The sequence below is a fragment of the Anastrepha ludens genome, chromosome 2 (genome assembly GCF_028408465.1).
Source record: "Anastrepha ludens isolate Willacy chromosome 2, idAnaLude1.1, whole genome shotgun sequence".
NCBI classification, from domain to species: Eukaryota; Metazoa; Arthropoda; class Insecta; order Diptera; family Tephritidae; genus Anastrepha; species Anastrepha ludens.
The window spans coordinates 85,995,505-86,283,862 of NC_071498.1; the positions used below are offsets into that span (position 1 = coordinate 85,995,505).

The 288,358-nt window shown below is 36.6% G+C and overlaps 2 protein-coding genes across 2 annotated transcripts; both read right to left on the minus strand.

The window, feature by feature from the left end:
* Positions 1-2,984: 2,984 nt before the first annotated feature.
* On the minus strand, positions 2,985-155,662 carry LOC128854713 (uncharacterized). Its single transcript, XM_054089021.1, has 6 exons — positions 155,608-155,662; positions 110,738-111,651; positions 110,350-110,485; positions 64,669-64,802; positions 7,187-7,415; positions 2,985-3,134 (listed from the first exon to the last, which is right to left on the minus strand). The coding sequence occupies exons 1-6, from the start codon at positions 155,660-155,662 to the stop codon at positions 3,013-3,015; spliced, it is 1,590 nt and encodes a 529-aa protein (XP_053944996.1). The 3' UTR covers positions 2,985-3,012.
* Positions 155,663-276,407: 120,745 nt separating this feature from the next.
* Positions 276,408-277,444, minus strand: LOC128858407 (uncharacterized). Its single transcript, XM_054094669.1, has 2 exons — positions 277,362-277,444; positions 276,408-277,299 (listed from the first exon to the last, which is right to left on the minus strand). The coding sequence occupies exons 1-2, from the start codon at positions 277,428-277,430 to the stop codon at positions 276,655-276,657; spliced, it is 714 nt and encodes a 237-aa protein (XP_053950644.1). The 5' UTR covers positions 277,431-277,444; the 3' UTR covers positions 276,408-276,654.
* Positions 277,445-288,358: the final 10,914 nt, after the last annotated feature.

Here is a 288,358-nt window from a genome sequence, read left to right on the forward strand (position 1 = left end):
AGTATAAAGTTTGAAACTTTGTAATAAATGGTTTTTATTATTGTGAACTATATTTTTATAAAAAAACTAGTAGTGCGTTTATAAATTTGCAATTGGGTGTAAACTACTAAAATTTCAAATAAATTACACCGGATTTGTTCGAGGCGAAAAGCTGATGCCTGAAGCTAAAAGAAAGGCTTATAGGGAATTTCTCTAAGAAGCTCAAATTTGTTATTTCAAAAAATGTTTGCAACTGTGTAATATACTTGTAGATATAATATAATCGGCGCTGCCACCCTTGGCGCTTGGCTAAGCTCCTCTTCCTATTTGTGGTGTACGTTTTAATGTTTTATCACAAATGGGGGGACCTACAATTTTAAGCCGACTTCTAACGGTAGATGAAGTTTTATGAGGAGGATCATTAATATGTAATAATTACTTTAACACTAAAATGTGTAACCCTTTATATAAATACTGAATTGCGGGTATTGCAGTGCAATAGTCTATACCACCTTTGAGATTTATACTTTTCTAAGTCAACCGACTGAGAAAACCACATTTTAATATTCGCACCCACAAGAATGGTATGCGAGGCATTACGTTAATCTTCACTTTATTCCATATTTCTTCTTCCCTTAGTGGAAGTAAAGTCTATACTAAGTTGCAGAGGAATCGGATCACATTTAATATTTTTGGTCACAAATCATATATCGACCTGACACTGTGGTTCGCAACTGACTGTGTGGTGATATGTGCCAATTTGAAATAGAAGCAAAGGGTGTTTTTTAAGAGCTTAAGAACTTGAAATGTTAACATAAAGCAGAAATTTTGTTTTTATTATAATCTGGTAGATAATTTCATGGTATTTCTGTTTTGAATATGATATCGGGCATATTTCCGCTGCGACTACGATTCACATAGGACATTCGACTGGTTTATTGTTTGACTACTTTTCCCAATACATCTAGCCGTATAACGTCAATGGTAAAATATAATGTAATGTAGTTAAAGGCGTAAATAGGATGAAGTGCTCTATGCACTTCACGAACGGATTTTTTTTTTTTTTCAAAGTGAATTTCCAAAATTTGGAGGAGTTGTTCTGGCGTTAAATGATTCATGAAAACTTCCCAAGCCTTACTGAACAGAAAAGTCAACACAGTTTGTCATTCTCAGCTTTCAGAACGCGGTTATCGATATAGGTAGTTCGCATACAGCTAAAAATACCCTGCACTTCGACTTTTTTCGCATCCTAATCCTTTCAGTAAGCCATTTTGAGGGCATTAGTAAGACGTCCGTTAAACAAAACAAGATTTTCTGAAACTTCTATAGAGACCTAATCCCTCATTATTCATACCTATAATTTGATTACATATTGTATATTAATTTGAATAATTTAAAAGATTTTTTAAGAACTTGGAAGGACTTAACCTTACAAGATTAGCTTAATGTTAATTTTTAGATTGAATAACATACTTTTAACACAGAATTGAGTATTCGCTCTTATTTTCTTTGGTTTTTCCTTACATTAATGCTTGAGTATATTTACTTTTTTCGTGGTATTTACAAAATTTGCTGCCAAACCATTTTTTTTCTGCGCTCCCTTTCTAAAAGTTATAAACAAATTCTATTAAACGCATGGATTCATTGTTTTATTTTCGCATGCTTCACAAATCATTCCATAAATGTTAAGTGTTGCTCATATGCCTAGGTGGAATTTTTCTTTTACTGTAATAACATTGGGTACTTCCTTGCACATGCATGCGTGTGTACAGGATGTTGAAAAACGAATGTATACAACAGTTTTCAATTAATAGAAATAATTTTTAACACGCATCAGTGATTGGCAAAAATTCCACTTTGACTAAACATCGAAAAATTAAATCCAAGCAATAAGACACAGAAGGAAGGAAGCAGAAAAAGTAAGAAAAGTCTTTATATTTGTATAAAACAAATCAAAATTCATTGAAAAATAAGTACACAAAAAAAATCACTTGACCACAAAAAAGAAGAGATGTTGTGGTCAAATTGATATAAGGAACTAATGCGTGAACGAATACGAAATATTGAAAAAAAAGGAATTACTAATAATTGAAAAGGTAATTAAATATTCGCTTTTCGCATGAATGTACTCTTTCAAATGCTTCATTAAATTTTTCGCAGCTCGCCTACAGCTATATTAGTATACCCTGTTTCTGGTACCGCGCTTGCTTAAAGTTGTCCAAGTTTTTATGTCGCATAGCTGTAATCTATAGGATTAAGATCGAGGAATATGATGGCCATTATCCGGATAAAATATAGTAAGAAAAGCGAATTCTGCATCATTCCGTAGTAACTTTCATTTTGTGGACTACTACTGGATATTTTGCAGATATTTTACTCTGACAGTTTCTCTGACAGGGCTTCAGTTAACCACTTGTTCTCCGCGGAGTAATTTTTCATCTGAGAACACGAATTTTTCCCATCACCTACCAGCTAGCCTTCAAACCAGAAGGGGTTATCTGTACAGCCGATGCTTTTTGCTTATTCTGTAAGTAGCTGTGTATTTTCGATTTTGTAAGGCTTTAGTCCGAGTTCTTTTTTTGCTATAAGGGTCACTAATTCGCGATAAAAAAATTAGAAATAACATATTAAAATAAAAGATAAATATTTTTCTCACACTTGTGCAAAGATATAATGTCGGCGCTCTGAGTAGACATTGTGAAATAAACTTTTTAATTCAAGGTTAAAAGGATTGAAGATTTATATTAATGTTTTTGAAAATGTGCGTTCCTTGTGCTATTGAATACCCATACATTCACAATACTTTTTGAAAGTTTGCATACATTTAATTTTTGTTACCCTGCATAGATATTTTGGAAATCAGCTTTTATGTTTACTACTTATGTGTAATTATTTTTCCTACATTAAATTCAACATATGTAATATATTGTTGTTGATTTTTGTTTTGCTTTACTTGAAATTGCACTAAGTTTAGTAAACTTATAGATTTTATTTGTTGTGTTAGCGTGCGTTCATAATTATTTTATCGCCTGTTTAGGGTAGTTCGGTGCGCAATAGTAATTGACATATTATTGTTAGTATAGTAACGCTGGTGAGTAGACGCAAGCTGCGAAGAAAATTGCCCAAAGGATGCAGGCGAGCAGCTGCACCACGTACTATAAAGAGAAAAGTAAGATAGGAAATTCAAAAGAAGGATTAATGAAAATCGAAATATTATACATATTACATATACATATACATATTAGGGATGGTAATCCCGGGATTTTCGGGGGCAAAAAATGAATTTTTGTAGCATAAAATCAGCATTAAAAAGCAATTTGCGTTTTCAACTCTTTCGTGGTAGAAATCTGTTGGGTTTTTTATGTTCAATGCTCCACTCTTCAAATGACTGATGTGTTAATAATATTTCAGTTGTAGCAAATAATATTGAACTACATATATATATCAATAAGCACTTCAGGTACGTATATGAATAATAAGTTCTGACTTTATTATTTCAAATTCAAATAATGTTGCACAGACTTTGCTCCGCAGAAAATGTAGTCACAAGACTCTTATTCTGTTCTACATCCTTTTCCGCTTTGATTTTTTTCGACATTAACTTAAGTTACATTATCGGTTATGTACACGCTAAAGCTTTATTAAATAATATAGTTAAATTGAACTGATGGTGTTTGTTTCGTTACCAATGAAATAATTTTCGCTTTACATAAAAAAGTAGTTTTGAAACCCATTTATTTATTACTTTTATTACTTATTATATAATATAAGTATAATAGAAGGGCTTCTTAAAAAGTTTTGATGTAAGTAATTTTTTTTTTTTTTTTTTTAGTTAGGTTGTTGTAAAATAATGAAAACCTAAATCTTGGGACTCATCCCAGAATCCCGAAATTGTAATTGAGACATCCATAAGATCCCGAGATTCCAAAAATCGAAAAACTCGCATCCCTAGCGCATATTTGTACATCCATACATTTCTTAGCTGCATTGCTTAAAAATTGATTGCGAAAGGAAGTGATAGCGTAAAGAAGATTTAGCTGACTTTCATAAGAAGCTCAAATAGATAGTGCTTCTGAGATCCGGACGTACATCAAACAGAGACTACGTCAGCATATCAAGTGCTGAGCAATCAACTATGGTTTTGCCAACCAGCTGCTTCCAACACCATCAACAACAACAAGAAAACCTAAAATTTTTGTAGGACAATAAATGTAACCACTGGACGTAGCGGTCAACTGTAAGAGCGCATTGAATTGGTAAGCAAATGTCTACGTTGATCTGAAATGCAGTTCACGTACCAGCGACGTTGGCGTAGTACTCACAGGATAGACCACCACACCATGAATGTTTGCAGGCCGATCAATGGTGACACCATTGAAATTCAAGTCAACTCAGCCAACGAGGAGAAGGAAAAGCAATTGAAGAGAATTGCAAAAAAGAACTGAATGCATGCATCGGTGGTGGAAAACTGCATGTACCCGTACATACATACACATACATACCTTTTTATGCATCAGCTCGTATGTGCGCACAATGCAATTTCGTTGAAATTGTGGTGCATTAAATTGAATTTTGCGGGCGCGAAGAGTTAATGCATTTTTGCTGCAACTCCAAATTAAATTGGAATGGGACGAATGACGGCTTTCTGAAGCTGCTGAAGTTACATACTTTGTTCAAAGAGGAAATCGTGTATGCTGACCGTTAAAAGTACTTTAATATGAATTTTTGATAAAACCATATAAAGTCATTTGGCTTAAAATGTATGATGGACATATGCACTCCACAGTGTGTTTTGGACTTATAGGTAAAACTGAAAGCAAATGGTGTATGTATGGCACTTTTATTCTACGTTTATATGAGCTTCTTGAAATAAAATTTATGAAGTTGAATCAAATTTGGTTACTAAAGTGCGTCACCCAAAAATATTTGGGCCCAGGGTTTCGTTGCAAATATGCTATTTCGGTAGATTTTCAGTGCCTACTTTCACATATCAAAGGATTTTTATTAAAGCAAGTACAGAAGGGCTGAATTCAGTAGGGATGGAATTTATATACCAGTGCATGTTTTAGCAAAGTTTAATCTTTGCTTGCTAATATGTGTACCAAGCCTCGTTGTAATATATAATTGTCAAAAAAGTCTTGCGGTATTTCGGCAAGCTTGTCTTTGCAAGCGCGTAGTTCTAGTTGTATTCGTCACATCGGTTCACGCTAGAGCTTTTTGGAAAGCTCTTTTCACGTGCTAACACGTGTTTGATTAATTGTTGTTTGCTTTTTGTCGCTCGTGAGTTAAAGCGTCGCAAACATGGAGCAAAGTAAAGAGAAAATACGGCATATTTTACAGTACTACTACGATAAAAGCAAAAATGCATCTCATGCTGCCAATAAAATTTTGTGCAGTTTATGGACCCGATACAGTTTCCATTTCCACCGCACAACGATGGTTTCAACGTTTTCGTTCTGGTGCAGAGGTGATCGAAGATGCGCCACGGTCCGGAAGGCCTGTCGTCGAAAATTGCGATAAAATCGCTGAATTGATCGAAAGAGACTGGCATAGTAGCAGCCGTAGCATCGGCCAAGAGCTGGGCATGAGTCATTAAACCGTTGTAAACCATTTGAAGAAACTTGGATTCAAAAAGAAGCTCGATGTATGGGTGCCACACGACTTGACGCAAAAAAACATTTTTGCCCGTATGGATGCATGCGAATCGCTTCTAAATCGCAACAAAATCGACCAGTTTTTGAAGCGGATGGTGACTGGCGATGAAAAGTGGGTCACTTACGACAACGTGAAGCGCAAACGGTCGTGGTCGAAAAGCGGTGAAGCTGCCCAGACGGTGGCCAAGCCTGGATTGACGGCGGGGAAGGTTCTTCTGTGTGTTTGATGGGATTGGCAGGGAATCATCCACTATGAGCTGCTCCCCTATGGCCAAACGCTCAATTCGGACCTGCACTGCCAACAACTGGACCGCTTGAATGCAGCACCCATGCAGGAGAGGCCGTCTTTGATCAACAGAGGCCGAATTGTCTTCCATCAGGGCAACGCCAGGCCACACACACCTTTGGTGACGCACCAGAAGCTCCGGGAGCTCGGATGGGAGGTTCTTTTGCATCCACCGTATAGTCCGGATCTCGCACCAAGTGATTACCACCTATTTCTGTCCATGGCGAACGAGCTTGACAGTCGGAAGTTGTCCACAAGAGAGTCCTGTGAAAATTGGCTCTCCGAGTTTTTTGACAATAGGGAAGCGAGCTTCTATAAGAGGGGCATTATGAAGTTGGCATCTCGTTGGGAACTCGTCATCGAACAAAACGGCGCATATTTGACTTAAATCGCATTATTATAACCAATTTTATGAACAATTGAAAATTCAATAAAAATACCGCAAGACTTTTTTGACAACCTATATATTAATTTTCACTAGAGCTACCGTACGCGCGGTTAAGTGGGCAGACAGGCAATGCTAAATAGACACCTCTCATCATTCTGAGCATTTTGGTACATATGTATATGTATGTATCTATCGCGCTTCCTTCATCCAGCTTTGTGAATAACATTATAATACCGTTGTGCATAAGTGCGCGCGGGTGCAAATACAGTATAGTAAATTTACCACATCTAATATTCATTTCAATTCAACTAAAATACGACTGATAATAAAATACCGATTTATAAGAGCCATAGTACAAAGTGTGCCAAGTATGAGTGACATTCGTTTTCCGTACACAGACTTGGCGGTTAAACAGTAATTTTTTTTTATTCTACCTCATTTCTCAAAAAATATTTTAAAAATGAAAATAAGGAAACCGCCAACTGGCTGGCGTACTTAGCATTATTACACTAGGGTTCAAACGAACCTTATCTTGCTACGAGAGTATCAAGGACGATGAAATTCCAACTGCCTGTCAAGCATTTTACATATGCCAAAAAAAAAGTGCTGACATAGAACCGCTTCAAAAGTAGTACCCGCTACCGGCGTTTTAGGCTGCATGAAAATAATTTTGCATAGTCACCTTTGAGGGACATACCCTATCACCACTCTAAAATTGTCAATTAACTAATACTACCAGTGTCTTTTTACGTCGCCTGTATTGTCACTCTTTCCCTACTTCTTTTACCAATTACGCTTCACTTACTCTGCATATTTTCGTGTTAGGAGTTTGTCCTCAAATTTTACTTTCACAAACATGTTTCATTATTCACCACTCACCTAACAACATTGCCTCCCGATTGTCGATGATGCCACGCCGCCGCTGCAGCACGCTCTCCTTGTCGCCACTCCACAGCACCGGCGATATGCTGGCCAAGCATTTAACACGCATCGTACCATCCTGAAAGTGACGTCCGTCAACTGCCAACTCAAGGCCAAGCATTGACGTTATGAGGCCATGTTTGTGTACGGTGTCATTGTAGGCTATCAGATAGCTATCGTCGACCACCTGAAATGCACAAAAAATACATGCACATAAGCACAAGTACACGAATACACTTTCGCTTATAAGTATGAAGTATAACTACATATGTATGTATGTATGCAGGGCTACCAAGAAAGTCGTTCTAGATATTCAAGCACATTGTTATTTACGTCATTTCTGTTTAATGCGGTTATATGGAAGAATATCGAAATTTTAGCCATTTTCGACATGTTCGATTTTTTAAATTATTTATTCTTTTAAATATTTGTTCAAGGATCCATTTGAGTATTCCAGTATTTTCTATTTCTTTAAAGAAAATAATGAATGATAATGAATAAAAAGATTAAATTGCTAAGTTTTTTGCTTTAATCGAGGATTTTTTTAATTTTTTTCTTCTTGTCAAATTTTACCCTCCATTAGTTGAGTCCGCAGCAGCCTTACTTTAAATATTGTACTTTCATGAGATTCTAAAATAATTTGCAGAATCGTTTCTAAGCACTTGTTTCAGTTTCATTGATAGTTTTTATTAATTAACATACCCTTTAACTTAACACAGAAAAACAAGCAGAGCTTTCAACTAACAATTAAAAAAAAGTGAACGTATAACAAAAAAAAGAAGATTTCTTTAAAAATGATGTTTGAAATCGAATATCTGGAGAACGGTTATTTTTTGGGCATCATGCCGCCTATAAAATAAGAAACAGACCACTTTCGTAGTAACCCTGTATATGTATTTTAACATGAAAATGTGAATTCGTGTGTTTGTTCATATCCCGCATATTCGCCTTTAGTTGAATACGAGTATCGACCAGCAATCGCTCGTTATGCCAATATGCCTATAACGAGTATACCTATGATTTAGTGATAGGCGAAATGGTTGTGTGTGTGCTATATGTACGTGTGTTGTTACTGTTGGCTTAAAAATTATTTGTATTTTCAATTAAAACTGCTCGCCAACTTATGGCCTTGCAAAAGTATGGTTTTAAAAAGTATGTCATGGGACTCGTAAGTGGCATGCGGTAGATAATTGATGAAGCACGTATTTCCGTGTTATTTTTGTTCTTACATTTTTTATAATAATTTGGTGAGGACCCAATATCATGCATAATTTAAGAAAAAAGTGCAAATACTTATAAGACATTGACTTCATTTTTGGGTTTTTTTTAAATATAATATAATCTTCTTACGAATTTTTTTTATGAATAATTCAGAAATACGTAACTTTCGGTTATGTAAAACTTTTAGTATTTTAAATGGAGTATTGCCGAATTGTTGTTGCAGGAGTATCTAAGGCTAATTTAGAAACAAAAGATTTTAGTTAGCAAAGCTGCATAAAATGTATAATATATTGAAATGTACCACTTTACAAGAAACAAAGGTTATTTCGTTGAAAGTCATTTTCGAACGAAAATTGCATAGTTTTCTTTCCGAAAATAATAGTTGGCCTTAACGTTTTTCGTCATATATGTGGTGCTTACATTAGGATCTTAAAGTATGATATCTCGAAGTTTTTGTCTGAAGGGCACAATCTTTTTTTTTGTTCCAAAGATACTGACCTCAAATGCCCTATTCTAGTATGTACTTCAATATCCTCAACAGATACTGCATGAATTAAAAAATAAAAGTGAAAACGGTTCTGACGGAAATTTTTATTGATCAAATTTTGGCATATTTCACGTTGGTAGCGATATTTCTGGTAGCGCTCGAGTTTAACAAAATGTGTTTCATGTGTCGCTTATCAATGACCGCCACGGCTGATCCATTGATTACATCAATAAAATGAAAAAGCTAGGCACTTAAGTTTAGCAAAGAGAACTATCAAAGGAATGATTTCTTCTTATTCTAAGATAGTAATTCGATAATAATTTGTGTAGTAACTCGTTGCCGTAAGATATGCTCTCGAGGATGATTCGTTGAAATTACGTTATATAGACTTACTTACTTAGACGTAAATTCAATGTTTCGCTTTGTGATACCATTGCAAGAGAAAAAGAGAGAAGAAACAAGAAGAAAGAGGAAAAAAAGAGATTGGAGTTGGCGGTCTATGAAAAGACCTATAGTTGCGTTAACTGCTTCCTATTACTAACGAAATCCAACAGGGGGATATTATCTAAACCTGCTTTAGGTAAGTAGGTGAAATGGTTGATGTTCCAGCATGGCTCCTCCTACAATGAAGATTAAATGCTAAACGTAGATTTTCTGCATGTGTGCCGATCCTCCAATGACCTGGCTATGAGCTTGGAAATTGAATGGCGAGGAGTAGCCTGAACTTTCTGTGACCTGCGTCTATTGTACAGGGGCCAACGGGTTTTCGACATAGCACACGAAGAAATGGAGATTCATCGATCGTTCGCTTTTCTGAGAAATAAGTTTTGCAATTTCTCTTTAACAACAGTTAAAGGGATACCGATGTCTGAAATAAATAAATAAAACTCCAGTTTGTGGATGTACGAAGTTCAGAGAAATGAGGTGTTAACTGCCTGAAACTGCTACCACGAGAGATTGCGTCCAGAGGCCAACCTCTTTCAACTCAGGCCAGTGCGAGCTTGAGAAAGGTGTTTGAGAAGGCTTAGTACATGTTTCTTAAGAAGTTCGTTATCAGCTCAGGATAGCGTCATTTTGGAAAAAATACGGCCCAATGATGCCGCCGGCCCATAAACCGCACCAAACAGTCACTTTTTGTGGAAGGATTGGTTTTTCGGCAATCACTCTTGGATTATCATTCGTCCAAATGCGGCAATTCTGCTTATTGACGAATCTACTGAGGTGGAAATGTGCCTCATCACTGAAGATGATTTTCTTCACGAAGTGCGCTATATGCATTTTGATTTGAACGCCCGTTTTCATAATAAGCCTGAATAACTTTAACGACTTGCTTGATTGTGTATCTTTCCGTGGTGAATTGGCCCGAAATTGAAAAATGTCAAATGAAATGCAAAAAAACTTGACGTTTAGGTGTGGTTTACATTCAGAATCGGTCCTTGAAATTTAACCACCCTTTATATCTATTACTTCTGCTTCATTTAGCTTCGCTGTATTAGGTATCTTGTTTTAAACTCCTTCAGTACCGGACATCTTCCTAAGAAGAGCTGCATATCTTCTTCCTCCCGCACAGGGTGCAAATTTTCTAGGTATTTCCATACTTGATTGCATTTAGCTTTAGTAAACTACATCTTGCTCTGAAAATTGTTGTAATGTCAACTAGACGCATATCTTCTTCAATATTTGATTCCCCCTTTGAGTAGTCTAAATGTTTATAAATTCGCGTCGCGCTTGACTGTGCTTTTTGCTGTGCCATGTTGAGCTCTTTTATTTTCATTTTGGTAGGAAGTTGCACACAGCGATCTTGGCATTCTGTAGCGGTGATGTTTTCTTCAAACTTCAGACCGAACTCCATTCCCATGTCGTTCAGTTGCTTAAGCCAAACACACATTTTTACTCATGATGCCTTGTGTTAATTTGTGTGGGAGTTTGTTGCAATTGTATTTATAAATTGTTTTCGAGATATACTTCTTAATTAGTTTCAAGTGTTATTGCATAATTCGAAGTGAACTCGGTTAGTTTGAGGATTATTTTAATGAAGTAACGTTGAAGTTTATTTACTTCATCGAATAAGGCATACTCCCAAACTTGCGCTGCGTAAGTTGGTTTCACTCTGCATATCACTTGGAACAGCTTTCATTTTGATTTTATGAAGTGAATGGCTTCGCTAAAAAATCGTATAACAAGTATACACACACCTGTTCAGAATAATAGTATCGCGACACACTACCAAGTTTCGAATATTTCTTTTTCTATTTTTGTACTACATTTTCCTTATGGAAATAAGTATAAGAATATAGTTTATTATAAGATAAGGACTATATGAATCAAAATCCAAAGTTGAATATAATTTGCAAAATCTTAATAAAGTACGAAGACCCTCAAAAATCTGTTGTTTTTTAACGATTTTTTATTCTTCCATGAGATATTGAGAAGTATTTTGCATGGAATAGTTTGCGCAACAACTTACTAAAGTTGAAACTTGGTAATAAGTCTGTATTATTAAAAAGAGATTAGCTTAGCCCGATATCGATGACTTTAGATTTTGATAGTACTAATTTCGGTTTTTTTTCGGTAAACCGAAAAACTAGATTTTTAAAATAAAGTCGAAACCTAAATTTGAAAAATAGGATCCATCCCTAATATAAACCTTTGCTTGACACATAATGTGCACACTCCTTCGCCCGATAGCCATTCAAGGCATAGAATGTGGTATTTTGTGTCTGAAATATCCTCTCAATGCAGTTTAAACAAAATGCGCGAACATTCATGCATATTTAAGTATCCATTCGATGAAAAAATGTTTGCACAGCAAAACGTAATAATTTCAACACAACCATGACCTGGAACAGACCACTCACCATTCCCTTTCGCTTAAGCCATTGAGCACCAATTCTTACTCAGCTCGCTCAACTTAGCATAGTGGCAACACTATAGTTTCACTTTCCATTAAAGTGCACATACCCACATACCACATTCCAGCTTATTCCACTACAGCTTTTCATTCAAATAAAGCACCTCACTTTGTCAACATAGCAAACCAGCACAAAGACATTTTTTGCTAAATCTGAGTTCTGTGTGTCACTTTAACATTGACATTGGCATCACCACAAGCCACAACAACATTTTTCAACAGCTCACAAAATCTGGTAACATACCTTCATTCAATAGTCAACTGTTGCACTGAACTGTGAGCAGTTGGTCGATTTAGTTACAGAGTCCATTTTATATTTCTTGTTTTATAAAATTTGCTTTGGCTTTGTGCGGTATTTTCCATGGGGTGATGGAGCAACAAAAGCAATAAGTACTGCCAGCATACGGATAAAGTAAAATAGCAAAAAAATGGTTGAAATTCAATTTTTTATGGTTGCATCAAAGTGTTCACGCTCCACAGGTTCGGTCGAGTGTTGAATGCTGTTTGTGAATTTATTTATAATACTTGTGCAGTAGAGTGTGCTGCTAGGTAAGCCTGCAACAGCCCTTCGGATGCTTGACTTAAGCTACTTATGTCGTGTATGTACATATTTTAGGTCTCTTGCAATTTATACTTGAATGTAGATTATTTTTGAAATATATGATATATGAGCCAAACTAAACAATGCAGCTCTACGTTAAAATTTGTTGTTTGTCAGTGCGTATGAGTAATGCAATTGCGCTGAAGCAGCATAATATGCGTTCGTATGTTATAAATGAATAATAAAAATGCACATGCAGAGTCGACCAAACGTAGTACATGCTTGGGCACATGCCGAATTTTCGGGAAACAAAAAAAAATTTCACAAACGCTGTTCTCTTAAATAATTTTCACATACTGCCGAGTCAAGTGGATTGTCCGTTTGAATTGCATTATACAAATTTTTCTTAATATTGTTTTAGCCGTTCTGCTGCCAATGCTTATTAAAAATTTAGGTTCTTGTAGAAAATGTTAATTAATGCTGATTTGCATTGTTCCCAAAGCGTTTTTTTATTGATGTGAAATTTAGGCCGATCGATTTAGAGGTTCCGACTAAAGTCTCTAATTTGGAAAATGTTTTTTTTATAGATTTTTGAAAAACTCTCCCCTCCTTTAATATTTTTTAATGTTTTTGTTAATAGCTGAGATCCGATAATAACTTTAAGACCCGAATAGCCGGTCTTGAGGCGGACAGCACTGAGCATTTTCTCTGTGTGTGTCCTGCATTTGCTAGAGCAAGGTTGCGAATTTTGCGTTCCGTTGTCATGGAAAGGAGTACAATTCGTTCTCGCAAACTGGAGGATATTTTCAAATTTGCCAAAAAATCTGGAAAATTATCACAGGGCTAACTTGCTCTATTTCTCTATTCTATCTTTTTCCTTCTGTTACTTTTCTGCTTCCCTTCTTGACTATCTACCCTTTTACTTTCCAGAGCTTTAAATACAATGGGCTTCTTAGCCTGAGTGTTATAGGAGTTAACAAGCTTGGCTCGACTCTTCAAATTTCACATTTCAATAACTGAGACTATGCTCATAATTCTTGAAAGTTTCATAATGAGAATGGACTCTCATAATTTCTGTAGCAATATTCAACGTAGCGAGACAATGAAAAATATCTCTTAGGCGAACTTCATTTATTATTAAGTACCGAAAATATCGATATCAGATCCCGGAATTATCGGAATTTGTAATTTTTGGCAACATTGACTTTAAATAGCAAATATGGAATTTTTTGAACAAAGTTTTTAATATTAACAGCAATATATAAATTGACCGACTCTGTTGACAAAACTTGCTCAGTGCTTGCTTATTTGTTTTTTATATTATTATTATTAACATAAAAGAATATTATTAAAGCCTACTCGACTAATTCCGCTTAATTTGTTCGATATTGAAAAATATGTGTCTGAACTTCTGTCAACCACAAAATATGTACAATTGTTTACTTTTACAGTTTTTTTGCATATATATTTATTTGACATACCTAAAGTTACTTTATCAAATATATTCAAGAACACGCCAGAATTTATTAGTTGTTTTCTTCATAATAAAATAACTTTCACCCATTTATTATTTATTATATGAGAGAAGGCTTCTCGAACAATGCTGATGCATTTTTTTCGAGTCAAGTTGTGCCATAATAAAAAATATGTAAAACTCAGGACTAGTCGCGATATGTGGGTATTCTGACAACAAGATCTCGAAAATTTCCGGATCGGAAACATCAATCATTTATGAGTCCGCCACCAGTATACTACAGTATAGGCTTGTTCCGGCGTAATCCACTTCCCTCAATGCTTGATTCTTGCCTGACCCTGACCATCAGTAGAATTTTGACAATATTAAGATCTAACGCTTTGATTGCAATTTTGTGTGGAAAATATTTTGGATAATAATTTTGAAAATAAAGAAAACTTGTAATTCCGAAAAATTAAATTGTTCGAACTTCAGGCTCAAGTTGGAACTTCTAAATCTTATTCAATTGACTTAATATTTCATATTTAGTAGTTTTTTGGAAAAGTTCATATTTTTGCTAACCTACGCACAAATGTGTGACCTGATATATCTTTTGAAGTCCTGTATACTTTGGCTTATGAGTTATAAAATATTTATAATTGGCGACATTGGTAAATGGTGATCTCTTAGAAAAAAAATTTTTATATTGCGGTTTTCACTCATTAATACTATAATAATACAGCGTAGTCTGTACATTGAGGATATCATAGGAAATATTGTTTGTTTGAACGCTCTAATATCCAGAGCGGATAGTCTAAATTCGACGTGACTTTCATTAAGTGGCAAACATTTTTGTTTTCATATTTGTATTGTTACTGTTTTCAGAACAATTTTGTCACACATAACTTGCTTGGTGACTATTCGAAGTTTCATTAATATATAAGAGGAAAAACTCTCCACTAAAACGGTTTGCTAGCATCAAAAATAGAAAGCGAATGCACTAATTGAGAGTATAGAAGTCTTGCAAAACTGCATTCAAAATCTAATGAAAGTTCTCTCTACAGTGCCGACAGCAGTAATAATAATAATAATCAGTTAATGCGAGGTTTACATTTTCGAGGCATAGGCTACGTCGGTAAAAATGTGTGCGCTCTAACACTACTTCGATGGAGCAGTACACCCTCCCTATTAACCAATTTTTTCTCCTTCTGTTCGATAACTCACTTCAATCTTGCTGGCTGTTGACGAATTGAGTGTTTGGCCAGATAAGAGCAGACCATAGTGAATGATTTCCTCTCAATCCCAATAAATATACAGCGAAACCATGTTTTCGCATATGATACATTTTTCTTTAGTACTTAAAAACTGTTTCAGCAAAGAATATCAAGCTCCAATTCGGTTCAAAAGGTATATTTGGGTCGATTGGTTACACCCGTACATGGAGGTTCCTGAGACCAGTTTTGTACCAAAATTGTCAGTCTCTTGACAATGAAATAGACGCGTAAATGTCTCTAGGACTCTAAGCTTTCCTTGATTTTACTGACGATTCCGATCATTGGCTTACCAGTGCATATCTCTTCATCGGCATACATATTACACGAATAGAACCGCTATGCTGTTCCATTCGGTACTCCATTGAGTTCACAAATAGGATAAATTTATGATGACCGCGTGCTTCTACGATTTATTTTTATTCTTATAATTGGATTCACCAAAACACAATGTGTAATTTCACTTTTATAAAAGTGTATCACAATGCAGAATAGTTAAAATATTTCATTTTGACTTTTATTCGAGCGAAAAGTTGACGAAAAACTCAAGATAAAAATTATTTAGTTTAAATTCTTCTCTATACCTTTCACTGAAATGATCACCACCTCATGAAATACCAAAAACAAGTAGCATCGGAGAAAGATTTAAGAAACAAGATCCTGGCATATGCCAAATAAATTAGACGGATTGGGGCACACTGACCTCTGATATTTTTCCACGAGCGGTGTTGTGCATTCTTTCCATTCTTCTTTCAACACTTTTTTTGAATGGAAGTACACACCCATCACAGTCAGTAAAAAAATGGTTCAAAATCAGCGGGTATTTTAAGCTAATTCCAACTAAATTTTTGTTATAGTCAAATTAAATGGAGTATAAAACTTTGAACAAAAAATTCAGATTAAAAAGAAGAAATTTTGATTTTTTTATTTTGTAATATCAAACAGGAGGGTGGTTCCATGGAGGATGGTTCCATGTGTAGAAGTCCACGCAAGTGGGGAAAGTTACTGTTCGCCATTCACTTGGGAGTGGCCAGGACGATTCTTCTACATATGGTTCAAGCAGCTCACAACGTCCGGGATTAGCCCACGCATCCTCTGGTTAGCTTCCGAACACCCGTTCGGGAGTGAGCTAACGTGAGAAGGCGAAGCATCCCAGCATAGCTGGTTGTGCGCTGGGTTTGGGACCCGCCACTTAAAAAGCCCCCCCAATGAAAACAGCAACAAAGCCTCGGATGAGAACTTCCAACACTGATGACGACCCCTGCAAACGAAATAAGGAATATGATTTGAGGGCATGCACCTGGAATGTCCGGTCCTTAATGGGGAAGGTGCCTCTACCCGGCTGGTTGATGTCCTCGTGAGAGTAAAGGCTGACATCACTGCCATCCAAGAGATGCGATGGACGGGGCAAGGTAAAAAAACATAGGACCTTGCGACGTCTACTACAGGTGCCATGTAAAGGAGCGCCAATTCGGTGTCGGATTTGTTGTGGGAGAGAGACTTCGTCGCCAAGTACTGTCGTTCACTCCGGTGGACGAGCGTCTCGCAATAATTCGCATCAAAGCGCGATTTTTTAACATCTCGCTAATTTGCGATCACGCCCCGACGGAAGAGAAGGACGATGCGGCCAAAGATTCTTTCTATGAGCGCCTGGAACGCTCCTATGAGCGCTGCCCCCGCCACGACATAAAAATCGTGCTTGGCGACTTCAACGCCAGGGTGGGCAAGGAGGGAATTTTTGGTCCCACAGTCGGAAAATTCAGCCTGCACAACGAAACATCCGGTAACGGACAGAGGCTGATCGACTTCGCCGGGGCCCGAAACATGGTAGTCTGCAGCACCAGATTCCAGCATAAAAAAATCCACCAAGCTACCTGGCTGTCTCCTGATCGAAAAACGCGAAACCAGATCGATCATGTTGTGATTGATGGAAGACACGCTTCTAGTCTATTAGATGTACGTACGATCCGAGGACCCAACATCGACTCGGATCACCACCTTGTTGCAGCCAAACTGCGCACACGCCTCTGTACAGCAAAAAACGTACATCTACCTACGCAAAGAATGTTCGACATCGAGCTGCAATCACAACAGACAGCCAGAAGATTCGCCACTCGACTCTCACTCCTGCTCTCGGAGAGCACTGCCCAACAAACCGGCATGCGCGAGCAATTTTTCTCGTTCCCTACGTACCGCCACCGAAGAAGAAATCGGATTCCGGCGAGCCCGAAAAAACAATTGGTACGACGAGGAATGTCATGCTGCCGCAGAAAGAAAGGATGCCGCCTATAGAGCCACGCTGCGATCGGGCGCAACGCGAGCCATGTGGGATCGCTACAGAGAGCTGAAAAAGGAAGAGAGACGTATTATCCGACAGAAGAAACGTGAGGCCGAAATACGTGAGTGCGAGGAGCTTGAGATGCTGGCCAATAGGAACAACGCCCGAAAATTCTACCAGAAAGTTCGGCGGCTTACAGAAGGTTTTAAGACCGGGGCGTTTTCCTGTACGAACAAAGACGGCGATCTGGTGACTGACGTACAGAGCAATCTTAAATTATGGAGGGAACACTTCTCGAACCTGTTAAACAGTGACAGCTGCGCATGTCATAGAGAATGTGAAGATCCCGATACCCCAACCATTGATGACGGAATTATCGTTCCGTTACCCGACCATGACGAGGTGAGAATAGCGATAACGCGGCTAAAGAACAACAAAGCCGCGGGCGCCGACGGACTGCCGGCTGAGCTATTCAAACAAGGCGGCGAGGAGCTGGTAAGGTGCATGCATCAGCTCCTATGCAAAATATGGTCGGATGAAAGCATGCCTGCCGATTGGAATTTAAGTGTGCTCTGCCCAATCCATAAGAAGGGCGATCCTGCAATTTGTGCCAATTACCGCGGGATTAGTCTTCTAAATATCGCCTATAAGGTTCTAGCGAGCGTATTGTGTGAAAGGCTGAAGCCCACCGTCAACCAACTGATTGGACCTTATCAGTGTGGCTTCAGACCTGGAAAGTCTACCATCGACCAAATATTCACAATACGCCAAATCTTGGAAAAGACCCATGAAAGGAGAATCGACACACACCATCTTTTCGTCGATTTCAAAGCTGCATTCGACAGTACGGAAAGGAGTTACCTGTGTGCCGCTATGTCTGAATTTGGTATCCCCGCAAAACTAATACGGCTATGTAAGATGACGTTGCTCAACACCAGCAGCGCCGTCAGAATTGGGAGGACCTCTACGAGCCGTTTGATATCAAACGAGGTTTCAGACAGGGTGACTCGCTGTCGTATGACTTCTTTAACCTGATGTTGGAGAGCATCGTACGAGCCGCAGAACTTAATCGCTCAGGCACAATATTTTATAAGAGCGTACAATTGTTGGCGTATGCCGATGATATTGATATCATCGGCCTTAACAACCGCGCTGTTAGTTCTGCCTTCTCCAAACTGGATAAAGAGGCAAAGCGAATGGGTTTGGTGGTGAACGAGGACAAAACGAAGTACCTCCTGTCTTCAAACAAACAGTCGGCGCATTCGCGTATCGGCACTCACGTCACTGTAGACAGTTATAATTTCGAGGTTGTAAAAGACTTCGTTTATTTAGGAACCAGCATTAACACCGATAACAATGTCAGCCTTGAAATCCAACGTAGAATCTCTCTTGCCAACAAGTGCTACTTTGGACTAAGTAGGCAACTGAGCAGTAAAGTCCTCTCTCGACGAACAAAACTAACACTCTACAAGACTCTCATCATGCCCGTCCTAACGTATGGCGCAGAAGCGTGGACGATGACAACATCCGATGAAGCGACGCTTAGAGTGTTCGAGAGAAAGATTCTGCGTAAGATTTTTGGACCTTTGCACGTTGGCAACGGCGAATATCGCAGGCGATGGAACGATGAGCTGTATGAGCTTTACGAAGACATAGACATAGCGCAGCGAATAAAGATCCAGCGGCTTCATTGGCTGGGCCATGTCGTCCGAATGGATACAAACGCTCCGGCTTTGAAAGTATTCGATGCGGTACCAGCTGATGGTAGCAGAGGAAGAGGGCGGCCTCCTCTGCGTTGGAAAGATCAGGTGGAGAGGGACTTGGCTTCACTTGGTGTGTCCAATTGGCGCCGGTTAGCACGAGAAAGAAACGACTGGCGCGCTTTGTTAAGCTCGGCCAAAATCACGTAAGCGGTTATCGCGCCAATTAAGAAGAAGAAGAATATAAAACAGCAAAATAGAAGCTAATTAAAAAACAAATAAATTTTCCAACCTGCTTTATAAGTCTTTGTGCTATAGTTATGAAACGCATATACGTATGTACAAGGTGGCGCTAAATGTATTACCCTATCACAATATTTATAATTTTTGTAAATAGCCCCATTCGTCAATCTTATTTGACACATGTAAACCAGATAGCTGCAGTATACAAGCAGACAAACAAAGGAGAGCGTAAAGGTAAAAACAAGATGTCCATCACTCAGAATATTTTTTTTTATTTAGTAAAAAGTTTAGTTGTGTTGGAATAAGGTTAGTTGAAATGAATTGTACAATCCGGTTTACTTATTTAAGGGCAATAATTTTTATGGGAGAAAATTATTACTAAACCATCCGTATTAGATCTAGTAATCCAAGGTTTTCTGACAACTGAAATGAAGACTGTACTTTCCTCGAAAATAAACATGCATCAAAATATTCTAACGATATTTCGCAGCAGTAAAACTTTTACTGTCGTTCACTCCGGTGGACGAGCGTCTCGCAATAATCCGCATCAAAGCGCGATTTTTTTAACATCTCGCTAATTTGCGCCCACGCCCCGACGGAAGAGAAGAACGATGCGACCAAGGATTCTTTCTATGAGCGCCTGGAACGTTCCTATGAGCGCTGCCCCCGCCACGACATAAAAATCGTGCTTGGCGACTTCAACGCCAGGGTGGGCAAGGAGGGAATTTTTGGTCCCACAGTCGGAAAATTCAGCCTGCACAACGAAACATCCGGCAACGGACAGAGGCTGATCGACTTCGCCGGGGCCCGAAACATGGTAGTCTGCAGCACCAGATTCCAGCATAAAAAGATACACCAAGCTACCTGGCTGTCTCCTGATCGAAAAACGCGAAACCAAATCGATCATGTTGTGATAGATGGAAGACACGCTTCTAGTGTATTAGATGTACGTACGATCCGAGGAGCCAACATCGACTCGGATCATTACCTTGTTGCAGCCAAATTGCGCACACGCCTCTGTGCAGCAAAAAACGTGCATCTACCTACGCAAAGAATGTTCGACATCGAAAAGCTGCAATCACAACAGACAGCCAGAAGATTCGCCATTCGCCATTCGGATTCCGGCGAGCCCGAAAAAACAATTGGTACGACGAGGAATGTCATGCTGCCGCAGAAAGAAAGGATGCCGCCTATAGAGCCACGCTGCGATCGGGCGCAACGCGAGCCATGTGGGATCGCTACAGAGAGCTGAAAAAGGAAGAGAGACGTATTATCCGACAGAAGAAACGTGAGGCCGAAATACGTGAGTGCGAGGAGCTTGAGATGCTGGCCAATAGGAACAACGCCCGAAAATTCTACCAGAAAGTTCGGCGGCTTACAGAAGGTTTTAAGACCGGGGCGTTTTCCTGTAAGAACAAAGACGGTGATCTGGTGACTGACGTACAGAGCAATCTTAAATTATGGAGGGAACACTTCTCGAACCTGTTAAACAGTGACAGCTGCGCATGTCATAGAGAATGTGAAGATCCCGATACCCCAACCATTGATGACGGAATTATCGTTCCGTTACCCGACCATGACGAGGTGAGAATAGCAATATCACGGCTAAAGAACAACAAAGCCGCGGGCGCCGACGGACTGCCGGCTGAGCTATTCAAACAAGGCGGCGAGGAGCTGGTAAGGTGCATGCATCAGCTCCTATGCAAAATATGGTCGGATGAAAGCATGCCTGCCGATTGGAATTTAAGTGTGCTCTGCCCAATCCATAAGAAGGGCGATCCTGCAATCTGTGCCAATTACCGCGGGATTAGTCTTCTAAATATCGCCTATAAGGTTCTAGCGAGCGTATTGTGTGAAAGGCTGAAGCCCACCGTCAACCAACTGATTGGACCTTATCAGTGTGGCTTCAGACCTGGAAAGTCTACCATCGACCAAATATTCACAATACGCCAAATCTTGGAAAAGACCCATGAAAGGAGAATCGACACACACCATCTTTTCGTCGACTTCAAAGCTGCATTCGACAGTACGGAAAGGAGTTACCTGTATGCCGCTATGTCTGAATTTGGTATCCCCGCAAAACTAATACGGCTATGTAAGATGACGTTGCTCAACACCAGCAGCGCCGTCAGAATTGGGAAGGACCTCTCCGAGCCGTTTCATACCAAACGAGGTTTCAGACAGGGTGACTCGCTGTCGTGTGACTTCTTTAATCTGATGTTGGAGAGCATCGTACGAGCCGCAGAACTTAATCGCTCAGGCACAATATTTTATAAGAGCGTACAATTGTTGGCGTATGCCGATGATATTGATATCATCGGCCTTAACAACCGCGCTGTTAGTTCTGCCTTCTCCAAACTGGATAAAGAGGCAAAGCGAATGGGTTTGGTGGTGAACGAGGACAAAACGAAGTACCTCCTGTCTTCAAACAAACAGTCGGCGCATTCGCGTATCGGCACTCACGTCACTGTAGACAGTTAATAGGACTATGAATAAGTTCGTGCGGTTTTACAACAGATGGCGTAACTTGATTATTATTCCATCGATCCACATTTCCAAACATTCATTGGAGAGCTACTGTCGTAAGGCACAAACGTCAGTATAAGTTTTTTATTTGAAGCGTAAACAACAATATTTTTACCACACTTGAAAATGTCGAATTTCGTGCCAAATAATGTGTTTTTGCGGGGAATTCTTCTTCATTATTTTAATATGAAGAAAAAAGCAGCCGAAAGTCATCGTATCTTGGTGGAAGTTTATGGTGAGCATGCTCTATCTGAGCGAACGTGCCAGAAGTGGTTTGCACGCTTTAAAAGTGGTGATTTTGGCTTGGAAGACGAAGAACGCGAGGGTGCGCCGCCAAAGTTCATGGATACCGAATTGGAGGAATTGCTCGATCAAGATCCGGCTCAAACGCAAGAAGAGGTTGCAAAAACTTTGGGAGTTGATCAATCAACCATTTCCAAACGTTTAAAAGCCATGGGAATGATCCGAAAGGTAGGCCATTGGGTGCCGTATGAATTGAAGCCAAGAGACGTTGAACGCCGTTTTATGGCATGCGAACAACTGCTTCAACGGCACAAAAGAAAGGGTTTTTTGCATCGAATTGTGACTGGCGATGAAAAGTGGGTCCATTACGACAATCCAAAACGTCGGGCAACGTATGGATACCCTGGCCATGCTTCAACATCGACGTCGGCGCAGAATATTCATGGCCTGAAGGTTATGCTGTGTATCTGGTGGGACCAGCTGGGTGTTGTGTATTATGAGCTACTGAAACCGAATGAAACGATTACGGGGGATGTCTTCCGACGACAATTGATGCGTTTGAGCCGAGCACTGCGAGAAAAACGGCCGCAATACGCCGATAGACACGACAAAGTTATTTTGCAACATGACAATGCTCGGCCACATGTTGCACAAGTGGTCAAAACATACTTAGAAACGCTCAAATGGGATGTCCTACCCCACCCGCCGTATAGTCCAGACCTTGCGCCATCCGATTACTATCTCTTCCGATCGATGCAACATGGCCTGGCTGACCAGCACTTCCGTAATTACGATGAAGTCAAAAAATGGATCGATTCGTGGATTGCGGCAAAACCGACCGAATTTTTCACAAAGGGAATCCGTGAATTGCCAGAAAGATGGGAAAAAGTAGTAGTAAGCGATGGACAATATTTTGAATATTAAATTTGTAACCATTTTACGTCAATAAAGTTTCAAATTTCGAAAAAAAAACCGCACGAACTTATTCATAGTCCTATTATAATTTCGAGGTTGTAAAAGACTTCGTTTATTTAGGAACCAGCATTAACACCGATAACAATGTCAGCCTTGAAATCCAACGTAGAATCTCTCTTGCCAACAAGTGCTACTTTGGACTAAGTAGGCAACTGAGCAGTAAAGTCCTCTCTCGACGAACAAAACTAACACTCTACAAGACTCTCATCATGCCCGTCCTAACGTATGGCGCAGAAGCGTGGACGATGACAACATCCGATGAAGCGACGCTTAGAGTGTTCGAGAGAAAGATTCTGCGTAAGATTTTTGGACCTTTGCACGTTGGCAACGGCGAATATCGCAGGCGATGGAACGATGAGCTGTATGAGCTTTACGGCGACATAGACATAGCACAGCGAATAAAGATCCAGCGGCTTCGTTGGCTGGGTCATGTCGTCCGAGTGGATACAAACGCTCCGGCTTTGAAAGTATTCGATGCGGTACCAGCTGGTGGTAGCAGAGGAAGAGGGCGGCCTCCTCTGCGTTGGAAAGATCAGGTGGAGAAGGACTTGGCTTCACTTGGTGTGTCCAACTGGCGCCGGTTAGCACGAGAAAGAAACGACTGGCGCGCTTTGTTAAGCTCGGCCAAAATCGCGTAAGCGGTTATCGCGCCAATTAAGAAGAAGAAGAAAACTTTAGCAGCTGTATTGATTTATTGGTTCACTTGAATGTAGGCACTAACCAAATAAAATAAAAAAATAACAAATAAAGCAAACCTATTTTTTTTTAATATACATTTACTATTTTAAGTTTAAAAGTTTGTGCTGCCACATGTTTTATAAATTACTTCGTACGTTGATGAATGGATTTGTACAAATTCTTCAGACAGTCTAATAAAGTTTCAATACAGGCCGTTTTAATGATTCGAATTAATTAATGCATTTTTGCCTTCAAATTGTTTCCCTTTCTCATAAACCTTACGAGCAAGCCATCCCCATGGACTTTCGAGGATCTTCAGATCTGGGGAATACGTGGCCGTGCTAAAGTTTCAATGTTTTCGTACGCAATTCAAAATTTGACCACATTTGCTGTGTGTACAGGTTCATTCTCTTGTGGACAGATCCAATTAATAGGCTTAAATGTTTGACGGATCTTGAGCAAAGTTGATTCCAATAGACATTTATAGCTGTTCCCCGAAATTTTTTGATTTCTTGACTTTGATAGTATTTTTTGAGCGCGTAATTAAAAATCGAAATATGATTTTTAATAATATTTTTTATAAATTTCGGTCAAAAATTGTTAAGTGTAAAAAATTCATAAAGAGCATCAAATAACAGCACATATGCTTCTGTATATTCGAAAGTGTTCTACCATATTTGGAAGCTTCAGATTTGTTTCATTGACAATTTTAAATTATTAAGTGCGCAACTAAGTTCCTGCTGTTTGTCAAGAGATGCCGCCAGCAGTGTGTGCCAGACGATTCTAACACAACGTGGTAAACAAACTCATTCGACACATTAGTGATTTTGTTTTGGTATCATATACTTTTGGTTTTGTGAAAATGTCTGATTTTGTGCCAAATAATCGTCATTTGCGGGAAGTGTTGATTTTTCTCTTTCATTTGAAAAAAAACGGCGGCTGAGGCGCATCGAAAGCTACAAAAAGTTTATGGAGATGCTGCTTTAAGTGAAGCAACGTGCCGAGATTGGTTCCGTCGCTTCAAAGACGGTGATTTTAATGTTGACGACCATCAGCGTGAAGGAAGGCCAAAAACATTTGAAGACGCTAAATTGGAGGTATTGCTCAATGAGGATCCGTGTCAAACGCAAGGAGAGCTTGCTTCAGTATTACGAGTTACCCGCCAATCCATTTCCAAGCGATTTCATGCTTTGGGAATGATTTAGAAACAGGGGACTTGGGTTCCTTATGAATTAAAACCAAGGAATGTTGACCGTCGTTTTTTCGCCTCTGAACAAATGTTCCAGCGGCAAAAAAGGAGGGCTTTCTTCATCGCATCGTAACGGGTGACGAAAAATGGATTCATTACAGCAATCCAAAGAAAAGAAAGTCATGGGAACTGCCCGGTCATGCTTCTACGTCGTCGCCTCGGCCGAATATTCACGCTGCGAAGGTTATGCTATGTATATGGTGGGACCAAGTTGGTGTTATTTATTATGAGCTATTAAAACCAAGCGAAACCATCACTGGGGATCAGTATCGACTGCAGTTGATGCGATTGAGCCGAGCAGTGCGCGAGAAGCGGCCGCAATACGCGGAGATTCATGAAAAAGTGATTCTACAGCATGGCAATGCTCGGCCTCACGATGTCAAACCCGTTAAAACCTACCTGGAAGCACTGAAATGGAAAATCCTATCCGACACGCCATATTCTCCAGATATTGCGTCGTCCGATTATCACCTGTTCCGATCGATGGCACATTTTCTAGCTGACCAGCAGTTCCATTTATATGGGGACATCAAAAAACTACTATTTTTTCAGAATAAAATTGTGTTTTCACCAAAAAAACAGCGAGAACTTAGTTGCGCACTTAATAATTTAAATCTTTAGTTCTTGGAGTACATATCTGTTCCACAGAATTCCTAAAATTTCTTTATAACAATAGACATTTTATACGATTCACACCTCATGTCATGATGGCCCACCTTACAGTTGTTTTACTCATTTTCGGCCATACTAATCCCAGATTAAATTTACAAATCCACAAGTAACCAAGGTACGTGTTTCATAGTTTTATTATTGTATTATTTTTTAATTACAATCACTTGTAAGATAAAGGAACAATTTTTATTTTTATTTGTATCATTTTTTTATTTTTTTTTGAAAAGCTAAAATAGAGAGTTTGTGTTGTTCTTTTTTCGCCGTGTTTACAACATTTTTTAAGTCTATCTGCGTACTTTTTGAAGCACTTGATCATATTTTTGCCAGAATATTAGTATTTTTTCTAAAGCATGGCTTTTAAAGTTAGCCTTCGAATAATCTCCAAAGTTTAGTAAAAACTCGCAAGTATTACAATAACACAATAGTTCTTTCATTGTTCACTCGTGTCTTTCTAGTCCAAACCCATTTTCTATATTTTTTAAATTCTTTTGTAACTATTTCTTATATACCTTATAAATATCTTTTATGTGACCGACATGTCTTCCTCGGCAATTTCTTACTATCATCAGCATTTCAAAATTGGCTTGAGCATACACACGCACACAAACACAGAGAACAAGCCAGCCCTAGTAGCAGCGGCATACAAACAATTTTGTTTCATAAATATTTAAACAGTAAAGTACCGCAATGGGTTTTCACCAATTTTCCAGACATTTTAGCATCACGGCAAGATGATAGCAGACACGTGGCCGCAACAGAGCTCAACGAGACCAACGAAGTCAACAGCAAGGAACGCGGTGATAATCTTCAACAACTAACTTATTCTTGTTGGTTTCTTGTCAGCAACATTTGGTTTGGTTTCTACGAAGCCAGTTTAGTTGTTGTTGCCTTGTATGTTGGCAAGCCATGGAGCAATGTTTTGCAAGGCGCAAATTAATGGTGCATTTGCAGAATTTATTTGCATTTCCACCAAAATGCTCACCAGAATGCCTCAAGCTTTCTATTTAAAGTACGCAAGTACGTATAAATATCTTTAAAAAGAATTAAATACTGCACGTCTTCGAGTATAAAATTAAGTATATGAAAATATATTGAGTGTGTAAAGTCCTCGTTTGAGTATTTATAGCTGTGCGCTAAGGCAATTCGCTACTGTCATTACTTCCGAATGCCAGACACCGACATACATGCACACACACGCATAGAGCATACTAGTATATTTTTATGTCACTGAAATGTTGCTAAGCAGCAAATATGGCTGCAAGATGCACTCAGCGAAATTAAACTTTGAGCCTCATTTCGTGTTTGCTTGTTTGTTTTTGCTATATACAGATATTTGTTCGAAAATATGGGCTTGCGTGTGGTAAGTAAAAAGTACACAGTTGCAAGAGGAACAATGCGAAAGTATTCCCTCAAGCAGTGCAAAATTTTCAGCGCAAATAAAGCCTTGCAATATGGCTGCACACATATACGAGTACAAATAAATTTAAAATGTCTGTTTACCGGAAAACTGGTGCGTTGCTGCGCCATTTGCAGCATGCCTTCACTAGACATTAAAAGCCAACATGTAACATAAAATGAAGTCATTGGATGTGAATGGAGAATAGCACTCAATATCTAAAAACTTTTATTACGCTAAATCGCATTTTTATTGAGCAAAACGAAAAGATTTTTGGGAAACATTTACGGATTTTTAATCGAAATTTCTAATGGCCGCCGGAGGTGTCAACTTGTGGTATGAGCTAGTCACAAGCAGGTCTCACACAGAATGAATCTTACTTTCCGATTCGCTTTCGCTGCAAATACTGTTATATGTGACTGCAGTTTTTCCCATAAACAATAACGTTACTGCAGAGGTGAAAAATTAAAAGCAACTATCATTGTGACAAATATGATATTTGATAAATAGTCATTGAAAAACAAAATTGAATTAATAATTTTGATAATTTCGATAATTTGGATAATTCCACGTAGGTATGAAATTTTTTTCTGAGTAGCAAAAAAGACGATTTTTGTTGCATACTTCAATTCCAAAATATTGAAATTTCAAATTTTTTATTTGCGTTTTGTAAATAGTTTTTGATTAGGGTTTTTAATCCAATCCCCATAGAAGTAGTGGCTACTACACAGCCACGTATTTCCTCATGCCCATCACATGCAGGTGAGGTCCCAAAATACAATAAGAAACTACATTTTGCTCTCCTTCCTTTTTGAGGACATGCAAATAGCTAACCGGCAGCCTGTATGATTATCTGCCTATCAAGTGGTGGCTCAAACTCGTATGCACCTTAGAGCTGGGGGGTTAGTGAAGGGACCAGGAAGAAGCAAATTAATTGACTTCCATTTTGGGTTAGTATATTTAGTTTTCAGACATGCAAATGGGCGGCCGTCAGTGGGAATTCAAATGAAAAACGAACGCTGTTAGAGAAATATCATTCACGAGTGTGTGTGTGTCTGTGTGCGTAGGCATGCGATTTGCAAATATGTAGTCTCAAATGGATTTCTAGACTCCAAAACAAACGGGTGACGACAGAAAAACAAATGAAGAATCGTGCTTAATGGCAGTCATTGATTCTTTGTATTGAAGTGCATATGCAAATTTGTGTGCGAAATTCACGTGAGACCCATTTAAGATCGTAATAGAAGTTGGCGCCTACAGCCTGGACAATGGCATGTTAAAGAGAAATATTACTTTTTTACGCAAAACAGAGTCAGTTCAATTCTCGTCGAGATAAGGAGTGTGGAGTTTGATTTTATGTGTGCTTGAATTACTACACAGAAGAACCCTAAACCAATTATACCCATATATCTACGAGTGTCCAATGTGCTTGCAAGTGACTATGTACTTTAAACAAGTAATATTAGTAAATTTGTGTGTATTTCAGCTCGATTAAGTTTTGAAACTAGTCACTGTAGCTTCATCTTGCACTTGTGTTTACAAATATGAAATTCTATTTGTGTTTATATAACTCAGTAGGATGGCCACTTGAGACAAGATGAAACTCTATGACCAAATACACTGACACGTATTGGCGACAACATTCTATGGCATGCGCAGTAGCATTTGAATATATATCCATGTGTCGCATTTCATATACAAATCAGCAATTATGCTTTTGGCAAAATTCCAGAAATTTGCTTCATTACAACCCATTGGCGTCATGTTACGTATCCGACCTGTCGTACGCAGTCAACCTTTCGGAGTACACACCACGTCCACAGCCTATATTTCAGCTTGACTGTTGTTGGTGTGCAAGCAGACTTAGCCACTAAATGCTTATTTAAATAGTTAGCAAACTCTCAACTGCCCTTTATAGAACAGACAAAGGCTAAAGTCTCACAAATGTAAATGTAAATGCGAGGTAACAAGTGCAGCTGTGGCAGAATGAGCACCAGTAGGAGAGTCATTTGCATAGAAATACCAATTTTTTGTGTTCAGAGAAAAGGTATAAATGTAAAGAGTCCAGTTAAGCCACTAACAAGGATTTGGAGTATTCTACGCCTAATCATTTTTTTTTTTTTTTTCAATTTTTATAGATATAATGTCTATAATAGAAAGACCAAACATATATACATAGTAGAAAAATCGTCGTCAAGAGAACACCATAACGAATTAGAGCACAACAAGCTGAAGACTCCATGAGTTGTGCTATACAGTGGGTAGCCTTTCTGAAATTAAAGAACCTCCCAGTTGACGTACTAATTTTCCTCCAAGGAAAAGTCAAAAATCATACAGAGTTATGCAGATTATCATTTCCAGGAGCACATATTAAGGGTCCTCACAGCGAGCTCTTTGCCTCGTTACTTGGCAGTTTTACATATATTTGGTTTTGTAAATTTAATGAAAGTACCTAAGCGGAGAGGCCACCGTAGCCGAATGGGTTGGTGCGTGACTACCATTAGGATTTCATAGAGAAATCGTTGGTTCGAATCTCGGTGAAAAAACAAAATGCACGAAATTTGTTTTCTAATAGCGGCCGCCCCTCGGCAGGCAATGGAAAACCTCCGAGTGTATTTCTACCATGAAAAAGCCCCTCATAAAAATATCTGCCGTTCGGAATCGGCTTGAAACTGTAGGTCCCTCCATTTGTGGAACAACATCAAGACGCACACCACAAATAGGAGGAGGAGCTTCGGCCAAACACACAAAAAGGCTGCACGCGCCAATTATATATATATCTAAGCGCCAAGCAGTGAGGCACCGCCGTGGCATGCTAGGAAATTTGATCCATAGCCAATAACCATCAACTGTTTGATAAATTGCATTGGCTTGTCAGGTACGAAGTTTAAATTTAAAATATCAAAATGTGAAAGAAGAAAAAGTAAACAAGTTATTTTTGTTGTCAAAGATTTGATATTTGTATGAAATTTGCTTGAAGTGGATGAAATGAAGCTAATTTTCAGAAAGCCTGAAAAGTGCACCAGAGCAGAGTCATATTTTAGATATTATGTTTTTTTTTAAGCATATCGCAGCGCTTTTTATAAATTTATTAATAATTTTTTCTCTCTCGCCAGAGCCCGGTCTTTTTAGGTTATTGTTGTAAATTGTACTTGTACGTGATAAAATTGTTGGGGGAAAAGAGCGTTACCAAATTAACAGAAATAAGTCAAAAAGGTCGTTCAAAGCTGAACACATTTGCCAAAGTACCAACTAACAAAACGCTAATGTAATAAAGTGACGAAATTGGCGTGAGTACCCTATTGATCATTTACTGAAAGAGGGTCATAATCCAAAAAATATTACTAAATAACTTTGCTGCTCTTCTTTTGTGTTATGTAAAAAATTCATGGCGATATCTATTAATAGGAGGCCGAGCTGCTTCTCCTATTTGTGGTGTGCGTCTTTATGTTGTTTCACAGTTTTAAGCCGACTCCGAACGGCAGATATTTTTTTTATGAGGAGATTCTTCATGGCAGAAATACAATCGAAGGTTTGCCATTACCTGCGGATGCGCGACCATTATTAGAAAAAACGTTTTGTTTATTTTGATGTTTTAAGGAGTTTCGGACTCACGTCTTCCGAATTCCGAATGGTAGTCACGCACCAAACCATCAGGTTTCGGTGGCTGACGTTATATATACATATATAAATATTAATAGAAGGTCATTAGCTGGAAATATCTTTACCTACCTAGGAAAGTATTGTAAATTTAAAACCTTGGAGCTTATTTTCTCCGCATTTTAATTTTTGTGATTATGGCCGTCATGCCAGAAATAAGATATTTTACTTATATATAAGGGGTATATATGTATACCTTATACACGACATTAGTTACAAATCTTTTCACCTTTTTTTAAGTTCTTTTCTTTTCTCCCTTTTTATATTCCTCCATGAAAGGCCATCTATGAAGCTAGCCCTAATATCAATTTCTGATACCGTAATATACTTACAGACAGGTTTATGTGTGTATTTATAATATAATAAAATTCGATACATTCATAATTAATTTTCATAAGAACATGTTTAGTGCCGACACTTCCGATTCAAATGCTAGCCGAGACACAATTCATAGCAACCACACACTTATGTACGAGTACTTGTGAGACTTAAATAAGAAAATTACTAAAGTTATATGAAAAACATATTTCAATAGTTAAATTGTTTTTAATGGAATAAAGAACACATTCAGATATCATAATTCATTAAGATGAGATGCATCCATTGGGAATGCTTCAAGACATTGTAATAAATGATTTCATGTGGCTTAGCTCCATTTATATACACACGTCTGCATGTATATGTATCCCATGTATGTAAGTACATCAAATAAACAAAATTATCTAAACGAATACTCGAAAGCACCTCCATTCATAATTGTATTCTGCATATGCATATAAACATACTTATCTGTATACGAGTACTGGGTGTCAGAAATACCGCAAAAGATATTTAGTTTAGTGCGCAACATTCGTTTAAAATCGTTTCCCCCTTTTTGAATTTCTTTGTCAAATTTCACTTTTTGTGCAAAATGTCACAAAATGCGACACTAGCTTCAGAAAGTCTTATTTAAAGTGCAGTATATATATCTAATGTAAATTAAATATTATTTAAAAATGAATACTTGTTTGTATGTCCGGTATACATTCCAATACTTTTCACCCGATATCTAATTTCTTGTGTCAGCCATCTTGAGCTACTTAATAAGTCCACGATGTCCTCTTGGAAAAGTTGATTTTTATTACAGAGCAAATTTGAAATAAAAAGAACTCAAAAGCTCTGTGCAAAAAAAACATTTCCGGCAATATTGTTATCAAGCAGGAGATACTACGAAATACTAAGTTAATTCTCCATATGTAGGCATTTTTTAAACATTCATTTTGCTCTACTTTTCTATTTTTCTATGGTTTTTTCTCGATTGTAATAATTTCTCTATGATTGTAATAAGTTTTCTAAAAACAAAAATTTTTGTTTTTATTATTATATATTTTCCAACAGTGTAAATACATATCTACATGTAACATATTGTAGCCAATGCCTATAGGAGAGCTTTGATGAAGATACATTGTTTGGTATTGTATTAGTTTTCACTTAATACAATAATTTATTGTTCATTTAATAAAGGCTTTTTTTATTTTTTAAAAATTCAATAATATTTTCATTTTTTGAATATTTTTATGAATGTTTCTTAATTATTATATTTTTAACTTAACCATGCCACTCCATTTGCCACAATTGTATATATTGGCAATGCATGTGATGGTCATTTGTTTTAACAATTTCTGCAACTTTTGGTACGTTCCACAAAAGCTGTGACGAATTATATTATAAAAACTATCACTTTCCCAAAAAAGATACTTATCCTATTTTCAGAAGGCCTACATAACTTAATCTATACACGAATTTTTGATATTGCCTGCGTCAGGTCGTCTGAGACCCAATGAGTTATTTTATTATATCTCACTAGGTAACTTCGCGCTCTTCCGATACACGCAACCTTTTTGCTCTGGCCTCATGAAGTACCGCGTGATTTTACCCAATATATGTATTCCCTTCATTTTGTCTTTTCGGACATGAGAAAACTGAACGTCCTCTTTTGCCCGGAATATGGAGAATTAACTTAGTATTTCGTAGTATCTCCTGCTTGTTTAGTGATTTCTTCGCATCTTTGATGCACTGAACTTAATAAATTTTCCCATTTAACCGTGAAAATAAAGTATCACGAATTTTTAAATTGATTTTACATTTCCTCTCTATTTAGGGCTTGGAAAAGCTTAATTATCTTTTGCTGATTTACTCAAAGATGCTTAATTGCGTTTAAGTCAGGAGACTGTGAAGGCCATGTTTAAACATTCAATTTGTCTTTTTTAAACCACTCCTTTGCAAATTTAGATAATGCGTAAACTTCCATCTCAAAGACATTTCTTCTCTTGCATGGGGAAGCATAAACGTTTACAATATTCTAATATTCTTATGGGGAACCGCGCACATTTCATCTTCCATCCAAAATATTGGACCCACTTCTTCCTCCGAAGGGTATCCCCGTATTATTATTAATTTGCCAACGTGCTTTATTGTTTTTTTTTCATATATCTGGGGTGTAATGGTGTACTTCCCGAACATATTGTTTTCCGTCATCCAAATATAATATATATATTAGGGTGTCCCTGGCTACAAGGGGGAATTTTTTTTCGGAATTTTAATACGCATACCCTTTATTTTTTTTCCATTTGACTCTAAAAACTTAAATATAAAATATTATTGAGATCGGATGTCATTAACCCGTGCCGACTTGATGTCAAACTTTAAGTTTAAAAGTTAGTATGAAAGCTATAGGCTCACAATAGAGAAAAGTTTAATTGAATTTTAAGATTAATTAAATAAATAAAAATAAAACACATATTTCGTATTTATTTTCTTTTTATTATAAAAGGGACATCAATCATCGAATTTTCTTTTAAAAAGTTTGCTTTTTACAGTCGGGATATACCTGTCTGTGTTCTTGTACGCAACGTAATAAAAATTGTTTTTGCTCCTCTTCTCCTCTTGAACAGTGATCAAACCATGGAAGTCTTGCATTAACTTAACCGCTCTTTCTGCCGTATCATTAACTACTTTTAGTCCTAGCAGCTTCTTTTTAGCCTGTAGAAACGAATCATCATTTGACCACGAAGAGGGGCACTTGTTCAGAAAACTGTCGTCAATCTGGAGTCGATTAAACAGGAACTTGCTTTTGACAGAGACGAAGTCATCAAAGTTTCTCTCTGAAATTAAAACAGATAGATTAGTTATCAATTATACCTATTAGCAAACTTAGTCATAGAACAAAATCAAAGCTTAATTAACGTACCAAAAAGTGGGCCACAGAGTTCTTCTTTGGATGCAATGTAACGTTTATTGTGGGCTGTTGGGTGTTCTCTAGTTAAGTTAGCAATCATTTTTACTTTAGTTTCTAGATCGACATCATCATCAAATAAAGCCAGAATAGATACTTCATCTGTCAAATACTACAAAATGCTGGCTAAACTTCTGGAAAGCTGCTTTTGAAATGCTTTTGTCTATTGTTTCGTAATTTTTCATGACCTTCAAAAAACACAAATCCTGATACCGCGCCTTTACTGCTAAAATACATTGGAGCCAGGGTTTTACGTAGGATGTCACGATGAACAGACATACGTCCAACAGAGCTGCCTTATCCTTGTTTGAAATTCTGAATTGAGAGCTAAGTAACGATATTTTTAATGAATAAATGGCTCTCGCCATCCATCGAGCCTGGTGCATAGCACCTGGAGGCCGAATCTTATATTTCTTCTCTGAATCTCCGCCAAGAAATATAATTGAAAGCTCAATTAATTCGCGATAATCATCTCTAACCATTTCTTTGGTTAATTCAGTTTTGTAGAATTCTAGCAGCTTGTCAATTTCCGAAACATTAAAACAAGATAGCTTTTCTGTACAGCTTTGTTTTTTCTCGGGATCGATATTTTTCCAGTTTTCTCGGAATTTCTTGAATAATGGGATGTCTGGGCTTGTAATTATTTGACTTATTTTCACTTCAAACACGCCTTTAAGTACTAATTCGTAAACGTGATGACGGCAAGCAAAAATAAGCACTTCTCTACCCAGTTTTTGTTCGAGAAGTAAACATGCTCCATGCGGCCTGTGTTAGAAGCAGTAGTATCACAACAGAGAATCTGCGCTTTGTCTTCAAGGTTCCAGTTCGTAATAGCATCCAGAACTGCGTCTGCCTGTTCCCTTTCTGTCGAGCTATCCAATTTAGGAACAGCAATAATTTGTTCTTTATTATCGTACGTAATAACTACCGGTAGGCGTTCTTCTTTACTTTTACGTGAATCTAGAGCTGGCAACAGTTTTCCGTCCCAGTGGACAGTTACCGTGTCCGGGACCTAGTTTTGAAAATCAATTTTTATAGCTTCAACCCGTTCTTTTCGCATTTCCGTACGAACTCTATGGATGGAAGACTTGCTTATGAGGAATTCATCCGTATTGTGCCCCAGAGCCTCAATAGTTGCTTCAATTATAGACAGAATCCCTCACACTTAACTGACACCTGTCTAATGCGGCAACTAACTTGGGAGTTATGATATTTTTCCGCATAGAAGCTTTATCGGGCTGAGAGGAGGCTTCTCTTGCGCTGGGCCTATTTTCTTTTAATTCTATTATTTCAGAATCAGAAGATGACTTTTCTAGTGGTGGTTCGCAAGATGATGTTGATGGTGCTAAGGATACAAAATTTTTAGCACGCCGCTTTTCCTCAAACACTTCTTGAGTTTTTTTCGCATTTTTTGCAATTCTCTCCAAACTTGGTATAAGTTAACTAGTTTCTTAACACAGTTAGGTATTGATCTGGTCGGTATACGTGCCTTTTCCCAATAAATAATACACTCACGAATTGTGAGATTTGCACTTTCATTGACACTTTCGTTAGAGGGAAGTTTAGAACCGGTAATTTGATGTTTTACGTCCCCTATTAAAAATATCTCCTTTTTGGAACTTCGTAACTCCACTGACATGTTGACTACGCGAAAAAAACGCGATTACTAATAAAACGAACAAGTAATTACACGCAATCAATCCGACACTTCGCGCGGCCGTACTATACAAGTACCGTTAGGTTTCCGCGCAACTCGGCACGGGTTGCCGTGATTGTAAATAGACGAAACTTTATTTTTAGATGTTTTGCGACCATTCAAACAAAATAAGAGGGTATGCGTTAAAAAACACTTTAATTTTTTTGGGACACCCTAATATATATGTGTTTTATATTAATGCGTCAATAGCACATTTTTCCAGTTTCGAAGAGGACGAGGTGTTTTCTTGTGAATTGAAACGCTTTGGTTTTGTTCTGTAAACTCAACAAACGTACTCTGCTGGGTGGCTTGCTCTTAATATACTTGCAATTAATATTATTCTTTGAAGACGTTGAGGCGAAGTTCATTTTTACTTGTCAAATATATAATTTTAAAATCTTTTGCTATATTTGTCAATTGCAACAGTACAGAACTTATAAATCCCTATACTCTTATTTTGCTTTCACATCATTTGCTCGTTTTAAAATGGAATAAGCATCTTTCATCTGAAGACTTGATTCTGTTTATCATATATCTCTGGCTAAACGTATCCAAAAAGTTTTCATTGGCTTTGCTCCTTCGTAGTATTACCCTCACATTATTCTAGCTGCCGATTTATCAATTTGGAATCTTTTGAGTATTTGATATGTGGATTGCCAAGTGTTGTGTATTACCCTTCCTATCTAGAGCGAATCTACCCTGTATACTTGAAATGCACCTGTCATGAGAGCGCTGATAGAATTCAATACTATTTACAAATCTACTGAGATTGACTTTCCTTCTTCTAAATACTCTTTTATTAAACTTTTTAATTATGCCTGTAAATTCATTTAGTGATAATATAAAGTTTTAAATGATTCAGTAAGTAAATTTGTTTTTCTTGACTAAAAAAAAGTAAAACAAATTCGGGCATCTACCAACCTGCACCGAGCTATCCGACTTGCAGCTTTCAAATTTAGCACAGTTTTATGCTTGTTTGATGGCAAAAAAGGCTTAATTATAACGTATGAGTATCTTGTTTTCATTTCCCAGAATTTTGCATTTTCTTCCTCGAATTTGAGCTTGTGGTACATTATGAATAGCAATAAAAACCTTTTTTCTTTGAACATTTCATTCATTCTTCTATTTGATCCATCGGATTTCCATGTTTTATTAAATTTTTCTGTACTCTGGCTTCTTCCTACGTACAATGATTAGCGCTGCCCATTTTGCTTACTTCATTCAATACTAAGTGGCTTATACAGAAAATTTAGCTAATTAATTTTACCTTTAAATTTGTTGCTATCACCGCTTCTATTAATATTTTTTAGTTACCGCTTCTATTATTTCTTTCAAGCACAAAACCAATTTGCTTACTCAAGTGTGTCCAAAATAAGAATGAGCCAAAATAGAAAATGAAATGTAATACAGAACAAATAAGCGTTGACCACTGATCACCTATTGTAAACAATCTTAATAAAAACAATTTGCCTATAGCTGGTAGAGTTCATTCGAAAAATTTTAGTGCACTGTTTATATTAGGTATACGAGTATCTTCCTTCAATAGGGGGCGCTCCGCTGATGCTTTCTGACCAGATGAAGTACCTAAGTATTGTCATGGACAGTAAGCCCACATGGGAAGTCCACCAATATTGTGGAGAGAGTAAGGTAGCCAACAATCGCCTTATATGGATGCAAAGCTTTTTATTGGCTATATAATACCATTATAAAGTCAATCTTGTTATATGGAGTCATAGTCAGGTGGCGGCCACCGTAGTCGAATAGGTTGGTGCGTGATTACCATTCGGAATTCACAGAGAGGTCGTTGGTTCGAATCTCGGTGAAAGCAAAATTAATAAAAACATTTTTCTAATAGCGGTCGCCCCTCGGCAGGCAATGGCAAACCTCCGAGTGTATTTCTGCCATGAAAAAGCTCCTCATAAAAATATCTGCCGTTCGGAGTCGGCTTGAAACTGTAGGTCCCTCCATTTGTGGAACAACATCAAGACGCACACCAAAAATAGGAGGAGGAGCTCGGCCAAACACTTAACAGAAGCTTACGCGCCAATTATTTATTTTTTTTTTTTTAGTCAGCTGGAACTCACTAGAGAGGACGACATTGGTGAATAAGTTGGAGAGAGTCCAAAGGCACTCATTGGAGGCGTCCCCTTCGAACGACTCCTACTTTGGCGCTCAATCCAATGGTAAATGTGATACACTTGGAGGCAGGGCCTGGTGAACTTGTTCGCCGATGGATCGAAGCTGGAAGGAAAGGTTGGCGGAGGAGTTTTTTGCGAAGAGCTCCCCATCAGACTCAAATTTAGGTTACCGGACCACTGCAGTATGTTCCAAGTAGAGGAAGCAGCAATCAAGGAAGCAGCTGATTGAGTACTCACATTCGTACTGACAGTCAAGAAAGTAAATATTTACTCCAACAGCCGAGCGGCAATTAGAACCCTCAGGTCAGTAACTGGTCACAGCGACATTGCAGAAAATTGTGAAGTGGATGAGCTGGCCAGACAAGGGACATGTGAGGTGATTTCCCCGCAAAGGGAGAGAATTGGGATCCCTCTGACTACTTGCGGTCTGCTTCTGAACAGATGGGCTTCCCGCCAACTCATCGAGAGTTGAGCAACTACACAAACTTGTAAGGTCGCGAAATCCTTTTGGCCACGTGTGGATTGGGAACGCTCGGGCGAGCTTCTGAGGTTGACAAAATCTCAGCTCTCGAACCTCGTGGCTTTTCTCACAGGACACTATGCGCGAAGAGTGCATGCTGTGAAATTTGGAATTACCTCATCCATAATCTCAGCCCCTTCTCCTTAACTGCCCTGTTCTGGCCGGGCTAAGATCTAGGCATCTTGGCTCTTACTTCTTTGCTACGCCTGCTGATATAGCTGGCGTTGACATTTAAAACCTGATGAGCTTCATCAGCAGCATAGAGCGGTTGACGCAAAGGCAGCACACACATCGTTCGTAATCGACTCACTCTAAACCCATCCTTCTAAACATCCCACCCTACCTGTCCACTCCTTTGGTAATCATTCTAACCTAACATAACCTTGTATTATATCTTCCAACAGTGTGTATTTATAATACAATATAATATAATTCGATGCATTGATTCCCAATACGCTCTGCCGTAAAATATGAGACTTCAGCTACTTAAACCCATTGACCACATTGATCACAGAATTCCTTAAAGTAACTAATCTAAAGAACAGAATTTAAAATGTAAATCTACCGTTAATATGTATGTATTAAGCATAAAGCCTAGGTAGTAGTCCATCCCTTCTACAAATTGAATTTACTCATAAAGTCAGTTTTGTAAAAAATAAGTAAAAAGATATAAGCTTTCGAATGTACCTATTTTTTAGACAGACACCTTTTTAGATACACTTTCATGGAGAGGTAAGATAATAATGGCTACCAATCGAACTGAATGAAAATTTTTAGCCCATTTTCGTCATGAAGTTAACACCAGAATGTAACCTGGAAGTCTTTGTGGTCGATAACAAAACACCCTGCATATAATTGTTTGCTCAAACGTACGTATATCCCACTGCTGCAGACAAGTTATTATTTAAGAATAACTCATTTCATAGCAAATAGTTTTACAAATTTTGATAAATGATGTGCAAACAATAGTTAAAGTTCCATTTGAATTCTCGCAAGAATAATTTGTTATACATTTTTGTTTGTTTGCAATAAATTCATCACCTGACTAGACAAACTCAACATACCATTATTTCGTTTTCCCGCAAGAGGAAGTGACAATTTAATTAAAATGCACAAAGCTGCAATATTTTCTAACTCGATATGAAATGCTTGATTGTGCTGAATATGGGAGGGGGTAACTACTGTCCCGGCTGTCTGTTGCCAATTCATTTGAAGGCGAAGCAAGGCAACTGACAGCATTGTTGAGGTACATAGGTGCTTCGTCGTTTATTTGTTACGTCATATGCAGACATGCAACTATAAAGGAATTAGCACTGGTGTTTCGTGCAAACTTATATGCATATGGCATATACACACGTACATACAATCGCTGAAAAATACTTAAGAACGACATCCCAAACTCACAGCTCTTCATAATATTTCCCAATAAAATCACAAAAAATATCCGAGTTCTGAACTTAGCACATTGGTAGCCTGGCAATCAGCACACAAAGATTAATAGCTGAGAATAAAAAAATGAAGCTTAATATGGAAGATTATAATTAAAAAAAATGAAACTAGTACACTGCGTTTCAATAAATGAACTAGATGAACAGGATTTTTCCTAAACTCTTAGAATTAGAATTGATAAGTTTTGAGTATAAATTTTAGTAACAGGCATTATAAGGAACTAAGGAGATTTAAATTGAAAAAAGGGGAACGCATGTAACTGAATTGAATTGAAAGTGATATAGTTTGAATATAATTATATATTTATTCAACGCCGATCGCTTAAAACCGATCTCAAATCAAGAGTTGAGCACTAGAAATTTTACGTCCAAATAGAGGATATTTGTTAAATTTGCAAAACGCATTTTATATATAGTTTAAATCTTGAATAAGACAATTGATATTATAGTGTGATATGTGGACTTATTTCTAATTAAATCTAATCGAACTGTTAATGAATTATATCAACCCAAATATTACGAAATCTTTTTTATTTAATTTTTATTGTTTAACTTTTTCTAGTGAAGATCTACACCTTAGTGTTATTTTCGAATAAAACATTTAAAAATTTAAATTCTTCCAAGTTTCACTATTTTTATTCAAAACACGACTCTATATGTGAAAAATGGCATTACTTAAATGACCACCATGAGTACATCTACAGGATGTTATATGTAGGTAGATAGGTAGGTAGTTAGGTAGGTGGAATGGTTGAAGTGCCGGTCTGACACTCCTCAAGTAGCACTAAAGCGCCGTTTTGATACCATTATGAGTCCTTCAACAGGCAAATATCTACAGCCAGCCAGAGCTGGTGATATAATGGGATTTAGGTTGGCGCACTGCCTCTGGCTGTCGAAGAAAGGAGCGCCCAGTGACCTTAATCGTCAAGCTGCCAAACTCGAACATTTACAGAGAAAGTGCTCTACAGTGCCTTTCTCTGAAAGGTCCCCACAGCTTCTACAATGGGGGTTAAATGGTAACCCTAGCTTTTCGGTGTCTGTGTCGATCGTCCAGTGACCGGTAAACACTGCTACGAGTTTAGAAATTGAATGGCAAGGAGTCCAAAGGACGTTCTGGGCCCTTCATGTATCGTATTGGGGCCAAAGGGTTTTCGAAATAGCACAAGAAAAAATGGAGCTTCATCTTTTCTGCGCTTTCCTGAGAAATCATTTGTGCAGTTTCCCTTTAACAACTGTCAAGGGGATGCCGATGACCAGGTAGGAGGTCTCGAGTCCAATTTAGTCCCTTTCCTGACAAGCTCATCAGCAATTTCATTTCCCTCTATGTTCCTATGTCCTAGAACCCAGGCTGTTGTACGAGGATTAAAATTTTCAAGGGCTCAGTTCTCAGGTTTCAGTTCTAGATTTTAATTTTCAAACTATCCCAGTTTTGCGAGTCGTTTTTTTATCCTTAACAGAATCCGTTTCTCCAAATTTCTTCACTAACCATGGAGTTTTCTATTCATTTGGACAATTTCTTCTAAAATACAATATTATAAATTTTGCGTAAAATTAATTTTAAAGATTGATCACTTTCGTTGTTCTGTCGTATAAAATTGTACATCCATCTATTTGACAAATGTCAAAGATGACATAAAAAAAGTTGTAGTCTAGGAATTACTTACTCACTACTAAGTTAATTCAAATATAATTTTAGTAAAAAGCTGTTTGCCTTTTAAAAACTACATTCAATTATTTACCACTTTAAATATTTTAATTTTAAAAAATCTACATTTCCATCAGAAACAACTTCTGAACTAACATAACAAGATAATCTTAAAATTGGTAAAAAAAAAGAACCAAACAGTTATTTTAGGCAGTATCGGTAAGTTTCGAATTAGTTGAAGCTACCACCAGCGGAATTTTAATGGGGAACTCCAATCTATTTCATTTCTTTCCATTTGTATTAAGATTCTCCAGCTGGTTCGCTAGACATACGTGATTAAGTTGAACCACTTTTCTTATTGAATGACATTAGTATGGCCCATCTCTTAAACTTTTCTACAAAAAAAATTATTCTAAATAGTTTCGGAACTGGCGATCAGCTCCGAATAGGAATTAGGATAGGATACTTGCAAACATATAATACAAAATGCATTAATTAAAAATGTTTGTCAAGTGGGAAAAAGGAGCTGTTATTGAAATAGCCGTTTATGCCACACTGAGGCTAACATTTCTGTCATTCATGGACGAGTAAACGAAATAAATTATTTCTTTATAATTCTAAGATAAAACTAAAAGTAATTGAATTGAAAGATTTAAAGCAAGTTCGCGCCTTGCCAGCTTTAAAAAATGTAAGCGTTTTCTGGTTTTTAAGAGCATCCGCAATACTAATGCAGTTCTTATTTCACCGGATGCTCTAGAAATGTATCCGGATTAGACTTTTTAACATTAGCTTTACGAGTATATGAAAAGTAGGCGTGATTATTACCCTATTTTGCTAATGTTACTTGTGAGTAAATGCATTTCTCTTAGTTATATCATTCCAAAAAACATTAGCAGTTACTGAGACATTTGTCCTCCTATTCGGAAAGAGATTTATTTCATGTAAATTATAGTTTGGCAATTTTAATTCAAAACTTGCTGTAAAATATTAAAGCACGAACGGGGCCTTATACTCTCTGCCTGCTGAACTCAATTGTTTTGTTCAGCTCTAGCACATTCACTATTTTAATGTCATCACAATCATCAAGCATATAAATAAGTTTAATTATTCGAGTGTCGTGCATCACCATATGCGCATTTCACACGACTTTTTTCATATAAGGCTCATGCTGAGAAACTTAATAGTACTTCGAAAAATTAAATTGTCTCTGCTGCCAAGGGCAATTGTCAACGCCGCGGAAATGCTACGAAATACGAAAAACGAAAAATGTTGACAACTGACGAGTGGCAACCGACGACCGACGACCACCGAAGTGCCAATTATTTATGCAGATTCATTGTTGCACTGCATTGCCGTGGCTCCCGAAATAAAGACGAAATTTATCGCATTAGCAGACAGCGTAGTATAGTTTGTGGCGCAAATGCATACCAACATACACAAACTCATGGTTAGACTTTACATGGCCGCTAAGTGAGTGAATACAAGGGCGCATCCGCTGTCTGGGGGTTTAGCCTTGGATGGTTTGTTGGCGCCCAAAATAAAATAAAATTTGTGTATTTAAGAACGCACACAAATTAATGCTAATTTTTAACTTACATATTAGTGGTACAAACTCCCTTTACTAAAGCTTTAATCAGTTTTAGAGCTAATTAGAAATTGCAAAGAAATAAATTTTGTCAGTCGAAAATTTTTAGTTAGATTTACCACCAAAAAAAACCATTTCCATTTTCCATTCATATTTCTTCAAGAGAAGAGTGGGCGGGGTGCAGTATTTTGAAGCAGGGCATGGCAAACATGTTTACGGATGGCTTGAAATTGGACTGAAGAGTTGGTGGGGGAGTAATCTGCAAGGAACTCTCCATCAAGCTCAAATTTAGATTTCCGGGCGCCTGTAGTGTTTTTCAAGCAGAAGTAATCGCAATTAAAGAAGCTGTGGATTGTTTCTCGCTTCTGAAATTACTGTAAAGAAGATAAATATCTACTCCGACAGCCAAGTGGCAATTAGGGCCTTGGGCTTGTGGTTTGTACATTCGAATGCTGTCGGGGAATACCTGACTTCCCTCTCGATTGCATCGAAATATTTCGATATTAGGCTCATCTAGGTTCCCGATCACACCCGCATAGAGGGAAACTGATGGGCAGATGTGTTGGCTAAACAGTGAACCCTTGAGACGGTTTCATCGCAATATGAAAGAATTGGAGTTCCCTTGAGAACCTGTGGTCTGCTGCTGGGAATATGCAATACATTTTTGTGGTGCACACCTGACCTCACTGCAGTGAGGTTTGGGATTGCTTCAAGCCCTTTCTGCAGAAGCTGTCTGGAGGACAAGGTGGAATCGTCTCAACTGCTCTCGTCGGGGTAAGGTTTAAACATCTGGGCTCTCACTTTTTCGCTACACCGGCGGATATTGCGGGTTTAAATATCACACTGAAATTCATCATTAGCTTGAAGTGGTTAACACAAACGTAAATCGCCACTGTTGGTCGTCATCCTCTAATCCAAGGCCTGGATTCTGTCTGGTTCCTACCCTCTCCTGTTCCCCTCCCCTCACTCTGTTTGGTATCACAACGGACTAATCTTAGATTTTTGTCCAAGTGGACCCCTCGCAAGGGCAGCCATTTAACCTAACCTAACCTATACACAAACCACTAATTAGTAATACCATTCTGATCAAAAAGTTCCCGGAACAACCGCAAGGTGACGCTCTGATTCTGACGCTCTAATTCGGACGCTGAGTTCCGTTTTTTGGAAAAATCGAAGACCGCTCTGATGACTATACCGAAAATAGGCATTATGACTTGAAAGCATATTAAATTCTAATAGCATAATTATGTCTAACCATACCTAACCAGAAAATATCATGACTTCGTAAGCTTTGCTGAGGAATATTGAAATTATTTTCGCAAGGAACGACTGCAAGTCAATGCTCCCACTTATCAAATCGAAACCGCAAGCATAAACTTTATAGGATGGAATTGGATCGGTGAAATTCAAAGAACGCCAAGCATAACGGGCAAACACTTTCTGAACAGGTTTCACTCATACGGCATACATAATATGGTCTCCAAATAAAGACGATATATTGCAGCTCCGAAGGTATAACATAGATATATTATATATCTAACAACTTTAGAGTATATACAGGTCAACGAAGTCTAAGCTGAAACGTCGAATAAAAGTAAGTACCGAATATGAGCAGTGGTGTAATTTAAATGTCTTTGCAAACAGGGTCTAGAGTTCAATAGCACAGCTAGATCCATAATTGCACTTGTTAGGAAGCATAGATGGGCACACTGCATAATATATTAATATATTTTGTTTGGATATTTTGTTTGTTGTATCGTACACGAAGTGCAAAAAGTCACAACTCAAGCTTTTCAACTGGTTTTATGTGTATTATATTTATCTCTAATAAATCACAGTCTTAGTAAAAATCTGTTTTAAGATTACATTTCAGGCAAGGTGATGATCTTAATGATCTCACCCCGTTCATAATACTAAACATATTTTCACATCATTTTTATTTATATTTGTATTCACATGATTTTTATTTGGGACACCCATATGTTCCTTTTCTCTTATTGAGGAAAAGAAGATAAGTCAAAACTAAAAATATACATAAATGATTTAAATTTTTTGATGAGAAGGCATTACATTTTGACTACCAATAAATAGTAAATATTTTACTGATAATGCAAATCAAATTATATCATCAATAATTTTACTGCAATTTCGTTTAGTAATCAGTAAAGAATATGTTTACGCGAATTTTTCCAGTAATCAGCAAAAAAGTATTTTTACTGAAATTTTTTTGCAGTAATCAGCAAAAAAGTATTCTTACTGCATTTTTTTCCAGTAATCAGTAAAAAATTATATTTACTACATTTTTACTGCTACTGCAAACTGCTCGTCTATGGTAGGAAGTAGATTTGAAAGAACAAGATTTAAAACATATGAACTTAACTAATTTCTTGGTTGAAAATTTATGGAGTCTGCTATACTTACAATCACCAATTATATCTTTGAATCCTCAGCATACGCAATAAGGTTGCTGTTGCCGACTTAAGCAACCCGTAAAAATTTACGAAATAGAGCAACTCTGCGCGAAATTATGACTTGTCACTATAACTAAGCTTTAGTCTTTTATATCGCTCATTTTATTTTTATCGGTGCACGCGGACACATATAAGGCCTAATTGAAAGAAATAAAGAATAAGAGAGGAAAACTAAGGAAAAAGAAAAACTGAAATATAATTAAACTATGAATTGTAAAAAATATGTAAAAACTAAAAGAATAAAATAAATAAATATCTTTACAGGTTTTTTAAAGCATCAATCAAGGAAGCTATTAAAAATTAGAATCCTCTTTTCTTTACAACAGTTGCCTTACAAAAACAACTGGAAATGGCATTAACAAAATTATAAAAAGTGGAGGAACCAGCTTGGTGACAGCAGAGGTCGCAATAAGAGAAATAGATGATAATTCTTTTTGATAGAGTGGAGTGAAATCCTAAAGCTCTCGTTTGAGAAATTAAAACTGTGGTTTGATTTGATTTTTTTATTTACTATTAATAAAAGATATATATAAATTAAAGAATAATAAGTAAATACATCTTCATGTCTTAGTAGCATAACTTTGTTTCTTCCGTATTTGGATAAGGTATAAAGGGTGGTTAAGTTTCAAAAGCCGGTGTTGATTTTGAATAAAATACAATTTTTTTAAGAAATTATTCTCATTTCTCTTTAGTATGATAATACTGGTATGACTCAATTACGTATAGAACAAAATATCGGCCAAATGGCCGGCAGTGGCACACCTTCATCCGATGGTCTAAATTTTGGATGACGCTGAGGCATAATTGAGGTTCTATGCCGTTAATGTGCCGAATCATCTCATCCTTTAGCTCTTGAATTGTTGCTGGCTTATCGACGTACACCTTTTCTTTTAAATAACCCCAAAGAAAGAACTCCAACGGTGTCAAGTCACATGATCTTGGCGGCCAATTCACATCGCAGCGACGTGAGATTATTCGGCCATCAAATTTTTCGCGCAAAAAACCCATTGTTTGGTTAGCTGTGTGACAAGTGGCACCATCTTGTTGAAACCACATATCGTCCACATCCATATCTTCCAATTCCGGCCATAAAAAGTTCGTTATCATCTCACGATAGCGAACACTATTCACAGTAACTGCCTGACCAGCCACATTTTGAAAAAAATACGGCCCAATGATGCCGCCGGCCCATAAACCGCACCAAACAGTCATTCTCTGTGGGTGCATTGGTTTTTCGGCAATCACTCTTGGATTATCATTCGCCCGAATGCGGCAATTCTGCTTATTGACGAATCCACTGAGGTGAAAATGTGCCATATCACTGAAGATGAAGAGCGCCATATGCATTTTGATTTGAACCCCCGTTTTCATAATAAGCCTGAATAACTTTAACGCGTTGCTTGATTATGTATCTTTCCGTGGTCCAAATTGAGTTTATCTGAAATTGAAAAATGTCAAATAAAATGCTGAAAAAACTTGACGTTTAGGTTTGGTTCACCTTCAACATCCCTTGAAATTTAACTACCCTTTACATATTATTTGTGGTGTGCGTCTTGATGTTGTTCCACAAATGGAGGAATCTACAATTTCAAGCCGATTCCGAACGGCAGCTATTTTTATGAGGAGCTTTTTCATGGCAGAAATACACTCGGAGGTTTGCCATTGCCTGTTGAGGGGCGACCGCTATTAGAAAAAACTTTTCCTGCATTTTGTTATTTCACCGAGATTCGAACCAACATTCTCTCTCTGAAATCCGAATGGTAGTCACGCACCAACCCATTCGGCTACGGCGGTAAGTGCTAGTCGAAATAAACAGATCTTAAATATTACACAGCATGCTTCGACATCTATGAATATAGCCATAACACCTAATGCATGAAGTAATTTGCAGAAATTTTTGATTTTCTGTTTCCATTCGAAGAAAACTGCGGTTGTTGTCGCTCGAATACTAGTAAGTGCTTAGGGTGGGGCTGTAATTAATAAAGAAACGCGTCGTGGGTGGTATGAATGCTTCACGTGTATCCATGATTTTGATGTCGAGGACTGATATAGGGTATGCTTACGAACTATTGAAACCTTCACAGGAGATCTGTATAGAGAGATATTAATACGTTTGAGCAGAGCACTGAAGGAAAGGCGACCGCAGTAAGAAGAGAAGCTACAAAGTTATCCTTTAGTTCAGGCTCATGTCGCTAAATGGGAAAAGATATACCAAGTATATATCGCCTCTGACCATCATTTCTTTCAACCGATGGCATATTTTATGGCTGATCGGAATCTTCAGATTTATGAAGATGAGAAAAAATCGCTTATTTCTTGGATCGCCTTAACCGGCGAGGAGTTTTTCCGGTGAATATGTGAGCTACTCGAAAGCTGAGAAAAATTACTGACATACGAAACGACAATACTTTGAATCGTTTATAAAAGCAATCACTTTTTTTAAATAACAGCTTACATTTTCATAAACAAAAACGTTAGAAACAAGAGTACACAGCAAATATCGTCATCAGCATTTGTCACCATAGTTCCTTCTTCTTATCTTACACAGTATCTGTATAAACTTTTATACAATCGGACCTTCGCACGTTGATAAATTATAAAATCAGACCCCTCTGCAAAAATTGTCAACATCCGTCACTGCGTGTGTGTGTGTGTATGTTGAAGTTAATCTAAAATTATTACATTCACTCTCCCAACGTCTCGCGGGAGTAATATTATAGCTCTGCGCCAACAACGGCAGCACTGCCGAAAGGCATATTTCTTTGTTGCTCCACTTTATGCCTTCCTCTGTTCTGTTTTCGGTTGAATTTTCGGCAATTAAATGAATTCGGTGACGCGGCTCATATGGTATAGTCCGGCTGCAGAGAAACAAAGGAGTTGTAAGGATGTACGGTAATTTGTCTTTCCATTAATTACTATAAATATTCAAGCACAGGTATATTCAGCTATTTTACAGCATCTACCATAAATCACTTGATTCACGAAGAAGGTATGAGATTCGTGCCAAACATGCCTACGTATATACTGCCATTTTGGGCAATAATAGGACACAACTGAATCTACTCCCAACAATACGTCTTAGACTTTCGTACGACAAGTTTTAACTAAGCTCGAATTAAAAGGAAAACTAACAATAAAGAAGTATCTTACAACAAATTGGAAGGAACCAATTCTTGCATACCTGCTTCATGCTTTTAGTGGCAATATATTAGTTAGTTAGAGGCAATAAAGTTGAGTTAAATACTTTTACTTAGAGATGGACAGCGCTACGCTTACTTACGCTAAATTTTGTACACACGTATTTCTGTATCTAAAATCCCATGCACTCATTTTAAATATTTTTTTTCTAATTAATGAAATATCGCACTTTGCGTGTACACCTGACTACTTAAGTATCTTTCAAGCTGAGCTAATAGCTATAAAAGGGGCTGAGGGTTAGGGACTCGTTCTTTCTAGCACAACCGATCACTTTCTACTCAGGCAAACAAGCTGTCATAAAATCTCTGCAATGAAATGGCTAAGCGACGCACCACAAACACTGTTTCGGCCCTTGAACGCAGTGACATCGCATTACCGAGGAGCCCACTTGTGAGATAACTAGAAGGAATGAAGACTAGGACTAGAAGGAATTAAAACAGAACTAGGACCTTCATCAATAATAGTTGGTATGACAGCTGCTTAATGCCTATTGGGAGCATGAGGGAAACGCGTGGTATTTCCCACTAATCTGTCACAGCTGCAGAAACAAGGAGGAGATGGGGAGAATTGAACACTATCTCTGCCACTGTCCTACTACTGTCAGAACGTGACATCGCTGCCTAACCTCTTACCTCTTTAGATTTCTGACTGACCTACAGGGTTCGCCATCTTTTATGCCAGTATGTAAACGCTAAACAACTTTGCCATTTACCAACCGATCAACTTCAAAATACATGTTTTCGATACGTCAATTCAGTACAATTTCAACCATTACACAAGTACAATTACACCGAAACAACCGAAATCGACGCTATAAAACCGGAAATGCTTGACAAGGTGATGACAAACGCAGAAAAAGATCGCAGTTTGTGTTTGCTTATAAAGGTGGCCACTTGATTGATATTGCATTCAAAACATAGTTTTAATAAATTGTAAGTAACCAAACAAAATAAAAATACCTCACTTATTCAAATCAGTTGTTTCTTTTTTTCAAAGTTATCCAATGTTTACATACCGACGTAAAAGATGGCGCACCCTGCAGAATCCGTCGCCATCTTCAATATATTTATCATAGTTTGTTTCACCACATTAAGGACTAGAGGTTTACTTGAGCACAAACAAATGGTATCCCAATGATATTATATATATTTATTTTATATATTTTTTGTTTGGAAACATTCGGCTAAAGTGCACAAATCTTTTGAAAACGTGCAAACAGTGCAACAATTTTTGAAGAAAAGGCAAAAGCTTTTGCAGCAGATATTTAAAAGTACGTCTACCGTGTGTAAAATCCCAAGAGCCAGAAGTATAATGCTGAATCTCTCCAAATATTCACGAAGTGATAAGGTTATGATCTGCATTTGGTTACATCAAAGCAATATAATTTGTTATGAGCTGCTAAAACCAGTATGGTGCCCACCTCAAATTAAGGGCTTCAGATGAGCTATTAAAGAAAAAGAAATCGATTGATATTCAAAACTAACAACGCTTGGTTACATGTACATAAGTATGTTGCAAACGGAGTTGTTGAGTCACAAACGGCATGGGAAAGTAGGGATGTCGTCACTGTGATAATTCAGTTAATCTGGTTAACTTATGCGCAGTACTAATTTGGAAAGCCCAACACTGTTCGTGAAAATCCAACAATCACAACTCAATTTTATCCTTTTCGAATTGAAATTTTATATACACGACCAAACACAGATGTAAGAATTAAAATTACTTAACCAACATATTGGAACGTAGGTATATGTTAAAGTTTAAATAAATTTTATGTTTCTGCATTTAAATAAATACGAAATCGGAATAGCTGAAATACTATTTAACTGTTCGCCGTCACAGTAGTCGAATTATATTTGAAGCCAATCAAAAGACAATTTCTACCCCACCTACTTCATGGCCCAGACATAGGTTATTCCGATATGGATTATTCCGCCCACATAGAAATATTTTACTTGAAAATTGGTTCACTTTATGGAATATCAAAAAAACGCTCACAAGATAAGATATGTGAGCTGGTGCATTGTCATAGTGAAAAAATTACGCTTTCAGACTATTACAGAATATATATATATGTAATATGGTATTGTATATATATAATTGGCGGTCTATTTGTGGCGTTCGTCTTGGTGTTGTTCTTCAAATAGAGGGACCTATGCCGGCTCCGAACGGCAGATATTTTTTTATGAGGAGCTTTTTCATAACAGAAATACACTTGGAGTTTTGCCATTGCCTGCGGAGGGGCGACCGCTATTACTCATTTTGGTATTTCTCGGAGATTCAAACCCACGTCTTCCGACTAATAGCCACACACCAACCCATTCGGTTACGGCGACCATATAATATTACGGGTACTAATTTACTGCCTGGCCTCACGGAAGGAGTCATAAAAGTCCCATGAAAAATCAACCAAATTTTAATTTAGGATCGACTTTGAAGGAGCTTTTGGATATCAGTTCGTTTAAGCAGCGTTATTTCGTTTAGATATTGTTGATTTACTTCTATGTCATATTCGTAAACCCATATCTCTTAGCCTATAGTAATAGCTACAGTAATATAATATTTTGCGCAAAAAAAAAAGAACTTAATTAGGAACAAGCATGGGTTGGTGGGTTACTAACATGCGGCAGTGTACAGTTGCGAAACCCAATGTGGGAGTGACACACAAAAGGAGCTTGGCCAAGCCCCCAAGAAGGCAGGTAAGCGTCAGCAGCAAATCAGTAAAAGCCGTACTTCATCTCCTATCATTCGCTAAATATCGTGCACCAATATTGGCTGCTATGTCCCTAGTGCTCGCACAACGATCTTTGAGCGCTACTCTCCTCATTTGTTCTTAGATGCTGTCCATGGTCACGGAGGTAGATGTACGAACGGAAAAAGGATAATCTTAAACCATAAAATTTGTGTAGCACTTAAACCCTTTCTTTTCAATATTGTTGGTTCCTTCTTGGCAATCATTATGGATTTTAATGGCACCGCATATTATATTTTATTAGAAACTCCAAGTACTGAATTTTCAAATTTATAAGCTGCATATAGCAAATTTTGCAGAATACAACCCATCACGGACTTTTTATAAAGAGTACCTTATCTGACAGAATGTGTTTAAAAAATGGCATGTACTGTAAGCGATAAAAGAAAGTGTCCGCCGCGTATTGCCGAGTGTTGACTATATACATATATATATTTTTTTAACGTCAGTTATTTTTATATTAAATCAAAACTCATTATATAACAAAAAACATACACCGCATGTTTTTCAGCTTGTTAAAAAATTTACAAAAATTCCGAAAATTTGCCTTAAATTTCATACTGCTTACTCAGAATTCCGGTACACATTTTATAGTTCTTTGAATTTTTGTATTGTAAAATGCAAGATTCAAGTGGGTGAAAATTCGCAATTTTTTTTTTTGCTAAAGATGTTGGGTATTTTCTTTCCACCAGCAAAAAAAAAATTGTCAAAAATCAATTTTGATTTTCATAACAAAATTTATATATACTTATTATTTTGAAACTTAATTCTTGAGACACTTCAAACTTGAGCTTTATTGAATTTTCTATATAATGAGCTATAAAACTGAACACTCAGAATTGTTCTAAAAATTCTGATTAAAGAGTTTTAAATATTGAACTCAACTCAATTATGTAATCATTCCCCAAAATAATGTTACAAAATATATTGGCATGCATCTCGACATGGAAAAAGCATATTTTCACCAAACGCAAAGCACTTGAAAACAAACTCTGAAATCTATACTGCCTACTTAATCGAAATTCTCATGTTTCTCTCTTCTTACTTTGATCAGCTATCTTAAAACCAGTATGGACCTATGGTATACAAGTTTAGGGCATTGCAGCTAACTCTAATTTCGAAATACTTCAAAGATTCACAAATCCCCTGAAGAAATAAAATAACTTGCCACATCTCACAATAAAAGACTTCAATCACACCAAACCCCTAATATTTACTCTAAAAGAGTCTATTGTATGAGCTGGTTTGGAAACATCAAATGTTGACATATGCATTTTCGTAGACTGATGATAAATTCGTCATATTCTATGCTTCTCTACAATGAATTTGATTGTGAAACGATAATATTACATTGCAGGGTCCCAACGAACTGCGCTCCACAAATCAGAAGGATCACTCTGTGCATGCGCCTATTTTTAAAATACTATTATTTGAAGTTAAAATTATCTCTATTACTTATTTACAATAACATTTTATACTTGGTTGAGAAATTAGTTAGTTTCATATATAAATCTAAAGTGAAGTGGTTTCTCTACTCAGCTCTGTGAAATATAATACGTTCCCTTCCCAAGTAACTGCATACCAAAGATAAGCGATCAAATTTAAATACATTACATCCTTACGGCTTCTATTCATCTGCTAAGCCATTTATAATGAATTGTTGCTGAAAATTTACTTGTGCATGCAGTGACTTCGTTATACATACACACACATGTGTCCTAAATTACCGCGATTCATTGCAAGTTGGATGCGTGTTTCACGCAAATGACGCTCATTAGACTCCAGCAGTAATGGCATGAGAGCGTACCCACATTGTACAGAGGCCTAGAAATGCCTAAGCTGACGTATGCGCCAATGTGTGTACATATTAATGCATAAACATAAATATATTTCTGAGGCGGTACATAAATACGGATATGCAGATTTTCTCAATTTGGAAGGATTGTATCTTTTGGCAAGGTGGAAGTATACCATCTTCGGAGATTATGACAATAAATCTGTTCGGCTATATGAAGAATGAACTATGAAGAAAAAAAAATAAACTGGAAGTATAAAAAAATGCATGACATACCAGATTAAACACATTTGTTCTGGCAGAACTAGCTGATAATTTTTAGATGCCATAGATGCGGGAACTCAAATCAAATACTCTGGAGCCAAACGGAATGGTTTTATGGTAATCGCGAAGCGACAATTGTGGTAGTTTCTTCTAAGGGTGTTTTTTTAGAGGTTAGGTTTTCAAGATGAAATAAAACGTATATAATTTAATGTTATGGCCAAGAATTTAGCTTTATTATAAAGATAAGGGTTTGCCATTATGTTTTAAAAATGATTTCGGGCAAGTGGCCGCCGCGGCTGGCTCGAATAAATTCCAGCCGAGAGGCCCAATTTTCGACCACTTTTTGCAGCAATTGGGGCCGTATGTCAGCAATAACGCGCCGAATATTCTCTTCCAAGACGTCAATCGTCTCGGGCTTATCTGCGTAGACAAGCGACTTCACATAGCCCCACAAGAAATAGTCCAGCGGTGTTATATCGCACGATCTTGGAGGCCACGCCACAGGTCCACGGCGCGAGATAATGCGCTCACCAAAAGTTTCCTTCAATAAATCGATTGTTGCGTTGGCTGTATAGCATGTAGCGCCGTCTTGTTGGAACCAAAGGTCGTCCACATCAACATCGTCCAATTCAGGCACGAAAAAGTCATATATTATGGCTCTATAGCGCTCTCCATTGACTGTAACATTATGGCCGGCTTCATTTTTAAAGAAATATGGACCAATGATTCCCTCTGCCCATAGAGCACACCAAACAGTGACTTTTTGAGGATGTAACGGCGTCTCAGCAATGGCTTGTGGATTATGTTCACTTTCCATTCCATTCAACCAAAAATAGCTTCATCGCTGAACAAAATTTTCTTGTGAAAATCGGGATCGGTGGCCATCTCGTTTTGGGCCCATTCACCGAACGTGCGACGCGCTTGATGGTCGTTTGGCTTCAATTCTTGCACGAGTTGGATTTTGTAAGCCCGCAAACCAAGATCCTTCCGCAAAATCTTCCATAAAGTGGATGGGCACATCTCCAATTGATGCGCGCAATGGCGGATGGACTCATTCGGGTCTTCTTCGATACTCTGCTCCACAGCAGCATTAGCGTCTTCGGTGCGCACTGTACGACGTCTCTGAGGATGCGTATTATCCACTAGAGCAAACGTGGTGCGAAACCAATCCATGGTTAATCGAATTAGTGACTCTGATGGACGATTATGTCGACCGAATATTGGACGCAGCGCGCGATGCGTCGCGCGAACCGAACCATTATTTTCGTAATAAATTTGCACGATTTGCAAACGTTGTTCAGGTGTAAGTTTATTCATTATGAAAAGGCAAACCAAACTGAGCATAAATCAAGTGACAGCTGTCAAAACGACCATCTACGAAAAAAGTAGTGCCAACTTGAAAACCTAACCTCTAAAAAAAACACCCTTTACAAGTTCTATTGCGTGAATGCTTTTTTCGTAATAATTCAGTATAAATTAATTATAAGAAATAAAGCTTGCTATATTTTAATTACCTAAAATAAAGTTAGAAAAAAATAGAAATCAAATAATATAAAGTGGTACGTTGAAAATTATTGAATATTTTGCAATTTTAGGGGTCTCGGTGGTTTAGAGCTAGAAAATTTAGGATATTTCCAGGAAATTTTTTTTAAATAAAAAAATTAAATACGAAATTTTCATTTTTTAGGCTTTTTATTTAACTTCTTATACATACAATGAAAAAAAAATTGTTTTTAATTTTAATAACTTTAAAAATGGCGTTGAAGTTGACGCTCCCGAAAAATTAGACCTGGACAGTGTTGTCCATTTTGGCTCAGATGAATGGAATCTGAAACACAAAAACCAAAAAAATTATTGATCAATATAACTGACCCATGTCCCGTACTAGAATAAAAAAAATGACAAAATGGCGCGGTTTTGAATTTGACACTGGAGGACATGGGTTTTTTTCAGTTTTTTAATAAAAAATAAATACGAAATAATTGAAATAATAATATGATTCTACTACGGGTAACAGCCATTAATGTTGTGAAAAACATATTAAAATTTCAGACGATTCGGCTGAGGATTTTGTTTTTTTTTTTGGCAACACCAGGCCGAAAAAAGTAGTTTTGAAATAATTGAGTATAAAGTTTTGAGAGTGGACGACGCGTGACGAATCTAACTCCACCGGCTAAAACGATTGCAGAAACGAAAATACTTGGAATATCCCTCCAAAAATTTGACAGTATATTCGAAATATCAAAAAACCAAATCGATTGTTTGAAAATTCTAGACCACCGGGACTTCTTAAATTATATTTTCCGAATTTTCCATTTTGTATGCTGAGCCCGCGCATATTAAGGGTATGCACTAGTGTTTTGAAGAAATTTTAAAACATGTACTGTTCTCTGATATACGGAAAAAATGGATAAATAATTTCACAAATTTTTTTGATACCGTTTTTTGAGGAAAATTTGACAAATCTGTACAAAGTCAGAGAGATGGCACTGCTGGCATGTATTGAGGCTAAGTTTAGTTGGTAGCATAAAGGACGCCACAGCAGCTGTGGTCCCAAACTAATTGGAAATAGTGTTCCAACTCATTTCAATTAGTAGCTCCTCGGACTACTACTTGTTTGTCATTTTCAAAAAATGGCTTGCGGAAAAGGGATTTCATTAAAATTAGGTGGTAATTGCAGAAACGAATGACTTTTTTTTCTGACTTGGACCAATCCTATTATTCGGAACGGATTAACAAACTAGAACAGCGTTGGACGAAGTGTATAAGCCTAAACGGAGACTATGTCGAAAAATAAAAAGTTTACCCCAAACAATTAAATAGTTTTTACTTTTCCACGGACTTGTCAAGCGCTCCTCCTTTTACCCATTTTGCCCATTTCAATGCCAAACATCTTTATATCAAAGAACGGACTTTCATTAAAATGTATAAATTCTTGCTCGAGTTATTCGCTGCAAAGGCAGAAGAACAGGTGTAGTACGGGTAGAGAGACGAACCAACTAATCAGCCGCCGTAGCTGAATGGATTGGGGTGTGACTACCATTCGGAATTCGGAGAGAACGTAGGTTCGAAATTCTGTGAAAGACCAAAATGAAGAAAACGATTTTTCTAATAGCGGTCGCCCCTCGGCAGGCAGTTGCAAACTTACGAATGTATTTCTGCCTTGAAAAAGCTCCTCATAAAAAATATCTGCAGTTCAGAATCGGCTAGGTCCTTCCATTTGTGGAACAACATCAAGACGTACACCACAAATAAGAAGAGGAGCTCGGCCAAACACCCGAAAAGGGTGTACACGCCCTTTATATATATACATATAATCATTTTCTACCGATTAGTATATATTTGAATTCCGCTTGGCTCTTAAAAACGCGTTATGTAAACCAGTCACAATGACATTTTGCACGAGTATAATCAATGGAGTCGCTTTTAGAAACAAAAATGGAGTAAAATTATCATATTAAGTTCAATATTGAAAGTATAGATAGAAAGTATAGAAGGAATTACTCTGAAATAAATATAAAAAAGTTAACAATGAAGTTAATGGAAAAGAAACGAAGGTATGCTGCACAAATTGCCTAAGAGAAAAGGGGGTAAAAAACAATAGAAAGGGCAAAAACCAAATGAAAACGCAATGAAGTGTAAAGCACTAAAGAGCAACAAATGAGTGAACAAGCATTGATCAAAAGAAAAGTGGCGCATATTAATGGCCAAAGTGAAGGCAAATTGAAAAATGAGAACAAAGAGGAAAACGAAGTAAACAAAAAGTAAAGACAAAGCACGCAATTCAAGAGAACAAGCGAAGATAATAGCAGCAGCTATTCTCAATTTAAGTGTAACAATTGTAAAAATTGTTTTGTTTGGCTCAGAAGTTTGATTGGTCGCCATAAAGTATACTTTATATTCTGTCGTTACGTTAACAAAAAATTGAAAAGTGAAAAGTGCGAAAGTAGGAAGAAGAATGATAAAAAAGCACGAGCGCACACAAAACAAGCAACCAACTTTCGCTGCATTATAAGTAACGGCCAAACTTTTCAGAACACAACCAGAAGCTATGTAAATGGAAATTGTTTTATGCACGCTAGCAACGCCAGTAGTTGTCTTTAGAGGTTTACTGTAAGCCAAAGGTGAGTACTTATACTTGTAGTTGTGTTGCGTACGAAAATAAAAGTCAAAAGCGAAAACAAGTACTTAATTTCCTGGAAAAATCAGTAAGTGGTGAAGAAGATGGTGAAGTTAGGAGATGATGCTACCCACGGCAACGACGTTAGCGATGATCACCATCATCGTAATATTACTTTGCTAGTTACGCAGGAGTGACTTGAGCAGGTCTAATAATAACATTCTGCCTTAAGATAACATTTAACCGGATGCATACGAGTATTGTGCCAAGTGCTGAGTACATAACACTTCAGTTTACATAATCTTTTCGCTTCTAACCGGTAAAAATGTTTTCACTATTTCTATAATAATATCTGCGTGGATAGACAGGTGCGATTAATTGCTAAGCAGCACTTAGGCTCATCGTGGGGAGCGGTCTTCAATTCTGCACTACAGCATTCGTTTAGGTAAAAATTCTGAAAGAATGTAAATTAAATTCTAAACAGTCCAAACTCCTTTGGGTCATAAATTTATATTTTACGAATTATGTAAAGACCAAATAATGCAAACAATTATTAGTATTCTTTATACAGGGCGGCCGCCGTAGCCGAATGGGTTAGTGCGTGACCACCATTCGGAATTCACAGAGAGAACGTTGGTTCGAATCTCGGTGAAAGACCAAAATTAAGCAAAACATTTTTCTAATAGCGGTCGCCCCTCGGCAGGTAATGGCAAACCTCCGAGTGTATTTCTGGCATGAAAAAGCTTCTCATAAAAATATCTGCCGTTCGGAGTAGGATTGAAAATGGAGGGATTTGTGGAACAACATCAAGACGCACACCACAAATAGGAGGAGGAGCTCGGCCAAACACCCAAAAGGGGTGTACGCGCCAATTATATATATATATATATACAGGGTGCACGATAACATAATTAGCAATTAACAGCAAAATTAAAAAAGAACAACCAACTACTTTCATTAACTATTACGAAGAAGACAAGTGCGGAGTTTTTTTTTTAATTATTCCCTTTAAATATTGACGATTACATCGGATACACTCTTGGAAACTGGGCCCCTTTACTCCATGCCACTCACTAGAAAAGAGATATCGGGATGTCATTTACCGAATTGGAATTGAAGTTAGAAATTAAGAGCTAAATTAAAAAAAAAAACTAGCTAATTTCAATAATTATGACGAAGAATACAAGTAAGGATTTGTTTTTTTAATTATGCCATCTAAGTGCTGACCTTTACGTTGGGTACACTTTTGGAACCTGGGCTCCGTACTCCATGCCACTCGCTGGGGAAGTGATATCGGGAAGCAATCAACGATATTTTCTTTTAGTGCTAAGATGGTCGCTTCGTTTCTTGCATACACTTTCTTTTTGATATACTCCCACAGAAAAAAGTTCAAAGGCAGAAGATTGGACAACCAGGATGGCTCGGATATGTCACCAAAATGCCCACTCAATTTGTTAGGGAAGAAATCACGCAGCATCACTATGGTCTCTCCACTGTGTGCGACAGCAACCATGTGCGTGTACTGAGGAAAAGATGTTCTCTCCTTATTGGCTGAAAATAATCACTTAGTATGCGCCAATGAGAGACATCGTTCACAGAAAATAATTGTCCTCGACGGCTTACACAAAAAATGTTCAAATTGATTTTAATGGTGACTTATGTACTTCAAGTAACCACCATCGGACAATTTGGTTATTTACACTTCCATTTAAATAAAAATTGGCTTCATCACTCCAAACGATAGTGTTTATTGTACAAAATCGGCCCAACATTGCCTAGCAGACATTGTTATGCAAATTGTAATGGTTAGGCTTAAGCGCTTCTAAGATCCATCCTTAATATTTCAGGCACAATCACTTTTTGAAGTTCCATGGCAGCCGCTCTCTCACGCATGGACCAATGAGGATTATCGTACAAACTTGTAGCGACGAGTTCAATATTTTCATGTGTTTTCGATTTCCCACTGGGTGGGATATTTGCCACCGAACTTATTGCCTGCAACTTTCGCACCCATGAGCGAATCAAATCCTCACTTTAGGCATCACGAAAGCATCAAATATTGTAACGTGAACAAAATCTAAAACGACGTTGCAAATAATTTGTTGGCCTTGAAATATGCTTTGATTGCGAGTATACGTTGCTTAGCCGTCTACTACGACATCGTGCCTAAATAACGCGCACGAACAACGAAAACAAAACTTTAAATTTAAAACCTATTCTCCCACCGGGTGCCCTGTCGCTCTTTCCCATGACAGACAGCCCATTCCAGGATCGAAAATTTAGTAATCGTGTTAGAAGACGTCTCGGCGATGTCAATTGGCCACCTTGGAGCTGAAATTTGACACCCTTAGACTTTTTTTGTGGGATACAGTGAACGACCTATGTTATGTAATAAATCCATTAACGACTTGGAAACTTAAAGCGAATGGCTATTCGTGAGATAGAGAAAACACCGTCCTCAAGGTATTAGAAAACTGAGCTAACATGATAGGCTACTGCAAAGCCAGCTGATGCAGCAACATCAATTAAATGTTGGTCCATAATTAAAGGGCATTTGCTTTGGAATAAGCTAATAATAAATTGAACAATTTTTTGTTACATTTTTAGAATTTTTTTTTTTTAAAGAAACCACTATAACGGCCTTCTTGTATGTGCTAAAAAATATAACATTTTTAAGCTTAGTCTGAACAAAATTAAGGCGTCTTGCTTTATTGTGGCACAATGATTAATAATTTGTTTAGTATCCCAATCCAATCTACGATGAATACTCAAGCATTTCTTCGTCGATTAAAGACGCTTCATAGTAGAAAAAGAACATTATGCATTGCATAGGGTGGCAGGCAATGCCACTAGACCCCTTGTAAATAGATGAAATTATGGAAATGTTGACTTTGATACTCATTACAAGCTTTCAATCCGCCTTTGGCCATCTTGCGGGCTCTTCGTGACTCCATTTCCCTTTCCACAACTACAAATTCTGTGAATATATTCCCGTGTATAAATTTCTAGCTCATACGCTTCTAAACGGTTAGGGGTAGTCAGAATTTTCACAAAATTAGATTTTTTTGCATTTTCTTAAAGTATAATATCTGAAAAATATTTTGTGAAAACTTGAAGTAAATCCGACAAATACTTTTCGAGTTATTCAACAATTAATAAAGGGTGCTCGATAGCAAAACTTTAAATGGGTTTTTCTCAAAACTATGTTTCTGTAACTGGTGATCAATGTAACTTAAAAACTGCTTAGTGGATTTCAATAAAATGTCTACTGCTTTTGAAAAACATAAAAAACTCGTGCCTTATCGAGGGATTTTTTTTTTTAATTTCAATTTTTTTTGAACAAATAATTGTCAGCTTTTTTCTCGAAAATCTAAAAATCCTGAGATCACCATATTGCTAATCTTGAAAAAAAATGTTCGATCAAGCACAATATTATTTATCAATAAAACATATTTCTCTTGTCCGATTGATTTTAAATGAACCTTCATGGACTTGTGATGATCACCGCAAGGGGTTTCTGGAGAAACAGGCTCCACACAAACAGCGATAACTTTTACAATTTTTAGTTTTTTTTTTTTTTTTGAAAAGTCAAGTCGAAACATGATGTATTAATGCTATGTTTTTATTTTTGTAAAATTAAGCAATTGACTAGCATAAAAAATTATTGAAAATCGTATTTTTTTCGGGCCTCTGACAACCCTTAACCCCTTAAGTCATTTGAATATTTACTCGTTTGTGCTGGACTGTTTCAAACAAAAGTTGTTTTTTTTTAACTCCAACTACTACCTATTCATAATTCCTAATTCCCCCTTCATAATTTTAAAAATTATGTAATAACTATTTTCCACACATCTCTTACTTGTAAACTTAAAAAAAAAATAAGGATGATAAAAGAGTAAGTACGATATGAAAATTATGTTTACTTAAATTTGTTTTCATGTCATATGAAATTAAAGCCATTTTATCAACGAAAAGCATGTTTTTTTAAGAAGGATAAGAATTTGCTACCAAGTTTGAATGTAATAATTCAACGTTCATCATACGCCCTGTCAGTGCAATTTGTGCTCTGACCAAAAAGTGTTCTACAATTTTGTTTAAGCCATTTTAAATAAGACTCAGAAATAGCTTATATTACGTACTTTGCAGCAGCATTATAAAATTCACGTAGTTTTTCGGACACAATTTTTAAACCAACACTACCAAATATAATATTTTACTTTTAATTTTTTCAGAGAGGAAGTTATTTATTTACTTAGTTTGCTAATTCCAGTTTGCGCACAGAATTTATATTTTTATTTCTTCTTAATTTAGTATTTTAAGAGATGTTAACTTTTAGGCGCCTAGATTGCAGTTTGCTAAGAAAAAAATAATTATTTATTTTTCGTTCACGGTCGTGAAAAACCGTAGAAATCAAATCAGCAATGCGTCGGTTAAAAAGCACATTAAATATTCTTTTGAGCAACAACATAAAGCTTATTTAAGGGGTTATAGGTATACCTTGTATTGCACTAAAAAATCGAAATTTTTTTATGGCATATTCTAAAGGTACAATATGTACATCAACTTAAAAATTTAATTCAAAAAATTATAAAGATCGGAGCACTATAACGAAAGTTTCAGACCGTGGAAGCGCCCGACCTTATTCATAAATGAAGTGCACGCAAAATTTAGATGCGATTATCGCGAAGTCGTGTGTTTTGAAAATTACCGTCGGGGTGATCGTTATTTATCAAAAACTATTAGACCGATTTGCATAAACTTTTTTTTTAAATATTCGAAGTTACAACCTCGTGAATCTGAACAGTTCACTTTTTATAAATATTTGAATGGTTCGCTGGAATTAATTTTTTTCATTTTTCAACCCCACAAATATCATTTTTTTGGTGCAAAGCGGTTTTCATATCGAGAAAATTTTTTTTTTTTGGGTAAATAAACCGTTCAGATTCACTTAAAAAAATTTTTCTACAATAATTATTTAATTTTTTGATTTCAGTTGAGCTGCTCATGCGCTACCGTGATCACCGCAAGCCTCTTCTAAAAACCGGCCTTTCGGGGGAGGGGGATATCAACAATATATATTATAATACATTTTTTAAAATAAAAACACCATAATGTATTCTTCGAGAGTTACCCTTCAGTATGGTATATGCCTCATTTGAATAAAAGTTCTTAAACAAATATAAAAAAAATTATGACAATCGTGCATTTTTTTGGGCCCCAAGGTACATAACCCCTTGATTCAGTATTTTTTTCAGTATTATTTTCGCAGCTAAAAATAGAATAATTTTTTAAAAACATTAATTTGACCTCTTAAGGACCAAGAAAGAATGCTCTTAGGTCAAAAGCCTTACATAACCATAATTTTACACAAAAATGCTTAGAGTGTTATTTTTTTCACAAATTATTACTTAAGGATTTATTAGTCGATTAAACCAAAGAGCATTTTTTGATCAATTTTCGTGCTTTAAGTCCGAACGGACTGCGTTTCTCACACTACAGCTATTCACAAAATGGATTGACAGAAATAAATACTTCAGGATTGACAGAAATAAATACTTTGCAAATCCCACGTAACTCATGGGTGTTCTAATTCTCTTATTACAGCTTAATAAAATATGCAAGTTATACAAAAATAGTAGGAGTTGCTACGCAAATTCTAATTACATAGTGCCACTTAATAAGTTAAAACAAAATTTATTATAATTAGTTTTTATCTATTCGATGGTTTCACAAATGACACGTCTGCTGCTTTTTTTAACACGAAATTTTTGTGTAGTAGGCCCACTACACTGAGTACTCATGAGTTAAGTGGATACGCTACATTTAAGTGAAAGCGTTTTTCTATATTTTTACCTTAATTCCTTTTATTTGATCATAGTTAAATGCTCAGTTGCGGTAAGTAGGACTCTATTGAGTCCTTATATGGAAGGATTTGATTAGCTGCACTTTAACCTGGAATTAAATTCCATTTAATACTTCACAATCCAATATTGCTGTGTCACTGAAGTGATTAATTAAATTCAAATATTCAATTTATGAACATTAGGGGCATGTGCTTTAAGTTCCTCTTGACTGTCCAAGTTAATATTAACAGTTCCTATTTAGGGCTTCAAGGATGTTATTCATTTTCTGAGAAAGCTACCACCGCCAACATATTAATAGACATATACTTTGACACAAACTATTACCATCTTGAAATTATTGTGAGGGATTCAGACTTCAGATGTGATAACTTGATTTGTTAATAAGGCCGCTGAGATCGGCCCATTGATGATTTTTCGTTAAGTTAAAAAAGAGGATGGTCGTGCCAAAGGAGCTTAGTCTGTGAACTGAGTCAGGAAACGCTAAGTATTTATTTATTTACAGCAGTTAGAAAAGTTTTCAAAACTTAAATATAACTGTAAAAGAAAATGGCTATGACCTCTAAGGCCTTAAGCTATGCTAGGTGCTTAAAATTAAGTAGTTAGGCTTAGTTTAGGGTTATACTATTGTAGATTTAACGTCTGTAATAAGTAATCTTAAATTTTTATGTATACGCGTATACACTTGAGAATTTTTTTATAAGATGATACCGTTTGGGAAGTTTTTGGAAAGTAAGGATTTTGTGCATATTTTCTAAGTTGGGATTAGAGAGGAGGTGAGAAGGTTTGTCATAATTGAAAATTTGTGCTCGCAGTTGTGCTACAGAAGGAAAAGTTTCGAGGATATGTTCAGGGGATTGCGTTGAGTTAGTCTGGTATATAAGTTACAGGGTCCGGCACTCGAAATGAAACCAATTTCAGACCGATCACGTGGTCCATTACTGAAATCCATTACTGATTTTCTTTTTTTCACGTTTAGTCTCAGCAAAATGCGTCCGCGCACTTGTAAAGAATACTTTGGATTTTCATTTAGCCAACTAACAGAGAGCTGATGCCCATGCATTATCTGCGCGAGCGGTCTGAAGTTGCTTTCACTTCGAGTGCCGCACCCTTTTATAATAGATACTAATCTAATATGGACAAGACTATTTGCTTGGTCAATCACTTACCACTTGATCGTTGATGAACCATTGTAGCCGTGATGCCGGATGAGATTTACCCGAGGTACAGTTCAAACTTAATGTATCGCCGATTTGATATTGAGATTGTTGGCCTCGAATGTGGGGCCCATCGCGTGGCAAAACTGAAAGAGAATGTTTGAAGGTCTTAAAGCTTATGAAAATTGCTCGTAATGGAGAATAAAAATTGGTTAACGGTTACCGAAGAATAACTTATAATACTATTTAAAATAACTGAATTTTTAATGAAGCAGCATTAATAGTAATCTAATATGTTTAGATTAATTAGTAATAAGAATACAACTAAGTACATACAATATTAAAAAAAAAAATATTTTAAAATTTTGGGGTCCAAACTAGAATTTTCTCAAAGATTTCCTTTTGAATTTTTAACCCGCTAATATGTATTTCCTCATGAAATATCAAATGATAATTATGAAATGAAAATTATTTTCTAATAGCGATCGCCTTTCGGCAGGCAAATACAAACCTCCGAGTGTATTTCTGATATGAAAAAGTACCTCATTTAACAAAAAACCAGCTACCGTCAGAGTCGGCTTAAAACAACATGAAGACGCACCCCACATGTATGAAGTACATAAATTGATTAGCCAGAAATAATAGGAGAAAGTTCGTTGAAGACCTTGCTAGCGATGCCGAAGCGGCAGCAGGTGTAAACAACACGAGACAACTGTACCGCATAGTTGGCCGCCTAAACAACCAGCGGAGTAACAGCAACCAGCCGATCAGAGATCAGATCTGAATGTTGCTTTGCTGACTTCCAATGATGACCATATCCGCAGATGGAAGCAACACTTTGAAGCAACTAGCAACATTGCTCTTAGCAGTGTACCTAGCTTAGAAGTGGGCAGCAAAACGACAACCCGCCCCAGCCTAGCGGAGATTAAGAATGCAATTAAGAAGCTGAAGCTCAAAAAAGTGGCGGACGCAGATGGCATACTGCCTGAACTAATAACAACCGACCCGCAAATATCAGCTTAAATTCGTTATCCCCACATCACCGCCGTCTAGAGCATTGAAAAGCTGCCTCCGTCCTGGACAAAAGGCATCATAGGGGAGCTGCCCAAGAAAGACGACCTGAGTGACTGCGGCAACTAGCGAGGAATAACCCTACTTAAGACCATCTACAAAATTGTAGCCGTAATCATACAAAGCAAGCTCAAAGATATCAAACGCTCCTTAAGAGACGAGTAAGCTGGTTTTCGCCCTCACCGAAGCTGTGTTGACTAAGCCAACACACTCCGGATAATAGTAGAACATTCAGTTGAGTGGCGCTCCCCACTCTACATGCTGTTCATAGACTTTAAGAAGGCGTTCGACACTATCAAACGAGACGCAATATGGCTGGCATTGAGTAGAAAGGGAGTTCCCGCCAAGATAAACCGCCTCATCAAAGCCCTCTACCAGAACTTCGAACTGGCAGTGCTTCACAAAGGCGATATCAGCGATCCATTCACTACCAACGCAGGTGTAAGGCAAGGTTGTCCACTAACGCCCCTTCTCTTCGCCATCGTCCTTAATGACGTTATGAGCTAACTGACAAAAAAGGCATCGTATGGAGCTTCACCAGACGTCTTGAGGGCCTGGACTTCGCCGATGACATATACCTCGTCTCTTACAAACTCTCTGGCATGCAAGAGAAGGCGGACAAACTAGTCGCGCTGGCACGCACTGTCGGACTGGAGGTCAACATCCATGAGAGTTAACCACAATAACGCAAGGCAGATATTGGTTGACGGATGCCTGGTGGAATTCGTTGAAAGCTGCAGCTCGGCTGCATCATCACGGCTGATGAAGACGTCAACTGCAGGCATTCAGGCGAATGCATACGGTATGGGGGATTTCGCAAATCTCCAGGCGCACTAAACTACGAATATTCGGCTCATGCGTAAAAGCAGTATTGTTGTATGGAACCGAAACATGGCTGGTTTCTAACACCATCACTCAGAGGATACAATCATTCATCAACAAATGCCTCCGCATCATCTGCAGAATATTCTGGCCAAACACCATCAGTAACGATGCACTGTGGAGATAAGCGAACGAGGAACCCGTTCTTAGGCAAATCAAACGCAGAAAGTGGCAATGGATAGGTGACACATTGAGAAAACCGCCGAATCAGCATTATCAAAAGCACAATTAATTGAACAGTTGCCTTGAATGTTGCATACATTTAGAAAAAACGCCGATATTCATGAAATTTTCGATGTCGTTTTAAACACAAATGTTTGTAACTTGTGGTTTATTTTGCAATTATTGATCCCAGCTTTTTGCAGTTTTGGTATTGTATTGCAGATTTGTACACATTTTAAAATAAAAATGTTACATCTTTTCTACTGTTTATATAAAAAATCACTTCTTGCCACACCTGTTAGATTGGAATTTGAAAATTATTTGGTTGTAGCTTGGCATGCAATCACATTAAACTTTTGGACTGCCTTGTGGCTTCATTCTAGCTCATACGATTTACATATATTTTATTTTGACAGCGTGCATGCCACACAAAACGAAGCGTATGCGCTTAATGTATTTGTGGCATGGCTATGGGGTTTTTGGCAGCTGAGCAGCTTTTGCTCGCCAGGGCGCCTGACAGAGTTGCTTTAGCCAATGCTTTTAGTTTGCAAGCGCAAAGCATTTATATAAATTATTTCACAGACACATTCAAAATTGGCATACTTATATATATATGTGTATATTTATTTACATCTTTATATTTATTAGAAAGCTAATTTCATTTTGCTGTGCTAGAAAAAATTGAAATAAAAAAATCACTTTCGTGTATATATGTATGTATATTATTTTTCCGCATACATTGAATGTACAACAGCAAAACCAAAAGTATACATACCCCTTTAAAATGATTCTTTAATGTTTATTGGAATGAAAAGAGAAGTTATAAAAATTCGGGTATACATTTTGTATGGAAAGCATGAAACCTCAACCCAAAAATCAAAGGTGATTTGTAGTCTGTTAAATCTTACGGTTGTGGTGTTATTTTTGTCCGAAAATTTAGATGTTTTTTACTTTTTTCTTTTTTTGATAGCTGATAATCTCCGTGCATACCTAAATTCGTCTAACTTTCGTATATGTCAAAAACACGAATTTTTAGTTGAAACTGTAAACATATGTCTAGGACTTGCATATTTATACAACATTAACAAACGAAAAACGAAAGTATGTTAACCGCGAGATTAAAAAATAACCTTTTGAAGTTTTTGAACTCTAGTCGTATATATTAAAAAAAATAATAATAATTGGCTTACACCTTTTTTGGGCATTTAGCCGAGCTCCTCTCCACAAATGGAGAGACTTACAGTTTTAAGCCGACTCCGACTATTTTTTATGATGAGCTTTTTCATTGCAGAGATACAATCTTTCAACCACTTAAAACTTGCACTTTATTACGACAAAATGAATTCGGCTAAATAACTTTTCACTCCAAATTTGGTTAGAAATTCTAATTAAATCTTTGAAAGAAAAGATTTTGTGAACACAAGTTTCAAAACTTGGACTTATACAGTTTTTTGTGGAAGAATGTATTATATTTGCAAAAAAAATAATAATAAAATCATATAATAAACTAATAAATTATCAAAACTTGGCAATAGTCACCAGTTCTAGTACTAGTCATTCAACGCAGTGTAGATAGTTTTACTGATTTTCGTGACATTTAAGCTAAAACATAAGTCAATTTGTATCAAAAAAATTGAATTGTTGTTAAAAAGGTCACGGGAATATTTTTATTTATTTTACTATAAAACTCAAAAGCATAATTAATCAGTTTTTCCGACCAGTTTATTGTCAACCCACTCACATCTAGCTGGAGTTCTTGTACTAAATAACCTATTAAGGTATGGTTCATTTAAAAAATAGTCAACAGGGTTGTTTCGATCCAGACCGAGTATTATGGCCGAGTGTCCACCACCTAATTCGCGCCATTGATTAGTTGCGGCAAGCCGAGCAGCGGTGTTACCTGCATTTTATGTACCAACTAAGAAGAAGTAAGAAGAAACGAGTATTCAGAGCATTAGCGGGTTAGAACCACACGCCGCTGACACATATAAGCGCCATACGTTGAACCCTATGATGCAGCCTATACCTGCGTCTCATTGCCATTTTGCACGAGAATAAAGCTACGGCAGCTTTCCTTACCCTGTCATCTACATTCATGTTCCGATTTAGTTTCTTGTCCAGAATTGCACCTATTGTAAATATTTGGCGCTATCTCCTATTTCTAGCCTTACACCATTTAATGTTGGCTTCGCAAATTGTGGTATTGTGGGCGAAACGCTCGCACTATTTTTATTACTACTACAATAAAATGTTATCATTTGCCCATTCTGGTCAAGGTGTAACTTACTAGAGTTATTTAATATTTGTAAGTCACTGAACAACATACAGCAAATGTGACAGTTACAACCAAACCCAGTTAGCTGTTACAGCCTTTCAACATTCTTTCGTCCCTGAAGTTGGAGAGCTTTTATCATACAAATTGTTTTCTAAATACCTATAAATAATTTTTGCCATTTTACATCAATTTATAAAGCCAAGATAACTTCTGCAAATAGGAAACTAAATTTTTAAATCAGATATATAGCAGAATCTAGTTTGAAATTTGCAATCTTGCAAACCTCTGCCAGAGAAAGTAAGCACTTGAGTATATTAAGTCTTACTTATATTAATTTGAAATAATTCTATTACACTTTAAATCCTATTACAATAACCTAAATTTGACACTTGTGAGGTGTTTTCACAAATTTCGTACGAAATTACAAAAATTTCATGAAATACGAGGATTGTTTTTCAATTTCTGAACTAACATGGAAAAAGAAATGTTGATGGTTGAAAACGTTTTATTATTTTTCAAAATATTCTCCATGACGGTCAATATACTTTTTCGTTCGTTTGAACCACCTTTCGAGGCACTTTCTCCAGTCGTGCCTCATGGGTGTTTTTTCAACGCGAACACTACTTTTAACCATAAGCAGCTTATGTTTTTTTTTATTTTTATCATGTAAAATCTTATTGATGCCTCAGACTAAGGATGAGGTTGAGGCTCACAGTATGTGACACGGCGAAATTTTCTGGCATAAAAACTGATTTTGAATTGGATCAATCTTTACGGTGCTTGCTTGCCGTGAAAAGAATTTAGTTCACCGATGCATTCTTGTCTTGTTAATCAACTCCGATAACATTTCTCTAATCTGGGTTCCAGAACATAGAGGGAAATGAAATTGCTGATGAGCTTCCCGGAAGGCGACTGAGTTGGCCTCAGAGACCTCCTTCCCGGTCATCGGAATCCAACTGACAGTTGTTAGAGGGGAACTATACAAATTATTTCTCAGGAAAGCGCAGAAAAGATGGAGCTCCATTTCTTCATGTGCTATTTTGAAAACCCTTTGGCCCCAGTACAATATACGGAGGACTCAGAAAGTATTTTAGACTCCTCGCCATTCAATTTCCAAACTCGTAGCTGTGTTTACCGGTCATCGGACGATCGGCACACACGCGGAAAAGCTAGGGTTACCATTTAACCCCCATTGCAGAAGCTGTGGGGACCTTTCTGAGAAAGAGACTGTAGAGCACTTTATCTAATAATGTCCGAGTTTGGCAGCTAGACGATTAAGATCAATGGGTGATCCTTTCTTCGACACCCTGGGGCAGTGCGCCAACCTAAATCCCATCAATTTGTCCATTATATCAACAGCTCTAGCAGGCTGTTGGAGGTTTCACAATGGTATCAAAACGGCGCTTTAGTGATACTTGAGGAGTGCCAGACTGGCTCTTCAACCGTTTCACCTACCTACCTAATCAATGCCGAAAATTGGGAAAAAGAATCGCAAGAAAATGTTCACAGTTGAATTCCATTTTTTTGCCGGGACGAATTTTAAACCCACTGGGTACTACACAAATATGGCTCACATATCAAACGTTCTAAGTCCCAGAAGTATGAATGGATGTATCTGCCTCAAAACACGAGAAGTGTCCAAGGCCAGAAATATAAATAGCAACCCTCGCAATAGTGTATACAAACTTCTAAACATTTTATGTATAAATCTCTACAAGTGATACTAAGCAAATGAATTAAAGTGTTTAGAATTTTAACACATACATATCTACATAGTTTCGCACATACAAATGTGCATAAGTGCGTATGGGAAAACAAATTGTAAACTTGAAGTTTTGAGAATTAGTAATTGGAAATAAATTTAATTACAATCGCCTTTATTTAGAGATAACACTTAAGTTGTTCAGAAATATATGTTTACTATACATATTTGTATAAAGAAAATTGTGTTTATCAAAGTAATGGTTATTTTATTTATTCAAAAGAACAACAATAATGAATAATTGTAACACTTACAAACTAAAGCCTTGTCGACTTCTTATTTATTTAACTAGAGTAAAATTACATAAATAGGTGCAATTTAAGCTTGAGTAGATAAAACTAGTTTTGGCAAATTTAAAAATTGTTCATTATTTATATTGATATTATAAATTGTTCGCCTTTTTCTTTGAAAATTATATTTTAAGATATGTAAGCCTTTGATATATACAAAAAAGTGAACGCATCCGCCATTTGCATTATTTTCAATTCGCATGGTGTCACTTTCTATGACTCCTGCTGCAACTCTCTACCAATTCACGAACATGCGTAACTTGGCATGCAATTAAATTATTACACAGCGGCATCTCGACATTATTTTTGCTCCAAATAAATATTTAGCATCGAGATATGACAGCACTCCCAACAGTCAAGTGCTAGGTTAGAATTATAGCTCGCACACCTCGACACGGTGTAGACAAATTTCAAACTTTGGCGGAAATATAAATGATTTTTGAATGCAGTCGCGTGTACTCTTACAGCGGTAAGCAAATTATAGAAAACTAGTTCAGTCACTACAGCATTTTTTGTTTGTTTGATTTTTGTTATTTTTATTTTTTTATTATATATATTGCATACCAAAAAAAGGTGTAATTTACATTAATTGGCGACAGCTTAGCAGCAAAGCCAAGCGCAAAGCACTGGAGGATGTGCAACGAACAGCGGCACTCAGAGTTGCCTCAGCCTACCGCAGTTTCTTAGGCGCAGGAATTTTTGTGATCAGCGGGCAGATACCCGTCGACCTCATGGTCCGGGAACGAATGGATGCGTGGGACTCCAAGAAGAAACACGTCATCAATAGCTTTTCAGACCGGAGATGTCAAACCATGCTGCGGTGGCAAAGCCGATGGGACACTGAACCGAGTGGCAGGTGGACGGCGAAACTTATTCCATCAATTGACAATTGGGTCTAAAGGAACTTCGGGGAAGTAAACTACTTCTTAACTCAGTTCCTCTCAGGCCACCGATACTTCCGGAGATACCTATATCGCATGGCCAACGGAACCGATTCCAAGTGCCTATACTGCGAAGCGATGAGTGATGACGCTGAACACACGTTTTTTAGTTGTAACAGATGGCTCGCAGAGAGAAATGCTCTGAAGGAGCAGATTGGCGGCATCACGCCGAACAACATAATCAGCAAAATGCTCGAACGCGAGGACAGCTGGAACGCAGTAAAGAAATTCATCGAGAACGTACTAGGAAAAAAAAAATGACCTCGACACAGTGCAACAAAGTGAGGCGCACAGATAGAGACACAAGAAGACGAGCCCATAGCATGAAAGCTGGTTACAAATATGGTGGGTCCAGACGTGGGTGAATAGAATTGGTCCTTTATGGATGCCGTTATGGGAACTCCTGAAGTAATATAGAAATCAGTCGCGGGAAGGGTGTCTCCCCAGAAGGAGAGGAGGGAGCGGTTTAGTGGCCACACCACACGACGCAGTAGACGACGGTCGCTGTAAGTGCGAAGATATTTTGAACCCTACCTCACCCACCAAAAAAACGAAAATGTTTTTAGTATTTTATTTTATTTTTGTTTTTTGATATTTTAAAGTACAAAGTGTATTTAATAATCTTCCATGCAATAAGAAATGCATAGCTAATTCTTAGCACTAGCTAATTCCAAATGTCAAGAGATTAATAACTTCTCCACCACTCTAACAACTAGAACATCTAAAATATTATATCCCTTCCATCCAATAAAGGCTCAGGGTGAAGCGAAAATAAATTAGCAATTCGCAAGTAAACTTTTAATCAATAATATTATATGCCTGCCCAGCCTAGATTAACATTGCAAAAATGGCATGCTAGAAAATTTAAAAATAAAATCCTCAAAATGAGGCGGCGGCTCCTATGGGACTTCTCCACTAAAAAGCTTCACGTTGAGTCAAAAATTAAAATTGTATATGTTAGGAAAATGAAATAGCAAATTTGGCTAAAAGCTTTTAAATTAATAAACATATAATATTAATATGGTCTTTTTAGTATTTAACCGATAGTAGTACTTAAATGCATACATATTAACACCAGCTTGTAAATTTCTTTTATTTATTTATTTAAGTCTTATGTAACAATAGTCCACCTCCAGGCTATTGACAATTATGTACTTGAACTACGAAAGGGAATTAGTTGTTTGGGAAGAGGAAGAGTAGGCGAAAGCAATAGAAACCACCAAACACAAGAAATCATATACACACACTTTCTTGTGACGGCATCATCTGCATAAAAATGCAGGAAACTACATTTGGAGACTATATTTTCATTTGTGCTTTCACAATTTAGCACGCGGCACTTCGTTTTCATTAGTTTATTTATCCTTTTCTTGCATATTACCTATGTTTACACCGATAGCTATAAAAGCGACAATACCATTTGTAATAGACTAGAAACTCAATTCTTGCACGTAATGAAAAACAGGTTTTGTGCAAGTTTGGAGGTGGTTGCAAGTAAAAGGTTTTTTTCCACACAAATTGAAATAGTTTTTTTCGGATGGCAATCCTTTAAATATTTAATATATTAATGAAATAACTTTAAAATGACAAGTTTCATTTGAAATTAAAGAAATTTTTAATTTTTTTTTGTACACACTCGCTTGTTCAGTACCACCCAGTTGCTGAGCCCCTGCAGTCTCATAAAATCGTTTAGGCAAGCATTGTTTTGCTCTACGCTACCCTATATATTGAATGACATAATTTTATTTGTATTTACCATCATATCTTAGTTTCCTGCAAATACTTGTTTGTCCTCTTCACTACTTATTTAAAGCTTTGGGTCCCAAATGAGGTTTAACAATCCATTGCTTGATTTCAAATAGGGAGACTTGCTGCGTTGGTTCTACTTCCCGAAGCAAAGTTGCAATGAGTTGACTATTGGATGCATCATCAGCTATCTGTATTCGTAACTCCGAAAGAGCTATGATATCGTCACAATCCCAGTCAGACGCTTTTTCAAACAGTTTTTGAATCGATGACTGAATTCAAGTTGCAGAAAGAGCATCACATGCACGAGCTAAAAAGCATATTGCATTTTTCAGGTCGATATTTCACAGTAACTCATCGATAGCCGTTCCACGAGCAACAACGTGTCTTAAGAGGGATTTTTTTAGTTCAATTTAGTAAGCCTTAAATCATTCTGATCCAGGGGCTGTATTAAAGCCACACAGTTTGGAGGAAAGCACATTACCGAAAGTTGACTATCGTAGCTCTTTAATTCACCTTCTTTGGGATGGATTGAGAATTTTCTATTGATAATGAAGTGCTTTTCCTGAAACATTTTACGAACGAAGGCAGACTTTTACCTGTTTATTTACGCAATTTTTTATTGAAATGGGATTCTTCGTTTTTTCACAAAATTAGCATGTGTACCTCTGAAACAAATGTTCTGTGAAACCATTCGTTAAATAAAGCTAAAGTGATCCAAGCACTTTTGTTTATTTTGTAGACAATAGGCATATCAGTAAAACAATATCATGGACGTGGATTCGCCGATTTTCCAATAACCATTACTTTTACTTTATGATTTCCAACAGGTTTTGTACAAGCAATCAACATTATTTTCTCCTTACTGATCATATGCCCCGGAACCGAGGTTTCTGTAGAGCGCAAGCGAGTTTTATCGAGTAATGTAAAAATGGGTTGTTGGAGTGACTATTATTTGATAATTTTTCCCCGCAAATTTTTAGCCCTCGTAGTCCATGACTCTTTTTAAAGTTTGCAGCACAACCATTGAGAGCCTCCATGCATCCCCTGAATTTTGGCATGTAATAACTTGGCTTTCTCTTCCAGCATAACACGTGTAATTGGCAAGTTGTTAGCCCTTTGATCCCCAAACTAATTGAACAACACCTTTTCCATTTTTGGAAGCTCAGAACTCTGAAGAAATAATAATATTATAAATATATAATAATACATATTATAAAATTAGACTTACAAAAGACAGGCTGAACAATTTAAGAAGGAATTCAATTGTCTTAAGGCTATAATATGAGCATTTATAGCATAACTATTTCTAACTTGTCTCAATAAAAAAAAATGCATTATTCCGAAGATAGCGTTGAGGAATGTAAAGATTTATGTTTTTGACGAAAATGTGGCACTCAATTATCCCATCAATAATGCGAAAGACAAATGAGAATAAGAGAGTAGTTCTTCTGCCGATAATGACTTTAAGTTGATTAGGTTACATCCGGCACTGTAGAAGGTCCAATTCCATAAAAAGTTCAGATTTCGAAGCGAACAAATACCTTTTGGATGCGCTCAAGTCTTTCAAAATGGCAAGCAAAATAGAGTACCCTAATGAAGACCGCATAACATATATGTATACTAAAAGCGGACAATAAAATTCTGAAGAAGCACTAAAGATCCAATAATGCCTTATACTCACAAGTACGTTCTGCAAAAGTGATGAAAACGCAATTAAATCGGATTAACATTTTCTGTAACGAAAACCAGAATTTCGTAGTAGTCCGAGCTATGTAATGCGCCGCCTCCTGATACACTTAGATAGCATTACTAGATGCCCGTGGAAGCACAATTTCCAGTACTAGACCATATAGTAAAAATACCATGCAATTGGTAACATATTTTCTAAATACTTGTGGACACATTTACCTCTCCTTTAGAATATGTGTGATTAAAAATAACCACAGCTGAACTTAAGTGCCCTTTTTCACTTATTTTGGGGCTCTTCAACCTTGTTCTGGTGTTGTTAAGTACAAAAACAAGTAAACGCTCGCCATTTACTGTAACCGCGGCTCCTCGCTCATTTTCGAAAAAAAATAGCCCGATGATGCCGTCAGAACAAAAACCGCACCAAACATTGACTCGTTGTGGATGCATTTGATTCTCTACAGTAACGTAACGTGTGGATTTTCTGAGCCCCAAATCCGACAATTTTACGTGAAAATGGGCTTCATCAGAAAAGAAGAAGAAGACTCACCACTTTGGAAATAGGTTTTCAATATTTTATTTTATTTTATTTTTTTTTTATTTTTTATATATATATATTATATTTTTTTTTATATTTTATATTTTATTTATAAATTATGAACTCATTTGACATGTCATTTGTGTTACCATTCTCAAAAAAATAGGTGGTTCAAAAAGCAAACGCTATATGGCCCACCCTGTATATATTTTCCCGTATTTCAAGCTATTTTTTACTCAATGAAAAAATCAGATTTTCGAATTCGCCATGGCAAGTTTATACGTCCGGTTGGTTGACTGTTATTTCTGAACTTAAAGATTTCATGACAACCTTTTGGATATAAATTCGTAGCTAGAAATTAAATTATTTTCAGGTATCGTTGCCTCCTGAAACGGCTAGAGCAAGGTTTCGATTGTGTTTCTGCCAAGCTCCCACATTGAGAAGCATCTGTCTTTCGGAGGAAAACCGTGTATTTTTTGATAAGAGGAACTCTTGTAGGGTTTATTATTACAATTTTTTTTATATTAGGTGCGCAACTAAGCCAATACGTGCCGCCAGCAGCGTGTGCTAGTCGATTCTAACATAACCTAATCGTCATAAACCAAGCTTATTCATATGGTAAACAAACTGCTTCGACACATTAGTGATTTAATTTTGGTATCACATACTTTTGGTTTTGTGAAAATGTCTGATTTCGAAAAAAAACGGCGGCTGAGGCGCATCGAGGGCTACAAAAAGTTTATGTAGATGCTACTTTAAGTGCAGCAACGTGCCGAGATTGATTCCGTCGCTTCAAAGACGGTGATTTTAATGTTGACGACCGTCCGCGTGAAGGAAGGCCAAACACCTTCGAAGGCGCTGAATTTGAGGCACTGCTCAATGAGGATCCGTGTCAAATACAACAAGAGCTTGCTTCAATATTACGAGTTACCCGCCAATTCATTTCCAAGCTATTGCATGCTTTGGGAATGATTCAGAAACAGTGAACTTGGGTTCCATATGAGTTAAAACCAACTGCTCCAGCGGCAAAAAAGGGAGGGTATTCTTCATCGCATCGTGACGGGTGCTGAAAAATGGATTCATTACAGCAATCCAAAGAAAAGAAAGTCATGGGGACTGCCCGGTCATGCTTCTACGTCGTCGCCCCGGCCGAATATTCACGCTGCTAAGGTTATGCAATGTATTTGGTGGGACCAAATTGGTGTTATTTATTGTGAACTGTTAAAACTAAGCAAAACCATCACAGGGGATCGGTATCGAATTCAATTAATGAGATTGAGCCGAGCACTACGCGAGAAGCGGCCGCAATACGCGGAGAAGCATGAAAAAGTGATTCTACAGCATGACAACGTTCGGCCTTACGTTTCCAAACCCGTTACAACCTACCTGGAAACACTGAAATGGGAAGTCCTACCCCACCCGCCATATTCTCCAGATATTGCGCCGTCCGATTACCATCTGTTCCGATGGATGGCACATGGTCTAGCTGACCAGAAGTTTCATTCATATGAAGACATCAAAAAATGGCTTGATCCGTGATAGCATCAAAAGATGAACAGTTTTACCGTGACGGTATACGAGATCTACCAGAAAGATGGGAGAAAGTAGTAGCCAACGATGGGTAATACTTTCAATGATTCACTTGTAACCATTTTTTCAGAATAAAGTTATATAAATAAATAAAAACTATAATATATTAATTAATTATTTCAGCGAAAGCAAAAAAGTGATTTCCCACCAAAAAGAACGTACCGTTGTAATTGAACTTGTTTGGAAAATATTGCCTTTATAATATGACCGCCGCTGTACATAAACCAACTGTGATTGCACCTACGCTCATGAATAAGTGATTTTATGTGTGTACGTATTTGAATTGTTTGACTCGGTTTATGAGCACAGTTGAGCAAATACACTACGTACATACAATTTATTTGCTAAGTCGTTGATATTTTATTTATTCACATAATGCGCCTGTTAACATAACTGACGTGCTGGTGTTCGCGTGTAAAATTGCGACAAATTGACTCTGAAATGTGCGACATGACGGGCATATTCGTTTCCTCGCACATATTACATTTGTTATGATTTAGTTTATCCAGGATGGCGCACAAATCAAGTATAAACACCCGTCAATTATTCTGAAGATTCCCTGCTGGAAAAAACTGTACCTGAACCAATGTGATTAGGTTAATTCTTTTAAGGTAAATTTAGCATTTACTTTCATTCACAAGCTTTTGAATTTAAGTTCTATAAATTTTACAAACAAAATTAATCAACCTATCGGAAGATGTATAATTTTTGCTTATGTCGCACGTTAATCGTATTTGACATTAGTGAACTAGACATATGCAGTATGCAAACAGGCACCAATTGTGAAAATATTCCGGCGCTTAGCTGCTCGACTCGAACGGAATCGAACCACACGAGACCTTGCAGCGCGCGGCCGCCACTGTACTGGTTATTTGATGAGAACATTTTTAGCGAAAAACTACAGTTGGCAATCCTGGCAGGGGATGACGGACGAACGAGGTTGAGAGCGTGAGTCAAGAAAAGGACAGGCAGTTGTTGATTGGCAGCGGTAACGCATGGTTAAGTCACCAGTTTAGAGTTCTGCTATTAAGTCTAATACAATACTACGTTTAATTCTGATAAGTGCTACCGTTAATACCTACTGACCAAAAGTCGCGTGTCAATTACTGATTAGCCAACTTCAATCTCAACAACGAAGAGGACGATTTTTTGTCGAAAATAATCAAAAGCAATAAGGCGCACGAAAAACCATTACATCCAGCTACTGTGTGGTGCGGCGTTCACGTTTTGGTAAAAACGTGGTTTTAACGAAACCGTGTAACCGTGCACACAGCATGGACCACAATGGATATTGGGAAGGATCGCGCTTCCTAATCTCGTAATCTTCCATTTTAGCGATTTGGAATGGCCAGCAAGATCGCCCGATTTAACCATTCCAGACTTTTTTCTACTTGAAGTCGCAGATTTATGCCAACAAGATTCAGACAAATATTCGCAAGTTAATAGCAAAATTGTAGAGGCCCAAACAAAGATTTCCATCACTTAAAAACATTTGCTTTAGCAACAAAGTTATACAAAAGCAAAATTTATTAATTTTGTGCCACCTTCTACGTCATCGTGTTTTTTTACCTCTTTTATTTAAATTACACATTCTGCGTGAAATATAGAATTCTCAATACGAGTCCAATGCTTTGTATGTACATATACAAAAATGCAAAAAATCCTTACTGCAATTTAATTTACCTTAAGTAATTATAGTCGCCCCTCGACAGAAAATGGCAAACCTCCGAATGTATTTCTGTCATGAAAAAGGTCCTCATAAAAAATATATGCCATTCGGAGTCGGCTTGAAACTGTAGGTACCTCCAGTTGTGGAACAACATCAAAGTATGTAGGTAGGTGAAATGGTTGAAGTGCCAATCTGGCACTCCTCAAGTAGCACTGAAGCGCCGTTTTGATACCATTAAGAGAGCTTCAACAGGCAGATATCTAAATCCAGCCACAGCTGTTGATACCTTGAGAAGATTGATGGGATTTAGATTGTTGCACTGCCCCAGAATGTCGAAGAAAGGATCACCCAGTGACCTTAATCGTCAAGCTGCCAAGCCCGAACATTTACAGAGAAAGTGATCAATAGTCTTCTTCTCTGAAAGGTCCCCACAGCTTCTGCAATGGGGGTTAAATGGTAACCCTAGCTTTTTCGCGTGTGTGCCGATCGTCCAGTAACCGGTAAACACTGCTAAGAGTTTGGAAATTGAATGGCGAGGAGTCCAAAGGGCTTGCTGAGTCCTTCGTATATTGTACTGGGGCCAAAAGGTTTTCGAAATAGCACTTGAAGAAATGGAGTTCCTACATTTCTGCGCTGTCTTGAGAAATAAGTTGTGCAATTCCCCTTTAACATCTGTCAGGGGGATACTGATCACCGGGTAGGAGGTATCTGAGGCCAATTCACTCCCCTTCTTGACAAGCTCATCAGCGACTTCATTTACCTCTATGTTCCTATGTTCTGGAACCCAGATCAGACAAATGCTACCTGCACACCCAAGAGATTTGATCTCCTCCTTACAGGAGTTTACTAGTTTCGTTCTGTACCTTGATCGGGGCTTGACTATCTGAGAAAATGTTAATATCTCCCTCGTTGCCTCATTCCCTAAGTACTTTGCATGCCTGCAGGATCGGAAAGAGTTCAGCTTAAAAAACACTAGCAGTATTCGGCAGGCTTAAAAGCAGTTTAAATTGGCTGAACCGTCAATGAAGACAGAAGTGCAAGCTCCGGTGCAGATTTTCCCCTCGATCCAATCCTATTTATAAAAAGTGGGCGTGGCTTTTGCGCGATTTCAGTAATATTTATACGGGATTTAAATACGGCGGGTTTTGAGCAAGTTTTATTAGATCGTCATTCGGATACATACCTTTACTTACGAGCATGGCACTGACCAATTTGCGAGATGTTTCTTACGCCGCGGCTGAAAAAGTGATTAAAAAATCAAACAAGTTTGTTGTGATGTGGAATCAGCAGTATTAGGAGTACAAAAGTGTTGATGACTTTCCGAGTGCGGCTTGAAGCAAGTGATGACAAAACAGCAGAATAAAAAGATCGTCCAACTTTTTAAGCGGGACCTTTCTTTGCGTCTGCACTAAGCACATATAATTCTTGCTAAAAAGGGAACATATATGAATATCAACACCATCGAATGACGATTGAAGGGGGCGAACATATCCTAACGTCCCACATCATCAAAACCACTGCTCTCAGAAAACCCTATTGAGAAAAAACACAAAAAGAAAACGGCGTCACAGTATTGGATTGGCCTTTCCAGTCTCCAGACGCCAACCCCATTGAAAATGTATGGGGAGCCATGAAAACGCATCATGCCGGAAGGCCAGTCCTAGATTTAAAGTAACTCGTACGTCAAATTCGCGAAATCTAGTCCGCCTTATATTTTATAGATTTATCAACTTTAAAATATTTAGTAACCCTTTCCTCCAGATAATATTTATAATTGAAAATAGTTTTTGATAGAAGCTCACCAAGCGGCAACTAGTTTCAATAGCGTTTACTAAAAGTGATAACCGACCGCTGGCGGAATACAGGTACCGGCGTCATGAATTCGTCGTTTTAAAATAAACCTTTGCACATATCACACAAACTATATTATTTATCCACATTTTCACACGAACCTTACAAATGCTGCAAATTAAGCACCGGAAAAAATTAATTTTAATTTAACAAAAAAAATGTGTCACTTTTAATGTACACTCACTTCCATTAGCCAGCTGTTGAATGAGAAAAAATCGCATGGCTAAAATCTGTTATAAAATCTGATAATATTGACTTTTGAAGCACTCGCATATCTGCGAAAGTGCACTTTAACGTTAACCACAAATCCTTGCTGCCAACAACGCAACGCATCATTTGCCGTCCCAGTTCAGCTCCGAACATTGCCATAGATTTCCGCGACTTAAACAAGCAAGTATTGTTGTTGACCAATCATGGGTCGCTGCCTGCCAGCATTCAGACAGGATTCTGGCAGCAATCGTTGGAATTATGTGAAAAGTCACTCAAAATGCGCAAAAAATCTGCTTGCAAATATATGAAGTGATGTTAAAAAATAAAATTAAGTGATGTTAAATAAATAAAAATCAAGTGATGTTAAAAGAGAGAGAGTAAAAAGCATAGTTTGGTCAAACGTAAATGCCAAAAAATGTTGAAAAAACATTAAAATTCGTCCTTAAATGGTAAGAAACGAAACGAAGCAGTCTTTAAAAATCGTTTAAAAATACATGTGCTAATGGATTTTAGTTTTACAAAAGTTAATAGGTATGTTCATATAAGTATAAAAGTTTAATTGAAATTGACATCAAAGATGTGAAATTTTACTCCTATGCCAAGTTGAGAAGACTTGCGAGTTTTTTCTACAAAATATTTCAAATGATTATTTTGCGTGGAAGTTATTCTAAGCTACATTGAATTGAGCTAGCAGGCCTGTGTTATAGGCCGAGTACTACCAATCAATCTCAGTTTTGTCGTAAATAAACCGCTGCCATGGCTCCGGTTGCGTCAGCCAATCAGCTGGTTATCGTTTGATGTTGTTCTGTCTGGACTCACACTGTCACTCACACCTTTATTTGCATTTATTGCATCCATATGCAATTTTTTTGTTAAGTGTTCTCTATTTCACAATATTTTGCGCAAATGGAAAAACATAGTATGCGCCCTTTGTATTTATTTTGCTTTATTTCATTTCTCAAGATTAAATACAAAAAAGTTTCCACTCATTTGATTGTAATGCAAAAAACAAATATACATAGAATTCACGTAGCAGATTAAATGATACAGTTAAAAGTACCGCTATTTCCGGAGCAAATATCAACAAACGAAATTGTATTTTTATTATGCGAGAATTTATAGAGTGAGTGTGGCATAAAGCAATATCAAATTTTATGCACACTTGTCTTTTTTTTAATAGAAGAGCGCTAGTTAGTTAGGGGACATTTCAAAAAAGAGATGTCGCATCGTAAAATTTGCGAAATTGTACATTTAAGTGCATTATTAGTTCAGCATATTATTGAACACTTTATGCTTGAAATCGTGTGGTAAATAAGGGACGACAGATTTAAAAAAACTTTCACAGACAAAGAGTGTTTGTGGTTAATGCGCCAAGTGAACAAAAATCCAGCAACAAGGGCCCGAAAGTTAACTAAAATGGCCAACAAGGATTTAGGTAAGACTTGCCATCAAGAAACTTTTCGAATACTGAGGGAGCAAATATAAACGGCAGAATAGCGCGTATTAAACCTTTCGTAAGTTCCAAGAATAGAAGTAAGAGATTGCAGTTTGCAGAGGACCTGGATGGATAAAACCCCAAAATTTTGAAGGACCGTAATTTTTGCAGACGATATAAAAATAAATTTGTTTGACACGATACCAATACGGAGCTCAACCCCCAAGATTTGCGAGCTACTATTTATAAAACATGGCGATGGCAACGCTATGGTTTGAGCATGATTGTCATCAAAATGGAATTGGACATTTGAAATTTTTCGAAGAAACAATGAACAAATATGTTTATTTAAAACTTCTGTAAGAAAATTTGGGTCAAAGCACTAGAAAATTACAAACTGAAGATCACTTTCGCTTTTACCAAGATAATGACTCCAAGCACAAGTCACAAATAATACAACAAATAAAATATGAATGTATCCACATTGTTGAAACTCCAAAATCACCGGATTTGAACGTCATCGAAAATTTGTGGTCGTTTTTGAAGACAAAACTAAAAACATTTAACATCCATAACAAAACTGATTTTAAAAAGGCAATACTTAAAGAGTCGAACCAAACTAGTCCAGAATACTGAAAAAAATTTGTTGTTTCCATGTCACCTATACTTCAATTTGTAATTGATAATAAAGGATACCCAACAAAGTTAGGTTAAGGGGGGGGTAACGTTAATTCATGGAAAAAAAGGCACATTTTTATGATTTTTTTTTAATGACACAGTTAAAATTTATTCGTCAAATCTTTTACTACATAAAACTATAGCATTTGAAGTATATTTTGTGAAATTTTCATCCAAAAATATTTAAAAATACGGCAATGGCAGAAATTATTCGGACGCATCTCAAAAAAAAGTAATTTTGCGGTGCCCCTCATAACTCGGTGTTAAATCATCTGAAATCAAAAACCAAAGTTATTTCGTTAGATAATCCTTTTCTCCGGGTAACGCCGAGACGGTTTTTTTGAAATTAAAACTTTTTCGATTTTTGGGAACACGTTAAAGTCAAAAACACGATTTTCGCGTAAAAAATCGGTGAATTAGTTACCGTAAAAACAAAAGTATCAACAAATTCGAAAAAAAACTCTTCGGCGTTACCTTGTAAAACATCTACAGAAAAAGTGTTCAAAATTTCAAAAGGATCGGTGCCGTAGTTTCAAAGTTATGAGGGGCACCGACTTTGAAAACGTAAGTTGTGGAAAAACGGAACTGAAATGATGCAGAAAACACATGTGTATTTTTGTTCGATCGAATGTTTACTTTCATTGTTATTATAATTGTTATTATTATTATTATTATTATTGTTATTATGGCATTATACCGCCTGAGGGCACTATGTACTTATAGTCGTAGATGTTGTCTACAGTCGGTAAATGATCTTCTGTGAAAGAGAATATATAGTGAGCGAAACAGTTGCTAGGTACAAATGGCGCGCGGTTGAGCCAGGTAGGTAGCAACACTTACATGGCTGTATATTTGTAAGTTTTGCTCCGAATCATCTAAAATTTTCACAGAATATTCCTGAAAGGTTCTTCATTTAAAAAATCAAATACAAAAAAAATGCAAAAAAAAATTTAAAAACGTTACCCCCCCCCCCCCTTAACTGTGTCATAAGCTGTTAAGCTGTGGCGTGAATTATGTGTATATTTTTATTTTTTTGCATTAAAATGTAATGAGTGAACACTGTTTTGTATTTTATGTTGAAAAATGAAATAAAGGAATATAAATAGGTTGTCTGCTTACTCTCTTTTTCCATTTTCGCAAAATATTATAAAACATAGAACACTTTACAAAAAAATCATATCTGTATCAAATAAATTGCGAGTGACTGTATGTGAAAATGAGCAGACCGAATTCTGCTGTCGAGTCCCGTGTGACGCTGCAACCGAAGTTGCTCTCAAAATTTTGTTTTTTACCATAGTTGATGGTCAAACCTGGTACTCTATCAACCCAGAGTGCAGACATGACAGCGTAACCGCATCAAGAAGCGTGTCATTATAGAGTCGTCCTTTGACATACGAAAATGTTGATTCTGTTGGACTGCCAGTAAAATGCCTGAGTATTTATTTAATAAAAATCGGTAATAGCTTCGGAAAGCACCCCATTTTGCTGTGCTTATATGGCGGGAAAGCGCTAAAAACTAGCTTTGGACCATAACTACACCAATCCTTCATAACGGAATGTTTCACAGTTTTAAAAATTTGTTATAATTTTGAGATTTATTCAATGTTAAAAATCGTGGCATGGAGATTTTAAGTGAAACATCTTTGGTTATTTTTTTGTTTTGAATTTTCAAATTTTTTTCAAATGGTTAAGAAAAAAAATATATATTTTTTTTTAATGTTTGTTAAAAAAGAAAACAAATTTTCAGAAAAAACGTTATATTTATCATTTTCGAAAAACACAAACATGCAAAATACACACATTCGTGGCATACAGTCGAGGCGTCAGTACTCAGGATTGTCGAAGATCGCCACAAAATTTCAATAAGGTCAATCTACATATACTGGGTCCCAGTACACAGTGGTGTTCTGGGTTTGGAAATCTGAGCGTTCAAGCCTCTCTCGGGTTCTTGCTATCACAAGTTGTGGAAAATACTATGTTATAGTAGCCACTAGCATTGGTGTAGGACTCTGAACATCTCCAAAGTACGATTTTTACGTTCGAAGACACCCTATGAATGAAGAACGCGAAGCTTTTTGAGGCTCTCAAAGCCAGCTCAAAGCTGCTTCGTATGAAGATAGGTACTAACGAAGCACTGAACTGCTGAAGATATGAACATCAAAAATCGGAGCTGTACAGATGAGAAAGACAATAAGTTAACTCAGCACTTTCTGGGCGAATCCGCCATATTTCAAGGAATGAGCGTTCGATTTCTATGGTTTTCATTCTGTAAGCATTTTTCTTTTTGTATTTTGGTAAGTGTGTGCGTGTCTCAGAAACATAATTAACTAATGAATTTTGCAAACAATTTCACTAAAAACAGGTTGAGCAAAAAAATCTGAAATTGTTCATTTATTTAAAATTCCTACCAAAATGGCAGCAACTATCCAAATTGAATTCAACGGAAAAAGAATAGCAAAATAAAAAATATACAAAATTGTAAAACCAAAAAAATAAATAAATCGCTCTATCTACGTGTCTACATATATTTTATGTTTATATATACATAGAAGTCATATGCAGCAGCTGCATAAATTTCGAAGTAAACTTTGGCGCAATCAACAAAATGTCCTGCAGCACAGATTACTTCTGCTCCTTTCTTAAACTCTTGCTTTCTTTTCTCTACTTTGCATTTCTATATTTGTCTTGCAAATTGTTTGGCATATTTTTTCTTTATTTTTCGTAGGAAAATTTTCTAAAATCGCATTGATTCTGCTGGTTAGTTTGTTGTAACTTGGAGTGAATAAACTAAAGTATGCCAAAGTTACTGCTCAAATACACTCATGGACTCCAATACATATCCATGCACATATACATGTAAGTTTGGCCAAAAGTGAGAGCGAGCTGCAGCTCTATAGATCTGCAATCTGTGGCGAAATGTGCACTGAAATCTTTTGTATTTTACACTTTGTAAATATGTCTATTCATATATGTATAATGGATATGTATGTGTGTGCATATTTGGGTGCCTTTGTGTATGTTTTCTATGATTTTTCCTATGAAAATTCTCACTGTGGTTAAATAGTCTGCTTAGTTTGGTAGTTATTTATGTATGGTAATATTGCAAAATATTTACAATTCACTTTTTAGATTTCTTGAATAATGTATCTGAAGATTGCATTTGGAAATACTGGAAAAATCATTACATTTGTGGGTACGTACAAATGTAAATATGGTTAGAATGCAGCAATTGTTTTGATTGTTCTACGCTTGAAAGAGACTCCCTCCTGTAGGAAGGACACTTTTAGACAACGCGAAAAATAGACTTCATTAATTCTTTCGCTATTTCCGCCTCATGTATTTAATGTGCGAATACGCGAAATTGAAAAAAAAACACTAGAGCCTCTCTTCATTTGCATCAGTTGAAAATTGAATGCGCATTTACAAATTCAATTTTTTTTACACACTAAAGTTTTATCTCTAAATTTTCTCACACGTACCACAGCGCAGTCGCAAAAACAACAGCCCAGAACCCCGTACGATGGAAAAATCTTGCTCCCGAGCGGAGTGAACAAGGATATAAAAAAACCACAGTACACGAAGAAGGTAGGATCGTGGTCACTTTTCAATCGCCATATTAACCATGACAAATTTTGACCTTTGGTGCTACTATCGCGAATTCCGAACAAAAATTTCGAAATGCAATCAAAACATGTTGCCAATAAATCCGCATATTCGCGAAAAGTGGCTGCAATCATGAAATGTTGTGACAGGCGATTTGCCTTATAATTCCTTCAAATTATATTGAGTTCGATGGGTCGGAAAATTTTGCTGCCTACATATAGGGTTTTCCTATAACAGGTGTTATTAGTGAATGGATCGCGCTATTGAGAGATGATTCACGATTTATATCGCCGGAATTGGATGGTATTGATCTGGACAACGTTTATTTTCAAGAAGATAGCGCTACATGCCACACAAGCAACGAAACCATTGATCTTTTACGTGAAAAGTTTCCGGACCGTGTTATCTCTCGAATAGGTGATCCCAATTGGCCACCGAGGTCTTGTGATTTAATACCTTGTGACTTTGTTCTTTGGGACACGTAAAAGATAAGGTCTACGCCAACATCCCAGGGTCGATTCAAGATCTCAAAGATCGAAAAAAGGAGCTCCCAGTGACCTTAGTCTTCTAGCTGACAAATCCGGACATTTACAGAAAAAATGCTCTACAGTCTTCTCCTCTGAAAGGTCCCCGCAGCTTCTGCAATGGGAGTTAAATGGTAACCCTAGCTTTTCCGCGTGTGTGCATCGTCCAGTGACCGGTAAACACAGCTACGAGTTTGGAAATTGAATGGCGAGGAGTCCAAAGAACTTTCTGAGTCCTTAATATATGGTATTGGGCTACCGTCGGAACCAGAATCATAATTTTATTTAAATAATTTCCTATTTTTTACACTAAAAAACTAGACCCTATTTTACTAAGTTTTTTTCAAAAGCGCTCCATTTTGTCCATTTTTAATTTTTTCGATTTTTTCTACTTCCGAACATAGCTGAACTCCTTCTGATTAAGAATCTTCTAGAATTTTGTGTTACAGATGAATAGAAGTATCGAAATCACCAATACCGCCGGGGTCCGATTTTTCGAGAGAACCACCTTCAGCGCCATTTTTTATAATAATAAATATTGTTTTTAAAATAAAAATAAAATTTTTGTATATTCAATAGATGCAGTAATAACCACGAAAAGTTTAAGTATCGTTTTTTTTTTAATTTCTAATGCAAAGAAAATCGTGAAAATAAGTGAAATTTTCGTGCTCTAGACCGCTAGGTCCCCTTAAGTGTATATAAAACACAGCTGATGCAAGAATTCAAACCAAATTTTGTATTTTTGCTGATTGTGCTCATTTGGATTTATAATTCAGATTTATAGGAAAAAGTAGTAAACAATTGGACTGATCGAGTGGACCAAGTAATTCGTATCCACGGCGGGTATATGCCAGATTTAATATTCAAGAAGTAAATGCCATGAAAGTATCTACCACAATATAATAAAAAAAAAAAAACAATATTCCAATAATATATATTCTGTTTTGAATTATCATTTAAAATTTTCAACCTCTAAAAAAACAACCTTACATATATCAAACCTTACATATATGGTCAACAATCATTAGTAAAACAGGCTATCGACGGGCTCAAGGAGGACTTTTAAATGATGTCATTTTTCACATATAATTGTTAGGATCCGCATTTTCAATAGAAAATGTAAAATTCGCCAAGCAGTCGATTCATGAATGTCTAATTGTTGAGAACGTCGAGATATTATGTTGGATATTAGGTTAGATATTAGGCAGTCCGTCCTTCCAAACAAAATTATTATGAAAAGAAGGCGGCCAGCAGGGTCTTATTTAGACTAGGAGAGGTAGCAACAGACCAGCTAACCGAAGACCAGGCTAAATCGCTGGAGTGGGCAAAGGGAGTAATATCCGACTTGGAAAAACCGGCGGATGCTACTCCCAAAAGACAACGGTCTGCAGAGCAGACAATGAAAAGGGCCGCCAAAAGACAGAAGGCAGGTGGCCAAAAACATCCAACCTTTAGTGAGGTGGTAAAAGGCGGCGGTGAGCTACTGGCCGTCATCGACAAAGGAGAGGAGGAAGGAGTGATTCCTAAGGAAAAACGGAGGTGGATTGAGGAGGCTATCGCCGAAGTGTACCTCCAGATCCTAGAGGAACACTCCGGACCTCCTCCCCTTTGTCATGACGCAGGCTGGTATCAAGGTAGAGCTAAACTCATCGCCTGCGAAGACACTAGGTCAGCCACGCTCTACAGGTTGGCCGTAAACAAGATAGGAGAGGTTTGGCCGGGTGCCAAACTCGATGCGGTCAGCAAGGATGAAATTCGAAGCAGGCCTCGAGCTCGAGTTTGGATTCCGGCCAAGCCGGCAGAGCCAAACAAAATTGAAGAAATTTTCAAGTCCTGCAACAGAGACCTGCCAACACATAATTGGAAGGTAGGTAGAATGGAGGAGCCAGTAGAAGGTAGGCGACAGGTGATGCTCATCCTCAATGGAGAATCGCTCGGCCCACTGGCGCAGAAAAACAATGTCGTGAGGTTCGGGTTCGTTGACGCAACCATTCGAATCTATCGCAGCGACGAACCAGCTTTGAACTCAGATGAGGAGAGTGACAAAGCCAGCTTGCGGAGCGATACTGCAGAAGGGTTGGCCAACAGCCAATGCTCAACCGACTCGGAGAGGCTGACCGGTGTGGGGCCGCTGTTTAACGAAGATGATCTCCTCGCTGACATTGAGGGTGGGGAGATCTCGGAGGAGGACGTCGAGGTCACGATGGTGAAGATGAAACGGACAGATTCTCATGAAGCTGATTCAAATTAATCCCCACCACTCCAAACTTGCGTCCGCGCATCTTTCCGTCCGCTTGGCTGCCGGTGGACTTGACATAGCCCTCATTCAAGAGCCGTGGATATACGGCAATAAAATCTGCGGCCTAGGAGTGAAGGGATTTAAACTGATTGCCGTACAACACAGAGGTAAGATCCGTAGCTGCATCCTCGCTAAAAATAATATAAATATCTTCTTGCTCCCACAGCTTAGTAGCGGCGACATGGCGGCGGCAAGCATCGAGCTCGGGAAAACCGGTTTTTGGCTAGCCTCCGCCTATATGGCCTATGACAGAGATGCTCCGCCGGACGAAGTCCGTACTCTGGTGCAAGAGGCAGCCCGGAAGAACAAACATTTGGTTGTCTCCTGCGACGCAAATGCTCACAACATCCTGTGGGGATGGTGAGTCACTACTGGACTTTATCTTAGAAAATAAAATTAGTGTTTTGAATTTAGGCTCAGAGCCGACTTTTGTTACTATGAACAGAGAGGAAGTTTTGGACATCACCCTGGCTTCCGACATGTTCTCTAATCACATTAAAAGATGGCGAGTTTCAAACGAAAATTCGTTCTCAGACCATCGGTATATTGAATTCGAAATCGACACTAGGTCTCCCCAAGTTAGTCAGTTCAGGAATATACGGAAAACTGACTGGGGAGTTTACAACAAAAAATTAAGAGCTCTATTGCCAAAGAAAGCCCCCAAAAACCCCACTACTTGTGGGGAGTTGGATAAACTGGTTAATCAGGTAACTAAAGCAATGAATAGCTCGTTAGCAGCCAGCTGTCCGGTTGTCCGACCCAGAGGGAAGTCTAAACCACCTTGGTGGTCCAAGCAGCTAACCTCGCTACGAGAATCCCATAGAAAACTATTGTATAAAATCTGGCCAAGGCCACAAGAAGGTCAGAGGACTGGCAAGCCTATAAGGCTGAATTGAAAAACTACAAAAAAGCAGTTAGAACTGTGCAGCGTGAATCATGGCAAAATTATTGCAAAGAAATTGAAGAGACTTCAGAAGCGGCCAGATTAAGAAAAATTCTCTCAAAGACGCCATGCAACCTAGGCTACCTACAAGGTCAAGGGAATACATGGACTACGTCAAGTGAGGAATCGTTAGGTCTTCTCCTAGACACACACTTTCCAGGAAACAAGCCGGTGGAACAAAACCATTCCGCCAATAATGAAATTCAATCCGACCTAGGAAATCTCTTAGTTACACACTCAAAAATCGAATGGGCTATTAATACTTTTGGTCCTTATAAATCGCCAGGAATGGACGGTATCCACCCCGCTGAACTGCAGCAATCACGGGGCATTGTACTACCGTATATCAAAACTGTCATTAGAAGTTGTCTTAACATGGGCTACATTCCGCTAGGATGGAGGGAGGCAAAAGTCTCCTTCATACCCAAGGCAGGTAGGTCCTCACACACTAACCCTAAAGACTTCAGACCCATTAGTCTAACGTCTTGTCTTCTCAAGATCCTGGAGAGAATAATAGATGAATACATACGGGGTGTCGTGCCTTTAAATAGACTCTCTTCGGCGCAACATGCCTTTACTAAAGGGAAGTCCACAGAAACCGCCTTACACTCACTCGTCGGGTTGGTGGAAAAAAGCTTATCAGACAAAGAGTTTGCATTGGTTGCCTTCGTAGACTTAGAAGGCGCCTTCAACAATATAAATGCAAACGCTATAGTAGATTCATTAGAAGATTTTGGAGTTGAACCACATGTCGTAGCCCTGATAGAAGATATACTCATCAAAAGAAAGGTAACGGCTAAATTAGGAAGCACTACTCTAAGCAGACAGGTCTGCAGAGGCACACCGCAAGGTGGAGTCCTCTCCCCTCTTCTTTGGATTTTGGCAGTAAACTCCCTGTTGCTGACCCTGGAAAGAGGGGGTTGCCACGTCACAGCTTACGCAGATGACGTAGCAATCGCCGTTAAAGGCAAATATCCTAATACCCTTATGGATATTCTGTGCTCTAACATGGCCACGCTTAAAAGCTGGACTGAGAGCAGGGGACTCGATATAAACCCCTCAAAAACTCAAATAATTCTCTTTACAAAGAAACATAGGCTCCCTATAATTTCCCCGCTAATTTTTAAGGGTGTGGAGATTCCTTTGAAAGAGAATGTCAAGTACCTAGGACTCATATTAGACAGGAAACTCACGTGGAAATCTAATATTGAGGAAAGAGTAAAGAAGGCCAACGTTGCATTATACACTTGCAAAAAAGCGGTCGGTATCAAATGGGGACTAACACCCCGTATTACGCACTGGTTCTATACTTCGGTAGTTAGGCCAATCTTAATGTACGGAATACTTGTATGGTGGCCATCTGCTCAAAAGGCGACTTACGCTAAAATCATGAGTAAGGTCCAAAGAACAGCTTTTTTATGCATCTCTGGCGCTCTAAGGACTACTTCAAACAAAGCGCTGGAAGTGCTAATCAACTTACCTGCCCTAAATCTGGTAGGAAAACACGTGGCCGCCGCCTCGGCGCTCAGACTAAAAAGTATGGCGCTATGGAAAGACCGGTGCTTTGGCCACACTTCCATTTTGCACTCTCTGAATAGTCATAAACAAGAAATAGACTACTCTATCCCTAGACTCACCTTTGAAAGGCACTTCAAGACGAGTATACCGTCAAGAAGGGAGTGGCATACAACAAGGCCATGGAGAAGGGGGGAATTAAACTTTTATACAGATGGCTCCAAGCTAGACGATAAGGTTGGCTACGGAGTTTTCTCGAAGGAATTAGGACTGGAACTATCCGTTCGACTGCCAGGCTACTGCAGCGTCTATCAGGCAGAGGTACTAGCTATAAAAGAAGTGGCTACATACCTAAATACGCACGCCGTAACAAAAACGATTATAAATATATTCTCGGATAGCCAGGCGGCCATCAAATCAATGAATGCGGCTTTACTAAGATCGAAGGTTGCACAGGAATGCCGGGCAGCTCTAAATGATATTAGTGACGTACTCAAGGTCAGCCTTATTTGGGTTCCGGGACATAGAGATATTGAGGGAAACTGTAAAGCAGATGAGCTAGCCAGAAAGGGTACCGCTCTCCAACTGCTGAGTGATAAAAGTACCATTGGAATACCCATGGCCACGAGTAAACTAATAATAAAAAACCACTTTATCCAAGAGGCCAATAGGTCATGGAGAAATGAAGATACGTGTCTAACAGCTAGGCTACTATGGCCGCAAATAAACAAGAAAAGAACAAAGGAATTGCTTAGTCTCTCAAGAGACAATATCTCGAAGGTCGTGGCTTGTTTAACCGGTCACTGGCTATTTGGCAGGCATTCCTCGAGACTAGGAGTTTTCTCCCATGAATATTGCAGAAGTTGCAGAGATGAGGAAGAGGAAGAAACAGTTGAGCACTTCCTTTGCAATTGTCCAGCCCTAGCTAAAATCAGAGCAGGTTGTCTAGGTAAATACTTTCTTAATTCTCTTACAGAACAGTCTGGCGTGGGGTTGGCATCAATACTACGCTGCATAAGAGCCACGAAATGGTTCCACGAAGGAAGATAAATGAGGTTCCCGTGTAGCACAGTGGTATCACAACGGACCTGTAAGGTCTAAGTGAGTTGGTCGTGCAGACCGACTACCACCATAACCTAACCTAACCTTTGTGGCAGTCGGCTTAGAGTAGCCAACTTACTTAGACCATTTAGAATCATTCGGGTACCACTGTGTAATACGGGAACCTTACTGTTTACATGGAACCAGTTAGACTCTCTTATGAAGCGTAAGATAGGTTTTATCCCAACACCGGATGGATCCGTAAGAGAGTCAAAATCTTATATTGATGTTGAAGGTTGTTCAGTAACACTTTGTGCTACAGCAGTAATATTCCCAACAGAACGTCCAAGTAGCCAGTTCTTTTCCTATCTTCGACAAAGCCATTTTTTTTTTAAATTTTTTTCACCAGTTTTTGATTTGTAGACTAATTCGGATGATTATTTCCACCAAAAAAATTACGAATTTTGCATTAAATTATTCTTAAAGATCGACCGTTTCCATAATAAGTTTCAATAATTTTAGTTAGCGCAGTTGTCGGAATTATTAATTTCCTACAAGGCAATACGGGGAAATGTCAATATGTGTATGTGTGATACGTAAATGTCAACTCTCAAAGCTAATGCTAGGCAAAGCTCCGAACGGTTGGATATATTACACAATTTTGTGTTCTATCAGGACAGCCTGCAGGACTGCCAAGATGTGATTTATCTCGAACTGCCCTAAACTACTCTAAGCCCCCGTTCAATCGTTTGTTCTCAATATAATCGATAAGGATTGTTCAAGGAAGCTCTGAAAAGCGAAATGTTGCAATAGTTCAGTAATAAAGGTCAAATGATCAGCTACTATATCCTAATAAGGTAGTTTTTTATAATATTTCAAAGACATGTGATTTTCTACGATTAATCGCCTGCAGATGTTTTTTGTGGTTTTTTTTATTTTCTAATATAAAAATACTGAATGTAAATATATTTTTTTCTAAGTAATTAGGTCAAGTAGACTGTACATAAATGAAAAAATTCTATTTGCGCAATAAAATAAATTTATAATTTTATCTGTCGAAAATTTGTTTTAAAGTTGAACACTGAGTATGTGCAATTAAGCGTTTAAGCCACTGTATGTTTTTGTTTGCATTAAAATTGGATAAAATAATAGCATAATTGAAAGAAAATATTACAGCAGCATGGGTATTCAAATAAACAAATCTTACGCGGTTTCTGCTTCAATTGCTTTCGAAATTCCTAGTGAGATGTGAGAAATGAACTTAGCTCAGCAAGGAAATAAAAATGGCTCACCGCAAAACCCGCATAGAAATGAAAATGTTTTTCTCTCACCAACCACTTAAACGAAACCGCAGCTTGCATATGTAGGTAGTATGTGTGGATATGTATGTTTACAAGTTTGAGAGCTGATCATGGATAGCAAAAACGGATTCAAAAAGTATGTACGTAGAATATCAAATGTTGGAATTTATTTATTCATGCATTTATTTATTTATTTATTCAAAAATTAGCTTAAAATTAAAGCTCTAAACTAATGGCGATTCCTAGCTTTGGGAGATCAGGCCTTGAGCTCATTCCAAATAGAGTTATGAGTTGCGTTGAAAGAAGTTTTTCATAAAACGAGTAAAAAAAAACGTTTTAAATGTGATGATTTAGATAAGTGATTTTCGGAATTTAATATATTAATTTTTTCAATATTGCTTAGATTGGAGAAGGAGAGGATGGTTAGGTGATCAACGTTTTGAAATATCCGCATTCTGGTAGATAGAAATCTTACGCAGTGAAGTGATTTGTGCTGATGATGGCAGGTAGCTTACAAAAAAGACAATGAGGAGGTTCGAAACTTTTCATTAATGCTACATTGCTCGAGTTAGTCATTCTGACTGCTTTTTAATTTCAAATAAAAAAAAATTATTCTTGACTGCCAAAAGTTCTTAGAATATTGTGACCTTAATTTCTGATATGTGCAGTATGTCTTATGCCTATTTTTTTCAAAATGCTGTCATTTCTACTGCTTTTGGGCATAAAGTTTCTAACTAGTCTCCGAGTCTAAAGGGTTCGAGTCTTAAGCGTGCGAACTTTATGAAGTCGAGCTTAGACAGATTGCTTTGTATATCATCGTGAGATGTTTTACTGCTGTTATTTGATTGAGCCAGTAGAAGGAACTTCATATTAGTAAATATTGTTGGCATTCGGATGCTTCTTTAGTAAATTTGTAATGATTATTATTGCTTTCTATATTTGCTATATCATTCAGTGCTGACAAAGAGTCTATGCAAATTATGAAGTTTGTATTTTTATTTTAAATATGATTGATAGCCTCATGTGCCGCGATGATTTCTGCTGAAACTTCGGAGGTATTCCTGGGTAAGTCTGAGATTTTGATGATTTCTTTTACAGTAGAAACACTTAGAAAATTTCCTGCCTATTTTTCAACCATCGGTGTAGATAAAAATATAGTTTTTGTGTTCTTCTTCTATTTTTAAAGACAAGCTGAAATATTTTTGGGTTTGTGTGAGTTTTGGATATCTACATATGTATGTGAGGATGATGAGGAAGGTGAGCATCTGGTATAGGAGTAAGTATTAGAGTTAGTTTGTATGATTTTGTAAAGAGAAGCAGTCAGATTTTTCGCGTTGATTATGCATTGTTAGTATCTAGTAATGTTTTCTAGTAGGCAGTTGTAGAACATCAAACGTGTTTTAAAAAGTTAAAGGTCAAACCTTGTAATCTATCCTCCTTGATAATCTACCAAGGCGAGTTGAATACAGAAGATGGCGTCTTCCCAAATCGATACAGTATTTTTTTGCGATTGTGACAAGTGTGATGTCAGGCATACATAATAATACAAAACAAACAAAAGGAGGAGAAATTACATGCCCTTAAAATTCAGTGATTTGTGGCATTTAAACTAAACAAACTAATTAAAACAAAGTGCCGCGGATTAAATTGTGAAAGCACGAAGCCAAATGCGTTTTTTCTGCGTTTTTATGCGAACGACGGCGTGGCAAAAAAGTGTGTGTATGGTATGTGTGCATAATTTCTTGCGTTTGGTAGTTTCTATTGTTTTTCCTACTTCCCCTTAACAAGCAAGGAATTGCATGGTTCGAGTTTGTTGCTGCTCTGGGCGATGCAGGAGTGTGGTTGGTCAGCATTCTGATTTCGCTCGTTATGCCTATTGCGCATGGAATGTAAATTATTGGTGCTGTTACGAAAGACTACTGAATAACTTGGGCCGTTATGTTGGTTGCGCTCTTTGTATGCTGTTTCTCTGTCTACTGTGTTAACCCTTAACTATACAGTATGCTTTTGTAACGTACCTGACCAGTAGTGTTCGACAGACTCATAATCTAAATCTAGGGCATATGAAGGAAAACAAATTTTGAAAATGTTGAATGCATGGAAAGTATTTATCGTTTATTATTAATCTTTTATTACATGATTTTTCATTATTTAACGTTTATTTAATCCTTAATTGCTTACAGATATATAACAGATAGTTTGTTTTTCAGAGTGTTCACAGCACACTTTTCTCTTGCATTTATTACAACATTGTTAACATGTTCTGGATATTATCGAAGGACAAATTTGGCAACATTTCTTTCTTTTTGCCACAGTTTCGGATGATTGAGCAGCTTTCTGATTTGATCCTGCAACATCCTATCCTGTCGCTATAGTGCTTTCTTGTTTTGTCTATATACATGAGGAGTTATCGATTCGGTTGCAATTTCCCGTAGAAAAGTTTTCTCTGTGAACTTTTTTTCGTTGGTTCCAATTAGAACTTAAATATCTCTCTAAAATTAGAAATGCAAACTTAGACAACATCTACAATATTTGGAAAAAATGCAATCAGCCATTTATTTGTATTTCACCGAACTGAATATTCATGAACCACCTGGTCGAGGGTATCAACCTTCCTTAGTGGAATTATAGTACAAACTTTACTTCAGATATTTTTATTTTTGTTGTTAACATCTGTTTCTTTCGCTTGATGCATGGAAGAAAATTACTACACGATTTTTTTTCGGTACATCCGAAACCATGTTATACTCGTATTTTTATAACATAAAAGCCAAAGACATTAGATTCGATATCACCATTTCTGTTGGATTCAAAATTTGATAGTATGAAAGCCTTAATTTTTCTCAATGTTCCTACAACTTTGAGTCTATTTTGTGGCAAAGATTTTGCTACTTCAAGACTGGTAAAATAATGAATGTATCAAAAGTAATATTTCTGTTCCATATAACTGATTGACTATATTATATGCTAAATCTTTAGCTCTGTTCCTCCGCTATCTCTCTTTTCCAAGATATGGTATATATGGTTTAAATTATACCCGTCCTTGAAAAGGTAAAAACTGTTCACCAATAGTGAGATTTTCTTCAGGTTAATACAATTTTTTTTAGATTTTGGTTTGTGTACTCCCATAACTCTCTAGCAGGTGCAAGTTTATCTTTTCACTTCCTCAGAGAACTGGTATTTTATCATCAAATCTTAAAAATCGTAGGAAGCAAAAAAGTAAATAAGCAAATCTATTTTTACCCATCACAGCTCGAAATATCGTATTGCCGAAAATTTGGTCAAAATATTCTCTAAAATATACAGCTCCCCGTGGATTGACGATTGTGGTTAATAAAATATCAATAAGTGCTTATGTTTCTATTTCATCGTTATGTTTCCATTGATTTTGTAACACTTGAAACGCTTCCGCTTTAGTATTATATATTTCACAATAAGTTCCAATACGTGATCGTTGAAAGATGGTTGAGATTGGCTATCGGATCAATAATAATTTGGCCTGGAGGAAGATCATCTTATGAATACTAAAGCGAATTATGTTGTGTCCAGACATTCAAGTTTGTCTGTAGAGTTCTGACTTCCAGGTAGTTCCATCCCTTCCTTTATTAGTATCAATTGTGACGTATTATTGTGGTGGTGCATCGTCACTATCCTTCCATAATTATTCATCATTGCTTTAATATGTTAGTTCTGTCTCGTCACTTTCAATCTAAAAACCGCTGTCAACAGTACAATTATTTCCATCACTTTCCAGCTTATGCACAAAAAGTAAAAAGAAAACTAAGCGGAAGTGCGTTCAAGACAGACAACATGCAAAATTTCCTAATTACATAAATGGGAAATTCGCAAGTTCTGTTGAATTCCCCTATTGTGTCTATCATACACTGATGAGTTAGTGTTGTACTTAAGTTTATTCTCAATAAATATTAAACTATATTTGTTAGAAATATTTTAATTGCATTTTTAGATGTATGAAACTCTATGGTTAGAGTACACAAAAAATTAATTTTCAATCAAAATCGTGTCCCGTAGACACTACTGGGTAGTTAAGGGTTAAGAGTGATGATCGATTTAATTTTTTTTTTTTTTTGTGCTCTTAAGAAACTGAGACATTTTTGTCAGGCTAGATGTCAATAATCAATCTCTTTTTTTATCAAAAAACGGTGGCACATTTGCGAGTGCGTTAGCAGTATTGATTTTGGTCATTGCCAAACATTTAAGTCCACATGCGTTAATTTTAAGTTGTATATTATTGTCAAATTCGTTTATGGGTTGAGCTGAAATTTTTAGCCTTAGCGGCAGGCCTAGTAGATCGGGCATTATTTGTAGAGTATTGCAGCGCTCCCCGGTTAAAAAATAATTAATAAAGATTGCCTTCGAAAGCTTAAACTTCAAAAATCAGAAATAAAAATGAGTTATAGATATGTATGTATAGATATAGTGCGATACACAAACATTTTATTCACTTTGAGGTGACTAAGCTCACGAACAATGGCTGGTTGTGATTTTCCAGCCAAATATAACGCAATCGCACTATTACTTTTGAATTCCATCACAGAAAAAATAAAAAATTCAACAAAACTGAGACACAAACGCTTTTGAGGGCTTATAAACAATGTATTGAATTGTCATTAGAACGATTTTGACGTTGGCGTCATGAGCTGTTTTACAGATACAAGCAGTGTGAAGTTGGTAACACTTCATCTCGTTCACCCTGTATACATATTTTTATCTTCGGCATAGAAGAAGTGTACGCTCTATTTACTAACTGCCATCAAATAGTGCATCTCGTAATCGTGAGAGTAACTTCGAAACTGTGTGTGGAAATTTAAACGCCGTGGATATGTTTGGCCTTACACAATTTCGCCAAAGTCTCTTCTAAACCACTGATTTTACTAATACTGATTTTCAAGACTTGATTGGACTTACGAAATAACTTTTTTCGGTACTGCGTCTGGACTTTAACGCTTTCGTTGCACGCCTGAAGCAGAAAAATCAGCTGCAATAAAATTATTCGCAATTTCCTAATATTTTCTTTATAAATTCGTCATGTAGCGCACAAAGCATTAGAACAGAGCAGCTAGTGATTTTATGCAAAAACATGAAAAGAAAACTAATTTCATGCAAACAACGGACTTGTATAGTTTCAATTGTAAAATAACGCAAGTGTGTTTTGCATACATTGTCGAGGTAGCTATGCTTTGCAAAATTTCCATATGTATCTGTATCTGTGTGCATTTATGGGTCAAAGCAATGTAAAAAAACCTTTGTCCATCGAAAATACTTAACACACATATTTGAATATACATTGGCCTACTCTATGCCCTGTGACACGTACGAAATATCAAAAATCTTTTACTAGAAAATTTCGTTTTCAAGATGCCGTCAACAAACAACCAATTGAAACTTATTGATTCGCTATACTGTTGCTTATCAAAGTTGTGTTCGGTTGACGTATGAAAGAAAAATTGTGTGCAATCTAAGGAGCAAATTGCAAAAGTGTGAGTGCATGGGAAATTGAAGGACAAATTGCTCGAAAACGTGCGCTTACGTTAATAAGGGTAGATTAGCAAATGCTTGTTCGTTTCACGCACCGGCTGGTTTCTTTTAAATCAAATGTAATTTCGGTACCGTCATCCATTTCGCACACAAAAAGGTATCAAATGCCATGGAAAAAATGCATCATTTTATGCTTGAGCAATAAGAGGAACGAAATATTGTGAGCTTAATTCATTAATGAATAATAAAGGTTGGTTGAGAAGTAAGCAAGCAAAAATTAAATAATTTCAATTTTTAAATGAAATTAGTTTTCAGTTATAGCCAAGAGATCCTTAAGATATCTTCTAATTGAGGGCGAAATATTGAAAGCCAAAAAAATAAAAGCAACAATTTAATTGTTTGCTTCATTGCTAAACTGGTATTGGGCTAACAAAATAAGAATACGCCAAACAAATATTTGGAGGCCATTAAAAGCAGTCTAAGTCATTATTTTTTTATTAAATATAATCTCCCTAAATATTAAAGCAGACATTCTAACGACACTCTAATAGCACTGTCCAATACTGGTAATACGAGCAAAGTAAAAAGAGGATATCTCTAGGATCAACTGTGCCAGAGACAGTACTGGCCCAGCGTCCGCACTTGTTTGCGCAAAGCTGATATATGTATATTAGTATTTTCAAATATTTGGAGACATTGTGAATAGCTTCAAAATTATTATGCATCGGGTGTTCTTTTAAGAGCTTGAGCACTTAAAATGGTAATGTAAATGAATGAATTTTTTTATCTATACTAATATTATAAAGAGGAAAACTTTGTTTGTTTGTTTGTTTGTTTGTTTGTTTGTTTGTAACGAATAGGCTCAAAAACTACTGGACCGATTTTAAAAATTCTTTCACCATTCGAAAACTACATTATCCAAGAGTAACATGGATTACATTTTATTTTGGAAAAAAATAGGGTTCCGTAAGATATTTGGATTTTTCCGACACAAACTGAAAAAAATCTTATATATAAAATAAAGTCAACTTTTTGTGTGTGTTCGCTAACCGGCCGTGTCTGCACCGAATTAAACCAAACTTACACACATTGTTAAGAAGGTATTGAAGATGGTTTCCGTATAGTTTGGATACCTATTGGTGGATAGGGCTCGAGATATAGGTCAAAACGTGGACCCGGGTAACCTTCGGATGTGTATGTACAATATGGGTATCAAATGGAAGCTGTTGGTGAATGCTTTAGTTCAGAGTATTTTTCATGCCGCTCCGTGACTAGGGTCTCGAGATAGAGACCAAAACGTGGACCCTAGAATGTGTTTGTACAATATGCATATCAAATTGAAGCTGTTGATGAATGCTTTAGTACAGAGTATTTTTCATGCCGCTCCGTGACTGGGCTCTCGAGATATAGGTCAAAACGTGGACCCAGGTAACCTTTGGTTGTGTATGTACAATATGGGTATCAAATGAAAGCTGTTGATAAGTGCTTTAATACGAGGTAATTTTCATACCTATTGATGACTAGGGTCTGGAAATATATGCCAAAACGTGGACCCGCCGTGTCTTTGCACCGAATTAAACCAAACTTACACACATTGTTAAGGAGGTGTTGAAGATGGTTTCCGTATAGTTTGGATACCTATTGGTAGATAGGGTCTCGAGATATAGGTCAAAACGTGGACCCGGGTAACCTTCGGATGTGTATGTACAAAATGGATATCAAATGAAAGCTGTTGATAAGTGCTTTAATACGGGGTAATTTTCATACCTATTGATGACTAGGGTCTCGAAATATATGCCAAAACGTGGACCCGCCGTGTCTTTGAACCGAATTAAACCAAACTTACACACATTGTTAAGTAAGTATTGAAAATGGGTTTCGTAAAGTTTGGTTGTAATTCGGAGCAGTGGCAACGGGTACAACGTTCTTTTGAACCAGCCATAATGTCGCTTACTTTTTTAACGCTTGGGGCAGAACTGAACTGTCAAATTGACAGTGTGAGTTACAATGTGTCAATATTTCTTTCTGATTTGGATGCCATAAGGAAAAAACGTAAGTGCAACATGTAAAAATTGTTTGTGAATTTTTTTGGAGTGGATTTTGGAACAGTGAATAATTTCTTACGAAATTTGAGAATTTAATGTGAAATCCGAATGAAATTATGCGTTCGTGGAAAAAACAATTTTTTTCGTTTTTTTTTTTTTTTGAAAAATATAAATGGATAATGGTTAAAAAAGCTCCAATGCTTAATAAAACATATAAATTGAAACGAAAAATTCATGGATGATCATAGAAAAACAAAAAATATTGTTTATGCCAAAGCGCTTGAATAAAGAATAAAGAAATAAATAATATGAAAACCATATATTTTCTGTTCTAAACCATATCTATTCTATTTTAGTGTGCCCAGCGAAGGGGGCCGGGTTTGCTAGTTATTATATAAACTGGCAGATAATTTAATGGCATTTATTTTTTTTTATAGGATAACCGGTAAATGCCCGACAACCTTATAAGGGATTACGGTAAGACAAACTGGAAGGTTCATAGCTCCTCATGAAAATATTCGTAATGAACTTTGTCAACCAATCTTGATTTAATTCAGTATCATGTTCAGTATCTGCTGCACGCGCACCACTGAGGATATCTGCAGGATATGATGACATAAAAAATATTATGCTCAGACAACTATCTAAATATGCCGTGATATATTTCACATTTTTGATAAATTCTTGCTTCAAATTACAATTTTTCCCTAATGCATGGAAAATATCAAAAATAATTCCAATTCGCAAGCCGGGCAAACCAGCAAACAAAGCAAAGAATAGCTACCGCTCTATTACACTTCTAAGCAGCTTAAGGAAGATTTTTTGAAAAAAATTTTAAAAATAAAATATCTCTATTTTTATGCACCCACGAGATTATACTAAACGAGCGATTTGGATTTAGGCAACACTATACCACGACTCATTAGATCAAACGAATCTATAATCACGACAAGTCTAATTTCGAACACGAGAAATCAACTGATTTAAGCTACTTGGCGTGGGAAAGCTTTTGATTCGATATGCATGATGGACTTATTTAAAAATTAGTAAGTTTACAATTTCCGCTACTTCTAGTAAACATCGTAAATTGGTTTTTAAAAAATCGCTACTTTTGCGTATCTCTGAATGGCGAGTAATCTGACATGATCGAACTATCCGCTGCAGTTCCCCAGACATTTTGTCAGATCGAATACAAAATTTGACTGAAATATTTAAAATTTCGTTGCGGTTTTTCGGACAACCTGCTAGTATCTGATCTTGCGTAGTATTCATCTAGACTTTCGTACTTAAATGCTTACAGATTAACACCAACTTGTAAAATGTAAGGCGGAGGTTTCTCATAGTAATTTTTTCCTTCGAAAAAATCTTTGATGAATATATAAACATAATGATTATAATTTAAATGGATCCAGGCTAATAAAGTTCACAAAATGGCATGTGCCAGTGGCTACAAAAAAATTTAAAGTTTGTTGATTTGTTTGGCAATGTTGTTTTATCAATTAATTGTAGTGGCTCAAACTCACTGCTCGTACCCCAATATATCTACAAATTGCAGAAGCTGGAATAATGATTTTACCAAGTTTGAAGAGTTCTTATCGAGGTCACGTATTTCATCACTCTTCATAATGGGTGATTTAAATGCACGTATTGGGCTAGAGCAGACTGTGGAAAACCATTGTTTTGAAAGGCTTCCCCAATTTTCGCCCGATAGAAAAACAAAAAAATTTATTCTCGATCAAAAAGGTAAACAACTTTTAAACCTAATTGACAAAGTGCTGTTGTTCTAAATGATAGAGTCCCTGGAGACACGAAGGGAGAATATACTTTCTATGGCGCCGTAGGTAGCTGTCTTATCGACTACGGTATATGTTCTTTCGACTTATTATCTTTTGTTCGGAGCCGAGATCAAAGCCTTTTCGGACCACATGCCGTTAACTTTCGAGCTTGTCAAGCTGTCGTACACGCCTCCCGAAGAAAGACATTTGTTTCCTCCAAAGTTACAATGGTATGCAAATCGCGCTGTGAAATACTTCGATTTCTTAAACGTAACTCCAAACCTCCCCGACCCCTGCAAACGAAATAAGGAATACTACTGTGGGCAAAAAGTAAGGTGAATTTATTTGTCAAACTTCGCGGGATTAAAATTTCGCTCTAGTTATTTTTTTCATGAGTTGGCAGCACTGTTAATAACAACTTTCATGTGAATGTCATTATCAGTAATATACTTACGCTTGTGTTTACCAAACGACTAAGAGTGCATTTTTCGATTTTTGCAATGTCTGATTTGATTGAGCAGAGAAGTGCCATCAAATTTTGTTTGCGGAATGAAATTTCGGCTGCGGAAACGTTTAGCATGTTGCAGAAGGCATTTGGTGATTCGACCATGTCGCAGAAAAATGTTTATAAGTGGTACAAAGACTTCAAAGAGGGTCGAGACCGTGTTGATGACTTGGAGCGCTCCGGACGACCATCGACGTCAACAGATGACCAACACGTCAGTAAAGTGAAGGAGTTAGTGCTCAAAATTCGTCGGTTGACTGTTAAAGACCTTACTGATATGATCGGAATATCAGAAGGATCTGTGAAAACAATTTTGAAAGACCATTCGGGCCTACGAAAAGTCAAATCTCGTTTGGTACCGAAAACTCTCAATTTCTTGGAAAAAAGTCGTCGCGTTGCTCTGTGTGAAACAATGCTTACAGACTATCAGGACAAGCTCAAATGCATCATTACGGGAGATGAGACTTGGATTTATGTTACGACCCTGAAACAACCGACCAATCAAGCGAATATCGTGCTAAAGTCGAGGCCAGACCAAAAAGAGCACGTCAAAGTCGTTCAAAAATAAAGGTCATGATGATAGTTTTTTTCGATTTTTGTGATGTGGTGCACTATGAATTCCTTCCACCTGGCCAAACTGTTAATAAGGAATATTATTTGAGCGTTATGCGTCGTTTACGTGAAGCAATTCGTCTAAAAAGACCAGAATTATGGGCCAACAACTCTTGGTTTTTGCATCACGATAATGCACCGTCTCACACTGAACTCGTTCTTCGTGACCATTTCGCCAAAAATTCGACGCATATCGTTCCACAACCACCGTATTCGCCTGATTTGGCTCCGTGTGACTTCTGGCTATTCCCAAAACTCAAGAGACCACTCCGGGGAACGCGGAAATGGACTATTTGGCATGTTTCGGGGATTGAAAAAATCGTTGGCATAAGTGTATTTCATCGAGGGTGGATTATTTTGAAGGGGATGAAATTGATTTACAAGAATAAATAAATTTTTATTTTACAACCAAATTCACCTTACTTTTTGCCCACATGATTTGAGGGCATGCATCTGAAATGTCCGGTCCCTTAATGGGGAAGGTGCCTCTGCCCGGCTGGTTGATGTCCTCGTGAGAGTAACGGCTGACATCACTGCCATTCAAGAAATGTGATGGACGGGGCAAGGCAAGAAAAACATAGGACCTTGCGGCGTCTACTACAGCTACCATGTAAAGCAGTGCAAATTCGGTGTCGCACTTGTTGTGGGAGAGACAGTAAGGAGGTAGATGTCCTGAAAGCTATATCCAAAATAAAGTCTAATGCTGTAGGCGATGATGACATCTCGCTAAAATTCCTCCGTTTAGTCATCCAATATATAACAGGACCCCTTACCCATAAAACAAACCATTGCTTGAGTAGTTAATGTTTCCCAGCAGTATGGAAAGAGGCTATAGTTTTTCCAATCGCAAAAAAAACAAATGATATTTATGCTGGTGACTATAGACCTATCAGCATACTGCCCACGTTTTCGAAAGTTTGCGAAAACTTGATGGCCACGCAAATTTCATTGTGATTGTACGGGATAATCGCCTACCCTCTGCACTAAAATCTGGCTTCGAACAAAGTCACATTTGCTCGACAGCAATGGTTAAAATACTGGACGATATTCAGATTAGTTTTGACAACGGAGACTTAACTCTACTTTGTTTATTTAATTTTTCTAAAGCATTTAACTCTGTGGATCACACATTGTTATGTTTTAAGCTTAAACACTATTTCGGCTTCAAAGACAGTGCGGTGAAGTTTATTGCCAGCTACCTTGGTGGCAGAACGCAGAAGGTTAAGACCAGAAAATTAACATCTCAGCCTAGATATGTACACACACTGGTGTTTCGCAAGGGTCTATTCTTGATCCACTTTTATTCAGTATTTTCGTCAATGATGTTTTTACCGTTTGCCAGTATGTGAATGTCCATGCGTATGCTGATGATGTACAATTGTACTTGTCCAGTCGTATTGGTTCGTTGAAGATTTATGTTTCGAAATAAACAGTGATTTGTTTGCAATTTCTGTTTGGGCTTGTGATAACTCTTTATGTTTGAACGCGTCAAAGTCATATGTCTTACCTATGGTATGTGTAGCAGTGTGGTGTATGTTGACAATATCCCTAAATTGTGGATAGGTACTATAGTTCCCTTACCTTTTCGGACAAGGTAAAAATGTGGGGTTTATTCTTAACACAAGACTTATCTGTGCTGACCATATAAATAGGGTTGTGGGGAATATTTATGCTACATTGCGTAAGCTGAGAGTCTTTGCAACATTCACGCCAGAGAAAACGAGGCGCAAATTAGTTCTCCAGCTAATTATGCCTCTCATTACCTACTCTGAGGTGGTATACAGCAAACTTGACTCCACATCCTGCCATAAACTTAATGTGGCATTTAATAATGTCACGCGGTACGTATATGGGATTGGTAGATATGATCATATCTCTGCCTGGAAAACAAGGCTACTGGGCTGTTGCCTTAACAGCTATTTGTCTGCTAGAAATTGCATATTTATATGCAAACTTACATTACTCAAGTCCCCTCACTACCTGACAGAGAAGATGAGGCCTTTCTGGTACTGTTTCGCTGGCACAACAAATGCATCGCCAGCATCATCAAGCTTATTCTTCATTAACGCTGTTAAAGTGTGGAACTCATTTACTGGCACTGTGAGCGCTGGACTTAACAGATTTAACTACAGGTCACAAGCCTATAATTACTTTAAGCGTGTGTGATTGTATTGAATTAGTGCATTAAATTTCTCTCTATACTTTCTAAATACTTCTTTTGTTTTTTCTCTTCTAAATCCTTCTTTTCTTTTCCTACTACCAAAACCTTATCTTCTTATTATTATAGATATTATTATTATAGATATATTGGATCTATTTATTAATGAAATAGAAACTTTCATGTTAAAATCATTCTAGTTTTACGAGAATATAAGGCGTTTTTCAATAGGTGCGCTTCAACTTTTTTCCGATAGGGAGGGCGAACGACGCAATATTTTTTATTTTTCGCTTGTCATTTGTAAACTTCATTAGTATACATTTCATCATGGAACGCTACACACTTGAGCAACGATTGCAAATCGTGCAAATTTTTTATGAAAATAATCGTTCTGTTGCTGCTACTTTAAATCCAAATAATTCAAAAAAATCATCTTCAGTGATGAAGCTCACTTTTAGCTCAATGGCTTTGTCAACAAGCAAAATATGCGTTACTGGCGGCGTAATTGGCCCATATTTTTTCGTTGACGAGAACGATCGCCACGTTACTGTGAATGGAAATCGATACCGCGACATGATAAACGATTATTTTTGGCCGCAATTGAATGGTATGGACTTAGACGACATGTGGTTTCAACAGGACGTGTGGCACAAGCCACACAGCACACGCTACAATTGATTTGTTGAAGAGTAAGTTCGATGAGCGCATTATTTCCAGAAATGGACCGGTCGAATAGCCGCCGCGCTCGTGTGATTTGACGCCTCTAGACTGTTTTCTTTGGGGTTATGTGAGGTCATTGTTCTACAGTAACAAGCCGGCGACGATTTGTGAGCTCAGAGCCAATATTGAAAGCGAAATTGCTGGAATTTCGGCCGATTTATGCAAAAGAGTGGTCGAAAATTGGGTTCAACGATTGGACTTCGTAAAACGTGCACGCGGTGGTCATGCAAAAGAAATCGAATTTCATACTTAAATGTATATGTTCAAACTCGATAATAAAAAAAAAATTAGTTAAAAAAGTCAAACCGTTTGTGTTTTATTCAAAAAAGTTCAAAAGTTGAAGCGCTCTTACTGAAAAACGCTTTACTAATGTTTTACTTTGTACTACTGATATAAATAAATAAATAAATAATCATATAAATGTTATAGTCGTACGTTCTACTAGTCATAAGTACCCATTGTATATGTATAATTATCTTTTTAAAATAAAAAACAAAACATGCATACATACATAATTATGAAGAATTAAGAACATTGTAACGTTTTGTAAAGTTTTCTGTGTACTTAAAATCTCTGTGGACCAACCTTCCAACTTCCCGTTTGAATGAACTTTTTTAATATCTGCTTTGAGAATGAGTCAAATTTATATATTTAGGTAGTTCGTAAAGGACTAAAATGTACCACCAAACTAATTCTTGTCATATTCTTTCATAGAAGTCTGAAATAACCTTTGAAGTAGTTTTATGTATACCGTTTTTGATAAACTATTCACAATTTCGCACACACTTTTACCCCCGCAAAACAAAGCTCAAATCCTCACGACTAGTACGTCTACGTCAATGTTCAACCAAAACGGGTCCTCTTCAGTAATTTTAAAATTTTTTCGTGATGAGTAACATTTTTGTAAAATTGTTAGACTCTGTGGCCCCTATTATGAGTTACATTCGATCTTCGATATTCGCTGGTTGTCGAAGATCGAAAATCGAATGTCAATTTGGTATTATGAGCGGTGCAACCTCATCGAAATTTTCGTTGTTTACCGAATTTAGAGGCGAATGCAATTGTGCTTTCGATCGTGTAGCGTATTGTTGGAAAACTTGTTAAAGTGTAAGTTGTTTGCGATTATTTATGGTTTTATAGTAACCAAATAATAAATATATAATAATTTTGTTAATTTTATGCAGGTCGAAAGTCGTGAGTACCAAACAACAATTAGAAAGGCGAATCCACAATTCGCAAAAGGGATTTGCACCAAATTTCAAGCAGCAAAAAAATGGTAGGAATTTACAACGGAGCTGAATTGCTTGGGACCACCAGTGAGAACGGCAGCAAAATGGATTAAGCTTAATAATGGTTTTTTTTTGTGATGTTTATAGAAATACATTTTTATTTTCCCTTGGTAGGTATGGGCTGAAATACGTAGAGGAACTGAAATACATATTTTTTTTTCGAATGACGAATAATTGAATAAAGAAAATTTATAACAAAAATAAAACAGAAACTGTGGCGTAAAGGTTTCTATTTAATACTTTTTAGATTTTTCTATAATATTCTCAAAATTTCATTTCTTATGTTTTCTACTTCTCCGTTATTGGACTCCACTTCAATATCTTCAGCATCATCGTACACAGAGGGTTGAGCAAGTCCTAGCATACCTTCATTACCAATACTCAATGGGTACGATCCCTGAGCACAAAATCGCAGAACTGTGGCTAGCTTTAACATATTTGGAATGGATTTAGCTCGGGTGCACTGCTGCAACTGGTTTTCTTTACTGGACAGTAGGTTCATAAACGCCTCTTTAGATAATCTAAAGTTCTATAAAAATCTGTAAGGAAATTTCTGTAATATTAAGTACGTCAACACATTTTGAAAATTCTAAACTTACTCAGTGGAAGCCATTTCTAGGGAGTTGGATGCGCCCCTCAACTGTTTTCTACTTCTAGCTAGTTCACTAATCTTTCATCGTCCGATGAATCGTCGAACCACAACTCCGTTGTACTCATTTTCACAAAAAATACTTTTTTTAACTTTTAAAAATGTTGTTAGCAAAGAACTTCAACACAACCGGTTTTTCTTTTATTTTGATTTGCTGTATCAGCTGAGAAAAATTATCTATTGTAAATGCGTCGAGCGATCGAAATTCACAATAGTCCTATTCTTCAACGTATGAGCACCATAATACCAAATGAAAATTCGTTCGATCAGCACTTTCGACTACAGTTGAAGATCAAATGTTGCTCATAATAAGGGCCTGTAATTTTGTACCAACCATTTAATATTATTTCACAGCTTTTTGTTTCCCGAGTATCGAGGGTTTGCTTTAAAATTCAATAAAATTTACAAAAAATTGCAAATACTTACATACAATATCCATACGCCCCTCCCCCTGTACTGATGAAAAATTGGGCGCCTCAGCTGAAATTTCGCAACGATACAGACCCGACGAGTTTATCGTTAAACCGCGCAAAAATACTCGCCAACTATCCGAGTGTTCTTCCTGGGGATATAAAAAATTACAAATGTACACTTTCCTACATACGCACGAATAAACAATTTTTTTTTTTCGATTTATAAATTGTATTTCGTATATATGGTAAGAGCTTGAAGAGTGTACATTCATGCAAGCAGATGGGAATATGTATACGAATGTATAGTACAACACTTCTACTACCGCATTTACGTTTTGCACTTATTCATTCATCATGTCCCAATTTCCTTTTCCTTTCTAGTTTTTCATTTTCATACTTACACCAACGCGTATGCCGTCAAAGCGATAACTTGTCTTCTGCGGGCGCGCCTTGGGCACAAAGCGATAGAACTCCTCATTGTCCTTGTACCATTTTATGGCATACAATGCCTCACCTTCCTCCTCCTCGTCTTCTTCGTCCTCTTCGTCGTCTTCCTCATCGTCATCGTCAATATCATCAGTGCCATCGGCAAAATTGTGACGTCCGGACGAGACCCCCGACGTCGCACCGCGTGAACCGCTGCTGGTGAAGGTGCTTGCGCCAACATGAGCCCCGCTGTTGCTGGTACTCACGCCGCTGTTACTAAACCCGGGAATGCCAAGCGCTTGACTGAAGGCAGCGCCCCGATAAACGCTATGCCCGTAGGGGGAACGTTGCGTTTGATATGGATAGTGCTGCTGCTCATCTTCTTCCTGCTGCTTTTGCTGCTGTTGTTGCTGTTGCTGATGATAATAGCTACCATCGCTATGTATGTCGCTACTGCTAACGCTGCTACTGCTACTGCCATAGCTTTGGGATGGCTGAAATTGATAGGTTTGGTAATGTTGCTGATACTGTTGTTGTTGTTGCTGCTGCTGCTGCTGTTGTGTTTGCAGTTGCCCCGATTGATAGGAAAATTGACGTTTCTTGCGCCTATATTTCGGCCTCATTTGTACGAGGTGATGTGCGTCAAAAAATTGCATGCTGCTGCCATAGCGATTCCTTGCATGTGTGCGCGTTCGTGCGCGTGTGTAGCTGCGATGTCGGTTACTAGAACTACTAACTAAAAATTCTCTACCACCGCTGCTACCGGCACCACCGTAATATGGAGGGCCATCTGTGCGATTTAACTCATATTGGCATTCCAGCATGGCAGACTCCCCGCGAAATTTATAGGTGGGTATAGAGACCTTTATTAGGCGCAGACCGGCTAAACCTGGAATGGAAATGGGAAATTTATGAAATTAGCATTCAAGTAATTGCAGCATGGATAATTGAGATTTAAATATGAGGCAGAAGTAGTTAAATAATATTAAATAAACTGTGAAACTCATCGGTAGTCAAAGTCTAAATCGAAGATCGCGAAAAAAGTTTTAAATGTTGCAACCAAGAAAATAGATAAGATTTGTGATATGCCGAAAAAATATATTGATTTCTAAAGCACTCAGGTATTGTTGGACATCATATTTGAAGACTAAACAAAAGCAATAAATAGAAACGGCTAGGGATGAGAGGAATCTTCATTAAAATGCTATAATTGTCAGCGCTCATAGTAAACCTGAAATTTATCATGGCAAATATATGGACAGTCTCTAAATACACAGTGAAACAATTTCAGAGTCATTATCTGGGGGCGAATTGAAACCAATTTAGGATTTTTTTACTGTGTCCATATTGGAAAACTCCTAAAGTATTTCTCATTCTCGGGTAATTTTTTTGCGGCATCGATGCAGAATCTGTTGAAAAACGCAAAAAGCACGAGGGACGTTCTGGCACTGCCCGATCTGCAGACTTTATTCAACAAGTGAAAACGATCATTGACGACGAACCTTCAAAATAAATGAAGACCTGAGGGTCTTATCCATCGAGTTGTGCATGAAAATCTTCGTTATGCGCAGAAGACAGTTTATGCCAAAATATGCACGAGAACAGCGAGTTTTGCGATAAAAACGCCTTCTAAACAAAATTAAGTACCCTGAAGCGACTTAAATGGGATTTTTTTGAGGAAAAAAATGTTGACCAAAACCAAGAGACCAACCGCAGAAATTACCAGAATGACAGATGGCTATGTTATTGTACAATCCTACAGAGGTTCATGTTGTCATGCACACAAAATTTCCAACCACTCTAATGGTTTTAGATGTTGGGAGCAACCAAGGACATGTCATGCTACCACACTTTTTTACTCAAGGATTTCGAAGAAATTCTGCTGCATATATCGAAGTTCTAGATACTCTAGTGAAACCCTAGATTGATGGTGTACGCTATGCCAGCCTACACATCTTTCGGCAAGACTCTGCTTCTTCACACAAAGCGAAGACAACACAAGATTGCATGGCTGAAAATGTCCATGACCACATAACACTGAATTTACGGCCGCCTAACTCCCCAGGCCTTAATTCCCTGGAGTAGTACGTATGGACGTAGTTGATCGTGGAACCAATAAGCGTCCTCATAACACCGTTTCTTCTGTGAAAGCTGCAATTAATACGAAATTAATTAGGTTAGGTTATACTGGCAGGCCGAAGCCACGCAGAGATCATTTTGGTCCATAGCAATACCAGATCAGGGTCCTATGTAGCGAAAATATGCATCACTCAAGATGCGCGTGCTATTCGCGAATTTAAGTAGTCGTTCAAGCTCAAGTTCAGGGATAGATTCTAGACTTTCAAAGCTGAGAGCGCCCAGGTAGCATAGTCTAGTTTTCGAGAGAGCCGGTCAGTAGCATAGACGATGCTGCAGGGTTTCTCTTCTACCCGCTCATTGCATTTCCTGCAAACGTCGTTAAAGGTTAAATTTAACTTGTAAGCGTGTGCTGCAACTAGGCAGTACCCTATTAGTATACCAACTAAAGTTCTACAGTTCCTTCTATCGAACGATATAACCGATTTAATATACTCATATGCGTATCATCATATGCGTATTTACACGTGATCCTGGCAACTTTGCGATTGATTAAACTGAGCCATCTGCCTTTTGCGTTTCTTAGCAAGCATTTCTCTAGTCCTTTTTTAATTTGCGCAAGGGGTTTAAGTATCTGACTTCTTGATCCCTTGCAAGTCTCACGTCTTCTTTAGCTATTCCATCCACTGTCTCGTTTCCCTCTATACCTTTATGCCCAGGAATTCAATAAACACAAAGCCTGCGGTTACGAGCGAACTTTCTGATTACTTCCTCGCATTCATGGGCATTTTTGGATAATACACAGTATGATTTTATCTTTCTTTACAGCAAATATCTCAGTTTGAAACACAGTACAATAGTTAGTGAGTTTAAATGCCTTATTGGTGCTTAATTCCGCACAATATATGCCAGCGCCAATCCCCTCTTCCATTCATCAGTGAATACATTAATGGTAATACTCTTTGGAACTAAGCCCTTGCGCTATCCACCGTCTTCAATACCGGTCTTTAGTGGTTTTCCAAAACTCATAACTGAAACAATATAGTCTGAATTGACTGTGGCATTCCCAGTAATAGAGTTACGTCCGAAAGTTCTAGAAGTAAGCTGTTCGGTTGGTTCAGCCTAACAGCTGAGTTTGCAACCCGATTTTCTGCATAAAAATCAATCGGTGTTGGGCTGAGGATATCCTCGACAGCTGCCGTTGGAGTTAATTTCATAGCTCCCGTAATGCAAAGCGCGGAGAGTCGTTGAACTTTTACCAATTGTCTGAGATATGTTTTCTTCCTTACCGCCTTCCACCACACCAATATGCCATATAGTAGTATACTAGTAGGTCTAACAATTGCAGTGTATCACCAATGCATAAGAGTGGGTGAGAGCCGCCATGTGATTCCAAGCATCCTTGTAAACGGTTTTTCAATTGGCGCGGGTCGTTTTTGGCGCCCTGTGGCAGCCATTTTGTTTTAGTGACATCTGTCAAATCTTTTGTTTATTATTCAGTTGTTTATGCCAAATCATCATGGCAAGTTACACGATTGAACAGCACTTTCAAATGATAAAACTTTATTATCAAAATGAGTGTTCATTAACGCAAACGTTGCGCGCATGGCGCCCATTTTTCGGTAGACGTGGTGGCCTTTCCAATTTCTTATGGCCCATATTGAACCAGGCGACATGTGGTTCCAGCAGGACGGCGCTACGTGCCATCTACCCGCCCTTATTGAAAAACCCTTTACATGCGTATAAAGCATTCGTGGCCTTTTTCACCCTTTCCTCAGCATTGGATTTTCGCGTAAATTTATTGAAATTAATTAATTATGCATTATATGTTAATTCCATAGTTGAAATATAGCGAAAAATACATTGAGAACTTTTTACTGCACAAAATATGTATACTAAATGATGCACACAGCAAAGAATGATTAAAATAACTGACATAAAAGTAATGCTAAAAAATAGGCTTTCAGCAATAGTTTTTCGTTCTTGCGCCGAGTATGGGGACGTGTGAGTTTATATTTCCTTTGAGTAAGCGTAAGAATAAAAAATAATAAGTCCACTCTCTAATGAGGAAAAAAGCGCACGTAATATAATTAGTGAATTCGCTCTACAAACAATTTCATACTTTTACAGTTCTGATATTGAATCACATAAAAACCGAAGCTAAAAAAAGGCAATTTATAAAATCATCATCATAAATAAACAGTTACGCATTAAAGTACGAAAATTATTAATGAACCGCAAGTTTTGTCATGACGTAATTTTAAATGATTTCTCTCACATAACTAGACGAAAGTTATCAATAAAGTAATGCTTTGAGCACAACAATGAAAAGCAGGGTTAAATAAAAGTAAACATGGAAGGAAATGGAACAAAAAGCGTTGTTAGTTAAAAGGCTCTGTTAGCACAAACTCTAAAATTACGTTAGCGGAATGACTGGTTACGTCAAATTCACTGGAGACCGGTTATGTAACTCTCGGCAACTATGTATATTTATATTTGGCGCTTTGCCCTTTTAGGGTGTTCGGCCGAGCTCCTCCTCCTATTTGTGGCGTGTGTCTATATGTTGTTTCACAAATAGAGGGGCCTAAAGTTTTTAGCCGAAACGACAGATAATTTTTATGAGGAGCTTTCTCATGGCAGAAATACATCACTTTTCACTTGAATAACTTTGGGAAATGTTGGAAACTTATTTCCAAAATAAATGCTGTCTTTTCTGACGAAGTGCATTTTGATCTCGGCGGCCATGTTAATGAACAAAAATGCCACAATGCCAGTGTATCGTCAGAGAGTGTCATTATGATGCGGATTTGAGAGTGACATTTTTTTTTCAAAAACGCTACTTGAAACGCTATATCGGTCGACAGGGAGTGCTACAAATGTATGATAAGTGATTTACTGTGGCCGGAAATTGAAGATGGATGGAGCACTATGCTACATAGCGTATGCCAGATGAAAGGAATCGTGTTTTATAAATAATAGTAATGTTTGGTAATTCGATTAAATCAACGCAGCCGTGCCATGCGCTTTGTCCCCATTACTATTTAATATTGCTCTCGACATGGTTATGACGAATGCAATACGCGCGAAGAAAGAAGTGTCACTTGTGGTCTGCACGGTGCTGACGATATCTATCTGCTTACGCTTACTAACATGGCCGCAAAAATTCAACGCCTTGCAGAAGAGACAGTCTGCTATGGCCTCAAAATCAATATTTATAAAACAAGCAACAAATAACAACTGTATCGCAATAAATAACCATCCGAACACAGAGTTCAACTCCTTCTGCTACCGATGGCGGATCTAGAGCTGATCTTAACCATAGACTTCAAGAAAGAAGGCAAACCTTTGGGTCGACTACAACTAGTTTGGAAGTCCTCCTTTTTTCCGACACGCAACAAAATAAAAATTGTCAGCTCCAATATAAAGTCAATACTCCTGTACGACTGTGAGTCGTGGCACATGACTGCCAGCGATGAAAAAAGTGTTTGACATTGAAATTAGGAGGAGGAAATTTCGATGCATTGGCTACGCAATTGATAGACCAACGGTCGACTTAGCGGAAATGACCATTGACTGGAAAGATAAAAGCTGGAGAGAGATAAAATCCCTAGCTTTAGGTAGAGAAAATTCGAATATTTTTATAACGGTCCTATGTTCTTTGCAGGAATAATGGGAAAATATTATATAATATATTATATATTATATATAAAAATATAATGAAAATTTTTTTTTTGTAATTTTTTTTTGCTTGATATATTAAATAGAAGTCACTACATATGTTTGGCAAAGTTATTGGTTCATTACCCAGAAAAAAAAGTTGATTTTGCCTTACAGTGTATCTAATATGTCGAAAAAATGTATTTGTTTGATTTATTTTTAATAAACTACTTCACGGACCACTTTTTGTATCAAAATGCTCAGAATGGTGAGATCATTATTATTATTGGCGTGTTTTAATTACATGTAATTTACATTTTAAAATTTGGAACTTAGCCTATCTACAAAGCATTTCCAGCCATCTCTCTCGTAATTCGCTACACGATTTGGATGTTTCATTATTAGCTGTATGCCTCTTTCTGGTCACCCTTTGCTTCTGGTGCCGATCAGGTTCCATTCCAAATCAGAATGTGCAATGTTGTTTGCATCCTTTCAGCAAGTGTGTCCGATCCACCCGTATTTCTTGAGCTTACTGTCGCTATCCATGGTTTTTTACTTCGTGATTTCCCTTTGATTAGAAACATTGCAATTTATTCGTTCGATTGTGGGTGATTTCCAAAGGAGAAGCGCAAGCCCACTTTGCCTTGTTCGGGCGATTATTTACATCCGTCGAAGTACCCCCCTCGTAAGAGGCGTAAGAACGCTGCCTAAATACTCGAAGTACTCCACGTCATCAAGAGTGTCGTTATCAATATGGAAAGGTGGTACATTTTGTGTGTTAAAGTGCATTGTTTTCGTTTTTCGTATATTGATTTTTACGCCAACATTGTGGGAAACAGTGGATATGGTGCTTAACTTGCTTCGCATTTCGTTGTGGTTACGCGACAACTAAGTTTAAGAGCTTCTCATTTTGTTTCCTCTGTTAACCACGTTTGGCGAAATCGCAACTTTCGAAGATCATGGCGAGAGTGATAATAAATATACGCGGAGAGAGAGCGCAGCCCTGCTTAGCACCGGAAACTGTCTGAAAAGGTTGGCTCAGCTGCCCGACGTGGAGTATCTACTGATTGCGCCACTGCATGAGCTTTTTATTATGTTAATTAGCTTTGGGGGGAAACCGCGAGCGACCCACATCGCAGGTGCGGCCCATTTCGTGTCTCTCCTAAGCGCATCAAACGTCATGTAAAGCGTAGCGTTGATCTCGGCTGATTGTTCGATGATGATTCGCATTGTACAGATATGATCAATACTCGAGTGATTTCAACGAAAGCCGGCTTGATTTTATGCAATAGGAGCATCAAGTGTGTCTACTACTCAAGTAAGTATGATAAGATTAAGAATTTTTATCAGATAGAATCGGTCAATAAGCACACCCACCTCAACTGATAAAATCAAAAAGATATATACGACGCAAGTAAAATTAAAAACAGGGCAGTACCACGATCACTTAATAAAAACCATATTGCCCCCCATCATGTATGGAAATATGAATCCAATAAAATACTTGCCCACTTGTTATATGTAAAGACTGGAATACCGTCCATCCATCTGATGAATTTGTACGATTCCAAAAATAAGCAGCCAACCCAGATCGAATCAAGCATTTCCTTACTTATCATATTTTAATATTACTTATTCGGTTTAATCAGAGTTCTAGCAATATAATTTATTTTTTAATGAAACTTTTCCGCTAATGAAGCTGTTATGCAAATTAAGGTAAACATTGAGATAACCCATACATATGTACACAGAGCATACGTGTATAAGTAACGAAGCATATCTTAAATTAAAAAAAAAAAATCCTAATTGACTTCACCGGCACTTATTTCCCAGCTTATGCGCTTTTATTTTTAAAAGTTAAACTGCCTTACAGGTATCCACTTCAGTTACTGCCACGCGCAGCTGGTTCTTGCAGTATCATAATTTTCCAAAAGAATCTGTGTAGTTGAAAATGGAAATAAAACTTTGTTAATTTAAGATTTTCGTTACTTAAACCGTACCTTTTTCTTGGTTTTACGTAAACTAGGCCATCCCTGCAATAAAACGTGCCTGCCTATAAGATTACAAACGGCAAATGTAATTGCGCATGAATTCCTATTTTATGGAAATTATGCACGAGTCATCTTCAACTACACTTACATAAGTGTATATGTACATGCACATACACATTACTTTAAAGAGTGCGAGCAGAACAAAGTTTCATTGCTGCAGTAGCTCTAATTTATATTATAAATAAATGGGCAGTAACAAAAGTATAAATAACAAAGGATGTACCTAAAAAATTCTTACTAATAGCAAAGGAATAGCTTTTTAATAAGTTCTTCTTCTTAATTGGCGCGATAACCGCTTACGCGATTTTGGCCGTGTTTAACAAAGCGCGCCAGTCGTTTCTTTCTTGTGCTAACCGGCGCCAATTGGACACACCAAGTGAAGCCAAGTCCTTCTTCACCTGATCTTTCCAACGCAGAGGAGGCCTTCCTCTTCCTCTGCTACCACCAGCTGGTACCGCATCGAATACTTTCAAAGCCGGAGCGTTTGTATCCATTCGGACGACATGACCCAGCCAACGAAGCCGCTGGATCTTTATTCGCTGCGCTATGTCTATGTCGTCGAAAAGCTCATACAGCTCATCGTTCCATCGTCTGCGATATTCGCCGTTGCCAACGTGCAAAGGTCCATAAATCTTACGCAGAATCTTTCTCTCGAACACTCCAAGCGTCGCTTCATCGGATGTTGTCATCGTCCAAGCTTCTGCGCCATACGTTAGGACGGGCATGATGAGAGTCTTGTAGAGTGTTAGTTTTGTTCGTCGAGAGAGGACTTTACTACTCAGTTGCCTACTTAGTCCAAAATAGCACTTGTTGGCAAGAGAGATTCTACGTTGGATTTCAAGGCTGACATTGTTATCGGTGTTAATGCTGGTTCCTAAATAGACGAAGTCTTTTACAACCTCAAAATTATAACTGTCTACAGTGACGTGGGTGCCGATACGCGAATGCGCCGACTGTTTGTTTGAAGACAGGAGGTACTTCGTTTTGTCCTCGTTCACCACCAGACCCATTCGCTTTGCCTCTTTATCCAGTTTGGAGAAGGCAGAACTAACAGCGCGGTTGTTAAGGCCGATGATGTCAATATCATCGGCATACGCCAACAATTGTACGCTCTTATAAAATATTGTGCCTGAGCGATTAAGTTCTGCGGCTCGTACGATGCTCTCCAACATCAGGTTAAAGAAGTCACACGACAGCGAGTCACCCTGTCTGAAACCTCGTTTGGTATCAAACGGCTCGGAGAGGTCCTTCCCAATTCTGACGGCGCTGCTGGTGTTGAGCAACGTCATCTTACATAGCCGTATTAGTTTTGCGGGGATACCAAATTCAGACATTGCGGCATACAGGTAACTCCTTTCCGTACTGTCGAATGCAGCTTTGAAGTCGACGAAAAGATGGTGTGTGTCGATTCTCCTTTCATGGGTCTTTTCCAAGATTTGGCGTATTGAGAATATTTGGTCGATGGTGGACTTTCCAGGTCTGAAGCCACACTGATAAGGTCCAATCAGTTGGTTTACGGTGGGCTTCAGCCTTTCACACAATACGCTCGCTAGAACCTTATAGGCGATATTTAGAAGACTAATCCCGCGGTAATTGGCACAAATTGCAGGATCGCCCTTCTTATGGATTGGGCACAGCACACTTAAATTCCAATCGGCAGGCATGCTTTCATCCGACCATATTTTGCATAGGAGCTGATGCATGCACCTTACCAGCTCCTCGCCGCCATGTTTGAATAGCTCAGCCGGCAGTCCGTCGGCGCCCGCGGCTTTGTTGTTCTTTAGCCGTGATATTGCTATTCTCACCTCGTCATGGTCGGGTAACGGAACTACAATTCCGTCGTCATCGATTGGGGTACCGGGATCTTCACATTCTCTATGACATGCGCAGCTGTCATTGTTTAACAGGTTCGAGAAGTGTTCCCTCCATAATTTAAGATTGCTCTGTAAGTCAGTCACCAGATCGCCGTCTTTGTTCTTACAGGAAAACGCCCCGGTCTTAAAACCTTCTGTAAGCCGCCGAACTTTCTGGTAGAATTTTCGGGCGTTGTTCCTATTGGCCAGCATCTCAAGCTCCTCGCACTCACGTATTTCGGCCTCTCGTTTCTTCTGTCGGATAATACGTCTCTCTTCCTTTTTCAGCTCTCTGTAGCGATCCCACATGGCTCGCGTTGCGCCCGATCGCAGCGTGGCTCTATAGGCTCTATCTTTTCTTTCTGCGGCAGCATGGCATTCCTCGTCGTACCAATTGTTTTTTCGGGCTCGCCGGAATCCGATTTCTTCTTCGGCGGCGGTACGTAGGGAACGAGAAATGTTGCTCCATTGCTCGCGCATGCCGGTTTGTTGGGCAGGGCTTTCGGAGAGCAGGAGTGAGAGTCGAGTGGCGAATCTTCTGGCTGTCTGTTGTGATTGCAGCTTTTCGATGTCGAACATTCTTTGCGTAGGTAGATGTACGTTTTTTGCTGCACAGAGGCGGGTGCGCAGTTTGGCTGCAACCAGGTAATGATCCGAGTCGATGTTGGCTCCTCGGATCGTACGTACATCTAATACACTAGAAGCGTGTCTTCCATCTATCACAACATGATCGATCTGGTTTCGCGTTTTTCGATCAGGAGACAGCCAGGTAGCTTGGTGTATCTTCTTATGCTGGAATCTGGTGCTGCAGACAACCATGTTTCGGGCCCCGGCGAAGTCGATCAGCCTCTGTCCGTTACCGGATGTTTCGTTGTGCAGGCTGAATTTTCCGACTGTGGGACCAAAAATTCCCTCCTTGCCCACCCTGGCATTGAAGTCGCCAAGCACGATTTTTATGTCGTGGCGGGGGCAGCGCTCATAGGAACGTTCCAAGCGCTCATAGAAGGAATCTTTGGTCGTATCGTCCTTCTCTTCCGTCGGGGCGTGGGCGCAAATTAGCGAGATGTTAAAAAAACGCGCTTTGATGCGGATTATTGCGAGACGCTCGTCCACCGGAGTGAACGACAGTACTTGGCGACGAAGTCTCTCTCCCACAACAAATCCGACACCGAATTTGCGCTCCTTTACATGGCAGCTGTAGTAGACATCGCAAGGTCCTATGTTTTTCTTACCTTGCCCCGTCCATCGCATCTCTTGGATGGCAGTGATGTCAGCCTTTACTCTCACGAGGACATCAACCAGCCGGGCAGAGGCACCTTCCCCATTAAGGGACCGGACATTCCAGGTGCATGCCCTCAAATCATATTCCTTATTTCGTTTGCAGGGGTCGTCATCAGTAAAGGCAGTTCTCATCCGAGGCTTTGTACTTCTTTTCATTGGGGGGGATTTTTAAGTGGCGGGTCCCAAACCCAGCGCACAACCAGCTATCCTGGAATGCTTCGCCTTCTCACGTTAGCTCACTCCCGAACGGGTGTTCGGAAGCTAACCAGAGGATACGTGGGCTAATCCCGGACGTTGTGAGCTGCTTGAACCATATGTAGAAGAATCGTCCTGGCCACTCCCAAGTGAATGGCGATCAGTAACTTTCCCCACCTGCGTGGACTTCTACACATGGAACCATCCTCGTCTAAGCAATTGGGCGCAAAATATTGCGTACAGTATTTGGTGCAATACTCGAAGAAGATGTCGAATACAGAATCAGGCACAATAAGGAGCTGCTAAGTCTCTGCAATGGTGCAGATATTGTAAGATTTATCAAGTCGCAACGCATCAGATAGGCTGGTCACGTCATCCGCATGGATGACGGTAGGCCACAAAAACTTCTGTAGGACTACAATCCTTTTTGCTCAAGACCCCGTGGTAGACCAAAAACAATTTGGCTACATGTCGTAACCGAAGATCTGGAAAAATTGGGCGTGAAAAAGTAGAAATCTCTTGCGCTGGATCGTGTTGAATGGAGGAAGATTGCTGGGGCAGCTAAAGCCCACCCCGGGCTGTAACGCTAATAAATGATGATGGTGATGCAGACTTAAAGAGCATTGATTCGATCAAATTACAATGGTATATATTTGTATGATAAGCAACATCTGTTACCACATACGAGGTGTGTTCCAGAAATAAGGTGAGTTTTCAATTTTCTCAAAAAATATTTATTTATTCATCAATTTCTATTTTATCTCCTTCAAAATAGTACCCCTCAGACATAATGTGCTTTTGCGAGCGTTTTTTCAAATCCTCGAAGCAGTTCTGATAATCACTTTTTGGTATGTCTTTGAGCTCTCTCAGCGATTCGGTTCTTATCTCCTCAATCGTCGCAAAACGCCATCCTTTCATGGGTCTCTTCAATTTTAGGAACAGTAAAAAGTCGCATGGTGCCAAATCTGGTGAATACGGTAGCTTAGGCATAATAACGATGTTATTTTTGGCCAAATAATCTCTCACAAGCAAAGATGAGTGAGCAGATGCATTATCATGATGCAAAAGTCATGAATTCTTTCCACAATTCCGGGCGTTTTTTTCGTATTGCTTCACGTTAATGGCTTATAACTTCACAATAATATTCCTTACTTAGCGCACAGCCTTGTGGTAAGAACTCCTGACTCCATGATAATTGAAGAAAACAGTGAACAAGACCTTGATATTTGATCGAACTGGGCGTGCTTTGTTTTGGTTTTGGCTCTCCTGAACTCTTCCAATTGGGACGATTTGGCTTTAGATTCGATGTCATACCCATGATTCCCATGATTCATCACCAGTTATGACCCTTTAAGCAAATCTGGATCATCGCTGAATTTGAACAATTGCTGAGCGATGCTCATGCGACGTTGGTTTTGGATAAAATTCATCAATTTTGGAACGAACTTCACGCCCAAAATTTCCAAATTGATAAAAAGATTGCATGGCATTAGCCAACTGATATGCCGATGGGCCGACGTCCTCAGCGATTTCTCTAACTGTGATTCGACGATTCTACATAACAATTTTCTTCACTTTCTCGAGATTTTTATCGGTTGTTGATGTACTGAGGCGTTCCGAGTGAGCGTCATCATTCACATCTTCTCGACCTTCTGTGAAAAGCTTTTACCACTTCTAAACATATCAACATAGAAAAAAATAATAATCAAAATTCAAAAGAGTTTTCCTACAAGTCTAAGGTTTTGTCAGTTAATTGCTGGTTGATAAATTTATGAATTTGCAATGTTTTCTAAGTATTTTCTAATTGACAAAAAAAATTGTAAGGATATTTTTTGTTTTCCTTGTTCACTCCCCTCGGGAACATAGGGCCTGACAATACTCTTCCATCGTACACGGTTCTGTGCTGTTGTTTTTGCACCGTCCCATGAGATGTCGGCATCTGCTAGTTCGCGCAGTATCGACCTTCTCTAAGTGTTTTGTGGTCGATCGCGACCTCTGCTTCCTTGCAGATTCCAGTCCAGTGCCATTCTTGTGATGCTATCTGGGTGTTTCCTCAATGTGTGACCTATCCATTGCCACTTTCTGCGTTTGATTTGCCTAAGGATGCATTACTAGCATATCTTTTAAGCTTTTTAGCAGGCAGTGGTCCACTTTATGGTATCAAACTGCACGTAAGTGCTGGCCTGTGGAACTCTTGCCATCTAATCTACCTACCTACCTAAATTAGAGAAGTCACGCATAGGCGGATTGTGTGACTAAATCAAAAAACCTTGACAGTTTAAACTTCTTTGTTTACTATAATTCGTTCTATAATTCATGGCCGCCCCTATTACCAATACAAATTCTTATTCTTTCAAGACGCTTTTTCTTAGATGCTGCCCGTCAGCTGCGTCACGTATATTTTCTTCTAGGACATCCACATTACCGAACGCTGTCATCTCATCGTATACGAGGCGTGTCATTTAACCCCACACGTGAAAATCTATCGTTAAGTAGGGCTCCTCGCCGGTCATGATACTGGTCCACCTCTTTTGATCCGTTAATTGGGAAAATTATCGTCAAGCCATGCTCAAGTACTTCTCTAATGAGCTGCATAGCCATATGCTTAACCAACGTGAATACCCATGAAAGAATAAATGGTGTTACCTATCTGAAATTAACTAGGAAACTATTTATTATTTTAGCTTCTGTTCTCTTTTACCCTTTTTTGTCGCATATTGCATATTCTAAAGCATTTAAATCCTCTAGCGACCTTATAGATTCATTGTTTTTCAAATTTCTCAAAAAAAAAGGTCAAAATGAACCTATTTTGAGAAAGCTAATAAATTTCAATATTGTACAAATATATTCCTTGTTAAATTATATCGACTGCTTTTTAAGAGCTTGGGAACTTAAAACTGTAATGCAAAATAGAAATATTGGTGGAATGAGGTTTTTATAACTTGATAGAAAATTTCACGGTATTTATTTTTTGAATCTGATCTCCGGCATATGTCCGCCGCAGCTACAAGTTACAAAGCCAATTCGATCAGTCCAATAAATGGATTTTTAAACTTGCTGTGTGGGAAATTGTGCCGTTTTGTTGGAACCACATGTCGTTGATATTTAACTGATAAATTTTTGGCAACAAAAATTCAGTCAGCATTGCTCGATAGCGGTCGCCATTCACCGTAACAGCAGCTCCTTGTTCATTTCGAAAGAAATAATGGCCGATTATGCCGCCAGCATGTAAACTGCACTTATAATGGGCGAAGTGCTCAATGAACTTCACGAACAGATTTGTTTTTGTTTCAAAGTAAATTTCCTCGATTTCGAAGCGTTGATCTGACTTAAACGACTCGTATTGACTTGCCAAATCTTACTGAACAGAAATGTCAACACAGTTTGTTATTCTCAGCTAACAAACCAAAGTAATCCCTATGAAGTCAAGTTCTCATGCAGCTAAAAAAAGCACCCGATACTTTATATATCCACACCAGATATTTCGGTTAGATAAGAAAGTTGACTTTATGAGAGAAATTCACATTTGCAATGCTATTAAAGCTCTCAAGCCATTTGCAAACATTTTAAAGGTTCCAGTAGGGTGAGTAATTTTGCGCCACCTTGTATAAATATAACTAGCACGTAATTAGCCGTACTTCTTCAATATTTGGTGGTGGTCTTAATATTATCCTCCACACCTTAGAATCACCACCAAATGTCAGACAGTTTTTATGAGACGCTTTTTCAGTACTGCAATACAGTTAAAGGCTTGAAGTTTATACGAGTAGCAGAGAAGCGAGAGCGATCATTTGCTGATTCATGCAGGTTTTAAATACAGAGCCAACCGAATAGTAGCCAAGCCGTATATAAGTAAAGAAGTTTTAACTTGGCCAACTATTACTTGTTCAACGAATGCATGAATTGCATAAGTTTAAGGCTAGAAAAAAAATTGATGGAAGTTTTTCATTAAAGTTTACCAAAGCATAAAGTGTGAAACACCAACATTATAAGCCACTTGCCACTTATTTTCTGATTTTATTCTTTGAGCCATATTTGAAAAGCTGGTAAAGCTGGTATTTTATTTTTATAACAGGAAAGCAAATATGGGAAAGAGGTATGAAAAGCGCAGAACTGGCGAGGAAAATACAATAAAAACGTAGGCCTGCTGACCTCGCTCCCAACTTTTCACTGAAGTGATGCAAAAGTTTACATAAGTGCCAATTGGTAGTCCTGATGTTTGTTGCTGCATTGAATTGTGACAACAAATTGATGAGTGTCAAGAATGAAAGCAAAACCTTTAAGCTGTATAAGAAATGTCGAACGAGGAAGAGGGAATAAGGCAAAAATCATATCCAAGTAAGTAGAAAAAAACTCTCGAAAAGTTGTTGAGCAGTGATTGAAATGATTTGTAGAAGCACTGAATACAAAAGCGAAGCCAACCAAGGAATAGCATACACATAGTAGAAAAAGTCTGCGTTCACCTATGCAAATATTCTTTGCATTAGAAAAAGTTCAAAACAATAAATATTTCAGAATTTTTTTTTAATGAGTTTTATTAAGTTCACTTAAACGTAACTATCACACATATTTCGCTACCAATAACAAAATCAAATTTAAAATGAGATCACATAAAATTAAAAAGGCCATTCAAACTAAACGGAAAAAGTTTGCGTTCACTTCAATAATAATAAAATAAAAGGCTTAAGATCATAGAAATGTTTTAAAATTAATAGCTAGTTGGATATCCCCGGCTTTTTATGACTTCTAGGAGGCGTCTTTTCATTGATCCAACTAGGTTGTTTATCACTCTTTGGACTGAGGAGTATTGCCTCCCAACAATTTTCGCGATTTCCCGATAGCTCTTACTATTTTGCCACAAACTTACAATGATTTTCCTTTCACCAATATCTATTTCTTTTCGCCTTTGGTCCATAGTAACAAAAAATGTATTTCTAATACCAATTTTTCCCTCTTTAGATTTGTTCTTAACAGCGTCAACTACATGAATGATTTAAAATTTAATTTAACGTAATTGCCATGCAAATAATCGTCACTATTCGAAATGAACGCACACTTTTTCTGCTTAGCCTATTTAAGTATTAGGAATATGAATAAGTTCGTGCGGTTTTTTTTCGAAATTTGAAACTTTATTGACGTAAAATGGTTACAAATTTAATATTCAAAATATTGTCCATCGCTTACTACTACTTTTTCCCATCTTTCTGGCAATTCACGGATTCCCTTTGTGAAAAATTCGGTCGGTTTTGCCGCAATCCACGAATCGATCCATTTTTTGACTTCATCGTAATTACGGAAGTGCTGGTCAGCCAGGCCATGTTGCATCGATCGGAAGAGATAGTAATCGGATGGCGCAAGGTCTGGACTATACGGCGGGTGGGGTAGGACATCCCATTTGAGCGTTTCTAAGTATGTTTTGACCACTTGTGCAACATGTGGCCGAGCATTGTCATGTTGCAAAATAACTTTGTCGTGTCTATCGGCGTATTGCGGCCGTTTTTCTCGCAGTGCTCGGCTCAAACGCATCAATTGTCGTCGGTAGACATCCCCCGTAATCGTTTCATTCGGTTTCAGTAGCTCATAATACACAACACCCAGCTGGTCCCACCAGATACACAGCATAACCTTCAGGCCATGAATATTCTGCGCCAACGTCGATGTTGAAGCATGGCCAGGGTATCCATACGTTGCCCGACGTTTTGGATTGTCGTAATGGACCCACTTTTCATCGCCAGTCACAATTCGATGCAAAAAACCCTTTCTTTTGTGCCGTTGAAGCAGTTGTTCGCATGCCATAAAACGGCGTTCAACGTCTCTTGGCTTCAATTCATACGGCACCCAATGGCCTACCTTTCGGATCATTCCCATGGCTTTTAAACGTTTGGAAATGGTTGATTGATCAACTCCCAAAGTTTTTGCAACCTCTTCTTGCGTTTGAGCCGGATCTTGATCGAGCAATTCCTCCAATTCGGTATCCATGAACTTTGGCGGCGCACCCTCGCGTTCTTCGTCTTCCAAGCCAAAATCACCACTTTTAAAGCGTGCAAACCACTTCTGGCACGTTCGCTCAGATAGAGCATGCTCACCATAAACTTCCACCAAGATACGATGACTTTCGGCTGCTTTTTTCTTCATATTAAAATAATGAAGAAGAATTCCCCGCAAAAACACATTATTTGGCACGAAATTCGACATTTTCAAGTGTGGTAAAAATATTGTTGTTTACGCTTCAAATAAAAAACTTATACTGACGTTTGTGCCTTACGACAGTAGCTCTCCAATGAATGTTTGGAAATGTGGATCGATGGAATAATAATCAAGTTACGCCATCTGTTGTAAAACCGCACGAACTTATTCATAGTCCTATTAACTGTACTACAATCCCGTTATCTGAACACGACGCAGCTCAAACTCCAAAAAATTTTGTTCATAACCTCTATGAATAATTTTCTTTGAAATAAGTGAAAAGAAATAACTGAGAGTTTTAAGATAAACACGTTAAATTATTTTAATACTTTATAACAGTGGGTGAACGCAGACTTTTTCTGCCATGTGTATGTATGTGAGTGCTGCCACTGTAGAAGAGCCAATAAATTACAGGTATCCCTTGTATAACGCGGTAGTTACGTTCCAGAAGAATTGCGCGTTATGTAATTCCGCGTTATCTAAAACATAGTTTTCATATAAATTTGGGGGTTATGTTCCAATAGTTTTTTTTTTAAATAAAATACATACAAAATAAGAGATGCACATATATTTCAACTCAATACTAAAGTTCAGACTTTCTTATACAATTAAAAACACAAGATATGAATAATAATACATATGTACATACATATTTCAAAATTCAAAAAACAAAATTTAAATAATTATGTGCACATTAAAAAATTTAAAAACAAACTAAAACAAATAAATGGTTTATTAAAAACTTTATTGTTATTCTTCAAACTTCTTATGGTAATTAATATGTTTCACTGTCTTCAAAGATCTTTGCACGTGGGCGTTTTGGGGGAGCAATAGCTTCATCAGAAGATATTTCTTCAACATAGTTTTCGCTATTGGATAAGAAACTAGTTGTGGGACCTTGTGGTTCTTCTTGTGGTTTTATAATTGCAAAATCTGTTATCAGTTTTTGGTGGGTGGTTTTTTTAAGCTCCTTTTCTGGTATACTCACACATGTTGTGAAGGCAAAAAAGGGTAATTCCCGGTTTACATTAAAAATACATTACATATTATATATATGTGGTACGCAAATTAGCGTTACCAGATTTTATAATTATGTATTTTCCCCTTCGCGTTGTACTGAAACCTAATTTTTCCAAATCGCGTTATATCGAAACCGCGTTTTATAAGACCGCGTTATACAAGGGATGCCTGTACTTAAGTATAATTCGTGCAGCAGCAACACAAGTAGGTAAAATGCGTTGGGCTGAATCATTTCGAAAGTATCGGGCAGAATAGCAAAAATGAAGTCATTGAAGCGTCAATAAAGACGAAAGTGATCGATATGTGAGCGCTTGGCAGCTGTCGGCTGGTAGTGACTGCTTGGCAAGCTCTGCATAGCCACTTAAGTCAAAGTGTTTTCGCTCGGCAGATTCAGATGAATTTGTGCATGAAAGCACTTTTGAATTATCGAAAATTATATACTCATATGTATGTACACATGTACATTTAAAAGGCACGCTGGGTTGTTAGCCCTCCAATCAATTTGTTCGTAGTCGTTAAAAAGGGTTTACTCAAAGCCATTTTACGTATTGTTATCGGTTTCAGAGCTGTTTCAAATCAAATTACTCTTAGTATAAAATTAGCTCGGAATGTTAACGATAAAATGCTTTCTCATATTTTGCATTTCTTTTTGGCCTAATTGAATTAAGAGTTGTGAATTTGAATGAGCCACAAAGACAAATATGTTCTGCCATATTGTGATACCCAATATTTTTATTTTTTTTTACACATTATTATAACTTTGTTTGAAAACCGTGACGCTTTTCTGTTAACCTTAGGAATGCGATAGGCGATGCTGTGGTCGAAATATCCCTAGAAATCGTATTTATTGTCCAATTTAGCTAAAATTCAAAACATGTATTAGCTAGAGCAGCTGAATTGAGCAGCAGCGAAGCGTGACCAGGCGTGCTCGTTTATTATAAGGTAACTAGCGATCACTATACTTCCTAGACATCAATATATTTCAATCACAACTCAGTTGTCTAGCTGAACTGAATAAGCAACAAAAGACAATTCTCACAATATTGTTTTCAATAAAACTAGATTTTTAAAATAAAAATCTTCTCAACCCTTGATAAGCGTGATAAACAAAGTAAAGTCTCGTTCGGTAATGTTTTCATATCCGATCAAAGCCTCAAAAGAAGAAGTGCTTAAGTCCGGGTATTGCGGTGGGATACTATGCGCCCCTATAATAGTGACATAGCTGGGGAAGCTAGTATACATTTTTGTTTGTAGTGGTTGTTGTTCTTATTTATCTTATTACGAATTCGAAAATTAAATTTCGGTGTTCGAATGTCTTCAACTGGCAATATCAAACCTCTGAGTGGTTTTCTCCTATTAAAAAATCATCTGCCGTTCGAAAGCGGCATAAAACAGTGTAGGTCATTCCATTTTTGGAAAATATTAAGTCCCACACCACAATTGGGAGATGGCTTACCAATTTGTTTAAGTGTCAATCTATACTACAAAAGGTGAATGTCTGTACGTTGTCCGCGCATCACTACGAAACGACAACACCAAGTGACGTAAACATTTTTATACATTCATATTTTCACCCAATGATGGTTATAGGCATGTTTTTATGATGGAACTCCCTTCCCACAGCCCCCAGGCCGCGCCACCACTCTCATTTGTCACTAATAATCAAATATTTGCTTAAATTGAATCTAAAAAATCTTAGTTTTTCCTATTTCCCACTATTTATAGCACACTCTAGACTTCATAATCCGCATAAGCTGTTCAACCCAAATGCAAAGTTCAAAAACGGTTTGAGATAGAAAATTAATAAAAATAATTTTGCTTGATTTGACAACGGATGCCGGGTATTGTAATATTATGGTTATTAATAAAAAATTATTTTCTATGAAATTATTGTTTGTAATTCTTTTATATACATATCCTAAATCCCTCAAAACTACTCCTACGCGAGCGGGGCCACGGGTTGAAGCTAGTTATGTATAAATGAAGGCAGATGATTTTTTTTCCGCAGCCTTTCTTACCTATTCGGGTTCTACATAAAATGCTAGAAAAAAAGTCCACTAGAGCATAACTAAATCAAATTTCGCACCCTCAAAATTTTAAGGAATCTATTTTTAGTAAATACGAAGTAAATGTGAAGATTAATATTAATTAAGGAATTATGAATGTTTGTTTTCTTTAATACAAATTTATGCATGGTAATTTTTGCGTCGAAGAATGTTTCCTTTATACCTATTTTTTAATTAAAGAACGCCAAGATGGCGCTATAAATCAAAATATTGTAATTGTTTAATGTTATGATAGGAAAAATAAGTGCCTGTATTTTTTTTAAATGCAAACAACCCGAAAGAATTAGCTTTCCAAAATATAAAAAAATTAGTTTTAAAATTTGTTTTCTCATCATAAATTTTTGTTTACAATTAGCAACATATATATTTACAAAAATTTTGGTTCCAGAGCCTTTTAACTTTCCAAAAGAGGTGTATTTTTATTTTTTATCTTCCTAGTCATAATTGCCTTATCATTTTCTTATTTTTTAAATAACTTCGTTCAAAATTTGGGGAGTTAGAAATTGACTTTAGAACTATGCACGAATGGGTTTGTATTCTTAGAATCATGTATAGAACTCGAATCAGTCAGGAACGATGTCGGAAAAATTCGTTCCAAATAAATTGGCCCACCCTAATAAAATAATGGGACTATAAAATACATAATAACCATTGACCTTTACACCCTTTATTTGGTGGGCGCCTCCAATTTGTGGTGTGTGTCTTGATGTTTTTCCACAAATGGAGGGCCTTCAATTTTATGCCGCCTCCGAATGGCAGATGATTTTTTAAGAGAATATTTTTTTATGGTAGAAATACACTCGCAGGTCTGCCATTGACTGCCGAGAGGCGATCGCTATAGAAAAACCTTTTTCTATCATTTTGTGTTTCATGCACGGGGCCTCGAATGACAGTCTCGCATTAACCAAATTTATCGTATAGTATCGGAAGTAATTCAAAGTATTTGAAAAGTATTTTAAAAAGGCCTATTAGATACCAATTAGGAAGAATTAAAAAGTAATCGCGCTAAGTATTTCTCTTTTTTAATTACTAAGTAATTGTAATTAACTGGTATTTAATTAAAAATTAAATGAATACTTTTCAGTTCAGAAACTTAATGTCTCTACGTATATATAGAGAACAAGGTAGATATTCAATAAAGTAATACAAAATATGGTTCCGGAATTCTGGCCAGCGTATTGAGCTCAAACGTTCAGCAAACAGCAATGAAAGAAATAGCAATAAAAGAAATCAACCAAAAAGTGTTATGCCATACAGGTGCAAAATAGCTTGAGCTTTCAATCAGCTAACTTTTATAGTATCTGAGTAATAGCAATGAAACAACTTCTCGCATTTCACATTACTATTCCATTAAGGATAACCAAAGTATGCATGCCCAAAAGTAGAGCAACGAAATAAACATACAAACTCTCCCATATTTTTCCTTTCCACATACGCACAAAACGCAAACGCCGCCATCATCACTGATGGCTTTACAGTTGTCGAAGTGAGCTCAATTCACTTGTACGAATACTTTTATGAAACACTCTGCCGAGGACAACATTATTTTCAAAAAGTTTAAAATCTTCACCCTCTCAGGCCTTCTTTACCTCTAAAAACGATCAGTGGCATGTAAAGGATACTTTAGCACAAAAGACAACAAGATATACCTTCTCGTATGTTGCCGATCGGCATTGTATTGCTATTTCGCAGGGCACTGTAATTTTTTTATTTGTTTTCGTTACTCTGTGCCTTCGAATTTTGCAAACTGCATTTGCATACGCATTTGCATGATTTGTGTACTTGTGTGCCTTGTAAGAAACGTACCAAGCTACGATACTGCAGCTGATGCATAATTCACAGCTGTGGGCCTCTTGCAAAATGTTGTGTGTTTACTGGTAGCTAAGTTTAGCTTGTCGAATATATGTATCGAAACATACATGCAGCTACACCTACATACATGTGACGTAATGTATGCGGCTGTGTGTTGCCGCTATAAAATTGTATCATGGCACTTTGGCTGTTGCAGCTATGGCAAATAAAAGTGTTTTAAGTATAGCGAAAAAACAATGGAATATTGTAATGCAAACGATTTGTATTTGGTATACATGGATTTCGACGGGTGTGGTTTTATATTCGCCGAAATTTTTGAAGCAAGTAGATGACATTATATTCATTGAGAAGTAAATGCAGAAAATTATGGATCATAAAAGTAATAAACTTGGTTACGATACCAACGGAATGTGATTATTTACTTACCAATTGCATATGCGGCCGCCGTAGCCGAATGGCTTGGTGCGTGACTACCATTCGGAAATTACAAAGAGAGAACGTTGGTTCGAATCTCGGCGAAAACACCAAAGTTAGAAAAAACATTTTTCTAATAGCGATCGCCCCTCGGCAGGCAATGGCAAACCTCCGAGTGTATTTCTACCATGAAAAAGCTCCTCATAAAAAATATCTGCCGTTCGGAATCGGCTTAAAACTGTAGGTCCCTCCATTTGTGGAACAACATCAAGACGCACACCACAAATAAAGGGGGGAGCTCGGCCAAACACCCAAAAAGGGTGTAAGCGCCAATTATTTTAAATATATATATATTATATTAGGGCGGGTCGATTTAAAAATCGCTCATTGCTCTGTGAAAATCGTATTGTAGGGATCAAAATAAGAAACTTTGCCGAAGGAACCATACCTCTAAAACGAATTCTGATGTCCCCCAATTTGGGTCGAACGAAAAATCCCACTTTGACCCATTTAGAGTGCTCCAATCGAGTCCAAATGTATGACCGACCCCACTAACTTTGGACGGCCGATCCACCCATGCCAGTGGCACACCTCCTGGAACTCCCCTGGCGTGTTCCTCATACAATCATTTTAAAATATCACCATTTTTGGCCTTTACATGAGAAAAGAAACTAAAAAGTTCGACCCAAATTGGGGAACATCAGAATTCGTCTTCGAGGTATGGTTCCTTCGGCAAAGTTTCTTATTTTGATTCCTAGGATATAATTTTCACAGAGCAATGGGCGATTTTTTTGCCTCCCCACAAAAGACTCTAAAAGTTCGACCCAAATTGGGGGACATCAGAATTCCTTTTAGAGGTATGGTTCCTTCGACAAAGTTTCTTATTTTGATCCCTAGAATACGATTTTCACAGAGCAATGAGCGATTTTTAAATCCACCCGCCCTAATATATATGTTTATACATATATATATGACTGTAGAGCACAAAAGAAAGTAGTCATAAGTAATTTGCAGACAATGGCTTAGGTTAAAGGGACAAGATATAATACCAGAGACATGCCGTTCTTACAGTATTGATCGGAATTATGTTAAGGGCGGCAAGGTCAAAGTGGAATGGACTCCGAGATCACATGATATTAATATCTCAGGTAGAAAATATGTGCAATACATTTGTGGGGTATATTACGACCATAATATTTTTAAACATACAAGGTGAAGTCCAAAATAAACAAGACTGAACCAAAATAGAAACGCCAGAAGCTTTGTTCTGATAACTTCGAGTTTATTTATTCAAAGTAGTCCCCTCTGGCCTCAATACCCTGTTTTGCGTGACCTAAAAGCTTTTCGTAAGAGTGTTTCAGGTCATTGCCGGAATGTCTTTCAGGATGTCGGTACATGCTTTTTGGGGGGTCTCTACGGACGCAAAACGTTTTCCTTTCATGCCCAAATGTAATTTTCCGAATAGGCAGAAGTCACAGGGAGCCATACAAGTCGAAGTCATTTATGGTTAAAATCGATTTCTAGTCAAAAAATCAGTCACAAGAGTGGATCGATGTGATGGTGCATTATCATGCAATAAGCGCCAGCTTCCGCCTTCACGGTATTCAAGGCGAATTCGATGCAATAAACGCTTCAAACCACCAAGATAGAAAATTGCATTGACAGGTTTGCCCATTGGCACGAACTCCTTGTGGACAATTCCCTTGGAAGCGTAAAAACAAATGGGCAACGACTTGATTTTTGACTTCTCCAAACGCGATTTTTTGGGTGATGGCTCGTCTGGGGCCTTCTATTCGGCACTTTGACTCTTAATTTCAGGCTCATGTTGGAACCACTACGTTTTATCATCAATTACAATGCGGTAAAAGAAGTTCTCGCCTCTTTAATGAGGTCTTTCGAATGTTGAATTCTGAGGAATTTTTTATTCCTCAGTTAACTCTTGCAGAATGAAATCGATGTTTTGGAGATATTCAACTCCGATTTCATGAGTTTCAACGATGATTCCGGTTCATTTTTGATAAATTTACGAACAATTTCTATGGAGTTTTCGGTGATTACTGATTTTGAGCGAGCTGTTGTTCATTGTCATTTATGTCCTCACAACCATCTCTAAAACGTGTAAACCACTCAAGAACTCTGAAACGAGATAGACAATCATCGGCATAAACTTTTTTCATCAATTCAAATTTTTCGGTAAACGATTTAAAACAAAATTTGATATTAGCTCTGTATGAAACTCTTTTTTTACCGATGACACAAACAGACTAACGCTTTAGAGGTCTTCCATTGATCGAATATCACCAAGCTCTCACTGGAAGTCAGCTAGAGATGTAACTTCCAACGTACTAACTCATTAAAAAGATGACGCCAGTCGTATTTATTTTGAACTTCATTTTGTATTACCCTTCTAGCTCATGCATGAGACCTTTTTGCCCTTTCATTGAAAATACGGTGTTTGACAGATGCTATTTCGGACATTTTTATCTTTAACTAAAACCACTTTTGATAAAAAATATCGGCCTGTATAATTGCAGTAATAATAAGTGATATATGAATTTAAAGGTTGTTATATACTCATACCTATATGGAATTTTTTAATGAGAATCTTTTTTTGAAATAAAGTATTCTTTCAGCCTCCCAGTAACCGGCGGGAAATAAATAAAGACGCTTATATAGGCCTTTTTATGTGGGTTTTGCCAAATCTGAGAAAAAATTTCTTACAACCTGGTCTTTAGAGCTCTTATGGTCGCAAAAATTTTAACAGATATAGTTCTGTTTCGCCATATCTTCATATATTCCCAATAAGGAGCCTAGCAAATGATAAACAAACTATGTGAATTCTTTCGAACCGGCCTCTTAAACTATAAGTAATATATTCTTTTTTTAAGCTTAAATACTCGGAAAAGCTCTTAAACCAGACTGTTCTTAACTCTATCAATGCTGAATTTGAACTTTTCAAACCTCACTTTGAACGTTTCAGACGTCCGTTTTCTAGCGCTCGATTTCGCGCGGATTCAAAATTACCATTAAAATAGAACAGAAGTTGAACTAGGAGAAATTGCAACAAACTTGAAAACTGAAGCAAACGCACACGAAAAGATCATTAATTCACTGACATTTGTAACCACTGCGATGAGTGCCCGTGCTCTTGCCTTTACTACACAACGAAGTCGCGCGTGACTCGCCTGCAATTGATGTGAAAGCAACAGGAAAATGCTGCCAGCAAACTGTAGTTATGACAGCTTCACATCAAGTCTGCGGTCGGACGCGTTAGCACCGAGTAACAGCCCGCACAGCGGATGCTTGAATGGTGGCAGCACTTTAGTATTTTCGATTCGCTGCTCACAGTACTCGTTTTCAGTTGCTACAGAGCGCCTTGAAATAGCAGGATGCGAAAAAAATGCAAGCTATAGATGGAATTCGAAGTAAAAACACAGAAACGAGCACAAGTGTTCGTATTTAGAGGTGCAAGTGAGTGCAAATTCATTCACGCTGCTCATTTGTAAGCATTTTTTATGCACCTTGTTATTGCTTGGCAACGTTCTTTCGACAAAACGTGTCAACCTTTTGTTGTCACGCCAACACCTTTCAATTCATTCAAGTCACTCATAAGCCATGTTGTGCAGCCACCTTAAACGATTATGGGTCGCCTAACAATATGAGTGGGGTTGGATGCTACCACATGTTATTTATTTATCATACATATTTTGTGCTTACACTAAAGTTAAGTTGTGCAAACTCGCGGTTATGGTTATCGTTTGAGCTTGAGAAAATAAGAATGATCAACGACCAACGAAAGTTACATTGCTGATTCATTTTTCTTTTCAGACCATTTTACGCGGAAATTATGAAACATTAAATATGCTATATTATGTCGCTTATGCCAGTAGATAGATATGTGGATATCTATTTACCACAGCAGCGTACAAATTGACGATTGATTAGTCGACAAACATACGGGCAAACAGACGTATTTGTAGAAGTTGTTATTTGTATATGCATTGAGTGTGAACTGTTTTGGTATGAAAGTCGCTTTTGCTAGTGATTAAATTGTATGGAACTTGCAATGAAAGTTTTTAAAAAGTACTAGAATATCGACTTAATTTAACTATTTCTTAACTAACACCTTAACACATTACCTACCGTGTGCACACATTTGTGATTTTTGTTGAACTTCATGTGCATACGTTTAGAGTGCCGATAACTGTTAATTTTAGTTTAGAATCAAATAATATTAAATTGCTTTTTTCAGCTTTGTCTACAGGATTTGCTTCAGTTCTTCTTTTGTCACGTCTAATCGTTCTTTGTCTAGAGTCTCTTACGGCGTCGCTCGAGGCTTTTCACATATTTCAATAATGGTTTTCGCTTTGAGTATATTAGGTCATAAATATATAAATATAGTTTTGATAAGTTTTTCGGAAGTCGGGAGTTGAGGAAGCATTTGTTGGAAATCCTAGACTGTTAAGGCCGGCGGGCCAATTAGATGTCCTAAATTCAGTAGTTTTCGCGAAGCGTTGTAGGATGAGAAAAAAAACAATTAGCCAAATGAAGTTTTGGGGATAGTTTAATATATATTTGAACTAAAAAAAAAAAATGTTTACAATCTCCAACAATATATTGTAAGCCGAGTTATCAATAGATTCCCAGAGCGCCTGTATCCAACTTTTGTACAAGATACAACTTGCAATTTTCATCTGAAAACAAAAAAAAAAGATTATTAATTTTGATGTAATTATCTTCGATGTGAACTAAGAAAATTGGGAGAAACACGTAAAATTCGAATTTTTGGGGAAGGTAGAAAAAAAAAGTGGTTTTTCACAGAAAAAAAAAACTCTTCAACTGGGTAAAAAAGTCGCTTAAAAAAAGTTTTTGGATGTTTTTTTTAGTTCACATAGAAGGACATCTAATTGGCCCGCCGGCCTTAACTATCATTAGAGATAAATATAACCTTCGTAGAATCTACACCAAGAAAGACATAGGGTGTTAAGAAAAAAAGCACCTAAATTTACAAAATTCCCCCTACCTCCAAAAGCATTTCACCCACACACGTCACGCATGTGACCTTATGTTCCTGTCTCCATCCCCTATCTTCTCACGTACACGTCCCCTCGAAAAGCGGCACATCCTGTTTTTGATTTTTTGAATTTCATCCGCCACTAGAGAAACTTTTGCTTTTGCAAAGATTAGCAGTAAATAATGTGTTACGATATACAAGAGGTCTAGCAGCAAGGAATTTGTTGTGTTCCATCAAAATGACACCGGAGCACACACACATTTTTAACGACGTGCCAGAAGCTTTGAGAACTTTGCTAGGAGGTTATTTGGCATTTGCCGTATAGTCCAGACCTCGTACCTGAGCTATTCTATTTCGAGCGGCTTGATTTTATTGGACATAGTAGTCTTTATTTCAGAACTTTTTTTTTATTTGTAAGCTTCAGTACAATGAGAATTAAATTGACAAAATAAAATAAAAAATTAATAAAATTGAGATTTATTTAATGTTGAAATTTCTGGGACGGAATTTTTTATGGCAAACCACTTCAGTTCTATTGACAAATTTATTATCTTTTTTTTTTGTTTTTAATTCTATAAATAAAATGTACGTTTTAAAACGTTCTCTTTTTTTGGAAAAAATTTAATTTTTTATTAAAACATTTTGCGAAAAAATTTTATTTTGCCAGACTCGAAATTTTAAATAATCACGAGAAACTTCATGTTAATGATTTTAGTTCAGGGATCGTCTTGTAAACCCACGTCGAAAATTGTGAAAAATTATCGCACAAAATATTTACGGTTTATTCCATTTTTTGTCGAGAAGAATTTTTAAAGCCACTGTAAAGAAGACTTTTAACGAAGAAAAAAGAACGAAATCAACGCGTTCCTAATAAATCATATAAATATTTAAGTTATTAAAAAGTTTCGTGCTTAAGTGAGACTAAAACATTTACCTTTTCAATGCACAGTTTTTTTTTGTTTTTTGGTTTTGCGGATGAGAGGATTTAAATTGCCTAATGCATGATCAAAGCTGCCGTCGCAGTAATGGTGCGTCCGGAGGATAAAAAACTCGCCCTCGTTTGGAACCGTCACCCTCCGTCTAGGTCCCACTTTTTTACCGGTAGAATTTTTTCTGCGAAACCACCTCGGTGCTTAGCATCTTGTCGGTTGTATTTGGAGTGGTTATGTGACCGATTGCATTTTCTAACGTTCGACGTTCTTGTTCCCAACGCATGCATTGGAAAAAGGTGTGTTCAGCATCATCTTAGGCTCCATCACCGTATGTATATACATGTGTTCGATTCAAATGAGTGCAAACAAAAACTACGGCTTATTCGCAATTTGGCAAGCCGTGCTGCGTTAAGATCATTGGAAATGTGAATTATACCATCACACTTTTAGTAAAGTGTGCACCCACTAACAAAAGAAATAGTTGCATATAGTACAAGTACTTTTTTCCCACTGTCATGAGCGAAATTAAGAAAACAAGGAGAGGAGTTTTGTTTTTGGTTTCATACTCTGGCCAATAATGATTCCGTTCAATTTTTTTCTTCATTTCATATTAGTATTGGGTAATATTAGTATTAGAAGGTCCGCCCTTTGATTTACACATTCCATTCGTGAAGCGCTGTTTGCGATATTATGCTGCTTTCTTGATTTTTTTTTTAATTTACTCAACTATGTTTTCATACAAAAGCTATTAATACTAAAAAAAAAATTACTCTCCACTGCTATTGTTAACGTTCACATGGGAAGCTCGGCGTTGTTCATTCCCAATTCATAATTATTCCAGTTTTCTTACCCTTGAATTTTTCCTAATAATGCCTTCGTGTAACCAAAGTAAACAGAAACTTTGGTCCTCCGTACCTTTATATTAGGTGGAGGGTGAATCGAAAGCAGCTAATATCAGTAGAGTAACTACAATTATGTGTCCACCGTGTTGGAAAGTAGTAATACGAGTAAAAGTGTGAATTAAAACCATATATATGTGTGTGTGTATGTGCTTACCACTTGTGAATGACATGACAGTTTTTAGTCTTATGTGTTACGTGATTACCTTTTCCCGCTTTTATTGCACAAAAATATTCACCTCCAACTCAGAGGAGGTCAGTCCACAGTCGCCAAACCTATCTACCACACAAATGCACCTGCTTCCGACAACAAACAGGTAATATCTCATGTTTCATTCCCCTCTTATATTACTAACGCTGAAGCAGCAAAATAATGAAATAAGAAAGAACTGCCCGCAAGATGATGTTGCACTCAACCTCAATTTTGGCTTTGGTGGAAGTATTTTTATTAGATTTAAAATGAAGATGAGTGGCGTGCACGAAAAAAACGAGTAGGACAAAAACTTTTCAAGGAAGATACTCACAGAATCATAAGAAATTAGAAAAATTTTATTCAAAAAAAAAAATGTGACTGTTACTTTGTCAATGCCCCTTAACAGAGGTTAGGTGAGCATTAAAACCAATAAAGTGTGCGAAATAAAATGGAGACTAATTGTACGTGTAACAATAAAAGCACCAAGAAAACAAATTAAGAGGAGAATAAGGGTATTTTATTCCAGCTATCTTTCGGTTGATGATCAGTTTAATGTATTAACCTGTTAGGCGATTAGTTTTTCTTAGACAGCTCGATTTACTGTACTGAATTAATTTCCAGCGAAGAGCGGGATGCAAAACCGGTTTTCAGCCAAATATTGGATTCACCGTGCACGTTGGCTGAACGATTATGATAACGATTATCGGGAAATTCCGTGTTCATGCTTACTTTATAATGTCAAATTAACAGGGAAATTTTCGTTTTTTTCTTAACTTTAAACTTCATGCAATTTCCTTTTTCGGCATGACGCACATATACGACATTAACTAAAAAATTTACTTTTAAAATTGACGCATATATGTATACGACATAATCACTTAACAGGTTAAACGTACTCGTAAATATTTAATTTATTTATCTCTCTTAATTATTATGATAATACTGGTATGGCTCAATTACATATAGAATAAAATATTGGCCAAATAGCCCCCGCGGCCTCGGCGGCACACGTCCATCCGATGGTCCAAACTTTCGATGACGCTGGGGCATAATTGAGGTTCCATGCTGTTAATGTGCCGAATTATCTCATCCTTTAGCTCTTGAATTGTTGTTGGCTTATCGGCGTACACCCTTTCTTTCAAATAATCCCAAAGAAAGAAGTCCAACGGTGTCGTTGACGTTTAGGTGTGGTTCACATTCAACATCGGTCGTTGAAATTTAACCACCCTTTACATTAATTGGTGTCGTAATGAAATGTCGTCAGTGCTTCCAACTCTTTGTTAGAAACTCCTGATGAAATAAAAGATCTAGGCATTCTTTTTTCATCTAACTTTATATTAATAGTCATATTATTCAACTTTAAACTTTGCTAGGCGCACCTGTGTACAATTTTCTTATTTCTTTACCCTTACGCTGCTAATGTACAGAGTCCGGCACTCGGAGTGTAACCAATTAAAAAGGCCATAAATTTAGTTTGGAAAATTACTTTCATTCAATTCAAAGTAAAAAATGTGTGAAAATAATACAAAATTAAGAATCAATTTACGTTTGCTCGATATGACCACCTTCGCTTTGACTATAGCCTTGAGACCCACTCCCGGACAATAGCTTTTTTCAGCGCCTCGAGACTGGTGAAACTCTTAGTTGGGGCCTTTCTCTCTGGCCCAAAGAAAATAATCCACCGGATTCGCGTCTGGTGATTTTGAGACCAATGGTGTGGACGTTATGAAGTTCGGAACGTCGGTTTTTAGCCATTCTTGGTTCACTCGAGCTTCGTGAGACGGTGTCGAGTCCTGTTGAAACGTCCATGGTTAGCCACCAACGTCTGCCCACGGCTTCCAAGCAAACTCCAGAATAATTTTCCGATAATATCTCGCATATATCTTGACGCCAGGCTCGAGGAAAACGATTGCAGAGCGCCCATCTGCGGTTACAGCGGCCCAAGCCATTGCCTGCGCCGAGTGCTGCCTCCTGGTGGTCAATCGATGACTCAAATTCTCGTATGAGCGGTCGGTCAAATAAACCCTATCGTTTTGGGAGTTTACGAATTGCTCAATTTGAAAAAAATTTCTCGTAAAAAAACAAAATGTTCAGATATTGACCACTTTCGGCCAAGCGAAGCAACTCCTGCGCTCTCTCAAGTCTGACTTGTTGCTGCTTTGGTGTGAGATAATGTGCCTTTTGGATCTTGCAAGGCTTGACTTTGAGATCATTTTTCAGTATGCAGCGGATGCTATGGTCAGATATTTTCAGTTCTTTCGCGATTTGATTGGCATTTCGTCGGGGATTTCGCTCAAGTCGCTTCTTCACTTTTTGAACCATTTCACATGACGCTGCAGTCTTTTGATGACCACCTACATGACGTTTCGCGATGCTACCAGAATCATGTGTAACATTAAATGTGATTTTCCAGCCAAATATAATGCAATTACACTATTATCATACGTTTGAAATCCATTCCTGTTTGTTTTTTCGCGTTTACTCTCGGCGAAACGCTTCCGGACTGTCATTTAGCTAACTAACAGACAGCTAATGCATTATTCCAATTTCGTACATTCGAAAATGTTTGCCGGGGTATTCCATTTCTATGCCTCAAAACTAAATAATAAAAAATTAAATAACTCAAAAATACAATTAACATATATTAGTTTTGTAGGGCAGAAAGAGTTATATCGAATGAATTTTGACCCTTTGCCAAACAGCAAACAAATTGTTGTAAAATAAGAGAAAATATATGTAAATACCCTATGAACTTATTCTCCAGCAAAATATTTTTACCAGAGGGAATATTTTCCCCTTTTCGTTTTCAATAACTTTCGGTAAAGAATAAATCAATTAACTTAAATTATGTATTTTTTAACTAGGTCGCTTAAAGAAATTAAATGCGTTCCCGCCAGTCGCCACGGCCATTGTCGCCGGCGGTAAACAATTTGTTGTGATGAAAATATAAATACTGTGCAAACTTACTAAGCTTTTTGCGACAAACCATTGCCCTTGGACTATAAAGCGATGGGAAATTGAATCAGCAACTGTCTACAGTCCGATGAGTAACAGCAAAGCTAGCATAAGAGCATTGAGAAATGGCAATGTAAAAAATAAACACTAAATGAGAGACCACTACAGACATACTTACATAACGCATATGCAAACAAAAGCAAAGATGTGCAGGAAATGCAAGTGGCAGAAAGAGCGGAAGGAGTTGTTCCTCGGTTGTTCACAAAACGAGCGTCAAACCGCTAGTATATACATATGTCTGTACATGGGTTTTCAAGTCAGCATTGCCATGGAAATGATATCTATCGTATGCAATTGCATCGTGTGCGCAAATATTTGTATGTGTTAGTGCTGAATAAACAACAACCAGCAGATATGGAAGCAGCAAATAGAACGACGCAACAGTTTAAACACACAACAGTGCTTACATTTCTAACCGCAAAAGTTATGGAAAGCCAAAGGGTTTGTCCGATGTGCGTGCAAAAAGTGAATACTTATTTAGGAACGTAAACGGGCACAATGTAGATATATGTACATATATGTACCTATACAAGTATGTATCATACATAAACAAGCTCAAATGGAGAACTCAACAATATGTTCCTGTAAGAATTTGCAACGAAAGCTTGGCATTTAATTTAGATTAATAAATCTAGCGATTTGAAAATAATTTAATAAGTTTGTTTTTCTCTTTGTTTTTCTTTTTACTGTTATTAGTACTCGTATACTGAGATTCTTACAGGCTACTAGATTAATTACACATTTTAATAAATTCAGTTTGAAGTTGTGTACTTGTACACTTAAATTAAAGTCAATAACTTCAAAATACTTATTCCGTAGTACAACTTTTGTATATGGTAAGTTTATTATGAGTAGTGACAGATTTGTGTAAGGCGATCAAAAAGGTTTTAACATATCTAAATTTGCAATTATATGCATTCGTATATAATTGGCTCTGGCGACCGCCGTTGGGATTGTGCGTGACTACCATTCGGAGTCATTCGGAGGGCGCAGGTTCGAATCTCCATAAAACACCATTATTAAGAGTATCAAAAAATTCAAGAAATGTTTGTCTTGTACAATGAAATATTCTGTCAGCGTTAAAAAATACCAGCAAACAGTTTGACATGCTAGTAAGAGAATTGGAGGCTAAGCCAAGGCTGGAGCTAAAAAAGCTCTTATCTCATTCCCAGCGAGGCGAAGGGGCCAATAAATTAATAACGTTCGGACTTCCGCAAAGAAGTGGGTTTAAATGCAAGAATTTGGGCGCGATATGAGCTCGGTTACCTATTTGTCATTTATTAATGTACAAGAAGAGATGAAGTATGAAATTCTTTGTACAATTTTATCCATAGACTTGGGCTGACCTTAAAAGTCAGACTAAACGGAAGACATTGACTGAATAAGAGAATTCAATCGACTGTTTCCTACTGATGTCCACGGCTGTGGCCCCAAGTGGAACGCTACTTGGAATAGCTACATCTACAACACAATCTGTAACAGCACCAGCAACTACACCACGAACAACTACACCATCAACAACAGCAACAAATCTAAATTATCAACAATAACTTCCATAAAAAAACACCAATGATGAAAAAAGCAAACACACGATTATACGTATAAAGAAATAAATATATAAACAATGCAGACGAGCGCTGCCAGATATTAAAAATTTGGCTTAAAATATATAAAAAACTTAAAATGTATTATATTGTATAAAGAATACTTTTTGTATAAACGCTGTTATTTGTTATATTTTTGAGACTGTTACAATATTATTTTGAAGTTGCTCAAAATTCTCGTTGATTTTTGATAAAGCGTCTTTCAAACAAGTTTCCTTGGCGGACAAATGGCCACCGAGATCTTGTGATTTACCTCCTTGAGACTTTTTTCTTAGGGACCACGTGAAAAAGAAGGTCTACGCCAATAGCCCAGGGTCAATTCAAGACCTCAAAGATGGAATTCGTGAGGCTATCAAGGACATAGGGCAGCCACTTTGCAATTCGGTTATGGAAAGTTTCATTAAAAGGATATTGTCCTCTAAGCGTGGTCGTGCTGGTCATTTGCCTGATGTTATTTTCCACTATTAACTACCTTCCTCTTTACAATAAAATAAACATCCGATCATTTATATTAAAAAATAACATTTTTCTTTGAATATCAAAATAACACGTCTTATTTGAAAACCCATTTTATATAAAATGGTGCACATTTTTGGGTATTTAGCCGAGTTTCTCCTCCTATTTGTGGCGTGCGTCGAGATGTTGCTCCATAAATGGAGGGACCTACAGTTTCAAGCCGACTCCGACACTGATATTTTTATAAGAAGCTTTTTCATGGCAGAAATACACTCGGGGGTTCGCCATTACCTGCCGAGGGGCGGGAATAATAATGTTTCAATAAATTTAACGCCTTGTTCTATTGTGTAAAATTAAACATCAGCCTACTTCACAAATGTCAAAGATCGTATAAAATATGCAGCATATAATGCATTCGTCAAATAATAGCAGGAATTAAAAAATAAATAAGTAAATAGTCAAGACTTCTCAATATACGGTTACTTTATAATAATTTCGCGAGTTGTTTTATAGAGGAGTAGGCTTCGTCAAAAATTAAGCAAAATACAAGTAGTGCTTAGATTTAGATGTTTTTTTGAAACTTTAGGAAATAATAGTCTTATATGAGCTACTTTCCAACCCGAAAGGAATTTGAAAAATGTTCAAGCTATTTTCAGCTATGCCACTTGTTAAATCTACGCAATATTTTATTTTTCGAATGTAATGGACTATGAATAAGTTCGTGCGGTTTTTTTCGAAATTTGAAACTTTATTGACGTAAAATGGTTACAAATTTAATATTCAAAATATTGTCCATCGCTTACTACTACTTTTTCCCATCTTTCTGGCAATTCACGGATTCCCTTTGTGAAAAATTCGGTCGGTTTTGCCGCAATCCACGAATCGATCCATTTTTTGACTTCATCGTAATTACGGAAGTGCTGGTCAGCCAGGCCATGTTGCATCGATCGGAAGAGATAGTAATCGGATGGCGCAAGGTCTGGACTATACGGCGGGTGGGGTAGGACATCCCATTTGAGCGTTTCTAAGTATGTTTTGACCACTTGTGCAACATGTGGCCGAGCATTGTCATGTTGCAAAATAACTTTGTCGTGTCTATCGGCGTATTGCGGCCGTTTTTCTCGCAGTGCTCGGCTCAAACGCATCAATTGTCGTCGGTAGACATCCCCCGTAATCGTTTCATTCGGTTTCAGTAGCTCATAATACACAACACCCAGCTGGTCCCACCAGATACACAGCATAACCTTCAGGCCATGAATATTCTGCGCCGACGTCGATGTTGAAGCATGGCCAGGGTATCCATACGTTGCCCGACGTTTTGGATTGTCGTAATGGACCCACTTTTCATCGCCAGTCACAATTCGATGCAAAAAACCCTTTCTTTTGTGCCGTTGAAGCAGTTGTTCGCATGCCATAAAACGGCGTTCAACGTCTCTTGGCTTCAATTCATACGGCACCCAATGGCCTACCTTTCGGATCATTCCCATGGCTTTTAAACGTTTGGAAATGGTTGATTGATCAACTCCCAAAGTTTTTGCAACCTCTTCTTGCGTTTGAGCCGGATCTTGATCGAGCAATTCCTCCAATTCGGTATCCATGAACTTTGGCGGCGCACCCTCGCGTTCTTCGTCTTCCAAGCCAAAATCACCACTTTTAAAGCGTGCAAACCACTTCTGGCACGTTCGCTCAGATAGAGCATGCTCACCATAAACTTCCACCAAGATACGATGACTTTCGGCTGCTTTTTTCTTCATATTAAAATAATGAAGAAGAATTCCCCGCAAAAACACATTATTTGGCACGAAATTCGACATTTTCAAGTGTGGTAAAAATATTGTTGTTTACGCTTCAAATAAAAAACTTATACTGACGTTTGTGCCTTACGACAGTAGCTCTCCAATGAATGTTTGGAAATGTGGATCGATGGAATAATAATCAAGTTACGCCATCTGTTGTAAAACCGCACGAACTTATAAATAGACCTATACTAGTGCCGAAGCTGTCCAGCAAATTTTAATCACTTAAGCAGTTTAATATAATATTATCAAAAAAAGGTTATCATTTTGTCCAAAAACTAAATTTTGATTTGTAATTTTTCCACTTATGTAGCATACAATTTTAGTCAGATAGATAGACTTGTTTGATGTTTTTTAGACAAATAAGAGCACTCGAAGTTGTTTATCTCTTCAAAACGGCGCAGGGCTCATACCTGAATCTGTTTGTTTATGCCCCGTGTGGTCAATATATGTACGTCCATTACTAGAAAAATTGTCTAATAGGGGCCGCCTCTCAGATGCCAATGTCAGATCTACAAGGACACAGACGACGCCAAAAAATTACTCATAAATAGAAAATAAATTTAAGTTTAAACAACTAATTTATATTTTATTCACAACCCCATCGATTAAGTATTAAAGAAAGTGTTCAATAATAAGAATATACCTATAAATGGCTCAGTATACTGGCCTCTTATATTGAATAATAAAAGAACTTCATCCCTGTAAACTACTGCAGACACTATTATGGCTAGGACAGACAGCGGCATTAATCCCATTACCGGCGCAGTTAATTCTGATTCAAATTGTAGTGTGACAGACGGTTGTTACGCGGATTAGTGAACACCTGGTTTGTTTATTGGATAGTTTTGTCAGTAAAAGATGGATCGCAGGCGGCAAATACGGGTATTAGCTGCCCTGAAAATCTTAAATTGCCATTTCTCAAACTGCTCCGAAATATCAAATCAGTTAATGTAATTTCGAACGTGTTAGTGCAAACTAGCACTTCACCCAAAAGTTTCATTATTTTTCATTCACAAGAGATATAAACTGTCATTTTTCGGCAATGTTGCCATGGGCAATTCCTCTAATCCGCTTAAATTATGAGAATTAAGTCAATTGTTTCCCTTAATTCCTGAGTTAATTCCGTATTAAGTCGTTAACCCCAATTGGCTATTAGGGACAAGAGGTTCCAGTGAGAGGAAGCTCAGAAAATAAGTCGATAATTGGGAATCTTTATTTGTATACCTCAGAGCCACTTGAAGTGGTAATAGGGTCAAAATAAAAAGGTTATGTTTTTCAGCACGCCTTCAAAACTCCTATTTTGTTTTGATTTTAATCACATTTCCTTCACCTACTTATAAAACAATTGTTTGCTTTAGTAAAAAAGTGATTCATATATATATCAACATAATATTGATTAATTTGGCGCCACATTTTATATGTATATTTATATGCAATTTTCCGAAAACTGTTGTTATAAATATCAACGCAGTCGATCTAGGACCCTCTTACTTTAAAGGCGTTGATTGTGCAGGTATTTTCTCCCTGCAGGGCCTTTGCACATGCATTTATGTAAATGCAGGAGTTTTAACCAAGCGTTATGGTAACACCTACAACAACAAGTGATAAAGGTGAAGTTTGTTTTTTATACCGCGCGCTAGCCCAAGCAATCTTGGTCCAGGGAAATATTTGGCCAAAAACCGTGCCGGTCGCTTTCAAGCAAATACAAGGATAAATTTATATACATATTATATGTATGTATGTGTGTGTGTTTTTGTGACTGTGCCTTTTCCACAAACATCGTGTTGCAAATGCTTTGGCAGAGTCAATTCGCGGTTGAGAAAAACTGCAATGCTGCGAAAGCAAAATCCCATTCAAGCGAAAAAACCGCACACATACCAAAGCACACAAGTAGAGGAAGGCGAAATTAAAATCTGAAGTTGAAAAGTGCAAAAAATACAGATATCTCGGTGGTAAGGCTGTGATGCACATACATATGTACATAATTCTGCTCAGAATTAAAAAACCGATGCCACCTATATACGCGTATATATGTATACACACATGCATTCATGTTTGCAAAGAGCAGGCCAAGCCACAATTATATGCCCTTTTTCACAAACCAAAAAGCCACAGCAGCACGCATTGCGAGTGTCAGAAGCACTTTAAAGTTATATGAGTGCATTTATAAGTACACAAGACAAAACAGGTGATGAATCTTATATCTATGGTACATATGCATATGAGCCGAAAATAAAAGAGCAATCATCAGTATGGGTGTTCCAAGACGAGCCTAATTTAACAAAATCTAACTCAAATCATAGGGTTTTGGGAAAATCTTGTCATGTCGCAACTGCGCCACTAGAGAAATCTAAAAGTGTCAATTCTGAATGGTACATAACCATTTGTATGCCAAAAGCTTTCAAGGAAATAAAAAAAAACCCCGATCGCCGAATCATACAAATCATCCTTCACCAAGGCAATGCGAGCTCCCACGTATCGGCTCAAACAAGGGTTTGAGTACTCAAAAAATCGAATTAATGGATCATCCGCCTTACAGCCTTGACTTAGAACCTAATGATTTCTTTTGGTTCCAGAAAATCTAAAATTAAAAGCGAAGTCAACATTTTTCAAAGCCTGAAGAAGCTGTTGAAACCTTTAAACAACTCGTTTTGGAGGTATCCACTTCTAAGTGGCAAAAGTGCTTCGCAAAATTTTTTTAACATACTGTTTACACCGCACTACGGCGTGATTTAAATAAGAGTTTTGTAAAAGATGACAGTTGCCACTTCATAGACCATCGTCATTCATAAGTATTTGGGGAATAAGTTCGTAGCGTTTTTACCGAAAACTTTTATTTAAACAAGAAACAAAAATTGAGTTAATTAATTAATCCCACCTCACGATCAGTTTGTTGATGCCGTTCTGCCAAAAATCGCCTGAGCTGCCATTCAAGCGGGAGTGCAGCTTTAACGACTTGTGCAACATGGGGCCTGCCGTTGTCGTGAAGGAGTATGGTTTGAACATGTCGATCAGGTCTTTTCAGTCGAATAGCCTTATTTTGTACTTTTACTCCATTTCCAAGATATTGACTGTTTTGTAACTTGATGCGCTCGACGGTGGCATTGCTGCCATCGGCTGATCGGTCGCGCGGCAGCTTGAGGGACCGCGCAAACTGAAGCAACGTACAACTAATTTCATTAAAATAATTATATTGTATTAAAAGTCCGAAAGATTCCAACTATAGTACATTTTTACCATAATATGACAGTTGTATTTACTTCTCTTATTTTTATTTGCTGATAGTATTTTCAAATAAAGAATCGTCTTTTGAAAAAATTCGACTTCGAATTTTTTTCCAATCGTAGGTTGAAACTGGTGATATTGCCGCGTATTTTTTATCGCTACAGCTCCTTTGATGCGGTTTTGATATTTTTTTTTTTTTCATGAGCTCAATATTACCGAAAACATTACTCTACTCTCGCTAAAACTCTGAACTTGACCAGATAAGTAGTGGAGTAGGTAGCACAATCTCTTGATGTATTCCTGGAAATATCCTGCCTGTAAGTGCATATGATATATGATTTGCCATAGAACGTGATATAGTGCCATATTCCAAATAATAGACCTATATAAATAATAAGTCATTTAAAAAATAGTTAAGGTATCAATAGGGTTCAGGAACTATAAAAAAATATTATTTTAAGTTGTATTCAACCATAGTTGCAACTTGCAGAATATGGGCACAAATAATTTGTCGGTTATATTTTCAGTGTAACACCACAAAACCGCATAAATATGCATCTAACAAAACAAAAACGAACTCTGCTGAAGTATCAGCTACTACTCCCATAGCTGCAACAAAAGTGAGGGTAGTAGCATTAGCTGGAGTACACATAAATTATCTCGCGCTCCGGCCGATTCTAAGTTTTCTGCTACTACTCTAACTACAGAGAGTACTGAACATTTTTTTTGACTAATTTTGACTAGATCAGAGCACAAGCGAAACGTAGATTGAAGCGAAGTGAAGCAATTGATCGCGCGTTGTGCGCTCCCTGCTCCACTATTTAAAAACTAGGTTATATATGACAGTAGAGAGTGTGTCCTTGTTTCCCACCTGTGATAACAACAAATAAGTCCGAAATGGCAAAAAAACAACCCAGCTGTAAAGTTTATAGGAACTACGTAAATGGTCGTTCAAGGAAATTCAAAAGATTCAATTCCACTATAAATTCATCACTCACTTTCCCAACATTGGAATTACATAAAAATGTACAACAGGTCAATTTGTCACTGCTGCAGATGTATACATGTCGTTATCTCGAGAAAGTTTGAAATGGATTAAGGAGCCCAGCAATTGGCACAAAATCTATCAGATTCGACAAAATTATAAAGCAGCAAGCACAACTCATGGTGTGAGCTTTTTGTGCTCGGAAAATATCATCGTTCGGCACACAAGGTGTAACCAACTTCAGACCGCTCGCGCTGCTAATGCACGCGACTTGAGCGCAATTCCCGACGAAGTGCCAATCAAATGGCAAAAGAACTGAAAATATCTGACCGTAGCATCCGCCGCGTATCGAAAAATGATCTCAATGTCAAGCCTTACAAGATCCAAAAGGCGCATGATCTCACACCAAAGCAGCAACAAGTCATACAAGAGAGAGCGAAGGAGTTGCTTCACTTGGCCAAAAGCGGTCAATTTCCGAACACTGTGTTTTTTGACGAGAAGATTTTTCAAATTAAGCAATTCGTAAACTCTCAAAACGATAGGGTTTATTTGACCGACGTTCATACAAGAATTTGAGTCATTGATTGGCCACCAAAAGGCAGTACCCGCCACAGGAAATGGTTTGGGCCGCTGTAATCGCAGATAAATGCTCCCCAATCGTTTTTATCGAACCTGGCGTCAAGATAAATGCGAAATATTGTCGAGAAAGTATTTAGGAAATTGCCTTGAAGCCGTGGGCAGACAAATATTCCGGTGGCGCGGAAAAAAGCTATTGTCCGCGAGTGGGCCAAAATACCTGCAAGTCACATTCGGGCAGCTTGCGATTTGTTACTGGACCGCCTCAAGGCCACAGTCAAGGGAAAAGGTGGTCATATCGAACAAAAGTAAATTGATTTTTAATTTTGTATTATTTTCACACAATTTTTACTTTGAATTGAAATTTATGGGTGTCATTTTTCAAACGGTCAAAAGAGTGTGAAAATGTTTAATGTTAAAGAGTTCCTCACGTAAAGCACTAGGTGCGTTGCCTACCTACACATATCCATATGTTTGTATGTGCATATGCAAATAAGCAATACTTCCTATCCACTCGGGGTAGAAAGGAAGCAGCTTGGTGCGCTGGCAGTTAGCCCACTCGTGACTGTCACTCAAGTGTCGGTCGCATCAGACCCGTTGATGCTGAGTTTGAGATTTGCATGTGACAACATTGAATATGTGCCACGTCGTGTCATACCATCCAAAAGCGCCTGGAGGTCGCATGCATCAAATGTACTACGAGTATAAGCACTTACACCCATGGACACAATAATAGAAACGCAATATTTGAAAGAGTTTTGACCACTTTTTTTTATTTTCTTAATTTCAACTATTTTTTACAAAAGTATGGTTCATTCGATAGCAAAAACCATATAAACAAAAATTTTAAATTTGTACAAAATTTAAACAAATTCGACACATTTTCAGAATTTTTAATTAGAATTAAAAATATAATATGTATATATAGGAATGCACATTTTTAGCATACGAAGGAAATGTTCAACGCCGTGAGGGAAAAAAGTTTAAAAAATGTGAACCAAATGTTGTGAGCCAGTTAAACTTGCACTTTATTTTACAATAAAATAATATATAATAATAGTAAAATAGTAATAAAAAATTAAAAAAAATAATTAATGCATACCCAAATTTTTGTCAAATTCTTGAAGTTTTAATCAAAATAAAAAGCGCGGAATATCTCTTCTCTTCTGTTTTTTAACTTTCATTATTTGTTTGCAAAAGTTTGAAATTTTTAAGAAAATCTATCGAATTTTTATAGACTTTGTAGCAAGTTTGAAAATTTGATTTATAAAATATGTGTTTTAGAAATATCTATATTTTTATATCCCGTATCTATTATTTTGATCATGGCTGTATACTTTCTATGTATTGTACGTGCATGCTGTTGCTAAAGCTGTTGGTAGTGTTGAGCAAACTTGATTTTTTTTTTCATTTTTTTTCTTGATATTTTAGCGTTTAAAGAAAGCTGACGCGCGCATGTCACAGTTGATTTGTTTACTGATGAATTCGTGAACGTGCAGTAAATGGTCTTGAGTGTATGTAGGTGTGGGAGATTGTTCCACTTTATGGTTATGCAGCAGAGGCAGAATTTAATACACTTTCTTTTTGATACTTCACTTTAATAGGTAATGTGAGATACAAATGTAAATTTTAATTACCACCTTTGAGAAATTATGCACAGGCAAAGTATTCTAGCAAAAGTATCTACATAACTAAATTACATAAAGTAAAGCATACCTTTGAATGAGTATCATTTTTTGCATATAATATGTATGAATGCACATATGAAGGTACATATACAAACATACATAAGTGGTGCTAATTCATCTTAAAATAAGATTGGATTACATTTTAGAGTAGTTTTTCTTTCAGTTAATGGTGTCAGTACTACGCTCGGAATAAAGAAAAAGCGTGTTTTTTTAGAAGTTTAAAGGCAATTAAAACTCAAAGAAAAGTTTTAAATATCAAAGAGTTTTACTTCATTTGACAATTATGGCTTGAAAATTTGAATATGATTTCGATCACGTAACCGCTACGGCTGGTGCTCTCATGGCCTCCAAGTGCTCAATTGTATCCAATTTATTGGCGTAACTAAAGGAGTCAAAAGTAAAGAAGTCCAACCCATCCAAAGCGGCAATTATTTTTGTTCAATATAAGATATGCCAAGGTGAAGTTATGAATCAATAACCTTAGGCGTCAGCGTTACCAAGCTGCAAATAGATGAAGCAACAACATATGTTGGTAGAACTGGGAAAGCTCAAAACATAGCAGATGCTTTCCATTTCAATTCAACCGGGCTATTCGGGTCATGTTCTTCGATTTCGATGTAACTTAAATATGTTGCTCTCTGGTCGAAATAATGAGACACGTATTTTTTTGTTCGCCCGAAAAAAATTTTTTTCAAGAGTTATCGGCAATTTTGTTTTTCGCCTCAAACTCGATTTTTTTTAATTATATAAGAAAAAAGTTTTTTTAAATGCCCATAACTTAGTCAAAAATGAACCGATAACTTTGGGTTCAAAATGATCGTCATTACTTACACGAGCGATTTCATGTAGAAACAGTTGCAAAAATGTATTGTAGTTGAAAATTTTTTATTTTGAAAAAAACAAAAAGTGCGAAACAGGGTGTTTACTCAAAAATTCATTACTCAAAAACAACTCATTTTAATATAGCTACTAGGCATGCAGCTCAATTAAAGTTTGAGATGTTTTTTTTTGATTTGGAAAAAGTTATAAAAAAAAAAAAATACACTTTTTGAAATATTGAATTTTGAAAAAATTTAAATTTTTTTTCTTTTTTGCTAAATAAAAAATTTTCAACTACTTTTTTGCAATTGTTTCTACATGAAGTCGCTTGTGTAAGTAATTACGATCATTTTGAACCGAGAATTATTAAAATCGGTTCATTTTTGACTAAGTTATGGGCATTTAAAAAAACTTTTTTCTTATATAATTACAAAAAATCGAGTTTGAGGCGAAAAACAAAATTGCCGATAACTCTTGAAAAAAATTTTTTTCGGGCGAACAAAAAAATACGTGTCTCATTATTTCGACCAGAGAGCAACATATTTAAGTTACATCGAAATCGAAGAACATGACCCGAATAGCCCGGTTGAATTGAAATGGAAAACATCAGCAATAGTTTGTTGGCGGATGATCTACTGTCACATACTCAGCTGTTCTTTATCAGTTTTGTGTCTATAAGTTTAGGAATAGGTCTCAAATTGATACCATATACACCGATTTTTACTTTATCCGCGCCATAGCGCTGCACTCAAGGTGTATTGGAGTCCCGGGGGACTAGTCGCAGAAACCACAAAAAAACATCAAATAATATTATTTGAAGTAATTTGGAGATACCAACATTTACATTTCGCCTTCGATCGAATAAATAAGATCATTTTTTCAAAAGTTTGCCATTGCCTACTGAGGAGCGAGCTCTTTAAGAAAACTACTTTTTCTACGATTTGATGCTTCATGTCCAAAGGTGAGTAAGTGAATGGCATGGAGGAGGTAAATAGAATGATCATATAATATACAACTTTTCACACTTACCATCCAATAAACTGATGCTGAGTAAGAACACGTGTGGACCCAATGTGAATTTCATTTTTATTCCACTTCACTCAGTTGTTCATATGTCGCACATACTGTGAACGGCCTCGACCTTTAGGAGTTTTCTATTTTTCACCTGTCCTTCACTTTCTTACTATTATTAGCCGACGCTCATCTCAAATTAGTTAGATTGTTTTGTATTCTTGGCGGCTTCAGATTAGTTTCCAGATAATTTTTACTACTTCATACTCGGCTAAAACTGAAACATTAAAGAAAGATGTAAGTTAGAAAACTTTAGTTTTAATTGTACACATAAAAGTATGTATATAGTATTATAGTTTTGAAAAAATTAGTTATTGCTTAGAAAATGTTTTCATTACTTCCGTTTATGAATTCGCTTATTTGCACAAGAATTTTATTCTTTTAGGGAGGAAAAATAGGTTTGAGTGACCCAGTGACCCAGTGTTTTTTTATACCCACGCGGACAGCATACAGCAATCAACATAGATATAGACATTAATGAGAAAATCATCTTAGATACTTACTTATATTATTCTATATCTAATTTGTTATTCTATAATATTCTAAGAATAATGTAATTGAATAGCCTAAGCAGTTAGTACCTGGCATAATTGAAACAATAAAAATATGCACGTTTTTTTTAATTAAAGGAAAAGGATGAGAATTTTTATTAGGAATAGAGACGGCTATAGACGAAAATTCGTACGAAACCTAGTTTTTGGTTAAAATTTTAATAATAATTAAAAGAAAAACAATCAAGTGTCCGAACTAACATTTACAAAAAGGTGGGAATACAACACATGTTTTTCTTAAATAATCGAAAATAATAAGATCGACTATCTCAAAAACGGCTAAGTTCAGGGCATCATACCATTAGCCAAATTAATTAGAAGTTAGTTAAATAATAATATCCTGAAGTATCTGGGCGACTGCCTTCGGCAGGCAATTGCAAACCTCCGAGTGTTTCTTCCATGAAAAGCTCCTCATAAAAAATATCTTCTGTTCAGAGTCGGCTTAAAACTGTAGGTCACTGCATTTATATCACGGACGTCTTTCTCGGTAACACCCTATACATACATGCATACACACATCTGTAAATAGAAAAGTGTTTGAGTACCTGTGTATTTCTTCCAGTAATTTCTACAGTCATTAATAAATTATGATTTTGATGGGCTTCTTTCAGGCTCTACTTAAGAAATGTAGTGTAGTGTTTCTATTAGTTTTATTTTTTTATTTTATTTGTTTATTAAGCTAATGAATATAACAGATTCTTATAGGTTAAATAAATTTATTTTAAGGTTAATGGGCATGAAAAAAAGGAAGTACACTTAAACTATTTCTAATAAATATGAAAAAATTTTAATAGTTGATCTTTTGAAAATCAAAAATCTAACTCAACAAGTTTAGAGATTTTATAAAACTCAATCAAGGCTCTAACAATACGCAGAGCTCTGGCCGGAATATTAAATAAAATCCTCTCAAGAAGCACCGGACAGTCAACAGCAAGTCAAAAATGAAAGATATAGATAGGATTATTATCCTGTTCTGAAATGATTTTAAGTTGATCAATAACCATCGCGCGTAAATTACGCAACGCAAAATGTAAAAATACTTTCTGGATTTGCCCAATTCTAGCGGCATGGCACATATAATACGTAGACTAAATGAAGAATGCAGACTCCAGTTTGGAACGCACAAATGCCGTATATCAAAATTTCAACGTATAAGGGTCGGAGAAATCGGATCTATGACGCCTAACAAAAACAAGCATGGCGTAAGATTTGGTAATAACAAAATTTATAAGACTAGCAAAAGAAAGTTTCGATTCAAATATTTCACCCAAGTTTTTAATTTCACTTACACGTGAGTGTGAGTGTGCTAGATATGCGATAAGATGCGTCAATAACAGTGGCACTCTTAGAAAAGATAATTTGGTATGAAATTGCTCAATCTTTAAGAACAACATTTCGCAAAATTTGTGATTTTTTGTGGGGACTTAATCGTCCGAATGAGTTGAGAATTCAAAAGTTGTTGAAAAAGTTTCAAGAAACTAGTTCCGTCGAGGATAGAAAAAGGACTGGCAGACGAAAATCTCGACGTTCTGTTGAAAATATTGCCGCTGTAGCGCAAAGTTTTGCTGAACAACCTTCAACATCGACATCTAAAATTCTCAACCAATAGGCCTCCTGTTCGGTGGATTTTATCTGTTCATAGTGGGCATTTAAATGATGTAATTTTACACATATAACTGTTAAGAGCCGTATTTCAAATAAAAATAGTGTAACCTGAAGCAATCTAAATTTGTACACGTTTTATTTTAAAACAAGATCTAGGCGTGTCTTGTAAAGACCCTTTACTTAAGCCGACAAAAATGAGCAAATAAACTAATTTTCAGAAAAATTGGGCATTACCGTAGTCCAATGAAATAAAACAAGGCAGGGCATTTTTCAAGTCCCATAAAAGCCACTGTTTAAGAATAGAACTCCATATTATTTAAACTCCATATTATTGCTAGAAATACTGCAGCATACTTTTTAAATTATTTAAAATAAATAGCCTTACGATTACAAGAATAAAATTCAATTAAAAATTCATCAAGGAATGTTTATTTTTATATGTAATTTATATCTGATGTAAAAACTACTAAAAAATTTGCATAAAAATTTAAAATGCATTGCCTGACTCTTTTGCTAAGTTCATAAAATATGATGATAATGCATATATATGGAGCATTAAATTTTAAAATGCACTTCCATGAATAAAATACAGCTACAAATTTGGTAGAAGTCAAAAATTTGTACTTGCCTAGTGATGAGGCGATTATTACCATGGCGAGTTATGCATGGCGTACTTGAGCGGAGAAGAGAAAAAGGAGAGTGAAAGTTTCGAAAAATAGAGAAAAACTAAGCATAGCAAAGGCATACGGCGTACGCTTACTAATAAATTATGCATATACATTTGCGTAAATGTATAAGCTACTAGCAGTTGCTTATATGGCGTCGTGTGACATTATTATCATCATAAAAAATACATAAATCAGGTGTGCACATTTTTCTTCATAAACGCGACTGACGATGACGACAAACATATTGCACGAAATTGCGATGCTTTGCCGCTCAACTACCATAAAATATGGCCACACACAGAATGGCGAAAGGAAATGAAAAGCGCCAAAAAGTAGTACCTCGAAACAATGATGGGGAAATATAATAAAATAATGGAAGCGGCGACACCATCAAGGCGACAAGTATATACAAGGCACGCTCGATGGCTACTAAAACCAGAGTAGATTAACCCTTTTTAAGGCAGAGGCGATATATTTACCACCAAAAAAACTTTGTTTATCTTTTTATGTAAGTTATCAAAGGAGTCCTAATTTGTTGCACTGGCAACTAAGAAGGTCTGGTTTATTATTATAAAAAAAAAAATGACGTTTGTGTGACATATTTTTTCTTGGCGGCACTAGCTGTCAAAAATTGCGGTAATTTTGAAAGAAAATTTGTTACTCCGTGAATCTTCATATTTTTTATTTGAAAGGAGGTAAGAAACTGTTTTTTTATTATGTATTTATGTTTATTCTACAAGTTGTTTGCTTTACCTTACAAGTTACTATCGTATTTAGATGTGAGAAGACTTTTTACTCGGTGGGAAAAATATTCCCTCTGCCCGTGGCGTGTTATGTACATTTGTTGAACTAGTTCCTTCTTTTCTCAGGTTTTCATGAAAAATGCCGCGCTATTTGAATGAAAATGATATTGAGCAGATGTTGGACATGCCCGATGATGGCTCAGAAGACGGATTTGAGTCTGATGAGGCAGAAGAGTTCAACGTGAATACAATACAACGGTTACTTCAAGCACTTGATGATTCAAGTGTCCTTTTACAAAATTCTCCCACTCATTTGAATTCTACACCTAACAGTTGTTCCGAGTCAGGTACATCTACAATAGCACTATACTCACAATTAGATAATTCGCAGCCAGAAGAGCCTTTGATAGTACGGTCATCATCACCCTTAGAACAAGAATTGACTGATGAATCTGAATGTGAAGTTGAGTCATGGGGCAAGGTTTTCTGGACATCCAGGCCAGATCCCGATGAATTTGATAAGGTGACAATAAAACCTCGGTATTTATTGAATAGGAGAGCACGTCCAGTAGCGCATTTCAAAAATTTTTTAGTGATGAAGTCTTCGATTTGATTGTTACTCAGACAAACTTGTATGCGGAGCAGCAAAATATAAAAAAAATGGCAGCCTGTTGACACACAGGAAATTAGTGCTTTTTTAGGCATTCTCATTATAATGGGTTATCATATTCTTCCACATATCGATTTATATTGGTCATCGGATCCTGGATTTCGTGTGAATGAAATAGCTGAAGTTATGCCAGTAAAACTCTTCAAGAAAGTTTTAGAGACTTTGCATTTGAACGATAATAGTCAACAACCAAGTAGAGAAGATGTAAATTTTGATAAATTGTATAAAATTCGTCCTCTTATATCTTTACTTAGTCAATCATTTCAAAACAATGCCTTCAATTCCTCTTCCCAAAGTATCGATGAGATCATGATACTATTCAAAGGAAGGTCCAGTTTGAAGCAGTACATGCCGCTAAAGCCCATAAAAAGGGGCTATAAAGTGTGGTGCTGTTGTGATAGTAGCACAGGGTACTTGTATAACTATGAAATATTATATATACAGGTAAAACAGGACAAGGAACAGAAGAGGGTCTAGGGGCTAATGTCGTAAAGAAATTGTCAAGTAAATTAGCACAGGAAGATTTCAAGTCTCATGTTACATTCGATAACTTTTTTTGCGATTTTTCTCTCATGCAGTACTTGTATGAAAAAAATATTTATGCCACTGGAACAGTAAGAAGAAATAGAGCAATTTTACCTAACATAATAAAAAATAACACAAAAAGAAACGGCAGAAACAAAAGCCTAAAGTTGAAAAAAGGGGAATTCAAGTAGAGAACTAAACAAGATGTAGCATTTACTGTGTGGCAATATACTAAAGAGGTGTTATTGTTGACAACTGCATTTCATCCTAAAATGGAAGTAACAACTGTACAAAGAACGCAAAAAAATGGCACCAGGGAAACTGTAAGTTGTCCTATGGTTGTGAAAGAATACACCAAAAGAATGGGCGGTGTCGACCGTTTTGACCAAGTGAAGGGGACGTATGCTGTCTGAAGGAGAAGTAAACGCTGGTGGTTGCGGATATTCTACTTCTTGGTGGACGCAAGTTTGACTAACTCTATCATTTTATATTCCCTAACGTCGAGAGTAGAACAGCTTACCAACTTAGAATTTCGGGTGGCTGTTGCCAGAGGATTGATTAGTGGATATAGCAGCAGAAAAAGAAGATCAAGCTGGCCTAGATATATCTGCAAGAAATCACGCATAGCATGCCCAGAGGTATATCAAAAAATTGTAAATGCAGTACCTGAAGAACTGCGGTTTGTAAACGTAGGTGACCATATGCCAGTAGAGTTGGAGACTTACCGACGCTGTAAATTGTGCAGCACAAAGGTCAAAGATAAGCGTAGCAAAATAAAATGCAGCAAGTGTAATGTCCCTCTTTGCATCACGCCTTGTTTTGCACAATTTCATAGAAAATAATGTCTCAAATTCAGCTTGCATGGGGTTCTGTTGACGGGCAGTGGGAATATTTTTACCACCTATTTTTCCAAAACTTCCGAAATAATTAGTGTTTTTTTTTAAGTTTATTTTTGTTATATAAATAAAAACATGCCAAAAATGTAAGCGCAAGTTATTTTATTACTCTGAATCCTTCTGCCTTATAAAGGGTTAATAGAAGAGGACGAAGATGAGAGAGTAACAATAACAATAGAATAATGGAATGGTAGTGGGAGATTCAAGGCTGTGAACTTTGTTGAATCTGTTGTGCACTTCGTGTTTTATGTGTCGGTGGTCTTAAATAATTTTCCTATTTCTTTACAGTTCTGCACTCTGGCATTTTCGAGAATTGATAGCGTGCCATGACTTTTTTATTTTTATTTATTTTTTTCGGTTATCTTAGAATTGTAATGCGAACAACAACGCGACTGTCAACGTATCTCAGAGTGATGAATGGCCCAGCGGATCACTACTTTTGACTGCAAGATTTTTAGTGCAGTGAAGCGGCGAAATACTTGTCATCACCGAAAAAGTTTTTATTTGCTGGCGAAGTTGTTAAAAAAGATTGCAGCCGTTGTATTTTGATTAACACTATGCACATTTTTTTGAATTCAGTAAAAGTACAAACAGCAATGAATGATATTTTTTTACAATTTAGTGAGCAAAAATCTTTCATATTTTGCTGAATGCATTTTAACCTATTTCCATCAAGAACTTAAATGCAGAAAGCGCAACAGAAAAGATCCACGGTGATGAAAAGTGATTTATCTATAAAAACGTCAAGTGAAAACGGTCATAGCTAAATCGTAGTGAGCTTGCACAAATGTTGACCAAGCCAGAATAGATGAACGGAAAGGTTTTGCTACTATGAACTGCTTCCAAACACTTAAATAAGGTCTACACTGTCAACAATTGGGTAGTCTGAAGGAACAAAACGTCCAGAATCGGCCAGCCTTTCGATCAATAGGAAAGGAATTGTGTTCTATTAAAGCCACGCCAGGCCAACATCGATAAAACTTATGAAGAACGATTGTCCGATTTTTTTTCCAAAAGGGACCACGGTTTATATGGCACAGATATAATGGAATTATCATGAAAGTGGCGACAATTTATCAAACAGAGCGGTGCATATATGACTGAGTTTGCACTTTGCTATATGAAGGCTCCAAATATATGAAAAAATAATATATTTATCTTTACTGCACTTCTTATTATGCATCAAATAGCTTATAAACGCGCTGATTAACGATAGTTAAACTGCATAAACTTCAGTTAAGGAGTGGTGGAAAGAAAATTTTCGTTCGTCCGTCTGATAGCTATGTATATCGACAAGCTATTATTCTCATTATCAATAAGTTTGTTTGTTTCCAAAAATTTACTAAAATGCACGCGGGTATATAAAGCTCGTTCTGGACCGAGTTTAACCTTTCTTACTTTTTTCTCGCCGATCCTAAAAAGTTTTTTTTTTCTGAAATTATTTTTACTGACGATAAAACAAACAATATAGCAGCTACTACTGCTACAATTATGGTTATTCTTCTTCTTGACAGGCGCGATAACCGCTAACGCGATTTTGGCCAAGTTTAACAAAGCGTGCCAGTCGTTTCTTTCTCGTGCTAACCGGCACCAGTTGGACACGAAAGAATCCTAGTGATTCTCCACGTGATCTTTCCAACGCAGATGAGGTCTTTCTCTCACTCTACTACCACCAGCTGCTACCACGTCAAGTAATTTCAGTGCCGGAGCGTTTGTATCCATTCGGACGACATGACCCAGCCAACGTAGCCACTGGATCTTTATTCGTTGGGCTATGTTTATGTCATCGTAAAGCTCATCGTTCCATCGCCTGCGATATTCGCCGTCACCAACACGCAAAGGTCCAAAGTCTTCTGCAGTATCTTTCCCTCAAGTACTCCAAAGGACGACCCATCGAATGTTGTCATGGTCTAAGCTTTTGCGCCATACGTTAGGACGGACATGATGAGAGCCTTCGTCGAGAGAGGCCTTTACTATTCAATCGCCTAGTTATTCCAAAGTAGCACTTGTTGGCAAGAGAGATTTTCCTATAAAAATACTGGATTTTTTAAAAATCATTGCTTGTTTAATACTTGGAACCTTTAAAATGTTCGGGTCGGCTCCGGTTTCGGCTGAAATTGGCCGGAATCCGGATCAGTTCACTTTCGTGGTAAAAATCGATTTTCGGTCGTTCTCTAGTTATGATTCAAGCTGCCGTTGGAATGACCGAATTTCTTACCATCAAACTCTTTGTTAGTCTCAGTAGTTGCTACCTTCAATGCATTCCACTTTTGCCCAAGGGTACCTCTATCGTGCGATATGTCACATGACGATCCTGTATTATGAATTGACGCACAGCCTCGATTGTTTCTGGCACAGCAGCCGTTCTTGGATGGCCTTCTCGAAATTCATTCTGCAAGAATCACCGGCCAAGCTTGGCGCTTCAATGTCACAAGTCAAAGTAAGTTGATCAATGCACACCTGTCTCAATAATCTACGGCGAAATAAATTGTAATAAATCAACGCACGAACATTTTCTCAAGTTCACTCCATCTTTTGGGCGGGATAAATGTTTCAACTCACTAAAAGAAAGATCAAATAAAGTTCGGAATTAAAACGTTGCTAAAAAAATACTATACTTTTCGATAAAAATATAGAATTACAGTACCTAGTGTTGCAAAGGCGCAAAATATAAAGGGCAACCCACGTAACGACCCATTTTTTAAGAAAAACGTTTCATTTATAAATATTACAGAACTTTTAAGACCCCATTCTTAAAACAAAAAATAGATTAATTTGTATAAACACAGCATCAGCCTACACGCTTTACACATTGCACAGAAACGCGCCAGCTTCTACTAAATTCTTGCTTCTCCAGCTATCTAATTTAATTAACTCATACATTATGCAACTTGCAACTACATCACGATAATTAGTTAAGCAATAACAACTGCAACTTAATTTCGCTGAAATTGCTGACCCGTAAAGAGAACATTAGGGCTATCCAGTTTATTTAATATTTCTGAATGAAAAATGTAGCAAATTAAATGAAAACAAATTCTTTACGCAGTTCATACCACCTGTGTGTTGAATTTCCTGAAACTCTCCCCATCTTTTTGAGGATTTATTAAGCGGCACTAGCACAACTTTTATAATTCTTCTTGAACGGCTATGGTATCGGAAATTTCACGCTTAGTCAAATACATTTTCTGGTGTTATTACTCTTTTTTTGGATGTCCACTGCGTAGTTGACCTGCAATGCTTGTTTGATCACGTTTAGTGTCTAAAACCCTCAGTGCACAATTGAGAATGAAGTGGCGGATCTCTTAATCACTTTCAGTATTGCTTTATGAATTTCTGTTCCTGATAAGCCTTCCAAAATAAAAAAAATGATCAGTGCATGATACCATTTTAAAAATAAATCCTCAAGATAGCAAAGTCCTCAAGTGCGAAGTTTTAGCAAATAACGAACAAATTGGCAGATCAAAATTAACATTTCTAATTTGTTGAAATGAAAGTTTAAATAGTAAAACCGCATTTAAATTTTGATTTCTCTACTGGCTAAAGGGGTAAAGTATAATAATTTAATTTTTTTTGCATTTTGTTATTTCCTTTCTTTTTTTTTTTAATTTTAATTTAATGAATGCATAATATCTCAGTAATGTTCTGTCAAAATTTCAAGATGATCAGGGCAAAATTTACTTGAGCGTTCGGTGCTTCAGGGCGGATTTCTATTCCAGCGAAACTTTAAAGCTAGACCAACCGTTTAAGAATTATTCTTCAGTTCTTCTTTATATAATTCACCAGGCAGCTCTGATTGCTTTTTTGATTTACTCTTAATAATTATGCGAGAAAAATCCTTACAACGATACCTTGAAACACATTTAATATTTTTTGGTTCAGTTGACTATACTGTGGGTATGAACTTTCCTGAGATTCACTGTCACTCGCCCAATTTTCAATATCTTGCAAGGAAACTTTCGAAATATATTGCTCAAACAGTGCATTATTATATGGAATTAAACTGAATAAAGTGATACTATCTGCATAGCCAAACTATTCTTAAAAGCAAGCCTCTTTGCACCGAATTAATCTTACCCACCCATAACCTTCCAATCTCATAATCAGAATGAATTATAACTAAATACTTCTATTCCCATGATAGTTAATGAAAACTCAGTAGACTTAGAAACAAAAATTTGCCTAAGGATTTTTTTTCTGAATTCCGCAAGGCACTCTATTTGTATTTCTCACGCCAACAAAAGCTACTGTTAGTCCAAATACTGTTCCATTTCCTATCTATTTGGAGGTCTTATTTCCGAATAGGAAATAAGATAGATAGTATTTAACATATTCTAAAGATATTTCCAAAATTTGAGATTTTCTAATCTTGTATCTTGCTATAATCCTCGCTTGCTTTTAATAAGCTCTGGTTAAAGAATGCTCGCTTTTTTACGTTTTGTACCTGCCTTTTTGCTGTCCTTAAAAAAGCTTTAATAGTTTTATTATTAAACATTATTACCGCAAGTAATTTGTTACTAGGAAACCTAACCAATGATATCACAAAAATCAATTCATTCTGCACACTTGTCAAGCTGTATTTACGTAACTATGGGCAATGCAGAAAAAGAAGATTTTTATTCTCATGCGAACTACTTTTATGTCTATCGGAAGATTTTTTTCATGCAGATCTTCATTTTCTAAATATGTTTGGTTAAAGAAATGTGTTTTTTATTTGTAAAGTAGGTCACCGTAGCCGAATGGATTGGTGCGTGACTACCATTCGGAATTCAGAGAGAACGTAGGTTCAAATCTCGGTGAAAGGCCAAAATTAAGAAAAACATTTTTCTAATAGCGGTCGCCCCTCGGCATTCAATGGCAAACCTCCGAGTGTATTTCTGCTATGAAAAAGCTCCTCATAAAAATATCTGCCGCTCGGGGTCGGCTTGAAACTGTAGGTCCCTCCATTTGTGGAACAACATCAAGACGCACGACACCAATAGGAGGAGGAGATCGGCCAAACACCCAAAAAGGGTGTAGCGCTAATTATGATGTCGATATACATACATATATATAATATATACATGCATAAAGTAGGAAACACTTAGTGAAGAAATTTTAACTGTCAATTGGTTAAAATTTTATTAATAATTCCTAATATTTTTTAAAAATAATTTTATTAATAATTCTTTATTAAGACACACTCTTTAACTACAAGCACACCGCGACGATAAGTGGCCGTTTCCATGTAGATGAAAAATATACAGTAACTGTTCAATTTCATATGTTTCCATATTACGTGATTTGGTTTGGGTAGTGGTTGCTGCTGTAGCGAGTTCTTGGATGCTTGCTTGTGGGAAGATGGTTTTTACAAACTGAAACACTTCTAGTGAAGTTGGTTCGTTATTCATTCCTGAATTTTTCTCTTTTCGCCTTTCAGAATTGGCGAGGGATGTATTTCGAATAAGCACCCTTGAACAGAAAAAAAATTGGCCTTAGCTAACATTTAAAAAAGGTTGTGCATTCAGGTGGGAAGAAATAATATTTTTTTAAATAATTCTCAAAATCAAATATATCGGCATCATATAACTTAACAAATTAATCATAAATGAAATGAAATTGAAATTTGAAAAAAGTAAGCCAAGAAGCAATGAGAGAATGGGAGCTCGTAAAACACTCAAACGAAAAAGTCCCTTCTATCGAAACTACGGACAAGTAAACGTACAGATAGACAAGGAGGAAAGTAGAGAAGTGACAGAGAGATAGAGGTAGGATAGAAAGAGACAGAGACAGAGACAGCTACTACTATGAGAATTTTCCAGATTCATTGGCAAATCTGAAAATATACTCCAGTTTGAGAGAACGAATTTTACTCATTTTCATGACATCAGGAACCTAAAATTCGTAGCCTTCCTCTAATAAAGGTAGGACACACACAGGGAAAATACTCAGTGTTATCCCCCTCCTCTAAGTAAGGCAAGCCCTATTTGCTTGCTCAATGATTCCAATGGTGGTCATATGCTGACCCCATGGATTAGGTTTTGTAATAATACCGTCCATAAAAGGAACGTCTTTTCTACCAAGTTTTAGAAGAAAGCTCGACAGTTTCCTGTTCGGGTTTGTCACAAAACTCTTTGAACTTCTGCAACGTTCTAGACCGGACCATCGCACTTATGTAAATTGAATACATAATTGCAGATTCCATTCATGATTCCAGTAGAACAGATTTTGATTATTGATTTCGGTCGCTGTGGGGTAACCGCTGATCCGCAGTTGGCCAACTCATCGCCAATTTGATTTTTTTTCAGACTCAGCGACCGACTCTACATTTTCCTAGCCGTAAACTAATGTTTTGCAATAAATGCCGCTTTGTCTCCTGCTTTGCGTGAATTTAACAAATCGAGGTCTACCTCATTAGATTTATACTTGTCCAAAGTTGACTTTCTCTCTTCGTTGGGGAAATATTTAGTATAATGTCTATTGCTTTAAAAAAAAAGGTTAAAAGGGGGCGATAGAGGAGTGTATCCGCATCTTAAAACTAAAAACCGCACCCTTCGGAGGCTTATAGTTTTTAAGTAATTTAATGTTAAAGTTCTGTAACTTAGCGAAAAGTTGGTGTTGCCATACACCTGAAATAAAAACGAAGTTCGTGTGCAGAGATGTTCAGTGGAGGATTGGTTGTAAAATTGCGGTATTTTTTACTGTAATTTAAAATTGAGAAATATTTTTGAAAATAAAAACATACAACTCATCGAAACTTAAAGACAATGATATTAAACGTATCACAAAAAATAGCAAAGTAATTAAAAGCCAAAAATTACGGTTTATAAGTAAATATATTTTATTGCTTCGATCAGTTTTAAAAACGGGTCCTCATGCCTTTTATAAACATGTTTTCTTCACAAAAATTCGATTATCATGTCTGCAATACAAATAGGGTGGTCGTAGTTGTCTTTATTAAAAAACTCGTTTCCTTTCAAAAAATAGCCCTAACCAGTCCAACTCCGGCTACGCAATCCCCAGTATTTTTGCGTAGAACACCTTTCTGTGTTAAAACCATTGAACTCAAAATTAAGACGTCATATGCGTGTGTGTAGTAAGGAGGCACAATAACCCCCATCCCCATCATTAACACTTAACTCAAATACTTCATTTTTGTTCATATTCTTGTTTTCATTTGCAGGCATCCGGCAACACAATACTGTTGTCATTCCAATCTTCTTCTTATTCGCGTTTAAATTTGGAAAGTGATTGTATGGGCAAATGCATTTGCATTTAATTTTAATGAAAATAATTCGAATATAAAGATAAAAATAAGTAAAAACACGCGTGTGAGTGTATATTTAGTGAATTTTAGTGAAGTGTTAAAAAATATATAGTGTAATGTGTCAAACTATAGTGAAGTTCCCGAGGGCTCTTTGAAGGCAAATAATTACGAAATTATTATTTCCCAAATAATTTGCAATTATAAAGATTGTTCCTTAACACCTCCCTAACATCTCCACCAAGTTTCATTAATAAAGACATTATAGTTTGCCAAAAATTGCCCAATATACATTATTGCGAATCCCAGCCCTTTGTTGTATTATTTTTTATAAATTGTTATTTTTGTTTTATTTTTAACTTATCGTTACGTATTTCTCAATTCACAAGAAATTTAAATTTCGTTGACTTCGTGCAATAAATAAACAATATTTGTGTGCCCTTTGCTGCGCTTCTACTAGCACCTACAATTTTGTTGCATTTGTGTTAGAATTTGAACCTCTTTCTTTTTCTTTTGGAAAATGTTGCTCTTTTCCTTTTTAAACTTCTAATACAGGGTGGCTGATGAATTTTGCTACATTAAGAAACTCAAATAACTTTTTTTTTAGTGTATGGAATTCATTTATTTTTTTTTTCAAGTTGAAGGTCATTAAATTTTATTAAATGTAGCTTAACTAGTTTTAAAAATAATTGAATTTAAATACCCCCCATGCTCGTTGACACAATTGCGGCATCTTAGTAAAAAGTTGTTCATTGCTGCTTTGAGAGTTGCGACAGGAATAGCCGCAATTGTTGCCCGAATGGATTGTTTTAGTTCATCCAAATTTGTTGGCTTTGTTTTATAAACTTCTTGTTTACATAAACCCCACAAGAAAAAGTCAGGTGCAGTAAGGTCAGGCGACCTGGGGGGCCAACGAAATTCGGAGTTTCTTGAAATCAGTTTATTGGGAAAATTTCGTCGCAACTCTGTCATAACAGTCTGGGCTATGTGAGACGTTGCCCCATCTTGTTGAAACCACACAGAGTTGAAAGGAATTCTCTTTCGGCGTAGTTCTGGATAGAAAAATTCTTTCAGTATTTTCAAATAACGGTCTCCAGTAACCGTAACGGTGTGACCATTTTCTTCAAAAAAATAAGTCCCGACAATACAGCGTGAAGAAACCGCACACCACACTGTCACGCGAAGAGGATGCAATTCCGTCTCGTGGAGTATCTGTGGGTTAGAAGTACTCCATATTCGACAATTTTGTTTGTTCACATTGCCGTTTAAATCGAAATGGGCCTCTTCAGACATGAAAAGGCAGTTTAACATTTTTTGATCTTCTTCCACCATTTGCAGGATCTTCTGGCAAAATTCCAAGCGAATCGGCAAGTCTGCTGCATTCAGTTTGTTAACCCTTTGAATTTTGTAGGGAAATAAGTCTAAATCTTTGTGCATTATTGTTTGCAAAGACTGTCGGCTGACACCAAGTTGAGCAGATAAGCTTCTTGTTGAAACCCTTGGATTGCTTTGTAAAGCTGCAGCTACAGCAGCGATCGTTTCCTCCGTCCGAACTGGTGGGTTTCGATGATAAGGCCTTCTTGCGACTGTTCCTTGCTCAGCAAAATTATTCACCAGTCTCATTATGGTCCATCTGCTCGGGGGATCGCCGCCCATCCGCCTGTACTCTCTCTGTACCAAAACTACGGACTCCAGTGCGTGATAGCGGCGGACTATCCAAATTCTTGTTTGCGTGTCCCAGTTATCCATTTTAATAAATTTTAAAGATAAATCTGCAAATTAAAACAAAAATGGAACAGATAACTTAAAAAGAAAAAAAGTTATTCAATTTTTTTTTGGTAGCGGCTTTCATCAGCCACCCTGTACCTCCACTCACCGTCTACTTGCACAAAAAGTTTTCTGACGTCCATCATAAAATTAAAGAAAAGCAAAAACCATGCGGCGGATATGTTCATATATATATACATTTATAATACATATACTTACAATATATGTATAGTATATGTGTAAGTGCAATTTATAAAGTCAAATTTGTGTTCCCTACTTTGACCTGCTTAATGAAATTTTGTGTGTAAGTATGTATGGTACATATAATTGTTTTCTCTGATATACATACATATGTGCACACACATGAATATGTTCACAGCGTTGCCCCATATTTTAGCACTTTCACTTGCAGCGCTTTTCACTTTCACAAATATACTGCTAGATGTATAATCGGCTACACGTGAAATAGCGATTTGCCAAACTAATGGGAACGAAATGGAGTAACTATCGCAAAACTACTGAAATATTTCATAAATAAGTGAGAAGTGTGAATAATATACATATATGCATTAATAAGTCCGCATTAGATGAATTTCCGAGGCAAGGTGCGAAAAATACAATACACAAATTTACGCCCCTAAAAATTTAATAGCTCTGAAGCAGATGTTCTTATTATCTGCATTAAAAGAATTAAATGATAATAACATAATACTTTATTTTACACATTTTACCACTTATAATTAGCATGTATGTATATATAAAAATGCCCATAACTTTGAAAGTGGCACAAGTCATATATTTCTTGGTACGAGATAATTAAGGGTTTTCATGTGAGTAAACTAAAATATATGTTTCTATTGTGATATATGTTTTTTCGGCTCTTCAAAGTCTTGAATTTTTGAGGGTGCTACATTTATTATTTAGAGGGGCTGTATCTGTAAGTCTTTTTCATCGTTTAAAACACATCATTGTTGGAAGTTACAAAGTTCATAACAAACAAACAAAAATTTTGCACAAATTGATATATTTTATTGCTTGAAATTACTTAGACCAGTTTTGAAGTCAACTAAATAACCAACAGACAAATAATTCTGACTAAATCTGACTGTTTCTGATAACACAAATTTTTTTTTTTTTAGTATTATTTCGCCTACAAGTGAAGAGCCATGATTGTATTGTAGGTGAACATTAAAGAAGAGTAAGACCTCCTGTCCAGTACACTTTGGAAGCCCAAGCCGTTCGGCCTATGAAGTTTGTGTATAGTAAACAATATTCAAGGAGGCTCCGTACCAACAATATATAAAACGCCTTTAAAGTCAATTTATTGGTAAACTGTTATGAGCTCCTACGAATGCACCTAACACATGGTCCGAAAAGTCCCGGGCCTAACACATAGATGGGTACTAATTTTATTGCATTCACCTCTTTTCCAGTTAGTACTAACCATAAAAAGACAGCTGTTAAAGTTTCATGATATTCTATTCAGTGACGGTACATTTGTCATTTTCAAAAAATGGATCAAAAAGTATTTCATGCTTAAATTTGCACTGGTTCTTGATGGGAAAACATACCGCTCAAGCGAAGCAATGGATTGAAAGGTGTTATGTGGACTCCGCTCCATCAGAAAAAAACAATAAAATGATGATTTGCTGACTTTAAACGTGGTCGTAGAGACATCGATGGTACGCAGTGGACATCCAAATGAGGCGCGGTAAACTAAAAATATCAAAAGAACGTGTTGGCTTTATATTGCATGAGCATTTGACTATGGGAAAGCTCAGCTCCAAGTGGGTGCCGCGTTTGCTCACTGTTTTGTTGCATCAAGACAACGCAACGTGTCACAAGTCAATCAAAATAATAGCAAAACTATATGAAATAAACATCGAATTGCGCCCACATCTACCGTATTCACCACATTTGGCTCCCAGCGAATACTGGCTGTTCGCAGCCCTAAACAAAATGTCGCCGGTAAGAAATATCGCTCGAATAAAGAGGTTATCGCTGAAACTGAAGCCTATTTTGAAGTAGAAGATGAATCGTTCCACAAAAGTGGTATTGAAATGTTAGAGCGGCGCTGGAATGATTGCGTTGTTCTTAATGGAAATTACGTTGATGAATAAAGCTAATTGTGAACATACAAACGTATTTTCTTTGTTAGGCACGGGACATTTCAGCCCATACGCCACATACTCGTATATTTCGAATTCACTTTCAACTTTTGCTGTCACCGCTGTTGTTTTATTCCTTTTTGCAGTCAGACATTAAAAAGAAATTAAATATTCCCAAGCATTTTTTTTTTTTGCGATTTATTTCACTTTTATGCGTCCAAACAGACACACGAAAGTCTGATGTGCATATGTAGGTATGTGCTTGTATAACTCGCAGGCATGCGAACATTCAAAGGGAGAAGTAATCTCACTTATTAACATTCAGCAAACTGTGGTCAGCTATCGAATTGATGTTTTTGCATTCCATTTTTGTACATACGAGTATTTGTAATATTTTCGGTTTTTACATCGTCACCACTGCATGGACCCACACAAGTAGTTGTAATGAATCTCGATTCTCTTTGTCACTGCAATGCTCCTGCCGCAAGTTGATACAAAACAGAATACATACATTTACTAGAATTGATATATGTAGACCCTATATAAATGCATGTGTAGGCAGTCACTTAACAAAATGTATCGAAATCGAAAAAAATAACCACTAGTTAGTAGGACGCTTTCCGAATATAGATTGTACTGCGCAATCGTTTCAGAATAAAATAAATAAGTAAGTTTAAAAATATAAAAAATATAAACTCAGGATGAAAGCCATAAGCCCGAATAGTAAAACCACCAAATCTTTTTGCATTCTCAGGTAAAATTTGGTTTTATGGCCATATTAAGTTTGCGAATCTTAACAAATCGCGCCAAAAGTGTAGGAGTCAAGTTATTTGCTTCCAAATTCTCACTGTGATTAAAACCTACCTCCTGATTTGAAAAACATAGTATTTGTAATATATTTTAACTCTAGTTTATGGCCCCAGGCATGAGCCTCCTTTTTTAACCAAGCAACGCAAACTTACTAAAATCCATGATATTCTAAGGCCCTTTGGAAAATTTTGAATACTATTATAACTTATTTTTCGATTTAATACAAAAGTATCATGATTTCAGATGTTTCTTATTGGATCATTAAAACATTCGAGTAAGAATATCGGATCGCACCACGTATGATGCTAAAAACGAATGTCAAAGAAATAATACTTCTTGTATATTAGTATTAAGAGATCATAAATTAATTAGCAGACACTTGGTATTATAGGAAGGTATTGGATCTTGAAAACGTAGCAACCGAAGAACAAAGCTCATACAAGTTTTTTTGAGCTTATTCAATCACGTTTTATGTGATGGGCATAATGTGGTCGCCATATGAAGAAGCCATATTCTTATCAGTGAAATCTAAGCTTAAGTGAAAAATGAGAGCCAACATAGAGTAAGACTTTGTGATAGCGTCATTCAACGGACTATGAGAACGGAATTTGATATCAGAAAACAACTCAAAATGGGATATATCATTAACCGTAATAAGCAAAGAGTCACTAATCTATTGGCAGGTAGGAATAAGAGACCCGTGATGCAGTCAACCGCATACAACAAAAAATTTAGAGTACCTGAAGCAATAACGTATGAAATTCTTACAAATAAATTCTTTGTAGAATCACAGATGATGCAGTAGAACAGCGTGAACAAACACCTTCCACAACAACAACACAATTCCTTCGCTAGTTTAGGCACTCAGATGATTCACTAAGTGATTCACTATGTCAAAAGCCTTGGTAAAAGCCTCAATAAAAGCGGTAACGACTTGAGCTTAATTAATAAAGGCAGAAGACAAAATTCAGAAAAATCGCGTACTTGGTTACGGTTGACCTACAAGGCACAGCGTCATGCGAATTAGTTGAAATTAAACCCTTAACTGTAAAACCATTTTTTTTTTTAACTATAATTGCGAACAATTTTTTAAAGTGTGAAAAGTGCGGAAATTGATCGATAGTTGCCGACATTGTTTTTATTCCCACATTTAATGTAATAATGGAAGTGGTAGAGGTTACTTCCCATGTCACAAAGAACTTAGAAATATTTAGAAATGTGCTGAATATTAGTAAAATTGGGTAAGAAATTTGAAGATATTCTTGAGAAAGGAAGAGCGAAATCTATCTACACCTGTTTGAGATGATGTTTTGATCATTGAAATACCTTTAATGTTGGTTTCCAAGTGGCCTATCGCGGCTGAGTCGTCAGCATATCACGACATGATTAGAAGTCACCAGATAAAAAATAGTACACTACATCCAAATCATATGACCATGGTTGTCAATTAAGAGACCCCCTCCGTTCCAATAAATTACATTTTGCCAAAAAAGCACCGGAAATTTTTCAATAAAACGCAAAATAATTGTTTAACCATCAAAATTTATTTTGTCGCCCTCAAAATAGATTCCATTCGAAGCAATGTACGGCAAATGGCTGAGCCATTTCGGCCTCGTATAAGATGGGTTCCTATCCATTCCAACATCGTGGGGAAATGTGGGGCCGATGAACTTGCAATACCCCACAACCACTCTCCCTTACGAAAGGAAAATATGTTAATAAAGTCACTTGCAGAATCACCCGACAACTGTGGCATGGAACCTTTGCTAAACCAAAATAAGCATAATCATAACATACTGATTTCTATTGCAACGTTGCACTTTCTTATTGGAAGATCTCAGCAACAGGGATCTTATAAATCTGCTAAACGGTTCACATTGGTTTTAGGAAAGCTGAGGACAAATTCCCTATGCGGCATCACATAGAGCGATGAGCCAGCGTTAACAATGACTACAACCTAACTTAATCTAACTTTTTTGAAGACATCTTGACGGCCGCCGTAGCCGAATGGGTTGGTGCGTGATCACCATTCGGGAGTGCGTAGATTCGAAGATTCAAATCTTCGTACATGAACATCAAATAATAGAGAAAGTGTTTTCCAATAGATCGTCCCTCTTAGGCAGACAACGGCTAACCTCCGAATGTATTTCTGCCATGAAAAAGCTCCTCATAAAAAAATATCTGCCGTTCGGAAAGGGCTTGAAGCTGTAGATCCCTCCATTTGTGGAACAACATCAAGACGCACACCATAAATAGAAGGAAAAGCTCAGCCAAACCCCTAACAGAAGTGTACGTGCCAATTATTTATTTATGTTTAGGTAACTGTAACATAGTTAAAGTTTTTTCAGAAGTTTGTTTTTGATAAATTAATGGAATTTGTTTTTTGGAAAATTTGATTAAAGAGAAAGTACCCAGTGCAACATTGTATGTTTTGTACTATGTTGTAAATTGGTAAGTTCCCCAACACACAAAAACCGAAAAATTTTGATTTATTATTTGGGTATATGTATTTCTTTTATAATATGGCACGAAGTGTCGGTAAATTTTTCATTCCACAGGATTTGTTAAGTAGTTGAAGAGTTAACTTTTGTATTGTTAGTAACTTTTAAAAACATATTTCTATACTATTTTCACTAGTATTTAAAATAGTCTTTGAGATGTTTAAAGAGAAAAGGAAAAATATTTCTTAATTACTGCCAAATTATTAATATTTGTTCCATTGCTACAATAATTTCTTTTAATTTAAATAAATGTAGATCATTACTTGTCTTCCTGTGCGAGAACACAATTATATGAGAATATAATTACATATAATGAAAAAATATTTAATTATACAATTCTGAATAAAACCTCAGCTTAAGGACACGATTACAACTACGACACAATTTTTGATTGCCACCGCATAATTTATGTTGTCATTCAAATATCAGAAAAAATTAGGTAGTTGACATTTACCTCAAAAATTTAATATTTACAGTATGAGTATACTAATTTCATAGATTTAAGTGTATTTGTTTTACCACTGAGTTGATTATGTACCTACCCTGCAGGGAAAAATGCTGGTGGGGAACTATGTAGAATACTACCAGTTCACTTTTCGGCGCAATCAGTTCGTGTGCTATATTTTTTCATGTTAGCAATTGATATTTTTAACACTGCGATGTTCTTCGAAATATGTAGTATCCGGTCTCGCTTCAGCTTTTTTTTAAATTTTCATGCTTTCATCTCTGAGTCTATGTTAATTTTCAAGTTAACGCTTTCATCGGGAACATTTTAAACGATTGGAAAAAGACAAATATTACTCCAATTTTAAAAATTGAAATCAAAAATGTTGTTGGAAATTATATTCCCATTGCTAAACTGTCAACGGTTGCTAAGTTGTTTGAAGCCAATGTTAAAGATAAAATGACTTTTGCCGTTCGAATCCGCATGGCTTTACCAAAGGAAGCTCGACTGTGCTAGTCTTGTCACTTTTATCGAGGACTGTGTTGCAAGTTTTGCGGCAGGGCATGCAATAGATGCAATTTACACTGTTTTCGCTGAGGCTTTTGACAGAGTTTCTCCTAAAATTCTGCTAAAAAAATTAGCTTGGCTTCACTCTAATTCTCCAGTACGCAGCTTTCCAGTGCTGCCAAAATTACATTTGTTCGGAAGCCCTTAATGAGTACTAGTAAGACAGCACACATACAGAGCAACTTTTATTGCCTCGTTACCTGTGTTGGTCGAGCTTTGTGTTGGTTGCGCTCGTTATTCTCAATGTTGGTTTTGAATGCAGACTAAAAACCAGAACAATTGCAAGCAGAAGTGTTACCTTGGGGCAATATCAAAACAGAATCGCAAAGTTCAAGCAACAAAAGTTTCCCTGTATGAACGAAGTCTAACGAAAATTGCCAAATATCAGAAAAAAGATTTGGCACAGTTGTTAATGGTGAGTTATACCAGTTTTATGAGGCGCAACCATACTCGCTAGTGGTAAATCTTGCTCGGTAACTTTGTTTTTGCTATCACATGCAAATTTTTTCAAGAGAGCTGAGCATATACATAGCGAGCAGAGAAGTGGCGAATTGCAGGAGCGTTAATGTTCTCATGGCACTTTTTCCAGAAAATCTAATAAGTTCAATAGACTTTTATTAACATGGTTAAAGATTTAGGAGTATATTTTGATTCAAAACCCAAGTTTTCAACCCAGATAAATTATATAGCAGCAAACTTCTACTCCATGATAGCATTTGTGTGTCGGAGCAGTTCAGATTTTATGCATCCGTATGCCCATAAAAAATTATTTTTCCTTTTGTTAGGTCTCGTTTGGAGTATGTTTAATGCTGCAATGCGTCATATTTAAATTGAATGAACCGCATCCAAAAAATTTCTCATAGCTTAATTTTTTTCTACTCCTTTAATATATGAAATAAGCTCTTTTTCCTAAAGCGTTAAATGATGTATAGAATAAAAATACCAATTTTAAATGCTCTGCATATGTGCGTCTCTGCTTTTTATATTAAAACTTGTTTTGCGAATGTCAGTTATGCGAAGAAAATAAAAACTGCTGTAGACGCCTAAATGGTTAAAATAATATCGTCTAACAAGTGTTTAATTATAAATCTCTTGTTATTTCACATAAAAAACTATTTCACGTACAAAAAAATCAAGACACAAAATATTTGCTTAAGGAGGTCTAGAAATTTCAAAAACTCGATTTTTTGTTTTCTCGATACTTCAAAAGTATAGTATCTTAAGAATATACTGTGAAATTTTCATGCGGAAATTCCCAATATTATTAACAGCCCATTAACTAGGTAGAGAGTGGTCCGCGCGCTCCTGTACCCAAACTTTAAACTCATTTATCTCGAAACGGCTTTTTGGTGTCATATGTGTGGTGTCAAAAAAAAGGCACTATTCAACCGAATTATCTGAAATTTTAATATGTTGTTCACAACATCAATGGCCCGTGCTAGAATCATATTATTATTTTAATTATTTCGTGTTTTTGATTAAAAAACTGAAAAAAAAACTCGATGTTTAGAGTGTCAAATTCAAAACTGCACCATTTTGTAAATTTTTTTTTGTTATTCTAGTAGCGGGACATAACTACAGTCATATTGATTAATATTTTCTTTTTTAGTTTTTGTGTTTCATATAAATAGAAGAGCCAAAATGGATCCAGGTCCAATTTTTCGGGAAAGTCAATTTTAGCGACATTTTTAAAATAAAAAATTTGTTGTTTCTTTCCATTTTTGTATGTAAAAGAAATTAAATAAAAATCCTATAAAATATAAATATCGTTTCCCATTTTTTTATTGTAAAATCATGAAAATACCCTAAATTCTCGAGCTCCAGACCACCGTGACCCCTTAAGCGTTGGACTCTCTAGAAATTTTTTTTATGTTTAAATGTTGTAAAAACATGCCAGAAATAAAATCTAAGAGCAATAATGTCTTAGGGAAACATTTACCAACAATTTTAGTGAATTATTAGTGAAACTTAGTGAATGTCCAAGCATTTTTTTTAGTAGTATAAAATTGCATTTGTGTAATGTGCCAACTAAATATTTGCATTAGGCTGCTGAAAGCGGGATGTGCCATTCTTGCAAAGTGGAAGCAACATTTTTTCGTTTTTAACTCCCACTGTGTGCGCACAAATCTCCATTCGCGGGAAGCCCAGCCAATACTAACGTATCGACTCCTAAGCTTTTAAAGGGCTGTTTATAATTTCTTATATTAAATATCAGTATTTGCACTAGAATATTTCTATATCTGTTTGTATTTTCCCTGCAGGGTACATACACATACATATGTACATCGATGAATGCATACGTGTTTCTGAGCGTATATTATTTCGATTACATAAATGCCCTCCCACTTCGTTTCCGATTGCCTATAATTTTCAATTTACTAAGCAAATTCCAGGTAAAAGAATCTGAAGTATTGTTCAAGTAAATTGATTTTGGATAATTGCTAAATTACTGAAATTGCTTTAATCGTAATTGTGCCATGTGTTGGGTGCAAACAATAACTGAGGTGCTTGCATGCCAAGGCGACTCCACGTGTTTGTAAATTTCAGAACTAATTTTAATGGCCTGGCGCAAAGAATGCCGTTGCTACTATGCCTGCTTACTGTAACTTAACTTTCGAAATATCAACCAATAGGTAATAGGTATTCATATAATATAACGCAATATGCTGCCAATGCAAATAATCTAAAATACCAGAATATGCATCAGATTCTTATTTGAAGTTTTTGAATGCTTTTATGTTGGTCTGGAAATCTCCACATACTTATACAAGTGAACATAAGCATACCTATAATAAAATAGTCTGTTTTGCTAGAAATAAATATTTCAAAAGATCAAAATAAGAGCGGTTGTCTCTGTTAAAAGTTGAAAATAAGTTTAGTAAACAAGCGAAATTTGTTCCATTCTTATCTCTCGCTCGAAAAACCAAAATTAAACACGAAGACGTTAAACGCAAAACGTTAAAGTAAACAAAAATTAACAGTATCCGCAATAATAAAATATAAAATGAGTATTTAGTGTAGCAGACATGGAAAAGAAAAGTTCGTTAGACTTGCTGCAAGACAATTTAAAAGGTATTGGAAATAAAACTGCGTTTATATGAACAGAGATTAATAATTAATTTTATATTATTTAATTATTATAAAATACATGTTCATGCAATCTCTGCTGGATGCTATGTTTGACGAAGGTGAAAACTAGGAAAGCGAAGAAAATATTAGATTGAAGATGAAGTATCCTTGGCGGGGGATAGAGCGAATAATACAAGCAATGAGATGGATTTTGGAGATGATGATGATGATGAAGAATGCGAAAGCGTTCCTACAAATCAGCAAACGGATATATTTGTTGCGTGGGAGGTGCAGAATGGAAAACACAACCGAGTTCCCTACATCAGCTATATTGTAATATGAATACAACGATATGGCCCCGCTACGAGTATAATAACATTAATGATGTCCATAGGTCATGCAGTTAAATAGTTAATAATTTTGGAAACGGTCGATAGTAATGTATGGACCACCAACAAAAAGCAGGAAGCATATTTGTACGTACATATAAATGTTTTGTCCAAAAACTGAATTGCTAGTAAAAATATTGTAGCGGAAGCCTTTGGTTTGAAAAAATCTTACAAAGTTAATTTCTCACATATTTTTAATGTTGTGTTAAATAATTTCGACTTAGATTCTTAAATCTGCGAGCACTGTTTTTTTTTTAATTAAATGATTTTCTTATCTGCAAGACATTTTGCTTTATTAGTATCCAGTATCCGTTTTGGGCAAGCTTCTTTTCTAAAAAAAAATAAAAAATTTCAGCTCAAAATGGCAAATGTTTCAAGCCATATTCCGTGCAACTCAAAGCTACACTTCGCTAGTATGGGGCTACACTCTATTTGAAAATGTATAAAAGCTGAAATTTACTTTGTTAAAAAAATCGAAAGACTTCCAGAATACTCGTTTACTTATTCCATAATGGTGGAAACGAATATGGAAAGTGGGCACGTCTATGCTCTTGCACTACATCTAAATTATATACTTATACAAAGAGCACTTTTTGAGTACAGCAACAAAAAGCTACCACATAATCTGACATAGAAAGTATTGCGATAAAACATATTTTGGGCTGAATCACTCAAAATAGGAATGGGATTAAATTTAAGATGGGATCGTAGAGATTTAAACCCAAATGCTTGCACAGGGAGACAAGAAACGCTTATAATGATGAGGAATAATAAAATTCGATATAGAATGTGGGAACAGTCCCAAATGAGTACAGAAACATAAGAAAAATTGACTTCAATGATAATATTGATAGGTACAAAATATCCGTAATATTTAAGCTGAGATGCAATCTTTTGAAATTAAATGGTATATATTATAATAATTGTACCCTCTGCAATCTAACTGAAAAGGAAGACTTTCAACATTTTATTAGAGAATGCCCAATATTATCACAATTTAGTGTTGCAAATTACAAAAGAACAACTTTCACACAATGAAATTGTGATGAATGAAAAAAATAATGAGTTTGAAAAAAGCTAGTTCTGTACAGAGCTGGTGCTTCAAAGTACAGAGAATTAATTGTAAACGAATTTACGTGAATGCCCGCCAGGCCATTATCGTATATTCTTTATTTATTTGTTTAAAAAAGCTATTTTTTAGTCTGTAAGCAAAAGTTCACAATTTTAAATATAAATAAAGAAGTATTGTATTCCATCTATTCTATTATATTCTATACTTTTTGTATGCAAACCGTTAGGTAGGTAGGGTGACTGTCGTAGTCACAAACTTAGACCTTTCGTAAATTCATTGTGACACCACTCGAACTTATCCTTACACTACGGGTTCTTTTTTAAACCATTCTGTAGTTTTTATAATTTTATCGTTAGTTTTAGATGTGCTATATCCTCTACCTCTGTTATGAATGCAGTACCAAGAGTGCGAGGCCTCCTTCTGGTTAAGTCTTCACAGTCACATTGAAGGTGTCTGACTATTTCTTCTTCTTCTGTACAGCTTCTACGAAAATCGTAGTATGGGAGTCCTTATCTTCTGGCGTGGTGACCTATTGAACAATGGCCAGTTAATACACCTATCATGTTTCTTTTTGAGTGACCGCTGTTCCATTTCAGCCATGTCTGTTTGCTTAGTTTGCATGTAGTGCGGTTTTACCACATTGCTGCCAAATTTATTATTATTTTTTTTTTAATATTTTAAAAGCGTTAAAAAAATGTTCACATAAATGGTTTTTCAATCAAGATTACGCTCCCGAGTACTTTTACTCGTTCTATTTTCTGTATATCTGCACTGTGATGTTCGGAAATGTACTTTGTCTGTACTAGCAATATAGTGTTTTGCATACGTGTATGCCTCCTGTCAATACACCTGTGATCGCAATAATAGCAGCGAAACATATTGCAAAGCCTTGACTATTTATTTATTTTCTATTTAATTTCTCTTATTTCTTAAATAAATACGAGGGGTGCCTTTTAAGAAGGGATTTGGCAACCCTGGTGTTGCAATCTGGCAACTGACAGCTGTATCGCAAAGTTTGACATTTTTTGGCTTTTACGTACTCAGAACGTTTTGAAATGCTAGCGCTATTTGTGTTATTTACAGTAATTTAAAAGATTCATCTCGGTCCAAAAATGGAATTAAATCGTGAACGTTTTCGTGCGATTATTTTTTACAACTTTCGACGTGGATTAACTCGGCAACATTGCATGGATGAGCTTAATTCATTTTTTGGCGATGAAGCTCCATAAAGGACCAGTCTTTAACGATGGTATGGTGAATTCAATCGTGGTCCTAGTTCACTCCAAGACGAATTTCGTGAAGGTCGTCCGAAATCAGTTGTTATTCCGAAAACCATTGATGCTGTGCGCGAACTGATATTGCAAGATCGTCATGTGACCTATCGTGAGATTGAGACAATCTTAGGCATTAGTGGGACCAGCATACATTCAATATTGCATAAACATTTGACTGTCAAAAAAATTGGTTCGCGTTGGATCCCACACAATTTGTCAATCGCTCAAAAAAAGGCTCGTGTCGATTGGTCGAAGGAAATGCTCAAAAAATACGATCGCGGGGCTTCGAAACACGTCTATGACATCGTGACAGGTGATGAATCATGGATTTATGCGTATGAGCCCGAAAGTAAACAGCAGTCGACTGTATGGGTGTTTCACGATGAGCTAAATCCAACAAAAGTTGTTCGCGCACGAAGCACTTCCAAGCAAATGGTCGCCTGTTTTTTCAGAAAAACCGGACATGTCGCAACCGTACCACTAGAACAACGCAGAACAGTAAATTCTGAGTGGTACACAACCATTTGTTTGCCAGTTGTCTTTCAAAAAATTAGGAAAACCAATCGACAAAGACGGATCACTCTTCACCGGGACAATGCGAGCTCTCACACATCGGCTCAAACAAATGTTTTATGTCGCAATTAACAGAATTATCTTTGGCTCTATCCAATCGCTTAATTATAGAAGCGAAGAGGGTTTTGGTAACTTAGGTTTCTTGAACTTAAAAATTAGTGAAATAAGTTTCTGAAAACTTAAACTTTACCGATAGATTCTCGATTTGATTAATTCGTTTGTTTATTATGGCTATTTCAGTAAATTATTGGATATAGGAATAAGTTTTCGTCCTTTCTTAGCCAACGAATTATTTAAACAATTAAATAATGCATGATACATATTATGTAAAGTATATGCCACAGCAAGATTCAACCTTACTCCATGCTTCAGACAGTATACGGATTCCTCTGACAAAAAATTCGAACTCTTTTGAGTTGATCCATTCATTGAGCCAGTTTGCGATGCTCTCGTAAGAAGTGAACCGCTCTCCAATAAGGGCTGACTGCATTGATCGGAACAGATGGCAGTCCGAAGGTGCAATGTGTGGGGAGTATGACAGTGGCCAAGATTTCCCAATTCAGCCTCTCTAAATATTTCTGAACTGATTAAGCAACGGTGGCATGGCGTTGTCATGCAGCAAAAGCCGTCCCATCCCGGCCGCTTTTCTTTGAGAGCTTGATTCAAACGCATCAGCTGCAGTCGGTAACGATCAGATGGTTTAAAGAGTTCATAATAGATGACACCCTTCTGATCCCACCAGATGCACAACATATCCTTTGAAGGATGAACATTTTTTTTTACGCTGTCGATGGACCTGATTCACCTGGCATGACCCAAAATTTTCTATGCTTAGGGTAATCACTCCTTGCCAGTGACAATGCGATGCAGAAAACTTTTTATGTTCTCACGTTCAAGAAGCATATCACTCGTCACCAACCTCTTTTGATATCCCTCTCCTTCAACTGATGTGTAACCCAGTTAGCTGCTTTCTGAATCATTCCCATCGCGTGCAAACGTTTTCCGACGGTTGATCTCTAAATATCCAACACTTTAGATAAATTATCTAGGATTCGACATGCGTCTTCATCCAATAATTGTTGTGGTGCAGTATCTTCGAATTTTTTCGGTGTCCCTTCGCGATCATTATCACTCACGTCAAAATTGCCAGTTTGGAAGCGTCGAAACCACTCTACCACTCCTTACCAGTTGTATTTGATGGAGCGTGATTACCGTAAATGTTGATCAATGTACGACACGTTCCAGCTGCACTTTTTTTAAAATGATAATGAGGCATGATAAATATTATCTTAAAGCTATGTTTTGAAAATATAACTTTTATCAATAATATTTAAAGCTATTATCGGTAGTTCATTACCAATTAAAGCGCTTTATAAAAAATAATTACTTTACAGATTTCAGTTTTAAAGAATTTCAGTTTAAAATTTTCTTTATTTCCTAAGCCCAACATAGTGTAAAAATTGTTTGCTTTATGCTCAACCAATTCAAGCTTTACAACACATCAAACGTACAAGCATGACCTCGATTTTTTAAAGTAAACCTCATACATCTCCTTATTTTGCGGTTTGTCAATTTTACTCCCTGGCATTATATAAGTAAATAAGATGGATGAGCAGTAAATATTATAAAATTCTGTAACAGACTTACGAACAAGAATTTCGTATTATTTATTTAAATATTTAGAATCTCTTTTTGTGAATTCAATTTTGCTAGTAATTTCTAAAATATAATTTATAAAATCATCAAATTTATGTTTATAACACAAAAGTTTCAACGTGAAATAAAAGTAATATTATGCCCAAATACTTTTTATACTTTCTACCATTTTTAAATCTTCATTATTTATTTTTAATTCCAGATCAGTTACGAGTATATTTGTTGTGAGTTTTGCCACTATCATACATTTGGATTTCTCAGTATTCGGTTGAAGTATATTTTTATGCAACCATTTATGTACATAAATTATTCAGAGCTTGTTGCATTTTTGTTTTACAGTTTTACTTGCAACAATGACATGCCACAAACTAGGCAAAGAACTGCAAGAATAAATTAAGTAAATGCTACGACTGGTGTGCGTCGACATAATTGTGGCAGTGAGCACATCTCCCACTGATGCACTCAGTGCACTTCTAGGAATATCTCCCTTCCTCATCATAATAGAAAAGGAGGCTACCTTAGGAGCACTAAAACTTAATAATATTTGTGACAAAAGAGATCGGAAGTTTCACAGGGCATACGGAAATCGCAAAGCAAATGAGAAGCAATCCTGAACTGTAAATGCGCGATGCAATAATTTTTACACTAAGGATCGGTAAGAATTTTAAAATCGCTATTTTAGACTAGTAACTCACATATTCAACCTGACTCGGAAATCTGACACACAAATGAAACGAATGCGCGAACCCATCGCATAGAAATATGTGGCAGAGAATGCATTCGAAACGGCCAACATTGAAGCGCATCTGCGTTTCGCAATGATCTCGACAGTCAAGCAGCCTTATATGCACTGCAGTCTCACATAATAACATTCAAACTTTTACTGAGGAATACTCACCGGTCCTCAATACCTTTTGAGCTGCGTAGCAGTAGATACATAAAAGTTATGATGCTAATGAACAGAACAGAACTGCCTACCTAAACTAGGCGCTATCTCAAATTCGCACAGACCGAAAGTCTTTTGTGTGCACACCAAATCATACATAAAGGAGTCCAGGACCGAGGCAAACTAAGCAGTTTATCCTTCGCTTCAGAAGATTATCAAATAGGTTGTTACACCTGGATAGAGAGTTCTTGCGAGGATCCACTGGATACTATACGGGAGTTTGTAGTCTTCCTTATCATTTCATTCATCAACTTTAATTAGTAGAAACAAGTGGGTGCCGTTTGTGTGAACCGAATGATGAAACTCCAGAGCATATCCTCTACGCAAGTGCAACTCTCACATAGCGAAAACTCATCTACTCAGGCGGTGCGACTCGAAAGCCATTAGCAATATAGAACAAAAAACTTTAGGAGGTACTTAAATTCATTACAAGTCTCCGACATTCCAGTTAGACGCATTCTCATTACATTATTATTACTTAATTCTTCTTTCATTTCAGAAATCACCATAATGAGCGCTGTTTCACAAAAATTGTTTTTTCTAAATCCAGATTGCCTCTGTGAAAACAATTTCTTACCTCCGAGGTATTGCACTAGTTGGTACTTTATAAATACTTTTTCGTCCACTAACAAGGTATTTATTGGTATTAACTCTTCTGGCTTAATTGCATTTTTTATTTACTTTTTCAACAGGCACAATCACAGATATAACTGTAACCATTTATGAGTGGCATGAACGCTTTAGAATAGATCGTGAGTGGCAGGCTGTCGACATCGAAAACTAATTAATAAAACATCAAAAAAATTGATTAAGAAAAAGAAAAAACCTCAAATTAACCGTCCGTTGGTCCTAAAGGACCTGAATTTAATGTAAAAAAGGAACCCCATTTGATGTTGCCAAAGGCAAGATTTCCTAGGCCGACCGAACAGTCATCATACGCATCCTTACTGGCGCTGAGACGTGGGCTTACTATATATTATATGAATGAGATCTGGCGCGAGTGAATGGAGAGCTCCGAATGAACTAAGACCAAACAGACCACACCATTGTCAGTCATAAAAAAAACGATGCTCACGACTTTTATGCATTACAACGGTATTGTGCACCACGAATTTTTGCTAGAAGTTCAGACAGTTAAAAGGACTATTATTAGACTAAAAGGGACTATTAAAAGGAGTATTATATTAAAGAAAGGATTTGCTGGGAAACAAATCGTGGATTTTGCACCATATTAACGGTCCGTTGCACAGTGCCACCATTATCCATGAATTTTCGACCAAGAACGAAACGAATACCACCGCCCATCGAAATTTCCTCGCTGACATTTGTTTCTGTTTGATTGAGTCAAAAAAGAACTCGGGGGAACAGGTTTTAACAACCGAAAGGAAATGATGGAAAATTTTAAGACGGCTTTAATGCCTACACCGAAAATATATTGTAGTTCTAGAAATATTTCGAGAACTGGATCAGACGCCGGCATAAGTGTGTAGGGGAGGTCTTTGAAGCCGATAATATCACTTTTGAGGAATTTACTAATTTTTTCAGTTTTCTGACTACATTCCGGTGTATAGCTAGGTGTACATTGAAATTCAAGGGTTCAGCGAAAACGAGATCTCGAAAAAGCAATTTAAATTCAATATTATTCAGAATATTACATCTTTAAAGTACAACTAATTGATCAATGTTCTTATGCATACTCGTATGCATCTATTCTTTTAGTCAAAAAGTAAACGTAATCCATTTACCTACCGCACAAGCAGCCCACCTGTACATCACTTGCTATCCCATATTTTGTGGTTAGTAATTTTAAACTCGTATTCTTCGATTAAAAAAGAGAACGAATGAAATAAAAATGGTTCATGCACGTAACCATGGGTTGACACCTGTCAAAAACTCACAAACGCAAATTACCGCAAAACGTAATATCCATGCGTCATTCGAATAAAAACTCTTCTGAAAAATTATCCAATACATAAAAAAGAAATTGCTGCACCAGCCCCGAAACCAATGGGTAAGAGTGAAGTATTTTTTTTTTTTTGTTTTTTTGACTTAGCCATAGCACGAAGACGTCGCCACATACAAATGACATTCGCCTTCTATCGTTTGTGTGCGTTTGAGTAATTGTGGCTATGCATGCGTTTGGCTGGACTGAACATGAAAAATATCCTTTCGAAGAAATAACGTTTCAACTGGTGCGAGCAAAAAAGCAAGTCGGAGTGTAACGACTCTGTATGTGAGCTTATAAATGCCTCGGAATTAAATTTCTAAAATTTGTTAAATATTTTTTCAAATAAATAATTTACGGCATCCACGAAATAATGTCCGCCCGTTCATCTGTCGCATACGATGACGCACTACAAATTGAGGTACGTCAGTGGTTGTATTGAGAATGGTAACTACACTGTGTGACAAAGTGGCACGAAAAAATACGAGAATGCGGGGTACCAGGTGTGATAAATTATGAACTTCTAAAACCTTACCAGCCGCCGCTATTAAAATATTTTGTTTGTATCATTTGATGTTTCATGTCTACCGTGAACTTCGTACCAATCGTTGTCGTGCAAAAACTCAATAGAAACCGGCTATTATTTTTACAAATGGGAGTATTTAAGTAAATATTTACATTAATTTGTTTGAGTAGTTAACTCGGAAAGTATTGACAGCCACCGAAGTCCACTCAGGTGTTGTCAAAAGTGTTTGCTTTTACTTTACAGACATGAATTTTTCCACATGGGTTTAACTTCCCCCAAGCAATTGAAAACATTGAAACATATTTCGGCAATGCGTGAAGAGAGCTACCTTAAATTGCATGTGTTTGTAAGTTAGTCATACCAGTTTAGCTCGCTAGGGGCGAATCTTTCTCGATAACTTTGTCATTGTTTTCGCATGCAAATTTTTCTTAAAGTTAATCGAGCATGTTAGCCCCGGCTTAGGTTCAGAATGTAATTGCAATCACATTGAGAATACTTGGCTTAGAACGTTTTGAGCTGTGCCAAAGACCTCTAGCCTGATTCGAGTAAAAGCCGGGCAGATGCACAGAAAGTAACCCGCCGTCTCATCCTCTTCTCCACATGCTGAGATGCCTACATTTTCCATGAACCGTTTTCTGCTGGTTCTACTGGTGTCATCCAGGGTTAGTAGAGGCTGCCCCCCAAGGGTGGAAGGGTGTCTCCACTGCCAGAAGGCTGTCAGTGCTTTGGATGTCTTTGTTTTAACGTGTGACTTCCAAAGAAGTTTACTATCGAAGATTACTTCAAAATATTTGATTTCATTAGATAGCTGGATTGTGACTCCTTTTAGCTTAGGCAGAACGAGTCCATCAAGCTTCCTCCTTCTGGTAAAGAGGACAATGCCAGCCTTGGTAGGATTTACCGATAGTCCATTCGCACAGCACCAAGTGTCAATCATATCTGGAGTTTTCTGCGCTTTTCTACAGATGTTCATAAACATATGTTACCAAACAAGCAACGTCCTCCACATGTGGTTGTGCGTAGACTCCCGCATCGTTTCAGGGTGGTGAGTACAGGATCGATCACCATGTTACAGAGCATTGGAGAGAGCACACCACCTTGGGGGTTAGCTTCTATTAACCCTGGATGACACCAGCAGAACTTTCTCTGCTCGCACCGTGACGATTCTTTGAGCCAGCATCAGACGAAACCAATTCACTAGCACCTGGTCTACACCGTGCCTGCACATACTATCGAAAGTCGATTTATCATACGCCCCCTATATGCCTATGCCTAAAAAGATGCCCATAGCGTAGTCCCTCCTGCCGGTGGCCTGCTCTACCCTATCAATAAGGTTTTGCAATGCCGACTTGCCGGATTTTCCACTTTGATAGGCATACTGGAATGGAGAAAGAGGGTAACCCTTCAGCTACATACTTCTGACGTATACGCAATTCCACTAGTCATTCGAGACTTTTCAGCATGAAAGAAGTTATGCTGATGGGTCTAAAGCTTTTAGGGCTGGTGTAGTCATCTCTTCCAACCTTAGGGATGAAGGCGACCCTCACCATCCTCCAAGAGCGTGTTGTATAAGCCAGTGCCAGGCATGCAGTGAAGATTTTCTTCAAGGCTGCAGTCAGCGATTTTTTCTAAAATTATAGATCTCTCCAAATTCGAGGTTGCGCAAAATGAATCCCCTATCGCAAGATATTATTATTTTGACGAATAGCGTTGTACGTCAATCATATTTGCTACTGGTGAACAAAACAGGAGCGTGGAATAATTGAGTTGATTTTTGTATGCATTTCCCCAGTCTCGAGATCTCCCGTTCTTTCGATTTAACCATCCCCGACTTGTTTCTTTGGGGCTAATTGAAATTGTGGGCTTACACCAATAAGTTTAAGGCAATTGCAGCTCTTAAGGTGAATGTTTGATAGAGATGGCCATAAAAATGGACTCAAACTCAAAGCGCAAATCTTGCGGAACGTCATGGAAAATTCGAAACTGGCGGCTGCTACTTGGGGGTAACATATTTTTACTTAACAGAAAAAATTGTAAAGGTCAAAATAAAGATTTCCATCATTCAAAGCCACTTCTTTTTTTGTTTAGTAAACAAACTATTTAAAATTGGACGCTTAAAGATGTGCCATTAAGGTGTGCTGCCCGTCTAGTATCCTTTAAAACACATGCCCTCTCACTTGATCAGAAGCTAACTATTTTATTTTTCTTTTACTTCGGTGTCAAAAAGTGTTTTAAGAAAAGTGATTCTTACAAAATCCCCTTCTCTCGATGGTAGTGGAAAATTATAACCAACTTTGACTGGACAAGTGATTTTTTTTCCCCTTTCACTTAATTAAGGCGGCAGCGGAATATGTTAACATCCATTTTTGATTTAAATTTGTATTTGTTTTATTTAGTAATTTGTATTGCAACCATTCGTCATAATTACCCAAAAAAAAAAGACCCAAGACCCTGTTCCCCTTGGTTGCGCGCTTGGTGTACATTTATGTCCCCTTGCCAACAACAAACTCACCCTAAATGTACGCGAGCACCTTAATAGACAAACTTTAGGAAGAGGAATTGCGCAAAAATTCAACATTAATCGTAGCTGTACACTCAGCAAATAGGTGTAAATGCACTTTTGGTTGCGGCATGCCAGTCTATTATGCAAAGTCTACATATAAAATGAAAAGGATGCGGTAAACGACGCCACGGCATTTATGGGTTCTGGTGTGACTTGGCATATTTTCCACTGTATTCAGCACAAGTTTTTATACTCGTATTGACATAAAACAGTTGGAATAAGTGGAACGAAATGGTTTCCGTTTTTTATTTATCTTCTGCGGGCAATAGCTTTTGAATCTGGTTTTTACCTTCCGAGTACTATAATTTTAGGTGTTATCAATATCAAAGTGGTAGACACTTTTTCATTGGAGTACAAGAAAATAGCCGCATCTGGATTTAAATGCTAGAAGAATCTGTAGAATTAGGTAGGAGAATTATGTAGCTAAGTAGTGTTACACTAGAAAATAATACGAATGCTACATACACACAAGGGCACAGAATATTTTTTTGACTGCCTAATAACTTGATAGGTGGAGTAAAACCAAGTAGTCCAAGGTAGCACAAAGTCCTATTATGAACTACACTTTACGATAAATTCCAACTAAAAAAATGGGTTGGGTACAAAATTGGTAGGGTACCTACAATATTCTGTACTCATAAATCTGGCAGTTAAAATTCTATGCTGCAATATTTTGCATTAAAAACTCTTGGAACCATACAAATAATTAGAAGAAGAGCTCACTTTGTGCTCCAAACGGTTCTCAGAATCTGTAATACAGAAAGTTATATGAAGCAGTATTCATAAAATAACAAGTGCTAATTTCAGAAACGGTTCAAATTGCTAAAAACTTAATTATGTATTAAATTCTCTTGCTTCTTATATCATATTTCTCATTGTAAGAGATATCTGCATATCGATATGAAAGCGTTTACACCTCGTATATGCCTCGATTGGCAAACGTTAGTCGCGCTTGATTGTAATGTAGTATATGGGGCAGTGTGACTTTGGCTCAAAGCAATGAAAGCAGTCACAGGAGCACATATGTACATGTAAATATAATGACGATGTGGGAGATATTTTGTATGAAAGTGGGTCAGAATCCGAATACAAACTCGCACTTAAAAGCTAAGAACAACTTAAGCATTAACAAAAGTAAGTATTTTTAAGTCTTAAGACGCAAACTTTTAAATCATTTATACAGGTATATTTATTTTTTTTTTGGTCCTTTCTATGAGAATCCTTTGTCGAAAATGTATTTTATTTTTTTCTGTATTTTTTTTTTTTTTTTTTTGTTATGTTGAACAGTGTAACGTTAGACGCATAAAGGAAAATGTTTAGTTACAACATCGAGGCAATATTCATCGGTTTAAAGGAACTTAATCTATTTTAAACCTCTTCTTTACTTTTCATAGATTTCATGCAAATTTTTCCTATACTATAATTGTAAATTAAGAAAAAATTGTAATTGTAAAAAAAGAAAAAGTACAATGGAAATAAAGCACTTAAATGCTCAAGTTTTCCTATATTTGTGTCGTCAATAAAAGGCGCACCTACATTTGGAATTTTCAGTGTTCTATTTGAGTACAATACTTATTTGTGACATCACTAAAAACACCTCTATCAACGACTTGTATTTGTTTTTTTGGCATTTAATTTCATAAGTTTTCTCACCACAAATTATTAGCTACACTTTACATAGTTATACAGGAAATAACTTACTTAATAGTTATAGCAGTGTGTGGTGCCTTTTGTCTGACTCCCGGCTATCGAATATAGAGCTTTTGGGACTTTTGAGTGACAGAAAGTTTTCAATTGGAAAAAAAATTTACTTAAATTTTTTTATTTTATAATTGTTTAAATATCAATGCAATTGCAAAGTCAAATGTATAATCCTAGAAATGTAATTAATTACCTTAATGATATTTAGTTGATATTAACCGCTTGTTTGTGCGTAGTAAGTTGATTAATGGCGATGTGCAAAATCAGTGCATATGTTTGTAGTCCAATATGAAAATCATTATTTTATATATATTTTTGAATTTAAATATATTCGCATATACATGCGCAGCTCATTAACATTGACTGATTATGAACACTGTTGTTAATTCATTATGAACACTGTTGTTAATTCACTTGTCACCATTCCACACAAAAATGTCATTAAGTAGCAGCGAATATCGATTACCGATATTTTAATCGCTTAATATACAAAGCCTCTGTCAAGATCAAAATTGCAGTGTTAATGAAATACACCTGAAAAGTTGCATTCCTTTAGTATAGCCTTGATGCTGGAAGTGCTGAACGACATTTTTTTAATTATATAAGCAAAACTGATATTGATTTCACTAAATTTTTAGATTAAATCTGTTCATACCGAAGTATTCCATACAAATTGTTTCCTTTGTTGTTCTCACAATTATGCCAACACTTTAGAAGCTAAAATTTTTTCCGTTGCTTAGCACTTGAAGACGCATATTTAAGGTGCTGAATATTTTATTCCATGACATTTTGGTTTATGAATATTTACATCCAGCACTGCACTTGTAATTTTGACAGCAACTACACTCTCGAAAATCGCTGGGTTTCTCAAACCCTCAGTGAGTGATACCTGATAAATTTACCAAAGATATGCTAACTATACTTCTTCCCAGATTGCCGCAAGATATGCTTTATATTGCATATTTTTTGCGCGCATGTAACAATTTTCTAATGATATTCTAATCAACTCAATTTCACGATAAAAAAATTATAAAAACAAATTTATATTATAATACCCTTGAATATAAGTGCGCCATAGAAAATGGGATTATTTGCATTTACGAATAAATCAATAATACTATATAAAAAAAGTAATAAAATTTTCAAGTTTGAATAACAAACTCCTAATCTAAGTAAATGTACTATATGTAGAGTTTGCGAAAATTTGTCGTTCGTATGTGACGTAAAATTGTAGTAAAATCTTATTTCCAAACAGTAGCATCAGAGTTTTCTACAATTCTTCAAACGTGATGAATCATCATGTGATGTTTCATGGGACTACAGTATTTCCCGGATATAAACACCGTTTAAAATGCAGGATATTCGTGGCTTATGTAAAAATCCCGCTTATAAGCACTGACTGTGCATATGTATGTATATTCAAATCCTCGGTTATAATACATTTCTGCTTAATCTAACTGAACGAAACGAAGGACTAACTCTATTACATAAAATAAATGTCCCCTTATAAGAAGTACACATTGAGTTTTCATTTATTTAAAATAATTATATGCTTGTTGCACATGTCCACAGAGTTCAATCATAACGTTCTGCATATTTATATAATACTATGTACGAACCCGTTATTTAATAGTTTTAAACAGCCTGTAATTTTTAATTGAATGCTCGTTGTAGCGAGCCCGAAAAGATTATCTATCTGAAGCATACATATATTTATTTGTAAGAATAAGTGAAAATTTAAATTTCAGTATTATATACGGGAAGATCAATTCTTTTGATGCTTGTAAGTGGGAAAAGCTTATAACCGTGGGAGTTCTTACTCCAAGTTATTCTTCTTCTTCTATTGTTATTGTTATGACAGAATGTATGAAATAAATGGAGATCTAAAAAAAGTTATCACATCGCACCCTAAATTCAAAAGGGTCACAACTCAAAATGAGCAGAAGCTCAAATATGAACGAGACGTTATCAATAAAACGGTCCGCGGATGATATATGGCAAAAATAAATTTTTTGTTTTTTGGTAGGACTGTTATAAGCTTACATGGCAAATTTCAGCGTGATATGTCACATAGTTTGTTTTATGTGCTACTGTAAGCAAGTCAAGCTCGAGTGTGGAAAATTTTGAGTTGTTCCCCTTTTGTATTTAGTGTGCGATATTATAATAACGTCCACTCCTTGTCTGACAATGGCCAATATCACAGTACATTTCTGCTCATGGTAAAAGAGGTGCGATATATAGAAATAGGCAAGAATTTCTGGTTTTATTGAGACAAATTGTTTTCCACCCAACTCTGTTGATGAAGGGTTTTCCAATAACAGGTATTATTTTGGAATGGATTGCTCAATCGAGAGATAATTAACGATGTTTTATGGCCGGAATTGGATGGTATTGATCTGAACAACGTTTGTTTTCAACAAGATGGCGCTACGTGCCACACAAGCAACGAAGCTATTGATCTTTTACGGGAAAGGTTTCCGGACCGTGTTATCTCTCGAATAGGTGATCACAATCGGCCAACGAGATCTTGTGATTTAACACCTTGTGACTTTTCTCTTTGGGGCCAGGTGAAAGAGAAGGTCTACGCCAACAGCCCAGGGTCGATTCAAGATCTCAAAGATGGAATTCGTGAGGCTATCGAGGACATAGGGCAGCCACTTTGCAATCCGGTTATGGAAAATTTCCTGAAAGGGATATTGTCCTGTAAGCGTAGTCGTGGTAGTCATTTGCCTGATGTTATTTTCCACTATTAACGGCATACCATCCTCTTTATAATGAAATAAACATCCGATCATTTATATGAAAAAAAATTTTCCTTTTTCTTTGAATATCAAAATAACATATATATATGTATATATATATATCGCCGAGGGCCGACCGCTATTTGAAAACATTGTTTTTTCATTTTGTATGCCGAGTGTATTTCTGCCATTAAAGAGCACCCCATAAGGAATATCTGCCGTTCGGGGTCGGCCTAAAACTGTATGTCCCTCCTTTTGGCGAATAACATCAAGACGTATGCCACAAAGAGAAGGAGGAGCTCGGCCACACACCCAAATAGGGCGTAAACGCCAATATATTTTTTTCGATAGTAGAAAATCACCGAACACGCAAGACACTTGTCTTATTTATGCATCTCACAAACAAACTAAACCTGTTAAATTGCTAAAACCGTGAACATATCTTCGGAGCGGTGTACCACCATAAAAAAATAATAATCGATAGTCGAATGTACGTAGTCCGCGAAATTTGAAAATTCACCTTAGATTTTTTACAAAAAATTAATAATTTTTTAGAAATTGTATCATACCAACAGGGCCGTAGACAGCATATCCAGGCCCCGGGGGAAAATTGCAAATGCGGGCCCTTTCCAATTATGTCTAATTCATATAATTCGAATTACTCTCGAGTCCGGGCCCTCTGAGAACTCCGGGCCCGGGGGAAAAAGTACCCGATCCCCCCCTCTCGTCGGGCCTGCATACCAACGTACATATTTCAGAATTTTGAACAAGATAGCTGCAGTATACGAAGTGAAAAGCAATGGAGCGTGTAAAGGCCAAGTAAAGATTTCCATTGATCAAAATTATTTTTGTTTTATTAATTTTACGTTGAAATTTTAATGCACAGTTGGGCTTGGTTAGTTTCAAATTGTACATATTGCTCTTATCTTACACGAAAAATGTCTACTTAATAAGACATTCTTTTGGGAATTATATTTTGTTAAAAAAAACATTTTTTGTTTTGAGATTTGTGCGAGAAAGGAAATTTTTTTTAAAAACATGTATTAGTAACCGTGTTATTTCAAAAGTATGTAAAAAAGATAGTCTCAAAAGAGTGTTGAGTCTTTCTATGTATATATTTACTTATATATATTTTTCCCCTCCCATGTATGAACATTTTTACGAATAAATCTTTCCTCTGAATTTAGAGCTAAATTGGCAAAAAAAAGTAGGCTAGTCGGCGTATACAAAGAACAAATTTTTATATGGATATTAATAAAACTCTATTTCGCATACGGCTCTCACCTAATTTTCCTAAGCGATTTATTTGTTCAATATAAGAGAAACACTCCTCTGAATATACATAAAAAAATACAACTATGTGAGTCAGACCAAAGTTTGTACGGTGGGATGGTACTTTTAATTACAGTAATTAATTTTTTTTTAATATACATAGAGTGGTGCGGATCGTCCTTAGCAATTATTTGTGATATATAGGGGTTTTTTTATTTTTGAGAGAAGTGGTAATACAGGCTTTGGCAAACTTAGTCATGTTAAGGAATACAACATTGGTCATTAAATTTGTATAACTATGCGCACACAACGCACTATTTCGTGTAGTTTTTTATCATCGGACCGTACTTCTTCGAAAATGATACCGTTAATGTGGCGAATCACGAACGTTATCGAGACATCATAATAAACTTTCTATAGCCTGAATTAAATGTCATTGACTTGGACACTATGTATTGGGTTGGGGAATAAGGGCACAGCGTTTTTATATTTTCTTTTATTTTACAACGTTTTGCTTGCTGTTTGGCAAAGGGTCAAAATTCATTCGACAGAACTCGTTCTGCTCTACAAAACTATCTTAATTGTATTTTTGAGTTATTTAATTTTTTCTTGGTTTCGAGGCTTAGAATTGGAATACTCCAGAGGCAAAAATTAACATTTTCGACACTTGCGCTTCTTTGCTTTTCATCAAAGTCGAAAAGCTGTCGAAGCAGCCCGGAATATTTGCGACATGTATGGAGAAGGTGTCATAGGCGAGTCTACAGCACGGAAATGATTTGCAAAGTTAAAAAATGGCGTCTTCGACGTCGATGACACGTCCCTTAGCGCAAGGGTGCCTTCAAATTGCTTCTCAGCATCTCGTCCACCATCGAGCAACAAGCGGTCATAAACAACGCCTTTTGTACCGAACCGTCACGGGGTATAAGAAATGGTGCCTATACATCAATATGAAGCAAATAAAGGAGTGGGGGCTGCAGGAGATACGCCAAAGCCGGGAGTCAATCCGGGAATTCATCCAAAGAAAGTCATGATATATGTTTGGTGGTACAGGGAGGGCATGGTGCACTAGAAAATGCTCGAAAAGAGTTCCAGGGTCAACAAGGAGCTTTACATAATCCAACTACACCACATGAATGAGGCTACGAGGCCAAGAAATTAGGAAAACCAATCGCCAAGGATGGATCACTCTTCACCAGGACAATGCGAGCTCTCACACATCGGCTCAAACAACTGCATTTTTGAGCACCCAAAACATCGAATTAATGGGTCATCCGCCGTATAGTCCTGACTTGGCACCAAATGACTTCTTTTTATCGGAAGCGATGGAATCATAAACTGCGTACGATTTACAAAGACATAGATATAGTGCAGCGAATAAAGATCCAGTGGTTCCGCCGGCCAGATAATATCTTCCGAATGGATACAAAGTATCCAAGTATTCGATACAGTACCAATTTGCGGTCGGAGAGGAAGAGGAGGACTGCTTTGCGGGGGAAATATTATGGGGTTTTACTTAATGTGTCCAACTGACGCCGATTAGCGAGAGAAAGAAATGACTCGCGCACTTTGATAAGCCGGCATAAATCACTTAAGCGGTTATCGCACTAATCAAGAAAAAGAAGAATATCAACAACGGGAGAAGAATTACTTTCGATGCAGTCCTTCATAACCCTACACTACCCTTTGCCCACACGTACACTCTATTACGAGAAATATCCTAGTTAAGCAATTATATTACACTAAACAACGAAATTCAACTTTTTTATTGTCCATGAATTTTTTTTTTAATTTTCTCATCAACTTTATTTTTTACAGCGTTTTGAGTTTTCAAAAGGAAAATTTAACAGAGATATCTACTGCGTGTACTTTATTTCACAGAAACAAAGTTGAACTATTTTTTTGTAACTATGTTTTTAATATTGTAAATGAATAAATAACTTTCGCGTTCTGTTAGGTGTTTGGCCGAACTCCTCCTCCTACTAGTGGCGTGCATTTTGATGTTGTTCCACAAATGGTGGTTTTAAACCGACCCCTAACGGCATACATTCCTTTATGAGTAGCTTTTTCATGGCAGAAATACATTCCGAGGTTTGCCATTGGTATTGCTATATATTTTTTCAAAGCAATTTATTAGAAAATTTCGATGATATCTAAGGCAAAATTTTTCAAAGACCATTGATGCACTAAATTTGTGGTGGCAAAATGTAAACAAACAACTTTTTTTAAAAGCTGGATATTTTTGTTTTGTACTCGTATTGTATTGTACTATATTTCGTTTGATATTCACGAGTGAGTTACAAATATAAAACAATTTTTTTGAAAATTTAAGCATTTGAATACTTTAAAGAATTAAATTGTTGAGAAAATAAAAAACTGAGTGGGCGTCATGAAGTCTGTAGTTTCACGTGCTCATCAAAAATTTTTCCTGGATAACTTTTACTGTCACACGGTATTTTATATACATACATATATACAACCTGTGCTAGATTTTTTATGTGCTTCTCATCTTAAGTGCATCTGCAAATCCTCCTACCAAATGGAGTATCCTGCAACTTAATGCCACCTTCCAAGGGCAGTTGGATTTTATGATAACCTTTTTCATGACAGAAATGCACGGGAAGGTTTACCATTGCTTGCCAAGGTGTGACTGATTTCTGCCATTTTGATGATTCGTGACCGTAGTGGGCATTACGCTCTGAACCAACCGAATGATAGGCACGCACGAATTCATCCAGCATTTAAACAAGAATTGCTCTTTGTTTTATTGAAATTTTATAAAGGCTTACATACATTACATTCTATTACACCTAGTTTACACTGTCAGGTAATATTTTTTTATTAAATGAACAAAATTGCTGTTGATTCAATTTATGAATATGGATGTATCTATTCACTTGAAATATTTCATTTTCACAATATTTAAGTTAATATTGAATCGTCAAGTTTGTAATTATTTCCTGTATGGCCACTTTGCATTCTCTAAGAATTAAAGAATTTTTTTTATTCGGTTAATTTTGGGGTAATTCACAATTAATTGCAGTTGGCCTGCCAACCTGGCATTTTTAAATTATGACCTCGAATACATACGTTTTGTTGTTATTGTTTGCCTGGTATTTTTCAAATACTTTGATGTTCACGTAATTGTGTACCAACCTAATGTATTGAGTGGAATATTAGATTAGATTGTAGTATTTTCATAAATAGCAACTAAAAGTTTATTTCGACACAACTAAGCTTTTTCGGAATTAGTTTCAGCTCCTGTATTTCTTGTTCCCTTTTGAAGCTTATACGAGTAAAGCACATACAATAAATTTCAAAACTAATTTACTTCTTTTGTATCACCTAGTTTTTTGCTCCACTGTACACTTTTTGAGTTTTTTATAATAATTTATATATTTTTTTTAATATTTTTAACCACTTTTCACTTATTTTTACATGCTTTTAATATAATTTTAAATAATTAATATTTTGTTTCGTTAAATTTTCTGTTATTTTTCCACTAAAATAAATATTTGCGTAATCCATAGCGAGTATTTTGAATCGCGCGCCCGCATATCCTTTGAAACACTCGCATTCGCCTTTAACGCCGGACTAGAACTGCCGCCGTTAGCACACTGTTATCGACTGAATAAAGCTACCATTTATTTGTAAAAATTTAAACACCTTACAGGCATTCAACTAATATTTCACCACAACAAAGAATATTCACTCTTCAGCTCAATACTGCCGGCCAAACAACTTCACACAGAGTATGAATCTCATTGCTAGCAAAAAGGGTTTTGAGTGAGAGAGTCCTTGAGTGGCAACAAGTTCATTCGCCGGCACAAACAAACATGACATATTCACACAAACAAGCTTATTCGCTTCCTAAATATATTCGCTCTCCCGGAACCCACTTTAGAGCGTGAATTTTTTGCATTGTTTACTCGTGTCGAGCGTATACATACTTATATAATATTTGCATGTATGACTTTCCTGCAATAAAAAATTTGAGTTAATAAAGCAAGTTTCTGATAAGTCTGAGCTAGTCTTATTTCGCCTGTTGCAGACCACTTCGCAATTAATGCGTGGTTAGCAATGTTTTTCTACAGCGAGTAAGAGTATTCGCAGAGCGATAAGCAACAAAATAATGCAAAACAATGTTTAATCCTTGCACTAATATATCGCCACTACAGTTTCCTTCAGGTAGCTCTCTCGGCTTAGCGCATCCTGTTCATTTACAGTTTAATAACCATTATTATGGGTTTAAATTTCCGATGGCTCCTATCCATAATACTTAGTTAGATTAATTAACTTTATTTAGATTAATACCAAAAAGTTAAAGCCTGCTTTGTCTTTAAGTACAGGATTAGTGCCTTGCGGTCCCAAGATCCCACATTGACTCGATTCCTTTATATACATATATGTTATGTATATAAATGGCGCATACACCCTTTTCTGGGTGTTTTGGCCGAGCTTTGTGGTGTGCGTCGTGATGTTCCACAAATGGAGGGACCTACTGTTTCGAGCCGACTCCGAACGGCAGCTGGTAGTCACGCACCAACCCATTCGGCTACGGCGGCCGCCGTATTACCCAATGCTGTCAAATACACTTCTTGACTTTTGCCCAGCTCATTTTTTACTTGGAAATATTTACTTGTTGTACTTGGTGGCTAGCAAATGAGCTAAAGGGTCTTTCAAAAGACGCGGCTACATGTTATTTGAAATAAAACACGTAAAACTTTGGCTTCTTTCGGATTTCACTCTTTACATTCAAAATACGGCTATTAACAATTACATGTTAAAAATAGCATCATTTAAATGGCCACCATGACCACGTTCCAAGTAACATCTGCAAACCACTCGATTCAGAAATGCCTCATTGTTGAGAACGGAAGGTTGTTCAGCAACACTTTACGCTCCAGCGGCAATATTTTCAACAGAACGTCCAGATTTTGGTTTGTAAGTCCTTTTTCAATCCTCCAAAGAACCAGTTTCTAGAAATTTTGTCACCAACCTTTGACTTGTTTACTTATTCGGACGATTATTTCCACCAAAAAACACGAATTTTGTGATATCGCAACTCAAAATGTACCATTTGCTCAAATATGAACGAGACGTTATCAATAAAACGGTCCGCGGATGACATATGGCAAAAATAATTTTTTTGTTTTTTAGTAGGACTGTAGGACTGTTTAAGCTTACATGGCAAATTTCAGCGTGATATGTCACATAGTTTGTTTTCTGTGCTACTGTAAACAAGTCAAGCTCGAGTGTGGAAAATTTTGAGTTGTGACCCTTTTGTATTTAGAGTGTGATATGTTTTTTTTCTTAAAGTTCGATAATTTTGATAATAAGTTTCAATAATTTTAACACATTGTTCTATCGTGTAAAACTTTAAATCTGTCTACTTGACAAATGTCAAAGATACATAAAAAAGGTACCATCTAGGAATTATTCACTTCTGACATCTAGTCGTCACTTTTGAAATACCTTTACATTAGCTGAAGATACTCTAGAGTAGCTAAGAGCGCAAAAAGGGCAAGAGGCGCGGATGCAAAAACGGGTGAAAGGCAATTCGAGGAATTGCATGCCTTGAAGATGAAACCTCCTTTATTGCAAGAAGAATTGAACAAATGTAAACAATGTGTAAAACAAATCATGGCAAATCTACTTAAAGCAACTCATTAGCATAAAAATGTACACCTTTAATTAAATAATCGAACTTATTTAGAGTTAGTTTTAACTTGACTATAACTATGTGCCAACATTTTTGAAATCTTTTTACTTTTTGGCATTTTCTAAGGTATTCTTTACTGAATATTCAACCTGATTTTCAAATGCTACGCTCTGTGTTGTTGTTACAATAAAATCACTTTAATAAGGTCAATAAAGTCACTTTTGCTTCTCATACTTGTTTGTATTAATTGAATACTAATTCTAAGCCATCGTAAAAATAAATACTTCCCAGGACATAAAAACTTAATCTAAATCACCTACAGAAAAATATGAGAAATGTGAACTTCTCTTGTTCTAAAATTAACTAGAAGCATATCAGCTCAGTAGTAGTGCATTTCGCTGCAGGTTATTTCTCTTTAGCTCTGTCATACATAGATTGATGTCATTATAACCCTCATAAGTTTGCCATTGCTCCAAAGAGGCATTAAATATTACATTCATACACTCGCTACCCCAACTCCACATTTTACTCGTGCACGTATGTATGTATGCATGCGTGCTTGTTGTATGTTTGCAACTAATATGTATTTCCACACATTTTTGGCGGGAAAATTTAGTTGTGCGCGCTTTGACTTTGGCTGTTCTCATTACGTGCCTCGTTATTGTAAATAATTCACGAACATTTCACTTATTGCATTAAATTTTTAGCTGTTTGTTTTTATTCAAACAAATACATACAAGGAACTCCGTTAGCATGCAACATGCAGGCAATGTTTATAATTTGCGGCAACTTATGAGACATGCTCATCACGGTTAGTTAATTTATGTCACAAAGCGCTCATCAGAGTGTCAGAAGTAAAATAAAACTATTTTTGCAATAACTAAGTCAATTAATTTCTTTTAAAATTCATCACAAAAAACAAGCGTTTTTCCAAGGAGAGAATTTTGTTCAACCCATAATAAATGAAATTATAGAAAAGTGTGCCGGCGGCTACCGTAACCGAATAGGTTGATGCGTGACTACTATTTGGAATTCAGAGCGAACGTAGGTTCGAATCTCGGTGAAACACCAAAATGAACAAACAGTTTTTTCTAATAGGACTATGAATAAGTTCGTGCGGTTTTACAACAGATGGCGTAACTTGATTATTATTCCATCGATCCACATTTCCAAACATTCATTGGAGAGCTACTGTCGTAAGGCACAAACGTCAGTATAAGTTTTTTATTTGAAGCGTAAACAACAATATTTTTACCACACTTGAAAATGTCGAATTTCGTGCCAAATAATGTGTTTTTGCGGGGAATTCTTCTTCATTATTTTAATATGAAGAAAAAAGCAGCCGAAAGTCATCGTATCTTGGTGGAAGTTTATGGTGAGCATGCTCTATCTGAGCGAACGTGCCAGAAGTGGTTTGCACGCTTTAAAAGTGGTGATTTTGGCTTGGAAGACGAAGAACGCGAGGGTGCGCCGCCAAAGTTCATGGATACCGAATTGGAGGAATTGCTCGATCAAGATCCGGCTCAAACGCAAGAAGAGGTTGCAAAAACTTTGGGAGTTGATCAATCAACCATTTCCAAACGTTTAAAAGCCATGGGAATGATCCGAAAGGTAGGCCATTGGGTGCCGTATGAATTGAAGCCAAGAGACGTTGAACGCCGTTTTTTGGCATGCGAACAACTGCTTCAACGGCACAAAAGAAAGGGTTTTTTGCATCGAATTGTGACTGGCGATGAAAAGGGGGTCCATTACGACAATCCAAAACGTCGGGCAACGTATGGATACCCTGGCCATGCTTCAACATCGACGTCGGCGCAGAATATTCATGGCCTGAAGGTTATGCTGTGTATCTGGTGGGACCAGCTGGGTGTTGTGTATTATGAGCTACTGAAACCGAATGAAACGATTACGGGGGATGTCTACCGACGACAATTGATACGTTTGAGCCGAGCACTGCGAGAAAAACGGCCGCAATACGCCGATAGACACGACAAAGTTATTTTGCAACATGACAATGCTCGGCCACATGTTGCACAAGTGGTCAAAACATACTTAGAAACGCTCAAATGGGATGTCCTACCCCACCCGCCGTATAGTCCAGACCTTGCGCCATCCGATTACTATCTCTTCCGATCGATGCAACATGGCCTGGCTGACCAGCACTTCCGTAATTACGATGAAGTCAAAAAATGGATCGATTCGTGGATTGCGGCAAAACCGACCGAATTTTTCACAAAGGGAATCCGTGAATTGCCAGAAAGATGGGAAAAAGTAATATAGTAGTAAGCGATGGACAATATTTTGAATATTAAATTTGTAACCATTTTACGTCAATAAAGTTTCAAATTTCGAAAAAAAACCGCACGAACTTATTCATAGTCCTTTTAATAACGATCGCCCCTCGGCAGGCAATGGTAAGCCTTCGAGTGTATTTCTACCATGGAAAAGCTCCTCATAAAAAATATCTACCGTTCAAAGTCGGCTTGAAACTGTAGGTCCCTCCATTTGTGGAACAACTTCAAGATGCACGCCACAAATAAGAGGAGGAGCTCGGCCAAACACCCAGAAAGGGTATACGCGCCAATTGTATATAGGTATATAGGCAGTATTTTCAAATTTTGTATGAAAAGGAATGCAGTCATTTCCATAAGAGAAAAGGAATATTTACTACAAATATGTAATTGCGGTGGCCCAAAATTATTCATCCAATTCTGTTTTATAATAACATTTTTACTTAATAAGAAATAATAATTTTGAGTGATGCGCTCCGCTGCTTCTCTGTTTGTATGCTGCAGCTGTATAATTACCAAGTCTCTCGTGCGATTGACGTCAACGCCATTTATAAAACTTATAAATCTTCCGTAGGGTGACTAATTTTGCGCTACCTTGTATATAGCAGCGTACGTTTGGATACAAAAACGTTGAGATTTTGGTATCACGTTAATATTTTAGATAGTGAAGTAGATATTTAATACGTTACTTAAAAAAATGCTACTAAACACTTTGTTCCTTATAGAAGGAACAGGTACCAACTCCACATGTAAATGTTTCGTTGTTCCCATCCGAAAAGGTGTATTCTTGTACCTGCACGCACTTGTGCACAATTTCTGTGAAGCTTGATACATATTTTACAGATTACCCATATTACCCTTATCCAAATAAGTTTGGTATTAAAATTGGGCGAAATCAGTATGTAAGTTCATGTGAAAGTTCGGTGCCATATGAAAAAAATGTCTAGCATTCGTTATAAGGAGAAAATGCACAAGACTGCCAGCAAAAAAAAAAATTGTCAAAAATTAGAGCGATTTTGCGCCACTATAAACCTACAATTTAATCTACCAAAATTCAATGAACCATAAATTTGCATACTTGATATTTTCTATGATTAAAAAATTTTAAATTCTGAAGAAAATTTGTTTTTGTTTTCTTTAATTTGCATATAACATAGTTTGAAACTGGAATTTGTGTAGTTTTTATAGGAGAATGAATTATATTTTTATTCAAAAATTATTACTCTTAAATAAGAAGCGAATAAATTGTCCAAACTTGTCAATAAGTCTCGACCCCTAAGGAATTTTTTTACAGGGAGGCACTTCTTTGACAATCTCTGTATTTTCAGTGACAGAATAACTAAACTTTGTTTATTTGCTGTTTTCCTTAACGAGAAAAGCACTGCATCATTCATGATGATATTTTATTTTAACTCTATTTGAAGAAAAAACTTTCAAATTTCAAACGACGGAACTTGCCACCTGCCTACAAAAGTTTTGTCGATTGAGTTATACACGAAAATATTCTTAAATAAACGCGCGTTATGTACCTCCTTATGGTATTAAGTGTTGACCTGTACGGTCGAATTTTATTTGTAGGTCTGAGATCTTTTGGAAAAATCATCAGGCCGCACTCAAGCCTATGTTTGCTCAATAACATGGCAAAAATTTCGTAGACTGAATTTTAATTAACACGGTTTATGGTAACTCTTAGACCAAAGGCATAAAAGTCATAGTGTCTTGAATTTTTATAAGATTTTTATACTTTAATTTTAACTAAAAATTATTTTTTAATTTGCAACTGCATCTGTACCGAGAAACCTTTTCAATGATGTCTCACCCAAGTTATTTCACCAACGGAGTTTCCCACCGAGAAAGCACTTCTTCTTTGGCCTTAAAAGTTATCCACTTGAATTCTATATTCCTCCAATATTTACTTATACTATGACATACATACATATGTATACATATGAGAACTATTGAGGTAGGACCACCGAACAGATGTGCAAAGCAACTTAAAGGCCACTCACTCAAATTGAGTCACTTTATATCAAAAAATATTAGACATGCGCATTGAAAATCCCACAGCCAAAGAGAAATCAACCAAAAACGCTCTTTAACTTACAAGTATAAGAGCAGTTGAAATAACATGCACTTGGATGTGTATGTTTATACGAGTATGCATGAGTATTATTTATTTAGCATTGTGGTTATGCTTTACGTTAGGCATGGGTGTTAAATCTTTGAGTGGCGGGAAAATTTAAAAACATTTGTCCAAAAACAAAGTTCAGAATCCAAGCACAGTGTTGCCTATGATCTACGCCTACAAAACTAGTTTCAAATATATGGATGCACTGTAGTGAATTCTTGCAGAACTATTTGCCTAGAGGTTAGTACTGGTTTCGCACTTCAACGATTTGCTTGCTGTTTGGCAAAGGGTCACAATTCGTTCGATAGAACTCTTTCTACTCTACAAAACTATCTTAATTGTATTTTTGAGTTATTTAATTTTTCATTAGTTTTGAGGATTAGAGTTGGAATTCCAAGGAGGCAAATATTAACATTTTCGACACTTGCCCTTCTTTGCTTTTCATTAAATTCGAAAAGCTGTGGAAGCAGCCCGGAATATTTGCGACATGTATGGAGAAGGGGTCATAGGCGAGTCTATAGCACGGAAATGATTTACAAAGTTTAAACATGGCGACTTTGACGTCCATGACACATACCGCTGTGGAAGGCCTTCTGAATTCGCTGAAGAACGTCTTAGATCACTTTTGAAGGAGAACGGTCGTCAAATTACTCGTGAATTTGTGGAAAAATTAACTGCTATATAAAACGATTCTCAATCACCTTCACTCAATGGGATGCCTCACGAGCTCAACGCAAAAAACAAATAAATTCGCCTTGAAATTGCTTGTCTCGTCCGCCATCGAGCAACACGCGGTCATAAACAACGCTTTTTGTACCAAATGGTGCCTATACAAAAATATGAAGCAAAGAAAGAAGTGGCTGGCTCCAGAAGATACGCCAAAGCCCAGAGTCAAGTGTTTGGTGGGACTGGGAGGGCATGGTGCACTGGGAAATGCTCGAAAAGAACTCCACGGTCAACCAGGAGCTCTACATTGCCCAGCTATACCACATGGATGAGTCTATTCGACTAAAAAGACCTGATTGACCTGGTTAAACCATACTCCTTCACGACAACGCTAGGCCCCATGTTGTACTAGTCGTCGAAGCTATATTCCAAGAGCTCGAATGGGAGGGCCTTTAGCATTCGTCGTATTCTCCGGACCTTGCACTGACCGATTCCCATCTCTTTCCCTCCCTGTCAAGCCATATGAAGGGCGTCACTTTCGATAACAAAGAAGTCCTTAAAAACTGACTCAACCACTTCTTTGACACCAGACCAGCAGATTTTTGGCGGAACGGCATCAACACATTGGTCAAGAGGTGGGAAGAGGTTGTAAACAGCAACGGCGAAAATATAATTGAATAACTGATTGATATAATTATTATTTTTTGTTCAAATAAACATCTTCGGTAAAAACGATACGAACTTATTCCCCAAAGATGGTATCAAAACGGCTACCTACCTATTCCCCAAAGGTTTATGCACGACGATGATCTATGAAGTGACAACTGCCCTCTTTTGCGGAACTCTTATTTAAATCACGCCGTAGTGCGGTGTGAACAGTATATACAGACAATTTTTATATGCGATGGTTGCCTCTTTTATTTTGCGTCCAATAATGAAAACACAGTAAAATAATTTTGAAAATGGCTTCATTGTTTTTTTTTTTTTAAATATTCTCCTTGGAAGTCAATAGGCGTCTGCATTTGCTTCAAACAATTGACAAAGCTCTTTTGGCACTCAGAAGTGGATACTTCTATAACGAATTGTTGAAAGAAGTCAATAGCTTCTTCAGGAGTTGAAAAACGTTAACCTCGCATTTTACTTTTATTGTTCGGGACCAAAATAAAGGATGCTTAAATGCCAAATCTAGGGTTTAATAACCCATGATAATCCACGACCCGTTAATTCGATCTTTTGCGTGCTCAAAACTCTCGTGTGTGAGCCGATACGTGGAGCTCGCGTTGTATGGCTGAAGGATGATTGGAACACTTTTACCCTGGTTTACTGTTTATTGTCACCGGTTACAATGTCATAGGCATACTTTTGCCCGCCGCGGCTGAATTTTTTTAACCTTTCTTTACACTAACAGACACGAGTCCTTTTTTTGGGGCAATTGCCAAATTATGCGGTGCCCAACGGGAACACATCTTCTTGGCGACCAAATGTGCATGGAATATTGCATGCATGCTAGTTCCACTACGACCCGCGATATGTCACATGACGGTCAATTGACGAACACCATCGATTGTTTCTGGCACAACAACCTTTCTTGGACAGCTTACACGAAATTCAGCCCTCAAGGATTGACAGCCACGTTGGAACTCGTTCTGTGATAGTTTCACAGTGTATAAGAATGGTGCTTCAACGCCAAAAGTGGTACTCCTCTCTCGATAATCCACGTCAAATATGTTAAAAAATCATCGCACGAAAATGTTAACAATTATCCATCTTTTGGATGAGTTGCATTTTTCAACTCATTGAAAAAAGAACAAATAAAGCTCGTAAGTAAAAACGTAAGTGCTGAAAAATAGTAAACTTTTTAATATAACTATCCAATTGCATTTTATCACATGCAATGTTGCATAAATATAATAGGCAACTCTCTTACCAGTGCTCCCTTTTACCTGTCGTTTAATTGAAAATATCGTTAGAGTAAGGGTGGGTAAAGATAAAAAATATTCAATTGAAGCGCATTCAAAGCAATTAGGTGGGCAGCAATCTATGGTAAACACGATTCCGTAAAGAATTCTTTCACGATGCTCTTTAGCAAATTGGCTATTTAGACGCTAGGATTGGTAATCTTTAACGCTTTTAAGGTAAGTTCTTCAACTAACATCTAACTTTAAATACCGCTTTATAAAGGCGGTAAAGCAATTTTGTAGCTAGATTCAAATTGGTTGAGTTCAAGTTGTAATGTTCAAATATATCCTGCATTGTCATACTGATTGGTTCAATTGACAAATTTCTGTTTGGCGGATGTAAGAATGATATATATTTGATTCTTTTTAGTACCTTTAACGATTTTTTTATTACATTTTTTTGTCATATTAGAAAAAACACTCTACTATTAAACTGTTATATTTCATAAATGGATCCCCATAACTCTTCGAATTATATTCAAATATAATATAATGCAAATCCTATAAAACTCCTTTAAAGCTTGTAAAACAAATATGTAATTTTGGAATTCATTTTTTTATTATTCGGGGTTTTTTTTGAGTGGTAAATATATATTTCGTTTTCTTTAACACCTTTATAAAACTTGTCTTTTAATTTCAATTTAAAATAAAAAATATTTAGATCCCTTGAAATCGCTCACAGGCGTACATGTATTTGTGCAGTCCCTGGCCAGCGAATTACGATTGTGCAATTGTTGATATTGCTTTTTTAATGTTTTATTTAAAAAATATGATTGCAAATGATTATTTTATTTAATATTTTTTTTTTTGTAATATATAATTATAAATTATTATTTAATTTAATTTTTCCTTTTGTATAAAAAAGGAAAGTAATTGTGTATTCTTGTTTATAATATGTTAGGTGGAAAACAAAACAAAAAATAAAGGATTCACCAAAATTGGAAAGCATTTTAAGTTAATTCAAGTTAAACGCAGAAGTTTCATTTAAATGTTTCCTTTGTTAGTTCAATATCCCATTGTTGTTTTTCGTTTTGTTTTTTTCACAAGCGTTTGTTTTTATATACAGGGCCGTCGAGGTAAATCCGGAAAACATTTCGAAAGCTCTTGAGCAGTAGCGTTAAGTCTAAAACCGCTGATAAAGGGGCATATTTTTAGTGTATTGTTTCCTGATTGACATTGGAGTGCCGAAGTAAATGCTAGTGAAACGATGAGTCGAGAGCAGCACAGAAGAGCTGCGATACTAGAGTCACTTCGCGCCGGAAAAAGCCCTAAAGAGATAATTGAGTGGTTTAAAAACAGTTGTTAAACCCTGGATGGACCGCGTGGCTTCTGGAAGAGAATATGTGTTTCAGCAGGACTCCGCACCTGCTCACAAGGCAAAGAAGTCTAAGGCTTGGCTCCAGAACACCCTACCCTACCACTGGTCACCAGATTCTTGGCCACCTTTAAGCCCAGGCTGCAATCCTCTTGATTATTACGTGTGGGGCACAGTTGTAGCAAAAGTGAACGCAAAGTCTCATAACACTAAGGACGCTCTGAAGACAACCATCGAGGAAGTGATGACCACAATGGGCAAAGAGGAGCGCATTTGGGCGCTTCAGGTCCCGGCTGGAGCAGGTAATTGCACGATATGGAGGTTACATTGAATAATTTTCAACTATGATATGTGTACTCACATTATACAAAGTTAAGTGCAAATAAAATTATTTTTGAGTAAATATCCAAAAGTTTTGTTTTTAAGTTCAACATTCCGGATTTACCTCGGCGGCCCTGTATTTGTGTAGATTTTCTTATACAATAAAAAAAAGTATGTCCATACAGCAAATTCAGTGTAACTTCCGCTCTGCCACTACGACGACGACTGCTTAACGAACGGAATTTTTTTTTTCCAAACTGGTTGGCGCGTGCCACAGACCGTTTCATTCCCGTGTGGTGAGTAGGGTGGTGGTGGTGGTTGCTCATGTCCTCAACAACGATCGATGACTGTTTCTCGTAAGTTTTTTTTTCTTTCGTTAAAAGCATCGAATTCGTTTGCTAAATTTATTTATCAAGGTTAGTAATCCTGAAGCATCCTAAGGAGAAATATACCTTCATGTAGGACGGCGCTCTAAATTCATTGAATGTCAATACGCTATCATATATTTAATCCATTGAAGATTGCTGAGCTTATCTTAAAAGAACAATTTTAATGGAACACTTCAAAAAATCTATTGATTAGTAGCTCTGAGCTTAATAATCGAATATATATATTTACAAACGTCCTGCTTCTCACCGCATATCATTCACACGGTTAAGTAATTGCATTGAGAAATTATAATAAACCTCTGGCATTTTATTTTTCACAATATTATGAATTTATTTACGAATTAATTTTCCCTGCCACAGACCAGGAATTTCGTAAGGCATTTTATTAAAAATGGTTGTATCGACTTATATATTACGATTTTGCTCAAATTGCATCAAAAGTGTGTCAGCAAGTATTATAATTATTTATCACATAATATTTTAGAAACTGTGAAATGGTGCTGTACTTACTACAATCACATACATCTGCTTTTTTCTATTTTAAGATAACTAGTTTAGTTTTTTCCATATTTACAGTCTTAATTCTTCAGCTGAAAGGATCGGTCCTAATTCGCTGGCCAGGGACTAACTGGGTATATGTACTGATTTCTGGCAGTCAACCGCATTGATGCGTAAATGCATTGATGCGTAAATGCATTTTATTATATGCAGGTAATATAACTTTCTGCATGCTCCTCGGCATTTCCAACACATTTCATTTCAACTAACGCCTCACCGCACAGTGGTGCAATTCTTGAACAAGCTAAACAAAATAACAAATCACAGAGTTTACTGAAATTGCACAATTTTTAGTAAATAAGTACCTACATTTTCGAAGGTTTCCAAGATTAAAAATGGGAAATGCGGAAAATAATGTTAAAATAATATGAGAGAATGACCATCCACTTCAGATGTGTTTATGTGTAAGTAATAAAATTAAGCTCGGCAGAAAAACGCTTCTCCTTTTTTCCTTAGCATCGGGCTTTTTTCAACTTACCTTAAGTTATTGTATCAGATATGTTCACGCGGAAGTATAAAAATAAATAAAAAGTACGAACTATTGTTTTCTGTTTTATTACTGATAAAATAACTTTCACTTTAAATATACTTTAAATCTTGTTCTCTTATACTTACATATTTTCAATCACATTAGTGGTGCTAGATTATCCAAGCCAAGTGAACTTATCAAATCCAAGTGGCATTGAACTCTAGAATCTCTTTTCAAAGACATTTAAATTACACCATTGTAAAGTCATATTCTGTATTTGCTTTTATTTGAAAATTTAGGTCAAACTTCGTTATATATAGCTGTTATACTTATACCCATCCCTCGTGTGTTGGAATCTAGAATATCCGTTCTTTCTTTGACAAATGCCAAACTAGTAGGCGTGATGGTATTCTGAAAGTATTTTTCCAGTATTCTTTGCGTTCTTTGCATTTCGCTGATTAAATTCCATCTTATAAAGGTCGGTTCTTGCTCATTACCTTAAAATCACTAGATTCTCTTACATCCCTTTCGTTTTTGATTTGATAGTGAGGTGAATGACTCTCATCATTATTCAAGGTATTCGACAGGGCTGGCTCTTATCGCCGCTTTTGTTTATAACAGATCTTGATGGCGTCTTAAAACTCACATGTGCAAAAGTTTCAGAATGACTGCAAAAGAGGCTAAAGCAGAAACTTATCGACCTTACGATGGCGATATCTGCTTTATGACTCACAAATTATCTGAGGCCACTGCAAAAGAAAGAATGCGCATGCAGTCGGTCTTAAAATGAACTTAGAATCCGCAAGGAAGTCGACGCAGATATTGCCATGTTAAACTTGAATGCGCACAATTTTCAACAAAAGTCCTTTCATCGCCATTTGGAACCAAACCAGCCTCATAGCAGCTGACAGAAATCGTTGTAGAACATTTGTTTTCGCCCTATGTTCCCACTAGTAGCAGAAATCATAACATTTTCTGGTTAGGGATAGTTAGAACTCTTTATGCTCTGATTTCTAGAGCTTTGAGAGAATTTCAAACAATGTTAGTCTAGATTTTTCTTCCACAAAATTCTACTTTAAAATGTTACTAGATGATTTGTTTAACTACCTTCTAAGTATTTTCAATATTCTTTTTCCATAAACTGTAAGACATTTTATAGTTTTTACATTAAAATGAAAAAAGTAGGTCATAAGTTTATTTTATTGTTTATTGAATTGCTAAAATATATCATAGCCGTCTAGCATTAATCTGTGTTGTATAGTGTGTAAGAATATCTGCGTTCCTAGCTTATTAATAATAAATAGAATGAAATAAGAAAAGTGTAATTAGAACCCATTAATTTATTATTTATTAAATCCTAGGAGAGTTTCTCAAACAATACTAAACTTAATATTTTTTTCGAGACAAAAAAATGCGGGTCAAACTTTGTCGCAGAAGAACGTTATAAATATTCCTGACCTCCTCTACAAGACTCCTGAATCCTTTTTATTTTTCGTACTTATTGCCAAAAAATTTCAATGCCATTTAAAAGAGTTTAACTGTTTGAACAAGTTCTTATATAGAAATTACATCTTGAATTTCGAAAACAATATTATTTCGGATTCGAAGGCCTTTTGGCAATTCATCAAATCAAAAAAGTCTTGCTCAATGGTGCCAAACAATGTTTTTTATAATGGTAAATATGCAAATTCTGCCATAGAATCTGCCCATTTATTTGCTGACTTTTTTTGCTCTAATTTTGAACCCGACCTAGACTCCGATACTAGTTTGCCCTCTAATAGTTTTTCACCTCTAAATTTTGGGACTTTGTACCTATCTGTTACTGATGTCGTCAAGGGTATTACGAAGCTTAAGTCTACAACGAAAACTGACTCGGATGGCCTTTCGGGCATTTTGCTGAAGAATTGCTTGTGTCTCGCTGAGCCTCTTACAATTATATTCAATAAATCGTTGTCCTCTGGTATCTTTGTTGACGACTGGAAATTTACTTCCATTACGCCTATATTTAAGAGTGGAAATAAAAACGATGTTAGCAATTACAGACCGATTTCGAAGCTTTCGTCTGTCTCAAAACTTTTTGAGATAACAGTAAATGATAAGTTATATTTTGCTGTCAAAGGCCTAATATCTACCAACCAACATGGTTTCGTTGCAAGTCGCTCCACTGCCACTAACTTGTCTATTTTCAATGATTACTGCATTTCAGCCTTCCAGAACAGATCTCAAGTTGATGCAATTTATACAGACTTCTCTAAAGCGTTTGACAAAGTATCGCACCGAATACTCTTGTCGAAGCTTGCATCATTGGGTATACACTCCACTTTTTTGTCTTGGATCAAATCATATTTGTCCAACAGACACTGCGTTGTAGCCGTCGATAATACGACATCCCGTGCATTTATTGCATCCTCCGGTGTCCCACAGGGAAGTATTCTAGGACCCCTCCTCTTTATACTCTTTATTAACGATATTGGTTCTTGCTTTTCATTTGCAGAACACTTGTTGTATGCTGATGATCTTAAAATATTTGCGGTGATTAACAGTGTTAGGGACTCTGAAAAGTTGCAAACCGACTTGCACAATGTCCGGAACTGGTGCTATTTAAACCATCTGTCACTAAATATTAGCAAATGCTTTCACGTAAAATATGCTAAATCAAACAACACTTTGCATACTTCGTATAATATTGCTGGCTTACCTTTGCAATCCGTTGAGGAAATTAAAGACTTAGGCGTTATTTTCGACTCTAAGCTGAATTTCACCAGCCATGTTAACCACGTCATAAGACGATCATATGCGATGCTAGCATTCGTTCGCCGAAATTGTTCTGCATTTACCAACCCACACACTCTCAAAACATTGTATTGTGCTTTTGTTAGATCAAGATTAGAGTATGCCGCTATTATTTGGAGACCGTACCAAATAGGTCTGTCTAATCGGATTGAGAGAGTGCAGAAAGTCTTTCTTCGTTTTGCGCTCCGATCTTTAAACTTTTCTGAACCTGTACCATCGTACCGCTCTCGATGTTTACTGATTGACTTAAAACCACTTGATAGCAGACGGTCTATTCTATCGTGCTCATTTATTATTCGTATTATTTCTGGATCTATTGATTGTCCTTCCCTCTTAAGTAAAATTCAATTTAATATACCCAATATGAGGCTCCGACAGTACGAAACCTTTAAAATTGGCTTCTCGAGAACCAACTATGGGATGAATGCTCCGATTCCTAGGGCATGTTCAGATTTAAATATGTTTTTCAATTCTTCTGGTGCTGATTTTACATGGCCGTATGGCATCTTAGTCAATCATCTTAAATCGTTCTTTTCTTAGTAACTAATAAACTATTGTACATTAGCTTAATATAGTCTGTAAGAATGTATCCATTCAAAGACAATAAATAAATAAATAAATAAAATAAAATAAATAAAAAATAAAAACTAAAACATCCAGCAATAACTCACATATATCTCTGATTCAATACATATATATATTATAGTATAGAATAGAATAATTATATTATATATATATATAATTGGCGCGTACACCCTTTTCACAAATGGAGGGACCTGCAGTTTCAAGCCGACTCCGAACGGCAGATATTTTTTATGAGGAGCTTTTTCATAGCATAAATACACTCGGAGCTTTGCCTTTGCCTACCGCTATTGGAACAAACATTTTCTTCTTTATGGAATTTGCTCGAGATTCAAACCTACGTTCTCTCTGAATTTCGAATGGTAGTCGCACACCAGCCCATTCGGATACGGCGGCGGCCGTCTGATTCAATAACATCACTTAAAACTGGGCTGACGCTGATTTGCGCTCATGATTTGCAGCGCGATATTTTTATCAGTTTCGACTGCTTCCCCCTCTTTTCATTTTCATTAATTTCTGATAAATATATAATTTCAAACTTTATAAAGAATTAAAAAAAAAAAACTTCAAACTTTTTAATTAGAATTGAAAAAAATATATATGGAGTTCTATAACCCACTAAATTATAGTACTATTTTGAGCTATTTGAACTATTCTTCGTGGAGCTAATCTAAAAGCTTTGTATGAATTATTGAATGAGGTTCCTTTTTCATATACAAGATTGCGCAAAATTAGTAACACTATTGGAAGATTTATAATATTTGTAAATGCATGCAATGCTGCGCGTAAAGCTCAAAATTAGGGTTTCCGTTGCTCAAAATAACTTTTTTATTAGTATGATTAATATTTTAATAGATATTAATTGTATGATAAACTTTGCGCCATCTTCGATGTGCACTTATTGTGTTAGCCTTGATTTCATATATATATATATATATATTTATATATATATAAGTGAGGTATAGTATGTGGTAAAGTATTCGTTAAGAAACTGTGACAAACGACTGAACGATTTTTTCCCAAGATCTTATGATGTTTGCACCACTGTGCACCGCAGCGAATTGATGAAATCAAGGCTAACTCTTAACACAGTTTAGCTGTTCTAATTAATCAAATCGTTTAAATGGTTTTCCATTTGTTAAGGTGAAATGGGTTGTAAAAGTGCTCAAAGGTTACATGTGACGGAAAATTCTGTGAGCAGTAGGCGTTGAAATGAAATTTATTTGCGGTTATAATTTCTATATGAACAGCCGCGTGTGCTCGCTTTGATATTTTATGTACACATGTCAGTTTTTATAATGCATTATGTTGATTGCATTGCACCCAGAAAAACACTTATGGGTATTTACTCATATACCTGTAAACAAACTGCCGCAACGTTGACACAGATTTATTGAATAATTATGTTGCGTATACGCTTAGTTGAGCATTAACAAACCTTGCCATATTGACTTAATTTACAAAAAAAAATACGCTGTGATTACTTAAATTAATAATACCAGCTATGTTATAGGGTGATAAAGGTATTTTGCTCCCAACTTCACTGTACGGATTTTAACGAACTATTTTCTTAAACCTTTATTATAATTTTTTAGAAAATTTCTTTCAAGACACGTACTCGTATATTTTAGCACTCCTTTGCAAAAAATTTTGATTACAAGGATATCCATTGCAAATGAAAAATCAAGTCAGTTTAATTATATATTAAAGGAAATCTTGTAAGGAATAATTACACTGGTTTGCAAACAAAACTCTTATTCTTTACAATTTAAGCTTCCAAGTTTGTTTGTGATTTCGTTAAAAGCGTTTCTATCTCTTGCCACGTTCCACAACTGTCTGATGCCTCCTATGCTTCTCCAGTGTCTAATATTACGCAACCATAATATTTGTTCTCTTCCAATATTTCGTCTCCCTTCTATTTTTTCTTCCAGGATGAGTTGCAAAAAAACCTGATCTACTAGTTGGTTCGAAAAAAGTACTACGTTAAAAAAATGTCTTTTATGCTCAGTTTGATCACGTTTTTATAGCAGCGATTTTGAGATTTAGACAAAAAATCTGTTTTAAACGTCTTTTTGCAGCAAAGGTCAAAACGTACTCTTGCATAAAACTAAATTTTTTGAAAACTATGTTACTCCTCTTCGAGTTATTATATTTTTCGGGCTTATTGAAAATGTATTTTTTGAGTAACCACTGTTTAAATTAAAAAATAAGGACATTTTCGAATGAAAAACAATTTGATTATAAAATTTTTAAGCCTAAGTGCACCAAAATCAGGTAGAAAATGTATAAGTTATGGCACTTTAAATAGAAGGAAGCCATCTTGAAATATTGCTCTGACATTCCTTAAAATATTTTAAAATTTTATCTGCTATTGCAGGCAGTTACTTATTGTTATTAGATACTTATTATGATTGACACACAAAACTTTTTCACGGAATAAATAAATATTTAGTTACGGCTAAGTTTATGATTCAACCTATGATAAAACTGTTTTGAGAGCTCATTCAAAATTCGGAGTCTGCATTTTTTTCAGTTTGGCTACACCTATACAACCTTACAACCTTGAAAAACGCATATTCAAAAAATGTTCTTCATAAGCACACCAGCTTTGGGAAAAACCATATGTCGTGGCAGTCCTGCTAAGAAAAACGAATTTCAAAATTCGACTGGATAAGTGAGAGTTTCATACACATTCACAATATTATCTATCGATTCCTGAATACATGGTAGACTATATCGCAACTGGTCCCTATATAATACTATTGACCGGATGGACGTCTTTATTTTATTTTGTTTTTGGACGGCCCAGAAAAATACCGACCACACATAAATTGTAGTGCCAGTTCAATATGCAATCGTATATGTGGTGTGTATAAAATCGTGCAGTTAGTTCTTTAAAACAAGAAAGTCGAAGTATACTCAGAGGGAATTATACAAATAAAAATACCATTCCAACTCTGTACTAATATGGCTTTCTTTTCGTACAGGGACTCTAGACTGCGTAGTAGATACTTCGAAGCGTGTGCACTACGTAGTACCAGATCATCGTAACATTCAAAATTAACAAAGTTAGGAGATCTTCTTGAGCTTCTGAGTTGTGGACTGCTCAAAACAGTACTCAACTCCCATTAGAATTAGTAAAAATAATAAGTCCATTCCAATGACTGTTTTTAAAGCCCACCGGACCCAGATGCTCCTGTTGCAAGACTGTGGCTTACCCTTTTATGGATAATATTTATTCAATACGACTAACGAAATAATCACCGTTATAAACCTAAGGACGGCCAAGGACGTAGTTTGCTTATCACAAAGCAGGGACGTCGAAACGTCTCCAAATTCTCCCTACCCTAAACATATGAAAACTCTAAATGATTACAAGTTTTTCCGGTTTTTTTGGGAACCCATCCAAAACAAGATCTTTTAATTACAGCTCATTTTCAGTAACTAACTTTCGGTGGGCACTCGGCATACATATGTAGACCTTGAAAAAAGAATATATTTATAATAGCTGTTACCTTTGAAAACAAATTTATTTATAACTTATTCAAGATACCATATTTGCTCTAATCAACGTAGTATTTGCTCTTCACTGAGTGCCTAATTATTCGGTAAAATTCAGTTTATTCTTTGACATGAACCAAATTCATATTTTTCTGTTCTAATAACCATTATAAGAGTACTGTTGTTTTCTATTTCATTCTCCATACCCCCAAATAATACAAAACATAAACTTCGGTATCGTAAATTTTGGTTTTAGGTCATCGATGTAGACAAGGGAAATGAAGGCATTTTTTGATACAAGGCTAAACATTTTATAATGATATTAAGAAATCCATACAGGACAAAAAATTGATTACCTAATAAAAGTATATGGATACAGTTGTGAAAGGAAACTTTTTTTCCACAACTCTCAATAAAAGCAATTTCTGCCGACTTAGATAAAATAATAATAATTTAGTATCTGTAGTATGCCCGATGGACGACACTTCGACCTAAAAGATCTTTTGTGTCCTATGACATGATTTAGAAGTAGTTAATACTAGTCCTATTGACTGGCAAAGGGTATATGTTTTATGTTTTAAATGGTTCAAAACCGTTTGATGATGAATGTTTAGTGCCTTGGCGATGTCATGGCAGCTTATGTGACGGTCCTGGTCAATCTTTTCCATAATTTCATCGACTTTTTCAACGATAGGTCGACCGGAGCGAGGTACATCTTTCACATCGAAATTTCCAGAACGGAAGCGAGCGAACCATTGTTGTGCTACACGAACTGATACAGCATCGTCTCCGTAAACTTCACAAATTTCATTGGTGGCTTGCGTGCCATTCTTCCCTTTTTTATACAAAAATTTTAAAATATAGCGAGTTTATTCATTATTTTCACTCATTTTTGAACAGCTATAACTTTTTTACAACTTCTCCGAATTAAATTTGTTTTTGCTTAAATAAAGCTTAGAATGTCACCTTTCTAACACCATATGATATGACACAATGTGATTGGTAGCACTGGAGATAGATGACTCCAACGACAACTATTGACAAAATACGAAAAGACTTTTTCGACTACCCAATATGAGCAGCTTATTGTCCAGCGAAAGTTCTGATTTATGGCCAAGTAGCCAATAAGGGGAGCGAAGTTTTATTCCAAGCAGCTTTCGTTTTGAGAATATATAATATCACCGCATAAGAAGTCGATCAAAATAAGTGCCCAAGTATTTATGGCTCGTTCGGGTTATCTCGCAGTTGTTAAGATTGCGAAACGTGAAAGTTATTTGCGCTGATTTTGCTTCATTGGTTTTTATACGCCATTTGTTTAGTCATGTGTTAAGGCTGTCACGGTTGTGCTTAAGTTAATTAGAAGCGAGAGATGCATGGCTATTTCCAGCCATTACTACAGTATCATCTGCGTATGTAGCTGTATGTGTGCTGACTGTTAAAGAAACTGGTTCCAGTACACTTCTCTGCGTCACACCTACATTGATTTCATAGAGATTTCATAGGTAATTTCTTCATTTCTTTTAACTCGAAAACGTCTGCTTAGTAAGTATGATTTTAGTAGCGTAGATAAATTATGAGGCCCTCGTGCCATACCTTGTCAAACTCTTGTGTTATGACTAGAAAGACGCAACACAGTATTCTCTATATTCGAATGCTTGTCTGGCGAAATTATATGCAGAGTTAACCTGCCTGATGGTGAGGTGATGTTTCCTGAATCCAAACTGTTGCGTAGGTATAAGAATTCTTTGTGTAATTATAGAGTTGAGCCGATTTAGTAAACGTTTTTCGAAGGCTTTCGATAAAAGAGGAAGTAGACTTATTGGTCAATAGGATGACGTGTTGATTAATGTTTATTAGAAAAAACATTCTCTAAATTTTTGGTATTTCGTGCATACAGCAGGTTTCGAGCACTATCGTATGATAGTCCCGCAGAAATTTATTCAGCTATAGCGATAGGGTCATCTTATAAGTTGTACAAAATTCTCAAAAATTTAATAAATTTCAAAAATATTTTTTTTTTACTTTATCTGCTGAGGTATGCTATTAGAAAGCATTTTTATATCATTTGCTGTTTCATGCACTGGGTCTCGAACTCGGATACTACCGAATGGTAGTCACGCACAAACTGATTCGGCTGTCTCAGTGGTCACTCGTATACACTCGTTTAAAATTCGGCTAGTAAAGGAATTATGTAGATTGCTTGCATAGTACGTTTGCGGAGTGAACTGAAAATCCACTGCAAGCTGAACCAGAATTTGCCATAAAAGGCTATACTACAAAAAGTTAATATATGATGCTAATTTCAGACTTAATGTGTTGAAAAATAAGCCCAATTACCATAAAATAAAAGGAGTATACTTCAATTTTGCACGACGGAGATATGCACTAACCCACCGGGACAGAAATATGGTATTTTAAAGTGGAAATTGAAAATATTACATGTGCTAAAGATGTAATGTGCAACACTGACTGCATGTCAAGCCATTTACAATGCAATTTTTAATTAGTTCGCTACATCAGGGACATCAAATAATCAAATATCAATATTTGCATGCATTCCGTAAAAGCACGATTGGGATCAAATCTGCGTTCGGATTTTCATAACTAAATTAAACTTCAGTGATGTATGAGTAGATATACATATACGCACATATGTACGTTTAACTGTATGAAGCAGCCTTCAATAAGTATTGCAAAATGTACATTGAATTTCGTAGAAAGCGAAACTTGAAACAAAGTTATTAATAATTGTTATTTGAAGTAATTGCAAGTTAAGCACACATACATATACCTACATATAAGTATTTACTTGAATAAATATACAGAGTGTGCTAAACGCAGATGCATTAAATTAAGTACTATAAGCAAAATACAAAACACAATTTTACTCACCTTGGAAGAGCTAAAATTCTCTTATTTCTCCAAAACGATTTCATTCATGCGTCTATCTCTGCAGGCTTCGTTAATGAAAAATGATGTCTCAATTGTCTCTTATGCTATAAATAGTTACTTTCTGGCTTTAACTCACGAATATCTTAGGCGATGTTTGGCTTAAGTATCTGGATTGTTTTCACATTATTTGCTTGTTTTATCTCTTCAACAAGACTCCACAAAAAATAGTCCTTCGCAATGGCATGTGAAAACAGTTCATAAGTTGGACAAACATAGCCTTGTAACGCTGTAGCATTTCTTACAGTATATCTGAAAATTGGACAACCCCTAACCCACACTCTCTGTAGATACACTGGTTTTTACATAACCACGTACGGGAATGAGTTCGTAATATTTCTCACGTTATTCAAGCTTGTTTCATTCCTAGGAAGTTCCATGTTGACTGGCAGTCAAGATTTCGATCGGTAAGTGAAATATCAAGTAATAAATGGTATAAACAATTCTTCGGTGGATACGCAATGGCAAACTTGCATCGGCAAAAACAAAGCGTCCATGCTCAAGAAATATAAACACCATTCAATTGAGTAACTTCCATAGAGATTTTTAGGGACAGACATAACTTTTCCAAATATTATGGATCAATATTTTTGTGTGTATAAGTTATATTCATGCAGTTGTCATTGTCGTGTGTTTTTGGGCAAGAATACCGATTCGAGGGTCGTAATGAAGAATCGGCAAAATGGCAAAATTCGGAATGTATTTCTGCCATGATAAATATATACTCGTGCCTAAATATAATTGCGGATTACACCCTTTATTGGATGACTGACGGAGCTTTTCCTCTTATTTGATGTTTTTCAAATAGAGGGGCTCACAGCAGATGTTTTTTCATGAAGAAAATTTTTCATGGCAGAAGTACAATTGAAAGTTTATCATTTTTTTAACAAAAAGTATCAAGAAAACTGCCATGTCCTTGCATATATGAATGCTCCAAAAACTGCAAACAAACCAACCCCATCTTGACATGCGCACACTGATCGCAAGTCAATCGTGTCTTACGATATATTGTAAGTTCCAAATACGGCTGTTAACTGTCCGGCACTCGAAGTATAACCAACTTCAGACCGCTCGCACGGGCCTTAGCTGTTGGCTAAATGACCGTCCGGAGTATTGTTTACAAGCGCGCGGAAGCATTTTGCCGAGAGTAAACGCGAAAAATGAAAATTAGTAAGGGGTTTCAAACGTAATAGTGAGATTGCATTATATTTGGCTGGAAACTCAGAACTAGCGATAGTTCCTGAGCTCGAGCACTTTAAGACAAATACAATTTTTTTTATCATACCATTAATCGTTACAATGATACTGGTAGCATCGCAAAAAGTCATGGAGGTAGTCATCAAAAGACTGCAACGTCACGTGAAATGGTTCAAAAAGTAAAGAAGCGACTTGAGCGAAGTCCCCGACGAAGCCCCAATCAAATGGCGAAAGAACTGACAATATCTGGCCATAGCAACCGCCGCGTACTGAAAAATTTACTCAAAGTCAAGCCTTACAAGATCCAAAAGGCGCATGATCTCGCGAGAAAATTTTTCAAATTGAGCAATTCGTAAACTCCCAAAACGATAGGGTTTATTTGACCGACCTTTCATACAAGAATTTGAGTCATCGATTGGCCATCACGAGGCCGCCGTTTCTCAAAGCTCGAGCGAACCAAGAATGGGTAAAAAGCAAGGTTCGAACTAAAATATTCACCAGTCTCGAGGCGCTAAAAAAGCCATTGTCCGTGAGTGAGCCCAAAATACCTGCAAGTCACATTTGGGCAGCTTGCGACTCGTTTCTGGACCGTCTCAAGGCGAAGTCTCATAGTCAAGGCAAAATGTGGTTGGTTACTTTACTTTATTTTACTTTTGCCGATAGTAAATTTATGAAACCTGTGTGTAAGTCTACAGGCTTAAAATGTTCACGAACTCGCCGACACATTATCGCATTGAGTTCAGCAACGTTTTCCCTTGTTGCGTAAGTTGTGGCTTCATCATGTTGAAAATAAAGGTCGTTTATGTATATTTCTTCAAGCTCTAGCCAGAACAAATGTTCAGTCTGTGAGCCTGAGCGATGTCCATTGAAAGTAACAGCTCTTTTATTTTCACCAAAAAACATACCGAACAATACATTTTAGCGAATGTTATGATTTTTCTGAAATTAGTCGAGGGTTTTCTCTTGCCCAGATGCGGTAACTTTGTTTGTTCATAAATCCATCCAGTGTGAAATAAGCTTCATAACCAAATTTGCTTTGCGTGAAAAACCGGCATCATGTTCAGAGAACCAAATCGCGAAGTTCCCGTGTTCACAATTATCTGTTGGGTTAAATTTTTGCGTTAATTGCATTTTTTTCAAATGAAAAATCTTAGTTATTTTCAAGCAATTGCTAGATTAAGTTAAGTTGACCTGGTTGGCTGAAAGCCATCATATAGACCTATCAGATGGAGCTAGACCTCTGCGTCTTTTGCGAATCTAAGTAAGCTCTGAAGCTCCAACCCCGAGAGACATTCTAACCTCTCATACTGTAGAGCTACTAAATATTTCATTTGAGTTCTAGGGGCAAGAACAAAGAAGATGCTCTAGAGTTTCTCCCTCTGCTAGTTGCATTGCAAAATCTGCAGCTATCATTGTTTGCAATTCCCATCTTGTATGCGTATGCCGCTAACAAATTGTGGCCTGTCAGTATACCTACGATAGTTCTGCTGTCCTTCCTAGACAGAGCTAGTATGAATCTGGCGTATTTATTTGCATTCTGTGTACACATGACTTTCGGGGTTTTACAAGATTGTTCCACCTCCTGTCTATCCGTATTTTCAAGTCCGCAGCGATGTCATTGTAAACCGTATTTAAAGGTTTCAGTATGCTGTTTCCTTGTTCGAATTGTATGTAAACATCACTTTTGGCAATTCATCTACAATTTCGTTTCCTGCTATGCCCTTACGTCCGGGCACTCAATAGATGTGTAACCGTCTGTCTGCGGCTAGTCTCTCTATGCTTTCCGTTGCCCTAAGAATGTTCTTAGATGAAATTTCATATGAGTTTATTGCCTTTATTGCCGCTTGACTGTCAATGTATATATTTATGTGTTTGCTAGTGCTATTTATGCAGCCTTTTCTGCCGTAAAGACTTCTGCTTGAAAAATACTGCAGTGGTCAGGGAGCTTAATTAGTGGCCTGATGTCTAGTTCTATGCAATAAATCCCTGCACCTACTCCGTCTAACATTTTCGAGCCGTCAGTAAATATACCAGGCATATTGGGGCTAAATTTCATATCTCTTTCCCACTCTTCTTCTTCTATTGTTATTCGGAATCTCTTCACCCAATTATATTTCGGAGTCATATAATCCGTATTGGTCCGGAATCTCTTCACCCAATTGTCCAAATATTTTCCAGGTAAATTCACCCGTTGCGTTAAGTCTCGGCTGCTAGACCTTCTGCCACAATGTCAATCGATGGTAGGTTTAGTATTATTTCAAGTGCTCAATTGCCTTTGTAGTTCAAAGTGCAACAAGGCGTTAAACACTTTCCATATGAATTTTGTATGTTGCTTTCCTCTCCAATATATTGTGTATCATGGAGTTCGCTATCCAAAATTACTCCAAGGTACTTTGCGTGGTCTTTAAGAGTCAATTCTACGCCGTTTAGATTCGAGGGGTGCCAATTTGCTAGTAAAAAGTATCATCTAAGTTTCCCATTGATGCGCTGTTGCGAGTGGTAACTGTGGCAACCACCCTGTATATACATTTGCAAAAGTTTTCAATGCCCTTAAAATTATTTAGCATGAAATCCTATTGCAGCAATTATGCTAAGCCCTAATTAAATTCAGCAACAATTTTAATTAAGATTTAGATAATAATTAAACAAACCAATTTGCACAGCTCATTTGCTTTTTACCAGTATGTCAATGAGACATACTCACGGCCGACGCATTTGTTGGCAATATGAGGGTGACTATTTATATTTCGAACTTTATAAGTTAAATAAATAATTGCCTTGGAAAATAGTTTCCATAAGCAGAAAACGAACGCATCATTAGGGCCAAATTCGGGTGGCACAACTGGATTCTCTTTAATTCGACGCATGAAAAAATCAGAGCACCACTCCTTCACATTTTGTGAGCTCTCATTGTGGTAATCTTGATTACTGTTTAAAGCAAGAATAAAAAAAAACGATCTCTGTATGCGAACCATTAGTTTTTTATTTGGCTCTTCTTGTGTTGGTGTTCAGTTTCAGAATCACTTGTATAAATCCAAGTAAAGTCATCCTTCAAAATTATTGACGTAAAATGGTTACAAATTTAATATTCAAAATATTGTCCATCGCTTACTACTACTTTTTCCCATCTTTCTGGCAATTCACGGATTCCCTTTGTGAAAAATTCGGTCGGTTTTGCCGCAATCCACGAATCGATCCATTTTTTGACTTCATCGTAATTACGGAAGTGCTGGTCAGCCAGGCCATGTTGCATCGATCGGAAGAGATAGTAATCGGATGGCGCAAGGTCTGGACTATACGGCGGGTGGGGTAGGACATCCCATTTGAGCGTTTCTAAGTATGTTTTGACCACTTGTGCAACATGTGGCCGAGCATTGTCATGTTGCAAAATAACTTTGTCGTGTCTATCGGCGTATTGCGGCCGTTTTTCTCGCAGTGCTCGGCTCAAACGCATCAATTGTCGTCGGTAGACATCCCCCGTAATCGTTTCATTCGGTTTCAGTAGCTCATAATACACAACACCCAGCTGGTCCCACCAGATACACAGCATAACCTTCAGGCCATGAATATTCTGCGCCGACGTCGATGTTGAAGCATGGCCCGGGTATCCATACGTTGCCCGACGTTTTGGATTGTCGTAATGGACCCACTTTTCATCGCCAGTCACAATTCGATGCAAAAAACCCTTTCTTTTGTGCCGTTGAAGCAGTTGTTCGCATGCCATAAAACGGCGTTCAACGTCTCTTGGCTTCAATTCATACGGCACCCAATGGCCTACCTTTCGGATCATTCCCATGGCTTTTAAACGTTTGGAAATGGTTGATTGATCAACTCCCAAAGTTTTTGCAACCTCTTCTTGCGTTTGAGCCGGATCTTGATCGAGCAATTCCTCCAATTCGGTATCCATGAACTTTGGCGGCGCACCCTCGCGTTCTTCGTCTTCCAAGCCAAAATCACCACTTTTAAAGCGTGCAAACCACTTCTGGCACGTTCGCTCAGATAGAGCATGCTCACCATAAACTTCCACCAAGATACGATGACTTTCGGCTGCTTTTTTCTTCATATTAAAATAATGAAGAAGAATTCCCCGCAAAAACACATTATTTGGCACGAAATTCGACATTTTCAAGTGTGGTAAAAATATTGTTGTTTACGCTTCAAATAAAAAACTTATACTGACGTTTGTGCCTTACGACAGTAGCTCTCCAATGAATGTTTGGAAATGTGGATCGATGGAATAATAATCAAGTTACGCCATCTGTTGTAAAACCGCACGAACTTATTCATAGTCCTATTATATATAAAATATATTTATATGCATATAATAAATAAGAACTGGCCTCCACGCCTCCGCTATATTCTCATGAAGTGTGGCAACCACCGTAACCTAACCTAACCCAACATCTTGCAATCTTAAGTGCAGCTTTTGGGTGACCTACAGTAACCAAGATTAACTCAAACACTTGGTATGTCTCGAGATGTTCTTGGAATAAAATTTGAATTGGTCGAGCCAAGGAACAGCAGAAGTTTTTGTGTATCAGAGAAAGAGATAGGAAAGAATAGAGACACAGATAGAGATAGTTAGTCTTGTGAGATTTTTCCAGATTCTTTGGAAAATTTTTAAATATCCTCCAGTTTTAGTGAACGAATATTACTGATTCTCACGTCATCGGAACCAAAAACTCGTAGTCTTGATCTAGCAAAAGCAGGGCACTCGCAGAGAAAGTGCTCAATGCTTTCCACATCCTCCAAGCAAGACAGGCAAGTTCTTGCACTATCAATTTTTCACAAAAGTAAATTCTTCTGTCAAAGCAACTAATTTTGAATAATCTGCGCAAATTTCTTGACTTAATGACTGACATTTACAATCAAACTCGTTATTCTAGCAATTCACATTTATTTTGCCTTGATAAACCACGCCAAAAATTTTAGTAAATAATTGCACAAAAATGTTCACATATGACTATGATGCGCATAAATCTCACGTTTAATATTTCAATGGCCATCCTCTAACAACAATATTAAAATAGTAACCCTAGTATTCTTGTATACTATGATTTGTTGCTTTTAGATTCGAAAATAGTTACCTTCATGCAACTTTGCTTATAAAAAGAACACAACTACATTCACAGTGCACTAATGCTATACAACCAAACATTGAACTAACCAAGACATGCATTTATTTGTACGGCTTCACGTGCACTTTAGATTAATCTACTATAATTACACAAAAGGGAAGAAATCTTGATAAATTAATTCAATAAGGAATACAGCATCACCCAACGTATGGGTCCTTTGCTTCTCAAAAATTCCCGATCTTATAGATTTCCGTCTAACAAATGATATTGCCCGACACCAAGAAAATACAAAAGCATTATTTAATTTCTCTTTAAATCACTCCATTCTTTGTGACTTACTAGAGGTTCAATGTTTTTTGTATACCTAAGTACGTTTATTATTTTGCATGTAACGAATGCACATTTTTATTTTATACGAAAAAAATACGAAATATCGTCTGTAGAAAAAATTATAAGAAATCAACGAAATGATTTCAAACATGCACTTTATTATATTAAAATTTATTGGAGTGTAAAGGTGCCGTCGTCAGTGCGTGGGTTCGAATCTCCGTGCATTAAACATCAAATGATAGAAAAAGTTTTTTTCTCATAGCGGTCGCCCCTCGGCAGGCAATGACAAACCTTCAAGTGTATTTCTGCCATGAAAAAACTCCTCATAAAAAACCATCAGTCATTCGGAGTCGGCTTAAAACTGTAAGTCCCTCCATTTGTTTGATGTCAAATTTTCAACGAATTTCTAAAATTTCATTTTATTATTTATTTTTTTATTTTAAGCCTCTTTGAGTTTTATAATTTCCTTTTTTATGTTTAGCCTAGCAAAAAAAAAAAAACAAAATTATAAAATTCAAAGAAAATTTAAAATAATAAAATAAAATTTTAGAAATTCGATGAAAATTTGTCGAATTTTTATAAAACTTGGATTATTATGGTTTTTTTGTAGAATATTTCTCTATGTTGAGCTACATACTTAGTCTATTCAAACACAATATTCTTAGAATGATTATTATAAATTTTTTCTAAGAAGACATAATAAGTCAAAATAATTTGGTGTATAGATCCTCTACAAAAAACAAAAAATTTAAGGATTCAAAAAGAAAGAACTTTTTGAAAAATTTTAACTATCAGCGCTTGACAGTAATTTGTTTACTGATCTTTTTTAACTGACCTACCTACCAATTACGTATAAACAGGAAAACAAATCGAACATTTGAACTAACATTGAAAACAGCTGGGCATACAGTACGAAAAAAATGTGTTTTAAATACTGTAAACTTTAAGATCGAATATCTCGAAAACGGTTAAGTTTTGGGCATCAAGTCATATGGACAATATAATCAGAAATTACGTTATATAATACTGTCCTTAAATATATTAAGACATTCCTGGTACACAGGGCTACCTGATTTCAATCTACAATTTTAACCAGCAACTACCTACTGCAGCACTCATTCTTTGATTTTTTATTGTTGTTGTCAGAAAAACTTAACAAACCAAGTATTTATACTTAACTACATACATATATTCCGTTTTAAAATTTTATTGCTTCACTTCAAAATAATTGCACTCTATTTAGTTTATTTAGTCTATTTTGCTATCTATGTAGCTTTGTTATAAGTGGAATGGCATCAGTCGGAGTGAATCATATTTTTTATGCGCCCTTTACATGATTAATTGAAAAATAAGTGGCTTACAGCTCAGCCAAATATCCAAATATCCAAAGAATGATTTGATAATTATTAAATAATTTTGTTTTATTTTATTCTTATACAGCAAATATTATATTTATTGATTCATGTATATTTATATTTGTAGGTATAGCAGGGTATAGAAAGAAAACAAAAATGTGTAATATAAATATTTTTCTGTTTCAGGTATTAGAAAGTAGTATTGTAGCTATCATTTTTCAAGTCTACAAAAGAAGAAAGTTATGTTTTGATAATATAACTATTTTATTTATTTTAGACTGCCCATACCCGATGATCGTTGCTTCAAATATTTTGTTTTGCTTTTTGCATTTAAAGTTGCTTCTAATTTTAATTTAAATAGATGCAGCACAGGAAAGTTTTTGTATGAAAAGCTTTCACATTGTAAATGCAAATGGAATAAATCAAAATATCATATTTTTTAGCACTGTCATACTGATGCCGTTATATTCTCGCGAAGGTCACACATATCCAAATAGCATCAGCTGTGTTCACAGTAATAACAGCGCAACATATTGCAAAGTCGTACCTATTTATTTATTTTGTATTTAATTTGTTTTATTTTTTTATAAAAATATTTTTCGCTTTACAACAAAAACCATATAACTCAGAGTTATACGGCGACCGCCGTAGCCTAATGGGTTGGTGCGTGACTACCATTCGCAATTCACAGAGAGAACGTCGGTTCGAATCTCGGTGAAACACCAAAATTAAGAAAAACGTTTTTCTAATAGCGGTCGCCCCTCGGCAGGCTATGGCAAACCTCCGAGTGTATTTCTGCCATGAAAAAGCTCCTCGTAAAAATATCTGCCGTTTGAAGTCGGCTTAAAACTTTAGGTCCCTCCATTTGTGGAACAACATCAAGACGCACACCACAAATAGGAGGAGGAGCTCGGCCAAACACCCGAAAAGGGTGTACGCGCCAAGTTTTGCAAAGCCACCAAGCAATGTGAACTAACGCAGGTTTAGGCACAAGGCAATTTAGTTTTTAAAATAATTTGGTGAATAGATTTCATAAGCAAATTTTTTGATGAGAAGTAGGAAAAACATATTTAAAAAATCGTTAATTCAAAATTGTATCAACCAGCCATTTTTAACTGTCAGGGCGTTAAAATTGTATCAATAACACAGTCCTGCGAGGGTGAGTTTCTAGAATGGCTGTACTTGTTTCTTGTAGTTTTTTATGCGCTGAAAACGAATCTGACCTTCAAAATGCTCCATCACGTCAGGATTTTTGGTAAATGAAGCCTAAAAGGCCAAAAAATGGCCATTTTAGCCATTTTTGATAATTTTTTTTGGGATAGAAAATTTTTTTTTTCAATTTTCGACGAAAAGATTGCATAGTACAACTCTTTAGCTTTAAAACCCATTTTTTTAAATTATTGTATGATTTTTTAAATTAACAGTTTCAGTTACGTATACGTTGGGTATAACGTCTATTGGCGTAACTGAAACTGTTAATTTCAAAATGTCATAACTTTTTTTCGAAAAATCTTACAATAATTTAAAAAAATGGGTTTTAAACTAAAGAGTTGTACAATGCAACCTTTTCGTCGAAAATTGAAAAAAAAAAATTTCTATCCCAAAAAAAGTTATCAAAAATGGCTAAAATGGCCATTTTTTAACCTTTTAGACTTCATTTACCAAAAATCCTGACGTGATGGAGCATTTTGAAGGTCAGATTCGTTTTCAGCGCATAAAAAACTACAAGAAACAAGTACAGCCATTCTAGAAACTGAAAAAAGTTAAATTTCGCAGGCCTGTGTAATTTTTATTAATTGGCATACCCTTCAACTAAACAACAGAAAAAACTGATCCTTGAGCTAACATTGAAAAAAGTGGGCGTACAAGCAAACATTTAAATATATTATATCATATTTATTAAGTATATTTAAATTTATATTGCATATTTTTTAAAATAATCTTTAAAACCGAATAGCTCGAAAACGGTAGTTTTGGACATCATGTCGTATAACAAAGTTATTCAGAAATGACTTGATTAATCATGGTTTTGAGTCTACAACACGACTTTCCCGGTAACCCTGTATAAGTAACACATATTCTGTATAAAAAATGCGACTTTAAAATATTTCAATGCGAGCGCCATTATTTTTCGAAATGCATTGTTTTACCTATCCAAAATATTTGTTTAACAAAATCCGAATCGGGCATAAGTAAATTGAAAATATATCGTCGCTAACACAGGAGAGTGATAGTTTCAGAATAAAAAGCTCAGAAAATTCCTTTACTTATCAGTGAAAGTGCATCCGTTCCGGATATTACAGCGCTGAAACAAGCAAACAGACTGGCAATGCTGGTTTTATAAATGCTCATATTATATTTTGTTATACTCGCTCGTCCTACAATTCGATTGTATTATATTTTTAGGGTAGATAATTATAATATTACACAGTGCGACATCAAAAATCAAACCGCACCGGACCTTTTTTTTCTGAAAATATACCTATTCAATAGCAAAACCCTCGCTGGGATTTTAAAAGTTAGCTCGATTTTTTTTTTTATTGCGTTTTGAAGTTTTCTATTTTCATGAGATTTTGGAGTTTTACCTGTACGCTAAATTTGACTTATAAATCGACCTCTGTTTGATTTAATCGATTTATTTTGTCATAGCTTGATGCAGAAATGTCGTACATGTACAAATAAACTTATTTTGAGAACAACCTATATCTCAATACGCAATTTTGAATACCAAAATTTCGAAAAATTGTATGTTTTTACCATTTTTTACTGTAATTATGAAAATAATTATTGTTATGGAATTCTTTACTGATGAATCTGATTACTCTGATAATGATGATGTTGAAATTCAATCATTGTCGAAAAGAGCTCGTCTTTAAGGTTATAGTACGTAAAAATTCTTTATTTTAATAAAAAAAAAAAAAAAAATTATAAGAATTCAAGTCTATATTCTTTTTACTTAATCTATTTAATATTTTTACCTACAGAGTTTTTAGATATTTAAAAAAAAATTTAAAGCAGAGTATAAAAAAATTATTTTTATGAAGAAAAATCTTGTTAAAAATTTATTTTTTTAGAAAATAACAAACTTAAAGTTCAGTTTTATGTTTTTATCTTATAAATGACTTTTTTAGTACATTTTGCAACATTTTTGCTAGAAGAAATAGTGAGAAATTTTAATTATTTTCATAATTACAGTAAAAAATGGTAAAAACATACAATTTTTCGAGATTTTGGTATTAAAAATTGCGTATTGAGATATAGGTTCTTCTCAAAATAAGTTTATTTGTACATGTACAAAATTTCTGCATCAAGCTATGACAAAATAAATCGATTAAATCAAACAAAGGTCGATTTATAAGTCAAATTTAGCGTACAGGTAAAACTACAAAATCTCATGAAAATAGAAAACTTCAAAACGCTATAAAAAAAAAAATCGAGCTAACTTTTAAAAACACAGCGAGGGTTTTGCTACTGAATAGGTATATTTTCAGAAAAAAAAGGTCCGGTGTGGTTTGATTTTGATGACCCCAAAATTGTCGCACAGTGTTATCGGTTAAAAATACAATTTATGTTGCTTTTATGGAAAAACGTTGACCAGCCAATAAAAATCCATATTAATATAGCACAATTGTAAAAATTTTTACTATCCCATCTAATGCTTGTCAAGCGCTAAAAACTTGAAATCAAAAATAATTTGGGTAGTGGTTCCAATAAGCATCTATTAATATAAATAAATATATAACATTTAATAATAATAATATATAATAAATATATTATATTTCGGCTGAAGGCCTCGTAGCCAGTGCTGCGTTTTGATATTTATGTAATAAAATTAGTTTTGTTATATAAATTTAATAAAAAAAAATAAAAATAAAAAAAAAATATTTATATTACACAGATATTTCCCAGCCAGAATTTGGTATTCACTACTTTTTAAAAATCTGTGGCGCGTAAAATATCGATTAGGCTGAGTGGCATGGTCCAAAAATTCGCTAATCATGTAGCGCTCACCGTTGACTGAAATCGTGTTTACAACAGCATTTTCAAAGAAAAAAGGGCGTCTGATGGCAACACTGCTGGATTTTTGATCACCAAATGTGTAAATCTTGTTTGTCAGCATAGCCACCGAGAAGAAAATGCGCTTCAACAGGGAATGTAATTTTTCAAACTAACTCCTAGTCCTATTTCGAGGAAATAAGTTTGTAATATTTAACCACGTTTCTCATGCGCGAAGCGATTCATTTCGTTCCGCAAAGATACGATACCGATCTTCTGTCTAGATTTCCAGTGGGAAGAGGTTGTTACTGCGAAAATAGCATGTCATTAAAAAAAAACACTATATAAACTATCAAACTAAGGTAATTATTATATTTACAGCGTCGCACTCGTTCGTTTATGCCACACTTACATTGACGATATACAAATAATTTAAAATTTGAAGTAGAGTGCAAAATACACAAGAATGGTGATTACTTGATACAACAGATTTCATAAAATTTGTTATATGTATATTTATTCCTTTTATTCTATAGCTAAGCATATAAGTTAATTATTTTAATAAAACACCAATTTATTTTTGATGTAATTTTTATTTATTTCCCTTGCTAATGCAAGGGCAGCCGGTCTCAGCGGAAGAGTTATAACAACTGACTAACTTGGTGACTGCACCTGAATACCTAACTTTGAAATTTAGCTATTGCATGTGGACAACGCGTGACTTGAAGTTGCTGATAGAGCGTCTGCCGTATGTTGGTGATATCGGCTTACGCTCGCTGCTTGAACGTGGGATCGCTGCCTAACTGCCTGCTGCAATGTTGGTGATATCGGCTTACGCTCGCTGCTTGAACGTGGGATCGCTGCCTAACTGCCTGCTGCATTGCTTGCTCTGCGGATATGGTGGATATTGTTACATTTATTGTTGCGACTACTTTGTTATTAGAGCCGCAACATGGGTTATTGCTGGTGTTGTTGTCATGTGCCAAAATTATTATGTGTTAACTACTCCCCCACTTGAAGTGAAGCCGTCCTCGGCTTCCTTTATGGCCTTGTTCAACCTTACTTTGTTGTTCCATTGTTTAATGGAGATAAGCGCGGTAATTACCATGACAGCTATTCCAAGGACTATCAAAGAGCTTATGGATTGAACTGATCGCGTATTGATCAGTCCCTGCAACTGCGATATGTGCTTCAGATTTCTTATGTTGATTTTTTGCAGGTAAGGAAGTGATAGTACCGATATGTGATCGGTAAAGTTAATATTCTGAGCGGGAGCGGCTTCTGGACGCGAACGGGCTATTTTATTCCAGTTGGTGTAAGGGGTGGTATTAATAGTTATTTCTCCTTCAAAAGTAATTAGAAAAGTGCCTTTGGTCAACTCTGTAAGGTTCCCGTCAAATATCGACGCGGGTTGGTTATTTATTAATACAATCCCATTATCGATTTCTTCAGCAACTACTATCTGATCGGCTGATTTCGACTTACAGTTTGCAGAGTGTTTATTTAGAAGTTGCATTGCGCAAGGACTCTCTTGCAAGGGCTGGCAAAAACTCGCCATCATGGTTTCTCTGCAATTATGGACTGGAACATATCTTCCGGAGCACTCAGCTACTGCATCGGTTTCCAAAGAAAGTATCTTCTCAGTGTGTACCACAGGCAATAGCTTTACATAGTTACAAACACTAGTTATTTTCGGAAATTTAATAATGAAATAAATACATTGCATATCTTGGAATATCTTAATTTTAGATACTTGTAGTATGTCACTTATGCTAACATTGGTAGAGTGCTCAGCTGCTAAAATATCATTAATTTCTAAACCATTCAACAAAATCGGGTTAATAACATTTATATTCCCTAAGGTGACAGATGTTATAATTGTTTCCAATTCCATTATTACTGCCCTATTTCTCGCAGAGGCTAAAGCAAATAGATTGCCTGTATCTATCTGTATTTTTTTAGAAGTTCTTAATAGTTCATTAACAGTTTTGGTCAGTTCATTTATTCTTTTCTGTGTTTTAGAATTTATCGATATTTGTTGCTCATGAGATTCTATTAAGGTCTCAGTTTTGGTCTTAATCTCCTGGAAATCATCGAAGTCCGGCGTTCCCGCGATGTATTTTAATGCAGTTCCCAACACGTTAATACTACGAGCCTGTCGGTGATGAAGTCTTACTGCGTCGAGTAGTTGGGTAATCTGCTCCGCGTCATTTTGTAAGAGTCGTTTTATGTGTGTTTGTGGAAATTGGTCCAAGAGTCTGTTCGTATCATCAACTATTGCCTCATAATTCGATAGGTTGGTTTTATGTACAAGAAATCCGTTCAGTTCATGTATGGCTACTCTACCAGTAGTGATAGGAATGTAGTATGAACTGGTGTAATTAAGTATTTTTGCCTCAGTCCAATGGTCCTTTGTCAAGAGTAAAGTCACCCTAAGGAAGAAAGAAGAATTTTCAGTTCTTCAAGTTGGTTTTGTGAACTTTGCGTCCGTCGATCAATACAAAGGTACCCATATCTCTTTGGATTATTTTTTCGATGTAAAGCTTAGTGAATTTGTTACCTATTCTGGTTTGTATTGCATTGTTTGTCTTTTTATATTGTTTCTCTGTAAGTCTGTTTTTTGGGTGCGTATGAGTCTGTTTTTTATTTCATTTACGAGTTCGTTCGGTGTTGCATGAATGATATCTATAGGCTTCCTGTTTGTTACAGAATGGATGGTGCGGTTGTACTTAGCCGTTGCTAGCAGAATTAGTTCCGACGTGTCAGAGATGCAAGTCTCAAGCTTTTGACAGCGTGCAATTTCAGTAAGCGTACTGTGGAACCTCTCTACCTGACCGTTAGTCACACTGTGTGCGGGTGGTGTGGTGTAGATTGTGACTCCGAAGTGGTTTTTTAGAATTGATCTGATAGTTTCTGAATTTAGTGACCTTTCGTTGTCGCAGACAAGCACTTTAGTATTTTTGTAAAAATTTAGAAGTTCATAAATTGGTTCTTTAATATCTACTATGGCCCTAGATTTGATTGGAAAAACTATTGCGAATTTGGAGAATTTATCTATTGTTGTGAGAAAATGTGTCTTGTCCGTTGCATAAATATCAACGTGAAGTATTTCTCCTGGGTAAGAAGGTATGGGAGTTGATCCAATTTCAGGCTTGGGGGGATGTCGCTGATATTTTGCTTCATGGCATACTTTGCAATTTGAGACTATTTCTTTTAAGATTTAAGTCAGGAAAGTAGTAATTTTCGAGAACTTGTTGTTCGTTTTCGCGTAGGGATCTATGTGCGCGGTTGTGTTCGGTTTGGAGGATTTCCCGCTGATCTTCCTTATTAAAAACGTCGATAACCTGCTTTGTGGTGTGACGGAATTTTACCGTTGGAAAGGCTGCGATAAGTTCGTTTTGGACCTGCGCCAGAATAGGTAGTTCGCACAGCAATCCGTTAACAACGTTCGGATTAACACACTGTTTTAAAGATTTCATTAAGTCACCTAAGTTATTAAAAGAAACCCTGCGCCTCACTCGTGTCCTAAAAATAATGGTCGTGCTAACTGGTAATGTCTTCCCTTCTTCCAGAATAATTTGGGTTTGGAAGCAGTTAATCGGGTTTTTCACTGTGGGTATCGTTTGAGTCAATGATAACTCACTGTTAGCGGCCATGCTTCCCGAGTCAGATCGTGACCTAGTGTGTTTATGTGTTGCCGTGAGAGCGCATCAGCAACAAAATTATTCCTCCACAAAGGCGCGCCACCTTTTCATCTTTGCATTCGGATTTTTGTCGGATAAAGCAAAGGTGAGCGGTTGGTGGTCCGTGAAGATGTTCAGGCGCCGTACAAATAATTACGAAGTTTTTGTAGGGCCCAAACAATCGCTAAGAGTTCTCTTTCGTTGGTTGCGTAGATTTCTTCTGTAGGAGAAAGGGTTCTTGAAATCATTGTGATAGGTCTGCCATTTTGGGACAAAACGGCGCCTATGGCGTGTGAAGAGGCATCAGTTGTTAAGTCAAATGGTTGTTTGTAGTCGGGATAAAGGAGAAGTACATCCTCTGACGTAAGAATATTTTTAACTTTCCTAAACGCGCTGAGTGCTTCTTCATCTAACTTTATTTCTATTTTCCGGGATTGATTAGCGCCAATGTTCCCATTTTCCCCACGTAGGTATTTTGTTAGGGGCTTTGTAATCGAGGCGTAGTCCTTTACAAACCGTCTGTAATAGCCAGCTAATCCCAAAAAGGATCGTAGAGCTCTTAGTGATTTGGGAGTGGCAAAGTCCAAAATGTCCTTGACTTTATCAGGGCATGTCCTGATACCTTCTTTGGATACCGTAAAACCTAGAAACTCGACACTTTCCTGAAAGAATTTAGACTTGTCGGCGGATACTCGCATGTTAGCAGAGTAGAGTTTGTTCAATACTTGATCGATGTCCTTTAAGTGTTGTTCAGCGCTTTCTGAAAAAATGATGACATCATCCACGTAGACGTGGCATATTTTTCCGATTTCTGCCCTAAGTACATCGTCAATGGCCCTCTGAAAAATGCTGGGAGCATTTTTTAGTCCAAAGGGAAGTCTGCAGAATTCGTACTTGCCATTATTGACCGAAAATGCCGTTTTTTCTCGATCCCTTTCAGCCAGTTTAATCTGGTGAAAACCAGACTTAAGGTCTATCGTTGAAAAAAACCTAGCCTTTCCCATATTTGACAAAATTACAGACGTGTCAGGAATTGGGTATTTGTCACTTACTGTTTTTAAATTTAGCTTCCTAAAGTCAATAACGAGTCTTGACTTTCTATTACCATCTTCATCGATGCCCTTCTTACTTACTACCCAAATTGGATTGTTGTAAGGAGAACGGGATGGTCTTATTGTACCGTCTTGTAACAAATTCGCTATTTCTTTGTTGACGAATTCGGCTGAAGCTATAGGATATGGGTAGCTTCTAGAGTAAACGGGAAGATCGTCGGTGGTCCTTATTGTTCCTACAATGCCAGTGTTATATGGAAGTGCTTCGTTAGGGTCCGCGAAGACTCTAGAGTGTCGTTTTAATAATGTAGGAATGCCTAATTCGTGCTTTGGCATTTCGACCTCTGTTTCTATTAGTTTATTAATGTCAGGACAATCGTGATACAAAAGTTTTTCCTGTCCACCGTCGTAACTTAAAAGCTCACTCATCAAATCAATTTTACCATTCACTTCTTTAAGTAGGTCGAAACCTATAATGCCGTCAAAGGTGTCAAGACTGGGTAGGATGAAAAATTTGGTGTTTCTACTAAAAATGTTTATAGTACAATATTTATCAATCTTAGTGGTGCCATAGATTGATTTCACCGTAAAGGTGTGACTCACGGGCTTAATTCCCTTTAGGTCTTTGAGCGGTTTTACATAGCTCTTTGCGGCACCTGTGTCGATAAGGAATTTTATGCCTCTTCCCCTGATTGTCCGTTCGACATAGGGCAAGAGGGATTTCGTCCTAAAAAATTCACGTCGTCCTTTGGTTCATCTTGACACTCAACTGGGTTCCACTCTTCGTATCCTTCATTATGGAAGTAATTGTCATAATATGCATCGTCGCTATATTCTCCCTCGAGTTCGTCCTGTTCCTGGACAAGGTTGTTTATACGTTGTACCTTCTGAATTGGCTGTTGGTCACTCCCGTGTGACCTCTTCTCTGGCCTTTCTCTGGGTAGGGGAGGAGTCGGTCCCTGTTGTCTAAAGGTCCGGGTGGTGTTTCGGTTGAGCAAGCTACCTGGGTTTCCGGAGTTGCCAATACTTGGACGAGGTGTCCTTGGATAGGCTCCTTGACGGAACCTCTCATTATTACCATTCGTTGGTTGCGGTATGTTCTGCCTGAGCCTTGAGAGGGATGGATCTACTTCCATTGGTACAATCGGTTGTGTCTGAGTTTGTCGTTGTTGGTTAGGGTGAATCCTTTGGTACTGTGGGAAATACGGGTAGTGATTGGGACCTTGAATTGTTTGCCTATTAAAGGACTGAACGAACATGGATCGAGCTTGATTTGATTCGAGCTCCTGTGCTAAGGCCAACGCAGAGGGGAGATCATTAGGCCTTGAGGAAAAGAGTATATCGCACAGAGGACGATTGAGTCCAGAAATGAAAACGCGGAGAGCGTCCTCGCGGTATTTACTATTTAGCGATTCTATTAAGGTGGTGTTCCCGCCATGGGTCATGATCGTCTTGTTTATTATGAGGGTCAATTTCCTCTCAACCTCATCGTAAAATCCTACTACTGACGCTTTACCCTGTCTTAAGGTAGATAACTCCTGTTCTATTAGATGAATAGGTCTTTTGTCGGCGTATGCGAAGTCTAACCGTGCGATAATTGCCTTGAAGTTCAGGACTGTATTGAAGGATGAAAGAACACTATCCGCTGCTCCTACTACTTTATTCCTTATTATACCTACTGCCTGGTAATGCCTGGAGCTACCTTGGAATTGCTCGAATACTTTATAGGCAGTGTGCGCCGCTTGTCTCCAGGAGACATAACGGGTAGGATCGCCCTTGAATTCTGGCATGGTCTTTACTAAGTCTAAGGATTCGTCACATGTTACATTTGGTTCAATTGTAACTGGCTCATACTGAACCACCTGTGTTGGGGTCTCAATTCTGGCCAGTCTACTTGTGATTTCGTCTAAGCGATTCTGAAATTCCCGTCTGGAATGTTCAGTTGCAGTCCGGATTGCCGTAGTCAGGACAGTTTGGAGAGTTTGTGCGTCCATTGTTTTTAAAGTAAATCTACCCTGACTAAAATTTCTAATTGGAAATCTCTATACCTCTATTAGATCTGAGCCCTTGGGTATTTATTTATAGTTTACAATTTAGAATTATATTGTTATGTATTAAAATGCGGCTACTAAGTTTCCACTTACAAATATAAAAATAGTAAAAATAGGTCCATATTTAGATGCTTGCTGGATTGTCCCTCGCTGGTCGTTGGATTGTGGATTGTCCCCCGCTGGTTGTTGGATTGTGGATTGTCCCTCGCTGGTTGTTGGGTTGTCCCTCGCTAGCAACGCCTCGGCGTGGCGTGCAAAGCCTTAATTGTTTTTGGTGGTTTTATTTTGCTTAAAATTGTTTGCTTCAAAATTTCTTTAAGTATTTTCACTTGATGATTTTATTCGTAGTTTTTTTACTTTGGTGGTTTCTTTGTATTTTCACCTGATGATGGTTTTATTTGTATTGTGGCACTTCTATAGTGGTACTTAGTCTCAACGTTTTAAAAAAGAAAATTTTTTTTTGATTTTTTTTTTATTTATTGTAACACTTCTATGGTGGCACTTTTTATTGTGGCACTTCTATAGTGGTACTTAGACTCAACGTTTTAAAAAAGAAATTTTTTGATTTATTGTAACACTTCTATGGTGGCACTTTTTTTATTGTGGCACTTCTATAGTGGTACTTAGACTCAACGTTTCAAAAAAGAAATTGTTTGATTTTTAGGAGGTGGGTCCGAACCCACGGCCAAAACTCGCGAGCCCTTTACAAGGATTTTTCTAGTTTGGCCCCACGTTGGGCGCTAGTTAATTATTTTAATAAAACACCAATTTATTATTGATGTAATTTTTATTTATTTCCCTTGCTAATGCAAGGGCAGCCGGTCTCAGCGGAAGAGTTATAACAACTGACTAACTTGGTGACTGCACCTGAATACCTAACTTTGAAATTTAGCTATTGCATGTGGACAACGCGTGACTTGAAGTTGCTGATAGAGCGTCTGCCGTATGTTGGTGATATCGGCTTACGCTCGCTGCTTGAACGTGGGATCGCTGCCTAACTGCCTGCTGCAATGTTGGTGATATCGGCTTACGCTCGCTGCTTGAACGTGGGATCGCTGCCTAACTGCCTGCTGCATTGCTTGCTCTGCGGATATGGTGGATATTGTTACATTTATTGTTGCGACTACTTTGTTATTAGAGCCGCAACATGGGTTATTGCTGGTGTTGTTGTCATGTGCCAAAATTATTATGTGTTAACTTATATTATACGAAATTTATTTTTCGTTTCAAGTCCTTGTGAGGCCAAACCTAATGTACATCGCAGCTATATCCAACTTAAGAGATACAAGCACTCCAAAAAATAAGCCAAATTTGTAGGCATGGAACAGTCTCCTCTGTGGCAACCGCTTACAATGTCTGCAGCAGAATGCAAAACAAATATTTTTGCACATTCAGGACAGACCAAGGACACCCACCGAACATTAGAAACAAATTGACAATGCTCTCGTGACCTTACTCTGCGCCACAGCTGCCACTGCTGGAGTGTCCTTCATTATTTTAATTACATTTTTGGTGAAACGCAAGTCTAACACATATGTACGATTATGTATGCACTTACTTGACGGTGGGATTCAGATTCAACGTGTTCGTAAGATTAAGATTAGATTAAACTTATATTTAATTATTTATATACTTCGCTCATTTCGTCTACGCGTAATAGTCACAGTTTTTTAGGAATCCTTAAAACCATAACAGAAAGTAGTAAATGAAATGTTAACAGAAATATTAAAATATTCTAGACTATTACTAGTATACTCCTATACGAGATGTGGCTGATAGTACGACGAGTTAAGGGACTTTAATGCGGAACAACAACAAAACACACAAAACAATTTGGAGGAGGAACTCGGCCTAACAATTTAGTTATAAACAGTTGTCTCTGGACCAAGCGCCAACACCAAGAAAAGGAAAACTGGAAATTCCCGAAATTCCCTGCAGCGCAGTGGGATTAAATTCGGTGTTATATAAAGGAGATACATTGAAACAAACTTAAAAACAAAATTTCATCCGTTATTGAGAACGCTGCACCTTCATATACCACATTCATCAAAAACTCCTCGGAATATAAAGTATTCAGAAAGTTCAAAAATACAAATTTATTTCTCAAATGTGATATTATCGCCTTCAAAGTACTTCCCATCAACTGCAACGCCCTCATACCAGCGTTTGATTCACCTCTTGAAACATTTCTGGAACTTTATTTTCGGTGTAGCCATCGGAGTCGTCTTTAACTTTTCCATTACCTTCTTTCGGCTGTTAAAACGGGTTCCCTGTAGTAATTTTTGGCACGATCAAATAAAAAAAATTAAAGGTAAGTCAATCAGGTGCATTCGATGACTGTTATATGGCATTAATTTCTTTCTCGGTCGAAAGTTCATGGATAACGATGGCGATGTACGACGATGCCAGTTGTTTTCCCACAAATCCTTTATTTTTTGGTGATTTGCTTTACGTAAACGTCTCATAATGCTCAATTCATAATCCTCATTAATTGTCTGAACTTCTGGCAAACATTCGTGCTGTACAATCCCGTTGTAGTCCATAAAAACCGTGAGCATCGTTTTCTTTTTATACTGAAAACGAGCTAGGTGTTTCGGTCTGCGTTCATTCGCAGCTCTCCACTCACTCGTCTAATGTCGTGCTCATATAGCATTGTACTCATATTGTAACCCCTCTGGCAGCTCTCTGATGATTAATTTGAAGTTATTGATCAACTTTTCTTTCACTTTATTGATGCTTTCATCAATTTTCGATGTCGACGATCTGCCACTAGGTTCGTCATCCTCGAAGGACTCACGATCTCTTCTGAAGTGCTCATCCCGCTCGTAACCGGCTGCTTTCCTTGGAGTATCGCCCCAATCCATTTTCAACACAAAATTTATTACAAACTCGGTGTTGCAAATTTTAAAACTGTAAAAAATGGAACGCACGTGCAGAGGTAGATTTATTCAAGACGGCGTGACCCTTATAAATATACCACGGCGATAAAATTTTGGTAGGAATGTTAATCACAGATATGGACACCTAACAAAAAAAAACAGATCTCAAATGACTTGACTTAGAGCGTCACCTGCCGATTGTTCCGGTACAATGGTAAAAACAAATAGGCTCGTTATTTATTTAAAGAAGAGAAACCTGTGAAGATGATACAAGCCTGCATCGCTCCGTAATATTAGTGCATGGCAGATTACAAAGTAATAAATTGGAGATAGTTTACATTAACATTAACTTTTGTTGAACGCTCAAGCCGATCAGTAACGATTAGAAAAATATTATACAATATATACATATATATAGCTTGGTAGTTACGCAGAGTGATATAAACTAAAATTGCAACTGCATTGTGACCAAGGTTTCATCAAGCTTGGCGCATCAGTATGATTTCGTGTCCATGAAAGCATCGATATAATGGATCAAAAGGGAAGAAAAACCACCAAAGAAATTCAAAGTAGAAAAATCGGTGTCGAAGAAAGTGAAATGATATGAAATGATGAAGAGTGAGTAAGGGTTAACCTCAATTTTGGCAAGTGTGAATAAAACTGTATATATTTTTGTACGTAATTTAATGAAAATATGTATGTTTTATTACAAAAGAGTTCTAATTTGATTACGTAATGACCTTTTGAGGTACATTATTTGGTTACCGGATGGACCCGGATATGTATCCGGCTAAGGTCTGTCATTAGCGGCCGCCGTAGCCGAATGGGTTGGTGGATGATTACCATTCGGAAGTCACAGAGAGAACGTAGGTTTCAATTTCGGTAGAACATCAAAATTAAGAAAAACATTTTTCTAATAGCGGTCACCCCTCGGCAGGCAATGGCAAACCTCCGAGTGTATTTCTGCCATGAAAAAGCTCCTCATAAAAATATCTGCCGTTCGGAGTCGGCTTGGAACTGTAGGTCCCTCCAATTGTGGAACAACGTCAAGACGCATACCACAAATAGGAGGAGGAGCTCAGCCAAACACTCAAAAAGGTCAATTATATATATATGTATATATAAGGTCTGTCATTCCACCAGCAGAGATTGTTGATGCTGTTACAATAACACTTAAAAGGTAATCTTTTTCCTATTCTGATTAAATTTGTTCTAACAGCATTTAAAGCGTGCATTTGTTCTTTCTCGACTCGAATGTTACGTATTGAATGGGACAATTTCTCGCATGGTTGGTTGGTTCTCACCAGGAAACCAAATGCCGATCCGCACCATTTAGTTGCCACATCTTAGCTACCAACAAGTTGTACGGTTATTCCCTCCCGTCTATAACCAGTCTGTGCGATTGAAAAACTTCATATGATTATTTACATCTATACCAGCTCTTCGAGGTTTTCAAAAAACGGTTTGCCAATGTCAGAATTCTACATTTAAACAGATTCCGCAGGTTTTTAAGGTAATGTTGATTCAGATTTCTGGGTGACCGCTTCAGCAAGGGCCTGCTTAGTCTAGACATAGTCTCGTGGAGACGAACTCTTTAGAGCAGATTTGCGAAAATGTATTAGAGGTTCAGAAAGATACAGCAATGTAAAATAAGTGCTCTGATGGAACTGAGTTATGTTCATTTTATGAAACTTCGTACAGGAATATTTAAAATGTGTTCAGACAATTTTCTCTTAGTTGGAACTTGTTAAGTTGCTAATGTGAAAAGCAAAGTATATACATTCCATCAAAATGAAATAAGGAATTTTAAGCAGATTTCTTAAATTCAATAACATGAATCTAAATGTATTGGATTTCATATAGTGGAACAAAAAAAATTCAAAGTTAGGATTCAAAAATTTCTGATATAATGAATATTTTTAAATTTATTCTCGCATTACAAAGGCTTAAACTTAAACCATATTTACAAATCTTGGAAATTTATTTCCAAACTAATTGATACAGACACCAAATTGAACTTGCATCTCGTTGACAGTACGAATCGCATATTTGTTCATCTGAGCAGCAATGGGTATCGCAGCATGATAGATAATAGTAAACACACACAAAGTTCATGCAACGCTCAGGGGTTGGCGAATTGAAAGCAGCTATAATTGAAAATTGAACAGAAGTTTATTTATAGGCATTTAACTCATAAGCAATTTGCGTAAATCGATATTTCCAAGTTTATGGGCATGAGGTACTACATGAATTTTCCTTTTTGTGAACAGTCCATTATTCATAATTATTCTCTAATCGCTTAATGATTGGTGAGTGCCAAGAACGTAGTAACGAGCTCACACTGTGCGGACCGAATAAGGCATCCTCGCTGTAGCAGTGAGTATGACTGAAGGCTCAATTTTTATTTATTTTATTCAGTTTATAGAAGAGTATCTGACAGATGAATTGTTCAAACTAAATACAGTAAAAAGAATAAGTTGGATTTTTATAATGTCACCGCTGAAATTGATAACATGGCAATAAATATTACAAGTATAACGCATGGGCTTAAATGTCGCGGGCCTAACACATAGATGGCACTAGTTTTATTGCATTCACCTCTTTATCAGTACTAAACCGTAAGAAGACAGCTGGTAAATGTTCATGATATTCTATTCATTAGCTGGAGAGTTGTAATGTTATTATTTTCAATTCAATGGATCAAAAAGATTTATTTTTTTGTTTTAATTTTACACTGCTTCTTGATGTGGTAAAATATCGTTCAACAAAGCAATGGCTTGTAAAATGTTATAGGGACTGCTCCAAAACATAAACAACAAAAAACTTTTTCTGGTCGTAGAGACACCGACGGCGCACAACGCAACGAACGTCCAAATGAGGCGACATACACTCGGAGGCTTGACATTGCCAGCCAAGGGACGACCACTATTAAAAAAACATTCACTGTCATTTCTGTGCTTCGTGCCCACAACTGGTTTCGAACCCGGGTTGCGAACGCATTCGGCTACGGTTGCTGCCATGTCAATTCATATTAAATAATCAAATATATTGAGTAAGAGGTTCATTCAACCAATAAATGGTTTTGTTAATGGGTCGAAAATTAGCAGCGCATTCCGTTTCCATTGATTGTTCTGTAAACGAAATTTATGGGAAGCGTCTTACAAACGAACAACGATTGCAAATCATTGAATTTTATTATAAAAATGCGTGTTCTGTTAAGAAAGTTTATCGCGCGCTTCTTTCATTTTGAGGTCAGTGTAATCGACCCACTGAAGCGGCTATTCGAGCTATTGTGACTAAATTTAGAACCAAATTTACATTATTGAACAGCAAACCACCAAAACGCTTACGTAGAGCGCGAACTGAAGAAAATGTCGCAGCTGTATGAACAACGTGGAAAATTTGGGAAAGGATTTAGGTGTGAAGCCTTTCAAAATACAGCTTGTGTAAGAATTGAAACCGGACGACCAACCGCAACGCAGAATTTTTGGTAAAAGGGCTTTTGGAAAGTTGGCCGAAGATCCCTTTTTTTATCGAAAAATTGCGTTCACCGACGGAGCTCATTTTTGGATCAATGGGTACGTAAATAAGCAGAATTGTCGATTTTGGAGTGAAGATCAGCCAGAAGAATTGCAAGAGCTACCAATGTATTCCGAAAAGGTCACAGTTTGGTGCGGTGTATGGGCTGGAGGTATCATTGGACCGTACTTCTTTAAAGATGCTGCAAATCGTAACGTAACTGTGAATGGTGAGCGCTACCGTGAAATGATATCCAATTTTTTTTTGCCCAAACTGCGAGAGCTTGACTTGCATGGCATGTGGTTTCAGCAAGACGGTGACACATGTCACACAGCACGCGTAACAAAGGACGTGTTGAGAGGCGAGTTCGGTGAACATTGACCACCCATAACGCCTTTAGGTTATTTTTTGTGGGGCTATGTTAAAGCTCATGTCTTTTCAAACAAGCCTGCTTCAATTAACGCATTGGAAGACAACATTAAAACATTTATATGTGAGATACCGTCCGAAACATTAGTAACAGTATGCCAAAATTGGACTAAGCGGAATGACCATTTGAAGCGCAGTCGCGGTCAACATTTGCATGAAATAATTTTCAAACATTAAATTATATGGACAGTACTATCGATTTAAATTAAAATTTCAGGCGTTTTTCAGAATTTTACGTTTGTTTTTTTGAAAAACTTTCCTATAGCTCTTAAAAATCACCCTTTATAATTGGCATGTACACCCTTTTTGTGTGTTTGGCCGAGATCCTCCTCCTATTTGTGGTGTGCGTCTTGAGGTTGTTCCACAAATGGAGGGAACTTCAGTTTCAAGCCGACACCGAACGGCAGATATTTTTTATGAGCAGCTTTTTCATGGCACAAATACACGCGGAGGCTTACCACTGCCTCCGAGGGGTGACCGCTATTAGAAAAAAATTTTTCTTATTTTTGGTCTTTTACCGAGATTCGGACCTACGTTCTCTCTGAATTCCGAATGGTAGTCACTCACCAACCCATTCAGCCACGGCGGCCGCCATGTATGAACAAAATTGCTTTGCAAGATTTATATTATATTACTTTCTGTAAAATTTGAAAAACTGGACTTAGTTACTTTTCACTCTAAGCCCGCGGCATGATACGAGTAATCTATAAAAAATGTTGCTTTGCGAGTAATGTGAACACCAGAACAAGACAACAAATTCTTCACAACAAACACAACTTCTTTGTCAGCGTTAAAATATGTCGTAAGGCTCAATAGAAGTACATACTCCCTTATCCCGTCCATCGTATTCAGCTACATTCGGCAGCAAATTAAAAATACCAGGTATGGTAAGCAACAATTCACCTTTTTTCTTGCGCAACTATCAACTTCTACTCATGTTGCATTTCACTTCAAAATTTGTACACAGCGCGAGTATTGCAAATTACAAATACCTGAGCAAATGCACAGTATTTTCACTTACCACCAAAAAAACATTGTCTGCATCGCAACTAGTAAGATTTACGCTTTTTTGACAGTAAAACATTTATGGGTACCATCACAGCGAAAATTATCAAAATACAAAAATTATTCCAGAGCTGAACAAACTGGCACACATTCCGTATAGTGACCCAGTCTAAACTTCAACACTTAAACAGAACAGGGAACGTCAAGGGAAGACCTAGATGAGAAAGTAAGAGCTTTCGAAACTTCGTTGACGAAAAGACTAGAAGCTTCATGCCCTGCCACATATGGCAAAACAACCTATCCTACCTGGTGGAATGAAGATCTAAGTCAACTCAGGAAAATGACAAGAGAAATCTTCAACATCTGCTACAAACACAAATACTTCAAACCCTACAAAGACTGCTTTAGGGAATACAAGAAAGCAATCAAAGAGGCTCGGACAGAGGCTTGGAGAGATTTTTGTAGTTCCATAGAATCAACCAAAGATACGGCCAGACTAGGCAAGCTTTTATCCAAGGAACACTCCTGCCCTTCCTTCTTGAAGAAAGATACCGGAGAGTGGACAAAATCATCGGCCGACACACTAGAACATCTTGTAAATACACACTTCCCAGGCAACACAGAATATATTGAGAACAATACTGACAGTGTTCAAACATCCAAAATATCACCCATTATAATCAACCACATCGTATCCCAAGATAGAATATTATGGGCGATAAAAAACTTTGAACCATATAAGGCAGCCGGTCCAGATGGGATATTCCCAGCCATGCTGTGGAACACTCGAGAAACGACGATTCCTTGGCTGGAGGTCTTTTTCAGGAAAAGCCTTATGCTGGGGCACATACCAAAAAGCTGGAGGAGGGTTAAGGTAATCTTTATCCCTAAAGCTCGGTCATGATACAGCGAAAGATTTCAGACCCATCAGCCTATCCTCCTTCATCCTCAAAACTCTCGAGCGATTGTTGGATGTATGTCTCAGGGAAAAGATTACAGACTCAACGATTTCACCATCTCAACATGCCTATCTCAAAGGAAAATCCACAGAGACAGCTCTTCACGAGGTTGTAAGTGAGACTGAGAAGAGCATAGAATACATGCAATACTCACTAGTCGCTTTTCTCGACATAGAGGGGGCCTTCAACAATGTTACCACAAGATCTATAATTGAGGCTCTTAACATGTTAGGCATAGACATAGGTCTCAACGAATGGATAGAGAACATGCTCAAAACTAGAATAATCATCGGTGAGGTAGGCAGCAGCAAGATAAAACGCTCTGTCAACAGGGGAACCCCTCAGGGAGGAGTCTTATCCCCTCTGCTATGGTTACTAGTCGCCAACAACATCCTCACCAAATTTAACCAAAAGGGAATTAAAGTGGTGGCGTACGCGGACGACATAGTGCTTATGGTTTCAGGAATGTTTCCAACCACAATCAGCGAGATTATGGAAGGAGCTCTGGTATTACTCAGCAATTGGGCCACGGACTGTGGTTTAAGTGTAAACCCGAGTAAAACTGAACTGATGCTAGTCACCAAGAAAACCAAGGTGCCAAACTTTAATCTCCCAAAACTAAACGGCGTTTGCCTCACGCTAACCAAACAGGCAAAATACAGGGTGGCTGATGAATTTTGCTACATTAAGAAACTCAAATAACTTTTTTTAGTGTATGGAATTCATTTATTTTTTTTTCAAGTTGAAGGTCATTAAATTTTATTAAATGTAGCTTAACTAGTTTTAAAAATAATTGAATTTAAATGCCCCCCATGCTCGTTGACACAAGTGCGGCATCTTAGTAAAAAGTTGTTCATTGCTGCTTTGAGAGTTGCGACAGGAATAGCCGCAATTGTTGCCCGAATGGATTGTTTTAGTTCATCCAAATTTGTTGGCTTTGTTTTATAAACTTCTTGTTTACATAAACCCCACAAGAAAAAGTCAGGTGCAGTAAGGTCAGGCGACCTGGGGGGACAACGAAATTCGGAGTTTCTTGAAATCAGTTTATTGGGAAATTTTGGTCTTCTTCCACCATTTGCAGGATCTTCTGGCAAAATTCCAAGCGAATCGGCAAGTCTGCTGCATTCAGTTTGTTAACCATTTGAATTTTGTAGGGAAATAAGTCTAAATCTTTGTGCATTATTGTTTGCAAAGACTGTCGGCTGACACCAAGTTGAGCAGATAAGCTTCTTGTTGAAACCCTTGGATTGCTTTGTATAGCTGCAGCTACAGCAGCGATCGTTTCCTCCGTCCGAACTGGTGGGTTTCGATGATAAGGCCTTCTTCCGACTGTTCCTTGCTCAGCAAAATTATTCACCAGTCTCATTATGGTCCATCTGCTCGGGGGATCGCCGCCAAACATCCGCCTGTACTCTCTCTGTACCAAAACTACGGACTCCAGTGCGTGATAGCGGCGGACTATCCAAATTCTTGTTTGCGTGTCCCAGTTATCCATTTTAATAAATTTTAAAGATAAATCTGCAAATTAAAACAAAAATGGAACAGATAACTTAAAAAGAAAAAAAGTTATTCAATTTTTTTTTGGTAGCGGCTTTCATCAGCCACCCTGTACCTAGGGGTTATCCTGGACCCCAAACTCAGCTGGAAGTCCAACGTAGAGTACAGGGTAAAGAAAGCGAATATAGCACTTTACACGTGTAAGAGAATGTTGGGGGAAAAATGGGGTATCCAACCAAAATTTTCCAACTGGTCCTACACAGCCATTGTAAGGCCAATACTAACATATGCGGCACTAGTTTGGTAGCCTGCAACAGAAAGGAAATACAACAAAACTAAGCTGAACAAGATACAAAGAACAGCGTGTATCTTAACTACAGGAGCGCTTAGCACCAGTCCTACTGAAGCGCTCAATGTACTAACACATCTATTGCCATTAGATTTACACATTAAAACAATAGCTACTTGCAGCGCGGTGAGACTCAGAGACATAGGAAGCTGGACAACAAGGCCCTACGGTCACAGCAAGATCCTCCTACAGGGACCCTCGCTGCTCAAAAACGGATCAGACTACACAGTCCCCGACCTCAACTTCAAGAAAGGCTTTACGGTACGTTTTCCACCGAGAGCCGAGTAGAGCAAAGGAGAGGTGATTGGAAGACACGATATCGTAATTTATACCGATGGTTCTAAGATGAACTGTGGTGTGGGAGCTGGCTTCCATTCGGAACCACTCTACCTATCTCAATCAATTCGTCTTCCTGATTATGCCACCGTGTTCCAGGCAGAACTTTTAGCGATCAGAGAAGCATGCAAATCCTTAGAATTCTACAAGGTAGTTGGTGCAAGAGTAGCTATCTTCTCAGACAGTCAAGCAGCTATTAAGGCCTTAGATTCCAACTACATTTCATCCAAACTGGTCCTACAGTGTAGAGAGGAGCTGAAACTGCTCAGCCATTGGCTTGAAATTACCCTGATATGGGTTCCCGGTCATAGGAACATACGGGGCAATGAGATAGCGGATGAGCTAGCAAGAAAGGGCTCGACACTAGACATAGCAGAGGCGGTGGCAGTTTCCACCCCACTGAACACACTAAAAGCATCTATTGCTTCACACTATCATGCTTTAGCCGAAAGAAGATGGAAGCAAATACCTACATGTATCACAACAAAAAACACATGGCCGTCATATAAAATCCAAAGGACGAATGACCTGTTAGGATGTTCTCGGCCAAACATTTCACGTATCACTGCAGCCCTTACAGGACATTGGAAAGTAGGGGATCATGCAGCTAGACTCAATCTACCCTTCAATCCTATCTGTAGAAGCTGTCAAGTGGAAGGGGCGAAGGAAAGTCTGTTCCACTATTTATGTGAATGTCCGGGATTAGCCAGGGCACGACTCCAATCCTTCGGTAAGCCTTTCCTACAGCAAATTAAGGAGATCTCAGTCATCGAGATAAAGGATTTGCTCCTATACTTGGACCTCACGAAATGGATCTGACTTGGAAACAACAAAAAACAAAAAAAAAAAACATCTCATCATTTCACGAGATAGTGGTAGTAAAACGGTGCTGGTCACTAATTAGGAGCATTTCAGCTAAGAAATGTTCAACCGCCTCAACAACAACAACCATCACAGCGAAAATTATCAAAATACAAAAATTATTCCAGAGCTGCTGATAAACTAAATAAATACTACAAGTACATCTTCTACTATTTTTTAAGTCTGACCATTTTTAAGTGACTACCATTCCGTTTATCCTGGTTCGATAGCGACTATGTACGACCGTATAAGAGGAAATTTGAGCGAATTTCTTCCAATAAAACACCAGCGTATTCAATGTGGCGGGCGCAAAATCAGATAGGTGAGCTAAGGGCATTAAGCAGCACACTCTGAGATTTCAAAGTTGATGATTACCGCCATTTTGAATTTTGAAAAACTGTCATCGAGTTTTTAATCAGCGACTCTAAACCCCAAAAGCATACATTTTTATGTGTATAGCGCATAATTCGATCGTAATTCCTGGACCTTAAAGAGTTAACACCATTTCGCTCAAAGTTGTGTAGTTTTTTTGGAACTGGTGGTTTTACTATGCTTACTACAGTGGTTCAAGCTTCATGATTTATGCTGAGCCTAAGTTGAAGTCTCCATCATGTTAGACTTTTGAAAAAATTGAGAATAAAAACACCCTGATAAGTACCTTCATAAGCACTTTTGGACCCTAGTCGTGTAAAACGCACAAAAATATATCGGAAGTCAGTCTTCTTACAATACCAATAAAACAAAATCTCTTTCGAAAAAGTGAGAGCCCAGATGTTTAAACCTTAGCCCGACGAGAGCAGGGCAGCTGAGAAGAAGGTGCTGAGATGATTCCACCTCATCCTCCATATATTATAATATATATATATATATACAAAATGCTGCCTTGGAGCGGCTGTAACCTAATGAATTTGTGTGTGACTACTATACGGTAGGGTCCGGGTTCGAAACCCCCTGTCGGTATGACACATAATATTATAGAACAAGCTTTTTCTGGCCGACCCCTTGGGCAGGCAAATGGCAAACCACCGACAGTAAATAAAAAAACCAACTGCCAACTCCTAGAGGCGGCATAAAACAAGAGTTACCACGTTTGTGAAACAACATTAACGCGGAAGAAGAGTTCGGCCACCCAACAAAGGATGTATTCGCCAAATAATGTATATATTAATATAAATTATATTATATAATGCCTCAATTGTAATCCTATTTCGCATCTTCAAATGTACTTCCGGCTGTAAACCTCATCTAACACCCAAACTGAGCTGGTTTGCTCTTAAAGGCCAATTTCTTTTCAGCGCCATTTTGCCCAATGGTTCACATTAGTATTATAACTTTATACACAGTTATTTGTAACAGTATATTTATTCAGGTTTAGTCATGTATGCCTGTTCTATCCGTCCGCTTGATCCTAATATGACTATGACAACGACTTTACAGTAAAACATGCACCGGTTATAAAAAGTTGGTTTCCGGCCGAACTAAGACACCACTTCGCTTACTGGTTTTGTTTCCATTTTCTTTTTTTGCAAATATTGATGTAGAGTTTTCGCTGAGATGTGAATATTTTTTCGCATACTAAAGAAAAGCAGACAATTTTCAATAGAGCGCACGTCCAGCATTAGACAGCTGTATGTTAGTAAGCAGCGTGCCTCGCATACAATAAGTGTGTGTATGCGTAGAAATATATTTTATAAAGTCATTGCATAGTTTATACTGACTTAGACTTTGAGTTCGACTAAATGTTAGATACGCGCTTTAGTACTAAAAAAGCTCAAACAGTCCAGCTCGGTTACTTAGGATTCTCCCAAAGGTGAGGGTTAAATATCTATAAAAATTTTCACTTAAGCTGCGCGAATAGACTGAAATTTATTTAAATTTTATTTTTAAATAATATATTTTTCTATATTTTCATTTATTCATTTTTTTGCTAAGTTTTGCAGGGGAATTATTTCATTTTATTTCCATTTTTTCAAAAGTACAAGTAGTTCTCAGTGGTCACACTCAGGCATCAATAGTCATACCATCTATCCCTTTTTTGGCGGGATACTCCGTTTTTTGCGTCCATAAACCTATTTCGCGAAAATAATATGAATTCTGTATTTTACTACGAGCAATCCTATGGCGGCCGCCATAGCCGAATGGGTTGGTGCGTGACTACCATTCGGAATTTACAGAGAGAACGTAGGTCCGAATCTCGGTGAAGGACCAAAATTAAGAAAAACATTTTTCTAATAGCGCTCGTCTCTCGGTAGGCAATGGCAAAGTGTATTTCTGCTATGAAAAAGTTCCTCATAAAAATATGTGCTGTTCGGAGTCGGCTTGAAATTGTATACATATATATAATCCTATGTCTAGTTATCCAGGTATTTTGGACATGGTCTTAAATTTTCCTGAAAATTGGTTTATTTGTATATAAGCAGAAAACTGAAAAACTATTGAAAAACTTTTAATAATTTTAAAATTTGTTTAAATGTTGAAAAATTTCGAATTTTTAATTTTTTACGACAAAATATTTTTAAATCATATTTCCTCTTTTGAAAATTTTTCGATTATTTTATTTATTATTAATGGAATAATTTTTTTTAACTATAAGGTATGATTTATAAAAAAATTTGTGGAAAACAATTTCTTAAATTTACTCGAAAATTGGTTTATTTGTAAGCTTAGTAGAAAGTTGAAAAAGTATTGAAAAACATATAGCTTTTTGAAATTGTTTCTATGTTGAAAATTTTGGTATTAAATTTTTATCTTCGGGTATTTTTGACAATACAATAATTTTATTCTTACGATAAAATATGATTAAAAAAAAACAACTTTTTTGGAAAAATGTACGATTATATTATTTATTATAAAAGTGTTAATTAAACGATAAGGTATGATTCATAAAGAAACTTTTGGAAAACATTTTAGGTATTTTTTGGAAATTTTTTTATTTTAATTTTTATTTATTTTTTTACTATTTTTTTAATAATAGCTGAGACTATACTTGGTAATCCCTAAAAGCTTGATAGTAGGGTTCCAGTAAACTTCCTGACATATATTAGTGAACCAGAAATGGCAAGGAGCAAAAGCATAGCTATCAAGTATTTTTAAATTGTATGTGCAGTGGGGGTACATTGAGAATTACCACTGCGGCAGCAAAATTAAAGAGGGGTAAGAGGATAATATTTCAGTTCCAAGTGTTCCAGTGAATCGTAATATTTAAACATTTGCATGGTGAAAATTGTAAATACAATAGGATAGCGAGTTTGGTTGAATATACCGCGGCCGAACCCTTCACGGCTATTTTAATACGTCAACAAATCGTGGATATAAGAATATAAGTCCCAATGGAAAGTCGATACGCTGACAGCAATTCTTATGGTGAATTGCAATTTGACTTCGATTTTATGAAAATGAGTCGAAAACAACAGTACAAACACTTCAAATAAATTATCATCGCAGACATAATGATGACATAACAATTATAGAAATATGTTTGTACATAGGATAGTTTGGCATTAACTACTTACACCTTGACCTAATAAAATATATAATATAAGGACTATGAATAAGTTCGTGCGGTTTTTTTTCGAAATTTGAAACTTTATTGACGTAAAATGGTTACAAATTTAATATTCAAAATATTGTCCATCGCTTACTACTACTTTTTCCCATCTTTCTGGCAATTCACGGATTCCCTTTGTGAAAAATTCGGTCGGTTTTGCCGCAATCCACGAATCGATCCATTTTTTGACTTCATCGTAATTACGGAAGTGCTGGTCAGCCAGGCCATGTTGCATCGATCGGAAGAGATAGTAATCGGATGGCGCAAGGTCTGGACTATACGGCGGGTGGGGTAGGACATCCCATTTGAGCGTTTCTAAGTATGTTTTGACCACTTGTGCAACATGTGTCCGAGCATTGTCATGTTGCAAAATAACTTTGTCGTGTCTATCGGCGTATTGCGGCCGTTTTTCTCGCAGTGCTCGGCTCAAACGCATCAATTGTCGTCGGTAGACATCCCCCGTAATCGTTTCATTCGGTTTCAGTAGCTCATAATACACAACACCCAGCTGGTCCCACCAGATACACAGCATAACCTTCAGGCCATGAATATTCTGCGCCGACGTCGATGTTGAAGCATGGCCAGGGTATCCATACGTTGCCCGACGTTTTGGATTGTCGTAATGGACCCACTTTTCATCGCCAGTCACAATTCGATGCAAAAAACCCTTTCTTTTGTGCCGTTGAAGCAGTTGTTCGCATGCCATAAAACGGCGTTCAACGTCTCTTGGCTTCAATTCATACGGCACCCAATGGCCTACCTTTCGGATCATTCCCATGGCTTTTAAACGTTTGGAAATGGTTGATTGATCAACTCCCAAAGTTTTTGCAACCTCTTCTTGCGTTTGAGCCGGATCTTGATCGAGCAATTCCTCCAATTCGGTATCCATGAACTTTGGCGGCGCACCCTCGCGTTCTTCGTCTTCCAAGCCAAAATCACCACTTTTAAAGCGTGCAAACCACTTCTGGCACGTTCGCTCAGATAGAGCATGCTCACCATAAACTTCCACCAAGATACGATGACTTTCGGCTGCTTTTTTCTTCATATTAAAATAATGAAGAAGAATTCCCCGCAAAAACACATTATTTGGCACGAAATTCGACATTTTCAAGTGTGGTAAAAATATTGTTGTTTACGCTTCAAATAAAAAACTTATACTGACGTTTGTGCCTTACGACAGTAGCTCTCCAATGAATGTTTGGAAATGTGGATCGATGGAATAATAATCAAGTTACGCCATCTGTTGTAAAACCGCACGAACTTATAAATAGACCTATTATATTAATATCAGAAATGTTTGCTAGCTTTGATAACCTTATTACCTTTTCACTCGGAATACCGCGAGTTTGTTGACCATGGAGAGTTTTGCCTGTTTTTGAGTTAGAAATTATGCGATGTTTAGTCATCAACAGTTAAATGCGTGCAGATTTTCGCAGTTATTCGTCGTTAAGTTAATAAAGGAGTGCATTTTTTATAAATTTATGAGAGATCAAAAGCAATTTTGTTTCTTCTGGAATTAAATTAGATTCAATGAAGAGAGTTTGACTGTAAATAATTCCAATTCATTCATAGATACGTACGTATGTATATTCCGCTATTTTCTGAATTATTACAATTTCTAACATTCTTTTACGCTGTCCTTTCTTTTGTGTGTCTGTCAAGTATCGAATGAGTTCCCGGGAACGGAATTTCTTTCAGTCACTTTTTTACATGCACGTCCGAGGATCTGTTTTCAAAAGCTTTGCTATTATTAAACTAAAATAAAAGCAAAAAAATGCCAGTGCATGTATTAAATTTTATTTTGTTGGGAATTTAAACAAATGGAAAATTATTTGAGCTTTTCATAAATCCAATTCCCATGCAAGAGTTGCAACATTTATGGATTTATTGCATTATTAATGTGAATAATACTCGTATTGTGATTCAACGCTATGTAGATATTGGTTTACAGAATTCGGGGAAAAGAGCTATAATGATGTGAAGCACTGTGAAATTGCCAGATTTAATTGAATTTTTAATACTTCTAATTTTATTTAATTAAATATTGGGTATGGGAATAAGCTTCCGCCCTCATAAAAGAGGTGTCACTGTTGATACTATTTTTGTGTTCGCTCTAGTAATATACTGGTGATTTGAAGGTGTATATGTGAGGTATCGATTGCAGTAGTTGACATTCGTTTGAAGCGTATAGATACTTTTTTATCTGATGTCAAAAATGTCCAGGCTCGTCCCGAAAAAAGCGTTTGCGGGAAGTCATGCTTCATTATTACCTTTTAAAGAGAAGTGCAGCTGAAACGTGTCATATATTGATTAATATTTACGGTATTCACGCTTCATAAAACACAACTGGTAAAGAGTGGTTTCAACGCTTCCTAAGTGGCAATTTCGACGTGATTGATAAAGATCCCGAAGAGGCGCCGAAAAAATTCGAAGATACTCCACCACAACAATTATTGGATGAAGACGCATATCAAACTCTTGATGATATGTCTAGAGAGTTGGATGTTGACAGATCAACCGTCGGTAAACGCGTGCACGCTATGGGAATGGTCCAGAAAGCAGGTAACTGGTGGCAGGTGCCACATCAATTGAAGAAGAGGGATATCGAGAGCCTTTTGGTCACGTGTGAGATGCTTCTTGAACGGCAGAAAGGAAAATATTTTCTGCATCGCGTCCTCACTGGCGATGAAAAATGGGTCTATTATGATAGCCCAAAGCGTCGAAAACGTTGGAGCCTGCCAAGTGAATCAGGTCCATCGACAGCGAAAATAAAATTCATGTTTCAAAGATTATGTTCTGCATCTGGTGGCATCTATCCTGGAGGACGGAGCGCCCATGGCAGCGAAAAAAGTGGTCGGTATTTTGAGCGCTGTCAATCTTTGTTTATAGATTTTGGCATTATTGGGACCAAGCTTAAAAGGAAAGTACATTACATGATTTGATTCGAAGTTACGATTGGATTCTCTCACATTCCTTTTTGTGAAGTTTCGCTGGAAATCATTGTTGTGCGGTTGGGTCAAAAAAGATCTGCTTTAGAATACTAAGAATAGTCATTTGTGAAATGAAAACAGAAACCTTTAACATATAAGTGGAAAATTGGGTCGACAGAATGGATTATTTCATACCAGACGAGAAAACTATCTGAATGAAGTTGCATATGTAAGTTAACTCGAACCAATCGCATTTGCTGCGACGCTCCTTCGGTTGCCCGTTACACGTGTCGCAGTGTCAGCACATTCTAAGTTCATCGTATAGCGTAACGGGAGTCATTTAAATTCATTGCATAATGCAATAAGAGATATTGCCAACTGCATTCTATAATGCACCCGAAGGAAGTCAAGGTCAAACTCGGTCTTAGACAATAGGTCATGCAAGAACTGCGCCACTGCCGGCGGCGAACGAAGATGGCAGCCAAGCAAAGGCCACAACGATCACTCAGTCAAGTTCGGGACGGATTGCTGGCAAGCAGAATTAGATTTAAGACTAAAATTCTACATAAAATTTAAGAGTGGATCCTTAATAACTTGTGCTTTATTTCGGGTGACTGGCCGTTTAATTTTTTAAGAGAATCGGAAATCCTTAACTTATACATGCCACAATTAATCAAAAGCTTTGCTTGTTGCAATAAAATAAAAATCATTGAAAAGTAATGAGCTTTTTATTTACTTTTCAGCTGTATCTGCTCTGAGGCATTACAATCATAAAGTATTAAAGGTCATAGCAAAAACAAATTTAAAACCTCAATTAAAAGAGCTAATATTAAAGAGTTCAAAATATACTTTTTACATATATTTACCAAATAAATAATTTGAATTCGTTTTTTCGTTTTCTTTCTACAATCATATGTGCATATGTGCACACAAGTATAACTACTAGTTAGCCGCGCTCAGAATACTCGTGCGACCTCATCTGCATATTGTCGCATACGAAGCTAACCAAATAAATGCGGTAGCATTAATAATTTTCTAACGTTTTAGAATGATTTAAAAAGCAGAATGTTTGTTGTTATAAGTGCGGTGGTTTTGTTTATGACTTTGTGCACACTGCCGCATTTAACTCAATGCAATCCCCCGGCGCGCTTAAACTTCTGGCTAGTCGCTTTGCCATGCGACAAATGTTTGCGCAACTACACACGCGCATACGTGCATACAAATTTATGTCCATTAAAGCATTTAGATTGTATGCCTTATAATATATACTCACACATCTGCATGTTCATATGCATGTATAGTAATAAGGCTGGCGCTAGTTCATTAATTATAATAAATAGTCAACCATAGTTGGGACACCAGACCAGCTTAAATTAGAGTAAAAACTTCAGTGTAAATGTGTGTAAAAAACAAAAGTTTGTTGTTAGTTACTCTATAGTAATTTATAATTTTAAGCAGCAAATGCCATGTACGCATACATAGAATAATTTAACCTCAATTAAATGTTTGAAAGCCCTTTAATTGCAACTAAATTGCTGGTAAATACATCAATGACAACTGTAGACCAACTGGGCGTATGAGCGTTATTTATGAAGAGAATTTTTGTAAGTAAAGTATATTTTTGTTACAACAAGGCATTAAGTTAAATTCTTAAACTGGCGTTTTGTCAAAATAAACTACAGGGTGGGCCATCTTTTATGTCGGTATGTAAAGGCTGAATAACTTTGTCATTTATGTTTTCGATACGTCAATTCAGTACAATTTCAACCACTTGATTGATATTGTATTCAAAAAACTAATTTTAATAAACTGTAAATAACCAAACCAAATAAAAATACATCATGAATCAGTTGTTTTTTTTTTTTGTTCAAAGCTATTCAATGTTTTCATACCGATATAAAAGATGGGGCACCCTGTACTAGTTAAGGTAGATAGTTACAGAACTTAATAAAGGAATGTTAAGAAAACTGACTGAAAAACTATGAGTAAAAAAAAATTTTCTAATAGCGGTCGCCCTCGGCAGGCCAAAGCAAACCACCGAGTTTATTTCTGACATGGAAAAGCTCCTCATAAAAATATCTGTCGTTCGGAGTCAGCTTGAAACCTTAGGTCCCTCCATTTGTGGAACAACATCAAAACGCACGCCACAAATAGGAGGAGGACCCAAAAAAAGGGTGTACGCGCCAATTATTTATATATGTATATGTAGCTGAAGTCCCCATTGTGTAGCTGAAGTCCCAAAACTCTGAGCTACAAATAAATTCTTTAAATTGCTTAGTGTATTTTTGATTTTACATTTGATTTCAGAAAAAATCACTAAAAATGACACTAGGCTCTAAGCCATCTCGCACTAAATCTAGTAATTAAAGCAGCAAGTTGGCAGCTACGCTGAAGATCCATAACAAGAACAAACAACTGACACAGAGCCGCATTTGTTATTCGTAACAATGCGTAAAGATAACGCAAATAATAATATGTAATTAATAAGCATTCAATGGATAAGCATTCAAGAATTGTATCATTTTCAACAAAGAGAATACAAATACATTTTTTTAATACTTTTATCATCCAAATTGCGCACATTTATTATCTGTGTTTGTATAGAAAGGACCAAATTTGGACCGGATCGGACAAAAATGGTTAACTCTCTACTTTTGCTGTACATTATGCCTGCATAAAAACAATGGCGGCAACATATGGTAAAAGACGTGCAAAAAGTCTCTGCAATTAAAGCCAAAACCATACAGGCTCTGCAAGAAACATTTATGTGTCTAGAATGATCTGCTAGGATAGTAGGACTTATCATGAACGAAGATAAAACCAAATATGTGGAACGTGGAACGCGCTACGCAACACATACTATATATTACAGCATCAACAACTCTTACAAATCGGCAGCTGTAGCTTTGAAATAGTCAATGGATTTAGGTTCATTGTAGTTGTGCTGAGCGCACAGGAAGATACATTTCTTGCCATATAAGACAGGATATAAGCTTTAAATGGGTCTTACTTCGCGCAAACCAAGTTGATAAAGCCAAGATTACTTTCTAGAAACCAGAAACTACGAAAATGTTGAAAGTGCTAATTAAAATCCCCTGAAACCTAACCGATCTCTTTGAAATAAAGATTTTAAGAAAATATACAATATGTATCTGTACAACTTGGAGACGGTACTTACCCCATGCCGTACAACGACGAGTTAGACACACTCATCAAGTGCAAAATGAGGAAAAGTTAAAGAGAAGCGAAAACTATTCTTACTGTATTTAAACCCTTTGCGAAAATTCGTGACTTCTTCCGTTAAAAAAGCCTTGAACATACTTAACTCATACCATTTCCGTTCTGTGCATTTGAACAAAACCAACAAGTTTAGTGTGCATAATACTACTTGAATCAAAATTACTTTATCAACACATCACACATCCTTGCTTTTTCTGAAATTGTGAAGGTACTATTTTTCACCTTTTCCATACGTGTTGTGAAATCTAACGGGATTAAATATCAGGCAAAGCTACTAATGAAGTTGATCTCACCGTACCGGTTCCATTCATCATACGAGTATATAGTTTTGAAAGGGACCATTCAAGTTCTCGCAGGATTTTTTTTTTTTATGGTAGATACTTGAGATATTTATCAATTTGAGTTAATCGCTTTGAAAATAATTAACGCAATCAACGAAGGTATGTCGAAAATATCGTTATTGTCTTCATCACTAACAAGTCAAAAATAGCTTCATCGCTCAGAAAAATCAGATTAAAGTAATTTTTCAAATTCACTGAAAATATTTTTATGCAACCAAACGCACCCAAAATTCAACAAATTAAAGGTCTCCACAAAATCAAGTATTTTTCAGCCAAAGGTTTCTATAAGAGTTTAAAAGGATTATTGGTCATCCGTTGTTTTCGGCGCAAAGAGCAGATAAAGGTTAAGTTAATTTGCCAAGCGTAAATTTTATCATTTATTTTATCATCCTCATATTTGTGGTGTGAATTTTTTGAAACCTCTAGCATGAATTGAAATTTGTGCACCAAGCATTTAGAATAAGTATTCAATATAAGCTATCGGAAATTCGTTGAATATATGTACTTGTATAATAACGTACTAAATATGATTCACATTGTTCGTGGTCCACTCTCTGAATTCGATTTACACCAAATTTCCATCCAGTATATATTTATATGCACGTTAGGTCCAAGTGCAAACTTGTAGAACAGAAGTGGGAATTACAACATATTCATATTCACCCTTAGACGCATATTTATAGTACATTTAATGCAATCAATACGTATAAACCTAGGTAGTAATAAAACACACGGCAGATTATGTGTCAACACTGCAAATACACAAATTTGATTTTCTTTTGCCCGAGCAAAACTCAACTACGTTTGCCAAGCATAGCACACCGAAGCGTTGCGGTTGAGTGTATGTTTGTGTATAAGTGTAGATTTAACTGATATTTATGTTCCTCTAGATAGTTCCACCAGTGTCATCGTCACCAACTCGGCGGAGCATAGCAGTCAAACTTCAAATTGCAAGCAAATGGCCTCCACGAAATGTGGTCGAAAGCGTTCACAGAATGCGAATGGGCACATATGGGTATACCTATGTTATATTATGTTTGCATGCGGTGGCGGATTCAGGAAATCCTGTAGGTGCCAACTTTTTTCTGTTAACATTAAACTAATTCTATCTTTCATACTTTCACTTGACTTCGGTAGATAAGACTTCAGTATTCTTTAACAGTGAAGCATAAACGTATCTATAACTATATGGTATGGCCAACATCAGTGGCCGAAAAACTGAAAGTGTGCTTCAAATACGAAGAAACATGTCGGAAAGAAAAATTTGTTTACCATGTTCGGCCAAACATCGAATAAAGGACGATTATCCAAAATCGGTAATGATGTTTTGCGATCCATGTTGGAAAATAATCGACATTTAAGAAATTGCAGTTTGACATTCATCATACTCGTACAACTGTTGGAGCTCACATTAAATCTCTTGGGCTTGTGTTAAAATAAAGTGTTTGAGTTCCACATGAACTAACAAAAACGAATTTGTCTGATCGTGTGAGAATGTGTTCAGCACATCTGATTAGACACAATGTAAAGCCGTTCTTGGACAAGCTGATTACCGATGATGAAAAGTGGATTCTTTACGAGAATATTAAGAGAAAAAAATTTTACTGTAAACCAGGAACAACATCAACAACAGTTCCGAACCAATATTCAACTAAAAGATCTGCTTTGTTTGTGCAACAGGAACAGGTCTACACTACAACGAGTTGCTGAAACAGAGAAAAACCAACAACACGCATCTGTACTGAAATTAGCTGGGTAATGCAGCTCAGAAAGAAAAAATACCATCATTAACGTCTAGAAAAGGTATAGTGTTCCAATAGCAATGCTCAACCGCATATTGCAATGGTGACACAACAAAAACTTAATGCGTTAGGATGGGAAGTCCTTAGTCACTCAATGTATTTACCCGACATTGCACCATCTGATTATTACCTGTTCAGATCTCGACAAAATTATCCAACGAGAAAAAAATTAAAGTTTTTTGAAAGTGTGTCTAAAGCAGTGCTGATTATTTGAACTCTAAGGTCGAGAACTTCTACAAAATAGCAATTCACAGGTTGCCTGAAAGATAGGAACAACATAACTTAAGGGAGTGGTCTAGGAATTTCAAAAAATCAATTTTTTTGATATTTTGAAAGTCGTTATGCGAAAATTATCAATATTGCAGCTTCTACAGCCCATTAACTAGGTAGAGAGCGGTCCGCGCGCTCCTGTACCTCAAACTTTAAACTTATTTATCTCGAAACGACTTGGTCACAACATCAATGGCTATCATCCATACTAGCATCATATTATTATTTCAATTTTTTTATATTTTTTTGATTAAAAACTGAAAAACCCCGAGTTTTAGAATGTCAAATTCAATACCGCGCCATTTTGTCAATTTTTTTTTTCATTCTAGTACGGGACGCAGTTATTGGTTGGTTGATTTAAGTGGTGATTCTTCCAGAATCCAACTAGCGCATCCGCACCATTTTGTTGCCACGTCCTCGTTACCAACTTGTTTACCAGTTATTTACAGCATGACTTTATCCAGTCTGTGCGGTTCAGGAACCTTATCAGGTTGTTGACATCTAAGCCAGACAGCTGTTCCAGACTCTCGAGCAGCGGTTTACCCAGGGTTAACGTTTTGTCCTTCCATAGGTCACTGCATTCGCAGAGGAAATGGAAGATTGTTTTGGCTGCTAGTTCTCCCAGTTATGACTGCCGTTAGTCTCCAGGCGTCCCGTCGTTTCATGTTTATCAGTGTTGACGATTGCTTGAGATTGTAGGTGGGCCATAACGTTCTGCTAATTTTGCATTTCGTCTGGTCTCTCCATCTACAATCCGCGATTCGGACATATTTTAGGGACCTAATAAACCGTTATACTTATTAATAATTTTTTTGGTTTTTGTGTTTCAGATTATATTCATCTAAGGCAAAATGGACAACACCGTCCAGGTCCAATTTTTCGGGAGGGTCAACTTCAGCGCCGTTTTTTAAACTATTAAAATTAAAAATTGTTTTTCATTTTCTTATGTAAAAGATGTACAATAAAAAGCCTAAGAAATTTATATATCGTTTTTCATAACACAACGTCTCGTTGTAAAAAACAAATTCCTGAAAATACCCTAAATTTTCGAGCTCTAGACCACCGAGGCTCCTTAACTGTAAAATAGTGTTTTACTCGTCAGTGTTTACAGTTTTAGCCTCAACTTATAACTGATGCTTACAGTGCGAATGAAACATTTCAAACTTCTATCTTTGGTTATATTCCGCTGAGTCAGCCCCAAAGTTACTTATACAGTGTACAGTGTACAGTGTCATACAATAAAAACTTTTGATTTATTACATTTGTTCAAAAAAAGTAAAACTTTTTGCATTTAAAGTGCGAAACTTTCACACACACAAATTTGTTTGTACTGCGCCAATTTTTATTAAAAGCTGGAAAAACTTTAAATGCAAAAACCACTTCCGCGCTATTCAACAACAAACAAATTTACCTGTAACAACATTAATTACAAATAAAATTTGTAAATTAATAGAGCCTCTAGAACTTTTTTATGTATTTTATTAGTAACAAATGCATGGAACAAATTTTAAATTTAAATTCAATCGAAAACGTTGAGGGATGCAAGCAAACCTCGCGACAAGAAAGTGAAGGTAAATTAAAATGAGCTTTAAACAATTTTTTAAATAGGTTTTGTTAATGTCCATCTTATATAAAAATTTTAATTTAATGATTTATAAAAATCTGATTCTATATATCAAATATTTACCAAAATTTAGCTTATCGTTTTCGTAGGCTCCATTGAATACTTGAATTTCATAATGAAGAAACCCCATCAACCATTTTCAGCAATAGAACTTTAGTCCCGCCGTTCAACTATTTATCCACATTCTACCAGATTTTTTTGGTTGTCAAATCTTGGAAAAACCCTAGGACAAATCAATTGACGCCCTAAGAGAATATTGATATAAAAATAACTCAGCGATGCCATGTCAAGTGATCCAAGTACTCTGGACATGGTCTGCAATTTTTCAAGTTTTTTGTATTTTTATTTGTAGGCCTGAGTATCGTAAGAACGAAACTAAAGAAATTTTGAAAGCAATTTAGTAATTTTGGGACTTATTTATTGCTGAGTAATGAAGTTCTTTGAAGTGTAATAGGTATATGCAGTACTTTTTAATGTTTTTATAAGTAAAAATTCTTTTAACTTTGAAAAAAATGTAGTAATTTTTAATTATAATTATTGTGGAGTAATGAAGTTCTTTAAAGTGTAATATATGTTGTTCTTTTTAATGTTTTTATAAGTATTTTTTTTTTTCCTTTATTTTTTAGGATGAAATATTCATGTTTAAAAAGTTTAATATTTTTTTGTAAAATTTTTTGGGGAGCATTTTTGCTTTGTCTTTTAGGACAAACTTAGATATTTGGACATGGAATCGCTCCCTTCCAAAACTCTATTAGCTGTGTCGACAGCTATCAGCTTCATCGAATTTGAAAATTCACTGGTACATTCTTCAAGACCGCAGGAATACAGTGCACAATATTTTCTTAGCAGACTATGTTCAATTTATCAAATACAAACAAAGTAAAATTTTTGTGCTAAGCTGCAAGAGACTGCTTGAAATACTTTGACTAACCAAATGTTTTTAAATATTTTTGCTAAATACTGCTTAAGTTGTAAATCGTTGTATACAACTAAACAATATGCATTAGGGGTTTCCCTGATTCAACGAATTTTGTTGCTTTTATAGTTTTTTTAAAGGGTTATATACAGTTAGAATTTTCAAAAAATCGATTTTTTTTCGTTAATATACATATATTTAAGTATACACACAGAAAATTCAATATCGTTCCGGTGAATATTTTCGAAGTTACAGGGAAATTTTAAAAGTTGTTTTTCAAAATTTAAACGCGTTTTTCTTCAAAATGGTGCTTTCAAAGCCGGTGACCAACATTCTTGAAACGGCTAAACGGCTAATTTTAACACGAGCTTCTTAAATATATTTTTAGTAATTAATTTAAGATTTTTTCTCACCTATAAATATTTTTTTTATTAACAATTTAGGCCTGAATTTTTGGTCAAAACTCGATTTTTTTTTTTTTTGAGGAACCGCCATTTTGTAAAAAAAAAAATTATTTTGCTTTTTCCTTCGATTATTTACTAGATTTAACATTACTTTAATGAAATCTGTTTTTTTTTTTAATTTCAGAGGGTTCAGTTCAGAGATATAGTAGTCACCGGACCGAGCTCCCGGAAATCAGTTGTAGCTCCTTTCCAAATAACAATTTTTACTAATACTAAACCTTAAAATACAATTAAAAAATAACACAATATGTGTACAAATTTTTAGATCAATAAATTTAAAAGTTTTCTGAGAAAAAATTCTGGAAAATTCGCTTTTTTCCGGCCTTCTAACTGTGTCTAACCCCTTACTATAAGAAAACCACCACATAGACAAAATCTATTATTAGAAGATAGACTTAGATTACAAAAATATTATATTGTGCGAGTTTTTTGGTTGCAAAAGCGTTTTAGAAAAAATGAGTAGTATTACACAAAGTATTAACTATTTATTCAGATTTATATTCTTCCAGTATTTAAAATATAATATTTCTTCCACTCATCCTGCATAAGTTTGCTCATGTGTATAATTAACTACTCTGTCACACCTTCTTGCTTTCTCTATGCTTGAACGGTTACTATTGTGCTACCGATTGCTAAAAATAGGTCTACTTGCCTGATGTCTCTAAAGTTTTCGAGCCTTTAATGTGTGAGCAAATATCTTCGCACATTGATAAATTAAGTTTGCTTTCGCCATTCCTGACTGATTTTAGAGCACAGCATGACTAGATTTCTTGAAGACATTCGGATACCTTTTGAAAAAACTCATCTAGCATTATTATGCCTACTTTACTTTTCTAAAAGCTACAACTTGAGGGTAGCAATGGTTTTTCACTCTGCCTGCTTACAGGTGGGCATGTTTTTTATGACAGCATTTGCTGTTTCTATATCCAAACTTCTATGTTGATCAGAGTTTCTTATACCCCATTGCGTCTTTAGGCAGTGTCTTTATTTACTTTTACTTTATTCTGAAAGCGTTGGACAACATCGAAATTTTGTTTATGAGGGCAATTCCCGAGCTGAATACCACAAGTTCACATTGGTACTTATACTTGCTTTTATAATAGCAGCTTATTGTATGTCCGAAGCATTGAATGTCCTCCTAGAATCCATTTTTCCAGATATTCCTTTTTTCTCTTTACTTGTTCTCTCCATATTAATTTAGCATCTAGCGTCATGCCGTCATACTGTCAAACAACTGGAGAAAAAGGAAACAATCTTACATTTTCTCTGTGAATGCCCTGTCCTATGAAAGGACAGAATGTTAATTCTGGGCAAACTGCTGTTCGAGAGTCTCCAACAACTGTCTGGCTAAGATGTCAAGAACCTCATAGGGTTCTTAAACTGCACAAACTGGATATAGTCCTGCTGTAAATAACTGGTAAACCAGTTGGTAACGAGGATGTAGCAACAAAACGATGCGGAAGCGCTAGTTGGATTCTGGATGAATCTCCACTCTAACCAACCAACCAACCAACGTCATGCCTAGATACATTGCATTGTTAGCCCAAGATATTTCAGATTGGAAAATGTAGACTTTGTGGTGCATGTAAGGTCCACATGTACTGGCTTTGTGTTATTAACTTCAAGATGCCATTTTGTTGTCAACCATGATAATTATTGATCACAGATTGGGAAGCAAGTCTAGATTCAGCAGCAATAGTTCCGATGGCAATTAGCGCCGTACAAACGTTGCGATACAGCAGTGGTTGCTGATGGGTGCATTGTTGGTGAGTAACAGAAAAGTCCAAGCACACTGCCGTGTGATACTCCACCACTTATAGATGATGTCAATTCAGAGAAGCAGTTTTCTTGTTTTATTCGAAAATAACGTTTGTGCAAGTAGGATTGTATAAAGTTACAATATTGTTTTTGTAGGTTAGCCTTTAATTTGTTTAGCAGCCTTTGAGCTTGTTGAATCCGAGGTAACACCTGTGAAGAGTTATGTAGCAGACAGAACCCAGCGTGTCAACATGGGTTCCGAGCTCTCTCAGCGAGAGTCATTTTTGACATACGTGCATTAAGACTCTATTCTTGGACCACTGTTGTTTAGCTTATTTATCAATGACATTTTTAGGGCTTGCCAATATGTAAAAAATCATGCTTATGCGGATGATATTCATTTATATTGAACAGAAACTCTTACCTCAAACGATAGCTTATACGCTAGTTTCAACAGCGACTTATCGTCTATAAGCTCTTGGGCTTTAAAAAAATGTCCATGCCTTAACTGTCGTTTGTTTGTTTAATATTTGAATTTAATATCCGAACGCTAACCATGCAAATTTTATTAATTCCAAAGTATATAATATTTTAAATAGTTTGAAATTGTTTACACTAATTGGTATCAGGCGAAAAGTTGTCATCTAGATTGTCAAATTGCTGGTAATACCAATAATCTTGTTAACTAGACTACAATCGATTACATTCTGAATCTGTTCACGAAATTGATATAATATCAAATCATGTCACTTGCTATGGACTTCGACTGCCGAAGTATGAGAACTGGAGATCGCGGCTACTGGTATGTGAAATATCTGAATGTATCAAAGAAACTATACATTTCTAATCCAACTTATTTTCGATAAGACACCTAACTATCTTTATGAGAAAATCTCTTTCACAATATCGGCATCCCGGAATGATCTTTATACACATAAGTACAATTATCGAGTTTCTCGAAGACTGGTTTTCCTCGATGATAATATATCCTACTCAAGTATACTCTTGGTTTGCGGATATTCATGTACATCTTGTTATTGTTATTCTACGTATACTCTTTTTTGTACCATAAAAGTTCGGTTCGTGGTTTTATTGTACTAATAAATTGCTAAACAAGTAAATGAAAATCTGAAATGAAATTTATTAAATCCCTTCAAACTAATATAATTCCGAAATAGTATACTTCTGCCAAAATAGTCCAATTCTCCAAACACATCTCCGTATTTTCCACATTCAAAAATTCGTTCTTGGTGAAATTTATATATTTTATATTATCTTCTATCGACAAATAACGGGTGAATCGAAGTAGTAAGAGGTCTTCCATAAGTGACGCCTAGATGCCAGTAGTGAATAATTCCAAGACGGCACCTGTTTTTATGTAATCTTTAACATTTTGCAAGTGGACAAATATACAATTTTACACGATAAACAGTCTTTTTCGCAATGATAGCCTTGTAAGATGGTGTGTTATCCTGGTGAAAATCCAAGAATGATTGAATACAAGTGTCGTCACTTGCCAAGTGCCGTCAGTACAGAAAACAAATAAACAAAAAAAGAAGTACTCGAAAAGCGCCACTTCCTGTTTTCTCTCTCCTACGAACTACTCTTAATTACTTTTATAAATTCTTTACGTATAGTCTGAATTTTGTTTTTTGTTTTTTGCTAGTTTTTTAATAAAATGTTCACATAAATAACTTTTTTTATTCAATACTATAAAATAAGGGCATCCCTATCATACACACGACCTCTTGAGAGAAGTAGGAAACATTCAACATGGCCGCTTCAGTCAAACAACTCAGTAAGAAACTGAATATTTTTCGAAATACTTTTGTCATCTGCCACCGCTTACCAAAAGTAGGTACTTGCCTTAGGTTGCGGAAAATCAAAACTTTAACTTTGCATTTAAAGCTCTCACTCAGATTATTATTGTATAATATTAAAATGTGCGGAGAATTGAATTGCAAAACTTGATAAGATATGTGTAAAAAATTAAAAAAAAAAATTATGCATCCATATGCATCAGGATGTAAAAAGGGAAGGAAAAAGGGAAGGAAAAAGAGAAGCAATGTGTATTTTGCGCAACTATGACCGAAAAATTCAAATTTAGAGAGGAAATAATTATTTATAATATGGGGGAGAATAAGTGCAAGTTTATATAAATTTATAAATAAATTAACACCCCTATTTTATGCATTTGATAAATTCAATTGTGATTGATTGTTTATTTGTCAAGATTTTCTTGATAAATTGTCAAGATGCCAAAAGCTCTTGGCAAATAAAAACTCTGCATTAAATAATATTTGGTTATACTTTTATAGTAAGATGAAGAGGAAAATTACTGAAATACCATCCATAACCTGCGCATCTGAATTTGAAAAAAGAGAAATGTAGTTATGTGGCAGCAATGAAAATGTGTAACAAAACGTTGTTTGTTTGCTGTTCGCTTATCGCAGCCGCTTTCAAAATATTTATCAAGCTGGATTTTCGATGATATTTGCGGACAAGAAATATGTGAGTGTGAGTACGTCGTGAAGTACCGTCGTCATTGTATAGGCCTCTTCTATTCGCCACTTCTCCGCTCGCTATGTCTATGCTGGATTAACTTGACGAAAAATTTGCATGTGAAGGTTGTTGCTGCCGAGTAAGATTCGCCGCTAAACTAGTATAACACACTGTCTTACAAACACATGTAATTTAAGGTAGCTCTATTCCACCGTTGCTAATATATGTTCAGTTATACCAGTTGTTTCATCTTGGGAGAAAAAAGAGGCCTACTATTAAGAAGTTTGGAGATGCCAGGGATCCATTTACGTTAAGTGTTTAAGCAAAAATTTTGTTCGACGCGACGGATAATATAACGTTTCCAACGCAGCTTACTTTTGGGTTTACTGCCTTTAGCAAACACCAGCCAAAACTCGAATATTAAATATCAAACCCATTTTAAGCCAATCTTTCGGAGCGTATTTTTGTTTCCGTTTTTTAGTATTACTAGTATTACTAAATGGTTAATTTGCGTGATTTTTTATCCTATGGCAGTTAAACGGCAATAAAGGCAGCAAACTCACATGAAATTTCATCTAAAAACGTTCTAAGGAACAAGGAAGGCATAGAGAGACTCGCCGCAAACAGGCGGTTACACATCTATTGAGTGCCCGGACGTAAGGGCATTGGAGGAAACGAAATTGTAGATGAATTGCCTAAAGCGCTGTTTACATACAATTCGAACAAGAAAACAGCATACTGAAACCTTTAAATGCGGTATACAATGACATCGCTACGGATAGACAGGAGGTGGAATAATCTAGCCACTTGAAAACCCGCGAAAATCATGTGTACACAGAATTCAGATAAATACGCCAGATTCGTACTAGCCCTGACTAGAAAAGAAAGCAGAACTATCGTAGGTATACTGGCAAGCCACAATTTGTTAGTGGCATACGCATACAAGATGGGAATTGCAAACAATGATAGCTGTAGATTTTGCAATGAACTAGAAGACGAGGAAACTCTAGAGAACCTTCTTTGTTCTTACCCCTAGGAATCGAATGAAATGTTTAGGAGCTCTACAGTATGACAGGTTAGAATGTCTCTCGGGGTTAAAGCTTCAGAGCTTACTTGGATTCGCAAACGACGCAGACTTATTAAAATAAGCCTACTACAAGGAAACGTAAGGGTCCATCTGGTACCACTAAGGACCGATAGGTCTATATGATGGCTTTCAGACAACTAGGTCAACCTAATCTAACCTAACCTGTCTCCTTGTCATTGAATTATTAACGAAACATGGCAACAATGTTTTGCAGTAGTGGTTGTAATAGTGGTCGGTAGTTTTATTGCGATGCCACAAGGGTTCGCTTCTTTATATTCATTTTGAAGATGTTGCCTGTTCAGGTAAAGTAAGGTAAGTAAGGTTTCAAAGCGCTAGAGTATGTCATTTGGATTGATGTACAGTGAAACCTCTCTTGGGGGGACGAAAGTTGAATGAAGGTGTGTGAGAAAATTTTATTAATGTGCGTAAGTGCATACAAAGTAATATCGAAAATAAAAATAAATATTAACTGTCAGTGAATAAACTATATAAAACTAGATATATTATCATAGAATGGCTTTGACTTTTTTAACAATAGTAAGCCTTTCCGTTGGTAATTCGCCTCCACGGCATACCTTAATTATAAACCTAAAGTTTTGTTTGGCAATGCCCTGAAGTAAAGGCCTATCTCATCAGTATCATACAATGATAACATTATACTAAATGTACTGAATTAATTGTTTTTTATCTGGAGAAATTATGTTTGCAGGATTTAATTAGTAATACTAACTACTCGCTAACCCCCGAATAGATAAATTGTTTTCTTCGTAAGCGTTAATAATTTCAATTTTATCCTTCAGACTAAGGTCTCTTCTCCATATCCTGTTACGTATATCCGCTATAACTGTGCAAATTAAACTAATTGTGTGCATGAAAAAACAACACATGTTTCCCATTTTTTATGTTTTTGTCCGCCTTTAAGGAGCTAACGTCCTCTTGAAAGCGGTTATTGTTTGATTTGTTATGAGAAAAAGTCTTAATGCCTTTTGATGAGAAGTTCGCTTCCGCTTCAATTTTATGAAAAATAACTGTCAGTGTCCGGCCAAAAAATGGCCGCTTAAGATAGAGTAATTTGATACTAAATTTATCTTAAAACTTTGTATAAGAAAAAATGTCCGCCCAAGGGAGATGTTCGTCTAATAGAGGTGTCCGTTAGGATAGGTTTCACTGCACTCCCAAATGGGTTATAGGTGTGTAAACAAGACTTTAAAGCACGTATACATAGGGGAACAGGACTTCATATTAACTTTATATAAGATGGTTTAAAATTAAAAAATACAATTTCTGCAAATGGCGTCGAATGTAGATCATATGTGACACTTTTGAGCTAGGCAGGTAGAGTATACATACAGACAAACTATGGAGCGCGTCAAAATAAAGATAAAGATTTTTATTTAGTGAAAAAGTTATTCAAAAACAAAATTGGATGATTAATTTTGCGCACTCTTGTACTTGATGATATACAGGTAGCCCCCATATAACACAGCACTTCTATAGAACGGATTCACTGTAAAAAAACATGAAATGTAATAAAAGTTATTAAAAGCGAACTTTATCTAATTTCAAATTAGAGAAATCTACTACCAGAATTCTCGTGAACTATTATTACCCTAACAAAAAATTCGCGGAATAAAATGCTTGAACTGCCTACTATTTTTGTTTCGAAAAAACTGTAAATTTACATAGAAAGTAATATCATAAAAAATATGTGTGCAAAATTTCAGGGCGATCGGTCAATAACTTTTCGAGTTATCGTGTACGCCAATTCGAAAAATATTGTTTTGAGAAAAACCCGTCCAAAGTTTGAATACATGAAAATTCAACCTCTCCCAGCACTCGAACGCAAAGAATAGAGTCGTCACCGTTGACGATCTATAATATAAGAAATACTTAAATTTACGTTCTAAAAATTGTTTGACAAATTCTTAACATTTTATGAAAAAAATAATGTTTTTTTTCGAAATTTTACAAGTATCTGTCCCCTTAATTGAATGTGAAAATTTGATCAAGGCAGCAGGAAACAAAATGGATGCAATAATGGGAGTTGCTAAGTCTATAGGAGGGGAATGTTTTGACGATATAACTGCACAAGATATCCAAGAATTAAATTGATAAGGCAGGTTTGGTAAAAATGATATCAGGAATCCATGATAAGTCAGAGGATGATAGCATAGGTGAGGCGAAGAAGTTAAAAAGTTTATGCTACAAAGCATGAAAAAGGCCTATGCTTATCCGAAGTTAGAGTCATATCTCGTAAATGAAGATCTCTCAAATGGAAGGAGCACAAAGAGTAAAAGAGAACTTTATAAGGGCTTAGCACCATATAAGGAAATTTCTGAAGATCTATTAACTAAAAGCAAGCAATCTAAAATAAGATTTTTTTTGCAAACGGTAGAGCATGGATCTGAAGATAATACAGAAAAATGCTGGGGGATGAGGATATCTTGCAAAAACAAAGCCCGCGGTTAATACATTAACTCTTTGACTGTTAAATACATTGTTTAATTCATATAACTATGTATTACTTCTTAAAAAAATTTGGGTAACGATTAATATCTTTATTATGAAAATGTAATAGGATGTTTTTTAAATTTATGAAACCTAACCCCTATTTTCGTACTAGTCTTTTGTTTCGTATAACACGAATTCGCATAACACGGCAATTTTTTGGAACGTACGGGGGACACCTTTATATATGTTATATAAACTGTAAACATATATGATTGTCGCTTACATCCTTTTTGGGTAAAGTTTTAAGCCGACTCTGAATGCCACATATTTTTAATAAAAAGCCTTTGCATGGCTTTTCCTTGAATCCGGTCTGAAATGGAGGGAGAGTATTATCGTTCGTATCGGAGTGAATTTATTATCGTTATTAGTCATGTTAATCTCTGGGATACAATTTTTTTTCTATTAACTTGGTGTTGCACAGTATCACGAAGTTTGGCCGATAGATTTCTATTTCTAAAGTGTTGTTCTGTTGGTTAAGATAAGGGCAACCACGGTTGTATTGAAACTTTGAGGTATAAAGCTACTCTTTAAAATTTAGTTGTAGAGCTAGGTAGAACTGGGATATGACGCAGAAATCTGTAGTAAACTTGGTCAAGACCTCGTGTGCTGCCTTTGGCTATATTTAAAGCATAGTCTATTTCATTAAAGCTAATATCTGTTTCTGGTGACTTCATAGTGCTTAACAGGAGTTAGTACACTGCTACAATAACAACCAAAACAAGACAAAGTTTTGAAAAACTATGAGTTCACATAAAATAGTTAAGGTACCTTAAATATTTGTCAGATTTAATTTTATTTACTTTTATTTTAAACTTCGAAACAAACTTGCATCTGCATAACCCTTTAAGAAGCATCTCCGTACAATTTTCGCCTTGTATATACTCGCAAATTACTCTTTTAATTGAGTTTCACTGAGTTTAATCTGAATGTTTGTCGAGTTAAGTATATTTATTTCGATCATTTTATAGGTATAATACGATAGTACCTAGTTGAAGCTGCGAGAATCTACAACAGCTATGCTTAATTACTGTTTTACCAAAATCCATCATAGTAGTCATATTCGTTATAGTCCGTATCGCCTACGTATATGACTTCCCTGCTTTCGCGGTTCTCTAAATCTAAGATAGTTTGTTGCAAAGGTTTTTCAAGATTTATAATAAAAACTTTATCAATGTGAAAGCGAAGGTTCGTCCCGTTGTCTGCTGAGTTGGAGTGTTGAATAGAATCATGAGATTCTTTTGAAGTATTCGTATCTTTGCTCAAATCCGGTGGACAGTGATTTGAATTAGAGACAATTTCATTGCTAAAAGTCTCAATTTTAATTCGCTTTCCATCATTGCTGTCATTATGTACGCGCATCAAGCATTTCACCAATTCGTTTAAACCCTTTTGGTCAGCCTTTGATATGAGTTCGTTTATTTTGTCGTCTAGTTGGCGTCTTGTCTTTAAATAAACTTCAAACCCTTCTTTCGCAGCAAGCTTTTCGTTGTACAAGGCTTGATTTTCCTCGCCGTTTGCTTTACAATTCAACTTAAGATCTCTGGCATAATGCACTTTTTCTCTTTCCGCATTGAATTCCCGTTCATTTTCTGTTAAACTAGGGCCGCCAATATTCTTATGTTGCTTGAGAACTTCATCCAAGTCATGGTTTATTTGCATCAATGAGGAACTGGTGGCCTAAAATGAGGAAATTTTTATTTTTTTATAAAAACTAACATCAGCAATATTTTCACAAATACCCTTGCTTGCACGTAAAGCCACAGCAACGCAAAGTAAAGAAATGCATAGCTTATCCCTTTAAGAATCATAGTACACGAGCGAATAAAATTAACAACTAAAATGTTTCGCTTATTTCTACTTCATTTTATACACCAATGCAAAACTATAAAAAGGGAATTTTATTAACTTCGCGTTCCATTTCAAATATTTTACTTAAGATTAGTAGATTTATTACTAATTTACCATTCGAGCTACTTTAAATTGGAAAAAGGTTAAGGGGCCCCGGTGGTCCAGAGCTCGAAAATTTAGGGTATTTATAGAATTTTTTTTTTACAATCAAAAAAATTAAAAATGATATTTAAATTTAGGCTTTTTATTTAACTTCTTATACACACAAATTTTTTTTTTTTTTTAATTTTAATAATTTTAAAAATAGCGTTGAAATTTACCCTCCCGAAAAATTGGACCTGGATATTGTTGTCCATTTCGGCTCTTCTATTTATCTAAAACACAAAAAACAAAAACTTTGTTAATCAGTATGGATGTAACTATGTCGCGTACTAGAATACAAAAAAAAATTGACAAAATGGCGCGGTTTTGAATTTCACACTCTAAAAATCGGGTTTTTTTCATTTTTTTTTTGGCGATAGCCATTGATGTTGTGAACAACATATTAAAATTTCAGACGATTGGGTTGAATAGTTTTTTTTTTGACAACACCAGGCCGCAAGAAGTAGTTTGGAGATAATTGAGTTTAAAGTTTTGAGAGTGGATATTTTCCATTGACCACCGGGACCCCTTAATAGTATAAGAGAATAATATACATACATTAAGGTGGGTAAATTTTTTCTTTTTCTTTTTTTTTTTTTGACCATATTCAGATTCCACATAAATATATTTTTTCTTTCTTTATATAGAATTGGCTCGTAAAAATAGGTCGCAAATTATTCAAAAATTCCTTATATTCTGATTAGAATGTTCTTCTCCGCAGAAGTTTTTAGTAAAAGACGAAACATTTACTCGACAACTCAACAACATTTACACACAACTCTATTAATTTTAATTCAATTACAGTCAAATATAGCTCATTCGACGCAAAATTAAATTTACTGTAACAGTAGTGTACTAAAAAAATCCTCAATATCAGATAGTATCGTAAAAATTATGTCAAAGTTGAAAAAATAGAGAAAAAATAAAAAAAATTCCAAATACTTCCGCCTACAGTCTCGTCAGTTGTCATTTCAGAAAAATTGTCAATACACTGTCAAAAAGGCTTGTTTTTGTTCTTTCGAACTAAAAAAAACAAATTCGAAATCGGATGGAAATTGGCGAAGTTGGGAGTGATTCTTCACATCAACCAACTGAAAACGGTTTTATGGCCATAAAACGAGATTTTGGGGGTGTATTGGAAATTTCTCCTATACCATTGTTCTTAGTTTTACTATACCTACAAGTTGTACTAGGTCTCCATAAAAGTATAAAATCACTGTCGCACAGTGTAATAAAAGTTAGAGGAAAAAGAAATCCATTATTTTTTTGCGCAAATGGCTTAAAACTGTTTTATGGGCGATCTTTAGCTTCTGGTGTCAAATTATTTGATACATACAATACTTTACGAAATATTGATCACTACAGCCATCTGCCGAGAAAATGGATTTCCCCAAAACAGATTTACAGTATTGAAATTATAAAAGGTGACGCAAAATTATCGTACCAAAGCAGTTGCTCGCAAAATCTTCGCTTACGGTCTCTCACCAATATAATTAATCGCAATCATTCGCCATTCCAACGATTGCATGGGTTTATGTTGTCTAAATAAAAATAGGCAATATACCGAGTATTTTTTGTTACTTCCTTAACTTACTTAAGACCCGAATATAGCACAAAGAATTTTACAAAACGACCTAAACAAAACGCTGGATTGGTTCAAAGAATGGAATATAAAAATTAATGGTGATAAAACAATCTAAGTCAATTACATGAGCGGAAAGGTAACCATAGACTCATTAAAGATTGGAAACTCTGACGCGAATACTGATACGAAACCTAAACACTTAGGCACTACAATTGACTCTAAACTTAACTGGAAAGACCATATAATAAAAAAAGAAATGAAATTAAAAATCTCTTTTAGCAACTGTACTGGCTGCTTGGACCTCAGTCAAAGCTCTCGTTGCAAATCAAAGCTTTAATCTACAAAACGAAATTTGGAAGTATGGTATAGAAGTTTGGAGCACAGCTTCTAAGTCCAATTTGACAATACTGCAACGTGCCCAGTCGAAGATACTTAGGACAATAACAAATGCACCATGCTATATACCAAACCGCGACTTAAACATCGACACAGTTGCCGAAGCCATACAAACTGCGAGCGGAAGACACATAAGCAGACTTCTGACGCATACAAATCCGACGATGAAGAAGCTTCCTACTGAAGAAAAATTCAATAAGAAGAGACTTAAATGAAAAACACCAACAAATCTCTTGTAATATAATAATAAGAAATATGCTTGTGTACTCATCTAAATTATTATAGTAAATATTTTATAAACCAATCACATATTCCTAAATGATCCTGAAGAGCAATGGCCTTACAGTATCACTTAACTATCCAAATATCTTTAAAACAAATTACTTATTGTTAATATAGACAGGTGTAATAGTTTTTGGAAGCAATAAAAAAAATAATAATAATTTTTCAATTCATCAATTATTTAGTGCTAGTGAATTTAAGTTTTAATATTTTGGATCTAACAAAAAACATAGTTTGATTTACAGGCGTTCATACAAGGTGGCACCAAATTAATCATCCAATTTTGTTTCTTATACCCTTATACTGCTACTCTCTCTCCGTTTTTCATGCAATCAACAATTAACCTACAGGTGTGTTTTTCCAGGGATTCTATACCTGCGATATTTCCAAAGTGTGATTTTCTTCAAATGGCTATCATACAAACAAATCTCACAATTGTTTTACAAAATATGCAGCAGTGTTTTTGTGGCAGCAATCTAAACACACGAAAAGTATTAATCGTCCATTGTGTTCATATGTAGATATGTAGATATGTGCATGTGCATATATGTATGTAGATATGCGGGAGTGCTTTGATGTAGTTGACCAACTGCAATGGACTACAATTTATTTAGCACATTTTTCAACACAGCTGCAACAACGATTGCGATGAGAAACACGCTGCTCCAACCGTTCTGCCGTCAATCCATCCTGCCGTCTAAATGGCGGAGAGCTCAATGGACCCGTAAAATTGGCGGTTGGCGATGAACGTTTTCCAGCCACTTACTGCCTGTTGCAGTTATGTACGCAATAAATTTGATTTATGAAACAACAAAGTACAATGAAAAAAAGTGAATAAATAATAATAGCAGAAGTTCAACCTACACCCATCCACTATCTGTCCGCTGCTATTTCATGCTTTATTGCTCGGCTATTTTTTGCGAGCACAACTTTTAGTTATTCATAGCCACCGCAGTGTGATGATATACTTATACACATCTATTTATACTGACTTATGTTTTTGTATGCATGTAAAAATTCTTGTTGCAAGCACGTGTTTACGAGGTGTGGCTATTAAGTAACTAGACTGACGCTGCAAAATAGTATATTTTGGCTATATGTATTATTGCCTTCAATATACACCTGGCCGTTTTATTTATTACATCCTCTACAAGCCCAAAACATTTTGCTCCTACTGTAGGTCGTACATTAGAAAACATATGGGTGTCATAGGACACTAGACTCGGCGTGTGAAATGAATCATCTAGCACCAAGATGCCGCATTGCACCATAAATATCTTAGCCAGTTCTGGGGGCTTTGCCTTAGTCGAGAACCCTTGACCTGTTCTTCCACAATTCGGATCGGTTTTTCCTTACGCTATACAAGAGCGGCCTCCGTACCCGAATGAGTTGGTGCGTGACTACCATTTGGACGTGCGTAGATTGGAATATCCGTGCATGAACCACCAAAGTGATAGAGAAATAATTTTCTAATAGCGGGCGACTCTCATTAGGCAAAGCTACTCATAAAAAATCATCCGCCGTTCGGAGGCGGCATGAACCTGTAGATTCCAAATAGAATGAGAAGCTACAGCGGGTTTCGATTAATAATAAAATGAAAATTTGTGAAAGCTATACTTTATAAAATTTTATAAAATGTTATAAAATTTTATGTTTTCTGCCATTTAATAATACTTTCCCAGGTGTTGATATATGGGCTAGAATATAGATTTATCATACAGGGTGCATACGGTAGTTAAGGTAATGCATACATGTGTATATAACTTCCCGAAACCATTATTATTATTTTTTCTCTTTTTCAGAGAAGACATGGACTACTACAACTTACTTCAAGAAAGAAAGAGACATGCAGCTTTATCGCTTTATGTGGAAATAACACCGATTTAGAAATCTCTAATTTTCTGAAGTGTGCCTATCCATTCGTTCATAAGGTTCGCAGTGAATTGGAAACATGAGGCATCGATGCAGAGTTTGTTGAAAAACGCAAAAAAAAACACAAAGAATGTTCTGGAACGATCATTGACGGGGATAATTCAAAATTAGTGATTGCCCTTGCGACGGAGCCTAATGTTTCCGATGGACTTATCCGTCGAGTTGTTCATAAAGATCTCCGGTATTAATCCTACGTTATGTCGGAGCAAACACCAGAACAGCGAATTATCCGATCAAAACGTCTTCTAAACAAAATTAAACATCCTGCACCGCCTGAGGTGTTATGATTTTTTTTCGACGAAAAAAATTTTTACCAAAACCAAAAGATCAACGGCAACAATGACAGATGGTTATGTTCCAATTGTACTGAGGTTCCTGTTGCCACGCACACCAAGTTTTCAGCAACTGTTATGATTTAGGTGTTGTGAGCAACAAAGGACATGTCATGCCACCACTCTGCTTTGCTCAAGCATTTCTCATGAATTCTGTTGCATATACCGAGGCTCTAGAGACAGTAGTAAAACCCTGGATTGATAGCCCTGCTTCTTCACACAAAGTAATGGCGACATAAAATTACATGAATACAAATTTCCATGACCACATTACGCTTTTGAGCGCGAAACCAATAAGCATCCTTATAACATCAATTCTTCTCTTAAAGCTGCAAGTAATACCGTTATAGTCAATATGAATAAGGAGCATTTGATTCGGGTATGCAATCGTTTCCGTGTCCGATTCGACGATATTATTGCAGCTAATGGAAATTGTATTAAATGATTTTATAGATATATGTTGAGTAAATGTCGTGGAAAAAATTCGTGAAGTTTCATTAAATTTTTTTCTAAATAAAATCAATTAGTTTTACTCTCAAGATGCCCTCCAATATCGTGCGCACCCTACATATGATATGCATGCATGCGTTCTATACAACATAACGCAAAATTTATCACCCTATCGAAATATTTTTAATTTTTGCAAGTGCATTGTATTGTACATCAACCATATTTAACACTTGTGAACGAAATAGTTGCAGTACACAAACATACAAGCAACGGGGCTCATAAAGGTCAAAATAAAGATTAGTTTTTTGGTTTTATTTAGGTATATTTTTTTTACTAACACCCGATAAAATTACCTCGAATCCAGACTAACGTAACCATATAGCCAGTATCATAAACCAATTTAAGAAAAGTGCTAGAACAAATGGATGATATCAAAATGATCCCTATACTTGTAAGAGGGACCCTGTAAAAAATTAAGAGTTCTAATAAAAAAACTTGTATTTAATCGTTACTTTAAGAATTTAAAACTTGCGATGAACAATTATAATAAAAATGGCTGAGAGAGAAATGGATTTTCAGAATATATAACCATATAACGGGTTATATTTTCTGATCAAAAATCAAAAAAATAAGTTTTTTTCGAGTGTACTTTTTCGCTGATATAATAACTTTTCTCTCTATAATACAATAACTTTTTCTGATATAATAACTATTTTACGACTTGTTTTTTTTTTTTTTTGGATCAGAAAGAATTATTAATGTTAACAATTATTTTTTGGACTTATTATTTTTTTTTTTTTTTTTTTTTTTGCTATTTCCCTGATGAGAAAAAAAACTTTTTTTTTTTTTTTGGTTTATTGCTTGTTCAAGAATATAAGAAGTTTGTGTTGCAAGACAGAATAAGCTTGTACTTATATGGGTTCCAGAGCATGAATGTGTTCAAGGGAATGACATTGACGATGAATTGACCAACTGTGGATGGACCAGAGCCGAAAATAATAATCGAAATCAGTTCTGCAGGAATCATGAAGTGGATCAGCGATTATGTACGCCATTTACATAAAGAGCAGTGGATCGGTCTAGAATGCTGCAGAACTGCAAATTATGTAGCTCGAACAGAAAACTTGGAAGAAAAGGCGTTCGGTTTATGGTCGGTATTGTTACAGAACACAATCTATGGAGTCAACATATGGCCACCGTTGGAATCATTGAGGACCCGATTTGCCTGTTTTGCTTAGAGGGGGCGGATAACACTGAGTATTTTCCCTGTGAGTGTCGTGCATTTGCTGCAATTTTTAGGCTACGATGTTATGAAAACGAGTGAATTCGTTCTCACAAACTGGAGGATGTTTTCAGATTTACCAAAGAATCTGGAAAATTCTCACAGACCTAGCTACCCATATTTCTCTAATCTATCCTAACTTGTTCCTTCTGTTACTTCTCTCCTTTCGTCTTTAGAGAATACCTATACACCGTTTCACCATCCAGAGTTTTAAATGAAGTTTTTTTTATTATGAGGCGTTATTTTGATATTCAAAGAAAAATGCTATTTTTTAATATAAATGATCGGATGTTTATTCCATTATAAAAAGGAATGTATCCGTTAATAGTGGAAAATAACATCAGACAAATGACCACCACGACCACGCTTACAGGACAATATCCTTTTCATTAAATGTTCCATAACCGAATTGCAAAGTGGCTGCCCTATGTCCTCGATAGCCTCACAAATTCCATCTTTGAGGTCTTGAATCAACCCTGGGCTGTTGGCATAGACCTTCTCTTTCAGCTGGCCCCATAGAAAAAAGTCACAAGGTGTTAAATCACAAGATCTCGGTGACCAATTGTGATCACCTCTTCGAGAGATACAACAGTCGGGAATATTTTCTCGTAAAATATCAATAGCTTCGTTGCTTGTGTGGCACGTAGCGCCATCTTGTTGAAAATAAACTTAAATAACGCTCGAGAAATAAATGAATTATAGAAAAAAAATTTTATTTATAGAAAATGTAAATCAGAAATATTTACAAAATTATCCTAATTTTGATGAAAATTGAAACTTGAAAAATAATATTTATTTCTGATCAAAAATCGATTATTTAAACATCAAAATGTGATTCGTAATAATTTTTTTTTTATATATTAGATATCGCGTAAAAATTTACAAATCGTAAAAGATTCATACAGAGCATCAAAAAATATGTCCGTAAATATGATATTTATTGATATATGATACTTAAGTAAGCTTTTGCTTTTCTTATTGAAAATTTAAAAATGTTGGGATGATGATGAGAAAAAACTTCCTGTTCTGCAGAGGTGAACAGTTTAGACGTCATTTTGCCCACACCAAAGTTCTTGCGATAGCAACTTCAGTATTGTTATTTAATATCCACCCCTCGTACTTATATTGCATTGCTGTGTTGCTGCAGCAATAACTTTTAATCACATCAATGATGGTATCGGAGTTGTATGCAACATCGTTATCATGTAACAATAACGGCCACAAATGTGTGTAGTAATGAGTACAGACACAACACTGAAAGCATTGAAAGTAAAGGCGAGGCTTAAAAAAGGCTTAAAAAAATATGAATGAAAATTACAGCAATTTATAAAAGACATAATTCATTCGGTGGCAACCACAGTACATCTAACATAGGTTATATTTATTTACTCCTATGTAAATTCAGGTACATACTCGTACACATGCAGAGTAGCAAATTGAATACTAAAGGAGCATATGGGAATTGGCCAATTATTTATGAAACTTTTTCATTCACTCTCAATTTTTCAAGCCATGAAGACGTTTTAGTACATGAAGAAATTAGTTATTTTATTTAAAAATAAAATTGTGAAGCATATTACAGTTTTTATGTACTCCCAATTCTTACTCCTTTGGAGGAGTAGGGATTCATTCATTGACTGGATTTGTGGTTAACAGCAGAGTTCAAATCGAGTTCAATTTATTCAGAGATGGCATAGGGCAACTGAATAAGCTCTGTGGCATACGCGCTGAATTTTAGGATGTTTTAAGCAGACTCAAGTAGATCCCGTGTACTTGTATATATAAAATCGCTTTCACCAAAAAATCGAACAATTCAAACACCACTACAAAACTTCCGCTGGCGAGCAGTCGAAGCATAGAAATTTTTAACAACAAATTCGTTAAAAAAATGCGTTAGCGTAAATAAAAACGCTTCCATTGTAACAATGTGCGCGCTATTTTAAATATTTTTTTGGACTATTACCTTACAACCGCATATGCTTTCGTGCGATTTTATGCTGGCCTCTGGATATGTAACGTAACGTAGCAACTTTGATTGATTGACGTTGCTCTCCACCTGTGTAGATTGGGTTGCATTACATTTAGCGTGTCAGCTCAAAACAAAAAAAAAAAAACAAAAACAAAACATCATTATACGAGGTAGTAAAACGGTGCTGGTCACTAATTAGGATTATTTCAGTGGAAATACTCAACCACTTCAACAGCAACAACAACAACAGCTCGGATTCTATACTGGTTTAAGGTATTCAAATTAATTAATGCTGTCTCTAATATCAACACTATTGACAGCATTACAATTCGATGAGAACCTATTGATGCTTAAAGTTCTCAGCGCACTAAGCAACAGCGAGAAATCAATTGATAAGGACTAATTGTCAAAGGCAGTCATAAAATACTCAATACTCATCACGCGAAAGCGATTGAACAGATAGGAATGGAGCACACAAATATGGTAGTTAATGACCTGGCTTGAAAAATAGGCTGCTAAGAGAGTCGCCGCCTATTATAAAAGTTAAATTACGTTAAATTAATAAGTACAATCAAATATTATAATGCAGGTTGAAATGAAAAAATGTTTAAAAGAGCTTCATTATGAAATTTTTGAAAGGTGTTGCCACCTGTTTGATAAATTAATTACAAGTAAATATAACGCAACAAATGAAATATAACAATGAATGTCACAGGGAAGCGATTCGAAAAGGTCTTAATTTCAATTGCATTTTTGAACAAGGTTACCGCTTGCTTGAAAATTGAATTCATTATTATTAATTAATTAAAATTATTCAGTACGGGTGCCAAATAAAAGAAATTTACTTACTTAGTTTAGACAACTTTTTTGCTTTGGTTGCCACCTGTTTAATTAACTTCCAGTAAATATAACAAAATAAATCAAAGACAATGGGTGATGTGGGAAATAGCTTGAAAAGTCTTAATTCAATTCTATTTTAAAGTTAAAGTTATTCAGTGTGAGAAAATATTTCCTGGAATTGGCTGCCACCTGTTTGAAAAGATTGTTAATTTTGTTTAATAAATAAGTTAACTGAAATATGGATGTCAAACGAAAGAGGTATGATGAACTTCTATTTTTATTACATTTTTGAATAGGGTTGCCACCAGTTAAGAAACTATATTGGCCAACATGTTTGTATACCCATTTAAATATAATAGTAGTAGTATAGTATAGTGTAAATATAGTATAGTATTCGGAGACCCACAAAATTACTAAGCCATGTATTATATATAAAAAAAATATTTTAGTAATATAAATAAAGCAATAATTCTTCTTCTTCTTGAATGGCGCGATAACCGAGCGCCAGTTGGAAACACCACGTGAAGCCAGGTCCTTCTTCGCCGTAAATTTCTAACGCTGAGGAAGCCTACCTCTTCCCCTTCCTCTGCTCCCACCAGATAATATCGCATCGAAGATTTTCAAAGCAAATAAAGCAATAGGGCAATCGTTAAGTTGCCATATTTCCTGATAGCAATTGAACAGTAACGCATTACAAAATACGTTTGGGAGTAATTAAATTTTTTTCTATGTTTTGCATAAATATTTATTCGTTTGATATTCTACAAACTTTAGACTACCCAACCATTAAAAACTCATTTCGCATTTACATGGGACGTCAGTTGAAGTAAAAACCAAAATGGAAAAAAACGACATTATAGTTTTTCTTCTGATTGTTTGACTTATTTTGAGATTTGTCTAAAATGTAGTTTTACATGAGCCATATGATTTCATAGAAAAACAAACAAATACAAATCGCAATTCCTTTTATTACTTTTGTTCAGTATGTTGGGCAGAGAAGCCCAGAATGCCATTCTACATAGCTTAAAAATGCATTTTTAAAGCTTGTGTAAAGGATAAAATAGGCTGATTCCACGTATTCCAATTATATCTACAGAAAAAAAAATTAAGTCCACGAACGATCGTTACATAAGGCTGGGTTGATCTCAAAAGATCTTTATTTTTCTTACGGCCAACTACTTACAGCTGGACTTTGTATCTGCTGAGTTGTGATAAAGAACTAACAAAAATAATTTTAATATTTTTCACATAGCTTTAATTTTAATATTTTCTAATAGCTTTATTTTTCAAGTGTCTACGCCCATTTGGTTGAGCGCTTTAAAAAGTTGGTTGTGAGCAAATTTGAGCACTTGTTGTAGAAGCATTGCCTGCAAACAGTACTTCTATGAATAAATATTTAATTCAAGAATTGTTAAAACTGATTCATCCACACATTTATCTTTTTTTTAATTACTGGAAAAATTTTTACATTTAACGTATTGCTAAATTTAAAAAAAAAATGTTAACCAACACTGTTTCAGGTTTTTTAAACTACTTTGCTAAATGTTATTATTTGACCACAGATGGTTTTTTATGAGAAGTTTTTCCATGGCAGAAATACAGGAAATAGGTTTACTTTTTTAGCTGAGGAGGAAAAAGCTTTTCTATCACTTAGTGTTTCAAGTCCGCAGAAGCCCGGT

What these genes read in the sequence shown, in the direction of transcription:
- LOC128858407 (XM_054094669.1), bottom strand. Translation starts at nt 277,430, where the DNA reads ATGATTCTTAAAGGGATAAGCTATGCATTTCTTTACTTTGCGTTGCTG. An exon ending in GGCTTTACGTGCAAGCAAGG is followed by an intron (nt 277,300 to 277,361) that starts GTATTTGTGAAA and finishes TCCTCATTTTAG; the next exon opens with GCCACCAGTTCCTCATTGAT.
- LOC128854713 (XM_054089021.1), bottom strand. Translation starts at nt 155,662, where the DNA reads ATGAAATTCACATTGGGTCCACACGTGTTCTTACTCAGCATCAGTTTA. An exon ending in CAGCATCAGTTTATTGGATG is followed by an intron (nt 111,652 to 155,607) that starts GTAAGTGTGAAA and finishes TTTCCATTCCAG; the next exon opens with GTTTAGCCGGTCTGCGCCTA. An exon ending in TCGGGAGGCAATGTTGTTAG is followed by an intron (nt 3,135 to 7,186) that starts GTGAGTGGTGAA and finishes TTCTCTTTATAG; the next exon opens with TACGTGGTGCAGCTGCTCGC.